We start from the raw sequence: 288,358 nt of genomic DNA on the forward strand, positions 1-288,358 counted from the left end.
TTAGAGGGAGCTGCACACAGAAGTATTTTCACTTTCATGCACATTAGTGGATCGCGGTGGGGCTCAGGTAAGTATTAGGCCTTGTACACACGATCAGTCTAAACCGATGAGAACGGACTGAAGGACCGTTCTCATCGGTTAACCGATGAAGCTGACTGATGGTCTGATGTGCCTACACACCATCGGTTAAAGAAACGATCGAGTCCAACAAAAAACCTTGAGCCTTTACAACCACTTTAACCACTTCCCGACCGCCGCATGTATATGTACGTCCACAGAATGGCACGGACAGGCAAATGGGCGTACATGTACGTCCTTGCCTTCTAGCGGGTGGGGGGTCCGATCGGGCCCCCCCCCCCCCCCCCCGCTACATGCGGCGGTCGGGTTCCCTCGGGGAGCGATCCGGGACAACGGCGTGGCTATTCGTTTATAGCCGCTCCGTCGCGATCGCTCCCCGGAGCTGAAGAACGGGGAGAGCCGTATGTAAACACGGCTTCCCCGTGCTTCACTGTGGCGGCTGCATCGATCGAGTGATCCCTTTTATAGGGAGACTCGATCGATGACGTCAGTCCTACAGCCACACCCCCCTACAGTTGTAAACACACACTAGGTGAACCCTAACTCCTACAGCGCCCCCTGTGGTTAACTCCCAAACTGCAACTGTCATTTTCACAATAAACAATGCAATTTAAATGCATTTTTTGCTGTGAAAATGACAATGGTCCCAAAAATGTGTCAAAATTGTCCGAAGTGTCCGCCATAATGTCGCAGTCACGAAAAAAATCGCTGATCGCCGCCATTAGTAGTAAAAAAAATAAAAATAATAAAAATGCAATAAAACTATCCCCTATTTTGTAAACGCTATAAATTTTGCGCAAACCAATCCATAAACGCTTATTGTGATTTTTTTTAGGTCGAAGAATACGTATCGGCCTAAACTGAGGGAAACATTTTTTTTAGATATGTTTTTGGGGGATATTTATTATAGCAAAATTAAAAAATATTGCATTTTTTTCAAAATTGTCGCTCTATTTTTGTTTATAGCGCAAAAAATAAAAACTGCAGAGGTGATCAAATACCACCAAAAGAAAGCTCTATTTGTGGGGAAAAAAGGACGCCAATTTTGTTTGGGAGCCACGTCGCACGACCGCGCAATTGTCTGTTAAAGCGACGCAGTGTCGAATCGCAAAACCTGGCCTGGGCATTTAGCTGCCTAAAGGTCCGGGGCTTAAGTGGAAGGAAGCTTAAGTAATATTACCTGAGTTCGGAGATCTAATATTTATTAATAAGCAAATATGCTTGCCGCCATGTACATCCAGATATACACGTTAAATATAGGAATTTGTTTTTTGTAAACGTTAACACACATTGATCAAATTATTTCCATCAAGCTGATCAATTTTAGATATACATTTTGAATCAAAAGGCATTTAATTCCCTTTAAGTTTACAGGTACATACTGTATATGATCACACAAACATACGGTATATACATCAGATTTTTTTTTTTAACATACAGAGGAAAGATAACCTAATCAACCTATATAGGCAATGCATAAACTTCCCTTTAGTCTTGATGAATGTAACAAAATACATTAAATGAGATCACAGTACTCTGGGTCCTCACTTCTTCTTTATGTGGTCACTGGAAGACTCAGAAGTGGACATTGTTGTGGCTGTGGAGGTTTTCTGGGAAATAAAAAAAAATTATTTCTATTAGTTATTCTATTTTTTTATATTAACATGATATAAGTACCAAACAGCTGTTAGTTTTATGTATCATTGACATTTATCATATGTATTTGGTTATATCTGATATATACTGGGTCAGGAGGAAGTGGCAAGTGATATGTTGGCCACAGAATGAAGAAGAGAAATCTAACAGACTCCTCGTAAAGAATTGATGGAAGAATCCCCTCTGCCAGCTGTTGTATTCAGCTATTATACTATAAACCAGGGGTCTCCAAACTCTCAAAATAAAGGGCCAGATTACTGTCCTTAATACTTTAGGGGGGCTGGACTGTGGCGAGCGGGAACATATTTTTTTTTCATGCATCAGTGGGAGTAAACTATGTCCAATCTTTGGTATTAGGAGGAGGAATAGTGCCCCATTATTAGTGTCAGAATACTGTCTAGTATCACTAGGAGGAATTGTGCCCCAGGGGCCAGATGAAGGCAAGCAAAGGGCCGCATCTGGCCTTCAGGGCACAGTTTGGAGACCACTTCTATATATTATAGTGACCAGTCAATGCCTGAGTGTGCCCTGTCTTTCCCAATCCTCCAAGCAGGAACAGTCACCACACTGCAAAAATAGCATGGAGGTGACACTTATCTGTTGTTCGCCTTTCTGAATTCCAGCAGTTTTTCACTCAGAGCAGTGAGATGCTATGTGCAGCTTTGTTATGGCAATCAGAGAAAGGCATATATTTATTCATAGTGGGCTCATGTCTCCTGGAAACCTCAGCGGAATATGATGGAGTAAGAGTGCAAAGACAATCTAAAGCCTCATACACACGATCGGACTTCCATAAGACTTTTCCATGGATTTTGGTCCGAAGGGGCATTGGCCGTGAACTTGGTATGCATACACACGGCAGAAAATTTTCAGCCAACATTCACCAAATCACGTGTTTTTTCAGCTCTTTACTGCCACCCTTTGGGCAACTTCTGCTATTGTTGTCTGTTGTTTAGCATTGGTTCTGAGAATGCGTGTTTGTACTTTGGATTTTAGTCCGATGGACTTGTGTACACACGATCCAATGATCCTCCATCGGACATTTGTTACCGGAAAGTTTGAGAGCATGCACAACGAACATTTGTCCGTCGGACCGTTGTTGTCGAAAAGTCCAATCGTGTGTATGGGCCTTAAGCGCCCGTGTCCAGTCTTTGAACCTTCAACGTATTAGCCCTCGCTATCAGTGCTGCAACACTACTAGCACTGTCTTTCAAAAACATATTCTTATTCCATGTAGAACTTTAGCAGCAGAATGTTGTACGGTGTTAGCTTTGAAACAGTAGAAGTTTTAATTTAGGGTAATTACTGTATATATTGGCTAATCAAACAGATTGCAATGCAAGTCTTTAAGGCACAGTGGCCCATTCTTCAGGCTTCTTCTGACCTGGAGATTCCAGCATGCCTTGAAAGCTTTCACTACTTTCTTTTTAGTTAGCCAATACAATGAATTACCCCAAATCCAATATTCTCTAATTAAACTTCACAAATGAAACTTACAGCTGAGGACCCCTTGTTGAAGAGCGCTTCCCGCACCTAAATGTAGATAGAACAACAGTTACATTGCAGTAATAATACTAATTGTGACTCACTGATGTTTAATGATAAGAAGACAATCAATATGACAAAGCATACCAAGCAAACAAGATATGCGCAAAGAAACATTGCCAGGATTTTCTTTAAATTATTGTTTTAAAATTAACAAGAAAATTTAAGAATTTACACTTTTCTATCAGGTTGAGTGCCGTACACCTGGTGTAGAGTAGACAGCCAAAGGAATAGAGGCTGATTGGATTTTAGGTGAGATGCAACTCTGACCTTGGAAAGCTTCAAATTATGAGTTTGTGTAGTCAGATATGCATTGTGTTAAAACAGAAAATACCCTCTAGTCCTCCACTGACCAGGGCCGTCTTTAAGGCAGGGTAAAAGGGGCAGCTGTCCCATTGTTGTGGGACCCAAAGCAGCTGCCTCATACTTGCCAATTATCCCAGTTTAAATTCCCTTGCCCCTTGAAGTTTTAGTCCTGTGCTGTCTTCTGATATCTCAGTGTGAAGTGCTGGTACTAATGCCTTGTACACACGACCGGTTCTCACTGCGAGAAAACTGCCATTTTTTATATTGGTCGTTAAAACAAGTCGTGTGTATGCTCCCTAGCAGTTCTCTTGACGAAAAAACTGCCCGCAAAGAAATTGAAACCAGCTTTCTTTTTTCTCGTCGTGTTTCCCGTCAGTTTTTTTTCTCGTCGCAAAAAACGGGTGTGTGTATGCTTTTCCGAGGGGAAAAAAAATATGCATGCTCAGAATAAAGTATGCAGCCCAAAGGGTGGCGCCATTTCAAAGGAACTTCCCCTTTATTGTCCCGTCGTACGTGTTGTACGTCACCGCGCTTTGGTCGGACTTTTTTTGCATGAACGTGTGTATGCAAGTCAGGCTGGAGAGGAATCACGTCAGGAAAAACTTTGTTTTATTTCTTGCCAAGAAAAATGGTCGTGTGTACGAGGCATTATGCTGCTCAGCACTGCCTTATTGTTGTGTACAGATGACTCATCTGCAGACCCTGTGTTTACATGTAAATAACCGTCATTCATATGTAAATAACGGGAACATTCATATGTAAATAGCGGCAGGATTCATATGTAAATAGCTGAGGCCGGCGGCATTCATATGTATATCATGCACCTCTGCAGTGAAGAGATGATGTGCTGTAACCTCTAGCAACCAATCAGTGAGCAATATTACTTACTGTACAGTAATCTCTAGCAACCAATCAACAAAAAGAAATCATGTGCTGTAACCTCTAGCAACTAATCAGTGAGCCGTAATGTGTGCTGTAACCTCTAGCAACCAGTCAGTAAGTGGCAATGATACACTGTAACCTCTGGCAACCAATCAGTAAACTGATTTTAATTCTAGCTGATATTTATTGTATGTCTCAGAGCAGTTAGTGAGCAAAATTGCATGGGGGGGGGGGGGATTTTTTGGCCAGGGTTAAATCAATATTAAAGACGGCCCTGCCACTGACATTGGGTATTGATTCAAATAGTACCATTATCAGAGATTTGAGTTGGCCTGTTCCTGTAGACGCACATCCCCAACCTGCAACCTTATAAACAGGGGCGTTGCTAGGTAGCAAAAAGACCAGGGGCTTCAGCCCGAAGCCGGAACCGGGGGGGGGGGGGGCGCGGTGCGACTCACCTGACCTATGCGCGCGTGTGTCAGTACACACACTGACGTGTGTGTGTGTATGTAGGACAGGTCAGTGTATGTAGGACAGGTCAGTGTATGTGGCTTACTGTACAGTAATCTCTAGCAACCAATCAACAAAAAGAAATCATGTGCTGTAACCTCTAGCAACTAATCAGTGAGCCGTAATGTGTGCTGTAACCTCTAGCAACCAGTCAGTAAGTGGCAATGATACACTGTAACCTCTGGCAACCAATCAGTAAACTGATTTTAATTCTAGCTGATATTTATTGTATGTCTCAGAGCAGTTAGTGAGCAAAATTGCATGGGGGGGGGGGGGGGGTTTTTTTGGCCAGGGTTAAATCAATATTAAAGACGGCCCTGCCACTGACATTGGGTATTGATTCAAATAGTACCATTATCAGAGATTTGAGTTGGCCTGTTCCTGTAGACGCACATCCCCAACCTGCAACCTTATAAACAGGGGCGTTGCTAGGTAGCAAAAAGACCAGGGGCTTCAGCCCGAAGCCGGAACCGGGGGGGGGGGGGGGGGGCGCGGTGCGACTCACCTGACCTATGCGCGCGTGTGTCAGTACACACACTGACGTGTGTGTGTGTATGAATGTCAGTTACACACTCCATGAGATCAGCATGCAAGGAAGCTCTTAGGCACACTAGCATGTCTTTCAGGGTTGTTTCTGACGCCTGACCTGTCCCACATACACTGACCTGTCCTGTCCTACATACACACTGACCTGTCCTGTCCTACATACACACACTGACCTGTCCTGTCCTACATACACACACTGACCTGTCCTACATACACACACTGACCTGTCCTACATACACACACTGACCTGTCCTACATACACACACTGACCTGTCCTGTCCTACATACACACACTGACCTGTCCTGTCCTACATACACACACTGACCTGTCCTACATACACACACTGACCTGTCCTGTCCTACATACACACTGACCTGTCCTGTCCTACATACACACACTGACCTGTCCTGTCCTACATACACACACTGACCTGTCCTACATACACACACTGACCTGTCCTACATACACACACTGACCTGTCCTACATACACACACTGACCTGTCCTGACCTACATACACACACTGACCTGTCCTACATACACACACTGACCTGTCCTACATACACACACTGACCTGTCCTGACCTACATACACACACTGACCTGTCCTGACCTACATACACACACTGACCTGTCCTGACCTACATACACACACTGACCTGTCCTGACCTACATACACTGACCTGTCTTACATACACTGACCTGTCTTACATACACTGACCTGTCCTGACCTACATACACTGACCTGTCTTACATACACTGACCTGTCCTGACCTACATACACTGACCTGACCTACATACACTGACCTGACCTACATACACTGACCTGACCTACATACACTGACCTGACCTACATACACTGACCTGTCCAACATACACTGACCTGTCCTACATACACTGACCTGTCCTACATACACTGACCTGTCCTACATACACTGACCTGTCCTACATACACTGACCTGTCCTACATACACTGACCTGTCCAACACTGACCTGTCCTACATACACTGACCTGTCCAACACTGACCTGTCCAACACTGACCTGTCCAACACTGACCTGTCCAACACTGACCTGTCCAACACTGACCTGTCCAACACTGACCTGTCCAACATACACTGACCTGTCCAACATACACTGACCTGTCCAACATACACTGACCTGTCCAACATACACTGACCTGTCCTACATACACTGACCTGTCCAACACTGACCTGTCCTACTAACACTGACCTGTCCTACTAACACTGACCTGTCCTACTAACACTGACCTGTCCTACTAACACTGACCTGTCCTACTAACACTGACCTGTCCTACTAACACTGACCTGTCCAACACACACTGACCTGTCCTACTAACACTGACCTGTCCAACACACACTGACCTGTCCTACTAACACTGACCTGTCCAACACACACTGACCTGTCCAACACACACTGACCTGTCCAACACTTACCTGTCCAACACTTACCTGTCCAACACTGACCTGTCCAACACACACTGACCTGTCCAACACTAACACTGTCCTGTCCAACACTAACACTGTCCTGTCCAACACTTACACTGTTCTGTCCAACACTTACACTGTTCTGTCCAACACATACACTGACCTGTCCAACACTTACACTGACCTGTTCTGTCCTAGCCTCGGGCCCACAGTAACCTCGAGCCAAAGGCTAAAGGGTTCCTTCCACAAATTATGTTTGGGAAGTATACCTGACAGTGACAATCATAAAAAAAAAAAACATATTAAGAATATTAAATAAATCTTCGTCGCAGAGATGGTAAATAGGGCTTACTTTGAGTTGGACTAGCAGCTGAAAATGACTGACGCCGGCGGCCTGCTTCCTAAGTTGTCCGGGGCGGGTGGGGTGTCCTCCCGGGCCGGCTCTCCCCCTGGAGTCACTCACGCTGGCTGGCTGGCTGGCTGCTCTAGCCGTCGACTGGCCCAGCCGTTCTCCACGCCGGCGCCATGGTCCGGCGCCTTCTCCTCGGTCACACACAGACTCCAGTCTGTCAGCTGCGCCGTCAGGGAAGTCACGCTTTGCGCGCTTTTCCCATTTGAAGGGTCCGGCCAATGTAAACAAGACACGTCACGTCCCGGCTGCGGATTTGTCCACTGTGATGTCCATCATAACAGCACAGCGCGCCTATGATGGACATCTCACTGGCCAATCCTGGGAATAGCGTGCATGCGTCGCACTCGCACGGCACAGACAGTGAGCTTGAATGACTGCACTTGACTAATTTTACGGGGACCCGCCGATTCGGGGCTAATAATGTTAAATTAAACGGCCGAGACTCGGGGCTTTTCGGGGTACCATTCGGGGCTCCAGCCCACCAAGCCCCGCCCTAACGACGCCCCTGCTTATAAACAAACTGTTTTTCAACCTGTTGTATCTTCAACCTAACCTTCAAATTCTGTACAGACAACCCTACCCCATACTCACATTTACTACTTTCATTTTGTAAGTGAAATTACTTTTTTTTATATGAGTTCTCCAAACATTGTTCCACTTTACCCAGATAAAAGGGACCATTTAATTGTATATGTATATATATATATATATATATATATATATATACACAGCAAGTCACCTGATTCATGGGGAAAGTTACAGTGTGACAACAGTAGAATGGAAAAACAGCATTTCCAAAAATCTGGTACATTATATGTACACATAAATTTACTTAATTTTGTAACGAGTGTATAGGTCAAGCTTACCTTTTTTTCTGTGATGCAAGTCAGCAAAATGAAGAATCCCTGTGAAAAGGTTGAAATGAAAAAGCATCAACAAAATGTTAGTAAATTAAAAGGTTAGTTAGTGTGCCCAAAACAGATAATTCAGGTTTTGCTACAGGATGGAGAATTAAAACTGAGAGTTTCTTAATTATCTTAGCAAAACTCTATTGGTACGATCTCTGCTCTAGCTTGCCAGGACTGTGCATGGTATAAGAAGCTTTCCCTCTCCCTGTTGGATGTTAAATGTATTGTAGCGCCTGGTTACTTTGCAGTACCGGTGCTAGTTAAATCTAGAGGGAGATCAAAGTGTAGTTAAACTCTGATCCAAATTGTTATGTGTTAAACAGGGTCTCTGTCTCAGCTTGGCTGTGCTGTGGGCTTATTCTGCTGTGCTGGGGTGTTCTTCCAACCCCCGTGCTTTAGGTGGCAGCAGTGGAGTCAAGGTTTGGGTGCTCTTTCCCAGCAGCCAATCAGGAGGGTTTAGCCTCGCTGTGCATGCTGGGGAGGGGTCTTTTTGGGGCAGACGCCATTGGTTCGGGGTCTTCTTCTTCGAGTGTGGCACCCACCTTGAGGGTGACCACATCAAAGTGCCCTGGCGTTATGGCCTACCTGGCCGGTGCGTGCCACACGTGTTCCTGGTTCCGGGGCCACAATGGCCCGGAGCATCTGAACAGCGACGGGGACCCAGTGAGCGACTGGGTTCCCACCTTTGAGGATCCCAAGCTGTATTGCTGTTCGGTGGGGAGTCCTTCTGAGGAGCGCCATTGAGAGGCTGGCGATCCAAAAGGGCCTCGACAAACCACCGGGATCAAGGTAGCCAGAAACTGAAGGATTGACCTGTCAGTCGGTACCTGAGCGACAAGTTGAAGGAGATTCCGACCGTGTGTATGCCCTATCAGAGTTTTTCCATCAGAAATTCTGGTGAATTCCATCGGAGTTTACATGTTCTCTTTTCCTCTGATAGAATTCCGTTCATCAGAGGAAATGATTGGTCGGGTAAAAGCCTGATCGTGTATACGGGGCATGAGAGGTGCCTCTCTTCTCTATTATACCCTGTAAAAAAAATGCTTTGATATACAAGTGCTTTGGATTACAAGCATGTTTCTGGAACGAATTATGCTCACAAACCAAGGTTTTACTGTACAATGGTTTATGTAGAAGAGAATTCATAACATCTGATGTGACAAGTGTTATAGCTTTATATTAGAATGTAAGATATTTAAAATAAAGATGATCTAGACGTGAGTGTTATTGATTTAAAAACAGATTTCTTAATTATTTATCTCATAGAATAATACTACGTACTGCTACATCTGCTTGTCTTTACACACACATGAATTTTAATGGCATCCTAATCTTAGTCCGTAGGGTTCAATATTGAGTTGGCTCACCGTTTGCAGCTATAACAGCTTCAACTCTTCTGGGAAGGCTGTTCACAAGATTTAGGAGTGTGTCTATGGGAATGTTTGACCCCAAACTCACTCATCCACACTATATTGTCAAAAGTATTGGGCCGCCCATCAAAATCATTTGGTGGAGGGGGGATTATGGTGTCGGTGTGGTGTGGGGGTTTTTCAGGGGTTTGGCTTGGCCACTTGGCCACTTAGTTCCAGTGAAGGGAACTCTTAAGGCATCAGTACACCAAGACATTTTGGACAATATTCCAACTTTGTGTGATCAATTTGAGGATGGCCCCTTCCTGTGCCCACATGACTATACTCCAGTGCACAAAGCAAGGTCCATAAAGACATGTATGAGCAAGTTTGGTGTAAAGGAACCTCTACAGAGTCCCGACCTCAACCCGGTAGAACACCTTTGGGATAAATTAGAGCGGAGACTGTGAGCCAGGCTTTCTTGTCCAACATAAGTGCCGGACCTCATAAATGCGCTTCTGGAAGAATGATCACACATTTTCATAGACACACTCCTAAACCTTGTGGACAGCCTTCCCAGAAGAGTTGAAGCTGTTATAGCTGCAAAGGGTGGGCCAAATCAATATTGAACCCTACAGACTCATGCCGCGTACACACAATCGGAATTTCTGACAAGAAAGGTTCAACGTGAGCTTTTGGTCGGAAATTCCGACCGTGTGTAGGCCCCATCGGAGCTGGTTCTCAAATTTTTAGACGGGAAAAGTTCTGTATGCAATTCTGACACACAAACACAAAAATCCTACGCATTCATAGGATGTCATTGAATCATTGAACTTCATTTTTCTCGGCATGTCGTAGTGTTGTACGTCACCGCGTTCTTGACGTTCGAAATTTCCGACAACATTTGTGTGACCGTGTGTATGCAACACAGGTTTAAGCCAACATTCCGTTGGAAAAAAATCCGTGGTTTTCTTGTCGGAAATTCCGATTGTGTGTACGCGGCATAAGACTGGGATGCCATTAAAGTTCATGTGCATGTAAAGGCAGGTGTATCAATACTTTTGGTAATATATCAGACCGTAATTGTAGTTAATATAGAACAATAGGCTTTATCGCAGACTTATATAATATAAAAGCTATTTAAAAAAAATGAAGAAACTAAACACAATCACTAAAGCCTCAAATAAGATTTACAATATTATTGTGACTTTTAAAATCTGCAGCTTTCATTAAAATAGCACATGGCTATCCTGCTGGTCCTTGTTCAGGCAACCCTTGATATAGGGTGATAACCGTCTCAGAATTGTGTTCACACTCAACCATGGTACTTACTATAAGCGACTATGCTGACACGTTGTGAATGTGTAGGCATGGCCCAATATTGTCACTATCAGGGAGCGAGACCAAAGCAATGATAGAGAACTAATGCTAGAGAATTCGCCATTCGTGAAAAACGTCAATCACGTCGGGTCATGGTTAATTTACATAACACACGCCCACCTCTTCACAATTTGAATTAGGCGGGCTTACGCCGGCCTTTTTATGCTACGCCGCCGCAACATTTTTTTGAGAATACGGCACTTGCGGGCGTAACGTAAATGGGATACGTTACGCCCGCACAAACATACGCCATTCGTGAATCTACGCCAATGTCTCCAATTTTTTTTAAATTAAACAGCGGTTTAGCAAATGTCAATCAGTTAGGGTTTATATTTGCTTTAAGATCTAATATGCAATTAACAATAATTACATTAGCCATTTTTCTTGGGCTGTGTTTTACCTGAAAAGCATTCATCCCAGCAAATCCATAGGTAAAGACTTGTCTTGTTAGGTCGTCAAGATTCGTTAACAAGGCAAAGCCAAAAGACCAAGTTAAACCAAACACAGGCGTTAAAACCACAATGGCCTTTAGGATGCTCTTAGCAGTCTCTTTATCTGCTTGGTTGGCTTCAGAAACTGATGGTCGGGACAACTTGGCTATCACTACCAGCAGGGTAAGGAAGTTAAACACAATAATGGATCCAGCTGGGACCGCAAACGCATAGATAGCTCCGCTTTCTGGGTTCAACCAACAGACTTTTTCATGGCGGTATTTGCCTTTTGGGTAATAGTACAAAAAAGTGCCAGCAGCAATAATAGCTGGCAAAAAATATCCAGCAGTAAATGAAAGGGAGACAAATATCCTTTTTCGTAAATGGTGGAACACAAAAAGGAGTTGGTGAAGGAGCATTACACTTTGAGCAAAGGTCCAGAAAAAAAGGGCCAGGTAGAAAAAGTGGTTTAGGAAGGTTATTGTCAGGCAGATCAATTGCTTTGCAATTATTGAAGGAAAGGCAGATGACAAGAAGAACACGTCTGCACATAGCAAGGACACTGTAATGTTGATCAGAGAGATGTGTCGGAAATATGAGATATTGGTCCTCGTAACTGTCTTCCACACAAAGCCTTCTATGAAGACAGAGATGCAAAGAGACAATATGGAAAGCCCAAGACCAGCATAAGTAATTTCTTCAATTAGTGCCAAAGAACCTACATTGATCGACATAAGTACGGCAAAGGAGGTCAAGTGGCTACAACTGCAGAATGTCGCATTAGTCCCCAATATTGATGTACATCCAGCATCTGACCAAGACCCACCAAAGCCTGGCAGAGAGAAGTCCCAGAACACACAGTGCTGAGAATACATTTTACGTGATGTATTCATCACCACGAATGACATTTCGATATTGGTTGAAGCATAGCTTGAATCTGACAGCTTTATGGAGGTAGACTGCACAATGCTGTTTAGCTGTGAATCATTGCTGTTCTCAAACGTACTTGGTAAGAGGTTTCCGATGGTGTTGAACACCACGCTAGTGATCTTGAGGTTGTTTTGTTTAAGGAGAGATGATATTGTCTGCTTATCTATAGATAGGCTGACTGTGGCAAAGTTCTTTTGATAATCTTCTCCCACATGTCCTTGCTCATAAGAGTTGCCCTTTATTTGGATATTTTCAAGGTCAATCTCAAAAGTTTGATTTCCTGTCTGCAGGAGCTGGCAGAAGCATTCTACAGACTGTAGCATTTTTGAAGCTGGTGGACTTGTGGAGCTTCTCCACAACGGGGAAAAGTCAGGATCGATTAGGTTGCTGGCAAGAGTGAGGAATTTCTGCAAAGAAACACAACATTTTAAAGCTGAACTCCAGAAAAAACGATAAATACACAGATAAAAGATATTATATAAGGGAGCAGTTTTAGCTTTAGAGTTTAGAGTTATATTTCTCCCCATCTAACCTCCCTGGCGGCATGATTAATTCAGATTTTAGGTGCTGAAAGCGGTACATTTATTTTGCATGGAAATTTGGCGTTTTACATGGTAGGCCTGTAATTCTTAGGCCTCGTACACACGACCGAGAAACTCGACGGGCGAAACACATAGTTTTGCTCGTCGTGTTCCTTGTGAAGCCGTCGAGAAACTCGACAACCCAATGTCTCCATTTCCGTCAAGGAAATAGAGAACATGCTCTCTTTTTGGCTCGTCGAGTTTCTCGACAGTTTCCTTAACGAAAATGTACACACGACCGGTTTCCTCGGCAAAAAATATCTCCCAGCAAGTTTCTTGCTGGTTTTTGCCGAGAAACTCGGTCGTGTGTACGAGGCCTTAGAAATAACTCACTTAAATCTGTCCAAAAAAAAGTCAAGTAGACATCCCGGGTATAATAAAATTTGAAACACAAAATCGTATTTAATAATATAATAAGTAAATATAAATAATTATAACAAATAATATAATAATAATAATAAAAATTATTACGTTTAATTTTTTGATGACGAATTTCCCCACAAATCACTATCGCTCAATTCTGCAAGTGACAAGGGGTGTGTGTATTTTTTTCATACAGTATTGTAATCTATAAGATTACAGTATACTGTATGTATTGTGTTTATTTACTTTTTTTAATTTGACACTAACATCTGGCCCCCCTAAAGTCTGAAGGATAGTAAACTGGCCCTTTATTTAACAAGTTTGGAGACCCCTGTTCTTTTATTGTATATACCAGTAGGCATCCTGGTTATGACATTGATAATGATCTGGTCATCATTTATACATTATTGTGTATTTTTTTAATGTGTTTATTTTTGTTTCTTTGTGTCTATATTATGTGATATTCTTAATTTATATTTTAATTTATATTTCAGTAGTGCGTGACAAACTCCTGAAGAAGCCAAATTATATGTCGAAACATGTCGAGAGAATTGTCTGCTTGCATTTATGAAATTCTATTGAATATATGATGGATTTTTAGATCTTTTCTATTTTTGTATAATAAAATGTATTTTTTTATATAAATTTGTGTATTTTTTGCACCTTAAAAATCCAGTTTAATTGCTTTATGTTCATCCCTGTTCTACTGTATCCACCAGCATATCGCCTTAATATTACAGTGTAGTTTTTAAGTATTCTGTCTGACTAATTTTTATGTTATTGTATTGTTACCAACTCAAAGCTGTCAGCATACTAAAACACCTGCATTCTTTGTTTTATGTATTGGCTATACCAGCCCTCAAAATGTCCACTCGCCTACTAGCATTTAGCGAGTGGATTTAAGCTGGGGGCGAGTGATGACAGGGCTGCATGACCAATCTCCCTGCAATCTGTGCCTACACTTAGAGTCTCGATGAGATTGGCGGCCGAAGAGGAAAGGTGCATGCTCGGGAAAAGTAGTCTGGTGAGCCGCGCACAGGCAGAGCAGTACACAGGTGCTCTCCTTACAATTCTCATTAAGCCATGGGACCTAACAGTATGACTTCTCTGAGCCTGCCCCCCTCCCCCGGGCCCCGACCAATGTAGCTGGAGAGCAGAAAGTAATGAGTGAGGTGGAGGATTGCAAAAATTACCACTCCGGTGCAGCGCTCACTGAAAGTTGCCCTGACATGAGAGCGGCAGCCTTCTAGTTTGTGCCATTTTCTTCTCCTTGTGCTCTATGTAAGTGTCCAGCAGTTCAGCCTGAGCACTGTGAGCAGACTGGTCTCAATGTGTGCTGTGCGCTGTCAGTGTGCGCTGTGCTATGGTGTCAATGGCTGTGCAGTTGTGTGGATCTCAGCGCTGGATTGTACTCCCTCCCGCTGTGCTACAGCTCCTCTCCTCTCTGCCAGCCTGAATAAAAGGGGGAAGTGGGGACATGCAAGCGTGGAGCCGCACACACAGGCTCCTGATGATGAGATGAATGGGAGAAAGAGAGAGGATGGATGGGAGTTGCAGAGGAGACAGCAAGAGAATGGGGAAGAGACCCAGTTCTAGTGCCCTGTCCCTCTGGTCTGCCCCCAGTGCCCTGTCCCTCTGGTCTGCCCCCAGTGCCCTGTCCCTCTGGTCTGCCCCCAGTGCCCTGTCCCTCTGGTCTGCCCCCGGTGCCCTGTCCCTCTGGTCTGACCCCAGTGCCCTGTCCCTCTGGTCTGACCCCAGTGCCCTGTCCCTCTGGTCTGCCCCCAGTGCCCTGTCCCTCTGGTCTGCCCCCGGTGCCCTGTCCCTCTGGTCTGACCCCAGTGCCCTGTCCCTCTGGTCTGACCCCAGTGCCCTGTCCCTCTGGTCTGACCCCAGTGCCCTGTCCCTCTGGTCTGCCCCCAGTGCCCTGTCCCTCTGGTCTGACCCCAGTGCCCTGTCCCTCTGGTCTGACCCCAGTGCCCTGTCCCTCTGGTCTGCCCCCACTGCCCTGTCCCTCTGGTCTGCCCCCAGTGCCCTGTCCCTCTGGTCTGCCCCCAGTGCCCTGTCCCTCTGGTCTGCCCCCAGTGCCCTGTCCCTCTGGTCTGCCCCCAGTGCCCTGTCTCTCTGGTCTGCTCCCAGTGCCCTGTCCCATTTTGTTAAAGTTGTTGTTGGTAATATTTAATTTTTTGACTTGATTCTGCATGAAACATTGTCATTCCATGAGATAATCTACGAGGGCGTGTTTATGGGTGCAATTAGGCGCAGGGCAGTGTATGAATTAGGTGGGGCAACTGGTGGCGAGTAACTCTTGAGGCCTGGCTAGTAGCTCAGGACTTGAAATTTTGAGCCCTGGGCTATACAGTGATTACTTATATTTGCTTTGTCTGGAAACACTGCAAACTTTTGATACCTGTTTACTATGAAAGAAACGGCCTGTAACTGTTCTTTATTTGGAAAGAAAAGTTTTACAAAAATGATCTAATTGAAAAAAAAAGTAAGAAGTAAAAAACAAAAAATTGCTAGCAGGTCGGGTCTTCTTTTGGTGGAAGAGAAATTATAGTCTCTTGGAGGCAATACTTGGTAGCGAGGTCGGCACAGCAGTATCATACAGGGGTCGATTTACTAAAACTGGAGAGTGCAACATCTGGTGAAGCTCTGCATAGTAACTGTAACGCCGTCAGCGTTACTCCTTTTACATGGAGCGCAGGCTTGTCACTTATGACAGCTGCGCTCCATTCAGATACACGTCCGCGTCACTTCCGGTGCGCGGACGTCTGCGCTCCACGTTGGAACGCGGAAGTGCGTTCCAGCGTGTGGCGCTCAGCTCAGCCCACAGCCCGGGCTATTTAAACTCCCGGGAATGGCGGCAGGGTGTTCGGATATTCCTGTTGGACCCTGCCGCCATCTGGGAACCCTGGACAAGCTACAGACTCGCTGTAGCACCTCTATCCACAACTGACCCCTTGGAAGTTCTGTGTGTTCAGAACCTACTGGATAAAGCCACCTCCTCCTGTGCAGACATCCCTGGTATAGACTACCTCCTGAACTGCAAGTATAATTTACTACCAAACAACTGCTGTATAAGATACCACCTCCTCCTGTGCGGACATTCCTGGTACAGACTACCTCCTAAACCGCAAGTATAACTGGAACCAGCTTCTTATAATAACAGTGATTCCTAGTCTATCTCAGAACTGTGTCTCTCACTCTATACTTATTACTATATACTAGCATCAGTTACAGCAGACAGATTTCACTCTATTGATACCAGTGTGGAAATATCCTACAATACCTGTATTACTACTACCCTTTATTGTTGAAAATACTTAAACAAGACTTTATACTTGTAGTATCCGGATTGTATTCATTAGTTAATGCTTAAGAGGAATTAAGCTATTACTCTCATATTTGTTTCCATTAGAGGATATGATGATATAACCCCAAACTCTTATTGTTCAGTGAGAGTGATCTGGTGGTTCATTTCTGATAAGCCTCTACAGCTGCGGTCTAACCTTTAAAAAGAGTCCTCTCACTGTCAGGGTCATAACATAATATCCGAACCCCAAAAAATAAGGAAGAAAGGATATATATATATATACATATATCTTTAAAATGGATCCAGCTGACCTTGCAAATCATTTAGTTGCACTCTCTCAAAGGGTTGATAATCTTACCACCAACATGAATGAGTTACGTATGCAGAATGATGCTTTAAGAGATCAAAATTTTGCACAAGCCAGGGAAAGACCTGAACCAAAGGCCTGTTCTCCGGAACCTTTTTTTGGAGATAGAAAAAATTACAGACAGTTTATTAGTTCATGCCGATTGATGTTTGAACTGCGGCCACATACTTATCATTCTGATAGGATAAAGATCCTTACATTAATTACTTATCTTAAAGGTGAGCCCAGGGTATGGGCTGACACCTACGTAGAAGAACACGGAGATCTCCTAGGAGATTTTGACACATTTCTTGATGAAATGTCTTTGTTATATGAAGATCCCAACAAACAGTTAACAGCTGAGAATTCAATCAGGAGTCTTAAACAGGGAAGGCGGCCTGTTGAAGATTTTATTTCAGAATTCAAATGTTGGTGCAGAGAAACTCAATGGTCTGATATTTCTCTCAGAAACCAGTTCCGTTTGGGTTTATCTGAGGCCATGAAGGATGAGCTTGCCCGCGTTGACCTACCCACTACTTTGGAAGATCTTATGCACCTCTCAGTGACTATTGATCGTCGCCTTCGCGAAAGAAAGACCGAACGTGCCATTACTTATTCTGTCACTCCCTTCAGGAGGTCTAGATCACCTCCCAAAGATTCTCCAATGGATCTTAGTGTTATTAAAGGACCTTTAACTTCTGCAGAGAAACAGCGCCGCAGAGCTAACAATCTTTGCCTATATTGTTCTGCTCCTGACCATATCGTTTCCACCTGTCCTCTTCTCAAGAAGAATTCAGAAGGTAATTTCTCCCACATTAGTAAATTAAATTCACCTGGAACCATATCTAATCATTATATTTTTGTTCCTCTCACCCTACAGTGGGATCAAGGAAAGATTTCCATTGAAGCAATGGTCGACAGCGGGGCATGTGGCAATTTCATTGATTCAAATGTTGTAAAAGCTAATAAAATTCCCAGTGTGTTAAAGCAGATTCCAGTGTCACTCACTTTATTGATGGTTCTAACTCTTCTTTCGGTCCAGTTACATCTCAGACAGTTCCCTTAACAGTTTCTTGTGCCACTGGCCACACAGAGATTCTCAATTTTGATATTATTTCATCTCCAGTTTTCCCTATAGTTTTAGGTCTACCTTGGTTGCATCTTCATCAGCCTACTATTCTTTGGTCCACAAGATCCCTTTCCTTACAGTCTACTTATTGTACAGAATTCTGTCATCCTCCATGTATCATCTCCTTTTCAGAAGTTCATCCTACTAATCTACCAAATTACTTACAAGATTTCGCTGATGTGTTCAGTAAGACTAACGCAGATAAACTTCCTCCACATAGGATTTATGATTGTCCTATTGACTTAATTTCTGACAGTCCTATCCCTACCGCTCGGATTTACCCCCTTTCACAACCAGAGCTTATACACCTAAAAGATTACTTGGATGAGAACCTTAAAAAAGGATTTATAAGGCCCTCCACTTCTTCAGCTAGTGCAGCTCTATTTTTTGTAAAAAATAAGGATGGATCACTTCGACCAATAATAGATTATCGATCCCTCAATAACATCACTATAAAGAATAGATATCCATTACCACTCATTCCAGAACTTATTGAACGTTTACAAACAGCTAAGATCTACACAAAGCTGGACCTCAGAGGTGCCTATAATCTGATAAGGATCCGCTCTGGAGATGAGTGGAAGACTGCCTTTAAAACTCGATACGGGCTTTTCGAGTATTGTGCAATGCCTTTCGGCTTATGTAATGCCCCAGCAACTTTTCAGTGGTTTATTAACGATATTTTTCATGATCTGCTTGACATTTGTGTTGTTATTTACTTGGATGACATATTAATTTACTCTGATACTCTGGAGGAACATCACAAGCATGTGCGTTGGATTCTGGATAGGCTCAGAATTCACTCTCTATATGCAAAACTTGAGAAGTGCGTCTTCAATCAGACGACTATCTCCTTTCTTGGTTATCAAATCACTCCTGACGGAGTTCAGATGGACCATACTAAAGTGGATTGCATTTTGTCCTGGCCTTCTCCCCAGTCTAGAAAGGCCCTTCAGAGATTCCTTGGATTTTCTAATTATTATAGAAAATTCATTAAAAATTTCTCATCAATTGTGAGACCACTTACTAGTTTAACCAGTTCTAAGATACCTTTCATTTGGTCCAAGGAAGCACAGAAATCCTTTGAAACACTTAAGCTCAGTTACTCTTCAGCTCCCATTCTCCAACTACCCAATCCAATGTTTCATTTCACTTTGGAAGTTGATGCCTCACATTTTGCCTTGGGTGCTGTACTTTCCCAACGACCCACATTATCACAACCACTACATCCTGTTGCCTTTTATTCCAGAACTTTATCACCAGCTGAAAAGAACTATCCGATTGGTGAGAAGGAACTGTTAGCAATAAAGGACGCTCTCGCAAACTGGAGACACCTTCTGGAGGGTTCTACACACCCCATCACTATTCTCACTGACCATCGTAATTTACAGCATCTTAAAACTTGTAAAACTCTTTCTGCCCGTCAAGTCAGATGGAGTTTATTTTTTGATCGATTTGATTTCGTCATTTCATACCTCCCGGGTACTCAGAATATTAAAGCAGATTCTTTATCTCGTATGAATGAAGATCAATCCATGGACATTCCTCCACTTTCCATTATTCCCTCCAACCGATTCATTGGAACAACTTTGACATTTAATAAGTTGCTCATTCAAACTCTTTCCAAAGACAAATCTCAACTCCCTAAAGGTCTACAACAGGAGTCTAATGGACTATTAACTTTCAACAACAAGATCTATGTTCCACCAAGTTTACAACTCATACTATTAAAACAACTCCACGATGCCCCACTTGCAGGTCATCCTGGTATTAGTAAAACCCTTCATTTACTGAAGAGAAATTATTGGTGGCCTCATCTGACAAAAACTGTTCACGACTATGTGAGTTCTTGCCACACTTGTGCCATCAACAAGCATTCAAGGAAACCTCCCTATGGTTTATTAACCTCCATCCCAATACCTAATAGACCTTGGGATGTTATTTCCATGGATTTCATAGTAGATCTTCCTAGATCAAATGGAGCTAACACCATCATGGTCACTGTTGATATATTAACCAAGATGGCCCATTTTGTACCTTTGAAAAAATTACCTACTTCTCAAGAAACAGCAAGGGCTTTTGTATCTAATATTCTTAAATTGCATGGTCTTCCATCCCAAATCATTTCGGATCGTGGGTCACAGTTTATTTCCAAGTTTTGGAGAGCCCTTTGCCAAACATTACAAATAGATCATCGCAGGTCTACTGCTTATCATCCCCAAACAAACGGGCAAACGGAACGTGTCAATCAAACACTTGAACAGTATTTGCGCTGTTATTGCACTCACCTTCAAGATGACTGGGTTGACTTACTTCCACATGCAGAGTTTGCATATAACAATGCTTCCAATTCATCTTCTCAGTTTTCACCCTTTTACGCAAATTATGGGTTTCATCCTAATAGTTTACCATCTACTTTTCTTCCAAATAATGTTCCGGCTGTTGAGAATTTCTTCTCAACCATAAAAAACACTTTAAATACTCTCCGTTCTAACCTAGAAGCTGCTCAAATTAGACAAAAGAAATATTATGACTCTCATAGAACAATATCACCTCCATACAAGATTGGAGATTTGGTATGGTTATCCACTCGGAATCTGCGACTTAATATTCCTTCAAAGAAACTTGGTCGTCAATACACAGGACCTTTCCCAATTTCTCATGTAATAAACAAAAATGCTGTTAGATTACTTCTACCTTCAGATTGGAAGATTCATCCATCCTTCCATGTTTCATTAATTAAGCCTTATAAATCTAATCCCTTTCCAGATAGAGATCCACAACCTCCTCCTCCAATTCAAGTTTTTGGTGAAACTGAATATCAGGTAGAGAAGATTCTTGATTCTAGGAAGAGAGGATCCTCTATTCAATATTTGATTAGTTGGAAAGGCTATTCTCCCACAGATGATTCCTGGGAATGTTCTTCAAATATTCATGCTCCTCGACTCATTAAGCAGTTTCATCATAAATATCCTAATAAACCATCTCTTACTGGGCGCCCCGGAGGTGCCCCCTTGAGGAGGGGAGTATGTAACGCCGTCAGCGTTACTCCTTTTACATGGAGCGCAGGCTTGTCACTTATGACAGCTGCGCTCCATTCAGATACACGTCCGCGTCACTTCCGGTGCGCGGACGTCTGCGCTCCACGTTGGAACGCGGAAGTGCGTTCCAGCGTGTGGCGCTCAGCTCAGCCCACAGCCCGGGCTATTTAAACTCCCGGGAATGGCGGCAGGGTGTTCGGATATTCCTGTTGGACCCTGCCGCCATCTGGGAACCCTGGACAAGCTACAGACTCGCTGTAGCACCTCTATCCACAACTGACCCCTTGGAAGTTCTGTGTGTTCAGAACCTACTGGATAAAGCCACCTCCTCCTGTGCAGACATCCCTGGTATAGACTACCTCCTGAACTGCAAGTATAATTTACTACCAAACAACTGCTGTATAAGATACCACCTCCTCCTGTGCGGACATTCCTGGTACAGACTACCTCCTAAACCGCAAGTATAACTGGAACCAGCTTCTTATAATAACAGTGATTCCTAGTCTATCTCAGAACTGTGTCTCTCACTCTATACTTATTACTATATACTAGCATCAGTTACAGCAGACAGATTTCACTCTATTGATACCAGTGTGGAAATATCCTACAATACCTGTATTACTACTACCCTTTATTGTTGAAAATACTTAAACAAGACTTTATACTTGTAGTATCCGGATTGTATTCATTAGTTAATGCTTAAGAGGAATTAAGCTATTACTCTCATATTTGTTTCCATTAGAGGATATGATGATATAACCCCAAACTCTTATTGTTCAGTGAGAGTGATCTGGTGGTTCATTTCTGATAAGCCTCTACAGCTGCGGTCTAACCTTTAAAAAGAGTCCTCTCACTGTCAGGGTCATAACAGTAACCAATCGGCTTCCAGGTATTTTGTCAAAGCTTCATTGAACAAGCTGAAGTTAGAAGCTGATACCATGCACAGCTGCACCAGATTTTGCACTTTCCAGTTTAGTCAATCAACCCCATTGAGTTTATAATCAACCATTCAAAAAATAGATTAAGACCATCAAGAAAAAAAAAAAAAATGCACTGATTCCTCCTACTGCAGTCATGTCTGCTAATGCCACACATTGCATGATAGTAAAATGGACCAATTACCGTGACAACATTTGGGTCAAACGTGCAGTTCTGGGCGGCTGCCATGCTGGATATGGATCCCAAGATGTTCACTACTGCTGACACCTCTGCTACATTGTTAACAATAGTCCCACTGCTATTGGTCATCTGCTGGATAATATCTGGAACTTTAACCTGAGCAATTCCTAGACCTTGTTCGAGGGCCTGCATAGCAAAAAAAAAAAAAAAATAAGTTGTTTACTGCTTTTGCTTACTAAAATATGTCTTTTTTTTTATTAAAACACACTTAAACCCCCAAAACATTGCATATTTTCTAAAAACAGAAGTCCTGTAAAATAAAATGATGCCAGTTGCAATTTGTATGTTACTATTTGTACTAGGGTTGTCCCGATACCACTTTTTTAGGACTGAGTACAAGTACCGATACTTTTTTTCAAGTACTCGCCGATACCGAATACCGATACTTTTTTTAAATGTGTCCCCAAATGCAGCCATGTCTCCCCACAAATGCAGCCATGTCCCCCCACAGATGCAGCCATGTCCCCCCCAGATGCAGCCATGTCCCCCCCAGATGCAGCCATGTCCCCCCCATATGCAGCCATGTCCCCCCCCATATGTAGCCATGTCCCCCCCCCATATCCAGCCATGTCCCCCCCATATGCAGCCATGTCCCCCCATTATCCAGCCATGTCCCCCCCATATCCAGCCATGTCCCCCCCATATCCAGCCATGTCCCCCCCATATGCAGCTATGTCCCCCCATATGCAGCCATGTCTCCCCCCATATCCAGCCATGTCTCCCCCCCATGCAGCCATGTCTCCCCCCATATCCAGCCATGTCCCCCCCATATCCAGCCATGTCTCCCCCCATGCAGCCATGTCTCCCCCCCATCCAGCCATGTCTCCCCCCATCCAGCCATGTCTCCCCACATCCAGCCATGTCTCCCCCCATCCAGCCATGTCTCCCCCCATCCAGCCATGTCTCCCCCCCATCCAGCCATGTCTCCCCCCCCATCCAGCCATGTCTCCCCCCCATCCAGCCATGTCTCCCCCCATGTAGCCATGTCTCCCCCCATGTCTCCTCCCATGTAGCCATGTCTCCCCCCATGTAGCCATGTCTCCCCCCATGCAGCCATGTCTCCCCCCATGCAGCCATGTCTCCCCCCATGTAGCCATGTCTCCCCCCATGCAGCCATGTCTCCCCCCCATATCCAGCTATGTCCCGCTTACCTGCATCCCCGCTACCGCCGACTGTGTAATACGCGCTGGGAACATTACAGCTTTGAATAGCTGTAATGATTGGCGCCGCGCTGCGTATAGACACTCCCCCTCGCTCGGGATTGGACAGTTCACCCGAGCAAGGGGGAGTGTCTATACGCGGCGCGAATCATTACAGCTATTCAAAGCTGTAATGTTCCCGGCGCGTATTACACAGTCGGCGGTAGCGGGGATGCGGCGGAACGGTGGCGGCGGCGGGGGAGGTGGGGGCTAAGTATTCTATTTTGGTATCGGGGGTATTTGCGGGAGTACGAGTACTCCCGCAAATACTTGGAATCGGTCCCGATACCGATACTAGTATCGGTATCGGGACAACCCTAATTTGTACATTACATACCGTGTTTCCCAGAAAGTAAGACCTACCCCGAAAATAAGACCTAGCGTTATTTTCCAAGAGGGCTGAAATAAAAGCCCCACCACGAATATAAGCCCTAATTTAAAATGCTTGTAAAATCCTATAATCCACTCTATTACAGTAGTATATAATGTACAGTGTGTGTGTTTCTGTAATATAATTGCGGGGAGGAGAGCTCCGGCAGGTCACAGAATCGCAGAGCGGCGCTATGACGAAGGTATTTGGCACAATTATATTACAGAAACACACACATTGTACATTATATAATACTGTAATAGAGTGGATTATAGGATTTTACAATTTTAACTCAGTTCACACTGGGGATTCCTATCAGGCGGGGAGAGAAAACGACACATTACATGGTAAGACCTAACCCAGAAAATAAGCCCTACTGTGTCTTTTGTTGCCAAAATTAATATAAGACCCGGGCTTATTTTCAGGGAAACACGGTATTTGCACTACTGTTTCTGTTACAGGCACATTGAAGCCACCCAAATCACTATGTGAAAGGCCAAGGGCATCTGACAAAATGTAAACAAACCCTCAGCTGCTATTGTGGCCATGAGTTTGTTTATATATAGTTATGGGCGGATAGCAATAGGGTTAAGGCCAAAATCCAGACAAAACTTTTTTTTTTTTATGTTTTGAAATGACAAGTGAAGGGCAAGATCTTTAAGTCTTTAAATGCTGTTCTTTCTCTCTGATAAAGACTTTCCCCTCACTTCCTGTTCTGTCTGACATCTGGACAGGAAGTGTGAGGAGATCTCTCCAGTAGGTTCATAGACAGAAAGCATTTTGATTTCAGGTCCTATCTTTTCCCAAGACTATTCACAAATAGACCAATAATTGGAGTTGGAGTTGGGTTTTAAAATAAGCATTTAGTATTTATTAATTTCTTTAATTATGCTTGGGATTATGGGAAAGTGATGTTTATTTTTCCAGTAACAGTTTTTCATAGGAACTAAATAAATAAATAATAAACCTGAAATTTGCTATTTTCAGACATTTGTAAAAATATAAAGCTTAATGTACCGTATATGTAATTGAACATCACAGTTAAGATTAGTATTTTTTTAAATGATTCCACCAGTGATTTGTCATTGTAATGCCTCGTACACACATCGGATTTCCATCGGACAAAGCCGTGAAATTTTGTCCGAAGGGCGTTGGCTGTGAACTTGTTCTGCATACAAATGGCAAATAATTGTCGTCCAACAAGCATGAAACTACGTGTTTTTTCAGCTTTTTAGCGCCACCCTTTGGCCAACTTCTGCTAATGTTGTCTCATGGTGAGCATTGCTTCTGAGCATACGTGTTTGTACTTTGGATTTTTTTCCAACGGACTTCTGTACACACGTTCGGATAATCCGACATCACACATTTGTTGTGTGAAAATTTTAAAGCATGCTATCCAACATTTGTTGTCGGAAAATCCGACAACAATTGTCCGATGGAGCGTACAAACGTTCGGATTTTCCGACAAAAGCCTGCCATCACACAATTCTCGTCGTAAAATCTGATCGTGTGTACGGGCCTTAAGATTTACTACTGTTTGTCTTGGGCTCTGAAAAATTATTAATACTGATTTACACTTTTTTTATTAGTTGGCTTTAAATGGCTCTTGATAGTTAGGCCGCTTTCACACTGGGGCGGGAGGCGCGGTGGCGGTATAGCTATACCGTCGGAATTGCCGCGGATTCGGCCGCTAGCGGTGCGGTATCAATCCCCGCTAGCAGCCGATAAAGGGTTATAACCGCCCGCAATGCGCCTCTGCAGATATACAGGTATACATACCGCTCCTCTAAACGCTCCAAAGATGCTGCTTACAGGAGATTTTTTTCTCTCCTGCCAGCGCATCGCCTCAGTCTGAAAGCCCTCGGGCTTTCACGATGAGAAGGCTGGGCAGGAGTTTTTGAGGCGGTCTTACAGAAGCTTCTTTTCCGCTATCCTGGACCTGCTCTTGTGCCAAAAACTCTCCTAGGTAGATTCACAGAGAGCGGGCGCACATTACGCCGCCGTTGCGTAAACAATGTACGCTACGCCAACGCAGCGCAGAGAGGCAAGCATGGAATTCACCAAGCCAGTGCTTCCAATGCTGTGCTGGGTTTCGAAGGCGTACGCCGGCGTAGGTGGAAGTGGGCGTGAGCCATGCAAATGAGGCGTGACCCCATGTAAATGATGGGCCGAGCGCCACACAGATACGTATCACGAACTGCGCATGCGCCGAGACGTGGACGCATCTCCCTGCGCATGCTCACAACCACGTCGGAAAAACTGCCTAAACTACGCCGGATCACTGTGTACGGCGTGAACGTAACCTACGCCCAGCCAGACACGTCTAAGGTAAAATACGCCGGCTTGTGTTCCCTGGTGCAGACCTTCGCATGTCTGCTGCTGGGTTACACCTCCTTTATGGGGAATAACTTTACACCGGACGTACAACTTACGCGCACTGCGTCGGGCACACGTATGTTCGTGAATCGCCGTATTTCCCTAATTTGCATATTTGAATGGCTAATCAATGGGAGCGCCACCATGCGTCCAGCCTAAATGTGCGCCCACCCTACGCCGGCGTAGGCAAGTTACATCTGCGGGATGAAGCCTGTTTTTAGGCGCATCTTAGTTTTTGGGTCCGGCCCAGAGATACGATGGCGCACATTTGCACTTACGTCGGCGTATCTTGTTATACGTCGGCGTACGTGCTTTGTGAATCTGGGCCTCTCTTGTTATCTTCATTTTACATTATTCTTAACAGAAAGGAAAAAAAAGACTAGGTGGTGTTACCTGAACACTGCTTAGCGCAGTCTGTAGTTGTTGGCTAATACAGTTATCCTGCACACTGAGCCACACTCCGACTGCCGAGCAGTCTCTGGTCATATATCCTGATTTTCCCAGGGGACAGATAGCAGAGGCGGACATTCCTGCTTTTGTCACATTCCAAGTAATACCATTGCTCACATCGACGCTGCAATATATATCTGTTGCTAGGGTAGAAAAAAAAAACATATCCATCACTGCTTAACTGCTATACCATTAAAGTGTTACTCTGTATTATAATGTATCAGCATGTTGGATAAGTGGTTTTAACATCTATGTTACAGTTCCCACCAGGTAGAATATCTGCATGCATCTGGTTTCCCTATATTTTAGTGAGTTTCCACCCAAAACCCAAATAGAATTTGTTGTGTGCTTTTACAGGGACACTAGTGACATTAGACCTCAGAGGCAGAGACTGTGAGTGGTTCAATGTAGTCTGTAAAGTGGAACCTTGGATTACAAGCATTATCCGTTCGAGGAGAATTCTCGTAATCCAAAGCACTCGCATATCAAAGCGAGTTTCCCCATAGAAGTCAATGGAAACGAAAATAATTTGTTCCGGATTGACTTCAATGGCATGCAATACCACATGTGGCCAGAGGTGGGGGCGCGCCAGAGAGCCTCAGAAATGATCTGGGACAGCTCGACTGACCTCGGAAAGGAGAGAAGATAGTCACCGCTCCAATTAGGTATGTGGATGAATCCGTATCCTCTCAGAGAAACCCAGGTGCCGGCAATGCACAAAGCAATTGTAGAAAGAAATGTTTGGACAGCCGCACTCTGGAAAAACCTTCTTGGTTGCCTTTTATTGATAAAAGTATTCAAACGCCACACATCACAGTAAAGACAGGGGCATACAGCTGATGTTTCGCACTACAATCAGTGCTTACTCATAGCCCAGCTATACCCGGGAACAGATTATTTCTGAGTATTTCCGATCAGCTCCGCTCGGCTCCGGTGCCCCCGCACCTCAGGCCAAATGCAGTATTGCACACCACATTAGCTTGAATTCTGCTTGTTTTGCGAGACAACACTCGCAAACCGAATCAGAATAAAAAAAAAAGGTACTCGTCTTTCAAAATGCTCATTAACCGCGTTACTCGTAAACCATGGTTCCACTGTAAAGCGCAACGCAGTCTTAGAACCTTTGTCAACCCTTTATTTCTAACTGTGTCCATTTAAAGGATTTCATTTTACTCCCTGTCTATTTGATGGATGTGTCAGATTGAACAGGAAGTAATGGCAACTCTACCCACTTTCTGTCTATTTCACAAGCTTCAATCAGAACAGGAAGTAAGAAAAAAAAACCCAATGGGCAAACAAGGAGCAAAAAAATAGATTATAAATAACAGCTAGGACGATTTAGAATCTCTGCCAGTAAAGCATTCCTGTCCTTGTCCCCATTAGGCCAATTTCCTCAAATTTTTTATAAGGGTGATGGGCTGCAGAACAGATAGAGAACAAAAATGTCCTCTTTGCAGATACATTATCTATGAAAAGCTGACAAATATTTGGAAAGATGGCTATTCTAAATACTTACATATTTGGAAACCTTGGGTGCAATATATTCACCCGAATTTAGATATCAATAGCTCAACCATCCCGCCCAGCCTATAGCAAAATGACGGCCGGGCGTTGGCTCTCCCATTCTGACTGGACGTCATATTAAAGCGGGGGTTCACCCAAAAAATACATTTTTAACATTACATTCAGCCGAGTTGTCCTAATGACAATCGGCTGAATTTTTTCGTTTTTTTTCCCCGTACATACCGTATTTTCACCGCCGCTTCCGGGTATGTCTTCTGCGGGATTGGGCGTTCCTATCTGATTGACAGGCTTCCGACCGTCGCATACTACGCGTCACTAGTTGCCGAAAGAAGCCGAACGTCGGTGCGCAGGCGCCGTATAGAGCCGCACCGACTTTCGGCTTCTTTCGGCAACTCGTGATGCGCTGTATGCGACGGTCGGAAGCCTGTCAATCAAATAGGAACGCCCAGTCCCGCAGAAGACATACCCGGAAGTGGCGGTGAAATACGGTATGTACGGGGGAAAAAAAAAACAGACGATGGTCATTAGGACAACTCGGCTGAATGTAATGTTAAAAATTTATTTTTGGGTGAACCCCCGCTTTAAGTCCTTCAGAACCAGCCGCTGGTGTGTACCCTGGTAGTGCGGTGTGTCGTTTGGACACACTGCATCTCTGATCACGGTAAAGAGCCTATGTCCAATCACAGCTGATCACAGCGTTACTAGGAAGCACCAGTTATTGGTATTCCTCTATTCACGCTGACAGGGCACGAGTAGAGGAGAGCCGATAAGTGGCTCTCCTGACAGGGGGAATCTGCACTGATAATCAGTGCAGTGATTATCAGTGCAGCCCCATCAGCGATGCCTGCCAGTGATGCCTTTCAGTGCCCATGAGTGATGCCTTTTAGTGCCTCCTCATCAGTGCAGCCTATCAGTGCACATCAGTGCCACATATCACTGCCCATCAATGCCACCTATCAGTGACCATCAGTGCTGCATATCAGTGCCGCTTATTAGTGCCCATAACTGCCACCTCATCAGTGAAGGAAATTTAAATTTAAAACAGAAACAAAGAAAAACTTTTTATTTTCATTTTTTTAGCAAAAAATCAAAAACCCAGTGATTAAAAACCCAAAAAAGAAAGCTCTATCTGTCTCAAAAAAAAATTAAAACAGGTGCAGCGTTGCAGGACCGCGCAATTGTCATTCAAAGTGTGACAGCACTGAAAGCTAATAATTGGCCTGGGCAGGAAGGGGGTAAAAGTGCCCGATATTGAAGTGGTTAAGGACTTTTAAACATCTCAAGCTGAAGCCCAATTATAACCCAGAAAACATTCTTCCTTAGACACCTATACAGCATCTGGATTTCCTGTTTTGCTATTACATAACCTGCTTTATTTTTACTTTGAAAACTATATTAAAACAGAAAAAATATTTAATATTTTGTGTATTTGCTTGTCGATACCGGATTTATTTGATCTCTCTTGCCCTGTCTTAATATTTTTTTGGGCCGTTCAGGCTTTTTCTTTTTTACTGATCTGTCAATATGGTGCTTGTGTTGCTCCATGTGCATTTAGTGTACATACCTTGTATTACAGTTACAGGAATCACATTTGATTTTTGCTGCCCAGCTTTGTTCGTGAATGTACAGGTGTAGTTGGTGTCATTAGTAGGACGAGGAGGAACCAATGTGTAACAGTTCAAGTCTGTCCTTCCAGCTGTCAAAACGAAAAAAAGTTTCAAATTACCTCAGAAAATGTATAATAGGTCAAAGCATGGTTGGAATATTTGAAATCAATTTGCTCAACAAATCAATTATCAAGCAATAATCAATGGGCTAGATTCAGGTAGCCGGGCGCATTGTTACGCCGGCGTAGCGTATCGTATTTACACTCCGCCACCGTAAATCAGAGAGGCAAGTGCTGTATTCACAAAGCACTTGCCTCCTAAGTTACGGCGGCGTAGTGTAAATGGGGCCGGCGTAAGCGCGCCTAATTCAAGTGAGGATGAGGGGGGCGTGTTTTATGTAAATGGGTGGTGACCCGACGTGATTGATGTTTTTTACGATTGGCGCATGCGCCGTCCGTGTACATATCCCAGTGTGCATTGCTCCAAAGTATGCCGCAAGGACGTATTGGTTTCGATGTGAACGTAAATTACGTCCAGCCCCATTTACGGACGACTTACGCAAACGACGTAAAATTTTCAAATTTTGACGCGGGAACGACGGCCATACTTAACATTGGCTACGCCACCTATGGGGCAGCTTTATCTTTACGCGGCCTATCTCTTACGGAAACGGCATGGGCTAGATTCAGAAAGATCAGTGGATCTTTCTGCTGGCGTAATGTATCTCAGATACGTTATGCCACCCTTGCGCCCTTAGTTACGGCGGCATAACGTATGTGTGGCGGCGTAAGCCCGCCTAATTCAAATGGGGATGTTGGGGGCGTGTTTTATTTAAATTTGACTTGACCCCGCGTATTTGACGTTTTTTCTGAACGGCGCATGCTTACCGGTTTACTTACCAGAAATGGTGGTTGCTAGGCAGATCTTCCTAATCTGCCACTTCCTATTCCCGCGGTAGTCTTCATTCTTCTCCTCCTCGCGTTGTCTTTTGGGAAATTTGGGCGCGCTGTCTTCTGGGACCTGTGTGTGGCCCAGAAGACAGCCTCCCATTTAAAAAGCACCGCGAGACTCGGGCATGCGCAGTAAGAAACAGGCAGTGATGGCGGCGCCGGCACACGTTTCGAAGGATGGATCGGCCCTTAGGGGGCCGACATTGCGTGTGCCCAGGACAGGTAAGTGTCCTTATTAAAAGTCAGCAGCTACAGTGTTTGTAGCTGCTGACTTTAAAAAAAAAAAATTTGCGGCTGGAACACCGCTTTAACTTAGGGTCCTTCTGGCCGAAGGGCAGCAGATGAGCTTTATCAAATAAAGAACTACTCAACCAATAAAATAGAATGACTAAAACAGCTTGTTGCTTTGACTTTAATATTACTGTTCATTAAAGACTAATGTACATCAGATCCCTGCTGGCTCTAGTCAATACATTATTTCTCCTGGTGTTTATTGTGACTGATCAAAGTTGATCCCTTCCACTCATGACCTGGCTTAGCCAATCAGATACAATGTTGGCACTTTGATATATTCTCCTGGACTTTTTACGTGTCTCTAGATTTGTTGACCCAAAGAGAAGTCAGGTAAGCTATCTTAATCAGGTATTTCACTTCCTCTAGGCTTCAGGCTGGAGTGTACTTTCCAGAAATGGATGCAGAGCTGATTAATCATGGGTGCAGAGTGATGATGTTGTCATTCTCCACCCATAATCCTATCAACTATGCACTGGGAGTCTTTGCACGCATTCCTATATGGGGTGAAGTTTTGGGTAAAAGTGAATATTAGATCACTAACCAGGTAATGCAGCCACTATCAAGTTGCCATACGCCCAGGTGACATTATAATTCTCTTCATCATAGGGCACACAACACTCTAATTGTAGCTTGGAAGTGTCCTTGGAGGTTAGGCTCTTTTGTAGTGGGTTGATGGTGATCTCCAATGGGAGGAGGGTGATGTTGACTACTGCCTTTGCTTTGAATTCCATGCCATCAATGGAGATTTGACAGTAATATTTCCCTGGAAAAAACAAAACCATTAGCTTCTGCTGATGACGTATCATTCATTATCTAAAAGAAAGAATTTAGGCCCAGATTCACAAAGCACTTACGCCGACGTATAACACGTTACGCCGACGTAAGTGCAAATGTGCGCAGGCGTATGTGTGCGCCAGACCCACAAACAAATATGCGCCTAAAAACAGGCTGCACCCCGCCGACGTAGCTTGCACACGCCGGTGTAGGGTGGGCGCACATTTAGGCTGGACGCATGGTGCCGCTCCCATTGATTAGCCATTCAAACATGCAAATGAGGGAAATACGGCGATTCACGAACATGCGTGTGCTCGGCGCATGCTACGCGAGATGCGTGTAAGTTGTACGTCCGGCGTAAAGTTATTCCCCATAAAGGAGGTGCAACCCGGCAACAGACATGCACAGGTCTGCACCAGGGAACACAAGCCGGCGTATTGTGCGTCGGCACAGTACGCAGTGATCCGGCGTAGCTTAGGCAGTTGTTCCGGCGTGGTTGTGAGCAGGCTCATGGGGGTGCTGTGCTTGCGTCCACGTGACGGCGCATGCGCAGTTCGTGATATGTACCTGTCTGTCGCTCGGCCCAACATTTGCATGGGGCCACGCCTCATTTTCATGGGTTCCCGCCCACTTCAACCTACGCTTGTTCTACGGCGGCGTAATGTGCGCCTTGCTCTCTGTGAATCTGGGGCTAAGTTGGTACCTTGGTGTTTACATATAAAAAAATGTTTGAGCTTCTGTTCCATATCTTGTGACGAAAATTTAACTATCCTGAGGAATAGACTTTTCCTAAAAGGATTATGTTTTGTAACCCAATATGAAAGCTGAATTTTTCACATGATTTGTTGTCAAACTGAGCGTGCATTGACAGCTATCTGTTCCTGCACAAGATATACAGCTGGAGGAGACCCAATGTTTCACTTTTCCATTGTTTACTATGTGTAAGTAGCAGCATGCATGCACAACATATACAGAACTACAGTAACCATAATATCCAATCAGTGGTAAATATATTAAGCAGAGAAGGTAAGCAAAAACTAGCTTTTATAAATCAGGTCTGTATAATATGTAAGACTAAATTTAAATACTTGTCAAGTACTTTCTGAAACTGCAAGCTTCCTTATCCTGGCACCTTGAGATATTCTGGTGAAGTGACCATTACTTGTCTTAGCAAGTACCGTTAATATAGCTTTGTAAGGTATCAAGTTAAAATGACAGTAAATATGTTTTTGAGGTTCTGAATTTTGACAGTAGATAATGTATTTGGTGTATTCTGAATAGTATTTAATTTGCTGCCAATTGACAGTGCAAGACCGAATTTATCAAACATTTCACTTTAATGGCATGTACGCAGGGGTTAGGACTCCTCCCTTGGATGAATACTGTGGCCAGGGTTGGATTAATCTTTTATATTCTAGAGCCAAAGAGCTTGGGGCAGAGGTTGATGGGAAGAAGCTACCCCTGGTATGCTACTATGTAAGCTTGTAGTCTCAGAAAGTGAACCCTTTGGGGTAGGCCCGCTTTAAACTTTGTTTGAGTACCCACCTAAGGTGACCTACAGTGAGGAACTGGAAGTGCTAGTCAGCAACCCTATGTTGAATTTAAGCTTGAACTATTTAGTACTACTGAAGGGCTCAACATGTGGACATTCCTTATGTACTGAAGGTGGGCCTCGGGCAAGGGGAATGTGAATGTGAGTAACCAAGACTGAAGACTTCCCCCATGTTGCTGGTGTGTGGTACCCTATCTCGATCCTATCGCGGGGGATGGTGGGAGGGACCTTTGGCTAGCATAAGCTGGCGGAAAATCAGTGACCTACTTACAGACACATACCTCACAAGCCCGAAGTCAGGTATAACTTCTAGTGATTGTTACTTTAGTGTTTTTTGTAAATTATGAAACTTAACGACAAGGCTTGTTTTTCTATATTATTTCAAGCATGAGCTACTATCTTCCATCTAGCCCAGGGCCGATCCGCCCTATAGGCTCACTATGCAAGGCGCTTAGGGCCCAGCAAAGCTGCGAAGGGCCCCCCAAATTACTAGAGGCCCTGCCTGGTGTGAAGTCATTTTCACCCTGCTTCTCAACTCGCTGGCTGCATGGGAGAAGAGGTAAGAAGTCAGCACCCCCTGCTTCTCAATTTAATGTAAGATGTAATTTCCGACAGCAGAACACCCCCTACCCCCGCTTCTCAACTTTCTTTAATGTGACATGTCACTGTCGTCAGCGCCCCCCGCTTCCGCTTCTCATTTTTAATGTGCCATGTCATTTTGCTTAGGGCCCCAGGGAGGTCAGGATCGGCACTGATCTAGCCCACCAACTCTTGGTCTGCTCAAAAAACAAAACAAAAAAAACGAACATTCTTGTGGTAAATAAAGTTGTATAGTGTAATTGAGCTTCCTCCTCAGGCCTTGTACTCACGAGCAGACATGTCCGATGAAACCGGTCCGCGGACCGTTTTCATCGGACATATCTGCCCGGGGACTTCTGTTCGATGGCTGTACACACCATCGAACAGAAGTCCGCGCGTAAACAATACGCGAGGCGTGTCCGCGTTGTCGCCGCGTCGATGACGCGGTGTCGCCGCGACAATGACGCGGCGACGTGGGCGGGCCTGCCTTTTAAATGATTCCACGCATGCGTCAAAGTCATTCGACGCATGCGAGGGATGGCGGGCGGCCGGACATGTACGGTAGGTCTGTACAGACGACCGTACATGTCCGGGTGGACAGGTTTCCAGCGGACTGTTTTAAAGCAAGTCCAGGAAACAGTTGTCCGCTGGAAACCTGTCCGATCCGCCCGAAAATGGTCCGCTCGGGCCTACACACGGCCAAACATGTCTGCTGAAACTGGTCCGCGGACCAGTTTCAGCAGACATGTTTGGTCGTGAGTACGGGGCCTCAGAGTCAGACTTCAGTATGAAGGGGGAAAAAAATCGGAACAATTGTCCAGGGGTACATAGTACAATGGTTGGAGGTCTATGATGGGAGGGCCTGTGGAACCAAGAATCCCTGGGAAAGGTTGGGAAACTCTTGTTTCAGCTCCCCACGCACCTCTTGTGTCACCTCTTAAGTCACACTGTGTACTAGAACTGGAAAGCCCTGTGCTTATGCACCAAGCAGACATTTAGCAGTATGAAGGCAATTACAGTGCAATAGGAGGGAGAAATTATGTGGAGGTAGTCAGAAGCCCAGAAAAGTTATAAGCTGCTGGCAGAACTGCAGATACTGTATGCATGTTGTTTAATATAAGAAAGCCTTTTGATCCACTAATGACAGCTCTGAGGGTAGTATGGCATGGGAAGCGTGTATGGGTATGCCAAGAGAATCTGGGTGCATGATGTGTTGGGATTAAACAAAAAGTCCCAGCCCACTTACCATTTAGCCTGCAACAAAACCAATTGACCCTGTCTAATAGTCCATGTTAAAAACAAGGGGTTTAGTTGCACACATTTCCAAACATATGTGTAAACCCCAGTGGCCACGTCAAGGCACTCCAGTGTACTGCGGTCCTAACTCTATAAGTTTGAGAGTTTACCAAATTGGAGCACATACATAGCAGTGGATAGATTAAGGGCAGGTTTACTTTGAGGGAGCCCAACCCTCCTTAAAAACACAAGGGACACACGGGACACCCAACAAGGGCATAATGGCAGCTGAAGGTATCCAGTACATCCCCTTCCCCAACTGTACAAACAATTGGCAACCACCCCAACCTATAACTAGCCTTTGCAACAAGGAGCACATGGAAGGGCAACGCGCATAAAACACAAATTCCCAGCTCACTTACCAGTCAGCCTGCAACAAACCCAAATTGACAAGCACATTTGTTTGGAAATGTGTGCAACTAAACCCCTTGTTTTTCATGTGAACTGTTAGACAGTGTCAATTTGGTTTTGTTGTAGGCTAGCTGGTAAGTGAGCTGGGAAATTTTGCTGACAGTTTTTCAGTTTTTCACTTTTCAGGCTATTAACCTTAGCAGAAAGTACAGAGAATACAAGTTAATCTTGCCAGACATGCAGTGACCTTGTAACTTCTTAGGATCTTAAAGGAAACAACAAAGAGCCATATCTTCATCGATCATATTATGTTAACTAATAGTCTCATCAATTCACCATGTTTTGAATATGAACAAAGGCAGACAGGTTTGTGTGTAAATTTCAGGGTTAAAGGACAAAAGCTAAGGCAGCCAGTACATCTAAGGACTGGAAAGACTATGGGCCAGATTTCACAGAGCAAGTACGCCAGCGTATCTACTGATACGCCGGCGCACTTTCAAATTTCCCGCGTCGTATCTTTAGTTTGAATCCTCAAACCAAGATACGACGGCTTCTGAGTTCGATCCGACAGGTGTACGGCTTCGTACGCCTTCGGAACGTAGGTGCAATACTTCGGCGCCCGCTGGGTGGAGTTCGTGTCGTTTTCCGCGTCGGGTATGCAAATTAGGGATTTACGACGATCCACGAACGTACGCGCGGCTGTCGCATTTTCTAACGTCGTCTGTAGTCGGCTTTTTCCGGCGTATAGTTAAAGCTGCTATTTTGCGGCGTATAGATAGACTTGCCATGTTAAAGTATGGCCGTCGTTCCCGCGTCGAAATTTTAATTTTTTTTTTGCGTAAGTCGTCCGTGAATAGGGATGGACGTAACTCACGTCTAAGTTCAAAAAATGACGTTGTTGCGACGTCATTTCGCGCAAAGCACGGCGTGAAATTTCTGGACGCAGTTCATTCGGCGCAGGGACGCGCTTCATTTAAATGAAACCCGCCCCCTACCTGCCGATTTGAATTCCGCCGCCAGAAATACACTACGCCACCGTAACTTACGGCGCGAACTCGCTGAGGATTCGAATATACGCCAGGTAAGGTACGGCGGCGTAGTGTATCTCTGATACGCTGCGCCGATGTAAATGTATGTGAATCTGGCCCATTATTACCATATTAAGGTTAAGATACACCTTATTTACATATGGCTGTAAACGCCACAGCCTCTTGTCCCATAACCCTGCCTTAGATCCTTTGTGTGCTTGAACTTTAGGATTCGATAACACTGACCTTCCCACCACTGACTGGCATTAGCAATTGTAAGGACAGAGATAGTTGAACTGGACAGTTGCTGTGTTGACACGTTCACATTTTCTCCACTAGGAAACAAAGTATTGGTGACATTATTAACAGTGAGTGTCCAGTTCACCGATGGCATTGTTTCATTTATCTGGCAGACCAGCTGGATGGGGTCACCGAATTTCACTTCCAATTGCGCTGGCTCGATAGTCACCATTCCTGTAAATTGTAAGAGCAAGCCAATATGTTAGGTTTTATTTTATGTTTTCTCTCTTTACCTTCCATTTTTTCTTCTCTAATAGCTTAATAATGAAAGCATGCAAACATTAGGATAAGTCTTAAAACCTACTCTAGTGGTGGTGGGGGTAAAATTGTGTTGCGGGGGGGGGGGGGGGGATGGGTTGAGTAATTCTGATGGAGTAATTCTGAGCCCAGAGTTGGGTTAATATAGTTATTAATCATATATAGTTATCAGGATGTAATATTTTATTTGACTGTAGCCTCCTAGACAGCTATGGGGATTAAAGGGAAGCTGACCTGGCCTTAAATATTTCTAAAGCTAAAAAAGTTGTGAAGTACCTATGTTAGACTTTAAACTGATTCCTGTGTCTCCATGCAACCCAATGAGTCCTATAACTTGGCTGTATGTGTGGCCTTGACTTCTGCCCAAATTCAGATTACTCTCATCCTCACTATATGCTAAACTTGCTGCTCAACTGTCACACCACTGGGGGGGTCAGAAGGGCACAGTACAGGGGGACCAGGGAGACACAGTACAGGGGGTGGTCAGGAGGGAGGTCAGGAGGGAACAATATGGGGGGGTCAGGAGAGTTCACCATTGGAGGGGGTCAAGCAGGTACACAACTGGGGGGGTCAAGAGGGTACACAACTGGGAGGGTCAAGAGGGTACACAACTGGGAGGGGGTCCGGGAGGTACACCACTGAAGGTCAGGAAGGCACAACACTGGGGTCAGTGCATTATTCTGTGTTCTCCGTTCTGTGCTGATTCCAGCCAACCCTCCTCTCTTGCCCACTTTAAATGATGTCACCCACAAGTGTTTGGATGAACTGAAGAGGAGGGCCAGCTGGGATAAGCACAGGCCACTCTAGAGAAGAGCTCAGGCACGCTTGCACAAGAGCCCGAACCCACCAAGTTATCCTGCAGCTGGTATAGGCCTGCCCCACAGCCGCACCTAAGCAAAGGGCGTGTTGCGGAGCAGAGAATGCCTTTGGCTAGGATTAGCTATGGCACATCTCTGTTATGCGGCACAGCTCTGCCAGTTGGGGGTCACCAAGACAAGGACAAGATTGTGATCTTTCTGTCACCTGCCTGCGGTCGACCAGTAGATTGCGATCAATGGGTTGCCAACCCCCGGCTTAATTCAACAAACTGAAAATAGGACTGTTGTTACCTTAAAGCGGTGTTCCAGTCGAACATTTTTTTTTTAAAAGTCAACAGCTACAAACACTGTAACTGCTGACTTTTAATAAGGACACTTACCTGTCCAGGAAACCCGCGATGTCGGCCTCTCGAGGTCGATTCGTCCATCGGATCGTGTGCCGGCACCACCATTCGAACTAAGGGAAACAGACATCTGGCCATTCACAAAGCGCTGTGTGACTCACACATGCGCAGTAGGAAAGGCTCCACTGCCCGTTTCCTACTGCGCATGTGTGAGTCACACAGCGCTTTGTGAATGGCCAGATGTCTTCTGGGACACACACAGGTCACAGAAGACAGCGCGCCCCATTTCCCAGGAGACAACGCGAGGGAGGACAAGAACAAAGAGCTCCGCGGAGACACAAGTGGCAGATTAGGACGACTGTCTAGCAACAGGTGTTTCTGGTATGTAGAATTGTTTTTTCTTTAACCACTTCCCGACGGCCGTACGACTATATACGGCCGCAGGGTGGTTCTACTTCTCTGGGGTGCCCTCAATTAGAGTCCGCCCCTTTCCACGTTCCCCGCACGCGCTCCCGAGCGCGCAGTGGGGAACTTCTGTGCTGGCCGTGTCCCTTGGACACAGCCAATCACAGATCGCCGTGAACGGCCAATCGGAGTGGCCGTTTGCTAGGCGATCTGTGCGGCCAATGAGAAATGATCTCATATGTTTACATATGAGATCATTTCTCATTGCCGGCTCTCACAGACAGCAGTGCTGTCAGGGGAGAGAGGAGACGGATCTGTGTCTCTTGTACATAGAGACACAGATGGGTCACCTCCCCAGTCACCCCCCTTCCCCCACAGTTAGAACACTATATAGGGAATACATTTAACCCCTTCCTCACCCCCTAGTGTTAACCCCTTCCCTGCCAGTCACATTTATACAGTAATTAGTGCATATTTATAGCACTGATTGCAGTATAAATGTGAATGGTGCCAAAAATGTGTCAAAAGTGTCCGATGTGTCCGCCATAATGTCGCAGTCGCAATAAAAATCGCAAATCGCCGCTATTACTAGTAAAAAAAAAAAAAAATTCTGTTCCTTATTTTGTAGGCGCTATAACTTTTGCGCAAACCAGTCGCTTATTGCGATTTTTTTTTTTTTTTTTTTTACTAAAAATATGTAGACTAAGGATAAAGACGGCCTAGACTGAGGATAAAAAAAAAATGTAAAAAAAAATTGAGCTATTCATTATAGCAACAAGTTAAAATTTTATTTATTTTTTTCAAAATTGTCGCTCGATTTTTGTTTATAGCGCAAAAAATAAAAACCGCAGAGGTGATCAAATACCACCAAAAGAAAGCTCTACTTGCGGGGAAAAAAGGACGTCAATTTTGTTTGGGAGCCACGTCGCACAACCGCGCAATTGTCAGTTAAAGCGACGCAGTCCTGAATCGCAAAAAGTCCTCTGGGCAGGAAGGGGGTTTAAGTGCCCAGTAAGGAAGTGGTTAAATGATTTACATATTTTTTTTTAAAGGAGTGTGTTAATGTTAATTTTTTTTGGGTGGAACTCCGCTTTAAAAACCTTGATTTTGTCATGTTAACATTTGCTTTTTAAGGTCTCAAAAATAAGTAAAAGCATAATTCAATATACGAAAGCAGTTTGAACCCACTAGCCAACACGATTTTTGTTAGGAAGCAGTAAACTGCAAACAATTACAGTAAAGTAGGATCAAAAGTGAAGCTTTACATGGATTTTTATTAATTTTTTTATAACTGAATAAATAAATGATATATATACATTCTTTAAACAATAGTCAGTGTGAAGTGATTACCTGATGTTGATAGCTGTGATGATGTGACATTGGAGAGAGCCTGAGACACCAGAGCATTGCTGGATGAAAGTTGCGTGGAGGAAACTGGACCCGCCAGCAGCATCCTGTAACTGGCTATCACACTTCCTGGACTTGATATAAGCACAGATGTCTTTAGCATACAGATGTATTTTTACTCATTTTTTTTTTTTGCATTAGAATAGTTTTTAATACATGATTTGTTACCTGAATCCAAGAACCGCCACAGACAATGGATTGCAATTCTTTGTGTAAGCATGTAGTAGCTGGAAAAAAGAGCACATGTAACAATTACTATTTATAAAGGCAACTCCTTTCAAAAACCTAGGTGTGTTTTCCTTTTCATACAATTATTTGTCCTATGTTTTATTTTCTTCATTTAAAGTGGATGTAAACCCGAAATTTTTTTATTTATTTTTTGCTGCCACAGTGTAGAGTATAAGATTTCCTATTATCTGTGCCCAGTCTTGCCACACAGAGTTAATCCAGCTCTGAGCAATCCTCTTTTATTGTTCAGTAAGATAAACAGACAAACAGGAGAACATTTTTGTCCGTTCTTCCCCCTTGCTGTGAGTGACAGGTTATTTACATATCTCATGCAGTAGCTTGAGACAGGCATTCATTTTTAATTCCCACCCCCCCAATCCTTTTCTGAAGTCATGTGGTTACTTTTCTGGATTTTGACTGGATGTTGGTGATCATAGCAGAATTTAGTGTAAAGAATACATAGGAAAAAATGCATGTTGACAAGGGGAGCGTAGAGGTGGGCGGGGAGTCTACTGACATCACGACTCCACCCACTGAGCTCCAGACAACAGACCCACCCACATAATCTGCAGTTTTCAGTTCTTATAACAGACAGAGGCATAGCTCCCAACTGTCCCTGATTTTGAGGGACTGTTCCTGATTAGGAGCAATGTCCCTCTGTCCCTCATTCTCCTCATTTGTCCCTCATTTTGGTCTGATCTCTATAGATGTATATAAAATGCACTTTTTATCTTTCAAAAAGTGTTTTCCAGCGCTAAACCTTTCATCCATATTCTAAATTGCTGCATTTGTAAATTCCAAAAGCCAATATAAAGGAATAGTAGTGGTAAAAAAAAGCACTTGTGGGTTTAACAAATCTTGTTTTTTGTACAATTCTCCTTTAAGGGGGTGTGGCAAGGGGTGTGTCCTATGCCTGCATACTTTTTCTGACAGGTGTCCCTCATTCCAATCACAAAAAGTTGGGAGGTATGCAGAGGGGAGACATTTGACAGGTAAGGATACATTGAGGAGGCATCTATATCCTTATAGATCAGCACTATGGCAGTTTAGAAAGGATGAGAGTGGGTTTACATCCACTTTAATAATGGACCACTATTTTGAAAAATACTGGGGCAGATTCAGGTAGCTTTTACGACGGCGTATATCTCCAGATACACCGCCGTAATTTGAAATCTGCGCCGGCGTATTGTTACGCCGATCCTCAAAGGCAGATACGCTAAAAAATAGGCTTCCTCCGCCGACGTAACTTGAATGCGGCGGCGTATAATTGTGTGCAATATTACGTTGACCGCTAGGGGCGCTTCCGTTGTTTTCGGCGTAGAATATGCAAATTACCTAGTTATGTCGATTCACGAACGTATGTGCGCCCGGCGGTAGTTTTTTTACGTAGTTTGCGTAAGGCTTTTTCGGCGTAACGTTGCTCCTGCTATTAGGAGGCGCAGCCAATGTTAAGTATGGACGTCGTTCCCGCTTCGAAATTTGAATTTTTTACGTCGTTTGCGTAAGTCGTTTGCGAATAGGGCTGGACGTAATTTACGTTCACGTCGAAACCAATACGTCGTTGCGGCGTACTTGAGAGCAATGCACACTGGGATATGTACACGGACGGCGCATGCGCCGTTCGTAAAACACGTCAATCACGTCAGGTCATCACACATTAGCATAAAACACGCCCCCCCTTCCACATTTGAATTACGCGGGCTTACGCCGGCCCCATTTATGCTACGCCGCCGCAACTTACGGAGCAAGTGCTTTGTGAATACTGCACTTGCTCCTGTAAGTTGCGTCGGCGTAGCGTAAATACAATACGCTGCTCTCAAGTAAGAGAAAGTGACTTGGTTGGGCTGTTAGAATGAGAGCGATGGTTGGCTCAGGTGTGTTAGGAGCAGGAATCCAGCAATGGATTATGGCAGTAATCTTTGGGATCCCTGCTCTTTCTTAACCCCTTCAATACCAGGCTTTTATACCCACCTCCATACCGGGCCTATTCTGGCACTTCTCTCCTACATGTACAAATCATCATTCTTTTGCTAGAAAATTACTCAGAACCCCCAAACGTTACAAATGTTTTTTTTAGCAGACACCCTAGGGAATAAAATGGCAGTCATTATCTTGCACAGTATTTGCGCAATCATTTTTTAAAATCCTTTTTTTTGGAAAAATATGGTTTCATGAATTAAAAAAATAACAAAACAGTAAAGTTAGCCCATTTTTTTTGTAAAATATGAAAGATGATGTTACGCCGAGTAAATAGATGCCTAATATGTCACGCTTTAAAACTGCGCACACTCATGGAATGGCGCCAAACTTCGTTACTTAAAAATCTCCATAGGCAACGCTTTGAAAATTTTTACAGGTTACAAGTTTAGAGTTACAGAGGAGGTCTAGTGCTAGAATTGTTGCAGACGCTCTAACACATGCGGCGATACCTCACATACGTGGTTTGAACTGAGTTTACATACGTGGGTGGGACTTACATGTGCGTTCGCTTCTGAGCGCGAGCTACCGGGGACAGGGGCGTTTTAATATTTTTTTTTATTTAACTTTTTTTTTTTTATCACTTTTATTCCTATTACAAGGAATGTAAACGTCCCTTGTAATAGGAATGGTTGGTGACAGGTCCTCTTTATGGAGAGATGCGAGGTCAATAAGACCCCACATCTCTCCTCCAGGCTATACAGCATGAGATTGTGAAAAAAAAATCCACCCATCTCATGCTTACTAGCCGCAATCGTGGCTTTGTTTACATCCAGGTACATCATCACATTGCGCCCGGGCCTCCGACGGTCATAGAGATGACTGGTGACCAGCTGGTCACCAGTGATCTCTATGGTTCCCATCTGGCGCTGGACGATTCTTTCTCCATGCCCCTGATGGCACGGGAGAGCCCGGAGAAGCATCGGATGGTGGCGGGAGGGGGGGGGGGGATGATGTCCCCTCCCGCCGCCTATAAGAACGATTTGCAAAAAAATCTTTTCATGTGACAACACTGAAGAATGTAAAGTAGTGAGTGTACAGCTTGTATAACAGTGTACATTTGCTGTCCTCTCATAATAACTCAACACGCAGCCATTAATGTCTAAACCTCTGGCAACAAAAAGTGAGTACACCCCTAAGTGAAAATGTCCAAATTGGATCACATGGAGGTGGACGTCGTTTTGGGGATATGTAGAAGCAATCTGGCGGCTGCACAGTAATTGGATTGCTTGCGTCTGAGAGCCAGCAGTCGGCTTTTCAGCTGTGCACACACTCTTGAATGTCTCTGGGAGTATGTGAAAACCCTCCACTGCCACTGAGGATGTTTTTATATCAGTGGCAGTGAAAGAGTTAAATGTATTTGAAATGCATGAAACTATTATGAATACCTCTGTTTGATTTGATTTTAGCCTCTTGCAATCCTCTGTAAAGCAGCATTCTAGGAGAGGAAGGGCCAATCAGGTGAACTGTATGCACATGTGTTTACAAGGAACATGCTGACAGGAGGAGTGAGCAATGACCTCATCAATCAGTTGCTGCTCCGTCACTGTCCAAGCTGGGGGTAGAGAGGTGATCTAGCTGTTTTGCTCAAAAGTCAGGTCAACAGTACTGTGTAAATTCAAGGACTGGATGGACAGAAATGGAAGTCTGGCAAGGAAGACAACTCCTAAACATGTATTTAAAATGTATTTAGCTGTTTGCCCACAGTGCAATAGGTTTTTTGCCTTATTTTTTACCACCTCAAAAGTTAGGTTGATACTTACAGCCAGTGTTAAATTGGACTCCTTGGCTTTGTACTTTGTGGAGCTTGAATCTAGAAGATCTGATGTAAATGTTTCATTTGTGGTAAGGGATCCTTTAAGGCTAACTGGAAAGAGTGAGAAAAAAATATTTATTTTATGTATATGAGAATAGTAATATTACAAATCATCTCCCAAACCATCTAAGCCCATCCTCCAGGGCCGTCTTAATAGCACCATGGGCCCCAAGTAATGCTCTGGGGCCCCTACAATGGAGACAGCGCAGGTAAACGGATATCAAGTAGGTAGGAGGCAGACAAGCAGAGCTTCCCCTTTTGAGTTCCGCATTAACTACATGAACAATCATTCTGTACAGCAAACAGTGGGGAAAATACTACATACATAAAGTAACAAAGCCATCCTGTGCATATAATATATCTGCTAGATTGATGCCTCCCCAGCACTATGGCCCCTCTACACCCTAGATATCCCCCCCAGCACTCTGACCCCTATTCACCACAGATATCCCCCCAGCACTCTGACCCCTCTACACCCCAGATATTCCCCTAGCACTCTGATCCCTCTAGACCCTAGACATCTCCCCAGCACTCTGACCCCTCTACACCCCAGATATCCCCCAGCACTCTGACCCCTCTACACCCCAGATATCCCCCAGCACTCTGACCCCTCTACACCCCAGATATCCCCCATTACTCTGACCCCTCTACACCCCAGATATCCCCCAGCACTCTGACCCCTCTACACCCCAGATATCCCCCCAGCACTCTGACCCCTCTACACCCCAGATATCCCCCCAGCACTCTGACCCCTCTACATCCCAGATATCCCCCATTACTCTGACCCCTCTACACCCCAGATATCCCCTAGCACTCTGACCCCTCTACACCCCAGATATCCCCCCAGCACTCTGACCCCTCTACACCCTAGATATTCCCCAGCACTCTGACCCCTCTACACCCCAGATATTCCCCTAGCACTCTGATCCCTCTAGACCCTAGATATCTCCCCAGCACTCTGACCCCTCTACACACCAGATATCCCCCTAGCACTCTGACCCCTCTACATCCTAGATATCCCCCCAGCACTCTGACCCCTCTACACCCTAGATATCCCCCTAACACTTCTGACCCCTCTACACCCTAGATATCCCTCCAGCACTCTGACCCCTCTAGACCCTAGATATCCCCCAGCACTGTAACCATATACCATAAGATACCCCTTGTATTATGACCCCACTACATCCCTGATACCCCCTACACTGTGGCCTCTCTACATCCCTGATACCTCTAGCACTATAGTCACCCAAGCTACCTCAAGCATTGCAACCCCCTATACACCCCAGATCCCCCCTCAGCATTGTTTTCCCCCATACACCCTTGATATCCCCAGCACCATTATTTCATCCATGTAGTACCCCCTTTTCCAGTGGAGATACAGTGCATGTAAACTTTTGGCTCTGTGCCCACTTCCAGCACTGCACTCACCTATACCAATCAAGCAGGCAGAAAGAGGGGCTGAGGAGGGAGCATTCCAAACCTTTCAGTGCAAACAGTGCTGAACAGCTGGGCTCACCATGACACCATTTACAATGCTACTTCAGCAGGTGGGCTCTCAATGCTGCCGACTCAGCAGCTCCCACTCCAGCTCTTACCTCGCAGTCTTCGAGTCCCGAGCATTCAAGCTGCATGCATCACTGGAGCTCCGGCCCTGCCCCTCCCTGCTGGCTGTAAAATAATAGGTATCGTTTTGCACAGCGTGGCACACTGCTGCCAGCCTGCCACCCCTGTGTATCCATCACTCTCAATGCCATCATGGGGCCTCAAGGACTTGAGCGTGGGCTCAAGGACCAGCTGCTTTGGGAAAAGTGCAGGGCCCCCCATGCAGCTGGGGCCCTGGGCAATGCCCAGGTGTGCCCTTTCATTAAGACAGCCCTGCCATCCTCTGATTCAGAAGGAACCCTGCATCCTATTGTCAACCCATCACTCTTTTGTACTGTATGTAGGTTGTATTAGAATTTGTGTAACGTGCACAATGATGTAATGAGAAGCTTAATGACAGTTAGGTCCCTCATGGACCTCCAGAGACAGACAGGAAAGTGTTTACATTTGAACTATGGCCTTCCATTAAAGCGGAACTACATTGCATTGAGCAGCACGAACCAAAAACCCTATTTAATTAATCTTTAATATTCAAAGCAACTCCCCCCCCCCACTCTATTCATATTTCGGTGCTTTATTTTGCTAAGAAATCACTTTTACCAGATGCTGACCACCCCACATACATTTACTGCGGCAGGGCGGCCGCTCTGGGTAGAATCACATACCTGTCTGGGGCATGTATGTGGGACCAGCTGATCATTCAGGACACAGACAGAACGGTGTTCTGCCTATGTAAACAAGGCAGATCACCGTTCTGTGACAGGGGAAGGCTGTGATCTTGTATTTCTGCTAAGCAGGAACACGAATCTCTGCCTTCCCAGAGTACAAGCACCTCCCACACAGTTAGCAAGCACTCCCTAGGAACACATTTAACCCTTTGAGCGCCCCTGATGTTAAACCCTTCCTTGCTAGTGCCATTAGTATAGTGACAGTGCATATTTGTTAGCACTGATCACTGTATTGGTGTCACTGGTCCCCAAAAAATGTCAAAAATGTCATTTAGATGTCCAATTTGTCTCCCAAAATATCACAGTCCCGCTATAAGTCAGTAGTAAATAAATAAATAAATAAATAAATAAATGGTAGACGCTATATAACTTTTACGCAAACCTATCAATATACGCTAAAATTGGGGATTTTTTGTACCAAAAATATACAGCAGAATACATATTGACCTAAACTAATGAAGACATTTGATTTTTTATATTTTTTTTATTGAGTATGTTTTATAACAGAAAGTAAAACATATATCTTTTCATTCAAAATTGTTTTTTTATTTGTTTATAGTGCAAACAATTTTAATCGCAGAGGTGATCAAATACCACCGAAATAAAGCTCTCTTTGTGGGAAAAAAGGACATATGTTTTATTTGTGTACAGTGTCACACAACTGTGCAATTGTCAGTTCAAGTAGATGATTGGCTAGAGTGGCGACGAAAGCTAGGTTGCTGGAAGCCGGAGTGTTTCCGAACAAAAGTTATACACCTGAACCTGTTACCTATTACCCTTCCACCTCTTCAACTACTACTTTTATTCCTTTTACCATGTTGGGTAAATAAAGCAAAGAAAAAGAAGCCTAAAGTGTGGACATTGAAGTTTTTCTTAACTCTCATCTGATTTCTAGATTGTAAGCTCTAACGAGCCGGGCCCTCTGATCCCTCCTGTATTGAATTGTATTGTAACTGTACTGTCTTCCCTGATGTTGTAAAGCGCAGCGCAAACTGTTGGTGCTATATAAATCCTGTATAATAATAATAATAATACACTAGACGGGCGAAAGATTGGGCGGTAACATGCCGCCCAAAACAAACCAGCAGCTCCTTCGGGGGTAGTGCTACACTAATATTAGCAGCATAAGGATTAAAAATAGTCAATGTTGATTGAGATTGTGAAGTTTTAAATATGTGTTGGCAACACCTTCTTTTCCTAGTCTGATATCACCTATTTTTTTTAAACCATTTTAATAGCTGCCATGGTCTGTCTCCGTAGTATCTACTAGATAGGAACAAGTCATTTCACTGCATTGAGCAAGTGCAGGTTGTATTGGCTAACTGGAAGATCCGTTCAATGGAAGAGGTGTCGCAAAGGTTCCAAGCCAAGTGCAGAGCCCTCTCAATTCCAAATATATACAGTATTTTAAAAGGGAAGTTTTTAATCTTACCCCTCTGGTCTGAGATGTTTGTTGGGGCCTCACAAACTGGAATATTATCATCTTGAATGAACAGGCAGGAGCAGAAGTTGGAGGAGTTACTACAAGGAGGATAGGTGTAACACACAGTGATGTTCCAGCTGTATCCGGGGTTGCAAGTACACATCTTCTCTGTACCATTCCCAGTAACGTTACATTCTACAACAAGACACAATTAAAATACTGCTTTAAATGTGGTCTATATCAGTCATACACTTTCACACTCTGCTTTTCAAAATATGGAAGATTCTGCGTGCCGCCCCAATGGGGCATAGAATTTATATAGATTGTTTCCCTGAACCATTTTCTATGGACGTTTGTATTTAGTTCACATGCTGCCATCTAGTGAACTTTTGTGGTAATGCACTTGTTTTTTCCATGTCTTTTCCCTGATGTTATGACACACTTCCTCTGTATGTAATGCTCCACCCCTTCTTCCTTTGATTGTATTCCCTGTGTCATAGATGCAGCTACAGGTCACATGTAGCAGGGCACATGTATTTTGCATAGTAATCTACAGACAATATCATCTTTTGACCGCATAATACCACAATCTATTCATCTGTTGTATCCTTTCATCTGCTGTAACCTGATGTTTCGTAATAAAACACCTCTGTGAATGGAAATGGTATTGGTGAGTTCAAGCTATCTGATGAGGATTATCCTTAGTGATTATATTTTATACAGGCCAGGCATAGAGGTCTCACAAGGGATAATCGCTTCACAACAATCGGAGTCAGAATATTCTGTGAGTTCAGTTCCTATAGATGTAGGCACCCCTACAGAGCTACATCTCACAAGAGCCTTGTAAGGATTGTTTTTATTTACTGCCGTGGAATGTTATTTATTGTGTATGGACCGCAGCTGCAGAGGCTTGTCAGGTCTAACCACCAGGTCACTCTCAATTTAGTTTAGAAAGTTTGGGGTTAAATCATCATATCCTCTAACCGATACCAACTCAAACTAGCTTATTACCTCATAAGCTGAAAAGGAAGGAATAATGAGTATACTCTTTTATGTGGACTATTAAGCGGATATTGAGATATTGATATTAGTGCATATACATCCTCAATAGATAGAAACTATATTGTTACTTCACAATAGAGTGGATCATAGATATAGGTATAGTCCATTTATATCATGAGACATATGTAATGTGAGACCACAGAAATCACCAATGTAACTAGTATCAATGTTGATAGGAAATCAGATTATATACCAAGATACTTGAGGTTCTGCTGAGAGCAGTAGTCCATGGGTTAAGCAACTAGTGATAATACTGACAGTTGAACAGATTGATTATCAAAGATACTTGCGGTTCTGCTGAGAGCAGTAGTCCATGGGGATTAAGATCCTGTCTGTATAGAGATTGTCAGCAGTGAAGATGTAATTAAAAGGATCAGTGGATGTCAGGTAGAAGTCCTCTGAGGTCTGTGCTGTCCAAGCGATGCTGACTGTAGATCAGGACTGGTCTCTGGAGGCGACTGAGGTGGAGCGTGTAGGCAGGGTGTTCCAAGGTGACGGCAGGTATCCGACAAAATAACAGAACACCCTGCCGTCATCTCTGGGGGTTTAAATAGCCGCGAATTCGCGGGGAAAATTGGAAGAGACGCTGGTCGCACTTCCGCGTTCCAGCGTGGAACGCACATGTCCGCGCACCGGAAGTGAGGCGGGTAACCTGCAAAACCAAGCGCAGCTGTCTGAATAGGACAGATCTGGGTCTGTATGAGAGAAGTAGCATCAAAGATGTTACATACTCCCCTCCTCAAGGGGGCACCACGGGTGTTCCCAGAAGGAGATGGTCGGTCTGGGTATCTTTGGTGAAAGAGTCTTACTAAGCGAGGGGCATGTATGTCTGAGGAATTTTCCCAAGAATCATCGTTTTGATCATAACCCTTCCATCGTACCAAATATTGAAGGGTAGAAGCACGTCTTCTAGAGTCTAAGATCTTTTCAACTTCGTATTCCGTCTGACCAAGTATTTCCACAGGTGGAGGTGGGCAAGGTTTCCTGTTAGGGAATGGGTTAGGAACATAAGGTTTAATTAAAGAGACATGGAAAGACGAATGAATTTTCCAGTCTGTGGGTAGAAGCAATCTAACCGCATTAGGGTTAATCAAATGGGTGATTTGGAAAGGTCCCGTGAATTGCGTGCCTAACTTCTTTGAGGGTATTTTAAAATGAAGATTACGTGTGGATAGCCAAACCAAATCCCCAACCTTATATTCAGGAGGTGTTGACCTATGGGCATCATAATTCTTCTTTTGTCTTTGTTGAGCGATCTCCAAGTTGGAACGTAGAGTAGTCAAAGTATTTTTAAGAGTAGAAAGGTAATCATCAACTGCTGGAACAGCGTTTGGGGGGTAGTTGGTTGGTAAACTGTTTGGGTGAAAACCATAATTGGCGAAAAAAGGTGTGAATCTGGATGAAGAACTGGTTGAGTTGTTATATGAGAATTCGGCTAATGGAAGTAATTGATACCAATCGTCTTGTAGGTGTGTACAGTAGCATCTTAGATACTGTTCAAGGATCTGATTGAGACGTTCTGTTTGACCGTTGGTTTGCGGATGGTAGGCGGTGGACATTCGATGGTCGATTTGTAGACTTTTACAGAGGGTCTTCCAAAATTTAGAAATGAATTGGGAACCACGGTCAGAGATTATTTGAGAGGGAAGTCCATGAATTTTAAGGATATTGGAAATGAAAGCATTTGCTGTCTCAAGGGAAGTTGGTAATTTTCTCAGGGGTATGAAATGTGCCATCTTCGTGAGTAGATCTACTGTGACCATGATGGTATTGGCACCGTTTGATCTAGGTAAATCAACTATAAAGTCAATCGACAAAACATCCCATGGTCTTTTAGGTATTGGAATAGATGTAAGTAGACCAAATGGAGGTTTCTTGGAATGCTTGTTTCGAGCACAAATCTCACATGACGTCACATAGTCGTAAATCATTTTAGAAAGGTTGGGCCACCAATAGTCTCTCTTAACAAGATGAGTAGTCTTGTTGATCCCAGGGTGACCTGCTAAAGGTGAATCATGAAGATGTTTAAGTAATAGGAGTTGTAAATTAGGAGGAACATAGATTTTGTTGTTGTAAGTGTAGACACCATCTGAAGATTTGGTAAGATCCTTTGGTAGAGAGGTGGTATCTGCAGCGAGTGATTGTGAGATTAATTGTCTGAAAGAGGTGTAAACTCCAATGAATCTATTAGATGGAATAACAGAGAGTGGAGGAATCTCAGTGTTTTGATCTTCATGTAATCGTGAAAGAGAGTCAGCCTTCACGTTTTGTGAACCAGGTCTGTAGGAAATGTAAAAATCAAACCTGTCAAAAAAAAGACTCCATCTGACTTGGCGGGCTGAGAGTGTCTTACATGTTTTTAGATGTTGTAAATTACGGTGATCCGTGAGAATGGTTATTGGGTGTGTAGAACCTTCTAATAAATGTCTCCAGTTTTGTAAGGCGTCTTTGATTGCAAGAAGTTCCTTTTCTCCAATAGGATAATTTTTTTCCGCAGGTGATAGGGTCCTGGAGTAAAATGCGACAGGATGGAGTGGTTCGGAGAGGGTTGGACGTTGTGAAAGAATAGCACCTAAAGCATAATGGGAGGCATCCACTTCCACGGTGAAATGATACTGTGGGTTAGGTAATTCTAAAATTGGGGCTGTAGTATAGGAGAGTTTAAGAGAGTCAAAGGATTCCTGGGCTTCCTTAGTCCAGGAAAAGGGTGTCTTGGTGCTGGTGAGGGCACTTAAAGGTTTGACAATAGCTGAGAAGTTTTTTATGAATTTACGATAGTAGTTGGAAAAACCAAGGAATCGTTGAAGAGCTTTCCTTGATTGAGGAATTGGCCAAGAGATGATACAATCCACCTTTGAGCGGTCCATCTGGATACCGTCAGGTGTAATTTGGTACCCAAGGAATGAAATGCTAGACTGGCCGAAAACGCATTTCTCCAGCTTGGCATATAGAGAATGCGTTCTAAGCCTAGCTAAAACCCATCGAACATGTTTGATATGTTCTTCAAGTGAATCGGAATAAATCAATATATCGTCCAGGTATATTACTACACAGATGTCAAGCAAATCTCTAAAGATGTCATTTATGAACCACTGGAATGTCGCGGGTGCATTACACAACCCAAATGGCATAACAGTGTATTCATAGAGTCCATAGCGGGTTTTGAAAGCGGTCTTCCATTCGTCTCCTGGACGAATCCTGATTAGGTTGTAGGCTCCTCTAAGATCTAGTTTTGTGAAAATTTTTGAAGTTTGGAGACGTTCGATAAGTTCCGGAATGAGAGGGAGTGGGTATCGATTCTTTATGGTAATAGTGTTTAAGGCTCTGTAGTCAATGATAGGGCGTAAAGATCCATCCTTGTTTTTGACGAAGAACATGGCAGCACTTGCTGGTGAAGTGGAAGGTCTAATAAAGCCCTTCTTTAGATTTTCGTCTAGGTAGAGCTTAAGATGTTCAAGTTCTGGTTGTGAGAGCGGATAGATACGAGCAGTAGGAATTGGACAGTCTGGATTTAAATCTATAGGGCAGTCGTATATACGATGAGGGGGAAGAATGTCTGCGTTAATTTTACTGAATACATCTAAAAAATCCTGTATGTAAGCAGGTAAGTCTTTACAGCTTACATCTGTGGAGAGAATGGTATGTTTTGGGTAACAATTATTTTGACAGAAGGTGGAGTTTAAATTGAGAGAGTGCTTAGACCAAAGGAAAGTTGGTTGGTGACATACAGTATATATCTAACCATCTCTTGGGAAAGGCACGTTTGCCTAGGGGTGGCACGTTTGCAAATGGGGTTCTTTCTCGAAGTGGGGGGATTTATCTAAGTGGGAGCACTTCTGAGCCTGCACTTGTCTGAAGATTCTTCCTTGTCTCTTCACAGGTATGTTTGCAGCTGAATCCGCCCAGAATTGAATATTGAATGTGTTTAATTCCCCATAGTCTAAATTGCTGGTATGTTTGCAGCTGAATCCGCCCAGAATTGAATATTGAACGTGTTTAATTCCCCATAGTCTAAATTGCTGGTATGTTTGCAGCTGAATCCGCCCAGAATTGAATATTGAATGTGTTTAATTCCCCATAGTCTAAATTGCTGGTATGTTTGCAGCTGAATCCGCCCAGAATTGAATATTGAATGTGTTTAATTCCCCATAGTCTAAATTGCTGGTATGTTTGCAGCTGAATCCGCCCAGAATTGAATATTGAATGTGTTTAATTCCCCATAGTCTAAATTGCTGGTATGTTTGCAGCTGAATCCGCCCAGAATTGAATATTGAATGTGTTTAATTCCCCATAGTCTAAATTGCTGGTATGTTTGCAGCTGAATCCGCCCAGAATTGAATATTGAATGTGTTTAATTCCCCATAGTCTAAATTGCTGGTATGTTTGCAGCTGAATCCGCCCAGAATTGAATATTGAACGTGTTTAATTCCCCATAGTCTAAATTGCTGGTATGTTTGCAGCTGAATCCGCCCAGAATTGAATATTGAATGTGTTTAATTCCCCATAGTCTAAATTGCTGGTATGTTTGCAGCTGAATCCGCCCAGAATTGAATATTGAATGTGTTTAATTCCCCATAGTCTAAATTGCTGGTATGTTTGCAGCTGAATCCGCCCAGAATTGAATATTGAACGTGTTTAATTCCCCATAGTCTAAATTGCTGGTATGTTTGCAGCTGAATCCGCCCAGAATTGAATATTGAATGTGTTTAATTCCCCATAGTCTAAATTGCTGGTATGTTTGCAGCTGAATCCGCCCAGAATTGAATATTGAACGTGTTTAATTCCCCATAGTCTAAATTGCTGGTATGTTTTCACTGATGAAACGCCATCTTTAATTGAAATAATGGGAACTTTTTTGCTTATGCCTTTTGCTTAACAATCTGTAGACTATCCACATACCTTGATTTTGTTTTCCTTTCCTCCCTTTGCTTTACCCCTAAATTATGGCCCTTCCTTATCTCTATTAGCTGTCCACTTGTAAATCTGTTTCTTAAGTGAGAATTCTGCTCTGCATAGCCAGCCATTTTATTACCTTCCTAATTAGTAATTGGAAGAACACCCCCCCCATTCCTAACAGTATATATCTAACCATCTCTTGGGAAAGGCACGTTTGCCTAGGGGTGGCACGTTTGCAAATGGGGTTCTTTCTCGAAGTGGGGGGATTTATCTAAGTGGGAGCACTTCTGAGCCTGCACTTCAGCGAATGCACAAAGCGTAGGAAACAAAAAATTGGAGATTTGTTGGACAGGTAACCTTGTTCACACTCTCTGCTCTTCCTCCCCCTACTAAAATGCTGTGTCTACCACTCCTTCTGACAGCTGCATCTTCAATCCTTAAACTGGCTTTCATTCATCCCTCTTCTCCACCCCACACCTTGTATATATCACCCTCACTTCTGTCCTCCCCTTATTACTGCGCTCACCAACTCTGGCTAAATCTAAATTTACACGCCCAATACTCCAAACCACTGGGGAATGTCCCCTCATATAAATCACATTCCCACATTACCTCCCTCACCCTTCTGCTTCTCCTATCCTCTGGTGATGTATCACCAAACCCTGGGCCTCCTAACTGTGCTCAACACACCCATTACCCTACACCCTCTGGCTGCAATGCACACAATCTAGTTCCCATTACTCTTCTTCCCAAGACCAGACTCCCTTTCTCTTGCGCCCTTTGGAATGCTCGCTCCGTCTGTAACAAACTGACCTCCCTCCATGATCTCTTTATCGCTAAATCATTTAATCTTCTCGCCGTTACCGAAACCTGGCTTCACGAATCCGACACTGCGTCTTCTGCTGCTCTATCTCACGGTGGTCTTCTTTGGACTCACTCCCCCAGAGCCAGTGGACGCAAAGGAGGGGGTGTTGGAATCCTTTTAGCCCCACATAGCACCTTTCAGGTACTTCACCCACCTCCCTCTCTGTCACTCTCCTCATTTGAGGCGCATTGTGTTCGTCTCTTCTCCCCAGTTTCTCTAAGGATAGCTGTGATCTACCGGCCCCCTGGCCCAGTATCATCCTTTCTGGATGACTTCTCTGCCTGGCTACCCTACTTTCTCTCTTCTGAAATCCCCACAATCATTCTTGGCGACTTCAACATCCCTACTAATGCTAGCACTCCTGCAACTTCAAAACTTCTCAGTCTAACCTCCTCCTTTGACCTGAAGCAATGGATACAGGCTCCTACTCACTCCGAAGGCAATACCCTTGACCTTGTCTTTTCCCACCTATGCATTCCACGTAACCTCTCCAACTATCCTTACCCCCTATCTGATCACTACCTTATTAACTTCACTCTCTCCTTCTCCTCCACCTCCTCTCCACCCAAACGCCTAACGGCTTCTCGTAGAAACCTTCACCATATCAACCCTTCTCTTCTATACTCTGCGACTGACCACCTCTACGACAAAATCGCACCCCTGTCCTGCACTGACCTAGCCACTTCTGTCTACAACACTTCACTTCTAGCATCACTGGACAGACTGGCCCCCCTCACTACACGCAGAATAAGGCCCCGCCCCCTTCAACCCTGGCAAACAGATGATACCAGAAGTCTGAAAAAACACAGCCGTGCTCTTGAGCGCCAGTGGCGCAAGAGCAAGTCCAAGGAAGACTTCGTCCAGTATAAATCTGCCCTCCAAAAATACAATTCCAGCCTCCTCACTGCCAAGCAGACCTATTTCATCACCCTCATTAAAAACTTATCATCCCGTCCCCGTCAACTCTTCTCTACCTTCAACTCTCTACTTCGTCCCCCACTGCCTCCACCCACCAACTCACTCACTGCCCAGGAGATCGCCAATCACTTCAAACAGAAGATTGATACAATTCGCAAGGAGATCTCTACTGTTCAGATACCCTCCACACTTCCCACCTCATGCCCACAGGTACAATCTTTACTTCCCTCTTTCAACCCCACCACTATAGACGAGGTCGCTAAATTACTTGCCAACGTCCATCTTACCACCTGCGCTCTGGACCCTGTTCCCTCGCAAATGCTACGTTCACCCTCTGACTCTATTCTACATTCTCTAACCCACATCTTCAATCTCTCCCTCTCTTCTGGCATCTTCCCTAACTCTTTGAAACATGCACTAGTCAGCCCCATACTTAAAAAGCCCTCACTGGACCCATCCAATCTTGACAACCTACGTCCCATCTCCTTGCTCCCCTTTTTATCCAAACTCCTTGAACGTCTAGTCTACAACCGACTGAGCGTACACCTTGCTGATAATAACCTTCTTGATCCCTTTCAGTCTGGATTTCGTCCTCAACATTCCACAGAAACTGCTCTCCTAAAACTTACAAACGATATACTAACAGCCAAAACTAAGGGACACTATTCTGTGCTCCTACTCCTGGACCTCTCTGCCGCCTTTGATACGGTTGACCACCCACTCCTCCTCAAAAAACTTCACACCTTTGGTCTCCGTGACCGTACTCTTCGCTGGTTCTCTACTTACTTATCCAACCGTACCTTCAGCGTTACTTACAACTCTACTTCCTCCTCTCCTCTTCCATTCTCAGTTGGGGTCCCCCAAGGTTCTGTTCTTGGACCCCTCCTATTTTCAATCTACACCTCCTCCCTGGGTCAGCTGATAGCCTCCCACGGCTTCCAATACCATCTTTACGCTGATGACACTCAAATCTATTTCTCTACCCCTCAACTCACTCCTTCATTTTCCTCACGTATCACTAATTTACTATCGGATATATCACTTTGGATGTCGCACCACTTCCTCAAACTCAATCTATCTAAAACGGAACTTATCATTTTCCCTCCCCCACGTGCCTCTTCCCCTGATCTCTCTGTCAAAATTAATGGCACAACTATCAGCCCATCCCCACATGTCAAGGTCCTAGGTGTAGTCCTGGACTCTGAACTGTCCTTTAAACCTCACGTTCAATCACTGTCCAAATCTTGCCGCCTCAACCTTCGCAACATCTCCAAAATACGCCCCTTTCTAACCAATGACGCCACAAAGCTCTTAATTCACTCCCTGGTCATCTCTCGCCTTGATTACTGCAATTCCCTTCTCATTGGCTTACCGCTGCATACTCTAACCCCCCTTCAATCCATCATGAATGCTGCGGCCAGACTTATCCACCTTACCAACCGCTCTGTCTCTGCTACTCCTCTCTGTCAATCCCTCCACTGGCTTCCGCTCACCCAAAGAATTAAATTCAAACTACTAACTACTACCTACAAAGCCATCCACAACTCTGCCCCCAGCTACATCACTGACCTAGTCTCTAAATACCAACCTAATCGTTCTCTTCGCTCTTCTCAAGACCTCCTACTCTCTAGCTCTCTCATCACCTGCTCCCATGCTCGTCTCCAGGACTTCTCCAGAGCCTCTCCAAGCCTATGGAACTCCTTACCCCAATCTATGCGCCTATCTCCTTCTCTACTAGCTTTTAGAGGATCCCTGAAAACCCTCCTCTTCAGAGAAGCCTATCCTACCCACACCTAACAACTGTATTTGCATTTGAGTCCATCTGATCATCCCCCACAGCTACTACCCTTTGTTCCACTTGACCCTCCCTTCTAGATTGTAAGCTCTAACGAGCAGGGCCCTCTGATCCCTCCTGTATTGAATTGTATTGTGACTGTACTGTCTTCCCTGATGTAAAGCGCTGCGCAAACTGTTGGCGCTATATAAATCCTGTATAATAATAATAATAATAATAATAATAACCAGGGTAGACCAAGAACAATTGGGAATATTGGAGATGGGATAACATCAAAAACTAGAGTCTCTGTATGGTTATTCCCAGAAGTGACCAGTAGAGGTGTAGTCTGAGAGGAAATTGGGCCAGAAGAAGAGGTAGAACCATCAATAAAAGTGACAGAGAGTGGATTTTGTTTAAGCACACAGGGAATTTTATTTTCATTCACAATATTTAAATCAATAAAGTTGCCACAGGCACCGGTGTCGATCATTGCGTTGATAGTGATTCTATCTTGGTCCCACTGTAAGGTAAGGGAGACATAAATGAAACGATTAGTGGTACTTCTGGGTGGAATGGTCCTACATATATTAGATATGTTACCTTCAATGTTCCTCCTTAGGAGTGGGCAGGTGGAGACTAAGTGATCTGGAGCTGCGCAATATAGACAGAGATTATGAGCTCTACGGCGCTGTTTCTCAGCTTGTGACAGAGGGCCCTTGACAGCTCCCAGTTCCATGGGAACCTCCTTTGGTGGTGATTTAAACCTTCTGAATTGGGGAGGTAAGTAGGTGTTGCCTCTTTCAGTCTTCCTCTCTCTGAGGCGTCGGTCTATGGTGAGTGAAAGATGCATCAGCTCTTCTAGAGTTGCAGGAAGTTCCACACGTGCTAACTCATCCTTCATGGATTCAGACAAACCAAGTCTGAATTGGTTTCGTAAAGATATATCAGTCCACTGAGTTTCTCTACACCAACATTTAAATTCGGATATGAACTCCTCCACTGGTCTCTTTCCTTGTTTAAGGCTCCTAATATTATTTTCCGCTGTTAGCTGCCTATTAGGATCTTCATATAGAAGTGACATCTCATCCAAAAAGGTCTCGAAAGCACCAAGTAATTCACCATGTTCAAGCAGATAAGCGTCAGCCCAGAGCCTAGGTTCTCCCTTTAAATAGGAGATAAGGGTGAGAATGCGAACCCTGTCTGAATAATAGGTTCGTGGGCGCAAATCAAACATGAGGCGACAGGAGCTAATAAACTGACGGAAAATTTTTCGGTCTCCTGAAAATGGTTCTGGGGTGCAGACCTTAGGTTCAGGCCTGTCCCTAGCTTGGACAAAATTTTGGTTGCGCAAAGTATCATTTTCTAGGCGAAGTTCGTTCATCGTGGCTGTAAGGTTATCAACTCTTTGTGAAAGTCCAACAAGGTGGTTTGCAAGCTCTGCTGGTTCCATTACAACAATTTTCTTTATTAAGGGGTTCTGTTATTATGTAAGGATTGTTTTTATTTACTGCCGTGGAATGTTATTTATTGTGTATGGACCGCAGCTGCAGAGGCTTGTCAGGTCTAACCACCAGGTCACTCTCAATTTAGTTTAGAAAGTTTGGGGTTAAATCATCATATCCTCTAACCGATACCAACTCAAACTAGCTTATTACCTCATAAGCTGAAAAGGAAGGAATAATGAGTATACTCTTTTATGTGGACTATTAAGCGGATATTGAGATATTGATATTAGTGCATATACATCCTCAATAGATAGAAACTATATTGTTACTTCACAATAGAGTGGATCATAGATATAGGTATAGTCCATTTATATCATGAGACATATGTAATGTGAGACCACAGAAATCACCAATGTAACTAGTATCAATGTTGATAGGAAATCAGATTATATACCAAGATACTTGAGGTTCTGCTGAGAGCAGTAGTCCATGGGTTAAGCAACTAGTGATAATACTGACAGTTGAACAGATTGATTATCAAAGATACTTGCGGTTCTGCTGAGAGCAGTAGTCCATGGGGATTAAGATCCTGTCTGTATAGAGATTGTCAGCAGTGAAGATGTAATTAAAAGGATCAGTGGATGTCAGGTAGAAGTCCTCTGAGGTCTGTGCTGTCCAAGCGATGCTGACTGTAGATCAGGACTGGTCTCTGGAGGCGACTGAGGTGGAGCGTGTAGGCAGGGTGTTCCAAGGTGACGGCAGGTATCCGACAAAATAACAGAACACCCTGCCGTCATCTCTGGGGGTTTAAATAGCCGCGAATTCGCGGGGAAAATTGGAAGAGACGCTGGTCGCACTTCCGCGTTCCAGCGTGGAACGCACATGTCCGCGCACCGGAAGTGAGGCGGGTAACCTGCAAAACCAAGCGCAGCTGTCTGAATAGGACAGATCTGGGTCTGTATGAGAGAAGTAGCATCAAAGATGTTACAAGCCTTTCCCTACACATGGTGTGTGGCCAGGCTCCTCCACTCAAAGGGCCTGTAACGGAACGTCCCACACTCCGATTGAGTGCTTCCGTCATATACCACTTCCTATCAGTCTGGATATAGATATCAGATATTCCAGCTGCCCTCAACACACAACGAGACGAGACTTGTTTGTGTGCTAAACATGGAGTGTTTAATAGAACCAAGAATACAGCCTTATATACAGTTTAAAGAGGTAACCAGAACATAAATTAACATGAGCTAATTAACTAATCATTTACCCAGACGAGGTGACTCCGAGATATGACCTTTCAAGGTAGACATCCCGTCTCCTCTCACCTGCTATACAATACACATTATCATAAGTGTAAACACAGGACATCTTCACACAATAGCAGGGTCAATTAGCACAGAGAACAGAGATGGCTGGAGGCGAGGACATTAGCATCTATGAATGAATCACTCTTAAAACCAACCCTTTGAGTTCAGAATCAACAACCAGCAAATAGTTCTCACAGATATCCTGGACCATATTGTGGATAATAATTACATAATAATCCCCTCTTAGGTAGTCCAAGATATCATTTCTCAGTCATCCTATGCCCCTAGTGGACATAGGATTATTTTAGACATAAGAGGATCCGAGTCTGTCACAGAGCCATTTGGCCTTTTTCTGTCATCACTCTTCTATGTTTCTTAGGCTCAACATACACGTTAGAATCTGACCATAAATCTTTACAGACTCCACTTGAGAGTAACCAAAGATTTACCAAAACTAGGTCAAATAAAGACTTACCTAAACTATACAATTAATTTGTAACCAATAAAGCAGGCCTTTGCACTACAAACTTGTTCAATCCAAAGCAGATTATGCAATCAGATTACAACTTTTGTGGTGAGTTTAAGGCAGCAGAATTGACCGGGAAAGAACTCAGTGGATGTATGTAAAGGGGGACAAAGAGGGACAGAGATAAGCGGAGTTCTGTAGTATTGTGTAGTCTCAGAGGAGAACACAAGCAGGGCTGGTAAGACTACTTGGTATTACATTGCAGCAGGTTCAGCATTGCCGGCCAATGGGAAATATTATATGGTCTCACACAGTGCTGGTACAGGTTTGTCCAGTGCCCAGGGGATTGATGCAGAGCTGCTCCCCCTCCCCTGCTGCTAATGCATACCATGGAATGGGTGCACCACCCTGCGCCCATTCTCTGCCCCCTTGCTCCAGTTGCCTTTGGTTTAAATGGAGTTTTCACTGCACATGCATGGTCATTTTCTTGCTTTATAGCAGCTAGAAGGAAGTTGCACATGAACGGTATGTTTTTGGGTGAATGGGGTTGAGAGTGAGCATGTTGGCGCACAGTGTGATTGCAGTAGCTGTCAAAGAAAACATGAAACCACGGCCCACTGGCATGTGTGCTTTGAGAAGGTGCCCTCCCTACCACTGCACCCTCCTGCCTACCCTTGTCCTGGCCCAGGATTTCTGTCAGGATTACAATTTTTTTTCCATGTATTTAAAGGAATAAAAACTGGGAAAATGCACATGTATTATTGCATGAATGTACTGAATATACAGTATATATATATATTTTTAATTTCCCAGAAATACACTTTAAATACACAGAAGTAATATATTTGCACCACAGGATTCAGTTCATGTTCGCCTGTTTCCATAACATTTGCATTACGTTTGCTTGTAATTGTGGTGTTTCGATTCGCAACGCATTTTCCATTGTTGGCACAATCCATTATCAAAGGAAAAGTTTTCCCACACTGGGCTGTGTATGACCCTACCAGCAGTGCCGGCCCAAGACATTGTGCTGCCTGGTACCAAGAATGAAATGCTTCCCCCCCCCCCAAAAAAAAATTACGCCCACCAAAATGCCCCCACATCCATTATTTTATATCATCATAACTAAAGTGGACCTATCATGGCTCTATACATGTATATAGGAGTATAAAAAGGACCTGTTATGGCTCTATTCAATTGCAATTAACCCCACAGTGGAGAGCGGAATGGGAGGAGCGGTCAGGCGGCAATTAGTCCCACAGTGGAGTGGAGAGTGGAGCTGGCGGAATGGGATGGTGTGCAGGCAGGAAATTTGCTGCCCCCCTGAAAGTGCTGCCTGGTACAATGGTACCATCGGGTCCCATGGTAGGGCCGGCCCTGCCTACCAGTCAGAAGAAAGCATTAAGAAGGTTGGGGACATGCAGGTGGGTATAAACCAGCCGTCACTAAATGGCGGCCCGCGGTCCGAGTCCGGCCCGAGTGACACTTCTCCCCGGACCGCCAGTACATTTACAAAGTGCAGCGCTGGTTTGCTGGGATCGCGGGTTTCCCCAGCAACCAGTGACGCTGCCAGTGTGTGCCCGCCCCCCCGCTCCTCACCGCAGGTCCTTGAAGTTTACGGCGGCGAGAATGGGCGTGACGTCACGTTCCTTCCCCTGCAGCTCGCTGTCCAATGCTTGATTACATTGCGAGTAGGGGCCACGCCTGTCTCACGCGTCACTTGCGTGCCCCGCCCCCTGCTACTCCTGGTTCCCGGGTCCACTCCTGGCTCTCCTAGAGGCGTGACGTCCCGTGCGCGCCCCGCCCCCTGCTACTCGTTCCCGGCTATTTGACTTGCAGTATCCGCCCCTGCATTCACGGTATGTGGCATATTGTTAATCACTATGGCTAATAATTTATTGTCAACAATACTGCTAAAGGTCACGCTGATGGGCACTTTTTTTTATGTTAAGGGGCACTCTGATGGGTATATTTTTAATGTGTACGCTGATGGGCACTTTTTTATGTTATGGTTCACCCTAAAATCCACTTTCTGTCACTAGATCCAGCATACTGCTGACATCTGCAGTATGCTGGATTTTTTTTTTTTTTTTGTACTTATCGTTTTATCCGTATGTCTGCTCCGGCTCCGACCGACGTATCCTTCCGGGTATAGGCGTTCCTAAGTAAAGCGCAGTTGATTGACGGGCTTGGATAGCGCGTCACACCTTCCGGAAATAGCCGACGTGACTCTCGCCAATTTACGGCGCCTGCACAGTCAGCTCTACACGGCAGGCGCCGCAAGCAGCCGAGAGTCACGTCGGCTATTTCCGGAAGGTGTGACGTGCTATCCAAGCCCGTCAATCAACTGCGCTTTACTTAGGAACGCCCATTCCCCGCTCGAGCCGGAGCAGACATACGGATAAAACGATAAGTACAAAAAAAAGAAAAAAAAATCCAGCATACTGCAGATGTCAGCAGTATGCTGGATCTAGTGACAGAAAGTGGATTTTAGGGTGAACCACCGCTTTAAGCGGCACTCTGATGGGTATATTTTTAATGTGCACACTGATGGACACATTTTGTTGTGCCCATCAGAGTGCGTCTTAACATAAAATATGCCCATCAGCGTACACATTAAAAATATACCCATCAGCGTGCCCCTTAAAGCGGAGGTTCACCCAAAAATCCACTTTTTCACATTAGCTCCAGCATACTGCTAACATCTGCAGTATGCTGTTTTTTTTTTTTTTTTTTTTTATTATTGTTATATGAGCCCTTGTTTACCAGCTCTGAGCGGGGAATCCTGCGGGGAATGGGCGTTTTCTAAGCGAAGAGGAGTTGATTGACGGCTGCTAAGGCACGTCACGCATTCCGAAAATACACAAAGTCACACTCGGGCGTTTACGGCGCCTGCCGTGTAGAGCTGACTGCGCAGGCGCCGTAAACACCCGAGTGTAACTTCGGGTATTTTCGGAAGGCATGACGCGCTTTAGCAGCCCGTCAATCAACTCCTCTTTGCTTAGGAACGCCTATACCCGGAAGTAATCCCCCGCTCGGAGCCGGATAACAAGGGCTCGTATAACGATAAGTAAAAAAAAAAAAAAGAAACAGCATACTGCAGATGTTAGCAGTATGCTGGAGGCATATAGCTAATGTCAGAATGTTTAAAGCGGGGTTCACCCAAAAATAAATTTTTAACATTGCATTCAGCCGAGTTGTCCTAATGACAATCGGCAGCTTTTTTTTTCCCCCCGTACATGCTGTATTTTCACCGCCGCTTCCGGGTATGTCTTCTGCAGGACTGGGCGTTCCTAATTGATTGACAGGCTTCCGACCGTCGCATACAGCGCGTCACGAGTTGCCGAAAGAAGCCGAACGTCGGTGCGGCTCTATATGCACCGACGTTCGGCTTCTTTCGGCAACTCGTGACGCGCTGTATGCGACGGTCGGAAGCCTGTCAATGAATTAGGAACGCCCAGTCCCGCAGAAGACATACCCGGAAGCGACGGTGAAAATACGGTATGTACGGGGATAAAAAAACAGCCGATTGTCATTAGGACAACTCGGCTGAATGTAATGTTAAGTTTTTTTTTTTGGGTGAACCTCCGCTTTAACATAAGTTTTGTTGTGCCCATCAGAGTGCCCCTTAACATAACATGTGCCCATCAGCGTGACCCTTATTTTATGTTAAGGGGCACAATGATGAGCACATTTTATGTTAATGGGCACTGTGATGGGAACACCTGATGTAAAGGGGCAATGTGATGGGGACACCTGATGTAAAGGGGCACTGTGATGGGGACACCTGATGTAAAGGGGCACTGTGATGGAGACATTTGTTGTAAAGGAGCGCTGTGATGGGGACACCTTATGTAAAGGGGCACTGTGATGAGGACACCTGATGTAAAGGGGCATTGTGATGAGGACACCTGATGTAAAGGGGCATTGTGATGGGGACACCTAATGTAAAGGGGGGCTGTGATGGGGACACCTGATGTAAATTAGTGCTGTGATGAGGACCCCTGATTTAAAGGAGCACTGTGATGGGGACACCTGATGTAAAGGGGCACTGTGATGGGGACACCTGATGTAAAGGGGCACTGTGATGGGGACACCTGATGTAAAGGGGCACTGTGATGGGGACACCTGATGTAAAGGGACACTGTGATGGGGACACCTGATGTAAAGGGGCACTGTGATGGGGACACCTGATGTAAAGGGGCACTGTGATGGGGACACCTGATGTAAAGGGGCACTGTGATGGGGACACCTGATGTAAAGGGGCACTGTGATGGGGACACCTGATGTAAAGGGGCACTGTGATGGGGACACCTGATGTAAAGGGGCACTGTGATGGAGACATTTGTTGTAAAGGAGCGCTGTGATGGGGACACCTTATGTAAAGGGGCACTGTGATGAGGACACCTGATGTAAAGGGGCATTGTGATGAGGACACCTGATGTAAAGGGGCATTGTGATGGGGACACCTGATGTAAAGGGGCACTGTGATGGGGACACCTGATGTAAAGGGGCACTGTGATGGGGACACCTGATGTAAAGGGGGGCTGTGATGGGGACACCTGATGTAAAGGGGGGCTGTGATGGGGACACCTGATGTAAATTAGTGCTGTGATGAGGACCCCTGATGTAAAGGGGCACTGTGATGGGGACAACTGATGTAAAGGGGGGCAGTGTGATGGGGACACCTGATGTAAAGGGGGGCAGTGATGGGGACACCTGATGTAAAGGGGGGCAGTGATGGGGACACCTGATGTAAAGGGGGGCAGTGATGGGGACACCTGATGTAAAGGGGGGCAGTGATGGGGACACCTGATGTAAAGGGGGGCAGTGATGGGGACACCTGATGTAAAGGGGGGCTGTGATGGGTACACCTGATGTAAAGTGCACTCTGATGGGCACACCTGATGTGGCAATGTAATGAGGGACACTTATGGTGACATCTAATGTAAGAGGGCACTCTGATGAGGACACGCTATGTAAGGGGGCACTGATGGGGGAACCTTATAGAATGGGTCAAATGATATAAGGGGGCACACTGATGGGAGTAACCAGCTGTAAGGGGACCTTCCATTGCAGAAACCTGATGTAAGTGGGTACTGACAAGAATACCTGATGTAAGGGAGTACTCTGACGTTGGCAACTGATTTTTGGGGGTAGTCTGATGGGGCACCCAATGTAATGAATTACTCCGATAGGGGCAATTGATGTAAGGGGGAACACTAATACCCCTTTTACATTTACAGAGTATTACCAAAGTGTGTGGAGGAAACCGTAGAAAAGGCACCAGAGAGCATGGCTTGTGCCAAGAAAAGGAAGGTAGATGCTGAAAACAGAGTCTTCAAAGATGAATGGACAGGCCAATATATGTTCATTCTTCCCATTGGAAGTTTAAAACCAATTTGTCTCATTTGTTGCGAAACCGTGGCATTAATAAAAAGTAGCAATGTGAAGCGTCACTACGAAACAAAACACAGTTCGTTTGCGCAAACATATCCACAGCATTCCGAGGTGAGGGCACGTAAAATAACGGAACTGAAAGCTCAGTATGACAGATCCACCAAAGTCCTCTCACATTCATTTACCGCCCAGCAGCGTGCAAATGAATGTTCACTTAAAGTAGCGTGGATTTTGGGACAACACAAAAGGCCATTTACCGATGGTACATTTGTAAAGGAGTGTTTGAATGCTGTTGCTGAAACTTTACTCGAGGGTAAACAAAAAGATGAGCTGTGTGGAAAAATCAACCAGATCCCACTGTCGGCGTCAACAGCAACAAAAAAGACGGAAATATTAACCGAGGATGTATTGGGACAACTTGAGGTAGCTATTCAGAGTGCAGCATGCATTTCTTTAGCCATTGATGAATCCACAGATATAACTGATAATGCCCAGCTTTTGGTGTATGTAAGATTTTTTCACAGAGAAACAAAAGAAATCTGTGAGGACCTGTTGGGTGTAACACCACTTGAGACACACACAAGAGGACAAGACATATATGAGGCCATTAAGGAGATTTTGAGAAAGAGGAAGATTGATCTGAAAAAAGTGGTCTCAGTTACCACAGATGGTGCCCCTGCCATGGTAGGAAAGGAGAGAGGAGCCGTGGCACGACTGAAAGAGGACAACCCTGACCTTATTTCTTATCACTGCATCATTCACCAGACTGTCCTGTGTGCCATTCTATCAGACCGGTTTGCAGAAATCATGAACACAATGATGAAACTCATCAACTTCCTCAGGGTATCCTCATCCCATCAACATCGTTTACTAAGAGAGTTTCTTAAAGAAGTTGAGGCAAATGCAAATGACCTTTTACTTCACAACAATGTAAGATGGCTGAGTAAAGGCAATGTATTGGAACGCTTTTGGTCCATTCGAACAGAAGTAGCGGCTTTCTTAGTGCAACTCAAAAGTCAGAAAGCAAGACCGTTTTCACTGTTTTTACAGGATGAGAGCACACTGGATAATATCGCTTTCCTAGTGGACATAACCTCACACCTTAACGAACTAAATTTAAAGCTCCAGGGCAAGAACAACTCCATCTGTGATTTGATGACCGCTGTCCGCTCCTTCCAGAGAAAACTGGATTTGTTCAAAGAAGATCTGCAAGGAGAGTGCTTGCATTTCTCAAAGGTGAAAGGACAGATTGAAGGAAAGAGAGATGTTTCTCCTTTTGTTGAGTTCATCAATAAACTAATTGGAAACTTTAGTAAAAGGTTTGATAGCTTCAGTCTTGGACAGCAGATCCTCCTGTTTATCCACAATCCATTCATCATTAAAGACGTCAGAGTTTTTTCAAAGGAGGTGACACAGACCTTCAAGTGGGCACACGAGGGATCTCTACAGATGGAAATGATCGACCTGCAAACAAATGTTGCACTAAGAGAGCACTTTGGAGGAACTGATCCTGCTAACTTCTGGCTACAGACTGTTCCTGAGACTGATTTCCCTTGTCTAACGAAGGTAGCACTACACACCTTGACCATGTTTGGATCTACGTACAGCTGTGAGTCAGCGTTCTCCACTATGAACATTATTAAAACAAAGTATCGTTCCAGGCTCACCAATGAGCACCTTCATATGTGCATGAGAATGGCAGTAACTCAATTTAAGCCAAGATTCAAACTACTGGCAGGACAAGCAAAAGCCCATTTTTCTCACTAGACAGGGGAGGTTTTTGCATGAAAAAAAAAATGATAATTTGTGCATTTTTTCAAATTGACACCTTTAGTTGTTTAAGTTAGAAGGTGCTTATTTCTTTTACTTGAAAAATGGAGGTGCTTTTTATGTTTTATTAAAGAGTTATTGATTTATTTCCATATTGTTTTTGTTAAAAATAGTTGTTTGTTTTCTATACAAAGACAAGAGCAAATGTAAAGCTATCCTAGTTTCAACTGTCCACATGTTTAATGTTGTAACTGAAACTTGACAATAAAGTTTGTTGAAATGCTAAGGAAATTGTACTTTTCTCATATTTTGATGGACATACAGTGACTACAATCTTTTTGAGTCATAGCACAGACTTGAGGAATCGGACCTCGGCTCAAAGAAAATTTTGGCGACCGGACCTCCTTGAATTTTAATTCAGTACCCCTGGTATAAACCATCCTTTTCCAGCTCTTGCTCATGAGTCTTACCTGTAGTAATTTCTATCTGCACAATGCTGACATAGGTCGAGGAGTTCATGAGCAGTGGGTATGGTAATAATGATGCGTTTGTTAAGTACATCTCAACAAGACTGCTTCCATAGCCTTCGATAAGGATGTCCGTGTAGTACGTGTACTGAAACGCACTCCAGCTAACTGTGAAAAAAAAATTATTTATTATTTATTTTTATTCAGTAATGTTTTTTCTGCACATGTATTTTCCTTTGACATGCGTCCTTTAGCATTAAATTGATCCTGACCAATAAAATTATCTTCAAAATCTAACAAACAGTGGTGAGGAGTACCTTTTAACTTTACACGTTTGCACGAATAAATATCTCACCCCGACCCTCAAACAATGTAGCAACAGTATTATTTGAAAAGCGGTCCTGACGGTCCCCTCAACTCATGGGGCCCCCCGGGCAATAGGTGATTATGGGGCCCCTGGGCAATAGATTATGGGCCCACACAGTATATACACACACATACAGTATACATACACAGTATACACACACAGACACACAATATACACATACAGTATACATACACACAGAATACACACACTGAAAAGGTACTGGAGAGGCGGGGCAGCTATAATCTTGGGATTTTTTTTAAAACACAGATTTTTACATACTGTCCCTGGTTACACTGAGGCTGGCAACCCTGATGGGGCTAGGGTGACCACATTTCCAAACTACCATTCAGGGACACCCTCCTTTCCCAAAAATCAGCACAGTGATTGGACACAAGAAGAGGGATTTATGATTTCTCCAATCACAAGCAGGGGGAGGGATTGTGCTCATCCAGGCTTTCCCGGCCAGGACAAGTACTGTCAGTGAGTAAAGTGGTGATGTGGCGGCCTTTTTGGGGGCATCAGATTGGCCCGGGGGGTGGCTGTGTCAGTTTCATTCCGGGACACTGTATTGTCCTGGAATGAATGTGCCCGGGATAGACCTGCAAAATGCGGGACTGTCCCGGGCCATCCGGGACACGTGGTCACCCTAGATGGGGCCCCCTAGTGGCATGGGGCTCTTGGGCAGTGCACAGGTGCCCGAATGGTCAGTCCGCCCCTGCTGAGATATTGTGATCAGTCTGCTGTAGGCATGAGGAAGCATTTCATCAGTCTCCTCTGTACAGTACCAGAGATTAGACTGAAATATTGTTACTTTGTAGAGACTGAATTGTATGTGACATTTGTGACATTTGTGCCAAGCACAGCACAGTCACCAGGATTTGTGATGGGCCATACCTATGCAATATGTGTTGGCCTGGTGGCTTGTAGTCTCCACAAGGGGTACTTGTAACAGAGTGACAACACAGAATCATACCGCCCAACTTTTTGAGATGGGAATGAGGGACACCTATCAGCAAAAGTATGCAGGCATAGGACTCACCCCTTTTCACGCCCCCTTAAAGGAGAATTGTACAAAAAAAGAAGATTGGTTAAATCCACAAGTGCTTTTTTTTACCAGTACTCTTCCTTTATATTGGCTTTTGGAGTTTACAAATGCAGCAATTTAGAAATCAGATGAAAGGTTTAGTGCTGGAAAACACTGTTTGATAGATAAAAGGTGCATTTTTTATACACATCTATATTGTTTAGGTCAAAATGAGGGACAAATGAGGAGGAATGAGGAACAGAGGGACATTGCTCCAAATCAGGGACAGTTGGGAGCTATACAGAAGCACTATTGCGAGACATCCCATTTTAGGAACTGCCCCAGCAAGGACGATCATGGCATCAAGTGTTTTTAATGAAAGCTGCAGATTTAAAAAGGATATAATGATATTTACATGTTGAAGGTTATACAATCTACTTTGACAACTTTGATAGGAGCCTGTGCTCAGTAGATATACTAGTGGTTCTAAAGTATTAAGGGTTTTTTTTTTTTTTTTACCTTAATACATTCTCTGTATTAAGGTAAAAAATCTTCTGTGCCATAGGATCCCCTCCAACCATTGGCTCCTGCTATTAAATCCTGTGATTAGGGAGCAGGGGGCAGGGATGAGCCCCACTGTCTGTGTCCATGGACAAAAGTAGAGCGGCTTTAGTTTGTGCCCGCAGGAGTATTCCCCTAAGAAGGGGTTTCCAGTGAGGGCACTTGCCAAATAGGCTCCATTGCATACAGAAGGTAAGTATAACATGTTTTATTATTTGAAAAAACAAACAAAAAAAGGTTTAGAATCACTTTAAAGTTTGCAACCCCATACTAGTTATAGCTGAGCTCGTAAATTCTTACCTGCTAGATGCCTTCTGACTCTCGGATCATGTAATTCATTTTCCTGGTATGAAAAGAGATGCATACAAATACAGATTTAAAACTCACTACATTAGCCCAGATGTACTGAAAAATTAAAATGTATCTGTATCTATAGTAAATATTCTATATGGTTTTATAACTATCATTGTGTGTTAATAATATAATAACATATAATATAATATTCTTTCCATTAGACCCAATGCAGATATGAATCACCTTACTTGAATAACTGATAAGTGACCCTTCCAAGCGTAGAAAACGTGTTGTGCACATAATTCAGTACTGACATGGGCCTACAAAGTGAATGCTTTGCATGCTATGCTGTGCAATAGAAACACAAATGCCTTGTCGTCATGTGTTGAGGTATGCAGTATTACCGCAGGCCAATTTCTTTTGAATGGTTCCCAACCTAAATTTTCACTAACTAACCGTGTTATAAAAAATCATGGTGGATGCTATTAAAGTGGAGGTTCACCCTAATAACATGTATATCTGACCAACTCCCTTATAGTTGTAACAAGTACTGTCCGCAATTCGGTTTTTTTTTATGCTTTACGTACCTTGTAATCCATTTTTTCATTCTACTTCTCCCCATGGGAGTAGACGTTTCTATGCCTAGGGGGATTGTCATCTGGGAGGTCGCCCAGATGATTGACGTATGTTTGCCCCGGCAGATAAGGCCCCGCCCCCCGTATTGAGTAGGCGCGCACGAGTTACAGGGCTTCCGAAAAAAGGCTTTTTTTGGAAGCCCCGTAACTCGTGCTCGCCTACGCAATATGGGGGGCGGGGCCTTATCTGCCCGGGCGAACAGACGTCAATATTCTGGGCGACCTCCCAGATGACAATCCCACTAGGCATAGAAACGCCTACTCCCGCGGGAAGAAGTAGATTGAAAAAATGGATTACAAGGTACGTAAAGCATAAAAAAAAAACGAATTGCGGACAGTACTTGTTACGACTATAAGGGAGTTGGTCAGATATACATGCTATTAGGGTGAACCTCCGCTTTAATGACCATGTGTTATGGTCCTGTGATCATATGATGTGTCACATAACCGAGGGGGTGGATTTTCCTGTTTACTCCATGGCAGCTGCTCAGTATGAGGATACAAGTGTTCTTATGACAAAAATATGATTCCGCAAAGTTTCTGGCCTGGCATCCAAGCTACATTGCTTGGATAGCAAGATACATGCCAACATGGGTAGTAAGGGCTCGGTCACACAGAAGGCCAAGGCAGTAAAAGCAGGCAGTCGGGCCATGATTTTTCTGCCCCCCGACCGCCCACCCAAATACAGAAATACAAGCACTCAGGGTTGTACCCAAGCCACCAAAGCAAAGCATTACAAAAAAAACCAGCATGATGCATTTGGCAGTTGGTACCGCCACCTAATGTAACCCATTAAAGTTTATGGGACCTCGTTGCAACTTCCTGGTGTGCAGTGAGTTGGCATTTTGAGGGCTTAAATAAAAAGTCTGGGCTATAAAAAACGAAGTTAAAATCTGCTCTTTCTAATACCTATACTAACAACCCTTTAGAAGGAAGATGCTTATACTTACCTATTCTCAGGGCACTCTGGTCCAGTCACATGATTAGCTCCCAGCGGCCAGCAGCTTCAGGGGACAGGAAGGACATCTGACAAGGGATGGCCCATAATAAGCCTATGGGTGATGTTACCACCCAAGCATTTCAACTGTTGTCTGGCTCTCTCTCCACTCCCAGATCACATGACCGGACTAGAGCAATCTGAGAATAGATAAGTATATACATCTTCTCTTTACAGGGTAGTTAGTATAGGAGTTAGAAGGTGGGTGGAAGCTGTTTTAGGGTTAATTAGTTCTAGCATGGGTATTCTACTTTAAGCAGACAGTGAGGGGGGAACAATTCACTTCCTCACTACAAGTACATGACAAATGGTTCTGAAAAGCAATCCACAGAGGATTTATTTTCAGAGAAGCAGCAAGCACTGCCACATATGTGAACAAACCCTAAGGCGTACACACGACCGGATCTGTCCGTTGGCATTTATCCGCGGATCAGTTCCAGCAGACAAATCCGGTCGTGTGTACGGCCTAGCGGATATTTTTCGGCGGACATTTGTCCAGCCGACTGTTTTTCAAGCGGATAAAAATTTCTTAGCATGCTAAGAAATCTATCCGCTGGAAACCTGTCCGTCGGACTTATCCGGTCGTCTGTACAGACTCACCGGATAAGTCCGACCGATCCCCATCCCTCGCATGCGTCAAAGTGATTTGACGCATGCGTGGAAGTATTTACCTTCCAGGGTCGCGCACGTCGCCGCGTCATCGTCGCGGCGACGGCGCGGCCACATCACTGCGTATGTTTTCCGCGGGGATTTTGATCTGATGGTGTGTACAGCCCATCAGATCAAAATCCGGAGCAGAAATGTCCGCTGGAAACGGTCCGGCGGACCGTTTTCATCGGATATCCGCTCGTGTGTACAGGGCCTAACTCAAATAAGATCCTAATTGTGAAGAGCAGGGCTGTGATTGGGCAGTCTCCACGTATTTAGAGACAGGATCCTGGACAGGACCATCTACAAAGTGGGCATGATGAGAGGATATTTAGAAGCATGGTCTGGTGGGACTCACACATAAAGTGGCGTTATTTGGTTGTGCAAAACTGGGTTGACGAAATGCAGACCGTGGGCAAGGTTAACAATGTGAGACCATATGGTTGGTAAATATGCAAAGACTTTATAATGCTAATATTGCAAGATGGCAAAATCATCATGCATTTTAAGTTTCATAATATTCCATGTCCTTTAAAATAATAATCAGAAATTTCTTGTGTGAATAGATCTTAGTGACACATTTGTGATACATATAGCACATTGTTTTTAATGCAGGGCTTCCAGCACAAAGAACAAGTAGAAAACCTCTCAACCATTTTGAGACGAAGACCCAAGACCAAGACCCAGTAAGTTCTTCCAAAATCGTCCATGCCCCAACAGTGGGAAAAAGAAAGTTTATATTCACACAATAAAAGAATGGAATGCAAAATATGTAATGAAATAATGGAAGGTTCTGGATGGTGTTGGGTGTCACTGCGTGGGAATGAGGTTACGGAGGGGGCTGCAGTTTGGGCCTTGTGGTTGAGAACCACTGCCCTATACTAAAGCTCTCTCCCAACACTTAACCCCCAGCTACTTGACCTAATCCTGGTATGTATTTAATATAGTTATTATCATTTCTACTATGTCTCTCTTACCTGGCCATTGGTTACAGAAGAATGCATGTAGCAGGATAAAGACATCACCAAATACAGGCATATCACATCAACAGTGGCTCCCATCCTAAAGTACAGGTAAAAGTTATAATTGTAAAACCTCAAATTAACCAACCAAGTAAAAGTAAAAATGACTTCTTAACATATTTATAAATAATATTGGGTCTGGGATTAAAAGTACCATTTCAGGCTTTGCAGATGACACCAAGCTATGCAGTGGAATAACGTCCTTACAGGATGTCTCCAATTTACAAGCCGATCTCAGTGCTCTGTTTAATTGGGCAACTGTGTGGCAAATGAGGTTTAATGTTGATTAATGTAAAGTTATGCACTTGGGGGCTAATATTATGCATGCATCATACATACTAGTGGTAGTACAACTGGGGAATCAACAGTGGAGAAGGATCTGGGTGTTCTGGTAGATCATAAGCTCATGATAGCATGCAATGCCAAACTGTTGTTTCCAAAGCGAGCAAAATTCCAGAGGTATGGACTCCAGAGAGAAAGATATCATGTTGCCAAGCAATGCACAAATCATTAGTAGGACCTCATCTAGAATATGCAGTTCAGTTTTGGGCACCAATTCTCAAAAAGGGATATCGGGGAACTGGAGAAAGTGCAGAGAAGGGCAACCAAACTGATAAGAGGCGTGGAGGAGCTCAGCTATGAGGAAAGATTAAAGGAACTGAATTTATTCTTTCTTGAGAAGAGGAGAATAAGGGGGGATATGATCAACATGTATAAATACATAAGGGGTCCATATAGTAAACTTGGTGTTGAGTTATTCACTTTAAGTTCATCACAGAGGACAAGGAGGCACTCTTTAGGTCTAGAGGAAAAGAGATTTAGGGGCAGATCCTCAAAGAAATTACGCCGGCGTATCTCTTGATACGCCGCGTAATTTCAAATTTTGCGTGTCGTATCTTTGTTTTGGTATCCACAAAACAAGATACGACGGCATCTGGGTTAGATCCGACAGGCGTACGCCTTAGTACGCCATCGGATCTTAGATGCAATTTTCCGGCGTCCGCTAGGTGGCGTTTCCGTCGTATTCCGCGTCAAGTATGCAAATTAGCTATTTCCGACAATCCACGAACGTACGAGCAGCCGTCGCATTTTTTTACGTTGTTTCCGTTCGGCTTTTTCCGGCGTACAGTTAAAGCTGCTATATGGTGGCGTACTCAATGTTAAGTATGGCCGTCGTTCCCGCGTATAATTTTGAAAATGTTACGTAGTTTGCGTAAGTCGTCGTGAATGGGGCTGGACGCCATTTACGTTCACGTCGAAACCAATGACGTCCTTGCGACGTCATTTGGAGCAATGCACCCTGGGAGTTTTTACGGACGGCGTATGCGCAGTTCGCTCGGCGCGGTGATGCGCTTCAATTAAATGAAACACGCCCCCTACCCGCCGAATTTGAATTCCGCGCCCTTACGCCGCGAGAGATACGCTATGCCGCCATAACTTATGGCGTGGATTCGTCGAGGATTCAAACCAACTCAAAGTAAGTTAAAGCGACGTAGCGTATCTTACATACGCTGCGCCCAGCGCAGATGTATGTGGATCTGCCCCAGAGTCTATTTCACCCCAGCGTGTTTGCACAAGATATATCCATCGGTTTCGGCATCCTGCTGGAGGTGTTCTTCACTCTCAGATGACTTCATCCACATATTTTGGCACTGCTCTCAGATCCACAATTTCTGGAGTGATGAATTTGTATTTATTTTGTCTCTTACTACTATTCAGATCCCACTGACAGTGGAAGTGTGTATACTAGGACTAGTTGATTCTTTAGGTCCTCGTAGGGCAGCCAGAAATCTTTTGGGGCTATTATTATGCACACAAGGACATTGTACTGAGGTGGAAGTCCTCCTCCGCTCCATCCATTTATGTCTTGAAGCATTTAGTCAATTCAGCCTTGCCGCTATATAAAGCTACTTACCTATCTCAGGGTTGTTCTCAGAAGTTCCACAAATGCAGATTCTACTGATGATTAGCCACAATACAAATGTGTGGTTACTCTGCTTATTTGTGTGGTATTTCCTGTATTTGTTATATTAGCCAGATACCTTACTAGGTGCCTAAGCCCCAGGAGAATGCGTGCCTTAATATTCCCGTATGATCTTAAACCCTGACTGATGTAAAATAATCCCTGTGAGATGCCAGTCCACGTGCTCCGAACGTACTTTCTTTTTTTGCTGTTGTTTTAGTCAAGTGTTATTGTTTTTCTATTGCATTAGGTATGAACCAGGGTATGCCCAATAGGCAGGGCCACTGTAAGAAATCATGGGACCCCACCCACGGCTCCGCCCCCGGTCCCACTCTGTGACGGGGATCTGGAGGACTGATGGCAGGACCTGGAACATGTAACATGTTCGAAAAGGTCAACCTTTAATAACCATTATTATTCAAAAATATTTACACTATTATAAAACAGCAGAGATGTCTTATTTTAAGACTTTTTTGACAACAACTAGTAAGCAGGGATGAATAAATTGGTAATAATATCCGTGCTAAATGGACAGAAACCGGCTGCGGCTGATGTAGCGAAATGTGTAGATTAGGGGTGTTGGCACTGTCTATTACTTGTAAACATGGAACAACTAACTGTGATATTACTAAAAGTTAAGAACATCTGGGTGGGTGATTAAAGGTACACCCCCCTCCCTGAGCAGGGATGAGCTCAGGTGTGTTCGGACCGTAGTCTAAACCCACCTTAGCTATACCACCAAGAGGCGCTACACGTCCGTGCCCGTTCAGTTTGTGTCCACATACACCACAGACTTGTGTCCATTTACATCAGGCTACCTCTGATCTGTCACATTTAGGTCTGGAAAAATAGAAAAGAATGTAGGTGGATCTAAATGCACACAAGTCAATTCATATCTGGACTGGTCTGCATTAAAAATTCACAGGCAGACCTAATTGCAAAGCTTGGGTGAAAGGTTCTCAAAGGGAAGTGATTTGGGGGAGGTAAATTTTGTTATGGCTGTGCTGTGTTATAGTCTGTAACACACATTACAGCCAGAAGTTAAAAAAGTCAGCACCCAACAGTCATGTTACACTGACAGAGCCATAGAGCACCTGCTGTGCTGTGATCATCATAATGATGATGACCATGAGCACACAATGGGGAGTCTGGGGACTACACATTTTAAAATCCATCCACAAGAAAAGGCATACAGTGAGCGTCCGGAACTTTAATTTGTGCAGCAGGTACACTGGTACAGAGCAAGATGCGGTGCGGCATGTTTGCCTGCGGCCGAAAATGGAGAAAAAGACCCTCTTCTGCTATCACCTTCTGAGTCCCTCTATTAACCTGATGGGACCCAGGAAATTACTATATACCTTGGTAATCAAGTGTGTGCAGGTTAATAAAGTTATTTAGCTAGTTCGTTTTTTTTAGCTATAAATAAACTACAAAGCTGCTCGGGCCCCCCTACTGACCGAACTCGGTACAACAGGGCTGGTTGTACTGCCCTATCAGCGGCCCTGCTGATAGGCTCTGTTTTGTATTGTACCTTCAAATTAGAATAAAAATAATAATAAAAAATACATTAAAAATGTTCAGTGGTTAGTTCATTTGCCTAGCAGTAAAAGGGTCGCTGGTTCGAATTCCAACCACGGCACTACCTGCATGGAATTTGCATGTTCTCCCTGTGTCTGTGGGAGTTTCCTCCCACACTCCAAAGATATGCTGATAGGTTAATTGTATTCTGTCTAAATTCGCTCCAGTATATATTATTTTAAGTTAGATTGTAGATTTTACAATTTTAGATTGTAAGCTCCTTGCGGCCAGGGACGGATATGAATGTATAATATAATGTATATGTAAAGCGCTGCATAAATTCATGGCGCTATATTATTACCTGAGATAAATAGATACTAACATTTATAGGTAAAGTTTATCCAGGTAATGTCTAATTGCCATCAGGAATTAATTTCTTCCCCTGTTGGAGCAAATTGCTTCATGCTTTGCTGTTTTTTTGCCTTCCTCTGGATCAACTGTGGGCATAGAATTGTGTATATAGGCTTGTATGATTTTTTTGGGTGGGGGATTCCACCCCCTTTTTATTGGTTGAGCTAAATGGACTTGTGTCGTTTTTCAACCAGACTAACTTTGTAACTATGGGCCTGATCCACAAAGGAGATACGACGGAGTATCTCAGATACTCCGTCGTATCTCTCAGAGTATCTATGCGACTGATTCATAGAATCAGTTACGCATAGATAGCCAGAAGATCCGACAGGTGTAATGGACTTACACTGTCGGATCTTAGGATGCAATACCGCGGCCGCCGCTGGGGGGAGTTTGCGTCGTAAACCAGCGTCGGGTATGCAAATTAGGAGTTACGGCGATCCACGAAGATTTTTCCCGTCGCTACGTTTTAGCAAGTGTTAGATTTCCATCGCAAAGATAGTGCACCTTTAACATGGTGGAAAATTACTCCACCATGTTAAAGTATGCCCGTCTTTCCCGCGTCGCTTTTGAATTTTTTATTTTTCCCGGCGTAAGTGCTTTGTTAACGTCGCGATTCTCAAAACGTTGTAAATTCGCGCAAAGCACGTCGGGAAATTTGCGACGGGAGCATGCGCAGTACGTCCGGCGCGGGAGCGCGCCTAATTTAAATGGTACCTGCCCCATTTGAATTGGACCGCCTTGCGCCGGACGTGTTTACGATACACCGCTGCAAATTTCCAGGTAAGTGCTTTGTGGATCGGGTACTTAGACTGAAAACTTGCGGCGGTGTAACGTAAACGGTTTACGTTACGCTGCGGGTATGTGAATCTGGCCCCATGTAACCAAACACACTCACATGTTTCTGACAATGAGGCTGATTGTGCAACAATAAAGGCTGACTTTTAAAAGGGGTGGTCCAGAAACTCCATATTCTGTAAGCCCAACTATTTTAGTCAGTGTTTATCTTTCGTCTAACAAGGCTGGTTATCCACCTTTTCTTCACTAAACTTGTTAGCAGATGCAGTTTTATAGTCTGCCAATAGGTGGCTCTGTTCTAAATATAGTGTGGTAGAGGGGATTATGTAATTAGGTGTTAGGCCCCTTAATAGGAAACCTACCTGTAGTGATGTAGTGGGTGGAGTTAGATCCCATATAAATGTCAGGAGGGAAGGGGCCCTATAGCTATCGTGTTGGCAAGTATGCAAATGCTATTGCGAAATGCCCTTAACTGGGCCAGGTAGTTCAACATCCAGAAGGACCAGCTGTAGGCACCCTGAATCCTTTACGGGCTTATGAGGATTGTGGGCGGGATGCAAAGAGCCTTTGACGTGAGGACTAGTACATCTGGGAAAGTGTGCAACATCTGGGCGTGTACCCGGCTGGGGACAGCTATAGAATGGGACAGAGAGAGAGACTAATATACAAAAAAAAAGCACCTTGTGAACTTCAGTGACATAAGCTGTGGACTTAATATACAGGAAGATTTCTTATAAGATTTGTGCTCATGTTCTGTGCCCAAATGTGTGCTACAGGACATCAGCTCCTGTATATGGCATTCCACACATTCAATGTGATGTTAGATGTCACGGTCGTCTTTGAGAAGTTCCAGTAAAGTGTGGAAAATGCATTAATGGTGTGGACATTCCTTTATTCTTTAATATTAAGGCCTAACGACAGGAATGTCATGAATGGACCATTAGCCAGGAGTTGGGCACAATATGGTGAAGGCTTTCATCTACCAGCAGTGGGTCGTTGTCCTATGCAAATAGAAGCGGGGTGGGAAACTGGACAATCTAGTGCCAACAACCAGCCAATCACAAGCCCCTCTATTGATGTCCCCCCAGAACTCAACTCCCCCCGCACCCTGTAATTGCTTCAAACACAGCTGATCACAGATGGAGGTAAAGGGACAATCACAGCTGCCATTTACCATGTGATCAGCTGTGTCCAATCACAGCTGATCCCGCGTAAACAAATGCCGGTTATCGACGTTTCCTTTCCTCAGCGCTGTCACTGAGTGAGGAAAGGAAAGACGATAACCGGCAATCCTGTGACAGTACACATTTACACTGATAATCAAGGCACTGATCATCAGTGCCCTAATGATCAGTGCTGCCCCATCAGTGCCCATCAGTTCAGCTCATTAGTGTCTATCAGTGAAGCATATCAGTGACCATCAGTGTCTCCTCATCAGTGACCATCAGTGCCGATTATCAGTGTCCATCAGTGAAGAAGAAAGATTACTTATTTGCAAACAAAAACAAATAAAAAGGTTTTGGTTTTTTTGTTTGGTTAGAAATCAATAAACAACCCAGTGGTGATTAAATACCACCAAAATAAAGCTCTATCTGTCTCCAAAGAATTATAAAAATGCATTTGGGTACAGTGCTGCATGACTGCGCAATTGTCATTAAAAGTGCGACAGCATTGAAAGCTGAAAATGAGCCTGGTTAGGAAGGGGTTGAAAGTGCAAGTAGTTAAACTACTAATCCCCCTACCTTACATGTAATGAAGATGAAGAATGGAAGACATGTGCTAAACCCATTAGATAGTTTGTTGGTAACTAGGGATCACCCCAAGATGGAACGTTTTATCGCACCAGTGGGAAAGTAGAGCCCTTTCTGGCAAAATGTGAAGGAAATACCAGGCAAGGAGTTTCCCAGGATTTATCCTGGAGCCAGGATAGCTGGTGAACCAGAGTAGTAATAGACTGACATGAAGTTGTCCCTCATATGGTCAGCGGATCCAAATCAGGCCAGCCAAAGAACACACGATGATATGTGGTATTGATGTTGTTATGCAGAAAGAACTATTGTGAGTAGTTGCAAATCAGCAGATCCTTCATCAATCCTCCCCATTTCCACGGATTGGGACTAGTGTTCAAAATGTGATAACACACGAGCATAGCCAATTTGTACACATATGTTGGGGCAATTTAACTACCAGTATGTCTTTGGCGTGTGAGAGGAGACCAATGCAAGGACAGATTGTATCCTAGCTGACATTCAAACTAGGGATCCCAGTGCTACAAAGCATAAGTACTAACTATTAAGCCACAATTCTGCCCCATCACATCTAGGAAGCATTATGTTACCTTTTTGTTCTTGGGTTGAGATAAAAATCAAAGGGCCGGATTCATATACATTGGCGTATCTGTCCGGCCTGCGTAATGTATCTCCGATACGTTACGCCGCTTTAACTTTGGGCGCAAGTTCTTTATTCAGAAAGAACTTGCACCCTTAGTTATGGCGGCGTAACGTATGTGTTGCGGCGTAAGGCCGCGTAATTGAAATGGGGATGTAGGGGGCGTGTTTTATTTAAATTTTGTTTGACCCCACGTTTTTGACGTATTATTTGAACGGCGCATGCGCCGTCCGTAAAATTTCCCAGCGTGCATTGCTCCAAATGACGTTGCATGGACGTCATTGTTTTCGACGTGAACGTAAATTACGTCCAGCCGTATTCGTGAACGACTTACGACTTAAAAAATTCAAAATTTGACCCGGGAACGACGGCCATACTTAACATAGGATACGCCGCTCTTACCCCTCATATAGCAGGGGTAACTTTACGCCGGAAAAAGTCGAATGCAACGGCGTAAAAAAAAAAGCGCCGGGCGGTCGTTTGTTTCTGAATCGGCGTAACTCCTCATTTGCATATTCGTTGCGTAAAGATACGGAAGCACCACCTAGCGGCCGGCCTGGAATTGCAGCCTAAGATCCGATGGTGTAAGACACTTACACCTGTCGGATCTTAGGGATATCTATGCGTAACTGATTCTCTGAATCAGGCGCATAGATACAACGGCCGGACTTAGAGATACGACGACATATCAGGAGATACGCCGTCGTATCTTCTTTCTGAATCCGGCCCAAAGACTTTGGATCCCAATATCACTTATGCTGCGTACACACGATCATTTTTCGGGTTGTAAAAAACAAAGTTTTTCAGGCTCTAGAAAAAACTATGTTTTTTTCAACTTGATCATTAAAACGGCCTTGCCTACACACGATCGTGAAAGAAAAATGCTCTAGCAAAGCGTGGTGACTTACAACACATACGACGGCACTATAAATGGGAAGTTCCATGCGGATGACGCTACCCTTTGGGCTGCTTTAGCTGATTCCGTGTTAGTAAAAGACGATTCGCGCCTTTCTGTCTGTTACAGCGTGATGAATGTGCTTACTCCATTACGAACGGTAGTTTTACCAGAACGAGCGCTCCTGTCTCATAACTTGCTTCTGAGCACGTCGTTAAACCCCACACACGACCATTTTTTACAACTCGAAAAACGACAACGTTAAAACGTCGTTAAAAAATAGAGCATGTTCGATTTTTTTTTTGCCCGTTTTTTAGAACCCGAAAAATGCTCTAAAGCCCACACATGAATCGTTTTTAATGACATTAAAAAAAAACAACTTAATTTTTTACAACCCGAAAAATTATCGTGAAAAATGATGCTTAAGACATCTAGCATTTTATAAAGAAAAGTTCCACAATGATGGCCTATTTTTCTCAATACAGGTTTCCTTTAAATATGTATACCCCCCTATAAGCATCTGCATCATCATAAAAAAGCCAAGATGGACCCCTTTCTAGCTCTTACCTTCTAGTAAGGTCCGTGTTCCATGTATGAGGATTTGGATGTCTTAGTGTGGATTGACACGATTATCTCAATACATCTCTACAGAGCGGAGAGTACAGAAGGCATCACAGTGACATCACACTTATTTTATTATTTATTGGATGCAAATCAGTGCTAATTCTATGTCAAACACAGTAAGGCTCTGGGTGTTTCCACGATGGGTTATATCGTGCTGCTTTCTTTACATTTAGGCTTAAAATACAACTGTATACAAACATTTCCATGTGGATTTGAATGCCAAAACCATCTCCTCTGGAAGAGAGTCAAAGTTCTCATTGGTCTGATCCCCCTGTAGTCCACTTTACAGCATGATTATTCACCAAAATGTGTCGATTTTTTTTCCCACTAATGGCTCGATGATTAAAGTGACCCTGTCCCAAAATAATAAATCACAGGAAGACTACAGGACACAGTAGTGACATAGGGGTCAGCAGGAGAAACCACAGTGCTCAGCATTGGAGACAGAAGATTGACACTCCCAGAAGTGTCAGATTCTGTAGAGACCTCGGGGGAAGAATCTATGCATCAGAGCAGCGTTCAATGATGCAAGCAGCAGTAAAGGTAAGTATTGTGTTATTGTGTTAGTATTGTGTTACTTCTTTCCATAGAAAAGCTTTCTTGTGATTTATTTTTAGCAACAGGGGGCCAGATTCACAGAAAAAGTACGCCGGAGTATCTGCTGATACTCCGGCGTACTTTAAAATTTGCCGCGTCGTATCTTTATTTGTAATTCACAAAGATACGACGGCTTTTGGCTAAGATGGCTTCGTACGCCTTCGGATCTTAGGATGCAATACTTCGGCGACCGCTGAGTGGAGTTTGCGTCGTTTTTTGCGTCCGGTATGCAAATTAGCTGTTTACGGCGATCCACAAAGGTACGCGCGTTCGTCGTATTCTCTTACGTCGTCGCTAGTCGGTTTTTCCCGTCGCAAACTTAAGCCTGCTATTTCATGGCTTAGATTTAGACCAGCCATGTTAAAGTATGGCCGTCGTTCCCGCGTCGAATTTCAATTTTTTTTTTTGCGTAAGACGTCCGGGAATACGAAAGGACGTAACGCACGTCGCCGTTCAAAAAAACACGTCGGGGCGCCGTAATTTCGCGCAAAGCATTAGGCGGGCATGCGCCGGACGGCTTTACACTACGCCGCCGCAAGTTTACACGCAAGTGCTTTGTGAATCAAGCACTTACGATGAAAACATGTGGCGGAGTAACGTAAAGGGAATACGTTACGCCGCCGTAATTGTTCGTGAATCTGGCCCAGGGTCCCTTTAAAGAGAAAAAGTCGAGTAGTATAAATGCTTACTTGCATGCTTACTTGCAGCAAGAATGCTTTTTTAGTGATTGGAATATGCCTCTAAATTTGCTCCATCTGACTTTTTCTGTCAGAATTGCCGCCAAGAAAAATTTGAGAGCTGGTTCTCAAATTTTCCAACAAGAAAAGTTCTTGGAGGAAATTCCGATCGCCTGTATGCAATTCTGACGCACCAAAAACCATGCATGGTCGGTAGCATTGAACTTCTTTATTCTCGGCTCGTCGTAGTGTTGTACGTCACCGCGTTCTTGACGGTCGGAATTTGGTGTGACCGTGTGTATGCAAGACAAGTTTGAGCCAAGATTCAATCGGAGAAAAATACACGTTTTTCTTGTCGGATTTTCCGTGTGTACGCGGCATAACACTTCCTCCTTGCAATCATAGTTTCTCCTCTCCTGAGAGTGTCTAATCACTATCTATGCAGGGCCAGCTTCTTTATTCCTCCCCTCAGCTCTATACAGCCGTGTCGAAAAGCTTTGAAAATGACACAAATGTTAATTTTCACAAAATCTGCTGCCTCAGTTTTTTATGAAAATTTGCATATACTTCAGGATGTTATGAAGAATGATCAGATGAATTGCAACTACTTGCAAAGTCCCTCTTTGCCATGAATATGAACTTAATCCCATTGTAGCGCTACCCCCGAAGGAGCCGCTGGTTGTTTTGGGATCGGCGTATTACGTTACCTCTTACCGTTGTCTAGGGGTGAAGTTGATGAGTAGATTAATAAGCGAATGTCCAGTCATCAAATAAAGGTTTTCTGAATGCTTTATTTCCGGCCCAACACGACCAACATCAACATGAGGTAGAGAGAAAAGGTTGATGAAGCAAGAGAACTTTGCAGTATCAGGCCTGGATATGAAAAGAGCGATCCTGCTCTCAGTAGTAGTAGATACAGTTCGTCGCCACTCTAGCCAGAGTGGGTGAAGTGCCCCCGGACAGACTCCTGCCACGAGCCTGGCAGCCGAAGTGTCACTTTAGGTGACTGGGAGGAACAGGTCTCTGCCACAGACCTGGCTCTGGTGGGCCTCTGCCACAGGCCTAGAACTCGGATGAGCTGAATGGTTGAGCTTATCCTCCCAGTAAATTGTGCTAGGGTCACCGGTTGGCAGTGGAAGTGTACCTGTCAATGATCCGGTCACCAGATCCCCGATGGTTCGTTCAAGCCCTTTTGGATAACCTGCCTCCGGGTTCTCCTCAAGCCGATCCCCCACCGTGCAGCACACAGCCTGGGATCTTCTCAGTAGAAGGGGGACCCAGTAAGTCACTGGGGCCCCTTAGTAGCATCAGTCACTCCAGGCCAGGAGGGCCCAGAGTCTGGAACTCTGCGTAGCGCGTGACCCCAGGCCAGGTAGGCCATAGTGGTGGGGCCCGCGATGTGCGCACACCCTGAAGATGGGTGCCGCACCTGGAACCAGGAACCCGCAAAGACCCCAAAAAATGGCGTCCGCCACAGATATACTCTCCCCCAGCATGCTCCGCGAGGGAAAACATTTCTACTGCATTTGTAAAGAAGGTTTAAAGGCGCCCAAGAAAGTCCAGCAAGCGCCAAGACCGTCTCCTAAAGTTGATTTAGATGTGGGATCGGGGCACCACCAGTGCAGAGCTTGCTCAGGAATGGCAGCAGGCAGGTGTGAATGCATCTGCATGGACAGTGAGGAGAAGAGTTTTGGAGGGTGGTCTGGTGACAAGAAGCGCAGCAAAGAACCCACTTCTCTCCAGGAAAATCATCACCGGACAGACTGATATTCTGCAAAAGGTACAGGGATTGGACTGCTGAGGACTGGGGCAAAGTCATTTTCTTTGATGAATCCCCTTTCCGATTGTTTGGGGCATCCAGAAAAAACCTTGTCCAGAGAAGAAAAGGTGAGCACTACAATCAGTCCTGTGTCATGCCAACAGTAAAGCATCCCGAGTCCATTTATGTGTGGGGTTGCTTCTCAGCCAAGGGAGTGGGCTCACTCACAATTTTGCCTAATGCCGCATACACATGACCGTTTTTCATGACGAGAAAATTTTAATTTTTTAAATTGGTCATTAAAAACGATCGTGTGTAGGCTCCAGAGGATTTTTCTCGACGAATAAAATGACCATTCAAAATTTAGAACCTGCTCTATTTTTTCTCGCCGTTTTTCACGTTGTCGTTTTTCTCGTCGTGAAAAACAGTCGTGTGTAGGCTTTAACGATGGGGAAAAAAACGTGCATGCTCAGAAGCAAGTTATAAGAAGGAAAATTTGCATAATCAGCCCAAAGTGTGGCGCCATTCCAATGGAACTTCCCCTTTATAGTGCCGTCTTACGTGTTGTACGACACAGCGCTTTGCCCGAGCATTTTTTATCACAATCGTGTGTATGCAAGGCAGGCTTGAGAGGAATCACGTCGAGAAAAAAATCGTTTTTTTCCATGACATGAAAAACGGTCGTGTGTACGCGGCATAAGAACACAGCCATGAATAAAGATTGGTACAAAAACATTTTCCGAGAGCAACTTCTCCCAACCATCCATGAACAGTTTGGTGATGAACAATGCCTTTTCCAGCATGATGGGGCACCTTGCCATAAGGCTAAAGTGATAACCAAGTGGCTTAGGCAACAACACATTGAAACTTTGGGTCCATGGCTGGGAAACTCCCAAGACCTTAATTCCATTGAGAACTTGTGGTCAATCCTCAAAAGGTGGGTGAAAAAAAAAAGAAGCCCACAAATTCTGACAAACTCCAAGCATTGATTAATAGGCTGCCATCAGTCAGAATGTGGCCCAGGAGTTGATTGACAGCATGCTAGGGTGAATTGCAGGTCTTGAAAAAGAAGGGTCAACACTGCAAATATTGACTCTTTGCATGAACTTAATGTCAAAGCCTTTGACACTTATGAAATGCTTGTAATTATTCTTCAGTATACCACAGTAACATCTGATAAAAAGATCTAAAAACACTGAACCAGCAGACTTTGTGAAAATTAAACACTTCCATACTGGGCCTATTTTGGCACTTCTCTCCTACATGCAAAAATGATAATTTTTTTGCTAGAAAATTACTCAGAACCACCAAACACTATATATGCTTTTTTTTAGCAGACACCCTAGGGAATAAAATGGCGGTCATTGCAACTTTTTATCTCGCACGGTATTTGCGCAATAATTTTTCAAAATTAAAAAATAACAAAACAGTAAAGTTAGCCCAATTTCTTTGTATAATGTGAAAGATGAAGTTACGCAGAGTAAATAGATACCTAACATGTCACGCTTTAAAATTGTGCACACTCATGGAATGGCGCAAAACTTCAGTACTGAAAAATCTCCATAGGCGCCGCTTAATTTTATTTTAAAGGTTACCAGTTTAGAGTTACAGAGGAGGTCTAGTGCTAGAATTGTTGCTGGCGCTCTAACGCACGCGACGATACCTCACATGTGTGGTTTGAACAATGTTTACATATGTGGGCGGGACTTACGTGTGTGTTCGCTTCTGGGCTCGAACTATCGGAGACAGGGGCGTTTAAAAATGTTTTTTATTATTTATTTATTTTTTTACTTAATTTATTTTATTTTTACACTTTTTTTTACATTTTTTTTTTTGATCACTTTTTTTCCTATTACAAGGAATGTAAACATCCCTTGTAATAGGAATGGTTGGTGACAGGTACTCTTTATGGAGAGATGTGGGGTCAATAAGACCCCACATCTCTCCTCCTCCTCCTCCTCTACTGCTTTGGTCTGCTCTGAGTTACACTGGTTACGGGTTTCCCTGCTCTACCCTGTTTTCTGGAGAGTTCTAGAAAGTAGTAGGTTGGGAGAGTCAAATCTACAGTTGGAATATTTCTATGGTCCCAGCCAGGGCCGGACTTACCATTGGCCTTGACTGGGCTCAAGCCCAGGGGCCCCACCCAATAGGGGGCCCCCTTTAAAAAAAAAAAAAAAAAATTTTTTTTTTTTTTTTTTTTTTTTTTTTAGGGGTCCGGAGGCCCCCAGGGCCCCGGATGGCAACCCCCCTTTTTTTTATTTATTTTTTGTAAAAAAATGTTTTTTTTATATATTTTTTATTTTTATATTTTTATATATATAATATAATATATATATATATATATATATATATATATATATATATATATATATATATTATTTTTTTTTATTATTATTATTAAAGGGCCCAGGGGTCTCCAGGGCCCCCGGATGGCAACCCACCTTTTTTATTTTTTTATAAAAAAAAATACATTTTTATATATATATATATATATATATATATATATATATATATATATATATATATATATATATTTTTTTTATTAAAGGGCTCAGAGGTCCCCAGGGCCCCATGTGGCAACCCCCCCTTTTTTTATTTTTTTTATAAATGTTTATTTTTTTATTTTTTTTATAAATGTTTATTTTTTTATTTTTTTTTATTTTTTTATTTTTTATTAAAAGGCCCAGAGGTTCCCAGGGGCCCAGAGGTCCCCAGGGCCCCCGGGTTTGGCAACCTCCCTTTTTTTATGTATTTTTTTATAAATGTTTTTTTTTATTATTATTAAAGGGCCCAGAGGTTTATTTTTTCTTTTTATTAAAAGGCCCAGAGGTCCCCAGGGCCCCGGATGGCTACATATATTTATATATATTTGTTTTCTTCTTTATTTCTTCTTTATTTTGTAAAGGCCCCCACGCTTCTCAATTTCAGGCGGCAGCACCCCCCCCCCCCAGGTTCTCTGCTTCAGGGGGCCCATGCCTTAAGCTGTGCAAGGGGCCCCAAAGTTCCTGATGGCGCATACCTCCCAACACGCACGGATTCTGTGGGACTTTCCCGCACAGACAGCTTCTTCCCGCAGTCCCGCAAAAGGGTTAATTTTCCCGCACTGCAAGAGGAGGAGGCAGCACGGAAGCAGGAGGAACCGGAGTGGTGTGTGGAGGACTGTGGCTGCTGAAGGGAAGAAAGCCGACAGCCGGGCTAATGACAGTCTGTGGCCCCGGCTGTTGGCACAGGTGAGAGGCACTCCCCCCCTCAACAACTGCAAAATCCCCCCCCGCTCAACAACTTTAATGCGCTCCCCCCCGCTCAACAACTTCAATTCGCTCCCCCCCGCTCAACAACTTCAATTCGCCCCCCCCCCGCTCAACAACTTCGATCCCCCCCAATTCTCGGCTCCAGGGGGCCCCTTCAACACTCAAGCCCAGGGGCCCCCACCACCCTAAGTCCTGCCCTGGTCCCAGCCAATCCCTGTGAGAGGGTGCCCAGTAGGTGTCTGAGAGAGTGAATAAATAGTTTGAGGCCTAGAGCAGAGGGGTTCTTGTCCAGGAGGAGAAGTTCCCAGCCTGAAGGGCTTCTGCGCTGGGCATCTAATCTTACAGATACAACCGGCCCTTTTGAGGGCAATCAAAAAATGCTGATGCGGCCCACGTAAAGAAAAATAGAACATGTTTTAAAATGTTCCTATAGATAAAAAAAACAATAGAAAAAAAAAAACGATCGTCTGTGTGGAACTCCATCGGAGAAAAATCCACGCATGCTCAGAATCAAGTCGACGCATGCTCGGAAGCATTGAACTTAATTTTTCTCAGCACTTCGTAGTGTTTTACGTCACCGCGTTGGACGCGGTTGGATTTTTGACTGATGGTGTGTAGGCAAGGCTGATGAAAGTCAGCTTCATCGGATATCCGACGGAAAAATCCATCGGATTAGATTCCATCAGATATCCGATCATGTGTACAGGGCATAACCGTGCTGATCAGCAATGTCGTCAGGAATTAAAGTGAGGGTGAATCCAAAATTTTTAGTTGTCCCTAGAAAAACGTCAAATGGGCAAACAGATAACCGTGATAACTGTCTAACTGTCTAAGAGACAGTGTTGTAAGTAACAGCGTTTAAATAAACGCCGGTACGCAACGATGGGCCTCCTGAGGGTAACGAGTAATCTACCAGATTACTTTTACCCTCTCCGCAACGCCGTTCCCATTACTTGGGCGGCGTTACCGCAATTACTTCTACCGCCACTAGATGCCAGCAGACTGGGTGGCCACAGGCCTGAGCTGGCCTGTGATTGGGTCACGGCGGGTCATGTGGCCATAGGCCTGAGCTGGCCTGTGATTGGGTCACAGCGGGTCATGTGGCCACAGGCCTGAGCTGGCCTGTCTGATCGCGGGTGGCGCATGCACGCGTCTGGAGAGCTCAGCCGCCTTCACCCGCCGATGCCGCCATCACCCGCTCACCGATGTCGCCGTCACCCGCCCGCCGATGTTGTCGTCACCCGCCTGCCGATGCCGCCGTCACCCGCCGATGCCCCCGTCACCCGCCCGCCGATGCTGCCGTCACCCGCCGATGCCGCCGTCACCCGCCGGTCCGGATCAACTTCAGTAAGAGCAGGTGAGGACCGGTGACCGTTGTGGAAGTGTCTGGGACTGAAGGGGGGGCAGTGGAATATGAATGGCAACTGGAAGCCATTTGAAAGCTTATATGTGTGACAGCACAGGAGTGTCAGATGGCAGGCGTTTCTCCCAGCAACTAAGTTACTACCAGGGATAACCTCAGGAGTGTTTGGTTCCTAGTCTGAACCTTGCTTTTGGAGCTATCCAGCTAGAAAGTTGTCACTGCCATTCACAAGCAATTGCAGCCTCACTGTGCCCATCAAATGCAGCCACTGTGCCATCAATTGTCCCCACTGTGCCATTCCATCAAATGCAGCCACTGTGTCATTAATTGTCACCACTGTGCCATGCCATCAAACGCAGCCACTGTGCATTCAATTGTCACCATTGTGCCATGCCATCAAACGCAGCCACTGTGCCTACCACTGTGCCCTTTAATTGTCACCACTGTGCCCTTTAATTGTCACCGCTGTGCCCTTTAATTGTCACCACTGTGCCCTTTAATTGTCACCACTGTGCCCTTTAACTGTGCCACTGGTTGGAGTTATATTTGTTATGCTAGAAAAAGCTATTGATCTATATGGGATGCTGTGAGGTTATACGCAGGGTATTATGCTTCTGGGAACATACTTTATTTTTATATATTGTACCTTAAGGAACATTTTATCGTTGATACAATAAATTATAGATTATTGTAGAATATTAAAAAAAAAAGTCAGTTACTTTGCTAAGTAACTAATTACTTTGCCAATGAAGTAACTGAGTCACTAACTCAATTACTTTTTCGGACAAGTAATTTGTAACTGTAACTAATTACTTTTTTAAAGGAAGATGAGCAACACTGCTAAGAGGGGTATTCCTTCACATTGAAAGATATTTTCTTACTTACTGTTGAGGATTCTACAGGACAGGAAGTGGAGAGTAATCTCCCTAATGGGACTTGAATGGAAAAAAAGACAGCGATTTTAAACCTTATTACTCTATTCAGAATTAAGTGCTAAGTTCACCTTTTATACCCTGTATGAATAAAAAAACAAAATAGTAATAAATGCATATCTTTTTTATCTTTGTTACCCACAATCAGCAGATCCCTGGTACAATGCCTGGATTCTGGAAACCCTCAGCACAATGTCTGTCCATACCTCCGATATGGGCAGCCAGTTACAGAATGGCAGAAAGAATTAACAGACTACAAGAGTGTTCTACAGCGCCCTCATACGTCACTGAGAACTACAAGCCATCAGCCGCGGAGGCCGACAGTAGATGTAGTTAATTCAGTCACAAAACTCTGTGAATGACTGATGCGCCTGTGGGGGTGGAGCCCCCCATGTCACACTGTATTTAAATTCTGACAGCTGGTGTGGGGAGAAGATCCCCTGACCTCTGTCATAGGGAGGGGGGATCAGGGGAAGAGGACACAGGGGCTGGTACATGTTCCACCATAAATAGAAAAAAGTTGGTCTTTAGATATACTTCAAATGTTATTTCCACCAAAGTAGGTAATGGACATGCAAACTATTTGACAGGTGACTAGAGCAGAATAAACATGAAACAGACCCTTGGGAAGGTACAACAGATGCTGTATATAATACATATAAGGATTTTCCTATGTCAATAGAACACTGAGCAGTGAATTCCCAGACCAGCGCACATGCTATATGAGCAAACTCAGGGGGTGGAGAGACTGTAATGGCATATCGTTTTTAAATTTAGAGATGGCAGCAGGTGGGGACGGAGGATACAGAGTAGAGAGAAAGGACAAGGATATAATTGAGATAAAGGGGAAAAAAATAAAGGAGGGGGGGGGGTTGATGCTGAGATGTTGATATACTTGGCATGCAGTGGGAGAGCGCCTCTAATCTCAGCTTTTCAAAGGCAAAAACCGGCATATAAAACGCCTGTTTTTGCCGCGAATTGCGCAGCGTTTTGCCGCGATTTGCGGCTGTCACCGTTTATCCCCAAAACACTGTAGACCCTCCCCAAGCTCAGAATCAAACTATTTGTGCCGCGTTTTGCCGCGTTTTGCTGCGTTTTGCCGCGTTTAGCGGCGTTTTGCCCCGATTTGCATCTAATACGCAAAAGCTGAAAGCTTCTGAACCCAAAATTTTGGGTTTGGAAAAACGGCCCTAAACCCAACTGCTTTGAAACGCCAAAAAACGTGATCGTGTGCATGGACACATAGGATAACATTAAATGTGTTCAGGGGCAGTTGAAAAAAATGCCCAAATGCCTCTGAACTCGAGTTTAGCAGCGTCTCGTGTGCATGGGGCCTAATACGTAAGCCCATGTCCTTTTGAAAATAAGAGTATCAATGCCCCATACAAGGGATCATTATATAAGCTTGACTTTTTTTCACCTTTTCTCCACCCTTTCCAGGTAAAATTTTATTTTTAGTCCTTGGAAATTTTACCTGTATGTAATAAAAAAAAATTGGTGACTACTCAGTGATGGGAGAAAAAAAAAAAAAAAAGAGGACCTTGTCTGTCACATGCCATCCTGAGAAAATGGCAAGCATTAAAAAAAAAAAAAAACAGGAGGGGAGGGAGGGAAAATAGAGGGGTGGGGCTGAACCTCTGACTGGTCTTTAAGGGAAAACTCAATTTTTTTTGCAAAACAAAAATTTAAAAAAAATTCCCTTCCAGAGAAATCTTTTAAATGGACTGGACTGAATATTTTTTTTAAATGAACCTGTAAAACAATTTTCTGTCCTTATTACCACCTGAGCAGTCTCAGTGTTGTAATAACAAGAGAAACAGCCTCACTAAACTTTTTATCTATGATTCTTTGAGTCATTAAAGTGATTGTAAAGTCAGAAGGTCTTTTTATCTTAGGCCCCTTTCACATTGAGGAGTTTTTCAGGCGGTAAAGCGCTAAAAATAGCGCTGCTATCCCGCCTGAAAAACTCCTGCCCAGCTACCTCAATGTGAAAGCCGAAGGGCTTTCACACTGAGGCGATGCGCTGGCGGGAGACAAAAAAATCTCCTGTCAGCAGCATCTTTGGAGCGGTGAGAGGAGCGGCATGTATACCGCTCCTTCACCGCTCCTTCCCATTGAAAACAATGGGAACCGCGGCAATACCGCCCGCAATGCGCCTCTATAGAGGCGCATTGCGGGCGATATTAACTCTTTATCGGCCGCTAGCGGGGGTTAATACCGCACCGCTAGCGGCTGATACCCGCGGCAATTCCGGCGGTATAGCGCCACTATTTTTAGCGGCGTTATACCGCCACCGCAGCTCCCGCCCCAGTCTGAAAGGGGCCTTAATGCACACTTACCTGAGCTCCATCTTGATCCAGCGATGTTGTAGGAGTGTCTTGGCTGCCCGGGACTCTCCCTCCCCATTTGCTGAGACAGCAATGCAGCGCCATTGGCTCCCACCGCTGTCAAAGTCAGTGAGCCCAATGAGGCGAGAGAGAGTTGGGGCCAAACCACGGCTCTGTGTCTGAATGGACAGACAGAGCTGCAGCTTAGCTGCCCCCATAGCAAGTTCCTTTGCTGTGGGGGCACTTGGCAGGAGGGAGGGTCCAGAAGCGAGGGACTTGAGAATAGGAGGATCTTGGTTGCTCTGTGCAAAACCACCTGCACTGAGGAGGTAAGTATAACGGCCCAGATTCTCAAAGGGCTTACGACGGCGCAACGCCATGTATGCCGTCGTAAGTCCTAATCTGGGCCGTCGTATCTATGCGACTGATTCTTAGAATCAGTTACGCATAGATATCCATTAGATCAGACAGGCGTACGCCGTCGGATCTTAAATGCAATTTTTTTTTGTCCGCTAGGTGTCGCCTCCGTCGTTTTCCCCGTCGAGTATGCAAATGAGCTAGATACGCGAATTACCGAACATACGCGCGGCGACACAGTAAAGTTACAACGTTTACGTTAGGCTTGTCCCGGCGTAAAGTTGCCCCTGGGTATATGAGGCGCAATCAATGTTAAGTATGGCCGTCGTTCCCGCGTCAAAATAAAAAAATTGACGTAGTTTGCGTAAGTCGTCCGTGAATGGGGCTGGACGCCATTTACGTTCACGTTGAAACCAATGACGTCCTTGCGACGTCATTTGGAGCAATGCACCCTGGGATATTTTACAGACGGCGCATGCGCAGTATGTTCGGCGCGGGAACATGCTTAATTTAAATGCTACACGCCCCCTACCCGCCTAATTTGAATTAGGCGGGCTTGCGCCAGGTGATTTACGCTACGCCGCCGCAACTTTACAGGCAAGTGCTTTGTGAATAAAACACTTGCATAAAAAACTTGCGGCGGCGTAACGTAAATGAGATACGTTACGCCCGCCCTATGTTACGCGATTCTACGTGAATCCGGGCCAACATGTTTGTTATTTTTTTTAAACAGAGACTTTAGTATCACTTTAAAGTGATTGTAAAGGCTCGTTTTTTTCCCTATAAAAATAACAAATGTTATACTTACCTCCTCTGTGCAGTTGGTTTTGCACAGAGCAGCCCAGATCCTTCTCTTCTCCGGTCCCTCTTCTGTGACCCTGGCCCATCCCTCCTGTTCAGTGCCCCCACAGCAAACAGCTTGCTATGGGGGTACCCAAGCTGAGTCACAGCTTTGTGTGTCCATTCAGACATGGAGCCCCATCCCCTCTCTCCCCTGATTGAAGGATCAAGGAAGGAAGGGTAAACCCTTGAAGTCACACATCTCTGATGTCCTACTGCAATTAAGGGAGTAGCAACTTCAGCTTGGACCAGGCCACGCCCCAAACACGTTTCACTCCGTCCCCTAGAGCTTAGTCATGGGGATGACTCCCAAATCTCTACCCTGATTGGCTAGCTGACTTTGATTGACAGCAGCGGGAGCCAATTGCGTTGCTGCTGTGTCTCAGTCAATCAGAAAGGAGACTCTGAATGGCTGAGGCAATCGTGGACATAGCTGGACCTCAGGTAAGTGTGCTTTTTTGCATTTTCCAGATTTGCACTACAGCCCATTTAACATTATTTCCTATGGAACACGTTCTGTAGAGCAAATCTGCAAAAAGCACAAAAAATGCATCGTGTGAATCAAGCCTTATGGGGGCTGAGGGGGGCTGCTGCACACAGAAGGCTTTAAGATAAAAAAACTTCTGCATTTACAACCCCTTTAACCACTTCAGCCCCGGAAGGATTTACCTTCTTCCTGACCAAGCCCTTTTTTGCGATACGGCACTGCGTCGCTTTAACTGACAATTGCGCGAACGTGCGACGTTGTACCCAAACAAAATTGACGTCCTTTTTTTCCCCACAAATAGAGATTTCTTTTGGTGGTATTTTATCACCTCTGCGATTTTTTTTTTTTGCGCTATAAACAAAAAAATAGTGAAAATTCTGAAAAAAAAGCAATATTTTTTCCTTTTTGCTATAACAAATACCCCCAAAAAATATATAAATAGTCAAATTTCTTCCTCAGTTTAGGCCGATATGTATTCTTCTACATATTTTTGGTAAAATAAAATTTCAATAAGCGTATTGGTTTCTGTAACGAGACCCTTGCTCGCTCGCTTCCGCTCCCCCGACACTCCTCTGCTACTATTGAGTCAGCTTGCAGATCGCAACGTCTGATGGTTCGGTCATCCAAGGCTTCGGGATCCGAACTACAGCTATGTGCCGTTCGGAATCCATTAGAACAAACACCAAGCAGACTGTATGTAAGTTCAAACAGGAAGACTTTTATTGGAAGCACACAACACACTTTTTTACAGAATTTGGAACATCCCGCCCCCAACAACCGCTTTGCTATTAGTCAATTGTAAAGTACATGTAGTTCTCCTTCAGGTCCTCTTAGCCATGCAAATGAGGACTTGAAAATGAGTCAGCAGGGATTGGTCCGATAGCTTGAATAGAAGGACTGCTATGTGTAATGAGACAGAAGCCCCAGGGGGCAATCAATGTACACAATAGCCAGACACAGAACAATGGAGCCGTCTGGAGCCTTAAGACAGGGCAGAAGACCCCCCACTGTGTAACAGATTTCAAGGAGGAACACTTCCACATTCCAAGGTTCATGACAATACTTCCCCTGGGAAAAAGTCCAACAGCCACAGTGGGACCCCGAACGGGTCAAGTCGAGGATGTTGGAAAAGTAGTCTTAGGCCCCATACACATGGGGCCTAAGCGCAGAGGCGCTTCAGTTCGCATGTGCCGCGCTATATAAGTTTTTCATTCATTCATTCATTCACACATGGTCGGACCAAACCGATGAGACTGGCCCGTCGGACCGTTTTCATCGGTTCACCTCTGAAGTGGCCGTACGGCCTGATATGTGTACACACCATTAGTCCAAAATCCGAGCGGGCCAGAACGCGGTGATGTCAAACACACGACGTGCTGAATAAAACGAAGTTCAATGCTTCCAAGCATGCGTCGACTTGATTCTGAGCATGTGCGGGTTTTGAACCGATGCTTTCTGTACTAACCATCGGTTTGGTCCGATAGGGCATCGGTCCATCGGTTCGGTTTTGAAGCATGTTTAGAAATTTTGGACCGAAGGAAACCAGACCGATGGCCTATACACACGGTCGGTTTGGTCCGATGAAAATGAACTTCGGTTCATTCTCATTGGACCAAACCGACCGTGTACGGGGCCTTAAGGTTCCAGGTCTGTCTGCCGGGGTAACCCCTCCCGTCTCAGTTCCAGCATGTCCCGGGTCCCCAGTATCTTTTCTGGCCCATAGTCTGTCGGTAGGAGGCCCGCTCCCAGTCCCTTCCAAAACACACAGTGACAGTGGGTTCTGTCACAGTTTCCACAAAAGTTATCGCGTCTACAAAATAGGGGATAGATTTATGGCATTTTTATTATTATTTTTTTTTATTAGTAACAGCGGCGATATGCATTTATCGTGACTGCGACATTGCGGCGGACAGATCAGACACTTTTGACACTATTTTGGGGCCATTAACAATTATACAGCGATCAGTGCTATAAAAATGCACTGATTACTGTGTAAATGTCACTGGCAGGGAAGGGGTTAAAGTTTAAACACTAGGGGGGCGATCAAGGGGTTAAATGTGTTCCCTGAGCGTGTTCTAACTGTAGGGTTGATGGGCTCACTAGAACACAACAGAGATCACTGCTTCAGATGACTGGGAGCAGTAGATACCTGTCATGTTGCTAGGCAAAACATGGAAATGCCTTGTTCACATAGGCACCTCCCTGTTCTGCCTCTCCGTGCCACAATCGTGGGCCACCTGAAGAAATCAACGTTTTGCGCACCCGTGCCATTTTGACGACGTATGTCGTCGTGAGCCGCTCGGCAAGTGGTTAAGGCCTGGTTCTCACCTATGCAGTTTGCTTTTGATCCGTTTTTGCATGTGCATTTTTTATGCTCTTTTTTGGCCAAAGCGCATCAAAAACACGTAAAAAGAAGAGCTCCTGGGAAAATACTGATACCATTTTTTTTTTTTACATACTGGCATATTAACAGCCCTTTGCCCAAAACAGCTTAAATACACCAATTTATACAATTTAATCACAAAGTTTATCAGTTTAGATGACTTCCGCATATTATAAGATTGAAAAACTTTTGGTTGCTTGAATGCAAAAAGATTCCATGTCCCGTCCTTATAACGTCACACTGTACAGCCATTTCTTATGGGAGCGCTGAATATGAACTTCCTGTAGTTTCACTTGAATCTGCAGCTGCGAACAAATCGTAGGCAGCTAAAACAAGACAAAGATTAGAATGTTAAAATCAAATATATTATCAAAAAGGGGAAAAACTTAAAGCGGAGTTCCACCCTAAAAATGAACTTTATATTAACAGCTTGCCTTTAATGTAAAAAATATATATATATATTTTTTTACTCACTTCTATCTGGGTGTTACTAGGCAGTTTCGTAATCTGCCTAGTTCCTGGGCCTAGGTGGATCAACTTCCTGTCTTAAGACCCCATTGCCTCCTGGGAAATTATGACACTCATTGAATGCACACTGTCAGTTTCTCACAGCGTGTATTAGAAGGTGCAGTCAGACTGAGCCAACCTGAATTCCAGGCTGGAGGATATCCAACATCATCTAGTGCTTTCCTCCCCAGCTTAAAGGGGTTGTAAAGCTTCACGTTTTTTTCACCTTAATGCAGCCTATGCATTAAGGTGAAAAAACATCTGATGCTTACAAGCCCCCCCCCCCAGCCCCCCGTTTACTTACCTGAGCCCTCGAAAGTCCTGCGTCGTGACTTCTTGGCCCGGGCTTCTTGGCTCTTCTTGGCTCTTCATTGGATGATTGATAGCAGCACAGCCATTGGCTCCCGCTGCTGTCAATCAAATCAATAAAACGGCGCTTCTAGGGTGACCACATTTCCAAACTACCATTCAGGGACACCCCAAAAATCAGCGTGTGCTGTAACGAATCACAGCACAGTGATTGGACACAAGAGGCGGAATTTATGATTTCTCCAATCACAAGCAGGGGGCCGGATTGTGCTCCTCCAGGCAATTACCGGTCAGGACAAGTACTGTCAGTGAGTAAAGCAGTGATGTGGCGGCCTTTTTTGGGGGCATAAGATTGGCCCAGGAGGTGGCTGTATCAGTTTCATTCTGGGACACTGTATTGTCCTGGAATGAATGCGCCCGGGACAGACCTGCAAAATGCGGGACTGTCCCGGGCAATCCCGGACACGTGGTCAACCTAGGCGCGCCGGGGGGCATGGCCGAGTGATACAGTCTGTATCAATGGAGCGTGCCCGCAAGCTAACCCCCTTGGGAGAGAGCTTCCCAGAGTGGGGTTAACTCTTGAGGGAAGGAGCCGAGACAGCCGCCGAGGGACCCCAGAAGACGAGAATTAAGGCCACTCTGTGCAAAACGAGCTGCACAGTAGAGGTAAGAATGACATGTTTGTTATTAAAAAAAAAGGAACCTTTACAACCCCTTTAATTGTCCCTGGCCCATCCCTTTCATTTATTGGATTTCAGTTCTTTTAATTATGGAGGCTCAGCATCATTACTGGGGCAGTCTGCTGTTTTCAGTATGCTACATAAAGCCCCTCCCACCATCTATGATCTGCCTGCACTGCATAGAGAAACACAGATCCGGATAGTGATGGCATTGTTGAATTAAAAGTAAGATATATAATACAGATGAAAAGTTTTCATTTCAAAATGTCATTAGAATGTTGATGGGGGGAGGGTAAACCTGGAAGGCAAAATATAAGCAGATTAAACTTTAACTTTAACTCAGCTCCACCTAAACCTAGCATTTCGGTCTCACTATTTTCCTGTGTTCTTTGGATGGAAGTTTTGGGGGTCTGTTAGGGGGAGCAATGGCTGTGGAATGTGGGAGTGGTAACTACTGGGGTGACTTACTGGCTGTTTTATGTGCCCCATTACCCCTCTTCTTCTTTTCATGCTGAGCCACTGCTGGGAAGGGAGGGGGACAGATTGAGCTGAAGTGCTGAGTAACTGCTGGGATAGTAAATAAAAGGAGATGTACTGCTAATTTACTGCTGGGATAGGGAACAGAGGAAGCTGAGCTGTGGTGTTACTGCTGGGATAGGGAACAGAGGAAGCTGAGCTGTGGTGTTACTGCTGGGATAGGGAACAGAGAAAGCTGAGCTGTGGTGTTACTGCTGGGATAGGGAACAGAGAAAGCTGAGCTGTGGTGTTACTGCTGGGATAGGGAACAGAGGAAGCTGAGTTGTGGTGTTACTGTTGGGATAGGGAACAGAGGAAACTGAGCTGTGGTGTTACTGTTGGGATAGGGAACAGAGGAAGCTGAGCTGTGGTGTTACTGTTGGGATAGGGAACAGAGAAAGCTGAGCTGTGGTGTTACTGTTGGGATAGGGAACAGAGGAAGCTGAGCTGTGGTGTTACTGTTGGGATAGGGAACAGAGGAAACTGAGCTGTGGTGTTACTGCTGGGATAGGGAACAGAGGAAGCTGAGCTGTGGTGTTACTGTTGGGATAGGGAACAGAGGAAGCTGAGCTGTGGTGTTACTGCTGGGATAGGGAACAGAGGAAGCTGAGCTGTGGTGTTACTGCTGGGATAGGGAACAGAGGAAGCTGAGCTGTGGTGTTACTGCTGGGATAGGGAACAGAGGAAGCTGAGCTGTGGTGTTACTGCTGGGATAGGGAACAGAGGAAGCTGAGCTGTGGTGTTACTGCTGGGATAGGGAACAGAGGAAGCTGAGCTGTGGTGTTACTGTTGGGATAGGGAACAGAGGAAGCTGAGCTGTGGTGTTACTGCTGGGATAGGGAACAGAGGAAGCTGAGCTGTGGTGTTACTGCTGGGAGAGGGAACAGAGGAAGCTGAGCTGTGGTGTTACTGTTGGGATAGGGAACAGAGGAAGCTGAGCTGTGGTGTTACTGCTGGGATAGGGAACAGAGGAAGCTGAGCTGTGGTGTTACTGTTGGGATAGGGAACAGAGGAAGCTGAGCTGTGGTGTTACTGCTGGGATAGGGAACAGAGTAAGCTGAGCTGTGGTGTTACTGCTGGGATAGGGAACAGAGGAAGCTGAGCTGTGGTGTTACTGTTGGGATAGGGAACAGAGGAAGCTGAGCTGTGGTGTTACTGCTGGGATAGGGAACAGAGGAAGCTGAGCTGTGGTGTTACTGCTGGGATAGGGAACAGAGGAAGCTGAGCTGTGGTGTTACTGCTGGGAGAGGGAACAGAGGAAGCTGAGCTGTGGTGTTACTGTTGGGAGGGGGGGGGCAGAGGGAGTTGAGGTGCTGAATAACTGCTGGGGGGGGGGGCAGAGGACACTGAGGTGCTAAATTACTGCTTGGAGGGGGAGCAGAGGACACTGAGGTGCTGATTTACTGATGGGAAGGGGAACAGAGGAACTGAGCTGTTGAGTTACTGATGGGAAAGAAGAGGGAGCCGAGCAACTAAATTACTGCTGGTACAGTGAGGAAAAAAAAGTATTTGATCCCCTGCTGATTTTGTACATTTGCCCACTGACAAAGAAATGATCAGTCTATAAATTTAATGGTAGGTTTATTTTAACAGTGAGAGACAGAATAACAACAGGAATATCCGAGAGAACGCATTTCAAAAAAGTTATAAATTGATTTGCATTTTAATGAGTGAAATAAGTATTTGATCCCCTATCAATCAACAACATTTCAGGCTCCCAGGTGTCTTCAGGTAATGAGCTGAGATTAGGAGCACTCTCTTAAGGGGGGGGGGTGCTCCTAATCTCAGCTGGTTACCTGTATAAAAGACACCTGTCCACAGAAACAATCAGATTCCAATTCTCTCCACCATGGCCACGATTAAAGAGCTGTCCAAGGATATCAGGGACAACACTGTAGACCTACACAAGGCTCGAATAGGCTACAAGACCATCGGCAAGCAGCTTGGTGAGAGGGTGACAACAATTGGTGAGATTATTCACAAATGAAAGAAACACAAAATAACTGTCAATCTCCCTCAGTCTGGGGCTCCATACAAGATCTCACCTTGTGGGGTTTAAATGATCATGAGAACGGTTAGGAATCAGCCCAGAACTACATGGGAGAATATTGTCAATGATCTCAAGGCAGCTGGGACCATAGTCACCAAGGAAGAAATTGGTAACTTTGCCGTGAAGGACTGAAATCCTGCAGAGCCTGCAAGGTCCCCCTGCTCAAGAAAGCACATGTACCGTCCTGTCTGATGTTTGCTAACAAACATCTGAATGATTCAGATGAGACCAAAATTGAGCTCTTTGGCATCAACTCAACTCACCATGTTTGGGAGAGGAGGAATGCTGCCTATGACCCCAAGAACACCATCCCCACCGGCAAACATGGAGTTGAAAACATTATGCTTTAGACCTTCAGTACAACTTCCCTGCATGAAAGGAACGATGGATGGGGCCATATACTATCAAATATTGGCTTAGAACCTTCTTCTCTCAGCCAGGGTATTAAAAATGGGTCATGGATGGGTATTCCAGCATGACAATGACTCAAAACACACGACCAGGGCAACAAAGAAGTGGCTCAAGAAGAAGCACATTAAGGTCCTGGAGTGGCATAGCCAGTCTTCAGACCCTAATTCTATAGAAAATATGTGGAGGGAGCTAAAGGTTTGCGTTATCAAACGTCAGCCTCGAAACCTTAATGACTTGAAGAGGAACTGCAAAGAGGAGTGGGACAAAATCCCTCCTGAGATGTGTGCAAACCTGGTGGCCAACTACAAGAAACATCTGACCTCTGTGATTGCTAACAAGGGTTTTGCCACCAAGTACTAAGTCGCTGTTTACACACAGAGCTCCACGTCCCTCCTCTGTCACTGCTGATCGCGGGTACCTGGTGGACATCGCGGCCGCCAGGCACGTGCATCGGCATCACGTGACAGGCACAGTTTTTCCTCCGCTGCGCGCCCTCGGCGGCGTGAGGGGGGAATGTAAACAGCAGGACATCCAGGGACATCCACCCGGCAGGTGAGAGCCGCGCTGTGGGCGTCTTTCGTCTATAGCGCGGCTCTCAAGTGGTTAAGCCCCAGACCATTTTGTTGCTAAATGACCGGGCCACTTTTTGCGATTCGGCACTGCATCGTTTTAACCAACAATTGCGCGGTCGTGCGACGTGACTCCCAAACAAAATTGACGTCCTTTTTTTCCCACAAATAGAGCTTTCTTTTGGTGGTATTTGATCACCTCTGCAGTTTTTATTTTTTGCGCTATAAACAAAAATAGCGCGACAATTTAGAAAAAAATGAAATATTTTTTACTTTTTGCTATAATAAATATCCCCAAAAAATATATAAAAAAAATATTTTTTTCCTCAGTTTAGGCCGATGCGTATTCTTCTACATATTTTTGGTAAAAAAATTGCAATAAGCGTTTATTGATTGGTTTGCGCAAATGTTATAGGGCCATATTCTGGTAGAAAGTAGGCGGGCGGCGTGTAAGCCATTTACACTCCGCCGCCCTAACCTACAGGAGCAAGTGCTGTATTCCCCAAACACTTGCTCCGTAGTTTGGGGCGGCGTAGTGTAATTGGCCCGGCGTATCCCCGCGTATATCCAAGGGGGCGGCTTGTATTTAAATTAAGCACGCCCCCGATTAGAACGAACTGCGCATGCGCCGGGCTTAAAATAGTCCAGTGCGCATGCTCCAGTTCTCGGTGTAAAACGTCAATGACGCACACGTCGGCGTCATTGACGTTTTAAAGTCGTATTCGCGGACGACTTAGTAAAACGACGTACACGGCGGGAAAACACGACGCGGACCCGACGCCATACTTAACATGGCCTACGTGGGACTGGCGTAAGGTTACCCCTCATATAGCAGGGGTAACCTTACGCCTACGCAAACGACGTTAGCGACGGTTACGCGACGCGATTTCGTTCGTGAATGAGCGTATCAGGCTCATTTGCATAAACAAATGAGACCTGAACGTAAACGCCACCTAGCGGCCGGCGGAGTAATTACATTTAAGATCCGACAGTGTAAGTGACTTACACATGTCGGATCTTAAGCGTATCTATGCGAAAATGATTCTAAGAATCACTCGCATAGATACGCGGCCCAAAAAAGAGAGATACGATGGAGTATCCTGAGATACTCCATCGTAACTATACTCAGAATATGGCCCATAGCGTCTACAGAATAGGGGATAGTTTTATAGCATTTTTATTAATATATATTTGTTTTACTAGTAATGGTGGCGATCAGCGATTTTTATCGTGACTGCGACATTATGGCGGACATATCTGACACTTTTGACACATTTTTGGGACCATTGTCATTTTTACAGCGATCAGTGCTATAAAAATGCACTGTTTACTGTGAAAATTACACTGGCAGTGAAGGTGTTAACAACTAGGTGGCGCTGTAGGGGTTAAGTGTTCCCTAAGGAGTGATTCTTACTGTAGGGGGGCATGGCTTGCTGTGACACGTCAGGCCTCGTACACACGACCGAGTTTCTCGGCAAAAACCAGCAAGAAACTTGGTGGGAGCTTTTTTTTGCCGAGGAAACCGGTCGTGTGTACATTTTCGACGAGGAAACTGCCGAGGAACTCGACGAGCCAAAAAGAGAGCATGTTCTCTATTTCCTTGACGAGAATGGAGAAAATTGGCACGTCGAGTTTCTCGACAGCCTAACAAGGAACTCGACGAGCAAAACGATGTGTTTCGCCCGTCGAGTTCCTCGGTCGTGTGTACGAGGCCTCACAGATCATTGTTCCCGATTACAGGGAACATGATCAGTGACAGTGTCTCTAGGCAGAAGGGGGAGATGTTGTGTTTACACTAATATCCCCCCGTTCTATCTCTCCACGAGACGATCGCAGGTAAGCCCACGGCGTTCGAGTCCGCGGGACCCGCGGGCGGGCTTACGGAGTGTGCGCATCCGCAACAACTGCTTCTTAAAGGGGACGTATATATACGTCCTTTTGCCTGCCCGTGCCATTCTGTGTGCCTTGGGGCGGCAAGCGGTTAAAATGCAAATCAATGTATAACTTTTTTGAAATGCGTTTTTCTGGATATTGTTGTTGTAATTCGGTCTCTCACTGTTAAAATAAATCTACTATTAAAATTATAGAATGATCATTTCTTTGTCAGTGGGCAAACGTAGAAAACCAGTAAAGGATCAAATACTTTTTTCCCTCACTGTATGGTAAATCAAGAGGGAGTTGAGCTGTAGAGTTACTGTTTTGATGTGAAAGCAGAGTAAGCTGAGCTGCAGAGTTACTGTTGAGATGTGAAAGCAGAGGGAGCTGAGCTGCAGAGTTACTGTTGAGATGTGAAAGCAGAGGGAGCTGAGCTGCAGAGTTACTGTTGAGATGTGAAAGCAGAGGGAGCTGAGCTGCAGAGTTAGGCCTCGTACACACGACAGAAATTCTCGGCAGAATTCGCCGAGAAACTCGGTCAAAACCCGGATTCTGCCGAGAAACTCTGTCGTCTGTACAGTTTTGGCTCGATGGAGCCGCCGAGGAACTCGACGAGAAAATAGAGAACATGTTCTCTATTTTCTCGTTGTCCTCGTTCTTCTATGGGAGAAGCCGGCCCGTCGAGCTCCTCGGCGGCTTCATCCCAAAACTCGACGAGGAACTCGACGTGCCAAGCACGTCGAGTTCCTCTGTCGTGTGTACGGGGCCTTACTGTTGAGATGTGAAAGCAGAGGGAGCTGAGCTGCAGAGTTACTGTTGAGATGTGAAAGCAGAGGGAGCTGAGCTGCAAAGTTACTGTTGAGATGTGAAAGCAGAGGGAGCTAAGCTGCAGAGTTACTGTTGAGATGTGAAAGCAGAGGGAGCTGAGCTGTATAGTTACTGTTGAGATGTGAAAGCAGAGGGAGCTGAGCTGTAGAGTTACTGTTGAGATGTGAAAGCAGAGGGAGCTGAGCTGCAGAGTTACTGTTGAGATGTGAAAGCAGAGGAAGCTGAGCTGTATAGTTACTGTTGACATGTGAAAGCAGAGGGAGCTTAGCTGCAGAGTTACTGTTGACATGTGAAAGCAGAGGGAGCTGAGCTGCAGAGTTACTGTTGAGATGTGAAAGCAGAGGGAGCTGAGCTGTAGAGTTACTGTTGAGATGTGAAAGCAGAGGGAGCTGAGCTGCAGAGTTACTGTTGACATGTGAAAGCAGAGGGAGCTTAGCTGCAGAGTTACTGTTGACATGTGAAAGCAGAGGGAGCTGAGCTGCAGAGTTACTGTTGAGATGTGAAAGCAGAGGGAGCTGAGCTGTAGAGTTACTGTTGAGATGTGAAAGCAGAGGGAGCTGAGCTGCAGAGTTACTGTTGAGATGTGAAAGCAGAGGGAGCTGAGCTGCTAAGATACTGCTGGAAAGAGGAAACTTGAGCGGTTGAAAGAACTCTGATTATTGTAAACTGGAAGGAATCAACTGTCTTTCTATTCTCTCCCAGCTGACATGATAGTCCCCCATTTAAGTGGATGGAGGCATGCATAGTGTGTATCCCCCAGTGCAGCTTGGAAAATTTCAGCCAGAGGTTGTGTTCTTTTGGTCAGGTCATACAGTGGGGTTCTCCAGACAGTGAGGTTGTAGTAAATAGTTAGCATGCTTTTTATACAGACATAGGTGCAACCACCATTCTCATATTTGGTGCCACTAGGTGGTGGAACTATATGGTTATAATGTAATTTCCTGTCTCTGTGTTCCTGTTGTTTTCCAATTAATCAAGAAGGGCTCAGTCATGTGTCTAGCAACATTCCAACTGGTAAGAGTCATATCTTTATGCATATGACATGCGTTTCAGAAAGTATATCACTTCTTCAGTGTTCTTCCAGAAAGTATATCACATCTTCAGCATTCTAGTGCAGTGTTTCTCAACTCCAGTCCTCAAGGCGCCCCAACAGGTCAGGTTTTCAGGATTTCCCTCAGATGAAACACTGTGGTAATTACTAGTGAAACTGATCAAATCACCTGTGCAAAATAATGGAAAGTCTGAAAACATGACCTATTGGGGCACCTCGAGGACTAAAGTTGAGAAGCACTGTTCTAGTGAAATGACAGGGAGGAGAAAAGGATAAGTGCACTAAAAGCTATAGGAGCCTTGGTTTCACCCAAGCTTAGGGACTTACAAACCCTACCAAAATGTGTGCTTTCACAATATACATTACCCCATACACACCCTTTTTGCCATAAAGCTTTTTCCGAGCGTGGTTTTTCCTTGGCTTTGACCTTGACCTTGATTGTTCTGAGGAATCTGTAGACGTTGTCTGTGAATGTAAAATGATTGGCTCGTGATTTTGAACATTCTAAACCATTATACAGTACTAGGTCAGGTACTATGTGCTGCTAGCTGTAGTTGTGGCAAAAGATACAAATGTGATTGTTTGCTAGTTAGAAGCATCAGGGCCGTCTTTAATATGGTTTGGGCCCAGGGCAAACATTTTTTTTGGGCCCCCCTCCAGCTTATTTTGGGCCTGGCTGGTTCACATGTATGTTTTGGCGGTCCTCATTTGTGCAGGTACAGCAGCCCATTGATTTGAATGGGCTGCCATGCCTTTGTTTCCTGCAGAAAAAGGTGCATTCAGCATTTTAAAAATACACTTGCCTTGAAATCCATTCTGCTTTTGCACCATGCTACTTACCTGCAGTTCTTGCACACACAAACGCACTGTGTTTTTAAAAGCGTGACCTAAACATCTAAAAATGCAGCAAGTTTGACAGTGCGGGAACTGCAGATAAGTCACAGCAGACAGCAGAATGGACAGACAGTGCTGTATTTCAGTGCTTGATGGGCATAGGCGTGCCGTGTGCGCAGCCTATTACATGAGGCATGAGCTTTTCTTTGCAGGAAACGCAGGCATGGCGGCCCATTCAAATGAATGGGCCGCTGTGCCTGCGCAAATGTGGGCCGCCAAAACACATACATGTGAACCAGCCAGGCCCAAAATAAGCCCATCAAGCAGTTAAATACAGACAGTAATGTCATCTGCTCTGAGGCTTTACTCAGCCTGGACTCCAGGTCTGGTCTGTTATTTAAAGAGTTCCTCTATTTTACACATGGCATGGCATGGGGTCCCATGGTGCTAAAGCAGAATGGACAGACGGTGCTGTGACCCCATGCCATGCTATGTGTAAAATAGAGGAACTTTTTAAAACACTGACCAGACCTGCAGTGAATCATCAAATATTATAAAGACTTTGGGCACACTCTACAGAAAACTTCTATTTACAATATAGATTAGCAAACAGTGACATACCTTGAGGAGCAGGACATGAAGAAGTCAGCCTCACGAAGAGCAAACAGGGGATGTTATAAAATCACATTCTAATTCACTTTTATATGCAAGCAGCACCCAGTGGCAGGAAGGGAGAAGTGCGCGTCTAAAGGGAAGCCAGGGGTGCTGTACATTTTAAAACACTGGGAAGGGAAGCAGTACTGTCACTGGCTGCATGCCGCTGATGATTTTCAGCCTGATTTGTGGGCAGCACAGGGGCTTAACGGGAGGCAGGGCCGCCATCAGGAATTTTGAGGCCACTTACACAGCTTCAGGCATGGGCCCCCTGGAGCAAAGAACCGGGGGGGGGGGGTGCTGCCGCCTGAAATTAATAAAGCAGGGGGGGGCTGCCGCAAATTTAGAAGCGGGGGGCCATTTACAAAAAAAGAAATAAAGAAAGAAAGAAAAATATATATAAAAAAGGGGTGTAGCCATCCGGGGCCCTGGGGACCTCTGGGCCCTTTAATAAAAAGAAAAAAAGAAATAAAAAATATATATAAAAAATATATTTTAAAAAGGGGGTTGCCATCTGGGGCCCTGGGGACCTCTGGGCCCTTTAATATTTTTTTTTTAATAAAAATAAATTACAAAAAAAAGGGGGTTGCCATCCGGGATCTCTGGACCCTTTAATAAAAAATATATATAAAGAAACATTTATAAAAAAAAAGGGGGGGTTGCCATCCAGGGCCCTGGGGACCTCTGGGCCCTTAAATAAAAAAGAAATAAAAAATATATAAACAAAAATAAAAAAATAAACATTTATAAAAAAGATAAAGGGTGTTTGCCACATGGGGCCCTGGGGAACTCTGAGCCCTTTAATAAAAAAAAATAAATAAAAAAAAAAAAAAATATATATATATATATATATATATATATATATATATATATATATATATATATATATATATATATATATATATATATATATATATATATATATATATATATATATATATATATATATATAAAAAGAAATAAAATATATAAAAAAAATGTTTTTTATAAAAAATAAGGTGGGTTGCCATCCAGGGCCCTGGGGACCTCTGGGTCCTGTAATAATAATAATAATAAACATTTTTTTATATATATATATATATATATATATATATATATATATATATATATATATATATATATATATATATATATATATATATAAATAAAAAGATTTTTTTTTATTAAAAAAGGGGGGTTGTCAAAAAATTGGCCCTTTAATAAAAAATTAAATAAAAATATATTAAAAAATTGTCCGTTTAATAAAAATACATAATTTTTTTTTAATTTAAAAATAAATAAAAAAAAGGGGGGTTGCCATCTGGGGCCCTGGGGTCCTCCGGGCCCTTGGGGGCCTCCGGACCCCTAAAAAAAAAAAAAAAAAAAAATTTTTTTTTTTTTTTTTTTCAAAGGGGGTTGCTTTGGGCCCCCAACAGTGACAGGGCCCAGGGCCCCTGCGGTAAAGACGGCCCTGAGAAGCATTAAGACACCCTAACCAATTTAAAACAAGATTTTTTTTTTTAAACTAAATGAAACTACAATGAGGTTGTATTATGTGGCCATGAGCTCTTTTAAACTCTCCAATGTACAGATAAAAGCAAATGCTACTTATAGTCAGGGCAGACTGACCATTCAGGCACTGGGGCCCCATGCCACTAGGGGGCCCCATCAGGGTTGCCAGCCTCAGTAAAACCAGGGACAGTATGTACAAATCTGTGTTTTTTTTACACCTGTCCCTGAAATGTCCCTTACCGACATCCTTTTGGTCTAAAAATCCCAAGATTACAGCTGTCCCGCCTCTCCAGTACCTTCTCAGTGTGTGTATGTATACTGTGTGTGTGTGTCTACTGTGTGTCTGTATGTGTACTCTGTGTGTATATATTGTGTGTCTGTGTGTTTATACTGTGTATGTATACTGTATTTGTGTGTGTGTGTGTGTGTGTGTGTGTATACTGTGTGGCCCCATAATCTATTGCCTGGGGGCCCCATAATCTCTTATAGCCTGGGAGCCCCATAATCTCCTATTGCCCGGGGGCCCCATAATCTCCTATTGCCCGGGGGCCCCATAATCTCCTATTGCCCGGGGGGCCCATGAGCTGTCAGTCTGCCTCTGCTTATAGTACAAGTAGTGATTGTAACCTAAAGTGAACTGGTTAATCATTCAGTGCTTAGCAGCAAGAACCTGCTATTACCTTTGTTGGTCTGACAATTGTCCTCTGTGCCCCCTTGTGATCCTGGTTTCACCCTTGTTACCAAGGGTTTGACTTGTCTGAGCCATAGCCCACCACCACTGTTCCTGGACTTCATGATACACAGGCTCTGCTAACAACCTCTCCTGCCCATACTGCCTATGATTATACCTTTCACACCCCACAATTCTTCAATCAATTATTGTCATTTAAAACCTATGCACTAGGAAGGTTCACCTGCAGTGAATGTTTGCCGAAAGCCAGCTACTGCGGTTTAGGCGTCATTCACATAGGTGTACTGATCTGTATGCCTGTGTGAAGAAGCCAACGTGACCCATGTGGGGTTCACAGCTGACCCGTGCAGACCTGTGCAGGTAGCCTGTTCAAATCAATGACAGGCTCCTGGCTGCACAGACCTGCATAAATCTCCATGAGCACCCCAAAGGGTACAGGTCCCATGTGTAGCGCCTGTGTACTTTCAGTACAGGTGCTATTCTAAATTTAGAGGGGGGTGAGAAAGTTAGTTGGCTCTCATCCAAGTAATTTGTACAAATTGGGCTTCTGTCCTGGCTGGGCTATGCTGTCGGTTCATTCTGTGTTCCTGAGGTGCTTTTCCACCCCGGGGAGCAGGTGGCAGCAGTGGAGTTCAGGCTGGAGTGCCTCTTGCCAGCAGCCAATCGGGAGGGGTTTTCCCTCGCGGGGCATGCTGGGGGAGGCTACTTCTGGAGCAGACGCCATTAGGCGGGGTTCTTGTTCCGGGTGTGGCGCCCACCTTCAGGGCGATCACACATCACGGGCCCCGGCGATATGGCCTTCCAGGCTGGGGCGCACGTGCTACGCGGTGTTCTTGGTTCCGGGACCATGTTGGCCCGGGGCAACTGAAGCTATGGCTGGGCCCCAGTGGTTCCCAAGTTCTGAGGAGATTCCAAGCGAGATAGCTGTTTGGTGAGGAGTCAGCCTGAGGAGAGCCAAGAGAGGCAGGCAATCCAACAGGGCCTCGACAACTGGGAGGTTGGATGTCAGCAACCTGTCAGTCGGTGACCCAAAACAAGAAAACTATCTGAGGTAGATTCGGGCATTAATATTACTGAGCAAGATTTACTTCACTATCTACATTCTGGAGAGGAGCCTGTGGCAGAGGTTCCACTCAGATATTCATTTCTACCAAGTCTGTGGCAGAGGCTTGTTTCTTTCAAGGTTCCGAGTGATACCCTGGCTGCCAGGTCGGTGTGAGAGGCCTGTCCAGGTACACTATACCCACTCCGAGTGGAGTGGCGACGAAGGTGAAGTGTCGTTGGAAGCAGGACTGCTTCCGTTCTACTAGGCCTGAATCTGCAATTCTCCTCCTCACCCATCTTTCATCTATCTACCTCAAGTTTACTGTTTGCCATGTTGGGCAAGAATAAAAGCACAAGAAAGACACCCGCTGTTTGGACATTCCATCATTGCTGCTCTCATCTATCTACCCCTAGACGCTCACAGAGGTAACACGCCATCCCAATCTATAACCAGCGGCTCCTTCGGGGGTGAGCGCTACACATGCATGGATCAGAACACAGTCTGATCGGTATGACCGTATGAATAAGGCCTTATAAATAGGCTGTTGACTGTGGGACTCTTCCTGGTGTCCTTGAGTCCCCCCTCTCCACCACTTGTCTGCCACAAGCAAAAAATAAATAAAAAATTAGCATGTGACTCATTTCACGTGACAACAATGTTGCCTGGTGATTAACCCAGTAATGGCACATGGGGCTGGGAGGAGGCCTAAAGCTCGAAGCCTGTGTAAGCTACTTGGAGTATACACAAAGTGGCATCACCAAATGCAGCCAAATAGGATGGCTTTCAAGGGAACCTGTTGCTTTGACCCTCATGGGCAAATCAAAAATTTCACTTTAAATGGACAAAGAAAAGCACTGTTTAAAAAAAATGATAAAAAAATAGTATCAACATGTAGTGTAGGCCAGTCATGCCCCATTGTAGTTCCTATGTTGCCCACTAGGTGTCACTGAAGGAGGCAGTGGGACTGGCCCTGGGTTTCTTAGGGATTGAGGAAGCTAATACCTTGCCCCTGCTAGGGGAGGAGCACCCTATATAACGTATAGGCAGAATGCTCCCTGGGGGTTCTGGTAACTCAGAAGGAGGATTTGGATTCTCAGAAGTATCTGGCACGTGATTCACCATGTAAGCAGTAGGCCTAGAAAGTGTACTTCCCACATAGCGGGAAGCAAGGAGCAGCCAGTCAGGCTGTCACTTATGAAGGACTCAGGGATGGTCCTCCATAGCGATCAGGTTTCACAACACTCTCTACTCTTTTTAAATGGCTTTGACTCTATCAAGGATGTGTTTCCTTAATCTGGAAGGCCACATGAACTGATTGTAAGTATTGTGATGTTTTATTTAGTAAAGCAAAGGCCAAAGGCATCTATGGTATGGATATTCCATTATTGGTGACCACATTAAAGCGGGGGTTCCGCCTATAAACAAAACATTTTTTTTTTCTTCTAGCATAAAATTAGGCATAGTAGCGCGAGCTACAGTATGCCTGTCTTGATTTTTTTATCCCCGTACTCACAGTGCAATCGTACATTAAAGATACCGACTCCCCGCGGGGAATGGGCGTTCCTATCCAGACGGAGGATAATTGACGGCCGGCTTTGGCACGTCACGCTTCTCCGGAAAAAGCCGAAATAGGCTTGGCTCTTCACGGCGCCTGCGCATAGTCTGTGCGCAGGCGCCGTATAGCGCCGTGAAGAGCCGAGACCTACTCCGGCTGTCTTCGGGGAGCGTGACGTGCCAGAGCCGGCCGTCAATCATCCTCCGTCTGGATAGGAACGCCCATTCCCCGCGGGGAGTCGGAATCTTCAATGTACGATTGCACTGTGAGTACCGGGCTAAAAAAATCAAGACAGGCATACTGTAGCTCGCGCTACTATGCCTAATTTTATGCTAAAATGTTGCTATGGAGGGTGAACCACCGCTTTAATGAGGACATCTTCTGGAAACAGACTGGTGCATGATGGGCTGCAATGGGGTCCAATACTTGCAACATTTATGAGATATGGATTGTACAGCTACAGAGATACTGGCTAGGCCAAGCTGGGTGCTGTGCCAGGTGTCTTCTGCCAGGCAATGTATGCTCCGAACCCAGCCACCCTTATGCTAGATCAGGGGTCTCCAAACTTTCTAAACAAAGGGCCAGTTTACTGTCCTTAAGATTTTTTTTTCAAAATATATATTTTTTTACTTATTATTATACATTTTTTTAAACATACAGACATGCAAGCAACCAAAACAGTTGGCACTGTACAACGGTAGGGCGCAAGTTACAAAGATGTTGCAACTGATCTCACATCATGCATATTATTATTTACATACTTATAGTATTATACAAACAAGAAGAATCATTATAACATGTTAATGCACATGTCAATATCCACCCCTATAAACAATATATACAACATGTATATAATCCAAAATGTTCTTACTTCTAGTAGCAAGATATACAGTGATAGACCGAGGAGGCAGCCCTATATCAGTGCCACTGAATTCCAGACTTTAGGGGAGCAGGAGTAGCCAATGGAAATTGAAAATGCCAAAGTGTCAGTTTGGGGTAAAAAATTACAAAGTGCCTGTAGTCCGTAGAAGGGGGGATAGTGCCCCATTATTGAAAAAATGGGTATTACCGCGCTTATCAGGGGGGGGGAGGGTAAGAGGGAGGTGGGGGGAGGGGTGGGGGTACAGCTGCGGCACTGAAAGGTGTATCAAATCATACGTAGTGATATTGGGGAAGGTGCCCCATTATTGGTATTAATGGGAGGAATAGTGCCTAATTGTTTATCAGTGGGAGGCATTATGCCCCATTGCTGGTGTGAGTGGGAGGCATAGTATCCCATCATTGGTGTCAGTGGAAGGAAAAATGCCCCATTATCTGTGTCGATGAAAAGAATGGTTCTCCACTGTTGGTGTCAGTGGGAGGAATATTTTCCAGAGGGCCGGATAAAAGCAAGCAAAGGACGGCATTCACCCAACGGGCTGCAGTTTGGAGACCACTGTGCTAGAGAAATCCAGAAGTCTGGATAATAGCAGGAAGGTCAGGACAATTATGGGTTAACTAGTGAAGGTGCTTCTCTTCCTCTTAACTACTTGCCGACCAGCCGCCGCAGTTATACGGCGGCAGGTCGGCTCGGCGAGATCACGTAGCTATACGTCATCTCGCCGTTCAGCCCCCTGCTCGCCCCTGATCCCGACGCGCGTGCCTGGCGGGCGCGATCTCCGCCGGGCACCCGCGATCACTCGTTACAGAGCGAGAACCGGGAGCTGTGTGTGTAAACACACAGCTCCCGGTCCTGTCAGGGGGAGAAATGACCTATCGTCTGTTCATACAATGTATAAACAGCGATTTGTCATTTCCCCATGTCAGTCCCACCCCCGTTCAGTTAGAACACACCCAGGGAACATGATTAAACCCTTCCTCGCCCCCTAGTGTTAACCCCTTCCCTGCCAGTGGCATTTTTATAGTAATGCATTTTTATAGCACTGATCGCTATAAAAATGCCAATGGTCCCAAACATGTGACAAAAGTGTCTGAAGTGTCCGCCCATAATGTCGCAGTACCGATAAAAATCGCTGATCGCCGCCATTACTAGTAAAAAAAAAATATTAATAAAAATGCCATAAAACTATCCCCTATTTTGTAAACGCTATAACTTCTGCGCAAACCAATCAATAAACGCTTATTACGATTTATTTTTTTACAAAAAATATGTAGAAGAATACGTATCGGTCTAAACTGAGGAAAAAATATTTTTTTTTTATAAATTTTTGGGGGATATTTATTATAGCAAAAAGTAAAAAATATAATTTTTTTTCTAAATTGTCGCTCTTTTTTTGTCTATAGCGCAAAAACGAAAAACCGCAGAGGTGATCAAATACCACCAAAAGAAAGCTCTATTTGTGGGAAAAAAAAGAAGGCAAATTTTGTTTGGGAGCCACGTCGCACGACCGCGCAATTGTCAGTTAAAGCGACGCAGTGCCGAATCGCAAAAAGTGGCCCGGTCATTGACCAGCAATATGGTCCGGGGCTGAAGTGGTTAAGCCCCGTACACACGGGCCAGAATCTCGTCAGGAAAAAAAAAAAAATTCTTGAAGAGATTCTTGGCAAGAATCTCTTGCCGCCCGAGTGTACAGACACTCCTTTCAAAAGAACTGCGGTTCTTTTGGAAGGCAAGACCGCGGTGACGTCATCGCCTACGACGAGCATGCACTCGTCACATTCAATGCCATCACCGCCATCTTGCTGCACCCTACCTATGCCTAGGAAGCTACCGCACATGCGTCAAAGTCATTTCGAGCATGCGCTGGTTTCCACGGCGACAGGTAAGTATACACACTCTCGGGTTTCTCGGCAGCAAAACACTGCCGAGAATCACGACGAGAAACTAGAGAGCAGGTTCTCTATTTTAAGCCTCGTACACACGCACGGTATACTCGGCAAGAAAGCTCTGCCAGCAGTTTTCTTGCTGGTTCTTGCCGAGTGTGTGTACGAGGCTTAAGCATTAGGACATAAGGGAGGCACAAGGAAGGCAGGCAGCCAAGCACACAGTCATGTTACACCCAGGGCCGCCATCAGGGGGGTACAGGCATTACACCTGTAAGGGGCCCGGAGGTCCCCAGGGGCCCGGATGACAACCCCCTTTAAAAAAAAAAAAAAATTGTTTTTTTTTTTTTTTTTTTAGGGCAAATTTTTTTTTTTAGAGGTCCGGAGGTCCCCAGGGGCCCGGAGGCCCCGGATGGCAACCCCCCTTTTTTTATTAATTTTTTTATAAAAAAAATATTTTTTATATATATTTTTATTTTATTTTTTAATAAAGAGCCATTTTTTTTTAGAGGTCCGGAGGTCCCCATATATATATATATATTATTATTATTATTATTATTATTATTATTATTATTATTATTAAAGGGCCCATAGGTCCCCAGGGCCCCGGATGGCAACCCCCCTTTTTTTATTAATTTTTTTATAAAAAAAATATTTTTTATATATATTTTTATTTATTTTTTTAATAAAGAGCCATTTTTTTTAGAGGTCCGGAGGTCCCCATATATATTATTATTATTATTATTATTATTATTATTATTATTATTATTAAAGGGCCCATAGGTCCCCAGGGCCCCGGATGGCAACCCCCCTTTTTTTATAAAAAAAATATATTTTTTTATATATATTTTTTTATATATATATATTTTTTTTCTTTATATATATATATATTAAAGGGCTCAGAGGTCCCCAGGGCCCCATGTGTGGCAAACCCCCCCTTTTTTTTAATAAATGTTTTTTTTTGTTTATATATATATATATATATATAATATATATATATATATATATATATATATATATATATATATATATATATATATATATATATATTTTATTATTATTAAAGGGCCCTGGATGGCAACCCCCCCTTTTTTTTCATAAATGTTTCTTTTTAATTTTATATATATATATATATATATATATATATATATATATATTTTTTTATTATTATTATTAAAGGGCCCAGAGGTCCTGGATGGCAACCCCCCTTTTTTGCAATTTTTATATATATATATATATATATCTATATATATATATATATATATATATATATATATATATATATATATATATATATATATATATATATATATATATATATATATATATACATACACACACACACACATACATTTATATATATATATATATATATATACATATATATATATATTATTAAAGGGCCCAGAGGTCCCCAGGGCCCCAGATGGCAACCCCCTTTTTTAAAAAAAAAAAAAATATTTTTTTATATATATTTTTTATTTTTATTAAAGGGCCCAGAGGTCCCCAGGGCCCCGGATGGCTACCCCCTTTTTTTATATATTTTTTCTTTATTTGTTCGTTTTTGTGTAAAGGCCCCCCCGCCTCTCAATCCGCGGCAGCCCCCCCCCCCCGCTTCTCAATTTATGGCGGCAGCACCCCCCCCCCCCCCGGTTCTCTGCTCCAGGGGGCCCATGCCTGAAGCTGTGTAAGGGGCCCCATAATTCCTGATGGCGGCCCTGGTTACACCACATATGTAATTTAGTTACATGTCAATGTTACCAACACCACTTTCTGGCCTACGATCGGATGGACAAAGTTTACTTCCAATTTTATCTTTTTCACACTGATCCTATATTTTTGTGAGACTTTAAATGCTGAGAGCTTTGGGCCTGATTCCCAAAAGAGATACGCAGACTTAACTGCTGTTCAGTCTGTGCCTAACTTTGGAAACGATTCTCAAAAGGCTTTTTCCAAAGTTAGGCAGAAAATCTGACATGTGTAAGACACTTACACGGTCAGATCTTAGGATGCAGTACCGCATCCGCCGCTGGGGGCATTTCTCATGGAAATGCAGCTTTGAGTATGCAAATGAGGACTTAAGCAGATTCTCAAAGCATTTCAGCATTGTGATTTCTGCGTAAGTTCCGATTTTGCTTGCGCAAAACTAGGGCTGGTTTTACAATGTGTAAAGTTAGTCACACCTTGTAAAGGCCCATTCAAGCGACGGCATTTGGTATGCATTCCTGAGGGAGAACTCCACGGCAATTTTTAAATTCAAAACCGGCATGGGTTCCCCCCCCAGGAGCATACCAGGCCCTTAGGTCTGGTATGGGTTGTAAGGAGACCCCCCCACGCCGAAAAATCGACGTAGGGGGTCCCCCTACAATCCATACCAGACCCGTATCCAAAGCACGCTACCCGGCCGGTCAGGAAGGGAGTGGGGACGAGCGAGCGCCCCCCCCCTCCTGAGCCGTGCCAGGCCGCATGCCCTCAACATGGGGGGGTTGGGTGCTCTGGGGCAGGGGGGCGCACTACGGGCCCCCCCACCCCAGAGAACCCTGTCCCCATGTTGATGAGGACAGGACTTCTTCCCGACAACCCTTGCCGTTGGTTGTCGGGGTCTGCGGGCGGGGACTTATCGGAATCTGGGAGTCCCCTCAAATAAGGGGGCCCCCAGATACCGGCCCCCCACCCTAAGTGAATGGATATGGGGTACATCGTACCCCTACCCATTCACCTGGAGGCAAAAAGTAAAAGTTAGTAAACACACAACACAAGGGTTTTTAAAATAATTTATTATTCTGCTCTGGAGGCCCCCCCTGTCTTCTTTATTAGCTCTATTACCAGGGGGGGCTTCTTCTTCCACTCTCCGGGGGTCTTCTTCCACTCTCCGGGGGGGGTTTCTTCTTCCGCTCTTCGGGGGGGGGGGGCTTCTCCGCTCTCCGGGGGTCTTCTTCTCTCTTCGCCGCTCTTCCGCTGTTGACTCGGCGAACCCCGGTTCTTCTCCAGCTGTCCGGTGCCTTCTTCTTCAGCGCTGGCTGCCTGCTATCTTTGTGTGTTAGCTCAATTAGTAACAGGCAGCCGGCGCGGTCTTCTGTGACGTCAGATTCTTCTCTTCTGTTCTTCTCCCCTCTTCCGCGTGGGTACCTACCGGAGCATGATGGGACGGTGATGCCTATATAAATGGGATGCAAGGCGCGCTTCCATCATTGCAGTGACAAGAGGCGACGTGTCAACATCGGAAGAAGGGAAGAGAAGAACCTGACGTCACAGAAGACCGCGCTGGCTGCCTGTTACTAATTGAGCTAACACACAAAGATAGCAGGCAGCCAGCGCTGAAGAAGAAGGCACCGGACAGCTGGAGAAGAACCGGGGTTCGCCGAGTCAACAGCGGAGAGCGGCGAAGAGAGAAGAAGACCCCCGGAGAGCGGAGAAGCCCCCCCCGAAGAGCGGAAGAAGAAACCCCCCCCGGAGAGTGGAAGAAGACCCCCGGAGAGTGGAAGAAGAAGCCCCCCCCTGGTAATAGAGCTAATAAAGAAGACAGGGGGGGCCTCCGGAGCAGAATAATAAATTATTTTAAAAACCCTTGTGTTGTGTGTTTACTAACTTTTACTTTTTGCCTCCAGGTGAATGGGTAGGGGTACGATGTACCCCATATCCATTCACTTAGGGTGGGGGGCCGGTATCAGGGGGCCCCCTTATTTGAGGGGACTCCCAGATTCCGATAAGTCCCCGCCCGCAGACCCCGACAACCAACGGCAAGGGTTGTCGGGAAGAGGTCCTGTCCTCATCAACATGGGGACAGGGTGCTCTGGGGTGGGGGGGCCCGCAGTGCGCCCCCCTGCCCCAGAGCACCCAACCCCCCCATGTTGAGGGCATGCGGCCTGGCACGGCTCAGGAGGGGGGGGGCGCTCGCTCGTCCCCACTCCCTTCCTGACCGGCCGGGTAGCGTGCTTTGGATACGGGTCTGGTATGGATTGTAGGGGGACCCCCTACGTCGATTTTTCGGCGTGGGGGGGTCTCCTTACAACCCATACCAGACCTAAGGGCCTGGTATGCTCCTGGGGGGGGGAACCCATGCCGGTTTTTTCTTTGAAAATTGGCATGGAGTTCTCCCTCTCAGGAATGCATGCTGAGCGACGCTGTCATTTTTTTTTATAATTATTTGTTTTCCCGGCGCGTATATTTTTTTTCACCCGTCGCAACTTTAGTGTCCCGTCGCAATCTTCAAAGCCGCCCGGCGTCAATTACGTTCGCGCGCTGCACGTCGGGAAAATTACGTCACACGCATGCGCAGTACGGCCGGCGCGGGAGCGCGCCTCATTTAAATTTTAAACGCCCCCCGGAGAGGAGGACCGCCTTGCGACGGCGGCACTTAAGTTACACGGCCTGAAATTTCTAGGTAAGCGCTTTGAAGATCGGGCACTTAGGTAGAGATTTTAAGTCAGTGTAACTTAACTGCTGAAAGTTAAGTTAGGCAGCTTTTTTGAGAATTTGGCCCTTTGTGCTTAACTTGGAAGGAGAGGAAAGGTTTCTGAATTAAAATGACTAGCAGATCAGTAAGCATGCATTGTTTTATTGGCACATGCTGAACTGCTGCCAACAAATTTCAAAGAGAAGGGGGCAGATCCACAAAAGAATTACGCCGGCGTATCTATCGATACGCCGCGTAATTTCAAATTTTGCGCGTCGTATCTTTGTTTTGTATCTACAAAACAAGATACGATTGCATCTCGGATCGATCCGACAGGCGTACGTCTTAGTACGCCTTTGGATCGTAGATGCATTTTTCCGCCGGCCGCTAGGTGGCGTTTCCGTCGAATTCCGCGTCGAGTATGCAAATTAGCTAGTTACGGCGATCCACGAACGTCCGGCCGGCGCATTTTTTTACGTCATTTGCGTTCGGCTTTTTCCGGCGTATAGTTACCCCTGCTATTATGAGGCGGACTCAATGTTAAGTATGGCCGTCGTTCCCGCCTCGCATTTTGAATCGTTTGCGTAAGTCGTTCGCGAATAGGGATTTGCGTAGAATGAAGTCATCGTCGTAAGCATTGACTTGTTCCGGTTTAATTTCGAGCATGCGCACTGGGATACCCCCACGGACGGCGCATTCGCCGTTCAAAAAAAACGTTGTTTACGTTGGGTCACGACGTATTTACATAAAACACGCCCCCATCACATCGTTTTGAATTCCGCGCCCTGACGCCGCCAAAGATACACGATGCCACCGTAACTTACGGCGCAAATTCTTTTAAATTTTCGGAAAAAAAAGGTTACGGCGGCGTAGTGTATCTTAGGTACGCTACGCCCGACGCAAATATGCGCCGAGGTACGTGAATCTGCCCCAAAGTCCTCATCCTAGAACATAAGCCGGGTAATATTATGACACATTGCACTACAGAACTAAGACTGGAGATTACATTGTTATGTTTTTTTAAATGCACTGTAGGACCGCAACATGGGTTTTAACCTGTCTTTTTAGTTCACGTTTAACATATATTTTGGGGTTCACTCACCTGCACCCTGGACCTGAGCGTTCTCCAGTAGGAAGAAGATATGCTGCTACGTACCGCCTTCCGTACCTAAGTAGAGTGGAGCAGTATTATACATCAGCGCAACAATGTACAATTTTTTCAACCAAAGAAGGCAGAGCTGAGAATGAACTGAAAACCTGCAACAATGCTGTACATATTTCTGGTTATTACTGCTGATGGACTTGGCTCAGCTGGTAATGTCTGGAGGTTAAACAAAATGTGTCATTATGCAAGACGTCTATGTGAAATAAAGCACTAGTCAAATGCAGAAATCTCCTCCTAGATACATCTGCTAGGTCACAGGATGTCTCTAAAACACCCTAGCTTAAATAAAATAAATTAGAGTGTTATTACGTCTTGGAGTGCCATTTATTTTTAATGCACATCTACTTGTAGTGAGGTGCAGTCTATTTTCTCCACTGCGGGTGGCGCTCATCGGCACTGTCAATGAAGGTGGAGGAGGAAGTTAGAGGAGGAACCTAGTTCCTCTATGTTTTCCAGAGAGGAGGCATCTGATTGGATGTTGGCACCCTTTGACGGACATTTTGGGTCAGGCAGACTCTATTTAAGACCTTGGCTCCCAGGTTTAGCATGCATTCCAAGTGTGGCTTGAGTAGAGAAAGGTCACCCATCTGTCAGGGAGAGGTTCCAGATCAGTAGGGAAAGTGCAGGGACACACCATCCTTCCTGGAAGCTTTCCCACTTAGGTATGAATCAGCCAAGGGCTCTGTGCAGGTCATTCAAGTTTCTCCACACCAGACCATTTAAACCATGTCTTCATGGAACTGGTTTTGTACACCTGGGTACAGTCATGCTGAAACAAAAAAGAGCCTTCCCTCAGCTCAAAGCTTGTTTGTTTGCTGTAGCCTTAAAGCGGAGTTCCAGACTTTTTTGATGTTTATTAAAAGCCAGCAGCTACAAAAAGCATAGCTGTTGGCTTTTAATAAACATACACTTACCTGCTCCACTGTCCAGCAACCTGATTGGACAGGCGATCGCCTGGGACCTGTCACGTGTCCCAGGCAATCGCCTACAGGGAGGGGCCGCCAAAAGGCGATATGATGAATTGCCTTAGTGGTCCCTGGGCGGAAGGAGGAAGTGGGACAGGAAGTCCCACTCCTCCTGAAGCCCCCACTCCCCCCCCCAAAAAAAAATTACATGCCAAATGTGGCATGTAAGAGGGCGAGGAGTGGATTAAGCGGAAGTTTCACTTTTGGGTGGAACTCCGCTTTAACAGTACCCTTCACTGGAAACACCTGAACTCAAAAATGAGGGGTGTCCAAATAATACAATTTTGGCCATTTAGTATACAGTATATTCTCTGACTGCAGGTTTTCCGTAAAATGCTGGTAATTCTGAGATCTTACGTATGTTAAAAAGATATCACTTACCTTTTGGTCCAGCAGCACAGTTGATATCAAAATAAATAAACCCTAGATCAAAAACAATACAAGTTAATATTCCTTATTGTGTGTTTCAGTAAAAAAAAAAGTCCAGACAGTAGGGCTTAAAAATGTGAATATTCAAACATATAGCAAGTTTGTACAGTATATATTGCATTTATTATGTTCAGGTCTTTAAAAAAAAGTTTGATATTTTTGTTTTATTTTGTTATAGGTTAAATTCACACAGTAATGCAGAGCCGGCGGATCAATTCACCGCTCCGGCAGCTCTCTGTTCCCTGCTGCAGTAGGGGGAAGTGTGGTGCGTGATTCAGTGCATGACATTACTCTATTTTTGTTGTTGTTTTGTACAAACTTTATTTGAAGTGTTCAAAATGTACAAGGTCTGGTAGCGCGATGCACATCGCTACTGTAGATTGCTATGGAATTTGCAATTAAAATGCAGTGTGTTGCAGTGTGAATGAGACACATACTGTAGAAACAATTGTTTCTTGTGGTGACGGACATTGTACAATGCGATAAAACGTCTGTCACCACACATAGGGGCGTTATTTACGAAAGTCAAATCCACTTTGCACTACAAGTGCAAACTACAAGTGCAAAGTGCACTTGAAATTGCACTGAAAGTACACTTGAAAGTGCAGTCGCTGTAAATCTGAGGGGTAGATCTCAAATGTGGGGAAGCTCTGCTGATTTTATCAATTTTACCAATCATGTGCAAGCTAAAATGCTGTTTTTTATTTTCCTTGCATGTCCCCCTCGGATCTACAGCAACTGCACTTCCAAGTGCACTTTCAGTGGTTTTGCCTTTAGTAAATAACCCCCATAGTGTCAATTAGTTCTAAGTCAACTACATTTACAGTATAATGCTTCATATGAAAGGTGGAGCTCTTGGCTCCTGTTCACACATTTACCAGTCTTATCTTATAAGAGAAGTATGTGTTTTTTTATTTCTAGATTAATACTTACTTAGGTGGATGCTGTATCTGTCCCCACTGCCTCTTTACTGAGAACCGAGCCACCGAGAATCGCCGATGGCTCGGTTCTCTCTGCTCCACGAGCGGAGAGCTGCTGATTGTCAGTCATCAGCTCTCCTGCTCTGCTCCTCCATGCTCATTGGAGCGCTAAACTGTGGAGGGGTGGGGAGTGGCTGTCTCAGCCTCTCGATGAGAGGCTGAGACTGCCATCAGCCTAGGCAGCCGGCAGATCCAGACTTCCTAAGTCGGGATGATGTGCTGCCTCGACTGATTCCAGTGACGTCAGCGGAGAGCGGACTTCAGACCGCTCTACGCTGAAAACGTGTCACAGGAGTGCACTCCTGTGACCCATAGGAGAAGCCCAGCCAAACAAGCTCAGGCTGGACTTCTCCTTTAAAAGAGAAGTATGTTTTGTTTTCTCCATTATACTTACCTCAATGGATGCATTATCGTTCCGATGCTGCATCGGTCTCTGGCGCCTCATTGACAACCGAGCGATTGGACATCGCAGATGGCTCGGTTCTCATAGCTCTCCGAGCAGAGAGCTGCAGACTGTCAATCAGCGGCTCTCCGCTCTGCCCCACCCACGCTCACTGGAGCACTGAGCTGTGGAGGGGTGGGGAGCTGTAAAGCTACATGTCCTCTGGTTTATTTACACCCTGCAGATGTTTTCTAATAAACAAATTATTAAACATATGGGAAGTGCATTCTATACACACCTGAAAAGAGTTGAGTGCTGCAAATATACCATGGATCACCAAATTTGTGGGATCAAATAAAAGTCCGAGCCCGAATCCCCATGTGGTTCCTAGAAGAGGATTGAGGACTGCCATCGTTTTAGCAATTACAATCACCGTTTTCCTGTCCTCTCTCCCAGGTTTTTCTCCAACAGTAGGTCTCATCAACTTGAAGATGACCACTATCAAGATCAATATATTGATAAACACAATAGATAAAGCGGGTACCACGAAGGCAAGGAAGGTCTTGGAGCCATAGTCAAGCCAACACAAATTGCTGCTTATAAATGTACCTCTGGGTTCCGTTGAAGCCACGGTGATAATGGTTATCAGAAGAGGACATCCGTAGCCCAACAAAAAAGCTATGATCATCATGGTCTTCCTACTCATGTCATGCAAGATGTAAACCATGCGATAAAAAAGAATAAGTCCTGTGGTCAGCATCCAGAAAAACAAAGACAAGTAGAAGAAGAAGCTAAAGAAGGCAGCGGCTTTGCAGGCAGCTGATCCTTTATTGTTCTCTAGTGCCGCTCCAATGATAAACCAGATATCAGCTACCAGAAGCGCAATGGCAATATTCACCAGGCAGACGTGACGTATGTAGGAGGTCTTGTTTTTGATAACTGAGGCCCACACTAAGGCCTCGATAAGCAGAGTGACCACCAAGCAGAGAAGAGATATTCCGACTCCAATGTAACTAATTATGTCCAAAAATTTATTTTTCACTGGTCCCATAAGGATTGAGAAGGAAGTCAAGTGGTTACATGAGCATAATATCAGACCATTTTCTTCTGTGGTGCTACAGCCGCTGCTATTCCAAACATCCCGCACCAAGTCATACCAGACGCATTCTGGGTTCACCAAAGACGTATTACTCTTAGAAAAGGACATACTTATTTTAACTGTGGAGTTCGAATCAATAACTGTCGACATAACCAGCCCATTGACAACCTTTGGTGTATTCACTGGCTTTGCCAAAATGTCCTTAATCGTACCGTAAGTGACAGTGATCACCTTGCTAGCGTTTTGCGGCCATTTGCTCAAATCGATAAACACATTGCCTGTTAAATTTAGCAAGGAAAAACTCCCATTGTAGTCAGTGGCTTTGTCTATGGTTTGTCCAAAAAGCTGAATGTTATTGTTTTTGGATTTATTTTGAAAGCTGATATTGCCATTGAAGTTTAGATTTTTTGCAAAAGTCTCTACATCATTTAGAAGGGTCACACTTTGATTGGCCACCCTATTCCAAACGCTGGGCTTGTCCACCATAATATCAACTGTTGTGATAATGTTCTAGAAAAAAAAAAAGTTTAGTATTAATACTATTGTTGTAACAAAACTCCAGGTAAACACCTAAATATGCACTTAAAATACATACAATATATGGCCACTGTTTTACCTGCCTAAGGCTTTTTAGTTCTGTTCAGTCACGTGAACAGGACCCTCCTAACCCTCTTGTACTGAATTAAATTATAACTGTACTGTTTCTAGACATGTGCACTGTCCAAATTTTTTTTAGTTCTTGTTTCATTCGTTTTTTTTCTTTCGGAAATTCAAACATTCGTAAATTTGGAATTCATAATTTCGTAAATTTGTAAATTCGACATTTCAGAATTCGTAAATTCGAAAATTTGTAAATTCGTAAATTTAGAATTCGGAAATGAGAAAATTTGGAATTTGTGAATTAGAAAATTTGGTATTCGGAAATTAGAGAATTCGAAAAACTTGAAAATCTGAAAATAAGAAAAGGAAAAATCTGAAAATTTGAACAAAAATCCCCAATTTTTAAATAATAACTAACTAATAAAAACTAACTATTAAATTATAGGTAATGGAATTTCATTTCAAATTTGGCTGTTAGTGAACGTAACGAATACAAATGTATCTGAAGTTCCGAATTACTCTAAACAAATAGAACAAAACTAAATAATAATAAATAATAATACATTATTATTATTGTTATTTATTATTATTAATTTGTTACGTTCCATTTGTTTAGATGCGGCATTCATTATTATGGATAATTCGTAACTTCGGATAAATTCGGATTTGTTATGTTTACTAAAAGCCAAATTTGAAAGGAAATTCCAAATTTCGAAATTCCGAACTTCCGAATTTCCGAATAAACGTATTTATCTAAATTCGTTAAACGAATTTGGAACTAAATGAATTGCACATGTCTAACTGTTTCCATTATATTGTGAAGCGATGAGCAAACTGTTGGCACTATGAAACTATGAAATCCTCTATAATAATAACTACCGTGTTTCCCCGAAAATAAGACACCGTCTTATATTTATTTTTCCTCCAGAAATCACACTATGGCTTATTTTCGGGGGATGTCTTATTTTTTTTACCGGCAAGTATGGTACAACAGTATGGTACAACAATCTACATTTATTCAACTATCCCCTGGTGTTTGTGTGGGGTGAGAGACTGTTGCTGGTCAGTGCTGGGGAGAAGCTTTACTTCTTCCCCCAGAGTACAGAGCGTCCTTCTCCTCACTTCACTGAGGAGACTTTTTACTTTCACTTTCACCTGACAGGGGGAGCTGACCTTACCGTATTTATGGGGCTGCCGACACCTCTCCGTCACCTAGAGATACCGTGGAGCAGATAAGAAGGGCTGTACGACTTCTTTACAGCTAATGAGCTCCGCACCAGTACAGTACGCCTATCACGACTTGTTTTCCCGCCCACGCCGCTACGCATACGACACGCATACGACACGCCATCACTACGTCTTATTTTCGGGGATTCGACACGCCATCGCTACGTCTTATTTTCGGGGGGATGTCTTATATTTCGATATTGCGTCGAAATCCCGCTACGGCTTATTTTCGGAGTACGTCTTATTTTTGGGGAAACATGGTATACTCTGCCACATTGTAAAGCTGAAAGGATCACACTACTGCTTCCTGGTTCAGCTTTACAGCTCTCTGGATCACTTACCTCCTAGTTGGATGCTGATTCACTGTCCAATGAGCATGCTAAAAAGTAGAGAGCTGACAGTGGAAACTGATTTGCTGAACCAGGAAAAATTTGTATTTTGCCTGCCTTCAGAGTTGAAAATGTGTGTAAATCACAGGATTGGCTGCACAGATTTACAAACCTTTTGGAAATTAAAACAGTAAAAATTCTTTTTTTAACTATATTTAGCAGTTTATACAGTATTAGATACAGTGGAACCTTGGATTGCGAGCATAATCCGTTCCAGGAGAATGCTCGTAATCCAAAGCACTTGCATATCAAAGCGAGTTTCCCCATAGAAGTCAATGAAACTAAAATAATTTGTTCCGCATTGACTTCAATGGCATGCAATACCGCATGTGGCCAGAGGTGGGGGCCGCCGAAGAGCCTCGGAAATACTCAAAAAGACTCAGGGACAGCTCGGCTGAACTCAGAAAACCTTGTAAAGGCTCGGGAACTGAGTTTTTCTGAGTATTTCAGAACGGCTCAGATTGGCTCCGCTCGGCTCCAACGCCCCCGCACCTCTGGCCAAATGCGGGACTGCACACCGCTGTGGCTTGAATCCTGCTCGTTTTGCAAGTCAACACTCGCAAACCGAGTCAGTATTTTAAAAAAAAATGCTCGTATTGCAAAAACGCTTGTTAACCGCGTTACTCGCAATCCAAGGTTTCACTGTACTTCTAAATATCACAAATAAAGTGTATTTATAACCCCATGTTGGATGGAAGAGGGAAAGGTTAGACCCCCTGTCAGGTTTTATTGCTATCCAGGGTATAAATGGTATAAAAACTGCGCTTGGTGCTCAGCATCAAACAAAAATGTAAATCTCCCACAGCTGCAGTCACAAACAATACATAATAGCAGTGCTGAACCAAAATGAAAAGGAATACAAATGTTGTGCAGAGTTACTAAATGAAATGTGTCTTATTTATATGTATCACAATACAAAGGATCATACTATTATTAATGTGACATGCCAACATCATATATCCAATTACAATTGGAAAAATAAAATCCCTAGTGCCAAATACTATGGGGCAGATCCACATACATCCGCGCCGGGCGCAGCGCATGTAGGATACGCTACGCCGCTGTAACTTACTTTGAGTTGGTTTGAATCCTCAACGAATTTGCGCCGTATGTTAAGGCGGCGTAGTGTATCTCTCGCGGCGTAGGGGGCGGAATTCAAATTCGGCGGGCAGGGGGCGTGTTTCATTTAAATGAAGAGCGTCCCCGCGCCGAACGAATTGCGCATGCGCCGTCCGTAAAAACTCCCAGGGTGCATTGCTCCAAATGACGTCGCAAGGACGTCATTGTTTTCAACGTGAACGTAAATGGCGTCCAGCCCCATTCACGGATGACTTACGCAAACGACGTGAAATTTTCAACATTATACGCGGGAACGACAGCCATACTTAACATTGAGTTCGCCACCATATGGCAGCTTTAACTATACGCCGGAAAAAGCCGAACGGAAACGACGTAAAAAAATGCGACGGCCGCTCGTACGTTCGTGGATCGTCGAAATTTGCTAATTTGCATACTCGACGTGGATTACGACAGGAACGCCACCTAGCGGCCGCCGAAAAATTGCATTAAAGATCCGAAGGCGTACGAAGACGTACGCCTCTCGGATCTAGCCGAGATGCCGTCGTATCTTGTTTTGAGGATTGTTTTGCAGGAATTTTGAAATTACGCCGGCGTATTTTCTTTGTGGATCTACCCCTCAATATCCTGGGAGGCCCACACTGTCGGTACCATACAAAATTCATTCCCCTTCTGATGGCAATCGGGTGCTCTTCCCTACTTGGGTATTTTCTTAACTCTGTCTTTTTCCACTCTGTACCAAAATAATTTTCCGCCACCCTATAAAAAACTGTCAGAAGATCTTAATAGGTAGTCGAAAAATCCCTCATCGTGGTTCGGTTGATTGTACTCGATAAAAATGAATGTCCTGCCTAGGCTATTATATCTGTTTTAGGACCCTTCCAGTCTTGATCAATATGTCAGACTTAAAGTGGTTGTTAACCCACTTCTACTAAATCCTGTGATCCCCTCTGTAATAACAAGTGTCCCTGTGTCTGTGTAATGTAAAAAATCTGCAGATCTGTACCTATAGGAGCTCCACTCCTGGCGCTCAGCTGACTTGTCAGCTATCTTCTCTCTCAGGCTCACAGATCTAGTGGGCGGGGCCGAGCACTCCCGCTGATGTCAGCCGGGGAGGAGGGGGAGAGAGGGGAGAGAAAGCCAACAGTCAGCTGAGCGCCAGGAGCCATGCTTATATAGGTACAGATCTGAATAATTTTTACATTATATAGACACAGGGACACTAATTATTATGGTACAGAGGGGATTACAGGATTTAATAGAAGTTATGAAAGCAGCAGGAGCGGGGGGGGGGGGGGGGGCGATCACTGGTATGAACAGACAGGCAGGGAGGGGAGGGGGAGGAGGACAGAGGAGACACAGACACAGGAGGGCAGAGCTGTGGATGAGGGAGGCATGCACTCTGACCACAGTGTCAGGGCTCAGCAGCCCTTATTATCGTGGTCAGAATACAGGGGGGAGGGTATAGCCAGGCAGGATCAGACAGATTTTTTAGGTAATACAGGGGGGCAAATTACACAGCACAAGCACTGTGCTGTATAACATACTTTTTTGGGGTTAACAAACACTTTAAGCCCAGGTCCACACTGTGTTGCGGGAATGAAGCCGTGTGAGTTCAGCTGAACTTGCACGTTTCACTCCCGCTTGTCAGTCCCGATTTCGGACGCGATTTCAGAGACATCTGTGCAGGTTTCTGCACAGATGTCAATGTAAATCATGGCCTGAAATTGCAAAAAGTAGTACAGAAACGACTTTTTAAAATCAGTGCAGCGCGGCAGATGGGGAGTCGCACCGATTAGGACGGTGCCATTGCTGGCAATTGCCGGCAAATGCCACCGATTTGAAATGCAATTTGACATGTCGAATCGCATGTCAAAATGCACTAGTGCTCAGGCTGTTTCAAAGAAAGCTACTGAGATACATGTGGGTAGATAAGAGACCCAGGGTGAACAAACGCACCTTGTACACCCCTAAAATAAAGGGGGACTAGGTGTTCCAGATTTAACGAAATACTACCAAGCCGCTCAAATGTCCCAGCTGATTCGTTTTCATATGTGACAGTCGCGCCCACTTTGGATTACTCTTGAATCATCTCTTTGTCCAACTAAGGAATTTAGTCATCTGATGTGGCTGCGAGCCAAGGACAGACTGACTATACTGTGCCCCACCCTGTAATTTTTAATACATTTTTGGGATCTGCTGACGACAACACAAGTTTTTAAGTCTTCAAGTCTTAAAGTCTCCTCATGCCCCCACGACCCCACTATTGGGCAACCCTGCCTCCCCCCCCCCCCCCCCCGGGTCTCCATCCCCAAGTTTTTACCTGGTGGACTAATAAAGGTTTATTATGAATTGCAGATTTCTGTGACCACAGAGGTGTCCTGTCAAAGTTATCCCTGCAAGAAAAATATCAGCTTCCCAATTGAGAACTCTTTTGTTACACCCAGATATCGTACTTCCTAGCTATATTACATAGAACTTCTGACCTCCCCAGCGATGGAGTATTTATGCAGAAAGTTTGACAAATACACTGGTCACATTTCTAAAATGTACATTATGTTGAATTCAGCCTCCTCTAAGCAGTTCTATATGAACAAATGGGAATATGATATCAATGAGACTTTGGAAGTGGAGGATTGGTGTAAGGTGGCACAACATGCGTCTAAAACGCTTATAAACACCTTTTTGATCGAAGCAAACTATAACGTATTTCTAAGATGGTACACAGAGCCAGTTAGAGTGGCATCTTGTGTCCCGGGAGCCTCCCCCCAGTGCTTTAATCCATGTACTCACCCTATGGTCCATGCCAACGGACCTTATTTTGTACAGTAAACGTTTATGGGGAACTGTGTCAAATGCTTTTGCAAAATCCAGATTCACAACGTCTATGGGCCTTCCTTTATCTAGTTGGCAACTCACCTCCTCATAGAAGGTGAATAGATTGGTTTGGCAAGAACGATTCTTACGATCTACTCGCTTACCCAGGTGAACCTCATAAAGTCACTTTTACAGGCACTGCTGGGGCGGCTGGTGGAGGGGGCTACGGGACATAAACAAGGCTTATAACATTTATCTTCCTGGCACCTAGAATTGCCATCACCAGAGCATTGAAATCCCCTACGATCCAGTTCAGTCTAGTAAAGTCTGCTGGTGTACCCTGGAGTTCCTGAGTGCCATTGAACAACCTGTTGTTGTGATATCCCATATGGTTCCAAGGCTGTGGATGGATGGATTATTACTGATAGCATGCTGTTATAAGACCACCAATAATTTGGGGTCTCATTCCTTGGTAAGAGGCTGCAATTGGTGGTGGTGTTGAATTCACAAAGCTCCTACACATAACTACTTGTTTCATTTGGAAATTTGCATATACAGTAGGTGAAGGACTACCATCAGGATCTCTGTTCATTGATTTCTTAGTTGGTATTTTTTATTTTGTGTGTCACTTTGGACTAGTAGTGTAACCCTCTGAATTTTCATATTTTCAATTTTTCAATTGTAATTGGATATATGATGTTGGTGCACATGTAACATTAATAATATTATGATCCTTTGTATTGTGATACATATAACTAACACACATTAATTTATTAATACAGCGCAACATTTGTATTCCTGTATTCCTATTAATTTTATCTATGGCTTAGTTTGAAAGATTTCTTCTCACTAGTGTACGTTTCTTAAGCAGCGGGAAATCCCTGCTGTTAAGATTGCCGGCATTCTCAGAGTAAAGCCCTGTACACACGATTGGTTTGTCTGATGAAAACGGACCGATTTCATCGGACAAAGTGATCATTAGTGTTGAGCGGAATACGCCATATTCGATTTCGCGATATATCACGAATATATAGCCGAATATTCGTGAAATATTCGCTAAAATCGAATATTCGTGATATTTTAAAAAAAATAAAAAAATTGCGAAATTTCGCTAATGCGAATTTATTGCGAACATTTCGCGAATTTTTTTTTTTTGATTGGCTCTGATGCAAAAGAAGGGCGGAGAAAGTATTCTGGAATATTCGGAAATCGAATATTCGCGAATACTTTCTCCGCCCTTTTTTTGCATCAGAGCCAATCAGAGTTCTCCTACCACAGTTGTCAAAATATTTCACAACATTTTTTTTTTGATAAAATATTTCGAATATTCGATTTCCGAATATTCGAGAATACTTTCTCCGCCCTTCTTTTGCATTAGAGCCAATCAGAAAAAAAAAAAAAAATTCGCAAACTGTTCGCAATAAATTCGCATTAGCGAAATTTCGCAATTTTTTTTATGTTCGGAATAGCGAATATTGGCCGCGAAATTCGAGATATTCGCGAATACTCGAATATGCCATATTCGAGCCGAATATTCGCAATACGAATATTCGTGAGCAACACTAGTGATCATGTGTGGCCCCATCATTGTTTTCACCATCGGTAAAAAAAAATAGAACCTGTTTTAAATTATTCTTATGGATAAAAAAACGATAGAAAAAAACGATCGTCTGGTGAAAGTCCATCGGTCAAAAATCCACGCATGCTCAGAATCAAGTCGACGCATGCTCGGAAGCATTGAACTTAGTTTTTCTCAGCATGTTGTAGTGTTTTACGTCACCGCGTTTGGACACGATCGGTGTAGGCAAGACTGATGAAAGTCAGCTTCATCTGATATCCGATGAAAAAATTCATCGGATTAGATTCCATCAGATATCCGATCGTGTGTACAGGGCTTTAGAATTTCTCCACTGACTGTCGGTTTATGAAGAATTGTAGATCGCTTCTCCTAAGGAGAAGAGAAGCGATATACAAATGTTGAGAACACAGGAGAACTGTGAATACAGGCTGTAATCTCGCAAAAACTTACAGGACTACCGTTTTATAAATGTAAAAATAAAAGTAAATTATACACTTCCTAATAAAAATAAAATATTAAAGTTAAAGTCTTCAATTCACAAAAATAGCCACCCCCTAATTATAAAAGATTATTATTAATATTTAAACAATAATCATGTGCTTTTTCATGTGAATGGTGTACAGGTGGTCCCCGGGTTACAAATAAGATCGGGTCTGTAGGTTTGTTCTTAAGTTGAATCTGTTTGTAAGTCGGAAGAGGTACATTTTTAAGTGTAGTTCCAGACAAAAAAAAAAAAAGATTTTTAAGCTTTTTGGATAGCATAGGGAAGGGTTATCACCCCTGTAATGTTTGTTTTGCTGTCTGTGCCCCTGTTCAGAATATTACACCTCACTTTCTGTCCCAAAGACAATTGGTATATGAAAATTTGGGGTTGTTGTAGAAACAAGACTTGGTAATAAAGCTTCAGTGGAGGGACCTTATTTGCCACTTACACACGGTCGGAATTTCCGTCAGAAGGAATTTTTCCATTGGATATTCCGACCGTGTGTATGCCCCATCGGACTTTTTCCGTCGGAAATTATAACAGACTTATGCCGCGTACACACTGTTGGAATTTCCGATGAATAAAGTCAGACGACCTTTTGAGGAACTGTAAATACATTCTAAATTTTTAATCGATCTTGTTTCAATATTATTTAATAGTTATAATTACATTCTCAATTACTGTACTTAACATTGAGCTTATCACCCCTGACTGTATGATATTGTATTTACTTTATGCAATTTGTACACTACTTCTGTACTATTCAATAAAATATTGGGAATATATAAGGAAAAAAGTCAGACGGAATTTTTTCATCGGATATTGCGATCGTGTGTATTCCCCATCGGACTTTTTCCGTTTGAAATCCCGACGGACTTACAAAGAGAACATGTTCTCTTTTTTTTCGACGGAAAAAAAAATCCTATCGGAAAATCTGTTTGTCTGTATGGAATTCCGACAGAAAAAAAAACACGCATGCTCTGAAAACAATTTGACGCATGCTCAGAAGCATTGAACTTCATTTTTCTCGACTCGTCGTAGTGTTGTACGTCACTTTGTTCTTGATGGTCGGAATTTGGTGTGAACGTGTGTATGCAAGACAGCTTGAGCGGAATTCCGTCGGAAAAACTCATCAGAGTTTATTCCGACGGAAAAAACGGTCGCGTGTATGCAGCATTACCCATAATAACTCTTACAGGAGTGACTTTCCCTTCCTAGGGGTAGATTTCCACTCACTTCCTGTTGTTGCCCTCTGTTTTGTAAGTAGGAGTCGTTTGTATGTCGGATGTTTGTAACTAGAGGACCGCCTGTATTGTGAAATGGTTAAACGTACATCTCCTATGCAGCTGTACACCAATTGTAAAATTTATAAAAATATATATCTTAATAGATCATTAACCACTTCAATACCAGCCCATTGTCATATGACGTCCACAAAGGACCTCTATCATTCCGGGTGGACGTCATATGACGTCCTGGGCTTTGTGGGGGGATATCTGAATGATGCCTGCAGCTAGAGGCATCATTCAGATATCCTTCTCTTCTGCCGGCGATTCTGTGCAACATAAGAACGATCATAGCGGCGGTTCCGCCGCTTGATCGTTCTTATAGGCGGCGGGAGGGGACATCCCCCCCTCCCGCCGCCATCCGGTGCTTCTCCGGGCTCTCCCGTGCCATCGGGGGCCCGGAGAACGAATCGTCCGGCGCTGGCAGGACGCATAGAGATGACTGGTGACCAGATGGTCACCAGTCATCTCTATGACCGTCGGAGGACCCTGGCGCGATGTGATGACGTCACGCCCGGGTCCCCGTAAGTAAACAAAGCCGTGATTGCGGCTGCTAAGCAACAGCAATCATGAGATCAGTGAATTTTTTTTTCACCGATTTCATGCTTTCCAGCCTGGAGGAGAGATGTGGGGTCTTATTGACCCCGCATCTCTCCATAAAGAGTACCTGTCACACAACATTCCTATTACAAGGGATGTTTACATTCCTTGTAATAGGAATAAAAGTGATAATAAAAAAATAAAAAAATAAAAAAAGTGTAAAAAAATAAATAAATATGTAAAAAAAAAAAAAAAAGAAATACATTTTTTTTTTTAACGCCCCTGTCCCCAGTAGCTCGTGCGTAGAAGCGAACGCACACGCAAGTCCCGCCGACATATGTAAACGCCGTTTAAACCACATATGTGAGGTATCGCCGCGTGCGTTGCAGTGCCAGCAACAATTCTAGCACTAGATCTCCTCTGTAAATCTAAACTGGTAACCTGTAAAAAAATTCAAAGCGTTGCCTATGGAGATTTTTAAGTACCGAAGTTTGGCGCCATTCCATGAGTGTGCGCAATTTTAAAGCTTGACATGTTAGGTATCTATTTACTCGGTGTAACATCATCTTTTTATATTTTACAAAAAAACTGGGCTAACTTTACTGTTTTGTTGTTTTTTTAATTCATGAAAAATTTTTTTCCAAAAAAAAGGCGTTTGAAAAATTATTGCGCAAATACCGTGCAAGATAAAACGTTTCAATGACCGTCGTTTTATTCCCTAGGGTGTCTGCTAAAAAAACATATATAATGTTTGGGGGTTCTGCGTAATTTTCTAGCAAATAAATTATGATTAGTACATGTAGGAGGGAAGTGCCAGAATAGGCCTGGTATGGATGTGTGTATAAAAGCCCTGTATGGAAGTGGTTAAAATAACACAGCTGTAATATTAAAGCCCCGTTCACACTGGAATCGCCAGAATAATTGCCATGACAGGCATTGAGGAGGTGATACTCCCACACACCGCAAGTCTTCAGGTTTCATTAATTTTTAATGGCCAATATAAACGCGGTGCAGTTTGGCCACAATTTTCACGTGAGAAATCGCACATCATAAAACATGACAATTTAACCGCTTGCTGACTGCCACACACACATATACATAGGCAGAATGGCTCATACAGGCAGATGGGCGTACCTGTATGTCCCCCGGGTCCCACAAATTCGGCCGGCGGCCTGCGGTTGCAGAGAGAAGAGGCAGAACGGGGAGATGCCTATGTAAACAAGGCATTTCCCTGTTCTGCCTAGCAACATGACAGGGATCTACTGCTCCCTGTCCTCGGGAGCAGTGATCTCTGTCATGCTGTAGTGAGCCCAGTCCCCCTACAGTTAGAATCACTCCCTAGGACACACTTAAACCCTTGATCGCCCCACTAGTGTTTAACCCCTTCCCTGCCAGTGTCATTTATACAGTAATCAGTGGCTACTTGTAGCTCTGATCGCTGTATAAATGACAACGATCCCAAAATAGTGTCAAAAGTGTCCGCCATAATGTCGCAGTCCTGATAAAAATCACAGATCGCTGCCTTTACTAGTAAATAAAAAAATAATTTAAAAAATGCCATAAATCTATCCCCTATTTTGTCCCCTACTTGTGCACAAACCAATCAATATACAATTATTGCGATTTTTTTTTTACCAAAAATATGTAGAAGAATACATATTGGCCTAAACTGAGAAAGAAATTATTTTTTTTATATATTTTTGGGGGATATTTATTAGAACAAAAAATATAGCTTTTTTTCAAAATTGACGCTCTTTTTTTTGTTTATAGCGCAAAAAATAAAAACTGCAGAGGTGATCAAATACCACCAAAAGAAAGCTCTATTTACGGGAATTAAAGGGCAGGGGTAAAATGTCGCACGACCATGCAATTGTCAGTTAAAACGACGCAGTGCCGTATCGCAAAAAATGGCCCGGTCATTAAGCAGCCAAATCTTCTGAGGCTGAAGTGGTTAAAGGAGCTATCCAATGGGAGAACTTCTATGTCTCAATGCGTTTTGCAGATCCTGATAAAGCAGTTACATATCAGCGAAACACATTAAGAAATAGAAGTTCTCCCCTTGGCTACCTTATTCTTAAATGTGTAAAGTGTTTAAATATTTCCCTCCATGTTCTTCACTTTGTATTTTGGGCTCCAAAGAGATTGCGCTATTGAGGGAATGAGACAATTATGTATAGCCAAACAGGAAAGCCCCTCTAAATTGTCAATGTTTCTATGATGTTTTATAAATAAAGAAAATTGTATGTTTTTTAATATAAAGTCGTGTAGTAGATCCTTGAGCACCACATAAAGTCCATTTGTCCATCCCATTGTTTATATATTATCCCATGCTCTGTATAGGCTCCCACCCATCTCCTCCGTCTATTTATTCCAGTGGTCTCAAAGTACCAGCCCGCGGGCCATTTGTGGCCCGCGGACCAGTTATAAATGGCCCGCAGGCAGGGTGGAAGTGGGGGGAGCAAAGAGGAAAAAATAAAATATTTTTTTTGTGAGCTGGCGCCATCTGGTAGTGAGCCGTTGGTATTACAAGTTATTACCACCAGATGTGAGCTGGCGCCATCTGGTGGTGACCGTTGGTATTACAAGTTAAGCATTACAAGTTAAACAGCAATTCTAATGTCATTTTACACTATTTTCACTGCCATCTTCTTCCCTCTAATTAGAACCCCCAAACATTATATATATTTTTTATCCTAACACCCTAGAGAATAAAATGGCGATCGTTGCAATACTTTCTGTTACGCCGTATTTGCGCAGCGGTCTTACAAGCGCACTTTTTTAGGAAAAAATTACACTTTTTTAAATTAAAAAATAAGACAACAGTAAAGTTATCCCCACTTTTTTTAATATTATGAAAGATAATGTTACGCCGAGTAAATTCATACCCAACATGTCACGCTTCAAAATTGCGTCCGCTTGTGGAATGGCGACAAACTTTTTTACCCTTTAAAATCTTCATAGGCGCCGATTAAAAAAATCTACAGGTTGCATGTTTTAAGTTACAGAGGAGGTCTAGGGCTAGAATTATTGCTCTCGCTCTACCAATCGCGGCGATACCTCACATGTGTGGTTTGAACACCGTTTACATATGCGGGCACTGCTCGCGTATGTGTTCGCTTCTGCGCGCAAGCTCGTCGGGACGGGGTGCGTTTTCTGGCTCCTAACTTTTTTATCTGGCTCCTAGATTCCAAGCAAATTTGTCAAACCCCGACTTACACCAGTGCTGGGGGTTAATAATGTGTTCGCTGACACCAGTACTGTTGTTTTTGAAGTTTGAAAGTTTGCATGCGGCCCCCCATGGCATATGAAAACTTGTCTTGTGGCCCTCAGGTAATTTGAGTTTGAGACCCCTGATTTATTCAATTATTCCAATGAGAACTGTCTATGGCTTTGTTTACACTTGTGTTGGGGGACAGTAAAAACACATGGCTGAGCCAGGCAGCAAAGGCTGTGCTATGCCATGCAAAGCTTGACCACTAGAATGGGAAAGAAGTGTTTTACCAGGCAAGTTGCACTCAAGGGTGTTGGGGAAGTCATTAAAGGGGTTGTAAAGGAATTTTTTCCCCCCTAAATAGCTTCCTTTACCTTAGTACAGTCCTCCTTCACTTACCTCATCCTTCCATTTTGCTTTTAAATGTCCTTATTTCTTCGGAGAAATCCTCACTTCCTGTTCTTCTGTCTGTAACTACACGCAGTAATGCAAAGCTCTCTCCCTGGTGTGGAGAAAGCCTCTTGAGGGGGATCCCCACTTACACACAGCTCCTTTCTCTATCTGCAAAGTAGAGAGCGTCCTGACCCTCCTGCTCGCCCCCTCCCCCCTCAAGAGGCTTTTTCCACACCAGGGAGAAAGCCTCACATTACGGTGTGGAGTTACAGACAAAAGAACAGGAAGTGAGGATTTCTCAGAAGAAATAAGGACATTTAAAAGCAAAATGGAAGGATGAGGTAAGTGAAGGAGGACTGCACTAAGGTAAAGGAAGCTATTTAGGGGAACAAAAAATGACCTTTACAACCCCTTTAAAGGACATCTTTACTAAAGGTACAGCTGCCCTTTCGCTTTTTACATCATTGTCTTTTATAACATATTTTAGAAATCACTTTAAATACTAATAAACAAATGTAAATACATTTTACTTTTCTGGCTCATACATACAGACATACCTGCATCATCGGCTGGTCAACTGGAATTGTCGTGTTTGCCAATATCGATATGATCCGGACCATCAACTCTAATGTTTTTGAAGAGTTCTGAATATTTTTTTCCTCGTTCTTGGCTATAACGGTGATATTTTCAAGTAATTTTGGGAAGTCCTGCAGTAACTTAGGGCCATTGACCACGTCCTATAATGACGAGATGTACAAAATAAACAAACAGCTGGTTGTCCAAGGGCTCTCTAACATGGGAGCTCAGTCCCGTACAACGTGAAGAGCCCTTTGTTTACCTTTCTGTCCTAGCTCTGAGCTGCATGCTGGCAGCCCATATTAGTGAATGGACATGCACCGGCTGGATTCACCTGTGCCAAATTTGACAGGTATGCATAAACGGGTGCAAGGGCCTGAATGCACAGGCTCTGCATTGGGGACTGTGCATCCATTCTAGTGTACCTGTCAAACTCGGCTGAGTCTTGATGGTTTATTCCAGTGGCGGCTGATGCGCAAATTTGTTTTTGGGGGGGCACAAACTGAAATATACTGAAAAAAAAACAAACATTAATTGCAGCCACTGTGCCATCAAACGCAGCCACTGTGCCATCAAACGCAGCCACTGTGCCCATCAAATGCCACCACTGTGCCCAGGGCTGCCATCAGGGGGGCACAGGCAGTACACCTGTAAGGGGCCCGGATGGCAACCCCCTTTAAAAAAAAAAAAATGTTTTTTTTAGGGGTCCGGAGGTCCTGGAGGCCCACAGGGCCCCAGATGGCAACCCCCCTTTTTTTTATTTATTTTTTTATAAGAATTTTTTTTTTTTTTAATATATTTTTATTTTATTTTTTATTAAAGGGCTAATTTTTTTTTCTTTTAGGGGTCCGGTTTTCCCAGGGGCCCGGAGATCCCCAGGGCCCCGGATGACAACCCCCCTTTTTTATAATTTTTTTTCTTTTTTTTTCTTTTTAGTTCTTTTTTTTATATATTTATATATATATATATATATTTTATTAAAGGGCTCAGAGGTCCACAGGGCCCCATGTGGCAAACCCCCCCTTTGTTTGTTTTTATAAATGTTTATTTTTTTTATATATTTGTTTTTATTTATTTTTTATTAAAGGGCCCAGAGGTTTCTTTTTTTTTTTTATTATTAAAGGGCCCAGAGGTCCCGGATGGCAACCCCCATTTTTTTGTAATTTCTTTTTATAAAAAATAATAATAATAATAATTTGTGTATATATATATATATATATATATATATATATATATATATATATATATATGGCCCAGAGGTCCCCAGGGCCCCCGATGACAACCCCCCTTTTTAAAAAAAAATTATATATATTTTTTATTTCTTTTTTTCTTTTTATTAAAGGGCCCCAAGGCCCCGGATGGCTACCCCCCTATTTTTATATATATTTTTCTTTATTTCTTCTTTTTTTTGTAAAGGACCCCCCCCGCTTCTCAATTCGCGGCAGCCCCCCCCCCCACTTCTGAATTTCAGGTGGCAGCACCCCACCCCCCCGGTTCTCTGCTCCAGGGGCCCATGGCTGAAGCTGTGTAAGGGGTCCCATAATTCCTGATGGCGGCCCTGACTGTGCCCATCAAATGCAGCCACTGTGCCCATCAAATGCAGCCACTGTGCCCATCAATTGCAGCCACTGTGCCCTTTAACATACATAGTCGTGCGACAGTCGGCAAGTGGGTAACCCAAGTACCTTAAAGTGCGCAGTGTGGCCCCGAACGCCATCTTAATCACATATAAAGCTTTTCAGCCTACAGAGGTGGATGCAGATGTAGTGGTTGCACAGACACAACTACATTACAAGATTTGACACACAGGATGGATATCAGAGCCTCTCTGAATGAGCCCTAAAAGCCAGTGGTTCCTTTGGGAGTCATTGCTACACTAGCATCCCAGTCCAATGGAAGATACCTTCACATTCTCCAGTTCCTGGGAAATCTTTGCAGAATAGCAGTCATCATTCAGCACTGACCAGCTTCCATCATTGCAGATGAAGGTTTTTTCGCCCAGCAATGTTGCATCAAACGTCTGACAAAGAACAACATTTGTTATACCGCTGGGAGTTTCGGAAAGTCCATTTTGCGCCTTGCAGTTTTGTTGACTTGCAGTAGCTAAAATAAAAATATTTTCCATGTGGATCAGATTCTTTCAGCCATCTTAAAGGATAAATGCAGTTCTTTTTTCTTTAAAAAGATCTAGAACAACTACGAAAATATAACCTCTGACTCTTTTTTTCTGTGCTTTGAGAGCTGATGACCCAGGCAAACATTACACTGCTTATATTTAGAATGTCTGCACTGGTAAGGAGAAAGCTGTGGACAGCAGCTACCTATTTTATTTAAAGTGGACACATATATCTGCAGTATTTTGTTATCTCTCTTCAATAAGCTAAGTCCTGTGGCTCTCTCCTGAACTGTTCCTCTGTTATCAGCCTGACCAATTCTCAGACTTTTAGACAAAGGCAACCTAAATCCTCAGTCCGGGGAGGTTGCTAAAATAGATTAGCAGAGAGCAGGTCCTATTATAAAACACCTCTGAGAGTCTCTGCCTATGATAAGAGGGGGTGTGTGCCTTTCCTCCAATGCCCAGACATCACACTCTGTGTTAACCAGGAAGCAAAATTCTCCTAACACGATCTCAACTTTCTAAACAGTATATAAATGTGAAGACAGCAGATATACATGTAAAACCTATGTAGGGAGATTTGGTTAATCTCTGTGTATCATCTGAGGATGTTCACTTCACTGGGTGTATGGTGGGTTTACATCCACTTTAATGAATCAATATTGGAAAGCAAAATGCACATCTAGAGGGATACCTGATTCCTCCATTGTTGCTCTCGCATAGGCAAGCCAAAGATTATAAAATGTACTTTCCTTTCGATTCCCCCATCAACACTGACTGAATCCCTCCTGCAGCACTAGTGTGTTCTACCGGCAGGGATCCATCCTCGCCGGCAGAACACTGTGATCATTGCCAGCTGCTATATACACCGGCAGTGATCGCATGCAAAAACTCAGACAGGCTGGTTGTACTGAAGTCAATCGATGGATTCAGTAAAACCAGTCTACCCATAAATGGATCAAATTATGGTCGGTCCCTGCTGAACCAGCCAAGATTTGATCCACCTATGGCCAGCTTTAGTCCTGGTCTGAGGCATACTTCTTGCACATTTCAGTTGCTGGTATATTATAAGGAGATTGTAGAATCACAGCTTATGGTCAGCTGCGACATTGGGATGTCAAGGGATTTCCAATCCCTGCCCTAGGGTAATTTCTAACAGTTTCTGTTAAAGGAGGGGCTCTGCGGGAATGTGTTTTTTTTTTTATCGTTCTTGGGCTCTTACCTTACTCTATCTGCTACCCTCGTGAGCCATTCTTCTAGCCGCCAGGGTCGTCATTGTCCAGGAAAGGATATTTTATAAAAAAGATAGATGGACGTTTCTATCTTAATTGTGGGCACTCTGAAGCCCTCCTGGATTTGCTTCCCCGATACGGTGACTTGAAATGGCGGAATTGTATCCGCCCTCGTCACATGACCGGCTGGAAGAGTCATGTGACGTGCAAAAATCACGCGAGACTACGTGTGCTGGGTTATAGAGAATGATCTCCTGGGCAGCGTCACGCTGTGCTCCCAGGAATCATTGCGGCGATCGCAGCCGAAGCGACGCGCCCACTCCCGCGGGACTCAAACCAGGAAGTGCCTGGTGAAGATGACAGAAATAAGGTATGGAAGCATTTTTAATGATTTTGGATAGTGATCTGTTATAACATCCAGTCAGCCCTTGTGTTTAAGGCTAACTTGTAAAATCGGGTGAACCTCCGCTTTAAGTATATGCAGACAGGTACATAAACCACAGAAAACGGTAACTCCACCAATGAAGTGAGGTTACCTGTAAAATGTGCCCTGTTGGTGGATTTGGTAAACACATGCCAACATAATTATGAAATATCTATTTAGTGCATGAATGACCCTTTAATTAAAACTAGTGGGTAACGACAACAAGACCACTGAAAAACAGAAATATAGCATTTATAGTCCCCATGGGGTTGTGTTGCCAAGACATAAGCCTACTTTGCCTTACCTTGAACATAGCTGATGGTCATTTCTTTGCTAGTGACATTATCGTTCTGGCTGTTGAAAACCACACAAGAGACACTGACCGGTGTTTTAGTATTACAATCAAAGTTTATGTTGCTGGAAGAACAATTCTTATCTGCAAATAAATAAACCATTAAATAAACTTTGAGGGCCCATTTACATTGTTCAAGCATGAGCAAGTGTCCAGGCGCCCCCTTATTATAATAACAGTGCCTGTTCCCATCTCTGTGCTGCAGTGGGCTTTGAAAAATACAGCATGTACATTTTTTCAGTTCATTGGGATGCCCATAAAAGTCAATGGCAATGTGAGATTTGATATGTTGGCAACTAGTATTAACAAGCTTTGGTCGATTGCTGTTTTTTCTATCCACTTCAAATCCTAAATTCAAAAAAGCACTAGAAACATACACTAGCATGCAAAATACATGTCAGCGCACAAATGAAACGCACATTGACGCATGACAGTGTATCTGCCCAACACATATGAATAGATCTCAATGAGTCCTAAATGAGTTGTACTATTATAAATAAATAAGAAAAAAGTAAATTAACGCTATCCTGACAGGTAACCCTTTAACCACTGCCCATCTTTAGGCCATTTATAATTGGCTTTGGGTTGAAGTGATAATACCACGTACAGTCATGATCCTTGTAAATGTGATTTGAACTGAAATACTTTTACAGGCAGTGGAAAGGGGCCCCCTCCCATCGGGGAGCCCAGTAAGAATGCATCCAGCGGCATCGGCTTCTCCAGACATAATGAGAGGAATCAACTTTGTTCCTCCCACTGAGAAATTTTAGAAATCAGAAGCGTCAAAGATTTAGTCACTTCCGGTTACGGTCTGTTGTAAACAAGCCCTTACCAGCTTGTGAAAGCATGAGATCAAAATCGATCTCAGCTTGATCAGATGCTTTGGAGGCCAGAGGAGAACTATTGGGGCCAATAGACCTCAAATCTCTCCAAAAAGAGGACCTGCCATGGCCCATGCTACCACAAAGGATGTTGTTTGTGCCTTGTGATAGCAATAAAGTTGATCCAAATGTTTTATATATATATATATATATATATATATATATATATAATGTAGCGCCCTGCTCCCAATGATTGGGGCGCTATTCTAAATTTAGCGGGTGTCTGAGCCAATAGTGGGCTCAGACTTTGTTGAATTTCATTAAATTAGCCTCTGTCCTGGCCATGGTTGTGTTTGATAGGATTTCCCACTGTTGCCTGTAGGTGGCGTTACCACCTCAGGCCAATGTTGGAACACAAGCAAACCATAGTGTGTTAGGTGACCCTTTTCGGCAGCAGCCCAGTGGGAGTGGTGCCCCGCCTGTGCATGCCGGGAAGGGGTACTTAAGGGGCAGACGCTGTTTTCCGGGGTCCTTCGTCTCGTGGCCCTCCTGGGGCGAGGTATGTGTGTGATTTTGACTTCGGGACTACGTTGGCCCGAGGTTGCATGTATATTGAGTAGGCCCAGTTATGTTGGCTGGGGCCTACAATTCTAAAGGGGATCCCAAGTTGTCCATCTAAGTGGGGGAAGCTGCTTAACGAAGGAAACCGGGGATGGACCTGCCCTGGAGGAGACCAAGCAAATCAAGCTAATGTGTCGGGATAGGCCTGGTGACTTTGTTGATCCACAACTTTGGGGGATCCACAACTCTACTTGCCCTTACAGTCTGCCGGATCAGCTTAAATGCTCTTTACTGTAAGGTTGGAAGTTCGGGGGGTTAACATCCTGTGGCAGAGGATCTCGGACTATCCATTTATTGATTCTCAGACGGTCTGTGGCAGAGACTGTTCTCATACTGGTTCGTGCATCATCCAGACTGCTAAGCCATGTGAGAGGGGTCTATCCGGGTGAGCAATACCCACTCAAGAGGGAGTGGTGAATATTGGAACGTTACACAATTTTGTGCATTCTGTACCGCATACCTGAACCTTCCCCTATCTCCTCCTACCTTCTACTTTCTTCACAAATATTTTGCAGCAAAAATAAAACCGTTGAAGGTTTTACATCTTGTATGGACATTGCAATCTCTACAGACTTTATTCCCCTGACAATGAACCTAGAGATAACGTGCAAAACCCAAATCTAAACCAGCAGCTCCTACGGGGGTAGTGCTACACACACACACACACACACATTATACATTTTATATATATATATATATATATATATATATATATATGTATTGGGTGTTTTTCCCCAGGAACAGCCCAGTGGGAGTGGTCTCCCCGCTGGGTATGCTGGGGGAGGATACTTAAGGGGCAGACGCCATTTTCTCTGGGCTCTTTGCCTCATGGCCCTCCTGGCTCGAGGTGTGTGATGGTCCATTTTCAGCCCCGGGACCACGTTGGCCCGAGGCTGCTTTTCCGCCAGGTAGGCCCAGTTGTCTTGACTGGGGCCTGCACTTTGAAGGTGATCCTGTGCTGTCTGTCTGTATAGATATACACACACAGTGTAAAAAATTAAATAAAGAATAAAAGATTAAAAAAAAATTATGTAGTGCCCTGTCCCCCTGTGTTCATGCGCAAAGGAGAAAGCTTACATAGGTCCATTATGCATATAGAGATATTGCTGTGAATGTCAGAGCAAAAGCAATAATTCTATCACCAGACCTCCTGTGTAACTCTAAATTAGTAACCTGTAAAGGCTTTTAAAGAGTCGCCTATTGAGATTTTTAGGTAGCGTAGTTTTGCACCATTTTACAGGCGCACATAATTTTAAAGCGAGACATGGTGCTAGGTATCTATTTACTCGGCGTAAAATCATCTTTTATGTTTTGAAAAATAATTGGTTATTATATTGTGTTTGTGTTCACTAAGACGCATTAGAGCAGTGGTACTCAACCTTTTTAGTGTTGTGACCCCATGACAAAATTTTCCAAGTTGTGGGGACCCCCAACAGTAAAATTATTGTTGTAGCGTGGGTTGGTACCACCCAAGGCAAGGCAAGTAATTTGTACACCTAACCCACGGATATTTAGCGCTCCCCGAGTCCCTTCCACTCATACAGTATTAAACCCCCTTATGGTACATTTTAGGATGTACCACTCCCTCCTTGTTCTCCTTTCTTTTCCCTTTTATCTCTCTCTATCCTAATTTCTTGTTTTTTTCCCCCCCATCCCTCTCTCTAGCCGTCTCTCTTGTTGTTTCTCTTATTCTTTCTCTCCCCTTTTCTTTGTTCCTCCTCCTCTTTTCCTCTCCCTTCCATGTATTCTCAATTTTTATTTCTTCTCTTACTCCGTGATGGGGGGGGGGGGGAATAGGACGAGTGGCGGTGCTGGTGGGGAGTTGAAATGAGTGGCAGTGCTGGAGGGAGTTCTGATCAGACAACTTAGATGCTCTTGATCATAGGTGTGCGCAGCCTATGGCATTAGGGTGTGCACACCAAAGCTCAAACACACATGCGTGTGTAATATACCGTCTATGGCAGTGGGCAAGTCAGCAGGGCAGAGATTGGTGTCAGTGGGCCATATTCTCTCTAAATATCCGCCTGCTGCACTTAGGGCACTTACACTCCGCTGTCCCAACTTACTGGAGCAGGTGTTGTATTCCCCAAACACTTGCTCCATAAGTTGGGACAGCCGAGTGTAAGTGTCCCGGCGTAGCCTGACGGATCTCCAAGGGGGCGGCTTCTATTCAAATGAAGCGCGCCCCCGATGCGAAAGAACTGGGCATGCGCCGGGCTGCAAAAAGCCCAGTGCGCATGCTCCAGTTCTCGGCGGAAAACGTCAATGACGCCGACGTGTGCGTCATTGACGTAAAGTCGTATTCAAGAACGACTTACGTAAACGGCGTACCCGACGAAAAAACACGACGGGGACCCGACGCCATCCGTAACATGGCCTACGCGAGACTTGCGGAAACTTACCCCTCATATAGCAGGAGTAAGTTTCCGCTTACGCAAACGACGTTAGCGACGGTTACGCGACGCAAACTCGTTCGGGAATCGGCGTAGAAGGATCATTTGCATACGCAAATGACTCCTTCACGTAAATGCCATCTAGCGGCGGCCGGCGTCATTGCATTTAAGATCCGCCAGTGTAAGTGACTTACAGATGGCGGATCTTAAGTGTATCTATGCAAAAATGATTCTAAGAATCAGGAGCATAGATACACTGGCCAAAAAAGGGAGTTACGATGGAGTATCCTAACTTCACTGAGAATATGGCCCAGTGTCTTTTATTTGTATTATTATTATTATTTTTTTACAATTTTATTTTTATTATTTTTTTTTTAAATATATATATATATATATATATATATATATATATATATATATATATATATATATATATATATATATATATTTTAGGAGCCCTGTTGGGGGGTCTTTGGTTAAATATCAGTGGTCTAAACAGACCCCTGATGTCTAACTTTTGAGACAGAGAAAGGGACTGAGGACAGAGATTCCCCAGTCCCTTTCTCTGCAGCCAGGCAGCAGGGGGAATCTGCACAGTACAGGGTGATTAGGGTGTGCCCAGGCACACCTTACACCCTATGGGCCAGATTCACAAAGAGATACGACGGTGTATCTACAGATACACCATCGTATCTCTCACGTAAACTGGTCCTATCTATGCGCCTGATTCATAGAATCAGATACGCATAGATAGGGCTAGATCCGACAGTGTTACACTGTGTTACACTGTCGGATCTTTTTTTCAATTTAAAAATGGCGCCGGGGGCGTTCCCGCTGATTTACGATAAATAATATGTAAATCAGCGAGATACGCAAATTCACGAACGTACGCGGACCCGTCGCAGTGTTCTTACGTCGTTTCCGTAGCGGTTTTCCGTCGTATACTTACCCCTTCTTTTATCAGGCGCAGCCAATGTTAAGTATAGCCGGCGTTTCCGCGTCGAATTTGAATTTTCCTACGTCGTTTGCGTACGCCGATTCACGAACACGCGCGTCGCAAGTCCCGCTCACGTCGCAACCACTGACGTCCTAGTGACGTCAGTGGGAGCAATGCATGCCGGGAAATTCCACGGACGACGCATGCGCATTTAAATCGGCGCGGGAACGCGCCTGATTTAAATATGACACTCCCCTAGCCGCGGAATTTGAATTCCGCTGGGGGATTTAGGATCCGCTGTCGCAAGTTTGGAGGTAAGTGGTTTGTGAATTAGCCACTTGCCTCCTAAACTTGCGGGAGCGGATCTCAATTCACGTAGATCGAGCGGATCTATAGATCCGCTGAGCTACGTGAATCTGGCCCTATGTGCGCACGCCTATGCTCTTGATCAAGGTCATCTGCTGATCTGAACTGTAGTGGGGGATTTTAATGGCAACTCTAATCACAAGTAGTGTTACTCACTGTGTCTCCGGCTTTGTGGTGTCTCGTAGCTGTGACACCTATGATAAAATCAGGGGATAGGGGCTCCTGCAGCCCCTCCCACTTTAATTCCTCACCAGTCAGCTGACCTCTAGTCTCTGAATGGGTGGCTGCGAAGAGTCTGAGTGGGAAGCTGTGGCTCCAGGGACAGCCTTGCTGGGTGGCCCTGAAAAGGCTAGGAGAGCGGAGGCTTCAGGAACAGCCTGGGATTTGGTGACTCCTGGCAAATCTTCAATCGACCCCCAGGTTGAGAACTACTGCATTAGAGTGTATCTTTTCCTGAAAATGTGCGTTTAATAAAGCGCTGCTCAACTATTGTGCCACATAAAAAATTGCAACAGCAACCATTTTTTTCCCCAGCTTCTCTACTTAAACAAAATATAATGTTTGGAGGTCCTAAGTAATTTTACTTGCAAAAAAAAAAGACAGAAAACTTATTTTTACATGTATGAGTGAATCGTGACGTTTGTCTGGAACTGGTTAAACAGCTTATCTTCTGCCTCCAGGGCCTGAAACACATCAGACTGACATCATTACACAATGCAGTATAGTACTAATTGTCTTCACAGTAGTATTTATATAGCACCAACTATTTACACAGTACCTTACACATATATTGTACATTCACATCAGTCCCTGCCCTCAAGGAGCTTCCCAATTCACATTCATATACGCCAATTAACCTACCAGCATGTCTTTGGAGCGTGGGAAGAAACCCACATGAGCACATGGACAACATACAAACTCCAGGCAGGTAGTGCTGTGGCATGAGCTGGTCACCCCAGGCAGAAGTGCTAACCATTACTACACCACTGTGCTGTCCAGTACACTGCAACCTGGGCTGATTTCTGCTGTACAAAGGGTTGTAGGATTGTAGGCAGTTATGCTAGCAGCATTAAGAATGTATATACAAATGAACTGATAAACATTTTTTAACACTTGTCTGGACAGTCTGTTCTGTATAAGCTGCCATAGTGGGCTGGTTGATAATTTAAAGTGGAAATAGGCTGAAGAACATTTCTATGGTATAACTACTATACACACACATCAATGACAATATATTCTTACCTAAAAACTCCTTGACTTGACTACATGTAGCCAGGTGCTGGGCTACAGCAACATGGAGATGGAGACATTGACCTTTATTCTTCTTTTTCTCTACTGAAATACTGGTGGTATGCTGAACCATCTTCCTCTGGCCAGCAGGAGGAGTGCTAAAGCCAACAAAACACATAGGGCCAGATCCACATAGGTTAGCGGATCTTTAGATTTAAGATCCGCCGCCGCAGTTTTTTTAAAGCAAATGCTAATTCACAAAGCACTTACCTCAAAACTTGCGGCGGCGTATCTTAAATCCCCCGGCGGAATTCAAGGGGGATAGGCTAGGGGGAGTGTAGTATTTAAATCAGGCGCGTCCCCGCGCCGATTTAACTGCACATGCGTCATCCGTGCATTGCTCCCAATGATGTCGCTAGGACGTCATTGGTTTCGGCGTGAGCGTAACTTGCGTCCAGCGCTTTTGTGAATCGACGTACGCAAGCGATGTAAAATTTCAAAATTTGACGCGGGAACGACGGCCATACTTAACATTGGCTGCGCCTCATAGAAGCAGGGGTAACTATACGCCGGAAAAAGCCGAATGCAAACGGCGTAAAAAAAAAGCGCCGGGCGGTCGTTCGTTTCGGAATCGGCGTATCTCCTCATTTGCATAATCGTTGCGTAAATAAACCGAAACGCCACCTAGCGGCCGGCCTGGAATTGCAGCCTAAGATCCGACGGTGTAACACAGTTACACCTGTCGGATCTTAGGCATATCTATGCGTAACTGATTCTATGAATCAGTCGCATAGATACGACCGAAGTAAATCAGGAGATACACCGTCGTATCTCTATGTGAATCTGGCCCATAGACTTCTATGCAGAGCAATAAGAATCCTGGGAGTTGTAGTTTTAGATGGCAGCCATACAATGTCTACACTATAATGTTTACTCTACAGATCCCGACATGTGCTGTGCAGTTATCAGTGCACTAGCAGCTGGTGAAGGGCTCTAGGACTTAGCATCTCTACCAGCACTTCACATAAGGAAGCCTGTTAGTGGCTGCAGTTGCTGGTTGATCTTCGGCTACTCCAGTGCGTTATCTCTGTGATATTCCTGTTCCTTTGTCTCCTGTTACAGACCGGGCTTGTCCTTGACCTGTCTCCTGTTTGCTTCCTGTGTTCAACCTCAGCTATCCACCTGACCACGTCTGCTCTAATACCCACCTTGCTTTTGACCTTGGCTATCCACCTGACCACGTCTGCTCTGATACCCACCTGGCTTATGACCTAGGCTTCCTTCTGACCATGCTCCAGTCTCATCATTATCCGAGTCTTGCAACACCTCATGGGCGCCACCTGTCTGGTTCTATACCAGCACATTAGCTGTACTCTGGAACCTCCTGCACACAGTCCAGCAGGCGACCCATGCTACTTTGGGCCTGACCTCTCCGGTTTCCACCCTCAGGGGGGTCTGGAACTTTACCACAAGGGAAGCCCTCTCTCTCCATTGGCCTCCAGCACAAGGTACGTGATAGCAGTAGGAGGAATGAAAATACTGCTGAAACTGCTAGTGGGGACTGAGCCACTCAGAGCAGGACACCAAGTGTACCCAATCAATACTGCACCCTATACTGCACTTATTCCAAACCTAGACTGCACCTATACCAACCCTATACTGCATCATACTGAACCTTTACCACATCTACCTTGCACCTGTGCCAAGACTATACCATATCTATACTGTACCTACTGTATACTACATACAGGTTACCTGGGACTGTCGTTTAGTTCAACGACACTCTTAAATTACCTTAACGATAGCCAGCAGAAGTACACCTCAAAGGACTACCCCTCCCGTACTAATTGTTTTGCAGGCCCCTTTGTTCCCCTGCCCCCACCTCTAGCATCCACTTTTCTTTTGGACAGTGCATACCCAGTTGGTCTAGGGATAGCATTGCCACCATAAATGCGCTCTGGCAGTATGGTTTCATCACTCGGTAGATTAAACTTTACTACTGCCCACAGCTGCACTTGAGGTGGCCTTGCTACTGTTTATGCTGATCTGGATGCCGAATGTCGTTTTATGCCTGATCCTTAATGTTAATCACTTTGTATGCTAAATTGTGTTATTATTATTGTTAATCCATTTTTATGTTTCCCTAGTTACTAAAAATTTTGGGTTACAATTTAATAACCGCTTGATCGCAAATCAACGCCATTACTAGTAAAAAAAATAATAATAATAATAAAAATTCGCCATAAATCTATTCCCTATTTTGTAGACGCTATAACTTTTGCGAAAACCAATCAATATACGCTTATTGTGACTTTTTTTACCAAAAGTGTGTAAAAGAATACATATCTGCCTAAACTGAGGAAAAAATTATATATATATAAAAAAAAAAAATTGGATATTTATTATAGCAAATAGTAAAAAATATTGGGCCAGATTCACAAAAGAGATACGACGGCGTATCTCCTGATACGCCGTCGTATCTCTGTGTTACGGCCGTTCTAACTATGCGACTGATTCATAGAATCAGTTACGCATAGCTAGCCCTAAGATCCGACAGGTGTAATTGAATTACACTGTCGGATCTTAAGGATGCAATTCTAGGCCGGCCGCTAGGTGGCGAGGCCATTGCGGTCGGCGTAGAATATGCAAATGACTAGTTACGGCGATTCCCGAACGTCCACGCTTGCCCGTCGATCTAACTTTACGTCGTTTCCGTCGAGTTACGCCGCGTAAAATTAGGGCTGAGCCCTAGTTGTTCTAAGCCATGTTAAGTATGGCCGTCGTTCCCGCGTCGAAATGTAAAAAACAACATCGTTTGCGTAAGTCGTCCGTGAATGGCGCTGGACGCCATTTACGTTAACGTCTAAACAAATGACGTCCATGTGACGTCATTTAGCGCAATGCACGTCGGGTAATTTACCCGACGGAGCATGCGCAGTACGTTCGGCGCGGGAACGCGCCTAATTTTTTTTTTTAAAAGTGTATTTTGTGCGTGTACTCGAGAGAGGAGCCGGACTGCAGGAGTTGGGAGTAGGCAGGCCTTCCCTAGAGGCAATCTGCCACCTTTCTCCATGCCCCAGGTGGCAATGGCGGGTGTGTGAGGGGATCCTCCCACACAGCCCGCCCTACCTGCTCCGCTTTGAAGCCCAACGGGGCAGAGGGACTCCCTATAAGGGAGTGAGAGGACTAGCCCGCTCAACCAGCCCCGTTAGTCCTTCGCCTCTCTTTTTAGAGACCGTGTGGTCAAAGTGCATGTGTGTTAACCCAATTTCGAGTGCGTGTGTAGGTGTGGTGGTTTTTGTGGGAGGGGGGTGGGCGTACTAAGCGCAGGCTTACCTCGCATAGCACACCCACCGGGAGCCGGGCTGAGACCACCAAACTCAATTCACATGTAGCCGAGACCGGGAACCGAACCCCTAGCTGCAGAGGTGAATGGCTTGTCAGCGCAGTGCCAATCGCGTTGAGCCACCGCAGCTCCCTAACGCGCCTAATTTAAATGGTGCCCGCCCCATTTGAATTGGGCAGGCTTGCGCCGAGCGCATTTACGTTACACCGTCGCAAGTTTACAGGTAAGAGTTCTGAGAATCAGGCACTTACGCTGTAAACCTGCGGCGGGGTAACGTAAATCAGATACGTTACGCTGCCGTGGAGCAACGTAATTGTATCTGAATCTGGCCCATTGTGGTTTTTTTTTCTAACTTGTCACTCTTCTTTTGTTTATAGCGTAAGAAATAAAAACAGCATAGATGATCAAATAGCACCAAAAGAAAGCTCTATTTGTGGGGGGGGGGGGGGGGGGGAAATGGATACAGTGTTGCATGACTGCGTTCAAAGTGTGACAGCACTGAAAGCTGAAAAATGGCCTGGGCAGGAAGGGGGTTTAAGTGCACAGTATTGAGGTGGTTAAAGTAGTTTTTAAAGGCAGAATACTTTTCATCTTAATGCATTTTATGCATTAAGATAAAAACTATTTTGTGTGCAGCAGCCCCCATCAGCCCTTCTAATACTTACCTGAGTCCCATCTCGATCCAGTGATGTTGCACGAGAGACTCAGCTGTACGGGACTCCCCTCCCCATTGGCTGAGACAGCAGCTTGGCACCATTGGCTCCTCCTGTTGTCAATCAAAGTCAGTGAGACAATTAGGAGAGAAAGGGGGCAGGGCCAGGCCATGTCTCCATGTCTAAATGAACACAGGGAGCTGCGGCCTGGCTTAGGTGCTCCCATAGCAATCTGCTTGCTGTGGGGGCACTCAATAGGATAGGGGGACCAGGAGCACCAAATAAGGACCCAAGAAAAGGAGGATGTGGGCTGCTCTGTGCAAAACCAACTGCACAGAGCAGGTAAGTATAACATGTTTGTTATTTTTAACAGGGAAAAAAACGAGACTAGTATTATTTTATGTTTGCCTTTACTACTTGGTTTAGTGCTAGTTTTTTGATATAGCTCTACTAATTTTAGTGGTTTCCTATGATATTTTATCTTTGTACACTCCTGGTGTGTCAGAGGGGCTGAGGTTCTTGAAAAGGTTGAGGCAAAGAAAAGAGGACCCATCCTAATCAGCTGCTACAATGGGGGTAGTGTTGGCTTATGTAACCGAATTACAGTTATACCAGGGCTTCATTGGGCTTTACCATAACACTTATCTACCCACACTAAACACTGAATGCATATGCTGGTGGAAGCAAAAGCTAAAGAAGTTATATTTTTCTTTTAAATGATGTGCACTGCCTGACTCAACCATCTTTAAAGTTATTTAGAATATTGATTAATTGATTTGCAGAAGGTCAAATGCTCTACTTCATTATGAAGGTCACACTTACCATGTATTGGTGCAGAACCAATTGTGAAATTTCGAGTGTAGCCAGTGTCATTTACACAGCATGTTAAGTTTACCAGTGCTGTGTTTTTACACGTCAGATATGTTTGCAGAGGGTAAACTGTTATTTCTTCTGTTAGAGGCAAAGGTATGATAATCACAGTGAGACTGGCGTTTGTACTTAGGCTGCCCTGGTAGACGACACAAAGGTAGGTTCCTGTGAACAAAAGACCAATCAAATTATGTAAGGTTAGATTGCACCCACCTGCCCACAATGTCCCCAACACTGGGGCTATATCATCCAACACATGAAAATCCACAAGTAGGATATAAAATATATAGCAATAAGCCCAGGGGTCAAGTCCTGGGGAAAAAAGTGTGGGAACTCTCACCCAAAATCCACTCCCCCACCAAAAAAAAAAAAAAATGATACGCTCATATGCATAATTACTAAACCGCAAGTTCTTTCTAAATCCTGCGATAACTCGCGGCAGACCTCCGCAATGTCTCCTGGGAACAATGACAAAAGCTCCCAGGAGACATTGCGGCATCGAGGAAGTGACAGAATACCCGCACACTACCCGATGAATCCATACACAGGAAGCGGCCAGTAACATAAAGGATTACTAAGGTTCGCTTGCCCCGGAGAGTGACTCGAGCTGGGCATCGCTGCTTAGTGAGGGATTGGCTCGGCTGCTCAAGGCTGCTCTAGTCCTGCAAAGGGAACTGAGTTCCTGCTGTGAAAAAAGTGCAGGAACTCCGTTCCCACGCGTTCCCGCAGGACTTGAGCCCTGAATAAGCCATAACAAATTGTAATGGCTAGATGACCAGGTCAGAGCATCTCCAAAACTGCAGCTCTTGTGGGATGTTCCCAGTCTGTAGTGGTCAGAACCTATTATAAGTGGTCCAAGGAAGGAAAACCGGTGAACAATGGCCAGCCAAGGCTCATTGATGGGAGAAGGCTGTCCTGTGTAGTCCAATCAAATAGAAGAGTTATGCCTCGTACACACGACCAGCTTTCCCGTCTGGAAAACTGCCATGACAGCTTTTGGCTGGGAAAACTGTCAGTGTATATGCTCCATGGCAGTTTTCCCAACAGGAAAACCTTCTGGAAAAATGAGAACATGCTTTCTTTGTTCCTGCCGGGATTCCCAGCGGTCTTTTTCCCGGAAGTTTTCCTATGGGAAACACTGCGGTGGAGCACACACGGCCAAAGCTCTCATGGCAGTTTTCCTGAAGGAAGAAGCTGCCGAGCAGGTTCTCGGCTTTCCCCTCGGTTTTCCCGGCGGTAAAAAGTCAGCCGGAAAACCCGTACGTGTGTAACTGTAGCTCAAATTCATGAAAAAGTTAATGCTGGTTCTAAAAGAAAGGTGTCAGAACACGCAGTGTATCGCAGTTTGTTGTGTATGGGGCCCATGTGACACGTGTCCACAGCCACAAAAGCACCAACAATAGGTATGTGAGCATCAGAACTGGATTACGTAGCAATGGAAGAAGGTGACCTGGTCTGATGAATTCAAGAATGATTTGAGGAGAAAGACAACAATGAGTTTGAGGTGTTGAGTTGACTTTCAAATTCTCAACATTTCAATCCAATTGAGCATCTGTGAAATGCGTTGACAAAACAAGTAGATCCATGGAGGCCCCACGTCACAACTTACAGGACTTAAAGGATCTGCTACTGATGGCTTGGCGCCAGATACAGCAGAATACCTGCAGAAGTCTAGTGGACTTGCAACCTCACTATGCCCATCAATTTCAGCCACTGTGCCATCAATTGCAGCCACTGTGCCCATCATTTGCAGCCACTATGCAATTAAAAGGCAGCCACTGTGCCCATCAATTGCAGCCACTGTGCCCATCAATTGCAGCCACTGTGCCCATCATTTGCAGCCACTATGCAATTAAACGCAGCCACTGTGCCCATCAATTGCAGCCACTGTGCCCCACCAATTGCAGCCACTGTGCCCCATCAAATGCAGCCCCTGTGCCCCATGAAACACAGCCACTGTGCCATCAAACGCAGCCACTGTGCCATCAAATGCAGATACTGTGCTCATCAGATGCTGCCACTGTGCTCATCAAATGCAGTCATTGAGCGATCAATTGCCGCCACTGTGCCCATCAAATGCTGTAACTGTGCCCATCAAATGCTGCCACTGTGCCCATCAAATGCCGCCACTGTGCCCATCAAATACCGCCACTTTGCCCTTCAAATGCCACCACTGTGTGCATCAATGACAATTTGACCCCCACCCACTCGCCGTCTGCCCGGCACTTACTCTATCTCAGTGGGGCAGCAGGTGACCCCGGCGAGCTGTGTCCTCCATGCATCTCTTCCCCTCCTCCTGATAGGCATCCAATTACAGCACTTCAGCCACTTCAGCATTTCAGCACTTCAGTGTTTCCGCCAACCAGGTGACGGGTAACACATCCACGCTTCCTGATTGGCGGAGAGGCCGTTCATTGTTAGAAAATATTCATTGCTCTGCGCTCGCAGTTCACCTTCTTTGAAGCCTATTAGAGTCTATGACTCTAATCAGGTGCTTCAAAAATACACCCCGCCACTGTAATTCAAGCGCCCGGCGTCCGAAAAGGGGCCTGGCGCCTGAACAGGGGGTGGTGGCGGCAGCCATGGATAGATTCATGCAATGCATGAATATATTCATTAGTCATAGAGGGGAGTGAATGGAGAGAGGGGGGCACCACCTGTGCACCCTTAATGGACGCATTGCCACTGGATAGCTTCTCGACCAATCAGAACATGCAGGGTCAGTCTGCACCCAACCTACCCACAGTCCCCCCAAACTGGAGCTATAGCACGCGACACAATCCAAAATGAAGAAATAAATAGCCCTCAACTAATTAGAACATGCTGAGTCATGCGATACCCCACCTGTGCACCGTCCCCCCTACTGTAGCCATAGAACCTGACACATGAAAATCCAAAATTAGAATTTAAATGGCATCTTGATAAATCATGACATGCAGGGCCAGACTGTACTTCACCTGCGCAAAGTTCCCCTCATCCCACCATTGGGGTTACAGCCCCCTGACACATACAAATCTAGAATTAAGATATAAATATTTCCATAATTAATAAATCATGTACAAATGTATATATTTTTTTCAAATGCAAGCAGTGTAAGTACCTGAATTGTACACAGTACCAGCCCATTGCTATCCTTTTACAGCAGAGCTCAGAGTGGTGGAGGAAGAAGCAGCACAAGGAGCCAATCAACTGTGCTGCAATGTTCATGTGCTAACAAGGGACATACTGACAGGAGTGGAGAGCAAAGTGACAGAGAGAAGAGCTTATAAATCTACCCCAGAAAACTCTTTTCTGTGTGCCTCCCTAAAACCAGCTCTGTTACTGAGGTATGACTTCTGGGCTTAATCCCATCAACATACATTTGGGAGCTCACAAAGAACATTACAAGGAGCCAAAAGGACCCAGTAAGACAAAATATCATTAAAAATAGATTACAGGGCCATTAACCACTTAAGCCCCGGACCTTTAGGCAGCTTAATGCCCAGGCCAGGTTTTGCGATTCGGCACTGCGTCGCTTTAACAGACAATTGCGCGGTCGTGCGACGTGGCTCCCAAACAAAATTGGCGTCCTTTTTTCCCCACAAATAGAGCTTTCTTTTGGTGGTATTTGATCACCTCTGCGTTTTTAATTTTTTGCGCTATAAACAAAAATAAAGCGACAATTTTGAAAAAAATGCAATATTTTTAACTTTTTGTTATAATAAATATCCCCCAAAAACATATATATTTTCCCTCAGTTTAGGCCGATACGTATTCTTCAAACTATTTTTAGTAAAAAAAATCGCAATAAGCGTTTATCGATTGGTTTGCGCAAAATTTATAGCGTTTACAAAATAGGGGATAGTTTTATTGCATTTTTATTAATTATTTTTTTTTTACTACTAATGGCGGCGATCAGCGATTTTTTTCATGACTGCGACATTATGGCGGACACTTCGGACAATTTTGACACATTTTTGGGACCATTGTCATTTTCACAGCAAAAAATGCATTCAAATTGCATTGTTTATTGTGAAAATGACAGTTGCAGTTTGGGAGTTAAACACAGGGGGCGCTGTAGGAGTTAGGGTTCACCTAGTGTGTGTTTTCCAACTGTAGGGGGGTGTGGCTGTAGGACTGACGTCATCGATCGAGTCTCCCCTATAAAGGGGATCACTTGATCGATACGCCGCCACAGTGAAGCACGGGGAAGCCGCGTTTACACACGGCTCTCCCCGTTCTTCAACTCCGGGGAGCGATCGTGACGGAGCGGCTATAAACAAATAGCCGCGCCGTCGTCCCGGATTGCTCCCCGAGGGAACCCGACCGCCATATGTAGCGGGGGGGGGGGGTCCCGTTCGGACCCCCGACCCATGGAAAGGCAAGGACGTACATGTACGCCCATTTGCCTGTACGTGCCATATTGTGGACGTACATATACATGCGGCCGTCGGGAAGTGGTTAAAGAGGAAATAAACCCTGATGGGTTTACTTCCTCTTTATTTCCCTGCAAAGGTAAAGCATGATGGGCTACTATGCATCGCATAGTAACCCATTATGTGTCACTTACCTGCAGGAGAAGCCCGCAATGTCCTGGTCTTCCTCGCTAGTAGCGAGCAGCCATTCTTCACCCCTCCTCATTCGGGGTCTGCGAACTATGGCTCTGTGACTGGCCAGAGTCGCGTGATGGCGCGTGACGTCACTCCCGCGCGGGAGCTGTCACTTATGGAATGACCCCATTCATAAAACGCTACACTCAGTGTGCCAACGCCGCTGTCTACGGCGCGCATGCGCCGTAGACATCAGTACAGTCTTTTTTGCAAAACCTTGTGGGTTAAGGAAATATCGCAAGCACCTACAGGTAAGCCTTATGCCGCGTACACACGATCGGTTTGTCTGATGAAAACGGTCTGATGGACCGTTTTCATCGGACGAACCGATCGTGTGTGGGCCCCATCGTTTTTTTTCCCATCTGTGAAAAAACGTAGAACCTGTTTTAAAATTATCTGATGGTAAAAAACCGATAGAAAAAAACGATCGTCTGTGGGCAAGTCCATCGGTTAAAAATCCACGCATGCTCAGAATCAAGTTGACGCATGCTCGGAAGCACTGAACTTAATTTTTCTCTGTACGTCGTTGTGTTTTACGTCACCGCGTTCTGACACAAACGGATTTTTAACTGATGGTGTGTAGGCGAGACTGATAAAAGTCAGCTTCATCGGATATCTGATGAAAAAATCCATCGGTCCGTTTTCATCGGATAAACTGATCGTGTGTACAGGGCATAAAGATAGGTTTACCTGTACGTGAACGTCCTACCTGAGGGTTTACAACCACTTTAAGTAGTGGATGTGTATGGATTATTTTTGGAAATGAAGGATGTTGTTTATTGTCACTTTAATGCACACGGTCGTTTTTCAGCATGTCCAAAAAATGACGTTTTTCCAACTTCATCATTAAAAACGATGTTGCCCACTCACCATCATTTTAAAAAAATGCTCTAGCAAAGCGCGGTGACGTACAACGCAAACGACGGCACTCTGAAGGGGAAGTTCTATTCGCCTTTGGGCTGCTTTTAGCTGATTCCTTGTTAGTAAAAGACGATTCGCGCTTTTTTGTCTGTTACAGCGTGATGAATGTGCTTACTCCATTATGAACGGTAGTTTTACCAGAACGAGCGCTCCTGTCTCATAACTCGCTTCTGGGCATGCGCGGGTTTAAAACGTAATTTTAGCCCACACACTTTTTTACAACCCAAAAAACTACATTTTTCAGAAGCCGAAAAATGATGTGAAGCCCACACACGATGATTTTAAATGACGTTTTTAAAAAAGTCGTTTTTTTTCATGCCGAAAAACGACCGTGTGTACACAGCATAAGAGTCTCCGTCACTGAATTCAACCACAGTGGGGGTTAGTACCTCTACTTATTAATGGCCACAGCAGTACAAAAGAAACCGTGGCCCAGATTCAGGTAGCTTTGTCCATTTTTTATGGAGGCGCAGCGCACCGTTTTGCCGCTGCGCCTCCGTAAATTTCCTGCGCTACGCTTGATTCACGGAGCAGTAGCTCCGTAAATTGCGTGTGCGCTCCGGAAAACTGCCCGGCGTAAGGGCGCGTAATTTAAATGATCCCGTAGGGGGCGTGGATCATTTAAATTAGGCGCGTTCCCGCGCCGAGCGTAGTGCGCATGCTCCATCGGGAAACTTTCCCGACGTGCATTGCGGTAAATGACGTCGCAAGGACGTCATTTGCTTCAAAGTGAACGTGAATGGCGTCCAGCGGCATTCACGATTCACTTACGCAAACGACGTAATTTTTTAAAAACATACTATACGCTGACCACTACGGGAACGCCCCCTAGCGGACATCGTAAGAATGCAGCCTACGATATGACTGGCATAAGAGCCTTATGCTAGTCATATCTTAGGCTGCAGTCGGCGTAACGAGGTTCCTGAATCAGGAGCATTCGAAACGCCGGCGCAAGTAAGCAATTGCGCTGCGTAACTATGGTTACGCAGACGCAATTGCTTTTTGAATCTGGGCCTGTGAAGTCTGATGGACCGTTTTCATCGGTTAAAACCGATCGTGTGTGGGCCCCATAGGTTATTTAACCATCGGTTAAAATAAAGCCAACTTGCTTTAAATTTAACCAATGAATTCCTAACCGATGGGAAAAAAACGATCGTTAGTAGGCATGATGCCGCGTACACACGATCATTTTTCGGCATGAAAAAAACGGTGGGCCAGATTCAGGTACATTAGCGGCGGTCTAACGTAACGCATTTACGTTACACCGCCGCAAGTTTTACGGGCAAGTGCTTGATTCACAAAGTAAATCCGTCCGGCGCAAGCCCGTCTAATTCAAATGGGGCGTGTATCTTTTAAATTAGGTGCGTTCCCGCGCCGAACGTACTGCGCATGCTCCGTTTTGTAATTTCCCGCCGTGCTTTGCGCAAAATGACGTTGCACCGACGTAATATTTTGAACGGCGACGTGCGTTACGTCCTTTCCTATTCCCGGACGACTTATGCAAAAAAAATAATAATTTAAAATTCGACGCGGGAACGACGGCCATACTTTAACATGGCTGGTCTAAATATAAGCCATGAAATAGCAGCCGTAACTTTACGCCGGGAAAAGCCGACTAGCGACGACGTAAGAGAATGCGACGACCGCGCGTACCTTCGTGGATCGCCGTAAACAGCTAATTAGCATACCCGACGTGGAAAATGGCGCGAACTCCACCCAGCGGGCGCCGAAGTATTACACCTACGATCCGAAGGCGTACAAAGCCGTACGCCTGTTGGATCGAAGCCAGAAGCCGTCGTATCTTGGTTTGAGAATTCAAACTAAAGATACGACGCGGCAAATTTGAAAGTACGCAAGATACTCAGCAGATACTCCGGCGTACTTTTTCTGTGAATCTGGCCCGTTGTTTTTTAAAAAATGTAATTTTAAATGATCGTGTGTGGGCTTCACATCATTTGTCAGGTTCTGAAAAACGACAAAAAAAAAAAATTCGAACATGCTGCATTTTTTAACGTCGTTTTAAACAATGTTGTTTTTCGGGTTGTAAAAAATGATCGTGTGTGGGCTAAAACGATGTTAAAAACCCGCGCATGCTCAGAAGCAAGTTATGAGATGGGAGCGCTCGTTCTGGTAAAACTACCGTTCTGAATGGAGTAAGCACATTCATCACGCTGTAACAGACAGAAAAGCGCAAATCGTCTTTTACTAACACTGAATCAGCTAAAGCAGCCCAAAGGCGAATGGAACTTCCCCTTTATAGTGCCGTCATACGTGTTGTACGTCACCGCGCTTTGCTAGAGCATTTTTTAAAAACGATGGTGTGTGGGCAACGTCGTTTTAATGATGAAGTTGGAAAAACGTTTTTTCAACATGTTGAAAAACAACGTTTTTTTTTCATGCTGAAAAATGATCGTGTGTACGCGGCATTAGAGTAGACAATAAAAGGAGAAGCAACACACTGTTAAGCTCATGACTCTGGCACTTTAATCTCTCCTCCTCCTATCAGCATGCTTCTTGTACTACAGCACAGCTGATTGGTTCCTTTTATTGCTTCTCCCTACTCCAGTCTCTGATACCAAGCCAAGTTCAGGTATTTGTACTGCTTGCATTTATGATACATTCATGATTACATAGCTGCTGTTTATATCTGCCTGAAGTTTAGCTTTAATGGGTTAGTTCACCTTCACCAAAAAACTGCCTATGTAGCTTTGACCAAAGCTGAATAATGCCCTTGTTATAGGTGTAGGTCAATTACCGTATTTTCCGGCGTATAAGACGACTTTCTAACCCCTTAAAATCTTCTTAAAAGACGGGGGTCGTCTTATTATGCCGGTAACCTAACATCCTTACCTTATCCTAAAACATGCAGAATCGCGGCAGTACGTTTTTTCAAAAGCCGCGCCTCCTACGTCTTCTGTTCCGTGATAGGCGGAACACTCAGCTTCCCAGGAGGCACTGTGTTCAGTGTTCGCCTATCACGGAGGCCCTCTCGTCCTGTGTTTAGTGTCCGCCTATCACGGAGGCCCTCTCGTCCTCGGACGAGAGGGCCTCCGTGATAGGCGAACACTGAACACAGTGGCCCAGATTCAAAGAGCAATTGCGCCTGCGTAACCATAGTTACGCAGCGCAATTGCTTACTTGCCCCGGCGTAACGAGTTCTCCTGATTCAGAGAGCTCGTTACGCCGACTGCAGCCTAAGATATGCGTGGCATAAGGCTCTTATGCCCTCATATCTTAGGCTGCATTCTTACGTTGGCCGCTAGGTGGCGTTCCCGTTGTGGTCAGCGTATAGTATGCAAATTGCATACTAACGCCGATTCACAACGTTACGCGAGCCCTGCGTACGCAGTTTACGTCGTTTGCGTACGTCGGGTTTCGCGTAAAGCTGCACATGCTAAAAGCAGGGGCAGCCAATGCTAAGGATACCCGTCGTTCCCGCGTTGCGAGGTTTGAAATTTACGTAGTTTGCGTAAGTGAATCGTGAATGGCGCTGGACGCCATTCACGTTCACTTTGAAGCAAATGACGTCCTTGCGGCATAGTCTGGCATGTAATGGGGCACAGTCTGGCATGTAATGGGGCACAGTCTGGCATGTAATGGGGCACAGTCTGGCATGTAATGGGGCATAGTCTCACATGTAATGGGGCACAGTCTGACATGTAATGGGGCACGGTCTGGCATGTAGTGGCACAGTCTGGCATGTAATGGTGGCACCGCGAGGCGAGGCATGACTAGTAGAAAGGGGGTAGTCTTATACGGCGCGAGTATATCCCAAAACCAACATTTTGGCTGGAAAATTAGGGGGTCGTCTTATACGCCCAGTCGTCTTATACGCCGGCAAATACGATATGTCTTATGCCTTGTTACTAGGATGTTGCTAAGACATTTCCAGCCGATTCAAATCCTTTTACATGTGCTCTCTCTCCCCTGTTGCAGTAGCTCTGAGCCCAGCAATGCTGCAACAAATGAGAAGTGTCCATGATGGTGGGTGTGAACAGTTACAGCTGGGAGCGTCTTAGCAACAGCCTAGCAACAAGGCAGGACGGTGATGCAATTTCTGGGAGTTTTTTGGACAGGCTTCAGGAGGTACGTAGATGACTTACACCAATATCAGGGCCATTATTCAATTGTAGTCAAAGCTGCACAGTTTGTTTTTATCTACCGATGACCCTTGTCACATATGATTGTTTTACACACCAGCCCAAGAAGGGGTTACCCCATTCTTCTGTAAAAGTCCACTGTTAGCCACAGTGTTGTTGTCTTTCGTCCATATGATCTTAGTAACATTCATATTCGTCTTGCAATTCACAGTAAGATTTTTTCTTGTCGAAATTTTTAAGGATGATGGTATTGTGATATTAGCTGCAGGAATAGCAGAAATAGAGAGTTAGAAAATACCCATACAAAGCAAACTGAAGTTATTAACCACTTTAAGACCGAGCATGTTTTTCAGACTCTGTGTTTACAAGTTAAAAACATTTTTTTTGCTAAAAAATTACTTAGAACCCCAAAACATTATACATTTTTTTTCTAACTCCCTAGCGAATAAAATGGCTAAATATTCCCATTTAAGTTACACTGCCGCAAAATTTCTACCTAAGTGCCCGATCCACAAAGCACTTACCTAGAAATTTTCGGCTGTGTAACTTAAATCCGGCCGGCGCAAGGCGTTCCTATTCAAATGGGGCGAGTCCCATTTAAATTAGGCGCGCTCCCGCGCCGGACGTACTGCGCATGCTCACGACGTCATTTTCCCGACGTGCTTTGGGTGGTTTTACGTTGCGCCGGGTTTTGAGAATCGCGACGGGCGTAAAAAAAAAATTACGAGTTGCGGCGGGAAAAAAAAAATTAGAAAAAAAAAAGACGGCGACGCGGGATAGAAGGGTCTACTTTTACAATGTCTAAACAGTTTAGGCCTTGTAAAAGCTGCCCTAATTTTGCGTTTGCAAACTAATACTTACGGAGAAAAAACGAAGCGTAAAAGCTTTGTGGATCTCTGTAAGTGCTAATTTGCATACCCGAAGCGGCATTTCGACGAGAAATGCCCCCAGCGGCGGCCGAGGTACTGCATCCTAAGATCCGACAGTGTAAGTCACTTACACATGTCGGATCTTCTCCCTATCTCTTGGAAACTGATTCTGTGGATCAGTTCCAAAGATAGAAACAGGGATACGACGGCGTATCAGTAGATACGCCGTCGTATCCCTTTTGTGGATCTGGCCCTAAGACAGTAAAGTTATGCCACGTACACACGATCGGTCCATCCGATGAGAATGGTCTGATGGACCGCTTTCATCGGTCCAAACTGATCGTGTGTGGGCGCTATCGGTTATTTAACCATCGGTTAAAAAAAAGCCAACTTGTTTTAAATGTAACCGATGGATTCCTAACCGATGGGGAAAAATCGATCGTTAGTAGGCACAACCATCGGTTAAAAATCCACGCATGCTCAGAATCAAGTCGACGCATGCTTGGAAGCATTGAACTTCATTTTTTTCAGCACGTCGTTGTGTTTTACGTCACCGCGTTCTGACACGATCGTTTTTTTAACCGATGGTGTGTAGGCGTGACGGACCATCAGTCAGCTTCATCGGTTAACCGATGAAAACGGTCCATCGGTCCGTTCTCATCGGATGGACCGATCGTGTGTACGCGGCATTAGCCCAAATTTTTTTATATTGTGAAAGATAATGTTACGCCGAGTAAATTGATACCCATGTCACGCTTCAAAATTGCGCCCGCTCGTGGAATGGTGTCAAACTTTTACCCTTAAAAATCTCCAAAGGCGACGTTTGGAGGTTGCATGTTTTGAGTTACAGAGGAAGTCTAGGGCTAAAATTATTGTTCTCGCTGTAACGATTGCGGCGATACCTCACATGTGTGGTTTAAACACCGTTTTCATATGCGGTCACTACTTACGTATCTGTTCGCTCCTGCGCATGAGCTTGTCGGGACGGGCGCTATAAAAATTTGTTTTTATTTTTTTCTTATTTATTTTACTTGATTTTACTGATTTTAAAACTGTTTTTTTTTTAAGTGGGTCACTTTTATTCCTATTACAAGGAATGTAAACATTCCTTGTAATAGAAAAAAGCATGACAGGTCCTCTTAAATATGAGATCTGGGGTCAAGAAGACCTCAGATCTCATATTTGGACTTAAATGTAATAAAACGAAACAAAAAAATTACAACAAAAAAGTGTCCCTTTAAGACGTATGGGCGGAAGTGACTTTTTGCCCCGAAGTGGGTTAAAGGCATGTATAACCTTATGGAAAGATTGTTGTTGAAATGACTGGTCTAGCAACAGGGTCTCTAAAATATATAATAGGATGTCAAGTGGTTTAAAATGTCCAAAACTTTTCTCTGGTGAGTTATTATCACGTGATTGGTTTAAATTGCGCTTTTAGCATACAGTATGTGATGTGGCAGCTTCCAAGATCAGGGTCCAAGTCTGTAAAATGTGGAGGTAAAAGATTGAAGGTTGAGCTGTAGACTTAGGCCCAGATTCTTAAACGAGATACGACGGCGTATCTCCAGATACGCCGTCGTATATCTAAGTTGCGCGGTCGTATCTATGTGCCTGATTCTTAGAATCAGTTACGCATAGATTTCCCTTAGATCCGACAGGCGTAACTGTGTTCCACCATCGTATCGTAAATGCATATTTACGCTGGCCGCTAGGTGGCGCTTCCGTCGAATTCCGCGTTAAGTATGCAAATTAGGTAGATACGCAAATTCCCGAACGTACGCCCGGCCAACGCAGTAAAGTTACGCTGTTTACGTTAGGCTTTTCCCGGCGTATAGTTGCCCCTGCTATATGGTGGCATAAGTGCGGCGTAACAATGTTAAAGCGGTGGTTCACCCTCCATAACAACATTTTAGCATAAAATTAGGCATAGTAGCGCGAGCTACAGTATGCCTGTATTTATTTTTTTAGCCCCGTACTCACTGTGCAATCCTATATAGAAGATTCCGACTCCCCGCGGGGAATGGGCGTTCCTATCCAGAGGGAAGATGATTGACGGCCGGCTCTGGCACGTCACGCTCCCCGAAGACAGCCGGAGTAGGTCTCGGCTCTTCACGGCGCCTGCGCACAGACTATGCGCAGGCGCTGTGAAGAGCCAAGTCCCATTTCGGCTATTTCCGGAGAAGCGTGACGTGCCAGAGCCGGCCGTCAATCACCTTCCGTCTGGATAGGAACGCCCATTCCCCGCGGGGAGTCGGAATCTTCAATATACGATTGCACAGTGAGTACGGGGCTAAAAAAATAAATACAGGCATACTGTAGCTTGCGCTACTATGCCTAATTTTATGCTAGAGGAAAAAAAATTTTTTATAGGGTGAACCCCCGCTTTAAGTATGGCCTTCGTTCCCGCGTCGAAATTTGAAAAAGTTAGGTCGTTTGCGTAAGTCGTCCGTGAATGGGGCTGGACGTCATTTACGTTCACGTCAAAACCAATGACGTCCTTGCGGCGTACTTTGAAGCAATGCACACTGGGAAATTCCACGGACGGCGCATGCGCCGTTCGGGAAAAACGTCAATCACGTCGGGTCAAAGTACATTTACATAAAACACGCCCCCCTGATCCAAATTTGAATTAGGCAGGCTTACGCCGGCCGATTTACGCTACGCCGCCGCAACTTACGGAGCAAGTGCTTTGAGAATACAGCACTTGCCCGTGTAAGTTGCGGAGGCGTAACGTAAATCAGATACGTTACGCCCGCACAATTTTACGCGGATGTACGAGAATCTGGGCCTTAGTTGCAGAGATTGTGTATTGGAAGGGTTGGGGGGATAGTGGTGGTAGACCTGAGTGTAGAAGGTACTAAGGAGGGTAGCAACCTCTCTGCAGAAATGTAGACAACATACCTTTTTTATAGTAGGTCACTTTTATTGTCTTTGAAATTGTTGCCCCTTTATTTCGCTGAAAGTTACACGTATAGCTGGTGACCGATGAGAGGAATTCCATGGGACTGGGGGTCACACTGTATATGCTGCATGTTGTGTTACTTGTTGGGTTCCCTGTACCTCCTAATGAGAATAGATTGAGATCATTTACATAGAAATTAGTAGCGTTACATTTTCATTGCAAAACAGCAACATTTTTGTATACAAAAACAATGGCTCCCAGCTGTCCCTCATTTTTGAAGGATTGGCCCTCTTTTGTCATGGAAAAAAAAAATAGAATTTTTCCTTGCACATGATTGGATGATAGAAATCATCAGAGCTTCCTCTCATTTCAGAGCTTTCCCTCAGATCTGGAGCAAAATATTTTCTTTAGTAAAGTGTTGCTACACATGGTAGTGTGTGGATTCATGTATCTAAGGATAAAGGTACAATGGGAATAGGAGCAAATAATAAACACATTGGTGGAGTAAAAATAGATTTAGTTTAGATTTACAGCCTATGAAACAGCAATCAGAGGTCTGAAACATGTTATGTAATCTAGATCATGGGTCTTCAAACTATGGCCCTCCAGTTGTTTAGGAACTACAATTCCCATCATGCCTAGTCATGTCTGTGAATGTCAGAGTGTTACAATGCCTCATGGGATGTGTCGTTCCGCAACAGCTGGAGGGCCGTAGTTTGAGGATCCCTGATCTAGATGGTGTAAAATACCTTCTAGTTAAGACTTTTAGAGCGGTTCCAGGGCTTTTTTTTAGGGGGAACTCTGTTCCACCACCTCTGGCTCAGACCCTTTGGTGCCTGCTCACCACAAACACTTGTAAACACAGAAGTCCAGTTTCTGTGTTTAAGCGACAGCTCTGCACTCTGTGTGTAACCCCCCCTGAACTCTACACTCTGTATGTAATGCAATCCTGGTATTTAATGCCCCTTTAAGACCCTTCTACTGTTTGTGAAATTTGAATGGGGTCGTGGTTGAGTTCCTGCACCGATTTTTTGAGAAAAAAAGCTCTGGCGGTTTCTCTAATGGAGACTGAACGTGTACATTTACAGAAAAAATCTATCATAGTTGACCATTTCTCCACATTCTTGTTCCCATTTTATCATGTATGGCATTTTTTCAACTATGGGAGTGGATAATATTAAAAACGGGTGTAAACCCTCACATATACCCAGTGAAGTGAACAGCCTCAGATGATACACAGGGATGAAACAAATCTCCCTACATAAGTTTTACATGTATATCTGCTGCCTTCAGCTTTATATACTGTTTAGAAAGTGCACATCGTGTTAGAATTTTCACTTCCTCATTTATCACTAGGTGTGGATTTTTTGCTTACACTGGAAGACAGCTGATTGGAGGAAAGGCACACACCCCCTCTCCACATAGGCAGATACTTTCAGAGCTGTGTTGTGAATAGACCAGCTCTCTGCTAATCCATTTTTAGCCCCCACCCTGACACAAAACTTGTGCTGATAACAGAAGAACGGAGCAGGAGAAAGCCACAGGACTTAGGGCTTAGAAGAGAGATAAGAAAACACTACAGATATATGTGCCCAGCTCAAAACCATAAATTTGCTCTTAATTTTATTAAAAGTTAAAGCCCCACTCTGGGATTGATGTCAGCCCCGGAAACACCTTCGTTCTACCTCCCTCTGTGTGATTACTAGAACAAAAAAAAGGAAATCCCTTCCTAAATGCCAGATTTTACTACCCTTAACCACTTGACCACTGGGTACTTAAACCCCCTTAATAACTAGACCAATTTTCAGCTTTCGGTGCTCTCACAATTTGAATGACAATTACTCAGTCATACAACATTGTACCCAAATACATTTGTTGTCCTTTTTTCCCCACAAATGGAGCTTTCTTTTGGTGGTATTTAATCACTGTTGTTTTTTTTATTTTTTTTTGGACTATAAAAGAAAAAAAGACTGAAAATTCTGAAAAAAAACGTTTTTTTCTTCGTTTTCTGTTATAACATTTTGCAAATTAGTAATTTTTCTTTATAAATTTTGGCCAAAATTTATACTGCTACATATCTTTGGTAAAAATAAGTACAAATTGGTGTATATTATTTGGTCTATGGTGCCAATATCTGAAAATTGATCACACCTGAAGAACTGACGGCCTATCTAATTTCTTGAAAAGTACAAATACCCCCCAAATTACCCCTTTTTGGAAAAAGAAGACATTCCAAGGTATTTAGAAAGAGGCATGGTGAGTTTTTTGAAGTTGTCATTTTTTCCCCACAATTCTTTGCAAAATCAAGATTTTTTTTTTTTATTTCAATGTTTTTTTTCCACAAAATTGTCATATTAGCAGGTTATTTCTCACACACAGCATATGCCTACCACAAATTACACCCCAAAACACATTCTGCTATTCCTCCTGAGTGTGGCGATACCACATGTGTGAGACTTTTACACAGCGTGGCCACATACAGAGGCCCGACATGCAGGGAGCACCATTAGGCGTTCTGGCATTTCTCTCCTACATCATTTATTTGCTAGAAAATTACATAGAACCCCAAAACATTATATATTTATTTTTAGCAAAGACCCTAGAGAATACAATGGCGGTCTTTGCAACTTTTTATCACGCACAGTATTTGCACAGCAATTTTTCGAACGCGTTTTTTTGGAAATAAAACAGTTTTGTGAAGTTACACCGAGTAAATAGATACCCAACATGTCACCCTTCAAAATTCCACACGCTCGTGGAATGGCGCCAAACTTCGCTACTTAAAAATCCACATAGGTGACGCTTTAAATATTTTTGCTGGTTACATATTTTTAGTTAGAGAGGAGGTCTAGGGCCAAAAGTATTGCTCTCGCTCTAACGTTCGCAGCGATACCTCACATGTGTGGTTTGAACACAGTTTCCATATGTGGGCGGGACTTACGTGTGCGTTCGATTTTGTATGCGAGCACACGGGAACAGGGGCGCTTTAAAAAAAAAATGTTTTATTGTTCATTTTACTTTATTTAGTTTGACACGTTTTTTCCCCAAAAATACATGTTTTGATCACTTTTATTCCTATTACAAGGAATGTAAATATCCCTTGGCATGACAGGTCCTCTTTACAGTGAGACATGGGCTCAATAAGACCCCACATCTCACCTCTAGGCTGGGACGCCTGAAATAAAAAAATAAAAAAAACGATCCTGGCTTCGATCGTAGCGGTGAGTCGGTAGAAGCATCGGAGGGTGACGGGAGGGGGGGGGGGGGGTCCTCTTTCGCCTCCCATAAGAATGATAAAGAGTTGGAACAGCCACCATGATCATTCTTATGGTGTAGAGAATCGCCGCCTGAAAAAGCTGATATCTGAATGATGCCTGTAGCTGCAGGCATCATTCAGATATCCCTGCACAAAGTCAAGGACATCATATAATGGCTGGCGGGCAGGAAGTGGTTAAAACATTTTTTTTTTCCAGAGTATTTTCCGGGTATTGCAGAGTACTGGCAGGGGTATTGCAGAGTATTGGCCGGGCTATTGCAGAGTATTGGCAGGGGTATTGTGGAGTATTGGCAGGGGTATTGCGGAGTATTGGCAGGGGTATTGTGGAGTATTGGCAGGGGTATTGGGGAGTATTGGCCAGGGTATTGCAGAGTATTGGCCAGGGTATTGCGGAGTATTGGCCAGGGTATTGCGGAGTATTGGCAGGGGTATTGCGGAGTATTGGCAGGGGTATTGCAGAGTATTGGTAGGGGTATTGCAGAGTATTGGTAGGGGTATTGCGGAGTATTGCAGAGTATTTTCCGGGTATTGCAGAGTATTGGCAGGGGTATTGCAGAGTACTGGCAGGGGTATTGCAGAGTATTGGCTGGGGTATTGCAGAGTATTGGCCGGGGTATTGTAGAGTATTGGCCAGGGTATTGCAGAGTACTGGCAGGGGTATTGCAGAGTACTGGCAGGGGTATTGCAGAGTATTGGCCGGGGTATTGCAGAGTACTGGCAGGGGTATTGCAGAGTACTGGCAGGGGTATTTTAGAGTACTGGCAGGGGTATTTCAGAGTACTGGCAGGGGTATTGCAGAGTACTGGCAGGGGTATTTTACAATATTGCAGGGATGGCTGAGCATGGATGGCTGGATCTGTGACTGCAAATGTCACAGATCCAGCCCACAGCGCTGCTGACACCCGCTCCCTCCCTCTCACACAGTACCGATCGGTACAGAGAGGGGAGGGAGGACGCCGGTTTGTTTACAAGTGATTGCTCCGTCATTGGACGGAGCGATCACGTGATAAACGGCTGCTATCAGCGTCAATTTACCGCGATTCGTGATGCGCAGGGTCCTCCGGACCAAGGCGGTCACGGACACTCCCGTGTGCGTGCCCCAGGGGGCGCGCGGGAGCACTATTCTGGGAGGACGTCCATGGACGTCCTCCCAGAGTTAACGAACCACCCTGTAGACGTCTTTTGTCTATGGGCGGGTCGTTGTGGTTAAAGTAGAAAGTAGTCTGATGAAAAATCCATCAGACCGTTTTCATCGGATGAACTGATCGTGTGTACAGGGCATTACTCCTTGGTGGGGGGAATAGGATGAGTGGCAGTGCTGGTGGGGAGTTGGGATGAGTGGCAATGCGTCCTGATCAGCCAACTTAAAGCGGGGGTTCACCTGCAATTTTTTTTTTAAAGCCAGCAGCTACAAATACAGAAGCTGCTAACTTTTAAAAATTAACACTTACCTGTCCAGCGCATCCACCGAAGCCGAGCGGTAGCTCGGCTCTCGGTTTCCCCCGCCGCCATTCTCTGTAAGGGAATCGGGAAGTGAAGCGCTGCGGCTTCACTGCCCGGTTCCCTACTGTGCATGCGTGAGTCACGCTGTGCAGTTCCACTGGTTCCCGTTGTGTTCTGGGAGCTGAGTGTTTCCCAGAACACAACAGGGGGGTGACGCAGAGGGGCCAGACTCCCGCGGGAGTCAATACCCGGAAGTGGTGCAAATACCTGTTTTATACAGGGGGAGGGTTCCGAGAAGCGGAGGTTCACTTTTGGGTGAACCTCCGCTTTAAGTGCACTTGTCAAGGTCATCTTCTGATCTGAGAATTGTAGTGGATACTTCTAATGGCAAAAATAATCACAGGTAGTGTTACTCTTACTATGCTGAAATCAGGAGATAGGGTCTCCTCCAGCCCCTCCCACTTTACATTCTTCACCAGTAAGCTGACCTCTAGTCTCTGCCCTCCAGCCATGCCACAGGCTCCAGGAACAGCCGGCTGGGCAGTCACAGGCTCCAGGGACAGCCCTGCTGGGCGGTTGCAAAAGGCTGGGAGAGTGGTGTGGGCTTCAGGAACAGCCCAGGATTTGGTGACCCCTGGCAAATCATCATTTGACCCCCTAGGGCAGGGATATGCAATTAGCGGACCTCCAGCTGTTGCAAAACTACAAGTCCCATCATGCCTCTGACTCTGGGTGTCATGCTTGTGGCTGTCAGAGTCTTGCTTTGCCTCATGGGAATTGTAGTTCTGCAACAGCTGGAGGTCCGCTAATTGCATATCCCCGCCCTAGGGGATCCCAACCGCCAGGTTGAGAACCATTGCATTGGATGGTCACTGGCAAGGTCCTCTCAGGAGAGAGAAAAGAGGACTGACCTCATGACAGGGGGACAACAGGGGATGCTGCAAATACAGAAAAATACTTCCTTGTGATCTGTGCAGCACTCTCATCGGCCACATTGTTATCAGTACTCTTTTGTGGGCTACAGAACTCCTCCCCATATGTTGTAAGGAAGAGGAGAGGGAGAGATAGGCTGCAGTCCTGTATTTAGGTTTGCCTCTGCGATTGTTCACATGTGCATGTTTACGCTCATAATGGCCTAAACCAGCGTACAGCTGTATACAGCCATTCATTACTATGGTGGTCCGTACATGGCAGCTGTGTATATTTACCTGTGGATATTTACCTACAATTTACATTATACAGCGACATGTGACCATTTGCATGAGGCTTTTAATGCCTCAAGTGGTCTTTTTATGTCGGTCTGGTGTTCAGATGTGTTTTTACTGACCCATTGAAATGAAAACAATGTAAGGAGCTCACCTGCAGGTCCGATCGTCGTCCATGTTACATTAAATTCCCCAATATCAGGACTACAACAGGTCAGGTTAAATTCACCGTCATCGCTGAATGAGTCCCTGGTATCTGGATATGAGCTGATCTGTAGGGTCTTGATATCTTTAAGGTTTATGCTTTGAGCTTGCAGTGTTCCGTTAGCGTTAAGAGAGCAGGTGTAATTTCCTAGAAAAAGGATGTGCCCAGATGTTAAGGAGTATCAGGGACCAGATAGGAAAATTCCAAGTCAGTGCTCACTACCCCCATGGTTGGGGATTGTCCAATCAAACAGTACATAAGGAAAATGCACATGCCACTTAAGGCCTGTTTCATACAGGCTTCAGCTTTTATAAGAGCAGTGTGAACAACAAGATTTGACAAAGCATTTGCAGAGCTTTCAGCGAGTACCATTCAACTCAAGTTTGTAAATGCTGAACACAGATCCTAATGGGAGTGGTGAGTGCCACTTTAAGCAAGTTGCTAGCAGGCTTCAAGAAAAGCTGAAGCCTGCTAGCAGCTTGTTTAAAGTTGCAATCAGCACTCATATTAGGATCTGCATTAAACATTTACAAACAGGAGCTAAATTGTACTTCAACAAAGCTTGCTGAAAGCTCTGTTACTGCTTTGTCAAAGCTTGCTGTTCACACTGCTCTAAAGCCTGTGTAAAACAGACTTTAATCTTTCTGGTTAAATAAACATTCTTGGTAATGAATTGTACATAATGCAGGTACAGATTATATTCACTCTTTGAGCCTTCATCTGGTGCTTACATTATTTCTGCATGTGAGCAGGCAGATAGCTTAACGTGACACTAAAGTTTCAAGTTTTTTCTTTTTAAAATAACAAACATGTCATACTTACCTCTGTAAGGGTTTAAGGTTCTAAAGCTAGTGTCCTTCCTTAACTGTTACATATGATTGTAAGCAGGGCTTTTTTTCTCAGATAATAGGTGCAGGAACTCCCCCTTTCTGAGTCACCCCTCTTCCTTGCCCCTACCCACCTCCGAGCACCTTCTCTTGGTTCCATCCTACACCCACCTCGCAGTACCACCCCTTTCAGACAATACAGAACCAAGTATCATTTTGTGGTGCTAAGAAATTTGTATGGAATTTGGTAATGATATCAAGAAAATCAGTAAAATAGATCCCCTGCAGCCAGCAACAATAGATCCCTCTAACAATGGACCACCGGCAACAAAATGACCCCCCCCCCCCAGCAACAATAGACTCCCGGCAGCATCAACAGATCTCCGCACAGCCAGCAATAATAGACTCTCTGGCAGCCATCAACAATAGACCCCTCCTTAAACAGTAGATCTCTTGCAGCAACATAAGACCCACCCCCAACAACAATAGGCCCCCCCACCAGCAACAATAGACCTCCTCAGAAAAAGTAGACCCCCCTGCAAAAACTGGTCCCCTCAAGTAGTGAGCATCAATACCCTACAGCACACCCCAGCACCCCTTGCCATTACATACAGTCAGTTCAGGAGGTGCCGGAACTGCGTTCCCCCGCGTTCCCGCTGAAAAAAAAGCCCTGATTGTAAGGGGTTAAGAGTTTCAGAGCCAGTGTTTTTTCACTCATTATTAGTAGAATTCTAAAAGGCCTTACATCCATAATTTCTTGTAGTTTTTATCTCTGAACAAAAGATTATACATGCAAAACATTCCCTACTAATTGCTAGAAATGTATCTTTCCTTTTTGTTATTGTTCTCACAGGTGTTGTTTTTATATATTCTATTAAATGTGAAACATTCCTTATTAATTGCTAGAACTGTATTATATATTTTTATCTTGTACTTTATTATTTTAAATTTAAGGTTCACACATGCAAAATATTCCTTACACATTGTTAGGAATGTTTCCTCCTTTCCCAATTATATTATGCAGCTGTTGTTTTTCACTTACTAAGTCTTTTTTAATGAATAGAAGTCTGTTTTTAACGAGTAAGCCATAATATCTTATATTTACAGAACATGTAGTATCTGTATTAACCAATCACATATTGCCAACATAATAATTCTTTATTCCTTACCCAAATTAATGTATTTCGTCCCCTCCCCTTTTTGTAATGCATATAACTGTCTTAATATTATCAGTAAAGTTAGAGAATGATTTCAGATACATCGTGTCCCTGTGTCTTTACTATTCCTGTACTGAAATCTCTCTCAACAGGGGGCCACCGGAACAAACAAACTGGGACTGCCTAAAGTTAATCAGCGCCAGTCTGCACCCCTACAACCTCCACTGTCCAGTTCGTTTTGCACAGAGTGGCCCTGATCCACCTGTTCTGGGGTTCCACAGCTGCTCTCGCGGCTCCTCTCCACATTAGATAACCCCCTCTGGGAAGCATTCTCCCGAGGGGTTTCCTTGTGGGCGCAATCCTGTGTCATACACTCGGTGTCCATAGACGCCGAGTGTATGACTCGGCCCCGCCCCCCATGCCATTAGATTTGATTGACAGTTACGGGAGCCAATGGCTGCGCTGCTATCATTCTATCCAATCAAAGCTGGGACTCCGTGGAGAGAACGACAGCGGGGACGCGCCCACAGAAATTCGGAGCTCAGGTAAGTAAACGGGGGCTGCAAGGTGTTTTTTCACCTTAATGCATAGAATGCATTAAGGTGAAAAAACACAAAGGTTTACAACTCCTTTAAAGTGGAACATCATCCTCTCAATCAGTATTGACTATTGTTAATACTTATGCTGCTGGCATTAGTAAATAGATAGGAAAGTATTATATTTACTTGCTTTAGACATTTTGTTTGCACTTCTTCTACTTCCTGGTTTTCAGGCCTAGGCCAATGATGTCATACATCTCAGGAGTCTTTGGGGGGGGGAGCACACCTTCCTGCCTACAAGCTTGAGCCAAGGGCAGATGGATTCCAGGAAATTAATACTACATGAATCATTTGCCCTTACTCAAGATGGCCATGGCCGAAATGCTCGGGGGGGTTTTCAAAGTGATTTCTCAGCAAAATAAAGTATGGAAACATGGTTTGCTTTAAATATTAAATTTGAATTAAATAGCATTTTTGGTTTGTGGTGCTCAGATGCAGTGTAGTTCCACCCCCCCCCCCCCAAAGAAATTAAATGTCAGCAGCTACAAATACTGTAGCTGTTGACTTTTAAAAAAAGGACACTTACCTGTCCAAGGATCCAGTGCTTGTTTTCGGTCCCTGATTCCGACATGTTTACTTTGGGAAGCTGGCTATGATTCCTTGTGACTTTCTCAGCTGGCTTTCCACTGCACATGCATGAGCCATGCCACGCTTTGTGAATGGTCCCGCAGCCTCCTAGGAACTGTGACGCATCCCAGAAGTTTTCGAACAAATAGAGGGGGGCCGAACTTCCACTTGAATCGCCTGTGGGAGTGGGTACCTATCAAAACTAGATACACCCCCCCCCCCCCCCACACACACACACACAATGAAATCGGAGGTCTGGTTTAAAAAAAAAAAATTAAGTCAGCAGCTACTAACACTGTAGCTGCTGACTTTTAATAAGGAGACTTGCCTGTCCAGGGTGCCCGCGATGATGGCAGCCGAAGCCAAGCAAACGCTCGGGTCTCTGCTGCCTCGCGGCTTCACCGCCTGATTCCCTACTGCGCATGCGCGAGCCGTGCGGCGCGACGTGAATGGGTGATGTCTCCTGGGGCACACACAAAGTCCCAGAAGACACCGCTCCCCCATTCCTCAGGAGGCAGCTGAGGAGAAGAAAGAAGACGGACTGCGGATCAGGAAGTGACAGATTAGGACGATCTGCCTAGCAACAGGCACTTCAGGTATGTATAAGAAAACACATTTATTTATTTATTTATTTTTTGCAGCATTTTTGATATTTTTTTTTTTTCTTGGTGGAGCTCCGCTTTAAAATGTGTCCAAAAGTGGGTGAAATTCCGCTTTAAAGTGATCCTGTTGGCAAACTGAAACTCCCAATAAAAGGTTTCTCAGTAAAGAAAAATCTAATTTAACCTCTCTTGCTGCCTACATCACTAAATACCACTTCACTTGCCAGCTGAAACTTCTTCAGATCTCACCTCCTGGTTCCCCGCTATGCTCACTGCTTCCTCCTGCTGAAATCCACATCACTACAGAACATAGGAGGCAGGAGAGGTAAATACTCATTTTTTTACAAGGAGATCACTTTTTAGGGGTTCCAGTTTGGCAAAATGGTTACTTTAAAATAAAGCTTAGTCTTCCAATACTAAACATTAGGTTCCCTTTATAGAAGGCACCATAGGCGGGTTGGACCTTCCTCATACTTCTTCTTGATTCACCATACTGTACCAGAACGCTAGGAAAATATTTGGTAATTTTACAAATGGGGGTAACACCCGAAACCCCCATCTCCATAAAGCTGTGCTGGGTGTCTTAGAGGCCAATCACGGGCCTGAGAGATGTCACGAGGGCCGGATTTGCTCTCCCTGCTGCCCCAAGGCCAGGTTCCACAATGCACCCCCTCCCCGCCAACCGAAACCCCCCCAAATTAACGGAGAATGTGCGGCACGGTTAGTACAAATATGTTTTGTTTGTTTTTTTACTTTTTTATCACTTTTTTTATTTTTATTTATTTGTAGCTTGTCAATTACTTTTTTTAATTTTTGTATCATTTTCTTATTATTTTTCTTATTCTTTACTTTTTTATTTTATTAATTTAATTACAATTTCTTATTATTTATTTATTTTGTATAAATTTTTTTTCACCTAACTTTTTTGCTATCACACAGGAGAATTTTTTTTCTTGTGTGATAGCAATTGGAGGTGACATGTTCTCTTTATTGACCCTGTCACCTCCAAAACAGGAGTCCTAGCACTGTGCTAGAACTCCTGTCACAGCTGAGATGGGAAGAGCACAGCTCTCCCCTCTCACTGTGTACATCAGCAGCAGGGACAGGTAACAGACTCGGTGGCCGGGGGGAGGACAGAGTCCCGAAGACAGAGCCAGCAGAGAGAGGTATGTGGGGTGGGGGGGAGAGGGGAGGACGGACGGGAGCACATATTTTGCAAGTGATTTTGGCGACATCGCCGCAATCACTTGTTAACGAGCGAGCGGATTCCCCCATAACTTACCGCCCTTAACTGTATGTTCCGGGCGTCGGGGGACTCCATGCAACTGCCGCCCCTTGGAGCCCTGCCGCCCCAAGGCCTGGCCTCAGTGGGAAATCCGGGCCTGGATGTCACATGAGGACGGGAAGGAGGTTACTGATTTCTGTACAGGTTTTGACTTTTAGAAAATGGAAGTTTGAAGAGGGATTTTAGAATGTTTCAGGAGAATGTAAGAGCAGGGAATGTAAGTACAGACTCCTATAAAGTGAACCTGTTACTTTGCCTACTATAATGTGAAAATCTCACTGTGTGCAGTGAAATCAGTTCAAACAGGGGAAGAAGCTGTACAACTGTGCAAGACTAAAGGTGTAACGAGCCCCTGCTTGCTCGGTTCCACTCCTCTGCTGCTATTGAATCAGATTCCAGATCGCAACGTCTGATGGTTCGGTCATCCGATGCTTCGGGATTCGGACTACAGCTATGTGCCGTTCGAAATCCAGTTGTGATAACTCAGAACAAACACCAGGCAGGCTGTATGTAAGTTCAAACAGGAATCTCCTTTATTGGATGCACACAACATACTTTTATACATAGCAGTTTGAACACCCCGCCAAACAACCACTTTCTTATTGGTGAATTGTAAAGTACACTCTAGTCCTCACTTAGGTCCTCTTGGTCATGCAAATGAGGACTTGAAAGAGGGTCAGCAGGGATTGGTCTGATAGCTTGAATAGGAGGACTGAGATGTGTAATAACACAGAGAAGTCCCAGGAGATAATTAAAGTATATAAACAAATAAATGGTCATTCAAAAAAAAAATATTTGTGGACAAATACCAGTAAATCCAAGCACCTCGTCCCATGTACTGCAAAAATGGATAAAGGAGGGAAGGGTACCTGCAGGACCCAGGGACTATTAGAATGGTGCTGGTAGAAAATCAACAACAAGGAAATATAGAAAAATAGAAAAATAATTTAATTTTTTACAAATAAATGTATATAAAAGATCTTATTTATTCATGAATGAATGAATGACTTGTATAGCGCTACACATGCGAACTGAATCGCCTCTGGGCGCTTTTCCAGCCAGTGTCTGCTTGGCTGGTGCGGTAATTTTACCCAGTAGGATCTCGAGCGATGTTTTTATATACATTTTTTTGTAAAAAATTAAATTATTTTTCTATATTTCCTTGTTGATTTTCTACCAGCACCATTCTAATAGTCCCTGGGTCCCGCAGGTACCCTTCCCTCCTTTATCCAAATAAATGGTCATACACAGAACAGTGCCTTCCTTCCAGACTTTGTAATAGAATCAAAGGAGAAATACTTGAGTATTTCATGGATCATGACAGAAGGTAAGACTAGCTCAAGCTTTAAACTCACACATTGCTTATCATGCATAGGCGTGCGCACAGGGTGTGCCAGGTGTGCCTGGGCACACCCTAATCACCCTGTGTGGTGCAGATTGCATCAAAATATACTGCGTTAAACATGCACTAATGCACAGAAAAATACAGCATTAAATGGCACATAACACACCGAAATATTCAACGTTAAACGTGCACTAATGCACAGAAATATGCTGCATTAAACATGCAGTAACACACTGGAATATACTGCTTTAAACATGCAGTAACGCACAGAAATAGACCCCTGATATTTCACCAAAGCTCCCTAATGGGGCACCTAAAATAAAATAAATATATAATAATAAAAAAAAGCTACTAACACTGTCCACTGCCCTACTGACACCATCCACCGCTCTGCTGACACCATCAGTAAACTGTATATACACATGCAAATATGTTTGAGCTTTGGGGTGCACACCCTAATGCTATAGGCTGTGCACACCTATGTTATCATGCATGTAATTATAATGAAAAAAAAAAAACACAGCATGGAACCAGGTTTGGTTCAATGGATCACATACCTTGATCGGAATCAGTTAAATCAATCATTGTCAGCGTATATAGCACCATTGTGCCTTGCCAGTTGGAAGAGGTGTTATATTTTTGAACATTTGGAATTTTTACGGAGTTGTGATACCAGGAAATGTTGCCGCGTTCTCTAAACAGACAATCAATTGTTACCGTATCTCCCTGGAAAAGGGGGCTCGGAGAAATTAATGGTGATGTTCTTGTCTTTGCTGTATGAAGAAAAAATAATAATGTGATTAATGAAGAAAAATCATGAGCAAAACAAAAAAGCAAAAGGTTAGGCTTGGGGATAGAATTGGTGTTTCTCTGTTCCTCAGTATCTGCTCCCAGCTAATGAATTTGTTCAAGAACAGGTCCAGGATAGTAGAAAGGAGTTTCTTTAGCCTCAGAAGTTATGTGACACTTTTTTTTTTTTACAGAAAGCATATGGGTACAGTACATGTCCGGTGGTTACAGGTAGAATACAGGTACAGGAGTGTCAGTAAGAGGTACACTGAACATAGGTGACATGGAACGCAACAACATTTTAAACCCAATTGCCCCGGAATGTAGATACATTGCAGCGGAGTTAACTGTCAGGCCACCCGCGCCCCTCCCAGTCTCCCACTCCCCTCCGTACGCCCGGAGACTCCCCGAGCCACTTCCCCCAAATTTTTTCGTACTTGGCCGGGCAGCCCCTATGTGAGTAGACCAGTTTCTTGTACGGCAGTACACTGTTGACCTCTGCCAGCCAGTGGGACAATTCTGGGGGTTCCGGCCTCATCCACACCCGTGCTATGACCTTTCGGGCTATAAATAGCGTCTCATGTAGGAACACTGTAAGGGATTTATTTAATCCGACATCCGGGAAAATTCCCAGCAGGCATGGTTTGGGCTGTAGAGTGATAGGAGACCCCATTTTGTCATGGAGGAATTTTACCACCTGTTCCCAGAAGGCCTGAACCTTAGTGCACTGCCAGATTAAGTGAAAGAAGGTGCCCGTGTCCTGAGTACACATTGGACACGTAGCAGGGAAGTCCCTCACCTGTGTGAAGTTGGCACCCCATGTTTGTAAAATCTGAATAAAAATATACCATTCGTTTGTGCCGCGTTTGTGCTGGTTTGTGCCGCTAAAACAAGCGTTTGTGCCGGTTTGGTTTCTGAGATATTAAACATTCAATTTAATGCAAGCCCCGCCCACTTTGCACCCCATGTTGCTGAATTAAAAAAAAAACGGCGCCATTCGTTTGTGCCGCGTTTGTGCTGGTTTGTGCCGCAAAAAGAAACGTTTGTGCCGCTTTGGTTCCGGAGATATTGAGCGTTATATTTTCTGTAACCCCGCCCACTTTGCACCCCATGTTGCTGAATTTAAAAAAAAACGGCGCCATTCGTTTGTGCCGCATTTGTGCTGGTTTGTGCCGCAAAAAGAAACGTTTGTGCCGCTTTAGTTCCGGAGATATTGAGCGTTATATTTTATGTAACCCCGCCCACTTTGCAGCCAATGTTGCTGAATTAAAAAAAAAAGCGCCATTCGTTTGTGCCGCGTTTGTGCTGGTTTGTGCCGCAAAAATAAACGTTTGTGCCGCTTTGGTTCCGGAGATATTGAGCGTTATATTTGCTGTAACCCCGCCCACTTTGCAGCCAATGTTGCTGAAATTTTTTTTAAAAAGCGCCATTCGTTTGTGCCGCGTTTGTGCTGGTTTGTGCCGCAAAAATAAACGTTTGTGCCGCTTTAGTTCCGGAGATATTGAGCGTTATATTTTCTGTAACCCCGCCCACTTTGCAGCCAATGTTGCTGAATTTTTTTAAAAAAAGCGCCATTCGTTTGTGCCGCGTTTGTGCTGGTTTGTGCCGCAAAAATAAACGTTTGTGCCGCTTTAGTTCCGGAGATATTGAGCGCTATATTTGCTGTAACCCCGCCCACTTTGCAGCCAATGTTGCTGAATTAAAAAAAAAAGCGCCATTTGTTTGTGCCGCGTTTGTGCCGCAAAAATAAACGTTTGTGCCGCTTTGGTTCCGGAGATATTGAGCGTTATATTTTCTGTAACCCCGCCCACTTTGCACCCCATGTTGCTGAATTAAAAAAAAAAACTGCGCCATTCGTTTGTGCCGCGTTTGTGCTGGTTTGTGCCGCAAAAAGAAACGTTTGTGCCGCTTTGGTTCCGGAGATATTGAGCGTTATATTTTCTGTAACCCCGCCCACTTTGCAGCCAATGTTGCTGAATTTTTTAAAAAAAAGCGCCATTCATAGCATTATTCATTCTGTCCCATCAAACAACAAACAAAAAAAAAAAGAAAACCCCCTCAGGGGGAAAAGTCCCAATATCTTCATTAAATCATACGCCTCCTTTTCCTCTCGTCTCCCCTAATTTCCCCTCCCCCCTCTCCTCCTTCCCCCCTCTCATCACCCTCCGCCCCCTCCCCCTCTCCTCCTCCCCCTCCTCCTCTCTCCACCTGCCTCTCATATCTCTCATTACCCATATTTCTTAACCATCCTCTGAGTACTATTCCTATTCCTGTGACTCCATCTCCTCTCAGTGTAAAAAAAAAAAAAAAAAAAAAAAAAAGGGCTATCTTACCATTTACATTTAGCCAGTTAGAGGGGTCCCCCCTAATCCCCCATGTGACCTAATTATTTCCAGTGTCCGTGTTCGAATAACATCACGATCCCCTACTCCTCCCTCCCCTCATCTATCTATCTATCGTGTACCTCCCCCCTCGCTCTTACCAGCTAGGTGGGGGGGTCTCCTCTACGCCCATTAGTACCCACTTGTGTCCAGTGTCCTGTGATAGTGTACAATAACATCATTGCCCCCCTCCCACCCTCCCCCAATAGTATATCTCCCCCCTCCCACCTACCAGACCCCCCACCCCTCCCTACCCTCCCATTTCGAGGTAAATCTCCCAATAGGGACATATTCCCATTTCTTATCCCCAAATCTCAACCAAACCAAAAAATAAAAAAAAAAGGGGTGATTCATAATGTGCTGTGATTTATCCCTTAGTGGCCTACCCCCGCCCTCCCCCTACCAATTATTAGAATTATTAATATTATTACTATATCATTATATATATTGTTTATATATATATATATAAATAGGTGGGCTACGGACGGAGAGTCCGCTCTGACTCAGCTGCTCTCTACCCTAACCCCTCAATAGGCCAACACTCAATTATAGGTTGGGAATTGAGTGTATAAAGCAAGAAGCTTTACTGACTTGTGCGGCCAAGTAGGGGTTGGTTGTCGAGTTATTAGGGGAATTTTTTTTTCTAGGGTTTTTTTTTTTTTTTTTTTTGTGGTTTTTTTTTTGTTGGTGTTTTTTTTTTTTTTTTTTTTTCTTTGGGGGGGGGGGGGGGGGGGGTTGGTATTTTTTTTGGGGGGGTTTCTCTCCCCCTTTTTTTTTTTTCTTCTCTCTCATTCTTCGTTTCCACTTTCTCTCCCTTCCCCTCAACGTCGGAGATGGAGGGATTAAAAATAACCTCCCTGAACGCAAAGGGACTTAATGTCCCAGAAAAACGCAGGATGTTGCTGAACGATTTGCGACATTCAGAGACAGATATTGCCTACATACAGGAGACTCACTTTAGGACGGGGGGGCTCCCACTATTGCAAAATAGGTTCTTCCCTTTGGCCTACCACGCAGGGAACCAGGAAGCAAAATCCAAGGGGGTCTCTATTTTGATTTCTAATAGGATCCCATGGACATTAGAAAATTGCTATCGAGACCCAAAAGGGAGATACCTTTTTTTAAAAGGGAAGATAGGAGAAACAAAAGTGACCTTAGCTACAGTGTATGTGCCTAATGTACATCAAGATACCTTTATGAGGAAGACTCTCAAAGAATTGATGGAGTTTTCAGAAGGCAAATTGATTTTGGGGGGGGATTTTAATATCCCCCTGAATCCAAAGATAGATACCTCAAAGGGAACTTCGTCTATCACAGAGGGGGTCAGACGGGAGGTCCTACATAGACTGTACGAAATCCAGCTGGTGGATGCATGGAGGATGTTACATGGGGAAGAGAGGGACTACACCTTTTTCTCCAATCCCCACCAGGTGTACTCCAGGATAGATCTCTTCATGATACCTCACTATCTGATCTCCTCTGTGAAGGAGGTGTCCATTGGTAGTATTACATGGTCGGATCATGCCCCAGTTAGCCTGCGTATCTCACTATCTGGCATAGGGCTTGCACAGGAGAGAAGGTGGCGTCTAAATGAAAGCCTCTTGCAGAATAGGGAAGTGAGAGAAGATGTTGCTCGGGAAATCACAGAATATTTCCAAATGAATGCTACCCCCGGGAGTAATCTAGGGATGGTGTGGGAAGCGCACAAGGCGGTGATCAGGGGGGTCCTTATCAGACATGGATCGATTCTAAAAAGGAAGCGAGAACAGCAGGTTAAAAATTTACTAACAGAGATCCAGGAATTAGAACTACAACATAAAAAGACACATACCCCTCAAACAGGCAGAGAATTGAGCCACCTGAGAAGGCAGTTGACAGAGATCCTACGCTATAAGGCCAAAGCAATAATACAAAGGGGAAGGAAAATAAATTACGAATTTGGAGACAAGTGTAGTAAACTACTAGCTGGGAAATTGAAAGAGAAGAGTCAACAAACGTATGTCCCGCAAATCAAGGGGAAGGAGGGACAATTAAAACGTACGCCAAAGGAGATAGTGGAGGAGTTTGGGAGATATTATTCCTCTCTATATAATTTGGCACAGCTACCAGTAGCCCCACCCAAAATAGAAGAATATCTTTCAGCAATGGACTTAGCTAGGTTACCATCAATAGCTCAGGCCAGTTTAGACACCCCCATCTCGATAGAAGAAATAGAGGCAACGTTAAAAACTATGAAGGAAGGGAAAGCCCCGGGACCGGATGGCTATACGATAAGATACTATAAAGAATTTGTAACACTACTGGGAGGGCAGTTATCAGAGTTTCTCAATGCAGTAGGCCAGACGGCTGGGTTCCCGCCGGACGCATTACTAGCTCAAATTATAGTCATTCCCAAAGATGGGAAAGATCCGGCGGAGTGCGGCAGCTATAGGCCGATTTCATTGTTAAACTCCGATTTAAAACTCTTTACGAAGTTACTAGCAAGACGGATCCAAGTATGGTTACCCGAGCTAGTCGATATGGATCAAGTCGGATTCGTACCTACACGGGAGGCAAGAGATGGTACAATAAGGGTTCTTAATCTGGTGCAGGAGGCCACTGACGGGGACATCCCCTGCGTGTTCCTAAATACTGATGCCGAGAAGGCTTTTGATAGAGTGAGCTGGAATTTCCTGTTCTCAGTACTGAGACACGTGGGCCTGGGGGAGAATATGTTAAGGTGGATAGGAAGTGTTTATACAGACCCACGGGCCTCAGTGAGAGTTAACGGGATGTTCTCTAAAACTTTCCAAATCACAAACGGAACGCGCCAGGGATGTCCCCTGTCACCGCTACTATTTGTGCTATCTTTGGAGCCCTTATTAAATAAAATACGCCAAAATCCGGATATACAGGGTATACAGATAGGGGGGAGAAGGCATAAAATAACCGCATTTGCAGATGACTTGCTGTTTACTATATCAAACCCTCACGTATCTCTTCCCAATCTCGTCAAAGAAATCGCTAAATTCGGAGAGCTCTCCAACCTAAAAATAAACCAAGCAAAATCTGAAGCAATGAGTGTGTCAATGACACCCCAGAAACAGTCAATTATACAACAAAACTTTGGTTTTAAGTGGAAGACTGCGCTAAAATACTTGGGTACCCTGATCCCAGCAAACATAAAAGAAGTTTTTAAAATAAATTTTCCACCTCTTCTTACTTCAATAAGAATGCTACTAGAGAAATGGCAACATGGACTACATTCATGGTTCGGCAGAAATAATATAGTCAAGATGAGCATCTTGCCAAAGATTACGTATTTGTTTCAAACACTGCCGATATTGATACCATCGGCCTTCCTACGGCAAATTAGTGCCCTCCTGATGAAATTCATCGGGGCAGGGAAAAAGGCAAGAATTAAGAAAGAGGTGATGAGGTTACCCAAGTGTTTTGGGGGGATGGCAGTCCCGGATATTGCCAAATATTATCAAGCGGCACATTTGACGAGATTGATAGACTGGTGTAGAAACGGACACTATAAAAGGTGGGTTGAGGTAGAACAGCAGACCTGTCCAATAACACTAAGTAGAGCCCCTTGGTGTTATAAGTTATTGCCAAGTAAGATGAAGAAACATCCCATAATTGGCCCAACGTTGTCAATCGCAGCTAAAATATGTAAAAATCCAAAATTCTCATCGAAGTGTTCTCCCCTGTTCCCTATATTAGGGAACCCAGGCTTCATACCAGGTACAGCAGGAGCAGTTTTTAATAAATTAAAACAAAGGGGTAAAGTACAGGTATCACATTTTCTGCAAACTGGTATGTGGCCATCATTGGAGGCCCTAACAAAGAGAGGAGGGAATTATGAGTTATCCTTTTGGCAAGCATTTCAAATAAGCAACTTTTTAAGATCCCTGGGACAACCATCTAATTTTCGGCGACAACTAACAAAATTTGAACAATACTGCGACGAGGAGGAACCAATACAAAGAGTGAGCTCAAAGATGTATAGACTATTGAATTCCCCTCAGGAGGATTTTGAGTTGCCGGGACTGGGGAAATGGGAAAGAGATCTGGGGAGAAATTTCTCACAGACTCAACGTAAACACATAATTCACTTAGCACTAAACTCCTCAATATCTACGCGAATACAGGAATCCAATTATAAATTATTGTTCCAATGGTATTATACACCAGTAAGGTTACATAAATTTTCCAAAGGCTACTCAGAGTATTGTTGGAGATGTGGTGTGGAGCAGGGAACTTTGCTGCATATATTTTGGTCCTGTGCAAAAGTAAGAGATTACTGGAAGGAAGTCCAGAGAATTGTTCAAAAATTTACGGAGTACCAGATTCAGGAGGATCCAGCTTTTTTTCTGCTCCATTGCTCACAAATCCCAGTGCGAGAGTACAAAAAGATGGTGATATGTCACATGATAAATACTGCCAGAAATGGAATAACATTACAATGGAGAGACAGTAGATCACCCTCTATTGCGAGATGGCTCAATAGAGTGAGAGAGACTGGAGCTATAGAAGACCTGATCCTCTCAGCCCGGAACAAAAGGGAACAGTATGTAGAAACTTGGACAGGTTGGAATCAGTTTATGAGTACGGAAGAGGGGAAGAGATTACTGGTGGAATAGATAGGGGAGAGAAGATTCCTTTTTGGGTAGAAGTGAAAAGGGAGAGACCGAAGGGTTGAAGTAAGGGAGGATCCGTCCGTCTCCGGCGAGGTAGGGGAGGGAGAGGAGGGGAGGGGGTTGGCGGGGTTTTCTCTTTTTTTTTTTTTTTGGTTGTTGTTTTGTTGAGGATTATGTTGATTCTAGGTTTAAGGGGGGGTTAGGTGGGGTATAGGAATGGACAAGGGAACAGAGGGGAGGAAGAAGTGTGAGGTCAATACAGTGGTACTAGGAAACGGGAAAAGAAGTTACTGATAAAAGGCAGGCGGGCTTGGGAATAGAGCAAGAGGACCGGGGAGGTACTGCTTTTGGTTTATTCTTCTTAAGTTTCTGAATCCCCACCTGTTTATTTGCTAGCCCATCATAAGTGTGTAGTGATAAGAACTATATGATTATGTATCCATTGTATTAGATATGTTAACCTTCTGTGAACCTTACCATAAAAGAAAAATAAAATAAAAGATTTAAATATGAAAAAAAAAAAAAAAAAGCGCCATTCGTTTGTGCCTTGTTTGTGCTGGTTTGTGCCGCAAAAATAAATGTTTGTGCCGCTTTGGTTCCGGAGATATTGAGCGTTATATTTTCTGTAACCCCGCCCACTTTGCAGCCAATGTTGCTGAATTCTTTAAAAAAAAAGCGCCATTCGTTTGTGCCGCGTTTGTGCTGGTTTGTGCCGCAAAAATAAACGTTTGTGCCACTTTGGTTCCGGAGATATTGAGCGTTATATTTTCTGTAACCTCACTAGGGTAGATTCAGGTATCTTTGCGCATTTTTTACGGAGGCGCAGGGCAACGTTTTTGCCCTGCGCCCCTGCAAATTGTCTGTGCTACCCGCGATTCACGGAGCAGTAGCTCCGTAAATTGCGTGGGCGCTCCGGCAAAATGCCCTGGGAAAAGCGCGCGCAATTTAAATGATCCCGTAGGGGGCGGGAATCATTTAAATTAGGCGCGTTCCCGCGCCGATCGTAGAGCGTCGTGCATTGCGGTAAATGACGTCGCAAGGAAAGTCATTTGCTTCAAAGTGAACGTGAATGGCGTCCAGCGCCATTCACGATTCACTTACGCAAACTACGTAAAGTTCAAATTTCGCGTCGCGGGAACGACGGGTATACGTAACATTGGCTGCCCCTGCTAATAGCAGGGGCAGCCTTATGCGAAAACCGCCGTACACAAACGACGTAAACTGCGTACGCAGGGCTCGCGTAACGCTGTGAATCTGCGTTAGTATGCAATTTGCATACTATACGCTGAGCACAACGGGAACGCCACCTAGCGGCCATCGCAAGAATGCAGCCTCAGATATGCGGGCATAAGAGCCTTATGCCACGCATATCTTAGGCTGCAGTCGGCGTAACGAGGCTCCTGAATCAGGAGCATTCGTTACGCCGGCGCAAGTAAGCAATTGCGCTGCGTAACTATGGTTACGCAGGCGCAATTGCTCTCTGAATCCGGGCCACTGACTTTACACCTCGTTATTAAATCTTACATACAACTAGATTCATTTGTTCCCAGTTTGTGCAGATTTGGTGGATATTATGCATGAAAAATATGATGACCTGTGTGAATCTGTTATGATGGCAAAAACCAAGATACAACCCCATGTTGTGTTATTCACAAAGGACGAGTGAAATACAGTGCTTTGCAAAAGTATTCATCCCCCTTGACTTTTTTCGTATTTTGGTGCCTCACAACCTGGAATTAACACGGATTGTTTGAGGATTTGCATCATTTAATTTACAGAACACGCCCACAACTTTGAAGATTTTTTTTTTTATTGTGAAGCAAACAACAAATAGGACTAAATTAACAGAAAAGTCAATGTGCATAACTATTCACCCCCCTAAGGATGCATTCACACCTAGGCGTTTTTACGCCTGTAGCGCTACGCCGCTGCCGCCAGAGGGCTGAAAACAGATGTCCCTCTATGGAGATGGTTCACATCTCCACGCCGGACGCCTGTCGCCTGCCGCGTGAAAAAAGGTCCCGGACCTTTTTTTCAGGCGTCTTCGAGCGTTCGGCTAGGAGATGGGAATCATCTCCATAGAGGGGGTCATCTTGGGGCACATCTAGGCGGACAATACCGGCGTTTTGTCGCCGCAAATCGCGGTACAAAACGCCGCTATTTTTACCGCGATTTGCGGCGACAAAACGCCGCGATTTCCTCCGCCTAGATGTGAATGCAGCCTAAAGTAAATACTTTGTACAGCCACCTTTTGCGGCAATCACAGCTCCAAGTCGCTTTGGATAAGTCTCTATGAGCTGCCACATCTCACCACTGGGATTTTTGCTCATTCCTCTTCCTTGCAAAACTGCTCCAGCTCCTTCAAGTTGGATGGTTTGCGCTTGCGAACAGCAATCTTTAAGTCTGACCACAGATTTTCTATTGGATTAAGGTCTGGGCTTTGACTAGGCCATTCCAACACATTTACATGTTTCCCATTTAAACCACTCAAATGTTGCTTTAGCAGTGAGTTTGGGGTCATTGTCCGGCTGGAAGGTGAAGCTCCGTCCTAGTCTCAAATCACACACAGAGTGGTACAAGTTTTGCTCAAGAATCTCCCTGTATTTAGCACCATTTATCTTTCCCTCAACTCTGACCAGTTTCCCAGTCCCGACTGCTGAAAACATCACCAGAGCATGATGCTGCCACTACCATATTTCACTGTGGGGATGGTGTTCTTTGGGTGATGTGATGTGTTGGTTGGCGTCCGTCTCTTGGCAGGTTTGCTGTTGTGCCATGTTCTTTTCATTTGGTTATGATGGATTTGATGGTGCTCCTAGGAATCATCAAAGATTTGGATATTTTTTTATAACCTAACCCTGACTTGTACTCCTCAACAACATTGTCCCTTACTTGTTGGGAGAGTTCCTTGGTCTTCATGGCAGTGTTTGGTTAGCGGTCCCTCTTGCTTAGGTGTTGCAGCCTCTGGGGCCTTTCAAAAAAGGTGTGTATATGTAATGAGCGATCATGTGACACTTAGATTGCGCAGGTCATTTCACTAATTATGTGACCTCTGAAGGTAATTGGTTGCACCAGAGCTTTGTATGGGCTTCCTAACAAAGGGGGTGAATACATATGCACATGCCAATTTTCTGTTTTCTATTTCTAAACAATAGTTTTATTTATATATTTTTCTCATTTCACTTCACCAACTTAGACCATTGTGTTCTGATCCATCACAGAATTCAGATTAACAAAACATTGAACTTAAGGCTGTAATGTAACAAAATACGAAAAAAGTCAAGGGGGGTGAATACTTTTGCAAGGCACTGTATATAACAGAATATGAAAATGTTAAGGTGAACTTTTTCTTTCCTGACAGACTCCATGGCAGACTACGTGTGGGTTAACCCTGCCTCCTCTCCAATGCTATAGGACCCCATACCTATAAGTTTAAGCTCACCACTCTGGACTGTGTTCCTTTTTTGTCCTCCTCCATGGACCCTACATCACGTGCTTCCTGTATGATGTCCAGTCGGATGTTCCTGCTTTGGTACTGAGATTTGCGGTGCAATCCAGGGCCCAGCTATAAGTGGGCGAGTGGTTTTTGGGCTCAAAGTATCCCTATGGTGGAAGGAAGGTGGCCCTTGTGTACCAGGACGGACGTCGGACGGACGTCAGACAGAAGCTCTTTCTCGGCTGGCAAAGGTCTGAAACATCTCCTATTTTTTCATCCATGGCAGACGTTTTTGTTGTGTGTTGTTTGTGAACTATTTCCCTTTTGTATCGCTGCTATCTCAGCCCTGGAACGCTTCTGCGTTCCAGGACGCCGCATCTCTTCCAGGTACCCAGCCACCGCACGTCTGCGCATGCGCGATTCCTCAGTGAGACCGAGGCTTGGTTTCGCGCATGCGCAGAGCGGTAGTGGGGCCCGTGGCCGCACAGGCGCTGTTCGGTCGGTCTCCACGGCGCAGGTGCGCGACGGAGGGCGGCGATGATGTGTACCGGCGGGAGATTCAAGTCACTGTGTGCCCCTGACAGGTTTTCTCTTTAAAGAAAATAATGAAGAGGATCACATTCCTCCTTCAGAGGAGACATTCACATTCCTCCTTTTTGTTTCAAATATTTTATTGTTTTATCAAAGACAGAAATGTAATTTGATACAATAGATTTGTATTGCATAACAGAAGATAATGATAGCAATAAGATTCATCACATTTCTCCTTTTAACAATGGAGATGTTCACATTCCTCCTTTTAACAATGGAGACATTCACATTCCTCCTTTAAACAATGGAGACATTCACAGTTCTCCTTTTAACAATGGAGACGTTCACATTCCTCCTATTATCAATGGAGACGTTCACATTCCTCCTATTATCAATGGAGACGTTCACATTCCTCCTATTATCAATGGAGACGTTCACATTCCTCCTTTTAACAATGAAGACGTTCACATTCCTCCTTTTAACATTGAAGACGTTCACATTCCTCCTTTTAACAATGGAGACATTCACAGTCCTCCAGCCACGGCTACCGCCACCAGGACAGCCGGTTTCCAGCGGGCAAATCCTTGTGGGATCCCAGCTATGCCCAGGTAAAGTAAAAAAAAAAAAGAAGAGACAACAACATATAGAGTCTCTTGCCAAATGTGCGATGCAACGGTTCACAAAGGAACTAGGCACACCCTACACGTGGAGCCAGTCCACCATCTTATCTGGCTCCTTAGCTGACGAGGCCCAGGAGGATTCCGGCCATTCCCAGCCCTTGGATGCCTCCCCTGATTCCTTGCATAGCGAGATGGAGGGAGATGACTTCCCTGGGGATCCAACTACGCCTTAGTCTCCCCACTAATTAAAGCATTTTTAAGAGACCCTGAATTTGGAGGCTACTACTGCTTCCCCAGAAAAGTAAAGATAATTCTTAAAGCAGTTGGGGAAAAGTGAAAGTGAAAAATTTTACGCTCCTCTCAGAGTTGAAAGTAACCCTTGAGGACTGGAGCAAGAAAACAACAAAATATATGCTGATTACCCCTTCAAAGCTGAAGAAATGGGATATCTGGAAAATGTTCCCCTTGTCAGTGCAGCGCCGATGTGACTAGCCAAACATGTCACATTGCCGTTGGGGGATACGGTATCCTTCAAGGACGGTCTTGAGAAGGAAATAGATCAAAGGCCTCAGAAAATCCTATGGACTGGCAGAATGGCTTGCAAGCAGTCCCTAGCCCTTGCGGTCACGCCTGAGGCTTTGGAAGCCTGGATAAAAATATGGACTTGGTGCTGAAGGAAGAACTTGGCAGTTCGAAACTAGAGCTGGCAGGGGCCTGTTGCATATCCTGGGCCACGAGTGGGAAGTCAGGATTCCTTCCCTAAGTCAGGAGTCTGTTTAATCGGAGGAAGCCACAGCAAAGATGCAGTACAGATCGCTCAAGAGAAGTGCGCTCCTACAGGCTTGGTCGAGATTTCGGGCGTATGGGCCCGATGGACGATCAAGACGGTCTCCATAGGCCACACAGTGGTACCTGGCTCGAAGAACGAAGGTTTCCAGAATGTTTACTCCCCTTTTTCTTCCTATTTCAGAAGGAAAATGGCTCTTGGTGCCTGGTGATAGACCTAACCTTCTTAAATCAAGTTTATGAAACATGAATATTTAAATGGAGACCCTTTCTACCATTTAGAAAATCGGGCAACCAGACGATTGGTTTATCTCGATCGATTTAAAGGATGCTTACTTCAGATACCACTGTCAGAAGAATTCTGCAAATACTTCAGTGTCCACGTTGGACAGGATCACCTACGGTTCACATGCCTCCTGTTCAGGCGGACAACTTTACCACAAGTCTTTTCAATACTTTTTTTTGGCTATGGTAGTCCTTATCAGATCCCTGGAACGTCTGTGCCACTACCTCGACAATTTCCTGTTATTATCCCAGGTTAGGTAGCAGTTGCTAGTTTTCAGGGAACAGGTCATCTCTACTCTGACCAAATTTGGGTGGCTCCTAATTCTGGAGAAAAGTCATCTAGAACCAGGGCTGCGCCTGGTATATCTAGGAGCTCAGTTCAACACTGGAGATCATCATCTCCCTTCCAGAGGAGAAAATCCCGGTTATCAGAGAAAGAATCTCCCGGGAATTAGGCTGCTCACACTTGAAGGCCTTGCAGTACCTAAAAATTCTCGGCACGATGGTCACTGCGGCCCCATGGTCAGATGGGCGATGTGGCTATGTCATGTTTGAATAGGACTTCTTCAGCAATAGAGATTAGGAACAGCCTTTTTTCTCTTGGCTTCGGTGCAAGTTTTTTGCTTACATGCAAATAACAATATTGACTGGGGCCCACTGTGAGTCAGAACTGGCACAAGGCAAGTGGGACATCCGTCTCCACAATCCAGGTTCGAATTCCTGGATCATCAAGCAGCATGGTGTGTCCTTCGGTTCTTCTCTCACCTCCTGAAAGAGAAATCGGTGGTAGTGAAATTGGACAACACCACAGCGGGTTCCTATGGGAAACAGCAAGAGGGCACCCTGAGCCCCTCTGTGCTCTAAGAAGTCAAGCTCATTATGTTTTGGCCTTTAAAATTTCAGATCAATGTTTCAGTGATCTTTACTCCAGGGGCTCAGAATCTCCAAGCCAGTTTCCTAGCCCGCAAATAGTGGGAGTACAACAAGTAGGATCTTCTGGCACAGACGGTCGAATAGATTGTATCTCTGGGAAACGAGTCCGAAGTGGATCTATTTGCATTTCCCTGTAACTCCAAAATCAGGTAGTATTATACTTGGACGTTGCAGCCAAGCCTTCAGGGCGGACTCCTTGATAGGTCATTTGAACTTCACGGGGCATATGCCTTTCCTCCACTTCCGAGAATCCTCAAGCTCTTTCAGAGGCTCCAAGTGGAAGCAGTCGAAGTGGTGGTGATAGCGTCTTACTGGCCGAACAGTTCATTTTTCTTCCCCTCCTGACCCAGCCTATCTTCCAGGATACGTTACCTCTCTCCCTCAGGCTGGACCTGTTTTCTCTCAAGAGGGCAATCCTGCACCCGTGCCCGGCAATTCTGCGATTGAGGGTCTGGTTCATGAGAACGAGAGGCTAGAATCTATCAGGTGTGCTTCAGATGTATTTTCCTTCCTTACGAGTTCAAGAAGAACCAAGCACAAATAAGATCTGTAGCAAAATATGGGCCAAGTTTGTGAAATATTCTTCCTCTGAGGGCAAATCATGCGGAGACCCTGGAATCCAAGATATTCTCAGATTCCTTCAGTCCGGCCTAGAGCTATCTTTATCCATCAGCTCCCTTAGGGTTCAAGTCTCCGCTTTGTCGGCCTTCTCCGGATTATCATGGGCCGTTCATTCGCTGTTCCGGCAGTGTGTGTGGGGCAACGAAACTCAGGCCCCAAAGGAAACCAAGGTTCCCTAAATGGGATTTGCCTCTCATCTTTGTCTTGCCAACTACTCTCAGCAACATGGAATTGACACCTTTCTTTTTTTTTTTTTTTCTTCCCATCAAGGATTTGACTGCAAAATTGGCTTTTGATTGCCATCACTTCGGCCTAGAGAGTTTTCGAGATTAGTGCTCTGGGTTGTCAGGAACCTTTTTCTGATTTTCTTCGGACTGAGTGGTCCTTATCCCTATGCTTAGACCTAAAGGCAAAAGATACTTCTGTATTACATGAAAACCAGAAGATTGTGCTTCCTACATTCAAATCTCTGGAGTCCATAGATGTTCATCCATTGGATGTGTGGAAAATACTGAAGGAATACCTACGAATTACTTCGTCCTTTTAGACGTTCTGGTCGCATGTTTCATCTTGCACTCAGGCTGCAACAGAGGGAAGTGTGCTTCATCTAGAACAATTGCGGCCTATCCATTCAGCAGGCAATAGGTTTGGCCCCTTTAGAGGCAGTGACAATACATTCCACCCTGGGCATCGCAGCCTCATGGGCAGCAGCTCAGCTCGTGGCTCCTGATGTCATCTGTGAAGCAGCCTCGTAATCCTCGATTAATACCCTCTATGTCACATCATTGCATAGAGGCTGCTTCTTTTTCCTCTGTGAACTATTGGCCTAAGAATCCCGTCAATTGACGGGGCAAAAATATTGATAAATGTTCAAGCATACCCTCCCGTGTGGAGTCGGCTAGAAACGGAACACAGTCCAGAGTGGTGAGCTTAAACTTATAGGTATGGGGTCCAATAGCATTGGAGAGGAGGCGGGGTTAACCCACACGTAGTCTGCCATGGACTCTATCAGGAAAGGAAAATTACGGTAAGTATTTGGTAATAAATTTTCCGTTTTTATTGATTTTTTCATTATACAGTTCCATAGTTCCTTGAACAGTTCTGTTGTCTTCGGAAATTCTTCTGTCTTTCTTTAATTTTTGTTTATTAACAAAGATTCACAATTTGGAATCTTATATTGGAATCTTATATTGTTCTTGTTGGTACTTCTATACATACCCAAAATATCCGCTAGCAAAATACTTCTGTATACATGTACTTTTTGATTTGATTGAAGTATTATAATAAAGATTTTTGTACGTACCAATGGCACTAGAAAAGGAATGTTTACTGACCAAAAAAGAAGTGACTTATGTAAGAGAATTTGCTGGAGTGCTGTTTTGCTTGGTAACCACCTGGTTTAAACTTTTGTTAAAAGAGAACTATGGCTCGACCTTTTTTAGCTTTTTTTTATCTTCTCCTGTGACAAAAAAACTCAGCATGTGGCGGGCTATTGCACACTATATGCTGACAACGCAGAGCCACGCTGCAGCCAGGACAAATCCCGACAATACTGTCGAGATCCACCCTGCCGCCTGATTGACAGCTGGCTATGCCTCACTAGAGCCTGAGCCAGCTGTGCCCGCCCCCTCCCCCGTCTGTTCCTCCCCCATCTGTTCTTCCAGTCAGCGCTAGAGAATCGGAAGGGGGGGGGGCGCATCCCTGCAGGGAGAGGATCGGGAAGGGGGGGATCCCTGCGGGGGGTGGAAAAACTATGCATGTGAAGTAAAACATCATGCATAATATCCACCAAATCTGCACAAACTGGGAACAAATGAATCTAGTTGTATGTAAGATTTAATAACGAGGTGTAAAGTCAGTGAGGTTACAGAAAATATAACGCTCAATATCTCCGGAACCAAAGCGGCACAAACGTTTATTTTTGCGGCACAAACCAGCACAAACGCGGCACAAATGAATGGCGCTTTTTTTTAAAAAATTCAGCAACATTGGCTGCAAAGTGGGCGGGGTTACAGAAAATATAACGCTCAATATCTCCGGAACCAAAGCGGCACAAAGTTTATTTTTGCGGCACAAACAGCACAAACGCGGCACAAACGAATGGCGCATTTTTTTTTTTAAATTCAGCAACATTGGCTGCAAAGTGGGTGGGGTTACAGCAAATATAACGCTCAATATCTCCGGAACCAAAGCGGCACAAACATTTATTTTTGCGGCACAAACGAATGGCGCATTTTTTTTTTAAATTCAGCAACATTGGCTGCAAAGTGGGTGGGGTTACAGCAAATATAACGCTCAATATCTCCGGAACCAAAGCGGCACAAACGTTTATTTTTGCGGCACAAACAGCACAAACGCGGCACAAACGAATGGCGCTTTTTTTTTTTAAATTCAGCAACATTGGCTGCAAAGTGGGCGGGGTTACAGCAAATATAACGCTCAATATCTCCGGAACCAAAGCGGCACAAACGTTTATTTTTGCGGCACAAACCAGCACAAACGCGGCAAAAACGAATGGCGCTTTTTAAAAAAAAATTCAGCAACATTGGCTGCAAAGTAGGCGGGGTTACAGCAAATATAACGCTCAATATCTCCGGAACCAAAGCGGCACAAACGTTTCTTTTTGCGGCACAAACCAGCACAAATGCGGCACAAACGAATGGCGCTTTTTTTTTTAAAGAATTCAGCAACATTGGCTGCAAAGTGGGCGGGGTTACAGCAAATATAACGCTCAATATCTCCGGAACCAAAGCGGCACAAACGTTTATTTTTGCGGCACAAACTAGCACAAACGCGGTACAAACGAATGGCGCATTTTTTTTTTTAATTCAGCAACATTGGCTGCAAAGTGGGTGGGGTTACAGCAAATATAACGCTCAATATCTCCGGAACCAAAGCGGCACAAACGTTTCTTTTTGCGGCACAAACCAGCACAAACGCGGCACAAACGAATGGCGCATTTTTTTTTAAATTCAGCAACATTGGCTGCAAAGTGGGTGGGGTTACAGAAAATATATCGCTCAATATCTCCGGAACCAAAGCGGCACAAACGTTTCTTTTTGCTGCACAAACCAGCACAAACGCGGCACAAACGAATGGCGCTTTTTTTTTTGAAAATTCAGCAACATGGGGTGCAAAGTGGGCGGGGTTACAGAAAATATAACGCTCAATATCTCCGGAACCAAAGCGGCACAAACGTTTCTTTTTGCGGCACAAACCAGCACAAACGCGGCACAAACGAATGGCGCCGTTTTTTTTAAAATTCAGCAACATGGGGTGCCAAGTGGGCGGGGTTACAGAAAATATAACGCTCAATATCTCCGGAACCAAAGCGGCACAAACGTTTCTTTTTGCGGCACAAACAAGCACAAACGCGGCACAAACGAATGGCGCCGTTTTTTTTTTAATTTAGCAACATGGGGTGCAAAGTGGGCGGGGCTTGCATTAAATTGAATGTTTAATATCTCAGAAACCAAACCGGCACAAACGCTCGTTTTAGCGGCACAAACCAGCACAAACGCGGCACAAACGAATGGTATATTTTTATTCAGATTTTACAAACATGGGGTGCCAACTTCACACAGGTAAGTCCCTCTTGTACCTGGAGATCCTTAGAGGTGTAAGGTATGCTTTGTTCACGATAAAGGTTTGCGTAAGGCGATCTGACAGCTTCGGGGATACAAGTTTGCAAGCGTCTAGAGCGTCGCTCCATTCGTCGTCTTCCAGTGGGCCCACTTCTCCCTCCCACCTGGACTTTAGGGCATAGGCAGATACCGTTGCACTCGGAAGTGTAATCATAGCGTGGAATTGAGTGATCAGTTTTTTGGGGTCCGGGCATTTAACTGCAGCCATGAGGGGATTAGTAGCTAGGGTCAAGTCATCCTGGGGGAATTGAGCCTGGAAGGCGTGTCGTAGTTGGGCGTAGCGGAATAGCATGTGGTCGGGCAAGTTATTGTCAGTCTGCAACGCGGCGAAGGGTCTGAGTTTTCCGTTTCTGGTAACATGTGATAAGTAGTAGATTCCCCTGGAACTCCACATCTCGGTGTCTCTAATGCGCTCCAGCTCCGGCAGGGCAGAATTGTGCCACAGGGAGGTGTATTCATGTAGGGGCGAAATGTCCAGCCTATCTGAAACCACGCTCCACACCTTCCTGTAATGGTGTAGCAGTGAGTGGCGGCCTCCCACCGCCTTCCCCCCCCCCTGCTATTGCTACCATAGGGTCGCCTATTGACTGAGTCCACGCAGGGCACAGGAGACGGAGGAACCTAGTCCTATCTATCTTGTCCACGTGGAAGAGCTGTGACAGTTGGGCGGCTAGATAATATGCATTAAAGTCGGGTAACGCCAGTCCAGCCAGGTCGGTCGGGTTTTTTAGTCTATGCCAGGGGAGTTTATGTCTCGCGGAGCCCCACACAAATGGCTTAAGAAGGGTTTCCAGTAGTCTGAAGCACCTGAGCACCAAATACACCGGTGAATGCCACACCATGTAGAGAATCTTAGGGAGCAGGACCATCTTTATTAAATTTACGCGGCCCATGACCCCTACTGGGAGTCTGGCCCATACCTGAGTCCTGGACTTCAGCATATCGTACAGTGGTGTGACATTCATGGAGACGTAGTCCGCCGGGTCTCTAGTGGTCCGGATCCCCAAGTACTTGATCTCGGCAACTCTCTGTAGTGGGAGAAGAGCCCCATCCCTGGTCATTGGATAGCTATCTAGAGAGAGTATTTGGGACTTGTCCCAGTTGATCCTGAGTCCCGAGAAAGCGCCAAAACGCTCTATCAGGGCCAGTGCCAGGGAGAGAGAGTTAGTGGAGTCATCTAGGTAAAGAAGTGTGTCGTCCGCATATGTGCTTATCCTCTCCTCGACGTCTCCCCTCCGGAGGCCCGTTATCCCTGGGTGCGTGCGTATGGCAATTGCCAACGGTTCTGCCGCCAAAGCATACAGCAGCGGCGACAGGGGGCAGCCCTGCCTCGTGCCACGCCGCAGGGGAAACTGATCTGAGGGCCACCCGTTGGCCAGTACTCTAGCCACGGGGGCCTGATATAGGAGCTTCACCCATTGTATGAATTTGGGACCTATCCTGAATTTGGCTAGGCATGTCCATAGGTACCGCCATTCCACCGAGTCGAACGCCTTGGCAGTATCCAAGGCGACTATTATCCTGGACCCCGGATTGTCGTGATTGGCCTGCAGGTTAATGAACAGCCTCCTGAGGTTGAAGGAGGTGTTCCGGCCGGGCATAAAGCCTGCCTGGTCTGGATGTACTAGAGAAAGGATCACGGTATTAAGGCGGGCCGACAGTACTTTGGCTAGAATCTTGATGTCTACTTGTAGAAGGGAAATAGGGCGATACGACTCCGGCAGATGGGGGTCCTTTCCTGGCTTGGGGATTAGTACTATGGTGGCTTCCCTCATCGAGGGCGGGAGCTCTGAGCCATCAAGAATGGAATTATAGAGGGCGAGGAGTCTGGGAACCAATGCCGCAGCGTAGGTGGAGTAGAACTCGGCTGGTAAGCCATCCGACCCCGGTTCCTTGGACTTTGGGAGACCAGCCAGGGCGGCGGAGATTTCCTCCGCCGTCAGCGGTTCCTCAAGTGTTCGGGTCTGCTGTGTAGTCAGTCGGGGGATCAGTAGGTCTGTGAAGAAGTCCTCTGTCAGGGAGTCAGAGTCAGGGGCCACCGTGTCGTATAGGGAGGAGAAAAAGTCGTGGAACATAGTGGTCACCTTCTCCGGGTCGGTTACCAAGTCCCCGGTTGGAGAGCGCAGGGATATCACCACAGGGGGTCTCTCTTCACAGTGTAGCAGATAGGCTAGTAACTTCCCCGCCCTCTCTCCATGCTCGAACGTCCGCTGCCTAAGAAAAAAGAGTTTTCGCTTTGATTTCTCATACTGTAGCTGATCGGCCGCTCTGGTGCAGAGCCTGAGCTCGGCAGCCAGGTCAGCGGACGGGTTGGCTACGTACTCCCTCTCCTTCACCGTGGTAAGTTCCATAGCCCTATCCAGTGCCTCCGCAGACGTGGCCTTAATAGCATTTATACGGGACGAAAGCGTCATGCGTGCATGTAGCTTGAAGGCTTCCCAAACCGCCCGGGGAGACGCGGAGCCGGAGTTATCCGAGAAATATCGCTCCCATTCTCCTGCCAGGTCCGCATCCTCCGGGAGCAGGGTCAGCCAGAACGGATTCAACCGCCACGATGGGGGCGGACGAGCCCGGGGCAGGGACAATGTTGCCCAGCATGGACAGTGGTCAGAGAGGGACCGAGGGGAAAAGCCGGCGTCTTTCACTCTAGGGAGAAGGGCCGTGGACACTAATATGAGGTCTATGCGGGACATTGAGCGGTGCGAGGCCGAGAAACATGAGTAGGCCTTGTCCATGGGATGGCTATATCTCCAGGTATCCGCAAGATTAAAATCCGCGAGTAACCTTGCGAATCTTGTGGGGCGTGACTCTACCGATGGTGGCTGATCCCCGCCCATCCTATCCAGGGAGGGGTCCAATACATTGTTAAAGTCACCCAACCAAACCGCCGGTGTGTCAGGGTGCAGGGCCATAAAGTCAAATCCTGCAATCAATATAGTGGACTGGAACGGTGGTGGGACGTAAAATGCCATTAGGAGGAGCAGGTCTCCGTATAACTTAGCTTTCAAAAAGACATACCTGCCCTGTGGATCTATCACTGAATCCTGGAGCTCAAAGTGCGCCGTTTTGGCTATTAATATAGAGACGCCCCTGGAATGAGAGGTGTGAACTGAGTGAAAGCTCCAGCCCACCCACGATCGCACGAGCGCCCGCTGGGCCAAGCCCTCCGCGTGCGTCTCCACCAGGGTCACGACGTCCGCTCTCAATTTTTTAAGTATTGCAAATATTGCAGAGCGCTTGATAGGGTCCCTCATCCCACGGACATTCCAAGTCAGTAACTTTAGCGTGGCCATGGGACAAACCAGGGACGGTACAGAACCCCAGGATTCAGACTATTTGCAGTTGCATACCACATTCCCCCATGACCATACAGAAATATTGCCCTATATCCTAATAGTGACTCCTTGAAATACCCTTCAGACACGATTTGCTCAAATAAAACAGAAAATAGATAAAAAAGAACAGTAACCCACAACTTGTACATCCCTCCCTCCCCCCACCCTGCCCTGCACTGTCCCCAACTGGTGCGGGCTTGAACCCTGAACTGCCAACGAGGCAAAAGCAGCACCCTATGTATAGTGGGCAAAAAAACAAATACCAAGGATACACATAGGGAGACCACCAGCACATTTCCGGATAGCGTCCAGCCAGGTTGCTCAGGGTGCAACCATGCGGCAGTGGCCTCCCAGACTCGTGAGTGGGTTGCTGCTGGTAGGGCGGAATTCCGCTGCGTGCATACGCACAGTGTAGGACTCTGCCCGCTGTCCGTTGCGAGCCCCTGAGTAGCGTTCCTCCCTCCGCCGGAGAGGAGAAACTACAAATTTGAAACGACTATGCATCAATTAGGTCACTAAATACAAAAGCTGTGTTGTTGTTTTTTTTTTCCCCTCCACTGTTGTATGTGGGTTAGATCCCCACCCAGAAGGGTCCATCATTGAGAGGGGTTAGAGCAATAAAAGTAGAACAAAAAAAATATTTAAAAATAGGGGACAACACCCCCCAGAAAGGAGTAATGTGATCAAAAATCAGGTATTCGTCCCCCCCAAGGTGTATCAATGAGCATCCCGCGGCCCCAGGAGAGGATATGCCCATGTGAGGGGTAAGGAGTCTCAGTTCTCTGCATACCGTAGCCCCCCCGAGAGGGGGGTCACTCCCTGCAGAAGCGTCCTGGGTGCCTCGGGGCTCCGGGTGTCAGAGAGCAATGTCCAGGATGCAGTCCGGAGCCCTCGACACCGCACTGAAAGGGGGGTGAGCATCCGACTAGGGGGAATCAGGGGGACACTAGCTGTCAGATGGAAGCACCCCGCACGGGTGCATCAGGGGGAGAGATGAGGGGAGACTCCCAGGGTAAGGAGGTGGCCGGGGCCCAGAGCATCAAAGTACACATTGGGGCTGGGGCATCAGGAATAGAAACATAGCTGGAGGAAACATGGAACTTATCTGTTTCTTTCATGGCGCTCCAGCCAGGCCAGCACTTCCTCCGCAGTGGCGTCTCCAGCTTTCATATTTAGGGGGGCACATGGGGGGACAGGGACAAAAGTAGGGGGGCCAACTATAAAATGCAATTATATATATATATATATATATATCCTGGGGCCCTTTACTACTATCCCACTATGGGCCCTTTCATATGTTCTGCAGTGAGCTCCCTTCCTACTATACTGGGGCCCCCCAGGGTGGCAGAAAACAAGAGATATATGTCACCAGCACACCAAGAAAATATAAGGGTCCAAAGCAGTGGGAGAACTATCATTGTTGCAAAGGTTGTCTTGCCACCGGGCCCTGGTGTTCTGCCACAGTGGGGATCCCCAGCTGTCCTGTCCCTGCTATTTACAGTGCTGGTCTGGCATCTGTCTCCTTGGCAGCGGCGGCAGTCTATTAGGACCTAGTGCTGGTGACATTATGGGTGCATGCAGGGGAAGGCTGGCACTATTGGTTATAGAGAGCCGAGCCCCCAGCTGGTAACCTAGCAGCAGTAATGCTGTATAACCTTCTCTGTTGACATGCTGATCGGCATGTGATCCAGGTGATGCTCCCAGTCAGATCTAATAAACACAGTATTTATTAGCATCAAGAGTACAACCACATACATATAATCAACCGTATGATCAGCAGCCATGTGGGCTCTATGCCTGTAAAGTGTGGGCTCTATGCCTGTAAAGTGTGGGCTTTGATCAATAAAATCACTGATATTTATGACTAGGATTTGACTAAGAGCATCACCTGGATTGCATCCCGATCAGCATGTCAGAGAAGGGTCCTCTGCTGCTAAGCAACCTGCAGGGAGCTCAACTGTCTACAACCAATAGAGATGGGCTCGGGTGTGTTTGAAATCCCACATGCCCGATCACGCCAGGAAGCCGACACTCCACAGTGCTAATCAATGTATGGGCTGCCTAAGAGCTAAGACCAGCCATAGACAGTTTAAATCTCAGCTGGTTCAGCAGAAACTGGCTGAGATTTGAACCATTAATTAGCAGATTCTCTTATAATTATCACTAGTGGTTGCTGTATAGCCACTAGTGATAATCACTGTTTGTCGGGAGAATATAATTGCTGGGCAGGAGGGATATTCCCCTGTCACCACTGTCTGTTGATGGGGGAATCATGCAAGTTTCTTTCCTGCAATCTGTGGATGCACGAACGAAATTTGCACCGTATATTATCTGCCTAACTGAAAGTGAAAGTAAATTGTGAATGTTTTGAAAGAACAGAAGAGGGGGAGGGAGACAGATCGGCGGGGGACAGAAGGGATGGAGATAATGTAGTTCAGTGATTACAGTGTACTGCAGTCTGCAGTGCACACACTTAAACACGGCCCAGGCTAGAATATCTGGTTGTGTGAGCGCTCGCATTATGCAGTGATGGCGAGCAGAGGGAGGGGGAGGAATCCCCCGCAGAGCTGACTGGGGACGCTCTCCCTCTCGGGGAGCAAAATACAAAAATTGCAAAAAAAAAAAAAAAAAAAAAAATTTTTTTTGGGGGGGCACATGGTGGGGCACAGCATGATGTTGGGGGGGGTCAGGGCCCCCTCTGGCCCCCCCCTAGGGACGCCCCTGTTCCTCCGGGTCTTCAAAGAAGTGAGCCCTGTCTTCCCCCTCTACGCGCAGACGAGCCGGGAACAGCATGGCGTATTTTATGTTCTTGATTCGTAGACGCCGCTTGTCCTCCATGAAGGTCTTCCTTCTGCGTTGTACTTCGGCCGAGAAGTCTGGAAAGGCCGCCACCATCTTGTTGTTATACGGGATATTTCCCCTCTCCCTGCTCAGCCGTAGGATAGCGTCTCTGTCTCTATAATTGAGGAATTTGGCTATGAACGTGCGGGGGGGTGCTCCGGGCGGCGGTGGCCTGCCCGACATGCGATGGGCACGCTCCACCGCGAACATGGGGGAGAAGGCCTCTCTGCCATAGGTGTCCCGGAGCAACTTTTCCAAGAAGTCTTGCGGATCTCTCCCCTCCACCCCCTCGGGCAGGCCGACAAACCTTATATTACATCTGCGGCTTCTGTTCTCGAGGTCGTCTTGCTTTTGCAGAAGCTGGTCAATCTGTAGCTGCATGGCCTCGGTGGATTGTTGAATAGGGGGGAGGGAGTCCTCCACGGCGCCCAGCCTCACCTCTGCTTCAGACACCCTTTCCCGCAGTTTCTGCATGTCCTGGCGCACGAGTGAGATGTCTACCTTCACCTCTTCTATTTTCGCTGTGAGGGTAGTCTGACAGGCTGCCACAGCTTCACGGCATGAGGTGATAGCCAGCAGTACCTTGGCTATGTCCGCGCCGACCGCTGCTTCCTCCGTCCTCGTGGCGCCGCCATCTTGCGCCGGGGGGTCCTTCTCCTGCCGGAGATATTGATCAATTTTTGGGCCCGTTGACTTGTTCGATTTAGGTGGGGCCATGACCGCTGGATAGTCCGGGGTCTGCTGGACCGTTCAGGCGAGAAAAGTCCCAAATGTATCCGCAGGATATAGTAAATAGGATGAACGGCCGGCGGAGCTCAGCTAGCTAGCGTCCTATCCCATGCCGCTCCAGGCCACGCCCCTTATGTGACACTTTTTGCTCTCCTTTAAAGAGGAAGTAAACCCTTTCTAAAGAAAAAAAAAAATCATGATCGCCGTTAGAAGCGGCACGCTCAGTGCGCCTGCGCCCACGATGTCTACGGCGCATGTGCACCTTTTAGGTTTGGGAGATATTTGTTGCACCTAAAGGTAAGCCTTTATCTAGGCTTACCTGTAGGTTAACCACTTCAATACTGGGCATTTTCACCCCCTTCCTGTCCAGGCCAATTTTCAGCTTTCAGCACTGTTGCACTTTGAATGACAATTGCGCGGTCGTGCTACGTGGCTCGGAAAACAAAATTGACGTCCTTTTTTCCCACAAATAGATTTCTTTTGGTGGTATTTCATCATCTCTGCGGTTTTAATTTTTTGCGCTACAAACAAAAAAGCCTGACAATTTTGAAAAAAAACCCCCACAATTAGCCAGATTCACAAACTCGAAATCTAAGCCGTCGTATGTTTAAGTGTATGCTCAAACTGAGATACACTTAAACCTAGCTAAGATACGATGGCCTGCGCCGTCGTATCTTAGCTGTCTAGTTCCGCCGGCCGCTAGGGGCGTGAACGCTGATTTACGCCTAGAATGCGTAAATCAGCGAGATACGCCGATTCACGAACGTACGTGCACCCGTCGCAGTAAAGATACGCCGTTTACGTAAGGCGATTCCCGGCGTAAAGTTAGTCGAACAAATAGCTGGCCTAGTTAATGTTAAGTATCGCCGTCGTTCTCGCGTAGAAATTTTAAAAATTTACGGCGTAAGTCGTCCGTGAATAGGGCTGGACGTAATTTACGTTCGCGTCAAAACCAATACGTCCTTGCAGCATACTTTGGAGCAATGCACACTGGGATATGTCTACGGACGGCGCATGCGCATGCGCATGCGCCGTTCGTAAAAAACATCAATCACGTTGGGTCACGAGTAATTTACATAAAACACGCCTCCTCATCCTCATTTGAATTAGGCGCGCTTAGGCCGGCCCATTTACGCTACGCCGCCGTAACTTAGGAGGCAAGTGCTTTGTGAATACAGCACTTGCCTCTCTGACTTACGGCGGCGTAGCGTAAATACGATACGCTACGCCGCCTCAAAGATGCGCCCAGCTACCTGAATCCAGCTAAATATTTTTTTACTTTTTGCTATAATAAATATCCCAATTTTTTTAAAAAACATTTTTTTTCCCCTCAGTTTAGTCCGATACGTATTCTTCCACATATTTTTGGTACAAAATAGGGGATAGATTTATGATTTTTTTCTTTTTTTTACTAGTAATGGCTGTTATCTGCGATCACTTTTGACACTATTTTGGGACCATTCACATTTATACAGCGAACAGTGCTATAAATGATTACTGATTACTGTATAAATGTGACTGACAGGGAAGGGGTTAACCCTAGGGGGCGACCAAGGGGTTAAATGTGTTCCCTGGGAGTGATTCTTACTGTGGGGGGAGGGGACTGACTAGGGATGGTGACCGATCGTTGTCCTTATGTATAAGGGACACACCTTTGGTCTCCTCTCCCTGACAGGACGTGGATCTCAGTGTTTACACACAGAGATCCACGTCCCTGGCTCTGTAAATGCCGATCGCAGGTACACGGGGGACATTGCGGCCGCCAGGCACGCAAATCGGCACACGCATCGGCACCCGCGTGACACTGCGGGGCACAGCTTTTCTTCAATGCGCGCCCGCGGCGGCACGCAATGTGGAAGTAAACAGGAGGACATCCAGGGACGCCCTCCCGGCAGATAGGCGCCGCGCTGTAGACGTCTTTCGTCTACAGCGCGAGCGCCAAGAGGTTAAAGTGATTGTAATGGGTTTACAACCACTTTAACCGCTTGCCATTTTTCACACACATTTCAAATCTGCATTTATAAGCTAGAAAATTACTTAGAACCTCAAAACATTAAATATTTTCTGGAAGCAGAGGCCCTGGAAAATAAAATGGTGGCTGTTGTAATTTTGTGGGTGACACATTATTTGCACCGCCATTTATTAAATGCAATTTTTCAGGAAAAAATACACCTAAAAGAATTTTAGTGCACACAATATAATACCTATTTTTTCGGTAAAATATAAAATAAGATTACCGTATTTATCGGGGTATAGCGCGCTCCCGCGTATAGCGCGCACCCCTAAACTTGCCCCGAATTCCTGTGGAAAAAAGTTTTTTCGTACTTACAGTTTTGGTGTCTTGCGCGGCGTCCATCGGCGGCCTCGTCGGGTCCGGTGTCCGTCTGCGGCTTCGGGTGTCCTCTTCGTCAGGTCCGGCGTCCTTCTGCGGCGTCCTCCCCGCTCGTTTCCCGCGCCGAGTTTGAATACTGCGCCGACATATACAGAGCGCAGTACACTCGTGTATCGTCGGGCAGGCTCGGCAACTCTCGCGCTGACGTCCTGTACGTCCAGGACGTCAGCGCGAGAGGACCCGAGACTGCCCGACAATACACGAGTGTACTGCGCTCGGTATATGTCGGCGCAGTATTCAAACTCGGCGGGTATCGGCGTATACCGCGCACCCACGATTTTGCCCTGTTTTCAGGGCAAAAAAGTGCGCGTATACGCCGATAAATACGGTATTTTTTAGTGCTGTTTAAATTAGTATCAGACATGTCAAGATTTAAAATTGCGCATACCTGTGAAATGTCGACAAACTAAGGTACATACAATTGTCCTTGGGCGACACTTTAAAAGCCTTTACAGTTTAGAGTTAAGAGTGAGCTATGGCACTAGAATTATTGCTCTTACTCTGATGTTTGCTGCGATATCCCAAGTGTGTGGTACAATTATCTGTTTATATTTGCATGCTGGACCTACTTGTGCATTTTTTTAATTAACTTTATTGCTATCACAAGTGGTGAACAAGACAAGACCCTTTGAGGGTTGTTTACTAAAACTGCATGGTGCAAAATCTTGTGCAGCTCTGTATAGAAACCAACCAGCTTTCAGGATTTATTGTCACAGCTTTATTGAACAAGCTGAAGCTTAAAAGTTAAATGCACAACTGCACCATATTCTGAGTGCTTAGGTTTTAGTAAATTCCTCCCCCTTGTGATAGCTTTGAGCAGACCCAGGTACTCTTTATTGAGGCATCAGGGGTCTATTCGATTTAAAAACACCTGAGCATATTCAGAAAATATGGGGAATTAGTTACACCATATAGTGCTGCTTTGACGTAGTAGTGGGCTTAGCACTATATGGCCATATGGTGTAACTAAATCCCCATATTTTCTGAATATGCTCAGGTGTTTTTAACCGCTTAACCACTTAAGGACCGCCTCCTGCACATTTACGTCGTCAGAATGGCACGGCTGAGCACAGGCACGTACTTGTACGTCCCCTTTAAGGGCCGATGCTCCGTGACCGCGGCCGCGGGACCCGCAGACCCGATCGCCGCCGGTGTCCCGTGATCGGTCACAGGAGCTGAAGAACAGGGAGAGCTGTGTGTAAACACACCTTCCCCGTTCTTCACAGTGGCAGTGTCACTGATTGTCTGTTCCCTGATATAGGAAAAGGCGATCAGTGACATCACATGTCCAGCCCCGCCCCCTAAAGTTAGAAACACATATGAGGTCACACTTAACCCCTACAGCGCCCCCTAGTGGTTAACTTCTAAACTGCAATTGGCATTTTCACAGTAAACAATGCATTTTTATAGCATTTTTTGCTGTGAAAATGACAATGGTCCCAAAAATGTGTCAAAATTGTCCGATGTGTCCACCATAATGTCGCAGTCATGAAAAAAAAAATCGCTGATAACCGCCATTAGTAGTAAAAAAAAAAATATTAATAAAAATGCCATAAAACTATCCCCTATTTTGTAAACGCTATACATTTTGCGCAAACCAATTGTTAAACGCTTATTGCATTTTTTTTTTTACCAAAAATAGGTAGAAGAATATGTATCGGCCTAAACTGAGGAAAAAAAATATGTTTATATCTTTTTTGGGGATATTTATTATAGCAAAAAGTAAAAAATATTTTTTTTTTTTCAAAATTGTCGCTCTATTTTTGTTTATAGCGCAAAAAATAAAAACCACAGAGGTGATCAAATATCACCAAAAGAAAGCTCTATTTGTGGGAAAAAAAGGACGCCAATTTTGTTTGGAAGCCACATCGCACGACTGCGCAATCGTCAGTTAAAGCGACGCAGTGCCGAATCGCAAAAACTGGGCAGGTCCTTTACCTGCATAATGGTCCGGGTCTTAAGTGGTTAAGGACCGCCGCACGACGATATAACTCAACAGAATGGCACAGGCAGGCAAATGGGCGTACCTGTACGTCCCTTTAAATTTGGTAAATACGATACGCTACGCCGCCTCAAAGATGCGCCCAGTTACCTGAATCCAGCTAAATATTTTTTTACTTTTTGCTATAATAAATATCCCAATTTTTTTAAAAAACATTTTTTTTCCCCTCAGTTTAGTCCGATACGTATTCTTCCACATATTTTTGGTACAAAATAGGGGATAGATTTATGATTTTTTTCTTTTTTTTACTAGTAATGGCTGTTATCTGCGATCACTTTTGACACTATTTTGGGACCATTCACATTTATACAGCGAACAGTGCTATAAATGATTACTGATTACTGTATAAATGTGACTGACAGGGAAGGGGTTAACCCTAGGGGGCGACCAAGGGGTTAAATGTGTTCCCTGGGAGTGATTCTTACTGTGGGGGGAGGGGACTGACTAGGGATGGTGACCGATCGTTGTCCTTATGTATAAGGGACACACCTTTGGTCTCCTCTCCCTGACAGGACGTGGATCTCAGTGTTTACACACAGAGATCCACGTCCCTGGCTCTGTAAATGCCGATCGCAGGTACACGGGGGACATTGCGGCCGCCAGGCACGCAAATCGGCACACGCATCGGCACCCGCGTGACACTGCGGGGCACAGCTTTTCTTCAATGCGCGCCCGCGGCGGCACGCAATGTGGAAGTAAACAGGAGGACATCCAGGGACGCCCTCCCGGCAGATAGGCGCCGCGCTGTAGACGTCTTTCGTCTACAGCGCGAGCGCCAAGAGGTTAAAGTGATTGTAATGGGTTTACAACCACTTTAACCGCTTGCCATTTTTCACACACATTTCAAATCTGCATTTATAAGCTAGAAAATTACTTAGAACCTCAAAACATTAAATATTTTCTGGAAGCAGAGGCCCTGGAAAATAAAATGGTGGCTGTTGTAATTTTGTGGGTGACACATTATTTGCACCGCCATTTATTAAATGCAATTTTTCAGGAAAAAATACACCTAAAAGAATTTTAGTGCACACAATATAATACCTATTTTTTCGGTAAAATATAAAATAAGATTACCGTATTTATCGGGGTATAGCGCGCTCACGCGTATAGCGCGCACCCCTAAACTTGCCCCGAATTCCTGTGGAAAAAAGTTTTTTCGTACTTACAGTTTTGGTGTCTTGCGCGGCGTCCATCGGCGGCCTCGTCGGGTCCGGTGTCCGTCTGCGGCTTCGGGTGTCCTCTTCGTCAGGTCCGGCGTCCTTCTGCGGCGTCCTCCCCGCTCGTTTCCCGCGCCGAGTTTGAATACTGCGCCGACATATACAGAGCGCAGTACACTCGTGTATCGTCGGGCAGGCTCGGCAACTCTCGCGCTGACGTCCTGTACGTCCAGGACGTCAGCGCGAGAGGACCCGAGACTGCCCGACAATACACGAGTGTACTGCGCTCGGTATATGTCGGCGCAGTATTCAAACTCGGCGGGTATCGGCGTATACCGCGCACCCACGATTTTGCCCTGTTTTCAGGGCAAAAAAGTGCGCGTATACGCCGATAAATACGGTATTTTTTAGTGCTGTTTAAATTAGTATCAGACATGTCAAGATTTAAAATTGCGCATACCTGTGAAATGTCGACAAACTAAGGTACATACAATTGTCCTTGGGCGACACTTTAAAAGCCTTTACAGTTTAGAGTTAAGAGTGAGCTATGGCACTAGAATTATTGCTCTTACTTTGATGTTTGCTGCGATATCCCAAGTGTGTGGTACAATTATCTGTTTATATTTGCATGCTGGACCTACTTGTGCATTTTTTTAATTAACTTTATTGCTATCACAAGTGGTGAACAAGACAAGACCCTTTGAGGGTTGTTTACTAAAACTGCATGGTGCAAAATCTTGTGCAGCTCTGTATAGAAACCAACCAGCTTTCAGGATTTATTGTCACAGCTTTATTGAACAAGCTGAAGCTTAAAAGTTAAATGCACAACTGCACCATATTCTGAGTGCTTAGGTTTTAGTAAATTCCTCCCCCTTGTGATAGCTTTGAGCAGACCCAGGTACTCTTTATTGAGGCATCAGGGGTCTATTCGATTTAAAAACACCTGAGCATATTCAGAAAATATGGGGAATTAGTTACACCATATAGTGCTGCTTTGACGTAGTAGTGGGCTTAGCACTATATGGCCATATGGTGTAACTAAATCCCCATATTTTCTGAATATGCTCAGGTGTTTTTAACCGCTTAACCACTTAAGGACCGCCTCCTGCACATTTACGTCGTCAGAATGGCACGGCTGAGCACAGGCACGTACTTGTACGTCCCCTTTAAGGGCCGATGCTCCGTGACCGCGGCCGCGGGACCCGCAGACCCGATCGCCGCCGGTGTCCCGTGATCGGTCACAGGAGCTGAAGAACAGGGAGAGCTGTGTGTAAACACACCTTCCCCGTTCTTCACAGTGGCAGTGTCACTGATTGTCTGTTCCCTGATATAGGAAAAGGCGATCAGTGACATCACATGTCCAGCCCCGCCCCCTAAAGTTAGAAACACATATGAGGTCACACTTAACCCCTACAGCGCCCCTAGTGGTTAACTTCTAAACTGCAATTGGCATTTTCACAGTAAACAATGCATTTTTATAGCATTTTTTGCTGTGAAAATGACAATGGTCCCAAAAATGTGTCAAAATTGTCCGATGTGTCCACCATAATGTCGCAGTCATGAAAAAAAAAAATCGCTGATAACCGCCATTAGTAGTAAAAAAAAAAATATTAATAAAAATGCCATAAAACTATCCCCTATTTTGTAAACGCTATACATTTTGCGCAAACCAATTGTTAAACGCTTATTGCATTTTTTTTTTACCAAAAATAGGTAGAAGAATATGTATCGGCCTAAACTGAGGAAAAAAAATATGTTTATATCTTTTTTGGGGATATTTATTATAGCAAAAAGTAAAAAATATTTTTTTTTTTTCAAAATTGTCGCTCTATTTTTGTTTATAGCGCAAAAAATAAAAACCACAGAGGTGATCAAATATCACCAAAAGAAAGCTCTATTTGTGGGAAAAAAAGGACGCCAATTTTGTTTGGAAGCCACATCGCACGACTGCGCAATCGTCAGTTAAAGCGACGCAGTGCCGAATCGCAAAAACTGGGCAGGTCCTTTACCTGCATAATGGTCCGGGTCTTAAGTGGTTAAGGACCGCCGCACGACGATATAACTCAACAGAATGGCACAGGCAGGCAAATGGGCGTACCTGTACGTCCCTTTAAATTTGGCACCCATCGGGTGCGCATTTGCCACCGGGGGCATGTGCACCTGCCGCGTGCCTCCTGAGTGTGGCGGCGGGTCCCGGGAACTCGATGATTGTGGTCGGTAAGGGCAGAATAAGGCAGAATAAGGCATTCCCCAATTCTGCCTAGTGACACTGTCACTGATGACCGTTCCCCGTGATCAGGAATGGTCATCAGTGACGTGTCACGTGTAGCCACGCCCCCTTACAGTAAGAATCACTCCCTAGGAAACACTAAACCCCTGCAGCGCCACCTACTGCCAGTGTAATTTTTACAGTAGTGCATTTTTATAGCACAGATCGCTGTAAAAATGACAATGGTTACAAAAGTGTCCGCCATAATGTCGCAGCCACGATAAAAGTTGCCGATCACAGCCATAAATAGTAAAAAAAAAATATTAATAAAAACGCCATAAAACAGTCCCCCAATTTGTAGAAGCTATAACTTTTGCGCAAAACAATCAATAAACGCTTATTGCGATTTTTTTTTACAAAAATATGTAGAAGAATATGTAGAGTGAAGTCATACCTTATTGCCTGGAGTATTCTACATTTTTCATGACACCAGAATTTTCCTTTAATTGCGTGTAGACATTATCACACAAGTGTACTATTACATTTGGTCATTGTACTTTAGTTTATTTATTTATTTTCTGTACATTGGGTCAAAATACCCCAGAGCTTTTTACGTGTGTACACCAATAACCGTCACGTAGGTATGTGGTTACACATATTTCTGATGGGCGGATTACAATAAGAGGAATGTTACTTATCTCTGATGTCATACAAAAATATGTAAAAAATTAAGCTGACATATTAACTGCTGAAATGTGTTCTCTATTACAGTCATTGGGGTGGCTATATAAAGTAGAGACAGGACCTCGTTACAGTTGGCAAGGAGGTTGAATCTAGGAGGGCTAACTTTATCTTGATCATTTGTTCCAGCTTGGTTGGTAGCAGGAGGTAGGATGGGAGAATCTGCAAGGGAGAGGATTGAGGTCGCTGAGGAGCGTCAAGCTGACCATAGCAGTTGGATGGTACCATCCCCTTTTGATCCATTTACAACGTTGTAGTGCAAGACCAGCATGATTAGATAAAAATTAAAAGGCTCATTGGATAGGCTCTCAAAATTTACCCTTAAAGAGATTGTAACCCTAAAATAATAAAATAAAAATAGAAGATCCTGTTCTCCTATAGCAGATTAAACATCATGAGCTTGTGCTGTCTAATCTCCCTCTCTATGTTGTGAAAAACCTGGTTTATCCTGCCTGTTCCTGTGTCCCCCTAAGGCCCCTTTCACATTGGGGCGTTTTTCATGCGGTACAGCGCTAAAAATAGCGCTGCTATACCGCATGAAAAATCATGCCCTGTAGTGTTCAATGTGAAAGCCCGAAGGCTTTCACACTGAAGCGGTGCGCTAGCAGGAGCGCTCCAAAAGTCCTGCTACCCGCATCTTTACCGCGGTATAGGAGCTGTGTGTTCACCGCTCCTATAACGCGCCTTCCCATTGAAATCAATGGGAAAGCGCGGTAATACCACCCTCAACGTTAAAACCTCACCGCTAGCGCCCGAATATCGCGGTAAACACGACGGTATAGCCACGCTACAAATAGCGCGGCTATACCGTCACCGCGGCTCCACGCTGCAATGTGAAAGCAGCCTTAGTGTGCTGACCATGGAAATTAGGGTTGCCACCTTGTCCCTTTAAAACAGAACACATATGAATTACACAGGTTCTGAGGCTAATTTAATGCAGGTAAGGCACCAAATGGGTCTAATTACCACCTTAATTAGCCACAGAACCTGTGTAATTAATATGTGTTCTGTTTTAAAGGGATGAGGTGGCAACCCTAACGGTAATCATGGTTGCTGATCCATGATTACTGTGGTCAAGTTATGTGCCTCCGCTGTCCCACTGCTCTCCTCTCTCCCCCTCCCTGCCTGCCTGTCAGCTCCTGTGTGTGTGAGCAGTCTCTGCCCCCCCCCCCTTTCCTTCCACTATTAGTAGTTGTCAGTAAGGTAAAGAAATAGCCAGTCCTCTGTTCTATCAATCCATCCTACATTGTGTAAATGTTTGTATAAAACGATGCCTGTAAATACCTTATCTCAGATATTTTATGGTCGGTCACATGACCTCCCCATCTAAGGACTACAGCGGGAGGGGCTAAGCAGCCAGCACAGTGATCACATGACTTCCGTGGCTGTCTTCAGAAAGGGCTCTTGACTCCTCCTGCTGAAGCCCTTAGATCGGTGAAGGAGAGCAGCCGGAGGTCATGTAACCAGCCATAAAAGATCTGAAATAAGATATATACAGACATTTTTATACAAACATTTACACGGTGTAGGATGGAATTATAGAACAGAGGGGCTGGCAGTAATATTTAAGTACTGTACAACCACTTTAGCCACTTCAGCCCCGGAGGATTTGGCTTCCAAATGACCGGGCCACTTTTTGCGATTTGGCACTGCGTCGCATTTAACTGACAATTGCGCGGTCATACGATGTGGCTTCCAAAGAAAATTGACATCCTTTTTTTCCCACAAATAGAGCTTTCTTTTGGTGGTATTTGATCATCTCTGCGGTTTTTATTTTTTGCACTATGAACAAAAATAGAGCGACAATTTTGAAAAAAAAGCAATATTTTTACTTTTTGCTGTAATAAATATCCCCCAAAAATATATAAAAAAACTAATTTTTTTCCTCAGTTTAGGCTGATACGTATTCTTCTACATATTTTTGGTAAAAAAAAAATCTCAATAAGCGTTTATTGATTGGTTTGCGCAAAAGTTATAGCGTCTACAAAATAGGGGATATTTTTATGAATATTTTTTTTTACTAGTAATGGCGGCGATCAGTGATTTTTTATCGTGACTGCGACATTATGGCGGACACATCGGACACTTTTTACGCTATTTTGGGACCATTCACATTTATACAGTGATCATTACTATAAAAATGCACTGATTACTGTATAGATGTGACTGGCAGGGAAGGGGTTAACCACTAGGGGGCTAGGAAGGGGTTAAGTGTGTCCTAGGGAGTGATTCTAACTGTGTGGGGGCGGGGCTTACTGTGACACGACACTGATCGCTGCTCCCGATGAGAGGGAGCAAACGATCAGTGTCCTGTCACTAGGCAGAACGGGGAGATGCCTTGTTTACACTGACCTCTCCCTGTTCTGCCGCTCTGTAAACCGATCGTGGGACACTGGCGGACATCGAGTACGCGGATCCCACGGCCACGGTGCTCGCGGCAGGGACGCAAAATTCAAAGTAATGTAAATATATCTTATTTTGCGCAGCCGTGCCATTCTGCCGACGTATATGTGCAGGAGGAGGTTGGCAAGTGGTTAAGTACTCTTAGAAAACAGTATATATATAAATTGTGGAAATCTTATTATTTTTTTATTCATTCAGAACTAATGAAGACACAATGTCTTGCATTCACAAGATGTCCTTATGCCCTGTAAACACAATCAGAATTTCCAATGGGAATCAAATCCGATGGAATTTTCCGTCAAAATTCCGTTCAAGCTGTCTTGCATACACACTGTCAGACCAAATTCCGACCGTCCAAAACGCAGTGACGTAAAACACTTTGACGAGCCGAGAAGAATTAAGTTCAATGCTTCCGAGCATGCGTCGACTTGATTCTGAGCATGCATGTTTTTTTTCTCCGTTGGAGTTCCACACAGACAATCGGAATTTCCGATAGGATTTTTTTCATGTTCTATTTCTAAACACCGATGGAAAAAAGTCCGATGGGGCCCACACACACGGTCGGAATATCCGATGAAAAAATTCCATCTGACTTTTTTCATCGGAAATTCCGATCGTGTGTACAAGGCATTAGTCTTCTGGTTTGAATGGTGCTGGGAGTCATTGACCATGGAAGACGTAGAACATTGAACTGCAATTTCTTTCACATCTTCAGAAAAACCGGAGAGGCGATTTAAAAAAATAAAATAAAATAGCCTGCAGGCAGCTTACTGTAGGTTTCTAGCCTCAAAACAATCAATGTTGCTGTGCTGCCTCTTTGCATACTTTGTCAAGTTTTAAATGTTTATTTACAAATAGGATCTATAGTAAAACACATACAAAACAGCAATCTAAAAGTAGTACCTATAATAAAGTTAACTCAAATGTCAGTGAATCTGGTGAGGGGGTTGACTTACAATTGCAGTATTTTTGCAGTGGAAGGTTGGTGATACATATGCAGCCTGTATCGGTACATGGTCCTGGTGTTCCAAGACAGTCGTAATCCTTAGGACAGGAACAGTTTGCTTGTGATTCATTTAGATTACAAACTAAAAGATGAAAAAAGTAAAAGCAAGATATTGCAATATCGAAATATGTAGTATACATCTGGTTTTATTTTTTACTTAAATTTTTTTTGATCAAGGCATTTTATTTCACAGAGCTGGTATTTGGTTATCCACCCTGTGTTCTGCATTGGGCCTATAAATCTGCCTGCTTTTGCCAATAACCTAAGAAAGTTTCTTCTACTAAAATCAAAGCTTGCCTACCAAATGTCCTTTTTTTGTGGGGACTTTCCCTCTGATAGAACCAGATCCCTCTGTCTTCTCTCCTTGTCCCTTTTTTAGGTTGAATGGATGTGCTATTTAACTGTCAAAATATACTGCACACATCTTCCCATCTAACTGTGGCGGCCTGCTCCTTTTGAGCCAGCGCTGCTTTAAATTTAGAGGGTAGTCTGATGCCGTGTACACACAATCATTTTTCGGGTTGTAAAAAAACGAAGTTTTTCAGGCTCTAGAAAAAACAAAGGCCCGGATTCAGGTAGATTTGCCCCTTTCTTGCGGAGGCGCAGGGCAACGTTTTTGCCCTGCGCCCCCGCAAATTTACTGCGCTACCCGCGATTCACGGAGCAGTAGCTCCGTAAATTGCGTGTGCGCTGTGTAAATTTGCCCTGCGTAAGGGCGCCTAATGTAAATGATCCCGTAGGGGGCGGGAATCATTTAAATTAGGCGCGCTCCCGCGCCGAGCGTAGAGCGCATGCTCCGTCGGGAAACTTTCCCAACGTGCATTGCGGCAAATGACGTCGCAAGGACGTCATTTGCTTCAAAGTGAACGTGAATGGCATCCAGCGCCATTCACGAATCACTTACGCAAATTACGTCAAAATCGAACGTCGCGACGCGGGAACGTCGGGTATACTTTAGCATTGGCTGCCCCTGCTATTAGAAGGGGCAGCCTTACGCTAAACACGCCGTACGGAAACGACGTAAATTGCGTACGCAGGGCTCGCGCAACATTGTGAATCGGTGTTAGTATGCAATTTGCATACTATACACTGAGCACAATGGGAGCGCCCCCTAGCGGCCATCGCAAGAATGCAGCCTAAGATATGCGTGGCATAAGAGCCTTATGCCACGCAGATTTTAGGCTGCAGTCGGCGTTACGATGTTCCTGAATCAGGAGCATTCGTAACGCCGGGGCAAGTAAGCAATTGCGCTGTGTAACCTATGGTTACGCAGGCGCAATTGCTTCTTGAATCCGGGCCAAAGTGTTTTTTCAACTTGATCATTAAAACGGCCTTGCCTACACACGATCATGAAAAAAAAAAATGCTCTAGCAAAGCGCGGTGACATACAACACGTACGACGGCACTATAAAGGGGAAGTTCCATTCGGATGGCGCCACCCTTTGGGCTGCTTTAGCTGAATTTGTGTTAGTAAAAGACGATTTGCGCTTTTCTGTCTGTTACAGCGTGATGAATGTGCTTACTCCATTTACCAGAACGAGCGCTCCCGTCTCATAACTTGCTTCTGAGCATGCGCGGATTTTTCACAACGTTAAAGCCCACACACGACCATTTTTTACAACCCGAAACGCTACAACGTTAAAAACGTTGTTAAAAAATAGAGAATGTGTTGATTTTTCAGAACCCGAAAAATGCTCTGGAGCCCACACACGATCATTTTTAATGACATAAAAAAAAACGTCATTTTTTACAACCTGAAAAATGATCGTGTGTACGCGGCATAAGAGTTAGTTGACTAAGACTGTTGTGATCTTTACAAATTTGGGCCTCTGTTCCAGCCATGTCTGTACTGTGAGTGACCACTATTGTTTGTCTGGGGTGCGGTTACCACCCCAGGCCATGGGTGGCAGCAGTTAAGTCAAGGTGTTTTGGGTGTTCTCCCTCGGCAGCCAATCAGTGGGGGTTGGTCGTCCCGCTGTGCATGCTGGGGAGGAGTACTTAAGGGACAGACGTCATTGGACCGGGGTCGTCTATTGCTGGTCCGTCTTCCCACCACTCCCTGTGTGTGGCCCTCCTGGCCGGGTGTGTGTGTTCCTGGCTCCGGGACCACGTTGGTGCGGGGTTGTAATCTACTAAGTAGGCCCGGTAGTCAGACTGGGTCTACGTTTGCAGAGTGGTCCTGTACTGTCCCGGAGGGAGGAAACCACTCGATGAAGAACCATCTCAGGAGAGGCCTTGAACTTCATCGAAGGATGCACCATTACTGAAAGGCTGAATGATGATTGTCTGTCAGTTCTAAGTTCATAAGAAATGAATCTGGTGAGATCTGGGTGCTGAATCCTGTGTTGCGAGGATTTTGGACCGAAAGTGTCTCCATCTGTGGGAAGGTCTGTGGCAGAGACGTTACCATTTTCCGTGCGCCATCCCGGCTGCTACTCTAGTTAAAGAAACCTATCCGGGTGCGCAATACCCACTCTGGCTAGAGTGGCGACGAAAGTTGTGTTACTGGAAGCAGGAGTGTTTCTGGGTTAAAGTTGTGCACCTGAACCTATTACCTATTACCCTTCCACCTCTTCAACTACTTATTTTATTCTTTTATTGAGTTCAGCAAATAAATCTAAGAAAAAGAAGTGCAAAGTGTGGACATTGAACTTTTCTAAACTCTCATCTGATACCCTAGACAGCGAGGAAGTAGAGGTAACATGCCACCCAAATAAAACCAGCAGCTCCTCCGGGGGTAGTGCTACATAACCTTCAGATTATTTTGTTTGCCATTTTCAAAAATAAAAGCAGTGACTAAAAATTAGCCATGGGTTGAAGTACTGTAGATGTGTAACATGCTGTAACATGGGATGGTTGCCCTTTGCCTAAATATTGTATTCTAAAATACAAGTTAGAAAAGTGCAAAAGCAGCTTGGAGCAGGTTGATGCAGCTTAAAGGGAAGTCAACTGCAGGTGAAATACATTATCAACTCGGCATGATCTAATGCAGGAGTCTCCAAACTGTCTGAACAAAGGGGCGGATTATTGTCCTTCAGACTTTAGGAGTGTGTGATCACCAGGAGTAAAAAACGTCCCAGCATCAGTTGTAAACATTGATGTCAGTGAGAGGAATTTTGCCCCATTATTGGTAGGTAATGTGCTGCATCATTGGTGTCATCGGGCCCCATTTTGGGTGTCATTGGAAGGAACTGTGCCCCATCCTTGGTGTCATTGTTAGGAATTATGCCCAATCGTATGTGTCGCTGGGAGGAATTGTGCCCTGTTGTTGGTGTCACTGGGAGGAATTGCCTCCCATCACTACTGTCATTGAGAGGAATTGTGCCCCTTTATTGATGTCATTGGACCCCATTGTAGGTGTCATTGGGAGGATCTGTGCCCCATCGTTGATGTCATTAACAGGAATTGTGCCCCATTATTGGTTACATTAACAGGCCCCATCCTTTGTGTTATTGGGAGGAATTGTGCCCCATGACTGGTGTCATTGGGAGGAATTGTGCCACATCAATGGCAGGGCCGGATTTGCTCTCCCTGTCGCCCCAAGGCCAGGTTCCACAATGCACCCCCTCCCCGCCAACCGATCCTCCCCCCCCCTCAAAATCAACGGAGAATGTGCGGCACAGTTAGTTCAGATATGTTTTGTTTGTTTTTTTACTTTTTTATCACTTTTTTTATTATTATTTATTTGTAGTCAGAGTCTTCAAGACTTCGAGTAAGGGATGCGGTAACCCTAATAACCAATGGCCTGGATTGTGCCCATTTGGCCCGCCGTAGGTACGCCTGAAAGAGGGCATACCCTGAATAAGAAAAAGTAGAAAGAGAATATGAGAAAGCTGAGGGAATGGGTGGGTGGGACCCAGAAATCCACCGCGACCCAGCCCTGACCGGGAGGGAGTCTTAAATAGCCTCAGACTCCTCCCACAAATACAGGCTGGCCTGCGGCCAGCCTTCTTACTTGTAGTCAGAGTCTTCAAGACTTCGAGTAAGGGATGCGGTAACCCTAATAACCAATGGCCTGGATTGTGCCCATTTGGCCCGCTGTAGGTACGCCTGAAAGAGGGCAAAAGACCCATATTTAGGTGGAGAGGGGGTAGATGAGCGACCAAGAAGAAAAGCCGCACGCACCCGGATGGCAACCGTAAGCATACCTGATAAGAAGCCGTTGTGACCGGAGAAGCTACTGACTCATGACCTGTGAAAGAAGGAAGCCCCCGCCGAACGCGTCAAGCAGCCCCTGAACTCGACCAATGCCCTGAGAAAGATTGATTCGAGCCTGCTGCCTGCGATAAGCCAGCCGAAAGCCTGAAGCGTTAATGATACAAGGATACTTGGGGCAACTGAACCAGAACTGGCCCGAGACGCCCCTGCAGCCATGCCTAACAATGAATACTACAACCGGCCGCCAGACTTAGCTCCGTGAGGAAACCCCCCCAACCCCTGGCCTATCCATGCTAATATGGAAAGTAACCGGGAGAGTTGCAAAAATTGACAACTGGCAGGAGCCTGAAGTGCTGGATACCTAATGGATAACTTGACGGAGCAGAAGGACGAGGCCCATGCGCTACAGCAGCAACCTGACCTGGAACCATGACGACACACGAACCCGTTCCTACCTGATAGCCTTGGCTGAAAGTACCCATAGAAGGGACGTCAGAGAATCAGGGATGGGAGATTCCACCACCACCTCCGACAAGGAACACCCATGACACAGACATAAAGCAGAAGGTCTGCTAGACCGGACCCAAGGGGATGATGAAATGACCGGCAGAAATGGAAGAGCAGGAGCTGGGGATGCGCAGACACAACCTAGACAATACAGAAAACAGACATGCAACAACAACACCCTATGAGCCTACCTACGTATGAGCAGAACATCAAGACCGCTGCGCATGAAAGACCCCGATGACACCCCCACCCAGTGTGACTGACATGTGAGCCTGAGTAACCTGCCGCGCAGAGACAGGCAATTTAACTGAACACTCAAGGCTAGTGTACCCACTGACGGTGGTGGGTAATCGTATAGGTGTAAGAATGAACGTGCACGTATGACGTATGTAAACAGGCGAGAAGATTGTGGTCAACAATCAATTAAAAACGAAAACCTCAGCCCGTAAGAATCTGAAGACGTGACAGATCCTGAGATGTGAGCACTAGCTAAACAACCCAGATGCAACGTGGACAAAGTACAATGAGACATGGTCACCACGGAGATGACAACACCAAGACAAACAAACACAGACAGGAATCGTGGGGCAGCCACACTAAAACAGAAATCGTGGGGGCAGAAATGCTATGACAGAAATTGAGAGGGACAGAAATCGTGGGGGCAACGGTAATGCTGAGACTGAAACTTATGGCAAACCTGGGGCAGAAATGGTATGGGAGACCCGCTGAACCTGAATGCTGTGGCAAAAATAAATGGACAAAGACAAACCTGGGGCATGAATAGTATGAGAGCGACACTGAGCCTGAAATGCTGAGACAGAAACGCAATGACAGACAGAAATAAGACAAAACGTGGGGGCCGTAGTGCCCAGACAGAAAACGTGGGGGCCGTAGTGCCTAGACAGAAAGCGCAGGTGGCCGTAGTGCCAAGACAGAAAGCGCGGGGGCCGTAGTGCCAAGACAGAAAGCGTGGGGGCCGCAGGCCAAGACAGAAAGCGTGGGCAGAAAAGCTATGGCAGAAACGCTAGACAGTAACCCTGGGGCAGAAACCCTGTGACAGAAAACCCTGTGACCGAAACCCTGTGACAGAAAATCCAGGGGCAGAAAACCCTATGACCGAAACATGAGGCAGAAACCCTATGACCGCAACCCTGGGCCAGAAACCCTATGACCGCAACCCTGGGGCAGAAACCCTATGACCGAAAACCTGGGGCAGAAACCCTATGACCGAAAACCTGGGGCAGAAACGCTATGACAACAAAACCCTGGGGCAGACACGCTATGACAACAAAACCCTGGGGCAGACACGCTATGACAGCAAAAAACCTGGGGCAAACGTAATGACAGAAACCTGAGGCAGAATGGTATGATAGAAACCCCAGCCTGGAGCGCTGAGGCAAATCTGGCAGAAACCTGGGCATGAATGGTATGAGAGAAAGCTGTGCCTGCAACACTGAGGCAGATATGTAATGACAAATGTTGAAACAGAAATTGTGCGGCCCGAACACTATGACAGCAAACCCTTGGGGCAGAAACGCATGATACTAGCAATGTAATTGCATGTGCGACTACCATGAGAACGCATGAGCACCTACCATGAGAAACGACACCAAATGACCGACTACCATGCGAACCGCAACGTATACGAAAATGCCATGAGCCACGTAAATGCATGAGAACGTCATCGCATGAGCAACCACCATGAGAAACGTCATCGTATGTGAAACGTAATCGCATGAAAAACGACATCGTATGTGAAACGTAATCGCCTGAAAAACGACATCGTATGTGAAACGTAATTGCATGAGAACCGTCATGAAAAACGTCATCGCATGAGAAACGCCATGAACCAGGGACAGAAACGTAATGACAAAACAAACCAGGGACAGCAACGCAAAAACCGAAACCAGGGACAGAAAACGTAATGGCAGACATGAATGTAAACCCCCCCCCCTGTGAGAACCGTGATCGCATGGGAACCGTCACACCTGAGAACCGTGATCGCCTGAGAAACTACCATGTGAAATGTGATCGCATGACCAATTGCATGAGACACAAAATCGCATGAGAAATACCATGTGAAACGTGACGCATGAGAACCGTAAGCGCATGACAATCGCATGAGACACTGAATCATATGAGACAACATCGCATGAGACACAAAATCGCATAAGAAAATACCACGTAAAACGTGATTGCCTAAGAAACGTAATCGCATGAGAATACCATGTGAAACGTGATCGCATGAGAACCGTAACCGCTAGGGCTGCGCATCTTCACCGATCTCACGATTCGATGCGATTACGATTATCAAGTCCACGATTCGATTCGATTCGATTCCGCGATGCATCACGATGCATCACGATTGCAGCGCAAGTGCGCATGGCTTTCATCAAAAAAAAATTAAGTACTCCATTTTTTTTTCTATCTGTTCTTAAAAAAAAACACACAATAAACACTTCCTGCATGTAGCAAAGTCTAAACACAGCAGACATGCTACAGGAGATGGTCAGAGACTGCAGACATGCTACAGGAGATGGTCAGAGACTGCAGACATGCTACAGGAGATGGTCAGAGACTGCAGACATGCTACAGGAGATGGTCAGAGACTGCAGACATGCTACAGGAGATGGTCAGAGACTGCAGACATGCTACAAGAGATGGTCAGAGACTGCAGACATGCTACAGGAGATGGTCAGAGACTGCAGACATGCTACAGGAGATGGTCAGAGACTGCAGACATGCTACAAGAGATGGTCAGAGACTGCAGACATGCTACAGGAGATGGTCAGAGACTGCAGACATGCTACATGAGATGGTCAGAGACTGCAGACATGCTACAGGAGATGGTCAGAGACGGCAGACATGCTACAAGAGATGGTCAGAGACTGCAGACCTGCTACAGGAGATGGTCAGAGACTGCAGACCTACTACAGGAGATGGTCAGAGACTGCAGACATGATTCAGGAGATGATTATTCTACCCCATGCACCGTTGCTACGTGTTAAAACAATGCACCCTCATCTTATCTGTGATCTGTGCTACTGCTAGCCACCGTGGTCACTCAGTGAAAGTGAAACGGTTGGTAAAGTGATCTCTATCTCTCCTTCTCCAATCTTCGTGGCACACTGGCATTGAACAAACAGCTACAACAACATATGTCATTTAATTAATTATGGTTTTATGTATTCATTCTCTTAGTGATTGATTCACATAACTTCATTACTTAGCTTGTTTGTATGATTTATGGTTTTGCTCTTCACTGCCCCACACATGCACTGCATTGCATGTGTGTGGCAGTGATGAGCTAAATCATACAAAACAAGGTAAGTAATGAAGTTTTGATCAATCAGTAAGACATTGGACAATAGATTAGAGCTAGACCTACATAAACCATAATTAATTAAATGGCAATGGTACGGTCACAAACTCAGTTTAATGTTTAGAAATACAGAATAATTCAGTTTACCCAATCACCATCATTAATATTTATTATTTACAATTATTATTACAGTCATACATTTGGCATATTTGAATTTTGCAGTCCACTCCACATGGTGCATCAAAGATATGATAATATATTATATTATATACCTTGGTTACAGTTATAAGTGTACTAGTAGTACTACTGTGACAGTCAGTGTCTCTGTTGTGTACCTGATGATGATGATGATGATGATGACGAGTCAGTTCTGCACTCAGCTACTCACTGCTGGAGGTCTCCTCTCCTGTTGCCTGTGAGGAGGACAGAGGACAAGTGCAGCCTGTCTCGCTCGGGGTCTCTCTCCCACAGTCCTGCAGCTGCTGCCCACAGCAGCCAGTTGTGAGTCGGCAACATTCTCCCCCTGTACCAGGCAGCCTGCAGTGCACGCTGCATAGTAATGGTAAGCCGAGGAGGACAGCTCTGGGAACTGGGACCGGAACTCACAACAGGTGTCACTCTGTCTCCTCTCACGTGTCTGCCAGTGAAGCAAGAGACACAGGGCGGCTGTGGATGACGTCGGCGGAAGGCGGAAAAAGACGGCGCTTACTTCGGCTGGGGACTCGGAGGAAAGCTAAGTGTCTGAGCGCTCTGGGGGGGGGGGGGCTCCGGGGGGAGGGCTACGCTGTGCTGGCGCTGCATGTGTCCGTCTCCTCTCCTCACGACTCCGAGTGTGACACAGGGGAAGGCGGCAAAACTTCGGCTCCGCGCGGCAGGACGCGACGATGACGTCATCAACATGCATCGATTATTTAAAGCAACCGCATCGATGCAGAATCGCCAGGGGTCGAATCGCGATGCATCGCTGCATCGATTATATTCGACAGCCCTAGTAACCGCATAACAAAATCGCATGAGACACTGAATCAATTGAGACAACATCGCATGAGACACAAAATCGCATGAGAATACCATGTGCAACGTGATCGCATGAGAAACGTAATCGCATGAGAATACCATGTGAAACGTGATCGCATGAGAACCGTAACCGTATGACAAAATCTCATGAGACGCAAATCGCATGAGACACGAAATCGCATGGGACACGAAATCGCATGAGACAATACCATGTGAAACGTAATCGCATGAGAAAATACCATGACACAAAATCGCATGAGAAAACATAATTGCATGAGAAACGTAGTCGCATGAGAAACAACCATGAGACACAGAATCGCATGAGACACAAAATCGCATGAGAAACGTAGCCGCATGAGAAATACCATGAGACACAAAACGCATGAGACACAAAACCGCATGAGAAACGTAGTCGCATGAGAAATACCATGAGACACAAACTCGCATGAGACACAAAATCGCATGAGACACAAAATCGCATGAGACAATACCATGTGAAACGTAATCACATGAGAAACGTCACCGCATGAGAAACTACCATGACACAAAATCGCATGAGAAACGTAGTCGCATGAGAAACGTAGTCGCATGAGATAATACCATAAGACACAAAATCGCATGAGAAACGTAGTCGCATGAGAAAAAATACCATGAGACACAGAATCGCATAAGACACAAAATCGCATGAGACAAATCGCATGAGACACAAAATCGCATGAGACAAATCGCATGAGAAACAAAATCGCATGAGACACAAAATCGCATGAGACAAATCGCATGAGACAAATCGCATGAGACAAATCGCATGAGACACATCGCATGAGACACATCGCATGAGACACAAAATCGCATGAGACACAAAATCGCATGAGACCCAAAATCGCATGAGAAACTTAGCCGCATGAGAAATACCATGAGACACCAAATCGCATGAGAAACGTAGCCGTATGAGAAAAATACCATGAGACACCTCGCATGAGACACGAAATCGCATGAGAAACGTAGTCGCATGAGAAAATACCATGAGACACAGAATCGCATGAGACACAAATCGCATGCGACACAAAATCGCATGAGAAACGTAGCCGCATGAGAAAATACCATGAGACACAACTCGCATGAGAGACAAAAATCGCATGAGAAACGTAGACGCATGAGAAAATACCATGAGACACGTGGTCGCATGCGAAAATACCATGAGACACGTGGTCGCATGAGAAACAATGTCGCATGAGAAACAATGTCGCATGAGAAACATGAAGGCATGAAAACATAAGCAACCAGAAACCTGAGACAGGGGGAGAAGCATGACACATTGACAGTAGTCAATACAGAGCTGGATGTGAAGTGCATGGGTGACTACCATGTTCCCTGTGTGTTACTATTACAGGTTTCATACTGCATGCGATATAACAGTTGTAGCTAACCCTATGCTACTCAGTGAGCACGTGGACAAACCAGCGGGCGGGCGGTGCGAGAGGAGGACCCGGACTAGCACCGGAGAAACCACGTGACCGCCGGCGGCGGAAGAAGGGTGTCTGACCGGCTGGAGATACAGGCAGGCAGATAGGTGGAAAGATCTGGACCCCGGGGGAAGGAAACAATCCCCTAACAGACCTGCGGCGCATGGATGGCTTGCCGGCTGCAGCCGCCCCCCCTCCTCCCTCGCTCAGCGTGAGTTGAGAACTGACAGGGAGGAGGAGCGGACGGCCCTCGCAACACGCCGGTGAGTGCTCGGAGGAGTGGGAGGGAGGTTGGATGGCCCCCCTCGTGTACCCGGAGAATTGCAGCCAATAGCGGCTCCCGCTCCCCCCATACCGCCAGGTACTGGCCCAGAGAGACGCTGGTGGGTCAGATCCACATGTGGAGCAGCCATGAGCGAGCGGGCGGGCGCTCGGACGACCCCTCCCTCCTCCAAATCCGACGGCTGAATGGCGTCTGCTGACGCTGATATGACACGCCCCCCTCCTACCCAGAAATCCACCGCGACCCAGCCCTGACCGGGAGGGAGTCTTAAATAGCCTCAGACTCCTCCCACAAATACAGGCTGGCCTGCGGCCAGCCTTCTTACTTGTAGCTTGTCGCTTACTTTTTTAAATTTTTGTATAATTTTCTTATTATTTTTCTTATTATTTTTCTTATTATTTTTCTTATTCTTTACTTTTTTATTTTATTAATTTAATTTAATTATTATTTCTTATTATTTATTTATTTTTTATCATTTTTTGTTCACTTAACTTTTTTGCTATCACACAGGAGAAAACTATTTCCTGTGTGATAGCAATTGGAGGTGACATGTTCTCTTTATTGACCCTGTCACCTCCAAAACAGGAGTCCTAGCACTGTGCTAGAACTCCTGTCACAGCTGAGATGGGATTCCCCCATAACTTACTGCCCTCAACTGTATGTTCCTGGCGTCGGGGGACTCCATGCCACTGCCGCCCCTTGGAGCCCTGCCGCCCCAAGGCCTGGCCTCAGTGGCCTTGTGGGAAATCCGGGCCTGATCAATGGTGTCATTGAACCCCATTTTTTAGTGTCATTGGGAGGAATTGTGCCCCATCGTTAGTCATTGATAGGAATTATGGCCCATCGTTGGTGTCATTGAACAGTGCCCCAAAGGCCGAATAGAAGCAAGTAAAGGGCCGCAGTTTGGAGACAACTGATCTAAGAAGTTCTTTAAAAAAAAGTTTAAACAAAAAAATCTGATTTCTTACTCGTGGCCAAATGAAAAATAGCAACACGGTGATATACTTACCTGGAGAAAGGTCCTCATCTATTACTGTAGTTGTAGCCAGGAGTGGGGTATATATATCTAGATTCCCCAAAGAACGTCTGATTTCTGCTTCCAGAGTAGGATCAGAGAAACTTATCTCAATGTCGCTTTCATAGTAAGATAGATCACCACTGGCTGCAAAGATAATATAATAACAGCAACTGTCATGGAAGATTCTTTAATCTTTAGTTTTAAATTACACCAAAAAATTTAAGGGTTACTTTTATGCTACACTTTGATTTAAAGCGGAGTTCCGGACACAATTTCACTTTTTAAATATAAATACCCCTGTAATACACAAGCTTAATGTATTCTAGTAAAGTTAGTCTGTAAACTAAGGTCTGTTTTGTTAGGTTGTTACAGCATTAAGACACTTTATAAAATAGAAATTGACTGGGGCCATCTTAAGTGTGGGCATCATGAAGCCAGACTGTATGACTTCCTGGATTTCAGCCTTGCAGATCTCGCACATGCTCAGTGCTGCAAGTCACATGATTCTTCGAGACTGGGGAGTGCACAAACTCCTGGAAAGTTACACCCACTACATTCCCAGGAGTCTGTGCGGTGTAGGTTAGGAAGCTTAAAGCGGTGGTTCCCCTAAAAATAAAATGTTGACATCGCATTTAGCAAATAAATTACAGTTAGAATCGGGTTGTTTTATTTAAAAAATACCTCCGTACGTATCGTTTCCATTATTCGGTCCCACCGCCACTTCCGGGTACGATGCAGGTGGTGGGCGTTCCTAATTGATTGACAGGCATCCGAACGACGCATCCATCGCGTCACGAGATGCCGAAAAAAGCCGAACGTCGGTGCGGCTCTATACGGCGCATGCGCACCGACGTTCGGCTTTTTCCGGCATCTCGTGACGCGATGGATGCGTCGTTCGGATGCCTGCCAATCAATTAGGAACGCCCACCGCCTGCATCGTACCCGGAAGTGGCGGTGGGAACGAATAATGGAAACGATACGTACGGAGGTATTTTTTAAATAAAACAACCCGATTCTAACTGTAATTTATTTGCTAAATGCGATGTCAACATTTTATTTTTAGGGGAACCACCGCTTTAAGCACCTAGGTGCAGGAAGAGGGAAGATTAACTATTCTGCCTAGCAACAACACTTTGAAGGCATCTAAAAAAAAAAAAAAAAATCTTAAAGGACTAATGACATTTTTTAAAACTACTGATGTAATGTTATATTTATGGGTGGAACTCCACTTTAACTAAAGGGTATCAAAAGCCAAAATAAATTTGAGACAGGTAGCTGACAAGCACCAGGCTTTATTTTTTTTACTAACAGCTGACATTGTAAAAGTACTTTACACACCGAGCAAACAAATTTATACTGATGGTAACTAATCCATGTGAATTACATGACTAGGAAGACCTCAGTACTCCATGAGGCAGTGGCAGCTGGTGCTTAAAACCTTTGGGGGGGCGCAAACAAACGAAAAAAAAAAAAAAAAACATCAATTGCAGCCTCACTGTGCCCATCAATTGCTGCCACTGTGCCCATCAATTGCTGCCACTGTGCCCAATTGTCGCCACTGTGCCATAAAATTGTCGCCACTGTGCCATGCCATCAAACGCAGCCACTGTGACCATCAATTGTCGCCACTGTGCCATGCCATCAAACGCAGCCACTGTGCCATCAATTGTTGCCACTGTGCCCATCAATTGTTGCCACTGTGCCATGCCATCACTTGTCGCCACGGTGCCATGCCATTGTCGCCACTGTGCCCATCAATTGTCACCACTGTGCCATGCCATTGTCGCCACTGTGCCTATCAATTGCTGCCAGTTTGCCCCTAAAATGCTGCCAGACTGCCCCCCCGCCTGGCACTTACCTTTCTCGGTCAGCCATCCTCGGATCCTCCTCCACGATCCCTCGAAGTAGTCCCGCCCTCGATGTCGCTTCAGTCAATCAGGTTACCGGTAACCAGAACCGGTGAACCTGATTGGCTGAGACACCCCCTGCATCCCCTGGTTAACTATTTGGAAGCTGAAGGCTGTAATCGGAAAGCCTATCAGAGCCGCCGGACACTTCCAAAGCCAAAAAGCTGCCGTCATTCAGATGGCCAGCGCTCACCAGGGGCCGGCCATCTGAATAGTGGGCGGCAGCGACAATACATAGATTCATGCAATGCATGAATCTATGTATTGTTTTTCAGTGGCGGTGCAGGAGCGAGAGAGGGGCGGCGCTCCTGCGCCCTCTATGGACGCACCGCCACTGCCATGAGGACATTATGGACCACCATACCGTTATTTAGCTTATTTACAGACAATTTTTATCCGATGGGGGGAACGCTTCATCTTCATGATGGATGGAATATACGGAAGGGATAAAATGTCAATGCAGATCAGATAACTAGAAATAAAGCTTTGTGTATTCCTGGTCCTCTGATCTGTGGACTCCTGTGAGACCTCTGTTCATCATAAATATGAAAGGTGAGTATCTAGCCTGGCACTAATATACAATAATACCTTGGATTATGTGCATAATTGTTCCAGAAGAATGCTTGTAATCAAAAGCACTCGTATATCAAAGCGAGTTTTCCCATAGGAAATAATGGAAACTCAGATAATCCATTCTACAGCCACTGGTTGTCTATGCAGTACCGCATGTGGCCAGAGGCACGGGGGGCGCCGGAGATACTGAGAAACACTCAGAAATGCTCAGAGATGCTCAGAGACACTCGAAGATGCCCGGAGACACTCCGAGGTTCCACTGTAGACAGAAATGACCCACATCAAAAGAGCAATGAAGTTCTTTACCTGCACGTACCTCCCGATGTAAGTAAACATCGTTATCCAACTGTAAAATGTGAAACAACATTTGTTAACTGTAAATACTTTTTTGCTCATAAGTATTTTACCAAAGTAAAATATTACCAGGTGCTAGAGGGTCAATGATACCACATCCCAACAAAAATATTAAATTAGAGAAAACCAAAAGGGGAAGAGACTTTATAGGTGCCAAACTTAAGGGGTTCTAAAGGTTTGTTTTTTATTTTCTAAATAGGTTACTTTAAGCTTGTGCATTGTTGGTTCACTTACCGTATTTATCGGCGTATACCGCACACTTTTTTGCCCTGAAAATCAGGGCAAAATCGTAGGTGCGCGGTATACACCGATACCCGCTTTCCCGCGCCGAGTTTGAATACTGCGCCGACATATACCGAGCGCAGTACACTCGGGTATAGTCGGGCAGTCTCGGCTCCTTCCGCGCTCACGTCTTGGACGTACAGGATGTCAGCGCGAGAGTTGCCGAGCCTGCCCGACAATACACGAGTGTACTGCGCTCGGTATATGTCAATGAAACGAGCGGGGAGGACGCGAGGACGCCGCAGAAGGACGCCGGACCTGACGAAGAGGACACCCGAAGCCGCAGACGGACACCGGACCCGACGAAGAGGACACCCGAAGCCGCAGACGGACGCCGGACCCGACGAGGACGCCGATGGACGCCGCACAAGACACCAAAACTGTAAGTACAAAAAAAACGTTTTTTTCCACAGGATTTGGGGCAACTTTAGGGGTGCGCGGTATACGCGGGAGCGCGTTATACCGCAATAAATATGGTACCTTTTGCTTCGATTTCCCTTCTAAATGTTTTTTTTTTTCTTTGTTTTCTTTGTCTGAATTTCTCACTTCCTGTTCCTCCTCAATAAGCTGTTCAGTAAGCTGTTCTAAATGACTTTTCACCGCTCGGATGATGGTGGAAAGCTTACTAAGGAGAAACAGGAAGTGAGAAATTCAAACAAAGAAAAAAAACATTTAGAACGGAAATCGAAGGAAAAGGTAAGTGAACCAACAATGCACTAGCTTAAAGGAACCAATTTGGAAAATAAAAGATGAACCTTCACAACCCCTTTAACTCCACAGAAGAATATATGATAAAATGTACACATTTTATTACAATATAAACATGATTAACCACTTGCCGACCAGAGCACAACTATATACTTCAGCACAATGGCTCGGCTGGGCATATGGGCGTACAGGTACAGTACGTTCCCTTTAAGACGTGGCATTGGGGGCGCGCACATGTGCCCGTCGCGTGCTCCGTGAGTGTGTCCGCGGGTCCCGCGGACTCGATGTCCGCCGGGAGTCCCGCAATCGTCTCATGGAAAGGAAGAATGGGGAAATGCTGATGTAAATAAGCATTTCCCCGTTCTGCCTAGTGACAAGGACACGGATCACTGCTCCCTGTGATCGGGAGCGGTGATCAGTGTCGTGTCACACGTATCCCATCCCCCTACAGTTAGAACAAATCCCTAGGACTTTTTTTCCAAATTGTTTATAGCGCAATAAATAAAAAACGCAGAAAAAAAACCCACTAAAGAAAGCTCTATTTGTGAGAAAAAAAAGAACGTAAATTTTGTTTGGGAGCCACATCGCACGACCACGCAATTGTCAGTTAAAGCGACGCAGTGCCGAATCGCAAAAAGTGCTCTGGTCTTTGGGCAGCCAAATGTTCCGGGCTGAAGTGATTAACCACTTAAGACCTGGACCAAAATGTAGGTAAAGGACCCGGCCAGTTTTTGCGATTCGGCACTGTGTCGCTTTAACTGACAATTGGCTCCCAAACAAAATTGCCGTCCTTTTTTTCCCAAAAATAGAGCTTTCTTTTGGTGGTATTTGATCACCTCTGCGGTTTTTATTTTTTGCGCTATAAACAAAAATAGAGCGACAATTTTTAAAAAAATGCAATGGTCCGGATTCACGTAGCACTTACGCCGACGTATCTCGAGATACGCCGCGTAAGTGTAAATGTGCGCCGTCGTATCTCTGCGCCGTGCCCACAGAACTAGATACGCCTGAAAATAGGCTTCCTACGGCCGACGTAATTCCCTACGCCATCGTATCGTGGGCGCATATTTACGCTGGCCGCAAGGGGCGCTGCCAATTGATTTACGATTCAAATATGCAAATGAGTGAGTTACGCCGATTCACGAACGTACTTGCGCCCAGCGCATTAATATACGCTATTTACGTAAGTCGTACGTCCGGCGTAAAGTTATGTCTCATAAAGCAGGTGTAAGTCAGCAGCATCAATGCAAATGGCTGCACCAGGGAACACAGCCGTCGTTATTTACGTTGTTTACGTAGTACGTGAATAGGGCTGGGCGTAGGTTACGTTCACGTCGTAGGCAGTGATTTGACGTATCTTAGGGAGTATTTCCGACGTGATGCGCCGTTCGTTCGGAACAGACAATCAATGACATCGCCACAGTGAAGAACGGGGAAGCTGTGTTTACACACAGCTCTCCCCGTTCTTTAGCTCCAGGGACCGATCGCGAGACTGCGGCGGCGATCGGGTCCGCGGGTCCCGCGGCCGCGTTCACGGAGCCTTCTGTGCCATTGACCATCCAGTCCATCCAGATATACGTCTTCATGCCATAAAGAAAGAGAGGAGAGAAGAAAAAAGGAGGACAGAACACCACTCCTTTAAGGCAGGGGTCTCCAAACTTTTCAAACGAAGGGCCAGTTTATTGTCTTTCAGACTTTAGAAGGGCCAGACTGTGGCCAGCGGGGGAAGAAAATGTCCTGGGCTTGGCATCAGTGAGAATAAATATGGCCTCAGGGTTGGTGGTCAGTAGGAGGAGGAGTAGTGCCCCTATTAGTAGGAGGACTAGTATCCCATCATTGGTATCAGTGGAAGAAATAGTGCCTCCTTGTTGGTGTCAGTGCAAGGAATAGTACCTCATATCAGTTAGAGGGATCGTGTCCAAGGGCCAGAAAAAAAGGCTAGCAAAGGGCCACATCTGGCCACCGTTTGGAGACCCCTGCTCTAAGGGAAGGATATCATAGCATTGAATACTAGGGACGCTGGTATTCAATAAGTATCCCTTATTTGGAGTTTTAAGAGAAAGAGCCTCTATGATTATTACTGCATGCACACAGCATGGCAAGACTTCATTCATCAAAGAACAATAGTCACCAAAACCAAAACTGATTGACAGAGACTGCCAAACACTAATAAGAATTGTGACCAAACGACATGTGTATGAAGTCTTAAGATGACCGATTGGCACTCTTTTTGTTCTTTTGTTTGGATTTCCTAGTGGAGGCCCTTGTGTGATATTTGGGGACAGCGAGTTTTGTGGTAGAGCTGCCTAGGTTCAGTTATAAAGTTTCATCCACCTTCCTGGATCTTGGTCCAGCACTTCTTATGAAATGTATTCATGGTAGAAGAGTAATGCCTTGTACACACGACCGGTTTTCACGACAAGAAAACTGCCATTTTTTATATTGGTCGAGAAAACCGGTAGTGTGTACGCTCCCTAGCAGTTTTCTCGATGAAAAAACTACTCGACAAAATATTGAAACCAGCTCCTTTTTCTCGTCGTGTTTCCCGTCAGTTTTATTCTCGTCGCGAAAAACGGTCATGTATATGCTTTTCCGAGGGGAAAAAAACGTGCGTGCTCAGAATCAAGTATGCAGCCCAAAAGCAGCCCGAAAGGGTGGCGCCATTTAAAAGGGACTTCCCCTTTATAGTCCCGTTGTACGTGTTGTACGTCACCGCGTTTTGGTCGGACTTTTTTTGGATGAACGTGTGTATGCAAGTCAGGCTGGAGAGGAATCACGTCGAAAAAAATCACTTTTTTCCTGCCGAGAAAAATGGCTGTGTGTACGAAGCATTAAAACTGCTACCAAACAATATACTAATGGTATTGTTTTAACATTATAATTTTTTATTGATTTTTAAACATTTATTTTATAAAACCAACAACCATGCAGTCCAATCTCTCTTAACATTTGTCAATCAATCTCTCTTAATCAATTGTCAATGTGATTACAAAGCTTCCAAAAATATATATTATCCCATTTTATTTATCTAATGGTATTGCTAACTTACAGATGGCGTTAAACTGTCTTCAAAACCTTCTTCTTGTAAACTACTGGATGTTTGCCATAAAGGGAGGCATAGAATAATATACAAAATTGATGATAGTACAGTCATTCCGCTTAAGATTGCTGAAACAACAACAGAAAAAAATTCTAGAATATCATAGTGATGTCTATAAAAATTGGCACAGTTGCATAAAGAAAACAATTTAGCTAAACAGTATTGAAATTTTGATTGGATGGTTACAGATCTACCAGAAATTTTGAGATCTTGGCTCCATTACCATCCTTCTTAGACAAGTAGAATTTAACTCACCAAATAATGAGTAAACCACTGTTCCAGTTAGATGATTCCATGAATTGCAATTTTTTTCATTTGTCTGAATATATCTATATCTATATCTATATATACCGTATGAATATATATATATATATATATATATATATATATATATATATATATATATATATATATATATATATATATATATATATATATATATATATTAGGGATGTGGAAATTAACTATTAATTCATCGATTAATCTTTAATTTTTTTGATCGATCAAAATTATTTTGATTGGTACTCACCTCTCCGCCGGCGTCCGGGCCTTCAGGGAGTTCCGTCAGAGATCCAGTAACGTCATGGACACCAGCGGGGCTTGCCGTGTCCATTTGAAGGGCTCCTTTGCTGCGCCTTCATATCTGCATGCCGGCGGGACCTCACTATCTGCCACACGCAAGGGCTGTTACACTTCCCTCTATCAACCTGGGATTCTATAGCCATCCACTGCGAGTTGTAAAAATTCCCTTCACAGGACATCTACATGCCGACGGACTGATGTTAACCCCTCCTCATCTGGATTCAGCAGTGGCATCATTGTTCAAATTTTTATACCAGTATTATACTTAGCTACATGTTTTTATGACTGCTTTTGCTACCGTTTGGTATTACTCGCACCATTTTTACAGTTTTTGTAGCTACATCGACATTATCTACATCTCCAGTGCAATATTTATTTTGTATCCTGCTATCCATTTTTCCAGTGGTTGGTAGATGCACTGGGAATAAGCCTAAAAGCCTAAAAGCTAAAAGTAGTTGGATCTGTATGTGTGTTATAATTAACCACTTCCCGACCGCCGCATGTACATATACGTCGGCAGAATGGCACGTACAGGCACATTGGCGTACCTGTACGTCCCTGCCTAGACGTGGGTCGGGGGTCCGATCGGGACCCCCCCGCTACACGTGGCAGTCGGGTTCCCCCTCGGGGAGCGATCCGGGACGACGGCGCGGCTATTTGTTTATAGCCGCTTCGTCGCGATCGCTCCCCGGAGCTGAAGAACGGGGAGAGCCGTATGTAAACACGGCTTCCCCGTGCTTCACTATGGCGCTGCATCGATCGAGTGATCCCCTTTATAGGGGAGACTCGGTCGATGACGTCATTCCTACAGCCACACCCCCCTACAGTTGTAAACACACACTAAGTGTACACTAAATCCTACAGCGCCACCTGTGGTTAACTCCCAAACTGCAACTGTCATTTTCACAATAAAGAATGCAATTTAAATGCATTTTTTGCTGTGAAAATGACAATGGTCCCAAAAATGTGTCAAAATTGTCCGAAGTGTCCGCCATAATGTCGCAGTCACGAAAAAAATCGCTGACCGCCGCCATTATTAGTAAAAAAAAAATAATTAATAAAAATGCAATAAAACTATCCCCTATGTTGTAAACGCTATAAATTTTGCGCAAACCAATCGATAAACGCTTATTGCGATTTTTTTTACCAAAAATAGGTAGAAGAATACGTATCGGCCTAAACTGAGGAAAAAAAAAATTGTATATATGTTTTTGGGGGATATTTATTATAGCAAAAAGTAAAAAATATTGAATTTTTTTCAAAATTGTCGCTCTATTTTTGTTTATAGCGCAAAAAATAAAAACCGCCGAGGTGATCAAATACCACCAAAAGAAAGATCTATTTGTGGGGGAAAAAAGGACACCAATTTTGTTTGGGAGCCACGTCGCACGACCGCGCAATTGTCTGTTAAAGCGACGCAGTCCCGAACTGTAAAAACACCTTGGGTCTTTAGACAGCATATTGGTCCGGGGCTTAAGTGGTTAATCGAAATTAGTCGATTAATCGATTAAAAAAATAAATCGATTAATAGAACACAAAAATTTTGATCAGTAACAGCCCTAATATATATGTATATCTATATCTATATATATATATATATATATATATATATATATATATATATATATATATAGAGAGAGATATATCTATATATATCTATATATCTATATATCTATATCTATATCTATATATATAGATATAGACATACAGGGGCAGATCCACAAAGATCTGCCCCGGCGCACCGTATCTGAGATACGCTACCCCCACCGTACCTTACTGCAGTTTGGTTCGAAACATAAAGATTTTGCGGCATAGTCTATCTCTCGTGGCGTAACGGCGCCTAATTCGAATCGGCGAGTAGGGGGGCGTGTTTCATTTAAATTAAGCGCGTCCCTGCGCCAAACGAACTGCGCATGCGCCGTCCCTAAATTTCCCGCTGTGCATTGCGCTAAATGACGTCGCAAGGACGTCATTATTTTGACGTGGACGTAAATTACGTCCATCCCGATTCACAGACGACTTACGCAAAAAAAAAATTCATATTAAATGCGGGAACGACGGCCATACTTAACATAGCAGGTTTAACTATACGCTACAAAACAGCAGCTGTAACTATACGTCGAAAAAAGCCGACTAGAGACGACGTAAAAAAATGCGACGGCCGCTCGTACGTTTGTGGATCGTCGGAAATAGCTAATTTGCATACTCGACGCGGAAAACGGCATGAACGCCACCCAGCGGCCGCCGAAAAATTTCATCTTAGATCCGAAGGCGTACGAAGAGGTACGCCTGTCGGATCTAACCCAGATGCCGTCGTATCTTGTTTTGAGGATTCAAAACAAAGATACGACGCGGGAAATTTGAAAGCACGGTTCCAGTAAACCATGTCCTTAGTCTGCTTGTCTTCAGCAAACTGTTTGCGGGCCTTTTTTGTGCATCATCTTTAGAAGAGGCATCCTTCTGGGACGACAACCATGCAGACCAATTTGATGCAGTGTGTGGCATATGGTCTGAGCACTGACAGGCTGTCCCACCCACCCCTTCAAACTTTGCAGCAATGCTGGCAGCACTCATATGTCTATTTCCCAAAGACAACCTCTGTATATGAAGCTGAGCATGGGAACTTAACTCATTTGGTCAACCATGACGAGGCCTGTTCTGGGTGGAACCTGTCCTGTTAAACCAATGTATGGTCCTGGCCACCGTGCTGCAGCTCAGTTTCAGGGTCTTGGCAATCTTCTTATAGCCTAGGCCATCTTTATGTAGAGCAACCATTTTTTTTCAGATCCTCAGAAAGTTCTTTGCCATGAAGTGCTATGTTGAATTTCCAGTGACCAGTATGAGAGAGTGAGGGCGATAACACCAAATTTACCACACCTGCTCCCCATTCACACCTGAGACCTTGTAACACTAACGAGTCACATGACATCGGGGAGGGAAAATGGCTAATTGGGCCCTATTTGTACATTTACACTTAGGGGTATACTCACTTTTGTAGCCAGCGGTTTAGACATTAATGGCTGTGTGTTGAGTTATTTTGAGGGGACAGAAAATGTACACTGTTATACAAGCTGTACACTCACTACTTTACATTGTAGCAAAGCGTAATTTCTTCAGTGTTGTCACATGAAAAGATATAATAAAATACTTTTGTGAGATACTGTATATGTATGTATATGTGTGAGTGTATATATATATATATATATATATATATATATATATATATATATATATATATATATACAGCGTCTTGAAAAAGTATTCATACCCCTTGAAACTTTTCACATTTTGTCATTGAGATTTTATGTGATAGACCAACACAAAGTGGTGCATAATTGTGAAATGGAAGGAAAATTATAAATGGTTTTCAAAATGTATTACAAATAAATAATTGAAAAGTGTGGTGTGCATCTGTATTCCGCCCCCCTTGAATGAATACTTTGTAAAACCACCTTTTGCTTCAATTATATCTGCAAGTCTTTTTTTGTGTATGGCCTCGTACACACGACCGAGGAACTCGTCGGGCGAAACACATAATTTTCCTCGTCGAGTTCCTTGTTAGGCTTGTCGAGGAACTCGACAAGCTTGCTTTGCGTACACATCAAGTCAACATCTCCTCGTTCTCGGCAGGGGAAGTTCGATTCCACTGGCACAACTCTTGGGGCTGCTTTTGCTAATCTCATGTGTTTGTGTGTTAAGTAAAAGTTTGGTAAGAGACTATTTGCACTTTTCAGTCTGTTACAGCTTTAAAAATGTGTTCTCTCCATTACAAATGCTACTTTTACTCCCATCTCATACTTTATTATGAGCAAGCGTGGGTTCCTTAGCATACACACGCTCGAGTTTCTCGTCGGAAACCAGCCCGACGAGGAACTCGACGAGCCAATTTGACTCCCGTCGAGGAAAAAGAGAACTTGCTCTCTTTTTGGCTCGACGAGTTCCTCGACAGTTTCCTCAATGAAAAATGTACACACGACCAGTTTCCTCGGCAAAAAAACTCTTCCATCAAGTTTTTTGATGGATTCTGCTGAGGAAACTGGTCGTGTATACGAGGCCTATGTCTCTACCAGCTTTGCACATCCTAAAGAGTGACATTCTTGCCCATTCTTCTTTGCAAAATAGCTCAAGCTCTGTCAGATTGGATGGAGAGCGTCTGTGAACAGCAATTGTCAAGTCTTGTCACAGATCCTCAATTGGATTTAGGTCTGGACTTTGACTGGGCCATTCTAGCAAATTAATATGCTTTGATTTAAACCATTCCATTGTAGCTCTGGCTGTATGTTTAGGGTCGTTGTCCTGCTAGAAGGTGAACCTCCGCCCCAGTCACAAATCTTTTGCAGACCCTAACAGGTTTTCTTCTAAGATTGTTATGTATTTGGCTCCAGAGGCGGCTCTAGGCTTTGTGAGGCCTTAGCCCTTGGGTCTTCAAACTATGGCCCTCCAGTTGTTCAGGAACTACATTTCCCATCATGCCTAGTCATGTCTGTGAATGTCAGAGTTTTACAATGCCTCATGGGATGTGTAGTTCTGCAACAGCTGGAGGGCCGTAGTTTGAGGATCCCTGCCTGGCAAATCTTAGACATGAGGCCCACTCACTGCTATAATAGGAAAAACAATTAAAGTGTATAAAATGCATATATTAAAGGGCTTGTAATACCTAGAGGTTTTTCAGCTTAATGCGTTATTAAGCTCAAAAACCTTTTGTGATGCAGCTCCTCTCCAAAGCCCCCCTTTTACTTATCTGAACCTGTTCGTTCTAGCGATGGGGGCGATAGAGGTTACTGCACAATATTACCCCTCAATGATTGGTTGCTAGAGGTTACTGCACAATATTACCCCTCAATGATTGGTTTGCTAATGGTTACTACACAATATTACCCCTAATGATTGGTTGCTAGAGGTTACTGCACATCATTACCTCTCACTGGGTGGCAGGGAAGTATTGTGGTGTGTGATGCAACTGTTGGGGTACAGTTGGTTGGATGGCACGATGCAGTTTGGGGTGATGGTGGCAGCATTGGGGTGAGAGGCTGAGATCATATCTCCCCTATAATGATAGGGGGTAGGCTTATAGGATGCCAGAGGTGGGGTGCAGGAGGGATGAGAATGATAATGACAGGAGGCAGGGTGGTAGGATGCTAGAGGTGGAGTACAGGAGGATGATAGGGATTATGATGACAGGGGGCAGTAAGAAGCTGGCAGACAGGTGCAGGGGGGTAAAGATGACAGGGGGCGGGGTGGTAGGAAGCTGGCAGACGGGTGCAGGGGTGATGAAGATGACAGGGGGTGTGGTGGAAGGAAGCTGGCAGACGGGTGCAGGGGGTGCAGGGGGTGAAGATGACAGGGGGCAGGGTGATAGGAAGCTGGCAGATGGGTGCAGGGGGATGAATATGACAGGGGGCGGGTTGGTAGAAAGCTTGCAGATGGGTGCAGGGGGATGAAGGGGTGGGGTGGTAGGAAGCTGGCAGATGGGTGCAATGGGAGAAAGATGACAGGGGATGGGGTGGTAGGATTTTGCAGGGGGATGAAGTTGACAGGGGGCGGGTGCCAGGCACAGAGAGATGATTAGGAGGATAATGGTGATGATAGGGGGTCGGTAGGTGGTATCATATGCCGGATGGCATACATATCATCAGGGCTATGTGTGTGGGGCGGCTGGCAGGGGGGATGTTTAGGGAACCCTTGGTCAGGAGGTGACGTCACGGGATGTGTCAGTGACGGGCAGGACCGCCGTGCATGCTGTACCTGAAGCTTCAGCAGACAGGCTCCCTGCTGGTCGTCAGGCGCCTGCTCTGGCAGTGGCAAGTCCTCCATTACAGACATCCATCCTGACTTGCAGAGGAGATTAGAGCACTGCCATTGCTGACATTATCTGTGCTCTGCACTAGAGATGAGCTTCGAGTTCGAGTCAAATTCATGTTCAAGTCGAACATTGCCTGTTCGCTGTTCGGTGAAGAGCGAACAATTTGGGGTGTTCGCGGCAAATAAGAAAAGCCACGGAACACCCTGTAAAAGTCTATGGGAGAAATCTAAAGTCCTAATTTTAAAGGCTAATATGCAAGTTTTTGTCCTAAAAAGTGTTTGGGGACCTGGGTCCACAGGACATGTATCAATGCAAAAAAGTTTTAAAAATCGCAGTTTTTTCGGGAGCAGTGATTTTAATAATGCTTAAAGTGAAACAATAAAAGTGAAATATTCCTTTAACTTTCATACCTGGGGGGTGGGAGGGGGATGTGTATAGTATGCATGTGAAGTAGCGATTGTTTCCCGTGCTTAGAACTGTCCCTGCACAAAGTGTAATTTCTGAAGGAAAAAAGTCATTTAAAATTACTTGCGGCTATAATGAATTGTTGGCTCCCAGCAATTCAGAGAAAAGTCATTCATAAAAGAAAAGCATGGGGGCCCCCCCAAATTCAATTGCCAGGCCCTTCAGGTCTGGTATGGATATTAAGGGGAACCCCACGTCAAATAAAAAAAAATTACGTGGGGTTCCCTCCAAATATCCATTCTAGACCCTTCAGGTCTGGTGAGGATTTTAAGGGGAACTCCACTCCAAATTTTTTTAAAAAAATGGCGTGGAGTTCCCCCCAAAATCCACACCAGACCCCTTATCCAAGCACGCAACCTGACAGGCCGCAGGAAAAGAGGGGGGACGAGAGAGAGCACCCTCCCTCCTGAACCATACCAGGCCACATGCCCTCAACATTGGGAGGATGCTTTGGGGGTCTGTGACCCCTCAAAGCACCATGTCCCCATGTTGATGGGGACAAGGGCCTCATCCCCACAACCCTTGCCCGGTGGTTGTGGGGGTCTGTGGGCGGGGGGCTTATCGGAATCTGGAAGACCCCTTTAACAAAGGGGACCCCCAGATCCCGGCCCCCCCTATGTGAATTGGTAATGGGGTACATTGTACCTCTACCATTTCACTAAGAAAGTGTAAAGAATTGTAAAAAAAAACACACACATACTGTGGAGAAAGTCCTTTATTAAAAAAAAAAAAATCTAGCGGTGGTAATCCACTCTCGGCCTCTGCTCCAACGCTGTCGGTATCCTGCGACGGGTGATCTCCTCTCCGCCGGGGTTCAGAGATGAGAAGATCTCTTCATCCAGGTCCGGGATCCAGCGCACGTATCGCCTGTCTCCACCGCCAGTGACAGCTCTTATGTAGGTGAGGGCGGGGCCACCCGTCACGTGACCCTGTCCCCCTCTGACACACCCGTCACATCACTGGGAAAGTCTGGGCTCTCCCTTGGGTCAGAGGGGGACGGGGTCACGTGATGGGTGGCCCTGCCCTCACCTACATAAGAGCTGTCACTGGCTGAAGCCGCATAATTCGCCGGGCTGTCTCGGTGGAGACAGGTGATGCGTGCGCTAGATCCCGGACCTGGATGAAGAGATCTTCTCATCGCTGGACACCGGCGGAGAGGAGAACACTCATCGCAGGATACTGACAGCGTTGGAGCGGAGACCGAGAGTGGATTACCACTGCTGGATTTTTTTTTTTTAATAAAGGATTTTCTCCACGGTGTGTGTGTTTTTTTTTTACAATTCTTTACACTTCCTTAGTGAAATGGTAGAGGTACAATGTACCCCATTACCAATTCACATGGGGGGGCGGGATCTGGATGTCCCCTTTGTTAAAGGGGTCTTCCAGATTCCGATAAGCCCCCCGCCCGCAGACCCCCACAACCACCGGGTAAGGGTTGTGGGGATGAGGCCCTTGTCCCCATCAACATGGGGACATGGTGCTTTGGGGTGACGGACCCCCAAAGCATTAAGGGGATGTGGTCTGATACGGTTCAGGAGGGGGGCGCTCCCTCGCCCCCCCTCTTTTCCTGTGGCCTGCCAGGTTGCGTGCTCACCTAAAGGGTCTGGAATGGATATTTGGGGGGAACCCCACGTAATATTTTTTTAAATTTGACGCGGGGTTCACTTCCCCTTAATATCCACACCAGACCTGAAGGGCCTGGTAATTGAATTTGGGGGGACCCCCATGTTTTTCTATTTTTTATGAATGACTTTTCTCTGAATTGCCGGGAGCCGACAAATTTTAAATTGCTTTTTTTCCTTCAGAAATCACACTTTGTGCAGGGACAGTTCTAAGCACGGGAAACAAGCGCTACTTCACAGGCTTACTATACACCCCCAGGTACGGAATATTTCACTTATACTGTTTCACTTTAAGCATTATTAAAATCACTGCTCCCGAAAAAAGAGCAATTTTTAAAACTTTTTTGCATTGATACATGTCCCCTGGGGCAGGACCCAGGTCCCCAAACACTTTTTAGGACAATAACTTGCATATTAGCCTTTAAAATTAGCACTTTAGATTTCAAACGTTCGAGTCCCATAGACTTTAACAGGGTTCTAAAGTTCACACAAACTTTTGGTCTGTTCGCAGGTTCTGGTGCGAACCGAACGGGGGGGGGGGGGGGGTGTTCGGCTCATCCCTACTCTGCACATTGCAGGAGATCAGCAGAGCGCGGCAGAAGGGGAAGGGTCGGGGGGAGTACATGGAGCCACCCACTGACCCTGGTACCTCAGGCAGTGCTCAAGTGGTCAGTCCACAGGCATGGGAAAACTAGTTGCATGCAGAGAGACGGACACCGACGGACACCGACTGGGGGATATTTCCTCCCACTCCCATACATGTCAGGCAAATTAGGGGACAAGTGAGGCCCCTGGGAATACGAGACCTAAGGCGACCGCCTAATTAGAGAGCTGCCTCTTTTTGACTCCATCCATATTCACATCATCTCTGGCCAGCTTCCCTGTCCCTGCTGAAGAAAAGCCTACCCACAACATGATGCTGCCATCACCATGTTTCACATGTTTGCTGTGTTCCCCTACATGGCTTCTCACAAACTGAAACGGGACATTCAACAATGGCTTTCTTCTTGCCGCTCTTCCATAAAGACCAGATTTGTGCAGTGCCTGACTACTAGTTGTCCTGTGGACAGATTCTCCCACCTGAGCTGTGCATCTCTGCAGCTCCTCCGGAGTTATCATGGGTCCTTTGCCTGCGTCTCTGATTAATATCCGGCCTGTCAGTTTAGGTGGATGACCATGTCTTGGTAGGTTTGCAGTTGTGCCATACTCTTTCCATTTTTGCATGATGGATTGAACAGTTTCCCCCGTGAGATGTTCAAAGCTTGGGATATTTTTTTATGACCTAACCCTGCTTTAAACTTCTCCATATCTTTATCCCTGACCTGTCTGGTGTGCTGTTTGTTCACTAAGGTTTTCTAACCAACCTCTGAGGGATTCACAGAACAGCTGTATTTACACTGAGATTAAATTCCACACAGGTCGACTCTATTTACTAATTAAGGGACTTCTGAAGTCAATTGGTTCCACTAGATTTTAGTTGGGGGTATCAGAGTAAAGGAGGGCTGAATACAAATGTATGCCACACTTTGCAGATATTTATTTGTAAAAAATGTGGAAAACCATTTATCATTTTCCTTCCACTTCACAATTATGTTCCACTTACATAAAATCCCAATAAAATTTACGTTTTTGGTTGTAACAAGACAAAATGGGGAACATTTTCAAGGGGTAGGAATAATGTTTCAAGGCATTGTTATATAGATAGAGAGAGAGAGAGATAGATTTTTCCACTCTACACAAAATCATACATATCAGGCACTGCATTTTTTATACAAATAACAAACATGCCTACTCTTACCAGCTCTGAGCAATAATTTTGCACAGAGCAGCCCCGATCCTCTTCTTCTGTGGTGCCCCGCTGCCTCTCCAGTCCCCTCCTCTCTATTGGATGCCCCCACGGAAAGCCGTTTTCCATGGGGGCACCAGTGTGGGCTCGCTCCTGAGTCCCGCTGCTGCGTCCATTGACACAAACAGCAGAACTCGGCCCCGCCCCCCGTTCCTGTGTCATTGGATTTGATTGACAGCAGTGGTAGCCAATGGCCAATGGCTCTCACTGCTATCAATCGGTCCAATGAAAAGAGAGATAGTGTCTGGAGCCACTGCGCTCATGCACATCACTGGATCGGATTGGGCTCAGGTAAGAAAAAGGGGGGTCTGAAGGGAACTGCAGCACAGAAGGTTTTTCACCTTAAAAAGGAAGTAAACCTTCCTCTATCGTTTGTACCTATAGGTAAGCCTATAATAAGGCTTACCTATAGGTACTGTAAATATCTCCTAAACTTGCACTGTTTACGAGAGACTTACTGTATATTGCGCCAATGATGTCTTTGGTGCATGCACTTTAAAGTAACAGCCACCTGTGTAATGTGTACCATGACCTGCGGCTCCTGCATGCGTGGCAGTGGTGTCACACAGCTCTGTCCAGTCACACAGCCATGGACCTGAAAGGAAGACGGGTGAAGATTTATACGACCTCCAGCGGGGACAACGGGGGTTTAATTTGCAAGTACATTTCACATAATGTGCTAGTATGCGATTGCAAAAGATACAAACGTATCTTTTGTAATTTTTCTATTGTGTAAGCCTCATGTGGAAAGATAATTGACATTTACACCTGTCTACTTTTATAAGTATAAATAATTACAAAGCACAAAGTTGACTATTTGCTCTCCTACCTTGCAGATAGTTTGGACATCACAGGCTATTTATTGTTATTCTTGTTGCCATTGTTTTTACCCAAATAATAAAATAGTACTCACTTGTTTTGTGTCTTCTGCTGTTCTTTGCTCACATGGTTTTAGTGTGACAGTGACTGTTTGGTGCTGAATTAATTCAATTAGAAGCAGATAACTGAAAACATTTTTACGCAATGCTTCCTGAATCGTCACAGCGTCAGGAATTTACCTTGTGGACAGTACTGTACATTTCAGAAAAGGGTGTACCACTACATCATTTGGTTTAAGGGCACAACAAGGGAAGGGCTGCAAAGAACAACTGCTCAAAAAACTGTATAGACAAAGGCAAAGGCAATATTACAAATTCAATGAAGAGTTAAAGAAGAAAACTGGAACACAGGAAGAAGGGTTGTTAGAATGAGTGCACTTTTTCTATGTTGCTGTGGATAGAGATGTTGTAGAATTGAATTGCTTTATGTGTGTACAAAAAAAAAAGGATGGTCTGCAAAGCGCTTAATTTCCTACTGCAGGCCCGAAACTTTGTGGAACAAGACTAATGCCGCGTACACATTGTCGGAATTTCCGACAAGAAAAGTTTGATGTGAGCTTTTGGTCGGAAATTCCAACCGTGTGTAGGCCCCATCAGACTTTTTCTGTCGGAATTTCTGACAGCAAAAATTTGAGAGCTGATTCTCAAATTTTCCAAGGGGAAAAGTTCTTGTCGGAAATTCTGATCGGCTGTATGCAATTCCAACGCACAAAAAAACACGCATGCTCTGAATTGATTCGACTAATGCTCGGAATCATTGAACTTCATTTTCTCGGCTCGTTGTAGTGTTGTACGTCACCGCGTTCTTGGCGGTCAGAATTTCCGACAACAAGTTTGAGCTAAAATTCCGTCTGAAAAAAATCCACGGTTTTCTTGTCTGAATTTCCCATTGTGTGTACGTGGCATAAGAGATGTAGCCGGAAACAGACTACGGTTACCTGACACTGAAGACTTAGCCTCCCATTCTTCACACTGTTCCTGTATCCCTCTAGTCCTGGGCTCAGATTACCTGCATCGCATTTCTGAGCCTACAGAAGATCATCGTGGGAACAGTAGTTCTCTCTGCAGTGATCACTGAACTGTTGAATCACCCACAAACTACACCTCCTAGCAGGCCATCCTCTCCAGGGGAGAATTATGGGATAGGCTTTAAAAGGATTTGCCGGGGGGCGTGGCCAAGCTGGCGATCTAGACGGACGTGTCTGAGGGGAGCTCCGCTCTATCGGTCCTATGTTACCCGTTAATTTAGGGGATCTACCTTCACTTTTACCCCGATTGACACCTGGCGCTCCCCGGGTATGCGTAGAGGCAAGTCCAGATCTAGACGGAGAGGCTGCTCTACACCTAAAGCGTTCGCCCAGCCTAAGCAGCAGCAGAGCCCTATAGGCTGCATGCACATGGCATCTCAAACGGCGCCTTCTCCTGCGGGAGCGTCGGAGGAGGACCGCTTCCAAGCCCTCATGCTGGCTATACAGGGGCTATACAGGGGTGCCAGACCACCCTCACGGGAAAGATAGACACCTTGCAGCTAGACTTGGGGCTACTGCGGAGAGACCTGGACGGTATACGGGAGCGGCTGGGAGAGGCGGAGTGGTGGGTGGGAGATTCGGAGGACTCCATCCGTGATCACCGTGCCTCCATCCATACCCTTCAGGTGAGAGTGAAGGCCCTCGAGTAAAGGGCGGAGGACAGCGAGAATCGCAGCCTAAGAAACAACCTTCAGGTGGTGGGTCTGCCAGAGGGAGCTGAGGTGCAAGACCCAACGGCATTCACGGAAACTCTACTGCGCACTTTGCTGCCGCGGGCTCAGTTCTCTCTGCATTTTGTTGTGGAAAGGGCCCATAGGATGCCACCAGGCCGTGTCCTGCCTGGGGCTCCCCTGCGCACTTTCATTTTTAGATTACTCAATTTCCGGGACAGGGATCTGGCGCTTCGGGAGGCCCGGAAGGTGGAGGAACTACGGTTTGAAAATGCACGACTGATGATGTTTCTTGATTACTCTGTCGACACTCAGCGGCTCCGCAGAACCTTCGACCATGTTAAAGCTCAACTTCACACCAAGGGACTGAAATATAGCATGCTGTTACCGGCTCGGCTAAGGGTCATTGATGGGGAATCTACCTGTTACTTTACTTCACCGGAGGATGCTTCTCACTGGCTGGATACCTTGCCTCAAGTCCGGTAACTGTATGTTGTACTCACCTTTTTTTACTAGAAAGTTGCTCCTTGTGCTCTCTCCTACCCGCGTTGCGTGGGCAGGACTGTGCCTTTCTGTTGCCTTGTTATTTGGCCCCCTGCCCCCCCTACGGTCCTTTACTGAACTCCTGGCTGACTCCCTTTTCCTCCTGGTGGACCCGGGGGTTTACTGATGGTCATGGGACTTTGCTTTGATCCGTGCCGTGCACTGTTGCCCTGCCCCTGGCGGTCTCCTTGAGGATCCTTTGTTCCCCACTTGGTTGAAATCCTGACTACTTTGGGAACATTTGTTGACGGGGATCTGGCTTTGTGGGGCCGGGTTGATGCTGGTTCTTGTGGGGGGGGCCCGGGGAGCATGTGGGTCAGTTTGTGTCCCTCCGGGTTTCTGTTGTTCCCGGGTAATGTTTGTTTGTAACGTTTAAGTATGTGCCCCTGGCTTTGCCTAGGTGTTTTGTATTTTTATTTTTAATTTTTCTTTCATTTAACAAGATGTATGTAGATTCCCTGTTATCCGATTACTCTCCGTGGGTCTAGGGGTGGTATCCTCCCCGGAATGCACTATTGAGCTGGTCGTCTACTATCCCTGTGCTTCCGGGCTGGTTGCCTTGCCAGTTGTCCCCATAGGAGACCTTCCTACAGTTTAATGGGTTTGGTTTGGGATGTATGCACTCCGGTTTTCTCTCCGGACGTGCGGGGTGGGGGGGGATGGGCTGTTATGTTTGTTCTGTTCTTTTGTTTTTATTTTTTTCCTTTCCCTCTGTTACCATTTTTTATGCCAGGCTAATGTTTGCAGTGATACGCCTTGGTCACCTGTTTTGACCTGCGCTGGAAGCGTGGGCTGGGTGTCCAACGCTATTGTTGTGATTGTTTTCATGCAGCCGGTTGGGTACCCTCACCTACATTGGCTCCACTACTACCCTCTTAGCAGTCCTATTATGACGATATTCCTATGGCTCCAATTAAGATACTCTCGTGGAATGTCCGCGGGTTAAATTACAAGATAAAGAGATCCCTGGTCATGGCCTACCTTAAGAAGTATTCTCCCCATATATGTCTCCTCCAAGAGACTCACTTGGTGGGACGTAGGGTCCTTGGTTTGAGGAAGCAGTGTGTGGGTCACTCCCACCATGCCACATATTCTAGCTATGCTAGGGGGGTCAGCATACTTGTCCATAAGTCTCTATCCTATACCCTTCTGGATGTTAGAGTTTACCCTGATGGTAAATATGTGCTACTGCATGCCGTGGTGGACACCGTGGAAATGATAATTCTGGGCATTTATATACCGCCACCGGTCACGATATCTCTCCTGAAGTCCTTGATTCCTCTTCTGGCCAAGTACCCTACAGACAATCTCATCATTGCAGGTGATTTTAAAATGGTCCCGAACCCATCTTTGGATAGGTTGACTTCTGATACTAGCAATGACTCTCCCCTGCAATGTTGGGCTTCCATGTATGGTCTCACGAACATATGGCGGTGGAAGTTTCCGAATGTTAGGGCTTACACGTGCCATTCCACCTCCTTTCGGGCGATGTCCAGGATAGATTTGGTTTATGTCAGTGGGGGGTTGCTTCCACGGGTTTGTGAGGTACAAATAATCCCTAGGGGTATTTCGGACCATGCCCCTATGCTCTTTGGTCTGAGGGCCCAGACACCTCCGTCGGAGAGACTGTGGCGACTTTCTCGCTACTGGATCTCCGATGAGATGATTACATCTGAGATCTCTCGATGCATCTCTGAGTTCTGGGTGACAAATGCGGGATCCACGGCTATGGGTAATAGGTGGGATGCCTTCAAGGCATACACTCAGGGGTGTTACCAGTCCTCTATCTCTCAATCGAGGCGTGATGCTATGATCTGTCTGGAGGAGGCTGAGGCCAAAACTCAGGATCTGGAATCTCAGTATGTCACTACCCAAAATCCGGTCACATATTTGGATATGCAGGCGGCCTATCGTGAGGTTATGTTCCTTCATGTGGCTAAGGCAGGGAAACGGCAATTAGCCCAGATGCAGCGCATCTTCGAGCAGGGGGAAAAAACGGGACGCCTCTTGGTCTGGTTGGCCAAGGAGCAGCAACCTATTGCTACTATTGCTCGCGTCCAGAATGCTAATGGGTTGATCCAGTGGCCATTAACGCATGCTTTGCCTCCTATTATGAGGCTCTGTACTCATCCAGGGTGGCTTACATGGGGGAGGACTTGGGTTCCTTTTTGGGGCAGTTGGCCTTCCCGACCCTTAGCGATGAGGCTCGTGTTTACTTAGATAGTGGAATAACTCTTGAGGAGGTGCAGCAGGCTCTGGGGGACCTGCAGGCGGGGAAAACTCTGGGAGTGGATGGTCTTCCCCCAGAATTCTATAAGCAATAGGGGGAGTTGCTGACACCCAAGCTCCATGCTATGATTGTCGCAACCCTGAGAGATGGCAGCCTCCCTCCCTCCATGGCTGAGGCGGTCATTGTGGTGATCCCCAAACCGGGTAAGGACCCCAAACTCTGTGCCTCCTACAGGCCCATTTCTTTCCTAAATGCTGATGCTAAAGTCCTCACTAAAGTTCTGGCTAGACGACTTAATACCGTCATCCTTACTTTGGTGCATGAAGACCAGACCGGCTTCATGCCCAGTAAGGGCATGGATATAAACCTCCGTAGGTTATATACGGTGTTGGGTGCACAGGGTTCCCTGGCCGAGTCCGACGCAGTGGCCTCCCTAGATGCTGAAAAGGCAATCGATTCGGTAGAGTGGAATTATCTGTGGGAGGTCCTGCGGCGGTTCGGCTTTGGACCCAGGTTTATATCATGGGTGCAGGCCCTGTACAGGTCGCCCACTGCTAGGGTCCGCACGGGGTCGATTCTTTCCCCACCCTTTCACCTCCACAGGGGTACTAGGCAGGGCTGCCCTTTGTCCCCTGCCCTTTTTGCTTTGGCTATTGAGCCTATGGCGATTCTCCTCCGTTCTTCTCCAGCAGTTTGCGGTATCCCTATAGGCCCAGTTCAAAAAAAGATTTCTATTTATTCGGATTACGCTCTGCTATACTTGCGCAACACCTCTGACTCTCTCGGGGCGGCCCTGGCACTTATTAATACGTTTGGCAGATTTTCTGTGTTAACTGGGGGAAGTCTGTAATTTTCACACTGCACCCCTCTGAGGCGTCGATCTGTGCGGATATCCCCCTGCGACGGGTTTCACAGTTCCGGTATCTGGGAGTGGAGATCCACAGGGACCTGAAGCAGTTCATTCCCCTTAACCTGACAGGCGTGTGCTGCTTGGAAGACACTGCCCCTTATCCCGGTTGGTCAGGTTAGCCTGGTCAAAATGTTTTGTATATTTTTAGACAGACCCCCGTACCTATTCCGAATGCGTTTTTTTGGAAACTGGATAGTTTACTTACCTCCTTTATCTGGAATGGTGGTACCCCTAGGATTGCCAAGTCCACCCTGTAAAGGATTTAAATTTTTAGTGGAATAATGGACTTTATAGGCACCAATGGTTAACACAAAGTATAAAAGTTTTTTATTGATACAAGCCCAGAAAACTGGGTAATTGAATCAACAATTACAGTACAGAAAAACAATATATAAAAAAACACATATATTTTACTACATTAAAAACATTGGTAAGCATAGAATATCTCTAAAATGCTAATAACCCAGAGGGGTTAAACTGAAACCACAAACAGTCCACAAGGGACAGCAACAACAGTTGATGAACAAACGTAGACTTCAATTGGCGTTTTTAGATAAATAGGCTCTACATGTTTCGCATGTTACTGCTTCTTCAGGAGCTTAAAAAGAACTTTCTGGAAGGAAAAACATAGACTATTATTGGTTTCAGATTTTAATTTATCATTGTGTGTTTTGTAGATAGAGACAAATAGTATTCCTTGTGCATAAGAGCACTATAATGTATGACTCAGGTTGCCACAAATTACCATGCGAACGGTGCGAAAAAGGTTCAAGTGAGGGAGGTGTAGGGACATGCCACATAACCGTATGAATAGAACAAATGTATCCAAAAGTGACCCGTCTTCGCCAATATAGAAGATTGGCGAGTAATTACGGGTAAGCCCAAATAGTGAGGCAGGAGAAAAGAAAGATATGTATATATATATTGCCAGTGATAATAGAGGCAGGGAAAGGTGATAAAGAGGCTCCACAAGCCACCAGTGAGGAGTGATAGTCCACCCTGTAGCTGCCGGTCACTCTGGGCGGATTGGCCTTGCCCTGTTTCCAAAAATACTACTGGGCTGCGGTCCTTGTTACACCCAGGTGGTGGTTATCGGAGGAGCCAGCTAACCCGGCGTCCACTCTGGAAGCTGCGCTGCTCGAAACCTGTTCTGAGCTGCGTAATCTTATGCCACGGGGACCTAGATCTAACCCTAACATCACACCCTCCATGAGGACTACCCTGAGGGCCTGGGAGGTTGTCCGGACCAAGGTTCAGAAGCCCAATTGCTGGTCTCCGTATACTCCCTTGTGGGGGAACCCGCGGCTGGCGCACTTCCACTCTATCCCCGATCCTGTTTTGTGGGCCCAATTTGAGGTTAAGACGCTTGCGGATATAGATTCGTCAAGCAAACTCCTTACCTTTGATGAGTTGAAGCAGAGGAGGGGACTGCCGAACCAGATGTGGGGGGAGCGTATTCAGCAGTACCTCTCCCTGGTGATTTCTGCCAGGGATAGGTTTACTCAGGTCAAATTTCTACATAGAGCTTATCGATGTGGTGAGGAGGAGGGATCTTTTTTTCATGTTGTCTGGTCCTGTCCTGTGATACAATGTTTCTGGCAGGGGGTAGTGACTGTCATTAGATCTGTCAGTAAGTTAAGTCTGCCCTGTGACCCTTTGCCATTGCTTTTGGGGATAATTGATGCACTGAACGGTACTCACTCCAAGAAACTCTTTATTTGTTATGCAGCCTTTTATGCTAGGAAGGCAATCTTGATACGGTGGAAGGAGTCCTCTCCCCCCTCAGTACAGCAGTGGAAAGCTTTAATTAATGCGGCCCTTCCTCTGTATAAACTCACCTATCTGGGTCGTAATTGCCCAGGGAAGTTTGATAAGGTCTGAGTGGCATGGGTGCATGAGGAGCAACTGGTATTGGCTTAGGAGGGTGGAGTGTCGGGAGTGCCTGGTTGTCCTTCTTCAGTATTGCGGTTGACTGATATGGGAGCCATGTGGGGACCTTCTAGGGTACAGCTCTGGCCACGACTCTCCCTGTGTTGGGCGCTGTGCGGCCTGTCTCCCCCCCCTGCCTCCCACCCCTCCCCCTCTGTCTTGCGCTCCTTGGTGCAGCAGTGGGGGTCTTCCCTTTTGCCCTGGAATGGGAACCCATCTCCACCTCCTCTACCCCCTAACTGTTGCTTGTCTGGTCCCCCCAATCCCCATACTCTATGTAGCGGGGGATCATGGTACTCTCAAGTATTACTGCCCAATTGACTTCTGATTTGAATTCTACGCTTTGAACCACTTGTTTATTGTTTACTTGAGAAGGTATTTTTGCATGGATAATCATCTCATTGTGTTATATGTATGATATCTTTTGTACTCACTGCTACTGTTATTACTGCTTTATGTATTACCATTGCCTTTTGATTTTTCTTTGTTTTTGTTTTACATAAATAAAAACTTTTTTTGTTAAAAAAAAAAAAAAGGATTTGCCGAACAGGCCCACGCACTCTTGCTTTCCAGGATCAATCGAGTGAGCATCGGTACGCTGCTCCATCCGGAGGATTGTGGCCTACCACACCACTAGCCTAAATAGGATGAACTTTGCTCGGCCACACAAGGGGTATACCTGCATCATCGCTGACAGCAGAAGTGCCAGGCAGACCGCTGAACCCGCTGACCGAACAGCCTTCTTGACCCAATCGCTAGACGAAGGACTGACTTGAATCGCTTACAGGATAGTCATTTGTGATTCTCAGGATTGGTTAGCGGGCAAATGCCCAAAGTCCTATTGCCAGCCACTAGTAAATCGCCCTTGAACACTGTATACAGACCTCACAGACTCGTATTGCCAAGAGGACCTGTCATTAGTCAAAATAAGTATCTTTGCACTAATTGCTGACCACTTTTTCCATAGCTTCTCTGAGCTCCAACTGCCAGCGAAGATAATTACAAGGCTTGTATTCAGAACGCTACCCTTTTGCTCTTATGGAGTACATATACTACTCAATCTTAACTACTTAAGCCCCCGGACCATAATGCTGCCTAAAGACCCAAGGTGTTTTTACAGTTCGGGACTGCGTCGCTTTAACAGACAATTGCGCGGTCGTGCGACGTGGCTCCCAAACAAAATTGGCGTCCTTTTTTCCCCACAAATAGAGCTTTCTTTTGGTGGTATTTGATCACCTCTGCGGTTTTTATTTTTTGCGCTATAAAAAAAAATAGAGCGACAATTTTGAAAAAAAATCAATATTTTTTACTTTTTGCTATAATAAATATCCCCCAAAAACATATATAATTTTTTTTTTCCTCAGTTTAGGCCGATACGTATTCTTCTACCTATTTTTGGTAAAAAAAATCGCAATATGCGTTTATCGATTGGTTTGCGCAAAATTTATAGCGTTTACAAAATAGGGGATAGTTTTATTGCATTTTTATTATTTTTTTTTTTTTACTACTAATGGCGGCGATCAGCGTTTTTTTTTCGTGACTGCGACATTATGGCGGACACTTCGGACAATTTTGACACATTTTTGGGACCATTGTCATTTTCACAGCAAAAAATGCATTTAAATTGCATTGTTTACTGTGAAAATGACAGTTGCAGTTAGGGAGTTAACCACAGGGGGGCCTGTAGGAGTTAGTGTTCCCTTAGTGTGTGTTTACAACTGTAGGGGGGTGTGGCTGTAGGAATGACGTCATCGATCGAGTCTCCCCTATAAAGGGATCACTCGATCGATGCAGCGCCATAGTGAAGCACGGGGAAGCCGTGTTTACATACGGCTCTCCCCGTTCTTCAGCTCCGGGGAGCGATCGCGACGGAGCAGCTATAAACAAATAGCCGCGCCGTCGTCCCGGATCGCTCCCCGAGGGGACCCGACCGCCGCAAGTCGCAGGGGGGGGTCCCGATCGGACCCCCCACCCACGTCTAGGCAGGGACGTACAGGTACGCCAATGTGCCTGTACGTGCCATTCTGCCGACGTATATGTACATGCGGCGGTCGGGAAGGGGTTAATCTTGCATTAGGATTAAAGGTACTATAGGCAGGCCCGGGTTTTCCCTTTAATAGTAGTAGTACTGACATCAACTAATGATCCTTTGAAAATGTGTTTTCTTTATTTCTGATACTTTGGATACTATTGTCATTCATTTGTGTAGCGCCCCCTTACTTTCTGTATGGGCACTACGCTAAAGTTAGTGGGGAGTGGGAGAGTTAGTTTGCTCCCATTCACAATTTACTATATTGGGACTTTCTGTCGTTCCAGAAATGTCCACTGGGTCAGACTATACTCCAAGGATGTGGTGCCATCCCTGGCCAGCAGTTGGCACCAGAGGGGTTCTGGCAGAGCAAGTTTCCCCCAGCAGCCAATTAGAGGAGTTTTCCCTCGCAGGGCATGCTGGGGGAGAGTATATCTGTGACAGGGGTCATGTGCTAAAAAATCTTTGCGGGGTCCCGGTTCCAGGTGCGGCATCCACCTTTGGATTTTTGGGGTCCTTAAGCGCTATCTCTGACCGTCTCCTGTAATATGTCTGCAGTCTCTGATCATCTACTGTACTATGTCTCACACAGAACCTTTTTTATGGGTGTCACAGGAAAGGAAGAAAGGAAAATCTACTCAAAGGTGTAATAGACGGAAATAAGAACCTGACAAAAATCTTCAATCTCTGCCACAGTCTACAATATCCTCTCTGGTTCCTCTTTTCGTTTCAGTCCATCTTAGCCATCAGGTTCTTTTTTAGTTATCTGACCAGACATAGACACACAACTTTATCTTGTGACTGAAACAAAGTTGCCAAAATGTTGGCAGTTGAACTGTGAAATATCTTGTTCACCAAAAGTCACATAACAGACTCTCTAAACTGAGCAAAGTACTGTATATTGATATGGGAAACCCCCACATCAAACTGGATAACTGTGACCAGGTAAAGTTAAGGCAATGGCCAGTGTAATACAATAGTGGATATGTGGAGTAGCTTGCATGGCAGTTTAGTTATGATGTCTGGTATGTCTATGGTTGACAACCTGGCCCTCTCCCACTTTACGCACACCAGTCTCAGCCTATCACTGTGATGAGTAACCTATTTGTCCCCTAGTTAAAGCGTTTGGGTTTAAAAAAAAAAAACATATCATACTTACCTTCACTGTACAGTTCGTTTTGCACAGAGTGGCCCCGATCGTCCTCTTCTGGGGTCCCACGGCTCTCTCGGATGTCTCCCAAGGGGGTTACCTTGCGGGTGCGCTCCCGTGTGATACACTCGGCGAACCATAGCGGCAAAGTGTATGACTCGGCCCCGCCCCCAGTGCGCTGCGTCAATGATTTGATTGAGAGCAACGGGAGCCAATGGCTGCGCTGCTATTAATCATCCAATGAAGAGCCGACGGGAGCTGGGGGGAAGCAACGTGGGATCAGTGTTGGATACTAAGATTCTTTGCATAGAGCATATAACTAAGACAAAGAAGGTGATGAAACAGATAGACACTCACTCACCACTTTATTAGGTACACCTTGCTAGTACCGGGTTGGACCCCCTTTTGCCTTCAGAACTGCCTTACTTCTTCATGGCATAGATTCAACAAGGTGTTGGAAACATTCCTCAGAGATTTTGGTCCATATTGACATGATAACATCACACAGTTGCTGCAGATATATTGGCTGCACATCCATGATGTTCCACCACATCCCAAGGGTGCTCTATTGGATTGAGATCTGGAGACAGTGGAGGCCATTGGAGTACAGTGAGTGAATTCATTGTCATGTTCAAGAAACTACTTTGAGATCATTTGTGCTTTGTGATCTGGTGCATTATCTTGCTGCATGCTACAAGACTCTGGCCCGCAGTCCTGGAGTATGCCATCCAGTTCTGGGCACCAGTCCTCAGGAAGGATGTGCTGGAACTGGAGAGAACTGGAGAGTCCAGAGAAGGGCAACAAAACGAATAAAGATTATGAGCATTGAACTTATTCTCTCTGGAGAGGAGATGCTTGAGAGGGGATATAATTTCAATGTACATATACCGTACTGGTGACCGCACAATATGGATAAAACTTTTCCGCAAAACTTTTTCTGCATTTCGGCAGCCTGTGTAATGGGTGTTCTTCTCCCAGTGAAAGCGGAGGGGGAAGAGAGAAAGAGCCGCCCGGGTGTTTAGAGCGCAGTACGGTGGAACACAATAACAGTTTTCATTTTAATTGCAGTGTTCCCCACCGCTCGCTGACAGATCCAGCCCCGCCCCCTGGTCCCGGGACTTTGATAGTTCCCCGGACAGGGAGCGGGGCTGAATTTGACGTTGAGCGGCAGGAACTCGGCAATTAAAATGGAAACTGTTATCCTGTGTTCCCCGCGCTGCGCTCTAAACACCCGGGCGGCTCTCCTGTTCCTCTCCTCCCCTGCACAGGTAGGCTAAATGTGGTGGACACGGGCTGCATGTGGTGGACACGGACTGCATGGTAAACACGGGCTGCATGTGGTGGACACGGGCTGCATGTGGTGGACACGGGCTGCATGTGGTGGACACGGGCTGCATGTGGTGGACACGGGCTGCATTGTAAACACGGGCTGCATGTGGTGGACACGGGCTGCATGTGGTGGACACAGGCTGCATGGTAAACACAGGCTGCATGTGGTGGAGACGGGCTGCATGTGGTGGAGACGGTCTGCATGTGGTGGAGATGGGCTTCATGTGGTGGAGACGGGCTGCATGGTAAACACGGGCTACATGTGGTGGACACGGGCTGCATGGTAAACATGGGCTGCATATGGTGGAGACGGGCTGCATGTGGTGGAGACGGCTGCATTTGGTGGAGACGGGCTGCATTTGATGGACACAGGCTGCATTTGGTGGAGATGGGCTGCATTTGGTGGAGATGGGCTGCATGTGGTGGAGACGGGCTGCATGTGGTGGAGACGGGCTGCATGTGGTGGAGACGGGCTACATGTGGTGGAGACGGGCTACATGTGGTGGAGACGGGCTGCATGGTAAACACGGGCTGCATGTGGTGGACACGGGCTACATTGTAAACACGGGCTGCATGTGGGCGTGTTTAGGGGCGGGGCGGGCTGGGTGGGGCAACTGGTGGCGAGTAACCCTTGAGGCCTTGCTAGTAGCTCAGGACTTGAAATTTTGAGCCCTGCTGTACTGTATCGTAATGTTGTCCTTTCAATGTATGCCATTTAGCAGTTTAAATATGGAGTTTTGGCAATAAAACAATTTTAACAGATTGTGGTGGTAATGTTGAGCTTCACTATCGCAGGCATAATTAAAGTCACAATTATTGTTGTTCATTTACACTATAAATGTATTAGGACGCCTGCATTTACACGCACATGAACTTTAATGGCATCCCAGTCTTAGTCTGTAGGGTTTAATATTGAGTTGGCTCATCTCTGCGGCTATAACAGCTTCAACTTTTCTGGGAGGGCTGTCCACAAAATTTAGGATTGTGTCTATGGGAATGGTTGACCATTCTTTCAGAAGCGCATTTGTGATGTCAGCACTGATGTTGGACAAGAAAGCCTGGCTTGCAGTCTCCACCCTAATTTATCCCAAAGGTGTTCTATCGGGTTGAGGTCAGGACTCTGTGTAGGCCAGTCAGGTTCCTTCACCCTAATCTCGCTCACCCATGTCTTTATAGACCTTGCTTTATGCACTAGTCCAAATCATTTGGAGGATGGGGGATTATGATGTGGGGTTGTTTTTCAAGGGTTGGACTTGACCCCTTAGTTCCAGTGAAGTAAACTCTTAAGGCATCAACATATCAAGACATTTTGGACAATTTCATGTGGGAACAGCTTGGGGGATGGCCCCTTCTTGTTTCAACAAGACTGTGCACCAGTGCACAAAGCAAGGTCCATAAAGACATGGATGAGCTAGTTTGGGGTGGAGGAACTTGACTGGCCTGCACAGAGTCCTGACCTCCACCCGATAGAACACCTTTGGGATGAATTAGAGCAGAGACTGTGGACACACTAAGGGCTTGCTTACATTTGCTTTGACTTTAACACACATTAAAGTACCTATCGCTTTAACATGTTTTTTGATATGTCAGTGATGCTTTTTTGAAGCTTTAATGAAGCTGGGTAAATACCACATGTGTTTTGATTTTCTATTTGTTTTAAAGGGGGTTAGTAGAACCCCGGTTCAGTAGTAGTCCCAATCAGCAGATCCCAAGCTCATTAGTACCCCTGTTCAGCAAACTCCCATCTCATGGGTGTAGTGATATAAAAATAGTGCATTTGGTGGATCTTCCCATACAGAACAAATGTAGTGATATCAATGTCCAATAGTAGTGGAGTCCGGTTAGATAATTGATATTTAGATGTTAGTATGATGACTATAAATTAGGCTGTTCCGCAGCAACACACAGGCTCTACAGAGAACGCATTTTAATTAACTTCCAATAACGAACAAAGTCCAAAGTCCACAGACGATACAAAATCCAACAGAGCATATAATTCAAAGTCTCATCTAGACCTGTGCCAAGACTGACTGAATGCCAGCTTGAATGTCTCAAAATACTGGTCTTACACTGGAGGGAGGGGTTCTTCCAGGTCGACCAAATGTTTCCCTGTATGAATACCCCCTCAAGTCTAATTACCATCAATAAATACTTCCTAGGTAGTCTTGCATAAGATTAACACATCTAAGGGTCTTCAGCTGTCTCTTTGATATGTGTTTGGCCACTAACCCCTTTGGTCACAAACACCCTTTGATGTGTAATCTTGAATGCCTGTATATAACATATATATCATGCCATACATATAACACAATATTTTAAATACCTACACATATATATTAATATTACAACAATGGGTACACTCATTCAGCAGATCTCCAGCTTATTAGTACCCACATTTAGCAGATCCCCTCCTCAGTAGTAACCACATCTCTGCTAATCCTCCTCTCTCTCTGGTCCCCATTCACCTCCCGCTATATTTTTCCCATGCTGCTCACCACGTGTGACATCTGCTAGTTTCTCTTTTCTCTGGTCCCCCTTCTCTGCTGATCCTTTGCCACCCAGTTCTCTCCCTCCAGTCCCTGCTCTCCTTCTGCTGTAGCGTTCCCATGTTGCGCACCATGTGTGCCGTCTACTAGTTACTCTGCCCCAGTCCAGCTCCCGATCATCTTCCTGCTGCTCCACACCAAATTTGATGTCTGCACCAGATACTGACGGTGACGGAATATATACACATGGACCGGAAGTGACTGCTGATGATATGTTTCCGGTTGGGTTGTTGGTTTACCAGTGCATCCTGGGATATCTCATACCTGTAATACCTCCAAAACCAAGCAAAGCTAACTCTGAATAAAAGCCTCTCGCTTTTACTCTCATATAGGATATCATTTTTGAAGTGAAGCAAAGAAAACACAAAACGTAAACAGGAGTGCAAGGTAACCATTTTATTTAGTGACAGGTGCTTAGATTGGCGTTCAGAATACTTTTAACCACTTCACGCCTGTGCTATAGCCGAAAGATGGCTACAGCGCAGGCTTAATTTGCGGGAAGGGCGTACATGGACATCCTCCCATGATCACGCTGCCTTTTTGCACCCTGTGGACTTAGCTGATCACAGACTGGGGTAAAGGGCCAATCACAGAGGACCTTTACCCCGTGATCAGCTGTCATGATGACATCTGATCACAGTATGTAAACACAAGCTGGTTATCGACTGTCAGCGTGAGGAGAGAAAAAGAAATCCGATAACTTGCTTCTCTTAAAATTACATCGGCACTGGTAATCGGAGCACTGATAATCAGTGTCCTGCTTATCTGTGCAGTCCCAACAGTGCCCACCAGTGCTGCCAATCAGTGGTGCTAATCAGTGCCCATCAGTGTGTCCATGTGGCAAAAAAGCCTATCCAATGCCACATTTTAAAGCAAGTATAAACAAGCCCTAAAATACACTCATTTTAATAATTACAACTAAGTCATGTTGAATATCAGTGTACAATGAGACATGGTCATCTGCAGAGACAATGGGAGTCTATTGGTTTTCACAAATTTTCACCCAAGATTCAATAAAAAAAATGTGCGAATCTTGGGTGAAAATTTTTGAAATTTGTATGAATCTTGCGTGAATACTTTGGTAAACAGAACAAAAGAATGTCACCAGCACGCCACGAATCTCCAAAATGGTTCCAAAGCTTTAATCAACTATCACGTTGTTACAGCAGAAGCAACGTTTCTGAGTTTCTCAGGACCCCTACATCAGGCATTTGACAAAGTTGAAAACAGTGAACAAATTATTTCAATAGCCATTCACCAATCAGTGACCAAAAAAAAAGCTATGCCCCCCGCCCCCCTGACATCATAATGACGTCATACTCCCACCATAGACACATACATTTGAAAAATGACATAACAGTTATATGCATTCACATCAGCAGCAACAAAGTAGCAATCAAAAATCCAGCCATTGTCATGTGAGCACTGGGTATGAATTTCCAGATATTTCACTTTCATCATGAGTCGAGTAGAGATTGCAGACAGCTGAAACAAGACAAATATTCAAATGTTAGAGCTGACAATATATAATCAAAGAAAGCCTATCTTGAGGCAAAATAGCTGTGTAAAAGCTGTTCTTCTCTGCGTCCTGGACCACATGAAGGTTATGGAGAAAAACACTCAGTACAATGGAAACCAAACCCTACTGAAGTTAAAGAGTTAAAGAGTGAAGTTAAAGAGGCAGGGTCTCCTGGTTGACATCATTGACCAAATAGGGACATCGCTATATAGATGTCAGTGACGTCACCCAGGTCAGTGGGTATCATTCATTGTGATTGATGTGGATCTGCATTACTTAACAATGTAATTGATGACAGATGTACATCATGGGACTTATTTTGTTTTTTTAAATAAAAACTGCCTGTCATAACTGTATCAGCACGTTTATTTACTTTTCACTCTTTTTGTGGGCAGTACCCCTTACTCATTCACATGGGGGTATCTGGCGGCCTCCTTATTGTGATAAGAGGGGTTTAAGATTCCCGTGAGCCCCCTATACCTCTTCAGGAGACAGCAACAACCACTTGCCAGGGTTGAGAAGAGGGTCCTTTCCCCATCAACATGAGCATGTGGCTTGAAAATCTTTGGCCGACAGCTGAATGGAATGCAGGCATGAATCATGGCTATTAGGATTAAGGTGGCTGCCAGCTTCCTACCATTCAGGCTGTGGAAAAGCCGTCACAGTTAAAGTGGAAGTTCAGACAAAACTAACTCTAAACCTTCAGACATAACTAACGGTAAACCTGCTTTCTGCAACATTCTAAACCTAATCTATCTAAGCCTGTAAAGCAAAAGTTGTTGTACTTACCTAGTAGATCTTCTGCCTCTTATTTATTTTCTTAATATTTAAAATGACATATATCACAAGAACTAGCATAAAAAACAGTTATATTCGGTATATGGTCATTGTGTAGCATCTGGGGTTTGGGACGGAAGCGTTTCGCTAAAGACTCGCTTCCAGCCATGACTAAGCACTGACTGTAAGTGCGAAACGCGTCGGCCATACTGTATCTTGTTGGTTTGCAGTGACTGTTTGTGCAGTTGAAAAATAAAAAGACAACTTTTTTAAGTGATTTTGGAGTGCGGCTGTCCAGTTCTCGTCCATTTATTTGCTTCCTCAGGATACATGCCTGTAATTTGTACAATAACTCAATGGCATTCTGTATACAAATTGTGTCCTACTAGAAAATAAGCCTATATTCATGTGAGACCATACACAAAGAGACCCACAACTGGGTAAAGACCCTCAGATACCTCATAATAATATCAGTCTTTAATATTAGCTTGCACTCAAAATATATCAGCCCATGTATTAAAGGGGTTGTAAAGCTTCGTGTTTTTTCACCTTAATGCATCCTATGCATTAAGGTGAAAAAACATCCAATGCTTACAAGTCCCCCAGCGCCCCGGTTTACTTACCTGAGCCCTCGAAAGTCCTGCGTTGTGAACGCGCTGGCTATTCGCCACTGTCTACAGGGTGTTCTCGGCTCTTCATAGGTGATTGATAGCAGCACAGCCATTGGCTCCCGCTGCTGTCAATCTAAATTATGATTAAATACACTTGATACACTTGTCGGCTATAGTCGCCAACTGTATCACAGGAGCGTGCCCACAAGCTAACCCCCTTGGGAGAGCACTTCCCAAAACGAGGGTTAGCTGTTGCAGGGAGGAGCTGAGACAGCCGCCGAGGGACCCCAGAAGACCAGGATCGGGCTAACTATGTGCAAAGCAAGCTGCACAGTGGAGGTAAGTATGACATGTTTGTTATTTAAAAAAACAAACCTTTACAACCCCTTTAAATGGAGATAGAAATCCCTATATACACGTGAACCTAAAAACAGTGCCGCTTGAGGTATTTGAGGGTCTTTTCCCATTTGTGGGTCTCTTTGTGTATGGTCTTATATATGACGTCACTGTCAGGAAAGGTTCCATCCGCTGGTAATATCTATCATTTGGCATGCAGTACTGAGGTCCACCAGCAGGTGTCTCCTGGCACTGTCAGGGGAACTTCTCCCTGCTGGTGTTATGTCATCCTTGGGCTGGAGTACTGGCGTCCACCAGCGGATGGATCCTGGCAGTGTGGAGCAGACAGCATCTTTTGCGCTCAGGTGTGACTTGAGGCCAATTACAGGGATTCCTATAAATACCCAGCAAGTGCAAACATACCTTGCCCTGGTATCATCCTCGTGCCCTGTTCTGTACCTGCTGCCTGATTATCTAAACCTGTTCCTGAAATCTGCTACCTGAGTTCCTGATCCTGTCTCCCTGTCCTGACCATCCATCCTCTCCCTGTCCTGTGTTCCTTACCCCATTTGCTGATCTCCCTGTGTATAACCTTGGCCTGGCTAACGTTTATGCTTCCGGAAATATCCCTTTGTCCATCTGCCGATCTGCTGTGTATGATCCTGGCCTGGCTATTGTTTATGATTCTGGCATTTCCCATTTATTGTACATATCTGTCTGTTGTTGTTTGTGGGTCTCTGTCTGTTGGTTGGTTTGTTGCACTGTGTCATATTGGAGGTGGTTGTATTTATAATATTCACTTACCTAAATAAATCATTATATTTTTACTTATATGTGTTTGGTGTTCCTCTGTTGCTAGCCACACAGTTCTGGTCACACCTGGTACATGACAGTCACTCACTGACTTGGGAGCTGGGGAGAGCGTACAGTGTTAGTTCACCTTTTCATTTTTTTCCAAAAAAAGGTGAACTTACACTTATAAATAAAAAGCATTTTTTGTCTGTGTTGTTTGAGATTTATCCTATCTTCCTTTCTGGTGAAAATGTAGTCACCAATCTATCTTAAACAACAAAAAACTTTGTCAGAAAAGTTATATCCAAATATTTCCAAATACTGTATATGTATGTAAAAAATAAAGTTATGTATATATGTATAGAAGGGGGGGGGGGGGTAGGGGGTAGGAGAGACAGAACCTCTGCCAGGCTTTTGGGGCACCGTTAGAGAGATCTTGCCGTTATACTAGACAGGAAGTGGGGATAACTCTCCAACAACAACACTGACAGAAAAAGGTTTTTGGATGACATACACTTTAAGGTGGGGGTTCTTCACCTTCAGACATAAGCTGGCTAACATTTTTTACAAATTACTCTGAGTTTACAAACCTGAATGGGCAGTGCATATTGTTAGGCTGGAGGATTTGTAAATTCTGAATGTGAGGTCAAAGCAGGGTGATGTGTAATGTAAAGGGGTCCAGAAGTGCAGGGTGTTATGTAATGTAAAGGGGTCTAGAAGGGCAGGATGCTGTGTAATGTAAAGGGGTCCAGAAGGGCAGGGTGCTGTGTAATGTAAAGGGGCCCAGAGTGCTGTGTGATGTAAAGTGGCCCAGAGGTGCAGGGTGCTGTGTAATGTAAAGGGGTCCAGTGATGCAGAGTGCTGTGTGATGTAAAGTGGCCCAGAGGTGCAGGGTGCTGTGTAATGTAAAGGAGTCCAGAGGTGCAGGGTGCTGTATAATGTAAAGGGGTGCAGGGGGCTGTGTAATGTAAAGGGGCCCAGAAGTGCCGGGGTCTGTGTAATGTATAGGGGCCCAGAGGTGCAGGGTGCTGTGTAATGTCAAGGGGCCCAGAGGTGCAGGGGGTTGTGTAATGTAAAGGGGTCCAATGATGCAAGGTGCTGTGTAATGTAAAGGGGTCCAGTGATGCAAGGTTCTGTGTAATGTAAAGGGGTCCAGAGGTGCAGGGTTCTGTGTAATGTCAAGGGGCCTAGAGGTGCAGGGGGTTGTGTAATGTAAAGGGGTTCAGAGGTGCAAGGTGCTGTGTAATGTAAAGGGGTGCAGGGGCTGTGTGATGTAAAGGGGCCCAGAGGTGCCTGGGTCTGTGTAATGTAAAGGGGTCCAGAGGTGCAGGGTGCTGTGTAATGTAAAGGGATGCAGGGGGTTGTGTAATGTAAAGGGTCCAGTGATGCAGGGTGCTGTGTAATGTAAAAGGGTCTAATGATGCAGGGTGCTGTGTAATGTAAAGGGGTCCAGAGGTGCAAGGTGCTGTGTAATGTAAAGGGGTGCAGGGGGATGTGTAATGTAAAGGGGTGCAGGGGGTTGTGTAATGTAAAGGGGTGCAGGGAGTTGTGTAATGTAAAGGGTCCAGTGATGCAGGGTGCTGTGTAATGTAAAAGGGTCTAATGATGCAGGGTGCTGTGTAATGTAAAGGGGTCCAGAGGTGCAAGGTGCTGTGTAATGTAAAGGGGTGCAGGGGGTTGTGTAATGTAAAGGGGTGCAGGGGGTTGTGTAATGTAAAGGGGTGCAGGGAGTTGTGTAATGTAAAGGGTCCAGTGATGCAGGGTGCTGTGTAATGTAAAGGGGTTTAATGATGCAGGGTGCTGTGTAATGAAAAGGGGTCCAGAGGTGCAGAGTGCTGTGTAATTTAAAGCGGTCCTGCGGTGCAGTTGTAGAGAGGGGGACACAGTAGTGACAACAAGATATTGGAGGATGCAGAGGTATGCAGGGGGGCACAGTGGGGTGTTGTTACATTTTAAGGTGGGGGGTGCCAGATATAGGATCCGCCCCGGGTGTCAAATGCTCTAGGTACGCCCCTGGTAAACAGGACAAACAGAGGGTGAATCTCCCTATTGGGGACACAGACAGCAATAAAAACCTGACGGGGTACTAATTCCTCTCCACTCTTTCCAAAATTAAAAAATAATTATACTTTAATGTTCAGTTGCAAGGTGTATTATGGGGTACACTCACCTGCCCCTTGGACCTGAGCGTTCTGAAGTAGGAGGAAGTCAAGCTGCTTCTCACTGCTTTCCACACCTAAGAACAAACATAGAGATGTAAATTTTACATCCAGCACAGAAACGATCTAACCTGACTAACTTAGAGGGCTAGATTCACAGAGAGATACGACGATGTATCTCCTGATACGCCGCCGTATCTCTGACTTAAGCCCATCGTATCTATGTGACTGATTCACAATCAGTTAGGCGGGGTTCACACTACGGTTTTCCCGTCCGTCAGCCGCATACGATTTATATGAAAAACCGTATGGGGCTGAAACGGACGGGAACGTATGGAACCGCACATATGTGCGTTTTCCATTGACGTTAATGTTAAAGGAAAACGTATGCTTTTTCCATATTTTTTTTAAAATGGCCGCAAAACCGTGATTGAACACGGTTTTGCATACGTTTAAAAAACGTTTTGCCAGCAAATCGTACGCACCCGGATGCATCTAAATGCGTACGATTTGCAATGCATTGTCTATCTATCTATACGTTTTCCCGTCTGGGCCCGTACGTTTTCAATACTGAAATCGTATGCGGCTGACGGACGGGAAAACCGTAGTGTGAACCCAGCCTTACGCATAGATATGCCTAAGTTTCGACAGGTGTAACTGTGTTACATCGTCGGATCTTAACTGCATTTTAAAAATGGCCGCGGGGGGCGTTCTCGCTGATTTACATTGAGAAATATGTAAATCAGCGAGATACGGCAATTTAGTACGAAAGTACGCGGACCCGACGCAGTGTTGTTACGACGTTTCCGTAGCGGTTTTCCCGGCGTATACTTACCCCTGCTTCTATGAGGCGCAGCCAATGTTAAAGCGGGAGTCCACCCTAAAAAAAAATTGTAAGATTAGATTCATGCTCATTTTGTCAAGGGGAATCGGCTAGTTTTTTTAAAAAACGAAGCAGTACTTACCGTTTTAGAGAGCGATCTTCTCTGCCGCTTCCGGGTATGGTCTTCGGGACTGGGCGTTCCTTCTTGATTGACAGTCTTCCGACAGGCTTCCAACGGTCGCATCTATCGCTTCACGAGTAGCCGAAAGAAGCCAAACGTCGGTGCGGCGCTATAGGCGCCTGCGCACCGACGTTCGGCTACTTTCGGAAAATTGTGACGTGATAGATGCGACCGTTGGAAGCCTGTCGGAAGACTGTCAATCAAGAAGGAACGCCCAGTCCCACAGCCCATACCCGGAAGCGGCGGAGAAGATGTATCTCTAAAACGGTAAGTACGGCTTTGATTTAAAAAAAACTACCCGATTCCCCTAGACAAAATGAGCATGAATCTAATCTTAAAAATTGTAATTTCCGGGTGAACCTCCACTTTAAGTATAGCCATCGTTCCCGCGTCAATTTTGAATTTTTTTACGTCGTTTGCGCAAGTCGTTCTCGAATACGGATGGACGTCATTTACGTAAGCGTCGAAACCACTGACGTCCTAGCGACGTCAGTGGGAGCAATGCACGCCGGGAAATTTTGCAGACGGCGCATGCTCATTTAAATCGGCGCGGGAACGCGCCTGATTTAAATAGTACACTCCCCCTAGCCGCGGAATTTGAATTCCGCCGGGGGATTTATGATCCGCCGCCGCAAGTTTGGAGGTAAGTGTGTTGTGAATTACCCACTTGCCTCTCAAACTTGCGGCAGCGGGTCTTAAATCACATAGATCACGCGGATCTAAAGATCCGCTGATCTATGTGAATCTAGCCCAGAATGTCATAAAAATCTGCAACAATTATGCACTGTACATATTGCTGGATATATTGCTACTGGACTTAAAGTGTATGTAGCACCCTGGGCCCGGATTCAGAGAGCAGTTACAACGGCGTATCTCCGGATACGCCGTCGTAACTCTGAGTTGCGGGGTCGTATCAATGCGACTGATTCATAGAATCAGTTACGCATAGTTTTTCCCTAAGATCGGAACCGCGTAAGTGTCTTAGGCTGCATATTTACGCTGGCCGCTAGGTGGCGCTTCCGTATATTTACGCGAGGACAATGCAAATTAGGTAGATACGCCGATTCAGAAACGTACGTCCGCCCGGCGAATTTTTTTACATCGTTTACGTTAGGCTTTTTCTGGCGTAAAGTTACCCCTGCTATATGAGGGGTATCCTATGTTAAGTATGGACGTCGTTCCCGCGTCAAATTTTGAAAGCATTGACGATTTGCGGCGTAATTTCGAGCATGCGCACTGGGATTCTTTCACGAACGGCGCATGCGCCGTTCGTAAAAAACATCAAATACGTGGGGTCACACTACATTTACATAAAACACACCCACATCATCCACATTTGAATTAGGCGGGCTTACGCCGGACCACATACGTTATGCCGCTGTAAATTAGGGCGCAAGTTCTTTCTGAATATGGAACTTGCGCCCTAATTTACGGCGGCGTAACGTATCTGATATACGTTATGCCCGCCGAGAGATAGGCAGATCTCTCTGAATCAGGGCCCTGGTGTTTAGGCAGGGTTACTAATGCATTTAGTTTGCCAGGTGGTAATTTTCCTGGCTAATTGTTAGAAAATTGTTTCCCCTCTAATTCTGGAATTGCTGCATCTCTTCTCTTCTGTCACTAGGTGGCACTGTGGCTGGTGACCTTGGAATGACAAGGGGCTTAGCAAGGTCAGAGTATGAATGGGTGGGGTGTCTCAGCCAAATGGCAGGGGTTTCTTTAGTCCCTTGGCCTGCTGGGAGAGCATATTTTTTTGGGTAGAGTCAGGATCTGTGCCACCTGGATGGCTGTCTAGGTGGATGTGTGTTATGTCAGGACTCTGTTCAGGCAAGTCAAGTTGCTCCACTCCAAACTCACTCATCCATGTCTTTATGGACCTTGCTTTGTGCACTGGTGCGCAGTCATGTTGGAACGCGAAGGGACCATCCGCAAACTGTTCCCACAAAGTTGGGAGCAGAAAATTGTCCAAAATGTCTTGGTATGTTGATGCCTTAAGAGTTCCCTTCACTGGAACTAAGGGAGCAAGCACAACCCCTGAAAAACAGCCCCACACCATAATCCCCCGTCCAACAAATGATTTGGACCAGTGCACAAAGCAAAGACATGGATGATCAAGTTTTGGATGGAGGAACTTGACTGGCCTGCACAAAGTCCTGACCTCAACTCAATAGAACACCTTTGGGATGAATTAAAGTGGAGACTGTGAGCCAGGCCTTCTCGTCCACATCAGTGCCTGATCTCACAAATGCGCTTCTGGAAGAATGGCCAAACATTCCCATAGACACACTCCTAAACCTTGTGGACAGCCTTCCCAGAAGAGTTGAAGCTGTTAAAGCGGCAAAGGGTGGGCCAACTCAATATTGAACCCTACGGACTAAGACTGGGGTGTCATTAAAGTTCATGTGTGTGTACAGGCAGGCAACCCAATACTTTTGGTAATATAGTGTATTTAATACTGATTTATATTACAAATAAGCTTTTCTATGAGTTTCTTAGTGAATATAATTAATCAGCATATTATATCCCGCCCCCTTATCGTTTATCAATAGGAGGATATGGAGGATGGAAGGGAGTATCATTTACACTGTTTATACACCCATATGTGTGACTCTATGGTCATGTGGTCTGCACAGGTAAGAAAAAAGAGGAAATTAAGAGCTTAGAAGGGAACTGAAATAAGAACATGCTCAGTAGAGGACACCAGCTAGTCTACACAATCTTAGGCTGCAGTGGGGACACAGAGAAGATGGAAGGAACAGCTAAAGGCAGGATCAACCGGGTATATCTCATTCTACACAAAACAAACGCTTTAGTGGCTGTGTGAGTATGAACACTGTTAAATTGCTTGTAATGGGAGTTTTTCATAGTCTGGGTTTAATGGCACTTTAACCACTTAAGAACCGCCTTCTGCACATATATGTCGGCAGAATGGCACGGCTCGGCACAAGCACGTACCTGTACGTCTTCTAAGTGCCCAGCCGTGGGTCGCCGGCACGCGCCCGCGACCCGGTCCGAAGTCCCGCGATCGGTCCCTGGACCTGAAGAACGAGGAGAGCTGTGTGTAAACACACCTTCCCTGTTCTTCACTGTGGCGCTGTCATTGATCGTGTGCTCCCTGATATAATAGGAAAACACAATCAATGATGTCACACGTCCAGCCCCGCCTCCTACAGTTAGAAACACATATGAGGTCACACTTAACCCCTTCAGCGCCACCTAGTGGTTAACTCCCAAACTGCAATTGTCATTTTCACAGTAAACAATGCATTTTTATAGCATTTTTTGCTGTGAAAATGACAATTGTCCCAAAAATGTGTCAAAATTGTCCGAAGTGTCCGCCATAATGTCGCAGTCACGAAAAAAATCGCTGATCGCCGCCATTAGTAGTAAAAAAAAATATATTAATAAAAATGCAATAAAACTATCCCCTATTTTGTAAACACTATAAATTTTGCGCAAACCAATCGATAAACGCTTATTGTGATTTTTTTTTACAAAAAATAAGTAGAATAAGTATCGGCCTAAACTGAGGAAAACATTTTTTTTATATATATTTTTGGGGGATATTTATTATAGCAAAAAGGAAAAAATATTGCATTTTTTTCAAAATTGTCGCTCTATTTTTGTTTATAGCGCAAAAAATAAAAACCGCAGAGGTGATCAAATACCACCAAAAGAAATCTCTATTTGTGGGAAAAAAGGACGCCAATTTTGTTTAGGAGCCACGTCGCACGACCGCGCAATTGTCAGTTAAAGCGACGCAGTGCTGAATCGCAAAAACTGGCCGGGTCCTTTACCTGAATTTTGGTCCGGGTCTTAAGTGGTTAAGTGCTGCAGCACATGTGTTTTTTTTTTTAATGGGAGGCCATAGTTCCACTTTAGGTGAGTAAGCATAGCCACCCTAGGACATCAAGGCCTGGATTCACAAAGCACTTGCGCCGACGTATCTCGAGATACGCCGCGTAAGTGCAAATATGCGCCGTCGTATCTGTGCGCCGTGCCCACAAAACTAGATACGCCTGAAAATAGGCTTCATCCGACCGACGTAACTTGCCTTCGCCAGGGTAGCGTGGGCGCATATTTACGCTGGACGCATGTGGCGCTCCCATTGATTTTCTATTCAAATATGCAAATGAGGGAGATACAGCGATTCACAAACGTACGTGCGCCCGGCGCAGGCTACGCGCGGTGCAAGTAAGTTGTACATCCGGCCTAAAGTTATTCCCCATAAAGGAGGTGTAACTCAGCACCAGATGTGCACAGGTCAGCTAGACAGCAGCTGCAGCATCACCGTAACGGACGAGCTGAGCAACCACACTTGCAGGACAACACATCTGTATGCCAACATGCCAGGCAGGGCCACCATCAGGAATTATGGGGCCCCTTACACAGCTTTAAGCTGCCGCAAATTGAGAAGAATTGAGAAAGAAGAAATAAAAAAAATATATATAAAAAAAGGGGGGTAGCCATCCGGGACCTCTGGGCCCTTTTATAAAACTATATATATATATATATATATATATATATATATATATATATATATATATATATATATATATATATAAAAAAGAACTAAAAAGAAAAAAAAAAAGGGGGCTTGCCATCTTTTTTCTTTTTTTAAAGGGGGTTGCCATCCGGGCCTCTTACAGGTGTACTGCCTGTACCCCCCTGATGGCGGCCCTGATGCCATCCTGGAATTAGCCACAGCCCTGCATGATGAAATCACCAGACAGACAGAACGCTCACATGCAGTGCAGCCACTAGTCAAGGTACTGGCAACACTGCATTTCCTCGCCAGTGGATCTTTCCAACGTACAAGTGGAGTTGTGCCTGGGATGTCACAATGCAGATGCCTGCATAAGTCTGGGGGGACCCTGTTGTATTCCCCAAACTTTGTGTGCCAGATCATCGGTGCATGTTGCGTGCTGCACAACTACGCCATGAGAAAGGGCCTGGAGTTTGACATATGTGATGACCTGACCCCCGAACCACACAGTCCCCCCCTGCCCGAGGCTACCCCGTCTGCTGAAGGAACAGCAGTCAGGAGTTGCCTCGTGGAACGTATGTTTGCACGTTAAACACACACATTCATCATGGCACACGGACAATGCACGCATGCACACCACTGTGGTCCCTAGCTCACACACACCACATCCACCTCACATTGGTTTAGCCCAAGTCCACCGTGCAGGACTTGGGAGCAGCAACGCCTTGCCAAGGCCCCAATGATGTTGCTGTTCATTCATACCACATTCACACGGTCGTGGGGATAACCTCTCCCTGACGAGCCAAGGTGACACACCTTGCTGGCAGGAATGTCACCCACACATACACGCACTCACACACTAGTCACACTGTAGCAGCGCCGGGCAAACCCTGCCCCTGCAAACGGGTGTCCGGGCACCACTTCTGCACTCCTCACCGTGTGCAGTAAAAAAAAAAAAAAAATAGGGATCATGCCCTTACCGGAGGACGGCACATACCTCTGTGCACGAACAAAACAAAAATAATAAAGCTCATAATCTGAGCACAAAAAAAAAAAGAAAGCAGTCATTTGCCCTCTTATGGGCCAGGCCTGGTGCCACGGGTACGGCTCCTCAATTGTCTGGGGGGAGCCTCGGGTGGGGGGGGTGGGTGGGGCATCAGGAGGAGGTTCATCCCCTGGTCTGTCACTCCTGGCAGATGTTGGCTGCATGCCCTCCAACGCAACGGCAATGCGGGTGAAGACAGAGTTCGTAGCCGCCTGCATTCGCAGCTGGCGGGTGGTGGTCTGCCGCTGGTGGCGCCTATTCTGCCTTCCCTCTGCCTCGATGACAGCAGTGTTGGCCTGTACAGCCACTCCCAGGCTCTTCACCTCTGCCACGAGGCCTGCTGCTGTGGCCTGCAGCTCCCCAATTGCCCGGGTATGACGCTCCAGGCTGGCCTGCACATTCGAGCCCTGGTCACCAGATGGTGAGGGACCCCCTGCCACCATGTGGTGACGCATGGCCTCCAGGGTCTGGGCTTGGTCACTCATGCATGTCACCATGGCAGCGCAGTTTGCGCTCACATCCTGCAGGCAGTCAGAGATCGAGCTGGTCTGCTCAGCCTGCTGTGTGAGGCACTGCTGCATAGCGGCTGCGGTGCCCTGCACAGCCACTATGCAATCAGCCTGGGTCTTGGCTGAGGAGGCCAGGCTGTCTGCCACACGGTGCAGGTCACAGGCTAGAGCACCCAAGGTGGAAGCCTCCTCAAAATAGAGGCATTCCTCAAGATCCACCGGCTCCTCCTCTACTATCCCTAGAGGTCCGGGATTCATGACCAAGGGCATTGACATCCAGGGTGATCGTCTCCAGGATCTCTTGCTTCCTGGCCCTGCTGGTCCTGGCACTCTGTGCCCCATGGAGGAACACATCAAATTTAGAGATGGCTGATGTGAGGATAGCCCTCTCATCTGCTGAGAATTTTATTTTTCTCCTGTCCCTCTCAGTCTCAACATCAGACATGGCTCCACGCAAAAGTACTCTGCTCCAGGGGGAAGAGAAGAAAGCTGGTGTACTTTTGCACCGGACGGGCGTATGGCTGGGCGTATCTATGCGCTCAGCCGGCGTATCTAAGGAAGTTGCGCCGTCGTAGTTGTGAGCATGCGCATAGGGGTGCTGACCATACGTCCACGTTACAGCGAATGCGCCGTTCATGATACGCCGGGCGTAAAACACTGCACCACGCTCGGACCATCATTTGCATGGGGTCACACCCACTTCCACCTACGCCGGCTTACGCCTACGAAATATAAGCCAAGCTGGTGCAACGTTGGGAGCATTGGCTTGCTGAATTCCATGCTTGCCACTCTACGCTGCGCCGGCGTAGCGTAAAGGAGATACGCTACGGCGGCATAAATATGCGCCAGTGTCTGTGAATCCGGGCCCAAGTGTATAACAGGTGCAAATAAAGAGAGAAAAAGCTTCATGAAAGGGGGTGAGTTCACCACTTCTAAGGACTGGTAAACTGCAATATATTAACCACTTCCAGTCTGGGGCAATTCAGATATTTCTCTCATAAACGTAAATATCAGCATTTTTTGCTAGAAAATTACTTAGAACATTATATATTTTTAAAGCAGAGATTCTGGAGAATGAGATGTCTGTTGTAAATTTTTATGGTACCCAATATTTGAATAGAGGTTTATCAAATGCAAATGTTCAGGAAAAAAATACACTTCAACAAGTTTAAGTGAACACAAACAAAATATAAAACATGATTTAACGCCACGTAAACAGATACCAAACATGTTGGGCCAGATCCACATAGAAATGGATAGGCGCAGCGTTCTTTCAAATCCTCAAAGATTTTGCGTCGTAAGTTACGGCGGCGTAGTGTATTTCTGGCGGCGGAATTCAAATCGGCGATTAGGGGGCGTGATTCATTTAAATGAAGCGTGTCCCCGCGCAGGATGAATTGCGCATGCTCCATTTAGAAATTTCCCGCCGTGCATTGCGCGAAATGACGTCGCAACAACGTAATTTTTTAAACTTAGACGTGACTTACGTCCATCCCGATTCACGGACGACTTACGCAAAAAAAAAAAAAAAATCAAATTTCGAAGTGGGTACTTAAAGTGGAGGTTCACCCTCAAAACAATTTCTGACATCACACGGAGCCGCGCCATCCTACCGACAGAATGCCAGTGTTTTTTTTTTTGCTCAGCACATACCTCTTAAACACGATTTTGACCTTACGGCAATCCTGCGGGAGTGGGCGTTCCCAAGCACTGCCTGTGATTGACAGGCTTCCGAACGGCGCATACTGCACGTCACAGGTTGCCGAAAAAACCCGAACGTCGGTGCGGCTCTATACGGCGCCTGCGCACCGACGTTCGGGTTCTGTCGGCCATCTGTGACGCGCAGTATGCGCCGTTCGGAAGCCTGTCAATCACAGGCAGTGCTTGGGAACGCCCACTCCCGCGGGATTGCCGTGAGGTCAAAATCGTGATTAAGAGGTATGTGCTGAGAAAAAAAAAAAAAACACTGGCATTCTGTCGGTAGGATGGCGCGGCTCCGTGTGATGTCAGAAATTTTTTTAAAGGGTGAACCTCCACTTTAACATGGCAAATCTAACTATACGCCGCAAAATACCAGCTTTAACTATACGCCGGAAAAAGCCGACTAGAGACGACGTAAGAGAATGCGACGGCCGCGCGTACGTTTGTGGATCGTCGGAAATATCTAATTTGCATACCCGACGCGGAAAACAACGCAAACTCCACCCAGCGGATGCCGAAGTATTGCATCTACGATCCGAAGGCGTACAAAGCCGTATGCCTGTCGGATCAAACCCAGATGCCGTCGTATCTTGGTTTTTTTTTTTTTTTACAAATTCTTTATTTTACCATTTTTCATCATTTCACATACACATTGCCTCTAACAAAGGTTTGTATCTTATCTTACAGCACAAATCCACTTAATTCTTAACATCGGGCAATTTTTCCATTCTTTGATCAAGTCCATCTCTTTATCCTATACACCTTTTTCTTTATTAATCCTCGAAACTAAAATGCTAATGGACCTTAGCTTTCATCCTTTACATCACCCGCATCTTTGACGTGAACTCTCCCCGTTAGAGACCTTGATACCCCTTATTTTCCCTAATAAATTCCTTCCCCTCCTCTCCCTCCCCCCCCACATTCGAGCCTGTTGTTCAAAACCGCCACATTTTCAAATGAAAAAAAGAAAGAAGAAAAAGAAGAAAAAGAAGAGAAAAAAAAAAAATACAAAGGACTCCAAGCTCCTCCCTCTCCCCTCCTCCTACTCCTCCCTTCCCCTATAGCTGACATAGGGTGCCCATATCTCCCTAATCCCCTCCTCTTGTTCCCTCAAAGCTGCCGTGAGATTCTCCATGTGTTGCATTTCTGTAATTTTTGCCAACCATTGTGGTCTGCTTGGGGGGCAGGTACTCTTCCAAAGAGCTGGAACACATGCTCTAGCTGTGACCAATAGATGCCTTACTAGGGATTTCTTATATTTTTCTATTGATATCGGAATGTCTAGCAACAGGTACGTCGCCGGGTCCTCTCCTAAAGACATCTCAGTTATTTCTTCTATAACTTCGGATACCATTTTCCAAAAATCTTTCACTCCCTCACAGTTCCAAAAAATATGTAACAGAGTTCCCTCTTCTTTTTGACAGCGCCAGCAAAGATTTGTCACTTGTGGGAAGATCTGGTTCAGAACTTCCGGCGTCCTATACCACCTGCTCAGGATTTTATACCCTCCCTCCTGAAATTTAGATGCCAGTGATGCCCTATGATTAAATTGAAATAGTTTGTCGTATCTTGGTTTGAGGATTCAAACTAAAGATACGACGCGGGAAATTTTAAAGTACGCCGGCGTATCAGTAGATACACCGGCGTACTCTCTCTCTGGATCTGGCCCGTTATGTTTTAAAATGGTGTACGCCCATGCAACATTGTCAAACTATCGTACCTAAAATTCTCCATAGGCAAGGCTTTAAAAGCCTTTGGAGGTTACCAGTTTAAAGATACACAGGAGGTCTGGTGCTAGAATTATTGCTCTCATTCTAATGTTCACAGCAATACCTCACATGTGTGGTGCCATCACTATTAACATATCCGTGCATTTGTGTGTGTACATGGAGGGAAAGAGGAGCTTTTTTAAAATTGTTATGTTATGATTACCGTATATACTCGAGTATAAGCCGACCCAAGTATAAGCTGAGGTACCTAATTTTACCACAAAAAAATGGGAAAACGTATTGACTCGAGTATAAGCCGAGGGTGAGAATGCAGAAGCCACTGTAAGAGGAAAAGAGGGTCAACAGTCCATTTTCACGCCTCACTATGCCCATTGCAACCTCACTGTGCCAACCTCACTGTGCCCATTGCAACCTCACTGTGCCAATTGTCACTGTGCCCATCCTCACGGTGCCAATTTCTCAGCAGACAGAGTTCCGCCTATCACGGAAGGGACAAGCATGATCGCATGAGCCTTGACATGTCCTCTTTATGGAGAGATCGGGGGTCTATTAGACCCCAGATCTCTCCTCTGGTTTGCAAATCATCTGATCAAACTGAGACTGGTTTGATCAGATGCTTTCACAAGCTGGTAATGAGTTGTTTACATCAAAGCAAAACTAAGTGAAGAAATCCTCATCGCTTCTGGTTTCTGACACAGTGGGTTGAACAACATCAGTTCCTCTCAGGGCCGATCCTAGGCAGGGTGCACGGGGTGCTCCGCACCCAGGCGCCGCAGAGGTGGGGGCGCCAAAGCTCCAAAGCTTGCTCTCTCCGCTGGCAACTGACAAGAGCGCATACTCGGAATCCGGGCTGGGCACCACAGCGGAGCCTAGTACCGGAACACTTTCGGGTACTAGGCTCCACTAATTAATTCTGTCCGGTACGCGGACACCTGCTGTGGGGGGGGGGCTCCGATGGGGGACACCTGCTGGGGGAACTCTGATGGGGGACACCTGCTGGGGGGGACTCGGATGGGGGACACTAATGAAGACTTCTTAGGGGAGCACCTCTGTGTTTGTAGCCTAAAGGTTCGTACACACGGTGGGACATCCAACAAAATTTCCCTTGGATTTTTGACTTAATTGATTTGTCCGATCACACCCATAGCATACACACACTCGGACTTTTTCGGCAACCAACACGAACGTAGTGACATTTTAACGTACTGCCACGCGATTCAAAGAGGAAGTTCAATTTTCGTACGTCACGCGTTGCGTTCCATCAGCTACTATAGAGTTAGTTGACGTTTCGTGTGAGTGCTTTCCCGATTTCCATTTTCGTGCCTTTTTGGTCGTTACTTTGCGTGCGTTCGCTCGATAACAAAATGTTGCGGAATCCAACGAGAGAACGGGCTGTTTATGGGCTTGGAGTTCTGGCTATTGCTCAAGCCCGGACCAGGACCAGGAAGAGGAGGACTGTTTGGACCAAAAATTGGTTGCTTCAGTGGGACCAATTTTCCCATACGTCATTGCTCAGGGAGCTGCAAGAAAACAATCCGAATGATTTTCGGAACTATCTTCAGATGTCAGATGCCTGCTTCCAGCGTCTTCTAAACTTGCTGTCCCCATATATTAGCAAGAAGGACACCTGTATGAGGCCTGCTATTCCTGCAGAGCAACGGCTCATAGCCACTTTGCGTTATTTGGCCACAGGAAGAAGTCTCCAGGACATCAAGTTCACCACTGGGATCTCTCCCCAGGCTCTGGGACACATAATTCCGGACACTTGCTGTGCCATTATTCAAGTCCTGCAGAAGGATTATATTCGGGTAAGTTATTTTCTTTGTTTTCACATTTGATACACTTCATGATTTCTCTAACAAAAATTATTTGTACTTAGTATTTTTTGTATATATTATGTTATTGTCTACCCTCTGGTGTGTCAATCACAAAAACCCAAGTCGGTTACAACCTGATCCTTCATTGGTTCACCATATTGGTCCCATGGAAAAGGAGAGAGTTCTTAACACTTGCCAAACTTTAAGCATTCAACATTATCTCCCCAAAATGTATTTTATCTGCCACCAGAGGGAGTCAGGAAGCATATTATTAGCTCTGCTTGTTAATTTTTATTCAACAAATGTTTGGATATATTTTAGTGTTCTCTTGCCCCTATAATGTATGTGTTAAAATTGCTGCTAATATTTTGTGCTCAAGTATTAACTAATTTTTCTTTGCTTGACTCCACAGTTTCCTTCAAACCCTGAGGAATGGCAGGATGTTGCGGCCCAGTTTGCCAATCAGTAGAATTTTCCCAATTGTGGGGGTGCCATTGATGGCAAACATGTCCGAATTGTTCCTCCTCCGGCCTCAGGCTCTTATTTTTATAATTATAAGGGCTTTAACAGCATAGTTCTGCTTGCTATTGTTTCTGCCAATTATGAGTTTTTATATGTTGATGTCGGTATGAATGGTCGTCATTCTGATGGAGGTGTCATGGCTCATACCGAATTCTATCAGCGTCTTACGTCTGGCACCTTACATTTGCCACCTGCGCAGGACAACGTGGAGGGCCTCAACTTTGTTTTTGTGGCAGATGAGGCGTTTGCTCTTGGGGAACATCTTTTGAAGCCCTTTCCAATGAGGAACCTCACCCCTGAGCAACGGATCTATAACTATAGACTCGTGCCAGAAGGGTGGTTGAAAACGCCTTTGTCATTTTGTCCTGTCGTTTTCGGCTTTTTCTGACTGCCATTCACTTGGCGGAATACAAAATTAATCATGTGGTGTTGTGCTGCTGCTAACTACATTGGTTCCGGCCATACTGATGACCCCTCAGATGGACGGCCAGCTGAAGACGCAGTGATGCCAGCCCTGCAACTAACTAGACCTGCTGTCTCCTCCCAGAATGCCCGTCTGGTGCGGGAGCAATATATGGACTATTTTGTGGGTAGAGGGGCAGTGCCTTGGCAGCAAGATCTCCTGTAGTTTTTTGTGAAGCTTTCTGATGTTCCTTTTGAAAACCCAAATTTCAATTTCAAGATGCTGTTATCTGTGTTTATTACTATTATTTTACTGATTTCTGAAATGTTGCTGTGATTAGCCTAAAATATTTTGAACCAAGCAAATGTTGAATTAGCCTTTCTAAATTTTGAAACAGCTATGTGTAGTATTATTATGCCTTTTGGTTCTGCTACACCCCTTTTCCACTAATACACTATCACTTTCCCAAGACAAATATGCAAATATACTGGTAGTAGTGATCAGATAAATAAGAAGCCACAATTTTTTTGAAAAAATATAATTGTTCAATCCTGCACAATCCAATGTCACTTTTTGGCAGTTTACAAAATACAAAAACATTGGTAGTTCAGGAATAACACAATTGTGTATTTTTTTTTTTAAATGCTAAACATGCATCTTTTAAAACCCAGCCCTAGATATTGCCAAGTGTTTTGAGAAGAAATGTTAACATTTTCTGCTGTTTTCACGCACCAAACTCAAATTTACTAATGTAAATGTCTGTCCAGATGCACTTTTGTTCATTCTGTGTTGCATTTTTGGGTGGGGCAAAAAGGCATGCACAGTGGTCTCCATGCGCTCCGTGGGTTCTGGTTGGCTGTAGCTCACAACATGTAGTCATCCTTATCACCGGAAACGGACTACCATGTTGTGAGCTAGAGCCGACCGGAACCATAATGGAGTGCATGTCAAACACTGTGCCTGAATCTTTGTCGCATACAAAAATGCACACCAAAATGAATGGAACTGCGTCTGATGTGAACTGACCCTTAGCACAGTCTTTCACAACTCTCCTTCTCCTGGTGCAATCCCAGGGTCATAATGACAAGTTGTTCCACTTTTGTCCTCGATACATTGTGCATTTTTGGATGTGCATTTTTGTATGATTTTAAGGTCTAGCCCTTAAAAAAGAACAAAATGACATTTGTAGGCACCAGGAGAAGAGTGGATCAACACTGAGCTGAGACCCCGAAATCACACATAAAGATTGTCATTTTGTGGTAGTGACCAACCAATTAAAGTATTGTATTGGCGAAAAAAAAGTCACATGGTCAAAAATGTGCGTAGTGCAAAGAGAAGTAGTGCAAATTCTTGGAATTTTCACAAACTGAGCATGTGCACACAAGGCTAATTGCAAATATTTCCAGGATAAAACAATGAACACGATGGGAACATTTAAAACTAGAAATGTACGATAGAAAACAACTAAAATTTGGCTAACAGGTCGTAATAATCCCTGATTCTTCTCTGAACACCAGTGGTAGCCTCCTTGAGATTTTCCAGCTCTGTCATTGCCTGCAGCATATAAGCACTGATCCGACCAATAGTGCATCCTGGTAGTTGGTGGCCTTGGAAGAAGATAAAAAATTTAAATGGGTTTGATGGTCAAGTGACTGAGGCAATCCAAAAAAAAACACAAAAATAATCTGGTCTATTTTCATGAAATACTTACCTATACCTAGACACTCAATTAGTCCTAACAACCTTTTTGCTCTTCATAATACACCTACACTACTAGGGAATGTACACACTACAGATAATACTCTGTAAATCTTGGGCCAGGTGCATATCCATGTGTCTTTACATGCATCTACCTAAACACCACTGCCACCTCTCCCTTCTACATGCTCAAATGTTGAATACACTAAATAATTTGCTACTGTGGTGTAGGCGTGTGTGGTGTGGACATCGAAACAAGAAACAGGTGTTGATTTTGCAAGGCACATGTTCAAAAAACTTACTGGGGCAAACAACAACCTCCGAAGGCTCATCTTGCATTTCTAGCACTCCTTCACCCTCAGCATATCTGGTGTCTGGGGATGTGCTGTCGACTGGTGGCTCTTTGCTGGGTCCGGCGCTATCCTCCAAATCCTGCAAAGGTTGGTGCTGAGCACACTCACGATCCTCTAAAATGAAATAATAAATCATCTATGAATCCTTGCCAAAATTACATTATATTAACATAATCACATGTGCTGCTTTTAAAGTACAACAACCTTGCCCTGGTGAACCAGTTTGCTCCACACTAGTGCACTACACTTTGCATTATTAAAATAAACGCAATGCTAGGGAACAGGACTATGATGTCATTTAAAATGTATGAATACATGTCTATATATAGGCCACATTAAACAACTCAGGCAGATGACACCCATCACTCTTGTTTGCTATGGCAATATGGGATATATGCTGTGAAATCTAGCAGGCGTGACTCTGTGTGACTCTGATCCCCAGGGCCTCTCCTATTCCCATGTCTACCCTGCAAAGGTGTCATTATTGGTCAGTGATGAGCCACGCATCTTACATAAAGTGTAATGTACCCATTAAGTTCCGCCCTGAGCCCATGGCCTTTCTCCTACCTATAAACACCCCTGTCACTGGCAAAAGCACATTAGTATTATTATTAACTTACGTTTTGTGGCAGATTTTGGGCCTGTTATCTCCCCTGTTCTCTCCCCTGTTGGAGCCCGGCCAAGGGAAGCCTCCCTTTGTCCCCTGTGGTGTTTGTCTCTGTGCCTTTGTCCTGTGGAAAACATTAGAATACAGTATATGAAGTCTTTGACAAAAGTAGCCAAGACAGAAGAACAACTTTACAATTATAATGAACTGCATGAAAACTGGCATTAACTTCTTCTGTAGGCCACACCCTAAAAAAACAGCATTACATTTCATCCATCTATAATGTACAGACAAATAATTATCGAAATTACATGTACTTACTTCTTTTGATAATGGAGCGGTGAATGGAGTCAAAATTGTCTTGCTCTCTGTGCTTCAAATCTGACCATCGTTTGCGGATTTGGTCTTTCGTTCGGTGGACCCCATAATCTCCTTCCAACACCGCGAGGACCTTCTCCAGAACCCAGTCTTTATGGCTGTTGGGCCTATCATAGTTTTCGAGTTTACAATCGTAATCGTACTTCTCAAAGATGCGCACCATCTCCACCATCTCCCCCTTGCTCATGGGGGTGGCCTTGTGCTTTCTATAAACGCCTCCACTGCGGGGCCTGTTCGTTTTCGTGGGTTCCGCCATCACGTTCTCCCTCACACATCCCAGAATGTCGCATGCAGAAAAAAGAATGTGGTCCCGCCCCAGCGTCATGACGCACGTAGAGCGGAGCTTCACGCATGCGCAGGCTATATAAATCAAGAACGAGCGCTCGATGTCACGGACGCATGCACGAAGCCAGCGGAACGACTCTACGTGCAGCCGAAGGTATACGCGGAACGAAGGTAGGTGAATACTTTGTGACACTAGTGGTTACTGCATGATTTAGCTTAAAGAACAGGGATATGCAATTAGCGAATCTCCAGATGTTGCCAAACTACAAATCCCATCATGCTTCTGCCTCTGGGTGTCATGCTTGTGGCTGTCAAAGCCTTGCTATGCCTCATGGGATTTGTAGTTCAGCAACAGCTGGAGGTCCACTAATTGCATATACCCGTTATAGAACCAAACAGAGATTGTATAAGCAGGTTAGGAAGTTAAAGCAAGCACTTATTGGTTGTATTGTATCCTTTATTGCAGATATCTCCTAAAAAACATGCCGAAAGCAAAGGGTGGAAAGCTTAATTCAAAAGCTTTCATCACAGCTTTTATTGAGCTCTATAGATCTCACACCTGTCTGTGGCAGGTCACCAATAAAGACTACTCAAATAAAAATAAAAGGCAGGCAGCAATTGATGAACTGGTGGCAGAAGCAAAGACTATGTACCCCAGGGCCAACGAGACACAAATCAAAGCCAAAATTGGGAGCCTGAGGAGCACTTTTCTGAGGGAGCTCAAGAAGATTGAGGGTTCCAAAAGATCGGGAGCTGCAGCAGATGATGTGTATGTGCCCAAGCTATGGTACTTCAGCAGCCTGATGTTTTTAAAGGACCAAACTGAGCCACGCCAACATCTTTCCACACTTCGATCCGCATCAGCAGAGGCCACAGATACTGAGGCTAAACCAACTCAGGATGAGGAGGAGGAGGAGCAGGAGGAGGAGCTCAGCTTGACACAGGTATAGTATTATTGAAAATATGCACATTCAAATATACTATGATGTTAATGTGTTGTTATGATGGCAAGAAAAAAGAAATTATGCTCCTTTTTCAGACACAGGACGTTGTCAGCCAAGAAGAGGCTGGGCCCAGCAGACAGTCCACACAATGTAGAATCCCTACACTGAACCCTCCAAGAAAAAGGGCAAAAAGAGGCAACACCTAGATGATGCAACAGCCGAATTTCTGAGTAGGGCCACATCGGTCATCACCACAGCACCCGATAGTGCAGAAGGGTTTGGCTGTTTTATAGCCAATAAATTAAGGGAAATTGATGCCGATCAAAGGGAGCTATGTGAGGGGATCATGGTACAGCTCCTTAGCAAGGCCAGGAAACAGGAGCTAACCCCTAATTCACATGTCTGTGATTTAGATCATGCACCTCCAGCCAATCTACCAACCACAGACAGCCTACCAACCCCAGACAAGCTTCCAAGCCCACCCAGCCTACCCACACCAGCCAACCTACCCACACCAGCCAGCCTACCCACACTAGCCAACCTACCCACCCCAGCAAGCCCACCCACCCCAGCAAGCCAACCCACCCCAGCAGCATGGGGGTCAGTGGCCAACTCAGAGCCCAGATTTTAGGGGATACTAATTTTTACACCAATAATATGATTTGGAACATATTTTTTTAAGTATTTTAATTTGAGTGTGTAATTTTTGGTTTGGCTTTCTAAAAATGCCAGATTAATGGCAGAAAATATTTTATTTTAAGATATTATTGGTTTTTGTATTGTGTTGGGAGTTCCAAAAAAAAAAGGCCTCAGCTGATGGGGATTGAAGTGTGGAGAGTGTTGGTCGTGGTTCAGTTTGGTTTTTAAAATTATCAGCCTGTTGAAGTACCACAGCCTGGGCACAGATATGTCTGCTGCTGCTGCTCCCCATCTTTTGGAGACCACAATCTTCTTGGGCTCCTTATATTTAGGTTCATGCTCAGGTCCCCAAGTTTGGAGATTAGAACATAATTTATGTATGCCCTGGGGTACAGAGGCTTTGCCAAGTCAACCAGTTCTTCAATTGCTGCCTTCCTGTTGTTTTGTATCTGTCATTCTTTTTTCCATTTTTTGAAAAATAAAAGGATGATGTTAAAAACTCTTGAATTATGTGTGAAAAGTCAAATGTCAGTCTGTGAGTATGCAATCAAAGGGACACAAATAGAGTAGTTATTACTTTGCCCAGCATAAAGAATTGTGGATAATGGTGTTTTTAGAATTTGACAGAAAAGAATCGATAAATTTGCTGGATTCATATCAAGAAAATACACTAATCCAAAGTAAATACATTTGGTTTTAATCCGTCCGTATCACCAGCAAAGCAGATGTACATATTATGACATTATAAAGAAAAAGAGAATATGCGCTGCTTTTTGAGATTTCGAAACTTGCCGCGTGACGAATGAGCATTTTCTAATACGAACGCTAGTTTTAATAGACAGATGGCTTCCGGGTGCTCTTTACTTCGGGGCATGTGCATTTTGACTTTTTCGGAAAGTCCGATTGATTTCTGTACACACGGTCGCACTTTGCACCATCGGACTTTTCTGAACATAAAGTTGGTCCGTTCACAGACCCAACTTTTTGTCCGATGGAAGCCAAAAAAGTTGGTCCGATGGAACGTACACACGGTCGGACAAATACGAAAAGTGTCCGATTTTGAAGTTGGTTGGCCAAAAGTCCGACCGTGTGTACGGGGCTTTAGAAACATTTGTAAAGGGAAGGAGTTAGTAAGATGACCACGCCCATGTGGGGGCACCAGAAATATTTCTGCACCCAGGCGTCTGTGACCCTAGGATCGGCCCTGGTTCCTCTCACTGTGTATAGGGAAGTCGGTCACATTGGTACTGGGACTCCCTTCCACCACCACCTGTAAAAGTAATCCAATGGTTCCATAGCCACTCAGACTACTTTTTCTTTTTATGGACTTTTTATGGATGTTTTGTCTTCCCTTGTTCCTCCTTTCCACCCCCATCAACAGGTTAAAGAAACCCAACTAGTCTTAAAAATGCTCCCTCCCCCCTTCTATCAGCTATACTGACTAACCTGTGTAAGAAAGATGTGTATACTTACCTACTTTCAGCCTACTGAGGTCTGGTCACATGATCTCCCCTGTGTCAGCCAGTTGCAGCTGCAGGGGAGAGGAGAGAACACTCAACAACGTCTGGAATGCCTAGGAGCAGTGACATCACCCACAGGCATCCATGGGAGCCAGATCACGTGACTAGACCGGAGATGGCTGAAAATAGGTAAGTATATAGGCCCAGATTCACATACATCGGCACATATTTATGCCGGCGTAGCGTATGGAATATACGCTACGCCAACGCAGCGCAGAGAGGCAAGCACAGTATTCACAAAGTACTTGCTCCCACTCGCTCTCAAATCTACGCTGGGTTTCCTCTGCGTATTCCGGCGTAGGTGGAAGTGGGAGTGAGCCATGCTAATGAGGCGTGACCCCATGCAAATGATGAACCAAGCGCCATAGAAGTACTTAAAACAAACGGCGCATGCGCCGTCCCGTGGCCGCATCCCAGTGCGCATGCTCAGAATCACGTGGAAACAACTGCCTAAGATACGTCAAATCACTGCCTACGACGTGAACGTAACCTACACCTAGCCATATTCACGTACAACGTAAACGACGTAAAATACGACGGCTGTGTTCCCTGGTCCATACCTTTGCATGGGTTGCGCCTCATATATGGGGAATAATTTTACTCCGGACGTACGACTTACGCAAACCGCGTATATTATGCCCCGGCGCAA

General features: G+C 45.0%; 2 protein-coding genes across 3 annotated transcripts; both read right to left on the minus strand.

The window, feature by feature from the left end:
• Positions 1–1,408: 1,408 nt before the first annotated feature.
• Positions 1,409–82,531, minus strand: LOC120936249 (adhesion G-protein coupled receptor F3-like). Its single transcript, XM_040348468.1, has 17 exons — positions 82,448–82,531; positions 73,863–73,947; positions 70,612–70,654; positions 68,363–68,527; positions 47,996–48,181; positions 44,181–44,284; positions 40,381–40,439; positions 40,156–40,286; positions 36,927–37,154; positions 31,642–31,863; positions 29,814–29,945; positions 26,669–26,868; positions 22,274–22,456; positions 11,418–12,785; positions 8,247–8,285; positions 3,232–3,267; positions 1,409–1,688 (listed from the first exon to the last, which is right to left on the minus strand). Exons 2-17 carry the CDS (start codon positions 73,944–73,946, stop codon positions 1,623–1,625), a joined length of 3,246 nt encoding a protein of 1,081 aa, XP_040204402.1. The 5' UTR covers position 73,947; positions 82,448–82,531; the 3' UTR covers positions 1,409–1,622.
• Positions 82,532–97,104: 14,573 nt separating this feature from the next.
• On the minus strand, positions 97,105–232,213 carry LOC120936250 (adhesion G protein-coupled receptor F5-like). Of its 2 annotated transcripts, none has more exons than XM_040348469.1 (16): positions 232,176–232,213; positions 229,381–229,533; positions 217,572–217,703; positions 180,713–180,928; positions 173,723–173,920; positions 167,643–167,804; positions 163,970–164,134; positions 154,215–154,427; positions 142,978–143,109; positions 140,805–141,004; positions 138,883–139,062; positions 123,922–125,232; positions 122,214–122,255; positions 120,805–120,870; positions 106,651–106,738; positions 97,105–97,803 (listed from the first exon to the last, which is right to left on the minus strand). In XM_040348469.1, the coding sequence occupies exons 4-16, from the start codon at positions 180,759–180,761 to the stop codon at positions 97,733–97,735; spliced, it is 2,877 nt and encodes a 958-aa protein (XP_040204403.1). In that variant the 5' UTR covers positions 180,762–180,928; positions 217,572–217,703; positions 229,381–229,533; positions 232,176–232,213; the 3' UTR covers positions 97,105–97,732. The 2 variants fall into 2 exon arrangements, with proteins under 2 accessions (XP_040204403.1, XP_040204404.1); XM_040348470.1 differs by having other exon boundaries at positions 232,186–232,207.
• Positions 232,214–288,358: the final 56,145 nt, after the last annotated feature.

The sequence above is a fragment of the Rana temporaria genome, chromosome 4, assembly GCF_905171775.1.
Source record: "Rana temporaria chromosome 4, aRanTem1.1, whole genome shotgun sequence".
In the NCBI taxonomy this organism is placed as follows: Eukaryota; Metazoa; Chordata; class Amphibia; order Anura; family Ranidae; genus Rana; species Rana temporaria.

What these genes read in the sequence shown, in the direction of transcription:
- LOC120936249 (XM_040348468.1), bottom strand. Translation starts at nt 73,946, where the DNA reads ATGGGAGCCACTGTTGATGTGATATGCCTGTATTTGGTGATGTCTTTA. An exon ending in TTGACCCAAATGTTGTCACG is followed by an intron (nt 12,786 to 22,273) that starts GTAATTGGTCCA and finishes GTTTCTTTGCAG; the next exon opens with AAATTCCTCACTCTTGCCAG. An exon ending in CTGGGATGAATGCTTTTCAG is followed by an intron (nt 8,286 to 11,417) that starts GTAAAACACAGC and finishes ACCTTTTCACAG; the next exon opens with GGATTCTTCATTTTGCTGAC.
- LOC120936250 (XM_040348469.1), bottom strand. Translation starts at nt 180,761, where the DNA reads ATGGTGCTATATACGCTGACAATGATTGATTTAACTGATTCCGATCAA. An exon ending in GACGACGATCGGACCTGCAG is followed by an intron (nt 167,805 to 173,722) that starts GTGAGCTCCTTA and finishes TATTCTCATTAG; the next exon opens with GAGGTACAGGGAACCCAACA. An exon ending in TTGACCAGCCGATGATGCAG is followed by an intron (nt 125,233 to 138,882) that starts GTATGTCTGTAT and finishes TTTTTTTTCTAG; the next exon opens with AACATTATCACAACAGTTGA.